The 279,208-nt window shown below is 42.2% G+C and overlaps 1 protein-coding gene and 1 long non-coding RNA gene across 6 annotated transcripts; one reads left to right on the top strand and one right to left on the bottom strand.

Annotated features, from left to right (window-relative positions):
• The first annotated feature begins 41,117 nt into the window (after positions 1-41,117).
• akap7 (A-kinase anchoring protein 7) lies at positions 41,118-259,573 on the top strand. 5 transcript variants are annotated; one of them, XR_015753417.1, is made up of 9 exons: positions 41,118-41,905; positions 58,826-58,978; positions 60,776-60,915; positions 66,831-66,967; positions 69,286-69,446; positions 96,918-97,030; positions 120,579-120,726; positions 248,674-249,288; positions 249,465-249,597. XR_015753417.1 is itself a non-coding variant. In XM_043683354.2 (9 exons), exons 1-8 carry the CDS (start codon positions 41,191-41,193, stop codon positions 248,847-248,849), a joined length of 1,743 nt encoding a protein of 580 aa, XP_043539289.1. In that variant the 5' UTR covers positions 41,118-41,190; the 3' UTR covers positions 248,850-248,879; positions 249,465-249,603. The 5 variants fall into 5 exon arrangements, 4 of the variants coding, with proteins under 4 accessions (XP_043539289.1, XP_043539299.1, XP_043539281.1 ...); XM_043683354.2 differs by having other exon boundaries at positions 248,674-248,879; positions 249,465-249,603; XM_043683364.2 differs by lacking the exon at positions 248,674-249,288 and having other exon boundaries at positions 249,465-259,573.
• LOC148150601 (uncharacterized) lies at positions 150,360-164,293 on the bottom strand. Its single transcript, XR_015751830.1, has 3 exons — positions 164,234-164,293; positions 159,643-159,703; positions 150,360-150,643 (listed from the first exon to the last, which is right to left on the bottom strand). It is a non-coding gene; the product is annotated as an uncharacterized LOC148150601 (long non-coding RNA).
• Positions 259,574-279,208: the final 19,635 nt, after the last annotated feature.

The raw sequence follows: 279,208 nt of genomic DNA, 5'->3' as shown, positions 1-279,208 counted from the left end.
CAAACACACACACACTCCTACAGACCCATACACTCATGTAGACCTTCTCTCATAGACAAGCTCTCTCTCATATGCTGACACATACACATGCATAATCATACCCATACATGTACTCTCTCTCAGACTTATACCCCTTTATACACACTCATACATATATTCTCTCACAGACATTCATACTGCTCCCCCCAACACACACACCCACATGCACACATAAACAAATAAGTTTGTGAGGTGAATTTGTACTTGTGGAATTACATTTTGCTCAAAAACTGCATGAATCCATATAAGATTCTGTAAATCCCTTTTTTTAGAAATAGCCTCACACCTTCAATGCATTATCTGGGCCAACATGGCACCTATTGTTAAAATTCACTTGAGAATGTAACTTTCATATGTAAATCCCAGATTTTTTTTAAGAACTGAAACTAACATGGTCATTCTAAAGGATTTGCGACTTAGCAAGCAATCCAGGTCTTTTTCAATATATAATTTCAGTTGCATCACCCTGTAAACGTTTGCTTTAAATTCTGTGTGCTACTATCTTATATCCCACAGCCATCTGATGAATCAGCAGGGCTTTGAAAGCTAGTGCTTTCAAATCAACCTGTTGCACGTGGCTCAGTGGTTAGACCCTTATAATACTAGGGTCTTAGGTTTAATTCCAGCCTCCACGACTGTCTGAGTTTACATATTCTGCGTGGGTTTCCTCCCACAGTCCAAAGATATACAGGACAAGTGAATTGGCCATGTTAAATTGCCCGTCGAGTTAAGTGCATTAGTCAGAGAGGGGTGGGTTGCTTTTGGAGGGTCAGTGTGGACCTGTTGGGCCGAAGGGCCTGTTTCCACATTGTAGGGAATCCAATCTAATCACCACAATCTGGTGCTATGTGGTTTTTAGCAATTAATTAGTTGAAACTCACGACAATAAATCCTGAATTTACACTTCGAGTTATATAGTTGCTCCTCAGGTCTCATTTTAATCTTTCTCCTCTTCACCTACTTGCCTGTCCTCTCACTCTCCGCAGTTCATTCCTAAACTTCTCTCAATTCGGAATGTATTTAAATCGCAGGGTTGTGTTATTTCACTGTTGTTTGTGTCTTTTTGCTTGCAGTTTCATCTAACATTGTCGTTCTTTGTGGCCAGTGATTCCTACTGCTTCTCGCTGACATTTACACAATTGGAGTAAATTGTTATCATGAAGAAGCAATGATTTTTTTTAAAATCACCAATAACTAAGGTCGTGCGAGCGCCCAATTACTATCGGTCGGAAATTGGCAAGTCATATTTTCCATAAATCTTCGAATTAACAGCTGAATTGAACAGTAATTTTGTTGTTTATATTTAACAAACCAATAAGGTTATATTGACCACCATTCAAACCTTGAACTCTCACGTTCTCAATGATTCGTCAATGAACGCTTGACTGCTAATTCGCGTTGACAGCCAAGTCTCTAATACCACGGGCAATGGAGCAAAACAGGGGACCTGCTGGTCATGTCGCAAAGGCTTTCCAGTGAAAATAAATACATTTTGTTTTGAAAAGCATGTTCGATACCCAGTAAGATTTAATATGCACGTTTCATTAGTTCAATCCCGAGTTTGTGATCAATAATAATGTAAGCTATTTTTTATATCTGGGGGTTGTACTTCTGGGTCTGTAGCTGATAACAAGTTGATAACATGTCGCAGTTTTAACAGGCCATACGATACATCAAAATGAAAAATAGCAATATATGAAAATAAGAAAGGAAAGGCTACGACAGACGTGGCAGAACGACAAGCATTTTTGACCCAGAGTTTCTTCTGCATTTCGACCCAAATATACCTGTAACTTGCGCAAATGACCGCTCTGCGGTTTAGAACGAATATGTGTGTGTGAGATCGAGGTTCTCACGCAACTGCAACTTGTCCCGTTATATACTATGTCTGTCCATCCAGCCTTCAGCATAAACACTGTCACTGCTCATCGCCAAGCACTTCCACTTGCCGTTCGTCGGACTGTGGGAGAGAGGGCTCAACATTGCTACCAGATTTTCAGGTGTCTTCGGAAACGAACGTTTTTGATTTTTTAATTTCAGTGCTTTAGGAACAAGAACCTGGAGAAGGCCATTCGGCATTCCAAGCCTGATCCATTATTTTATAAGATCATGGCTGATCTAATTGTAACTGTAATCCATGTTCCTGCAGCCGGACGCCTAATAACCTTCCACATCTTTGCTTATCAAGACAATAACTATATCTTCCTTAAAAAAAATCACAGAAAACCTACCGGATACTAACTTAATAATCAGAACCCAAACTTAGAATAAATCATATGAAAACATTTAGTCTACATCTCAATGTCTTCTTCCTAATTTACTTTCCTCTTAGTGACACAAACAAATTGTTAATTATATCTTTCATTTTTCATCCAAGTCTTAGATATTTGAGGTTCCAGCCCTGATCCATACAACTAGTTGCATCCTTCCAATCTGAAAATGACGGTTTGATGTTTCTGCTTCCTGCTAGCCAGCCAGTCTCTTGTCTATGTTAATATACTACCAGGTACCCCATGAGTTTTTGTTTTCTGTAAGAAAATTTAATATGACTCTTTAACATGTATACTGGAAGTTTAAATAGAGTACATCCACCAATTCTCCTTTATATACAATTCTAGTACTTCCTCAAAACATTCCAATGGATTGGTTGAATCAACATTCTTGATGTCCCAGCCAATATTTATCCTTCAATCAACATTACAAAAAAAATTAGGTTATTATATTGTAATTCGTATTTGCTATACATAAACTAGTTGCTGCAGGTCTTACTTGAAAAGTACTTAATAGGTGAAATACTTGAATAGAATTGTAGAATCCCTATGTTGCAGAAATATGCCATTCAGCCCATTGAGTCTGCACTGACTCTCCAAAGATCATCCCACCCAGACAAAGCCCCAACTCCAGCCCCTTATCCCATTCCTGGAATCCTGCATTAACTATGTCTAAATACCTAGCCTGAATATCCCTGGGCACTGCGGGGCAATTTAGTATGGCCAATTCTCCTAACCTGCACATCTTTGGCCTGTGGGAAGAAACAGTAGCACCAGGCAGAAACCCACACTGACACGAGAGAACATTGAAACTGCACACAGACAGTCACGCAAGCTGGGATCGAACCTATGTCTCTAACACATGACACAGTAGTGCCAACCACTGAGCCACCATGCCACACAGAAAAATCTGTCTCAGCCTTGAAATAACTGAATGAAATTACCCTAAAACCAAACACCCTAAATAGGACTTTAGATTAAATTAGATTCCCTACAGTGTGGAAACAGGCTCTTCAGCCCAACAAATCCACACTGGCCCTCCGAAGAGTAACCCACCCAGACCCATTTTCCTCTGATTAATGCACCTAACACGATGGGCAACTTAATATGGCCAATTCACCTAACCTGCACATCTTTGGATTGTGGGAGAAAACCCACACAGACACTGGGAGAACGTGCAAACTCCACAAAGACAGTCACCCAAGTCATGGAATTGAACCTGAGACCCTGGTGCTGTGAGGCAGCAGTGCTAACCACTGGGCTATTTGAACCCATAATCCCTGGATTACTTTATCCATTAGACCACTGGTGCTCACATTCAGTGAATGACCAGTGATTGTAAAAACCTTATTTAAATGAGTGCTTTCTAGTCTTAAATTTAAAATGATTGGTTAAATTAGGGTAATGAAAAATTTTCATGAAGTATGCAAAAAGACATAAATGGGTTGGGAAAATGAGGAGATGCACTTAAACTCAGATTCCACCAAGTGTGCACTGAAATCAGTCAAATCTGCACCCCATGAGCTAGAAAGATGTGCAGCATAGGATCACAGAAGCATGAGTAGGTCTTTCAGCTTCTTGACCTTGCCTGGCTATTATAGATTGTGGCTGATCATCTACCTCAGTGCCACACTCCTGTGTTGTTGCTACCTCCCTAGTGTCACTAATAACTAGAACTCTATCAATCTCTGTCTTGAACTTATATAATGACTGGGTTTCCGCAGCCCCTACAGTAGCGAATTCCAAAGATTCACCAGCTTCTGAGTGAAGAAATGCTCTCTCATCTCAGTCTTGAATGGATTGCCTCTTCTTCCTCGACTGTGTCCCATGTTTCTAGACACTACAGCTTGAGGAAATATCCTTTCTGCATCTAATTCTGTCTATCCTTTTAAAATTGTAAGCTTCTATTAGATATCTTCTTATTCTTCTAAACTCAAGTGAATGCTAACCCATTCTTCTCTATCTCTCTTAACAGGACAGGCCAGCATCCCTGGGTTAAGCATGGTTAACCATTGGTGTAGTCCCTTTATTGTCCTTACACAAGGGGTCTAAAATTGCACATAGTACTCTTGATGCAGCTTCGCCAGTGCTCTAAACAACTGAACCAAAACATCTTTCCTCTTGGACTCATATCCCCTTGCAATAAAGACTAACACATTGTTTGATTTCTGATTTGTAGGTGTGCTTGCATCCTAGCTTTCAAGGACTTATGAACAAGGGCATTTTTGGACATCAAATCTCTTCAAACACTCACAATTTAAGAAATAGACTGAGCTTTTCCCATCTGTCAATGTTTTGTTCCATCTGCCATTTTCTTGCCTGCACACCCAGCCAGTCTAAATCTTGAATCCTCTTTATTCTCTTCTCAAGACTTACATTCCCACCAAATTTTGTACACATTGTGAATCTGGGGAACAAGTGAGTTACCCTATTGGTCACAGTCTACCAATCAGAGAAATTATTTACTTCCTATTCTTTACATTCTGCCTGTTAACTAATTTTCAACCTATGTTGGTATATTACCCACAGTTCCATGTGCTTTAATTTTGTTTACTAGTCTTTTGTGTCAAACTTTATCAAAAGCATTCAAAACTCAATTGGGTCTCCCATCAATTCTAACATACTCAAACAACAGAATAAAGTTTGTCAAATATAAATTCTCCTTCAAAAATCCACAGTTACACTGTTCAATCAAACAATTGTTTTTCAAACATTTAGTATTTACATCCTTTGTGATAGATCTTGGAATTATTGGATGCAGATACCCTGAAATATGGACAGATTGATGTCAAGATCTAGAGTTAGTTCTGCAAAGCCAGTCAACAAAAATTCAATCAGAAATGGGTACAACATGAATTTGATCCTGCTAATTGCCAGGAAAACAGACAAGAAATACCTTAAGAAATTAAACCAGGTTACTAAAACTCAAAAATCATTCATTGTGCATTGAAATCAGATGTGTGCCTCTGCACTTCAGAATACCACCTAATTATACTGTACTCTCTTGGAAAGAGATGTATAGGTGTTAGCCTCATTAATATCTTTGTAAATTAACTTTGCAGCAGTTTGGTTGTCTTAATTAGAAACATGGAGCAGATTTACATTAACTGCAGCAGCGTTTGTGCTCTAACTATAGAACTTTTGAAAAAAGCTGAAAACCTGTATATACCTTTTAAGTTATGTTAAGGGTGAATGCTGACATGAAGTGAGTTGAGTTTATCAACTGCATGGAGCTGTATATATTTGGAGTATAACAAATATAAAAACAAGAAATTATCTTTTTGTTCGGGATATGACTAATTTCTCTATATGACACTTGTCCATGCATCCTTCTTTTTCAGGGATGATGCAATAATGCAGAATCACAAAAAACAAGAATAGTGAAACACAAATTTAAAATGTAACATATTCTGGTAGACTTGAAGAGGTAATATGCAAAATATTATTAATTTTACTAAACGGATTAATGGTTTATTTAACATATGAATTAAAATTAATTCAACATTTGAATTGAGTTTTGAAGATGCAGAGTTAACTTTGTTTTCAAGTCCAGAAAACATATAAAAGTTTCAACTTCAAAAACAGAAGTTGCTGGAAAAACTTGGCAGGTGTGGCAGCGTCTGTGAAGAGAAATCAGGGTAAACGTTTTGGGTCTGGTGACTTTTCCTCAGAATAGATCCTAAGGAAGGGACATCGGACTTGAAATGTTAACTCTGATTTCTCTTCACGGATATTGCCAGACCTGCTGAGCTTTTCCAGCAACTTCTGTTTTTGTTTCTAATTTACAGCATCTGCAGTTCTTTTGGTTTCCAAAAGTTTCAACTTTGCAGTTGTTTTCTTTGTAAAGTATTTTAATCACAAATTTACAGATTTATTATTCTGAAATTTTAACAAGGTCTAGACTCATTTTGCTCCCTATTATGCTTTGTTTAAATCTTATTCATTTAGTCAAAGCTTCTTCATGCCTTTCTGCACATTTTTTACTCATGCGTGTTTTTCAGATTAGCAGTTGAACTGTGTGGGCACTTTTTTTGTTTCCTGTGTGAAGTGATGCTGAAATTGTTTTCAGTCAACTTGGCAAAGAACTTTCATACAATTGTTAATTTGTCTTCTATTATAGCAGAGAATAAGGACTTCACGATTCCTGTAAAAGTACAACTTGTAACAATTTTTACTAAAGGATTTAATTCTCCTGATTGAGTTAGAAAAGGTTAAAGAATAATTTGTTTAAAAACCTCTTGAGTGTAATGATTTAAAATGGAGATAATTATTAAAATGTACAATTTAATTGAACATCTTAGGGGAACATTAATCCTGTTTTCAATCAAAAAGTGTATTTCTGACATGTTTGCTGACAACATAAAATGATGAAATCTCTGAGTTCAAAAGTATGAAATCTTAACATTCCTGTATGCACGGAGCATACAACATTAACAATTACAAGTTCAGATAATGCAATGCACTGAGACTGCTGAGTTTTGACAATGTATGCAGTAGTGCAAACACACTCAAATTAGGAACATCTGCAGCACTAATACACCTGTGTTGAGACTAGGTACAGCATAAACATATTGTGTTCAGACAAAGCAAAGCTCACCACTCCTCTCTCAGGTAAACTGTCTTCAAGAATCTATTAAACCTCTATTAAACCATTTTAAACCACTTATCAACCAATCAGCATTCTCCTTTCATATAGTATAAACGTTGGCTTTCCCTTTAAGTTGGGATTCTTGCGAATTGTATTGCTGAGCGCAAGATGAAAAACTTCATAAAAATGTGTCTTTTTTTCAGCAATACTCAAATTGTAACTGTCTTCAAAACAGGAGATAAATCATGCCATAGAATGTACCAAGGTATTTCCCTGTAGTCTATAGGCATGATCAATTGAAAACACAATCTCCTGAATTGCCAAATTCCTTTGCGTGAAGGATTCCTCCCAGAGTTAGAGCATAGTAATAGACCTTGCAAAGAACCACTAACATGGTCCTTAATCTGAGAAAATTCCAAAAACATTGGCAAGAACAATACCAGGAACACTTCATTGCATTCAGTGATCCGACCAAGGCATTTGACGAAGTAAATCATGAGAATCTGTGGATTGTTTTCCAAAGATTTGGACATCCTAGAAAATTAACTGCAATCTTGCAACTGTTTCATGACTGCAACTATATTGAGAGGGAGATCTGAAATAGATACCTTTAAAATTCTTAACAGTGTTAAGCGTGGCTGAACGATAATCTCTGTACTACTTACAATCTTCCTGACAATGGTTATTTACTTTATCAAGGATCAACTGCCCTCTGATTTGAGTATTAAATACCACCTAGATAGAAAACTGTTCTATTTGGTCACCGCTCCACCAAAACTAAACTGACCACCATAGATATATATACATGATCTGCAGAATACAGATTACTGCAGTGTTATTGTCCACTCTACACTAGATTTGTTAGCCGCTCTCGATCCCATGAATTCTGCATACAAGAGATCTGTCTGTCCTTGAATATTACCAAAATAAAATTATGTATCAAATTGGTGTGTCAAATATTCCACCTCCTTATATATTGAGAGAAAACTCTGGAACATATTATGGGAACATTGCAGCAAGAATAGTCTATTTAGCCTGTTGAACCTGCTTTGCTATTCAATTAGATTATGGTTGATTTTCATTTTCCCATTTTCCAAGGGAAAATCATCATTTTCTCACACTATCCTCATATTCTTGATGGCTTTAATTTCCTGCTTTCTGTTTTGAATGTCCTCAATGATTGAATTTCAACAGCTCTCTGGTGTGGAGAATTCCAAAGATTCATCACTCCTTAGGGAAGTAATTCATCTGAAACTCGGTCTAAAATTGCCTACTGCTTATTCTGAAATTATATCGCCTGATTCAGGAAAATATCTTATCTATGTTGACCCTAACACAACCTGTTTTCGAAAGAATTCTTTGTTGGTGTCAATGAGGGTTCCTTTCATTCTTCAACTCTAAAATGTCACAGAGTCAAAAGCATAGCAACAGGTCCTTTAGCTCACCATGTCTATGCTAACCAAAAAATACCAAACTACACTAATCCAATTTACCTGCACTCGGTCCATAGACTACAATGTCCTGGAATTTTAAGTGCTCATTTAGATGCTTCTTAATTGTTTGTGAGTACCTGTCTCCACGACCATCTCACACAACGCATCCTATATTTCTACCATTTGTTTGTCAACCTTAAACTTATCCCTCTGGTCTTATACATGTCTGCCATGGGCATTCTAAAAAAAGGCTCTGTTTCCACAATCTCTTCTCATAAAATAATCCCACCTTCCCAAGAGACAGTCTAATGAACCTTTGCTCCAATTGCTAAATGACAACTGCAACCTTTCTTAGATAAGGAGTTTGAAACTGTACACAATAATCAAGGTGCTGTCTCACCAAGCCTCCATACAATTGCAGCAAGATATTTTTACTCCTGCATTCAAATCCACTTGAGATGAATTTGCCTTCTTCATTGCTTGCTGCATCCAACTCAGTATAGTCAGCATTTGTTGGAAGGAGCACTTTAAAAATCTTCTAACCAAGACTCAATTCTTGATATGACTGCTCTTCACCTCATCCCACACCATGTTGTCTGCTACACTCTCAACCCAACATGGGATTGAAAGAAGGAAAGTATGTCAGTGGATCTCTAAGATGTTGTACTTGTAACTGAGAAAGAAGACAAATCTTATTGTGGAAATGACAGGGGAGGGTCATACAGTCACAGAACCATACAGCTTTAGAGATCGCCCTTTGGTCTATCACATCTGAAGGAGTGATGATATATTTCCAAGTCAAGATGGTGAGTACCATAGAGTGGAAATTGCAAGTGGTGAAGTTCCCATGCATCTGCTGCCCTTATCCGTTATAGATTAAAGTGAATGTAAGCTTATAAGGTGCTACTTTAATGTCGTGCTGTAGGAGTGCTGCACTGTCATTGACATATTAATGATGAGACTGTAGTTACCTTCTCTGTCCATGTTGATTGTAGATCTCTCTCTGCAACAGCAGAGATCTTCAAAGCTTCATGATTGAAGCTGCTCATGTGAGAAATCTCAGAAAGTGTATGAGGTCAATACATCCTGTGGATGGAAAACATTGGAATAGTTTAGCTGTGCTTTAATGTTTCTTGATTAATCTGCCACGCTCTATAGCCTTGTAGCTGATCCTCTCATCAAGTAAAATGAAATTTCAAGTAGGATTTCCCTTCAGAAAGTTGCTCCCAAATTGTGTGGGTATTAGGGAATATAAATGAAGGCTTCCTGAAGTGAAGACGTTTTCAATAATTCCCGTCAGTCCTAAGAAATTACCAAATCACTGTTGAAACAGTCCTCAGCTGTATATTCTCCTCAAATAAACACTTCAGTTTTGATGAGTAGGTTTTGGTGACTGCACCTATCATGGAAGTCATGTTCAATCAGATGCAAGGGCAGAATTTGTGGGATTTACAGTCGACTACATCACCCCATGCAATATCTTTGACTTAAAAATGACTGCCACTCAGAAGCAGAGTTTCCACACCCAATGAAATATCAGAAAATACAATCAGGCAAAGTTAATGCCTGTTGTAAATTCCAGCCCCCACAAAAGTGCAAGTCTTGACTTATGCCTTTGCTTAGGGACCAAATTCTTGAAACAGTGGGTAGTGTGAATGTGGCATTCTTTACCACCAACTGTTATGGAAGCAGAGTCCGTAAGCATTTTTTAAAGCAACTTGGTCTTTTAAAAGAAAAAATGCACATGGGATCAAACTTGAAAAGTGGTATTATGCAAGGTGACTCATGTGAAAAAAACCAGCCTTCACGAGTTAGAATTATATGAATCAAACACCCATTGTCAATGTTTGTGACTGTCGGATTTATCTATCAATTTAGTTTCTCGTCCCTGATACAATCAGCGACATTTTATTTTGGATCTATAAAAACTAGTCATCAAGACACTGAATTGTTCAAAATCCTAGCTTCCCAACTAATTTGTACATCAAGTTGCACTACCAGAACTGATAGACATGGAATAGATATGCATAGTTCGGACATGAATCAGTCTTGATAAATGATGCACCAGGTGGCTGAGCTCTTTTCACAGACAGAACAATATCAATGAACAAACTTCATTGTCAATTCTATTTGCCTCATTAGGCTTATCACAAAATTAGACAAGCACGCAGCAAGTGCAGCTCCTAAATCTTTAGATGTAAAAATAAGTTCCAGAGCTTTTAAGGCAAACTGCGATCATTGGGTGGAATGTACAGGTCAAGAATGGGGGAATTTAACTTGATCAGAGGCAAAAGCTCAGTTTTCCGGCAGGTTAAAGTTTTGCTGTCAAGTAATTCTAAGCCGTGTGGCCGCACGGCAATTCTGAGATTCTACATAAAGCAATCGCCTGTGCCAAAGCTGTTTGCAGCATTGACCTCCAATCCCATAAGCCACTGCCACATACGGACCTTGGAGGTCCACACAAATAAAACTAAAATTAGCAGGTATGTTGCTCAGAGCCTTTCAGATGAGTTGTGTTTCCGAACCATAAGAACATAAAACATGGGAGGAAAAGTAGACCGTTCAGATCATTATTCTTGCTCCATCACTCAGTGACACGATGGCTGATCTGATAACCCTCAACTCCATTTTCTTGCCTTTACCCCTTTGATTCCCCAACTGGTTGAAAACACTGTTTAACTTCACCTTGAATATACTTAATGGTTCAGCCTTGACAGCCCTCTGCAGTAAAGAATTCTATCCTTTTGCTAGCCTCTAAAAGCAGAAATTCCTCCTCATCTCTGTTTTAAATCTGTAAGCCCTTATGCTGAGAATATGGTCTCTGTTCTGAAACTCTCCCACAAGGCAAAACAACCCTTCTGCATCAACCCTGGCATATCCCTTAAAAATCTTCTATTTTTCAAAGAGTACGGAACTAACCTAATCAACCTCTCCTCATAAGATAGCCCTTCCATACCTCGTATCAGCAGAGTGAGCATTCTCTAGATTGCCTCCAGTGCCAGCATGTCTTTTCCTAAATAAGATGCACAAAGCTGTTCACAGTATTCCAGCTGTAGTCTGATTCATGCCTTGTATACTTTTAGAAAATTTTCCCCACTTTTATATGCCATATCCTTTGAAATAAAGGCCAACATTCTATTTGCCTTCCTTAATAGTTGCTGAACTTGCATGCTAGCTTTTTGTGATTCATGGACAGAGACTTTCAAATCCTTCTGTTACGTGGCTTTCTGCAGTATTTCTCCATTTAAACAATATTCAGATCCTCTATTCTTCCTGCCAAATATATAACCTTATATTTCACCACATCATATTCCATCTGCCAATTTTCTGCCCACTTGCTTAACCTGGCTGTATCCGTGTGTAGACTCTTCCTAACATCCTCACCATGTTCCTTCCCTCTTATGTTTATGTCATCCACAAACCTAGTTATAGTACCTTCACTTGCCTCATCCAAATCATTGATATATTGTTTCAACACAGAGGTGAACCCTTCTGTTAATTAAACTAAACACCCAGAAAAACTCACCTCGTCTCATAATCTGTAAAATATGAGTGACCGAGAACTCCCAAATTCCATTTAAAGAAAATAACATCAAATTATTTTCTAACTCTAGAAGTGAACATTAAACAACTATTCACAATTCTAAGTCCCCCTTTCTCTTAACTGTTTCTTAACCGCCTCCAACTCTATAACAATAGGACACTTATTAAAAATACATCAACTTTATTTCAAAACCACACAACTGCTGTCATCGTCTGTCTTTCTTCTTCCGGCTGAAGATCTCCCTGGGTTGTCTTCTTTCTTTTTACTGCGAGTATGTTTCATATGAAAAGGTACCTTTGATAGAGAGTGCTTCCTAATTTCTTGGAAAGTAAGGTGTTAGTCTTCATGCATTTCTGACTCGATGGCAGTTGCTCTCTCTCCAACTTTCAAAATGTCCACATTTTTATACCCTCAACATTGGGTCGTCTAATTGGTTCAATATTGGCAAAATAATAAATTCAAACTCGATTGGGTTTTAGTATCGTGGGGTATAAATTAAACTGAAATTGTTGTCAAAACAGCAACCAAAATCCAGGTATCCCTTTCACATCCAAATGTTACATATTTTCAATTTTCCAATATAATCTGGGACTGCCATCTTGTCATATCACAGGTGCTTATAATCTCTCAGAACAACATTCACTCTCTCTTAAAGGTACAGTACATGCCTTCAACTTCATAACAATATATTGAAAATAATTGCACACCAGCACAGATCCCTGTGGCATGCAATTAGTTACGGGTTGCCATCAGTCTTATATTTAGCCAATCCTCTATTCCAGGCTAATAGACTATCTCCAATACCATGGGCTCTCATCTTCTTAAGCAGCCTAATGTGTGGTACCTTATCAACACATGAAAATCCAAATATATTAAATCGACAGGTTTCTTTTTATCAATTGTGATGTTATAGATTTAAGAACATTAATAACTGTTCGTGGACTGAATGAATCAACAAAAGACAAGATATTACACATAATAATAACTCTGTCTGGGATAAACTATTAAAGGACAAGGACAAATTTATACAAGAATTGAAAGCAATTAGCCATGTCTGGGAATGGAGGCTACATAGACAAAACTGCAGTGACATCTGCTTGATAAACTGGAGGCTTTTTGCCACAAGGATAACTGATCATCCTGCTGAAGAATTTAAGGAGTTAATCACAGGAAAGCTGTGTCTTCAAACAGTCAGTCAATTTCAAAAGAAAGAAGAAGCAGGACATAAGTTAAGTAACTTTTGAAATAGTGTGTTCAATTCTGGTCTCTCTGCTCTTGGAAGGATGTTGTGAAACTTGAAAGGAGTTCAGAAAAGATTTACAAGGCTGTTGCCAGGGTTGGAGCATTTGAGCTATAGGGAGAGGCTAAATAGGCTGGGACTATTTTCCTTGGAGTGACGAAGGTTCTGGTTGTGATCTTATAAAGGTTTATAAAATCATGAGGGCAACGGTCTTTTCCCTAGGGTAGGGGAGTTCAAAATGAGAGGGCATAGGTTAAGATGAGAGGGGAAAGATTTAAAAGGGACCTAAGGGGCAACGTTTTCACGCAGAGGGTGATGCATATATGGAATGAGCTACAAGAGGAAGTGGTGGAAGCTGATATAATTATAACATTTAAAAAGCATCCGAATGGCGACGTGAATAGGAAGGTTTGGAGGAATATAGGCCAAATGCTGGCAAATGGGACTAGCTTAATTTAGGATACCTGGTCGGCATGGCCAAGTTGGACCAAACTGTCTGTTTACATGCTGTACATCTCTATAACTCTCTGACTTGAAACAAAGAAATTACTTCTGATAAGAAAGTCAGCTGCAGACTTGCAGTAATTTGGATAAAAAGACTTTTAAAAAAGCCATCAATAATATCACACGTAAACCAAAGGACAAAAATCTATGTAAGAATCGAACACCAGAACCCCACCTGAGCTGAACGTCAAAGAACAACAGTGCAGAAGGATTGAACCCTGGAAATTTCCAAAGACAGACCACTGTTGGTTGAAGTCCTGGCCAGATTTCATTATTAATCAGGTAATAGCTAAGTTGGATGGTAGGCTTTCACCTGCCTACTCTAGGGGGTCTTTTATTTGGTTGCTACATGCAATAAAATTTAAATTTTTGTTTCAGTATTTGATTGTCTATCAATTTCTTAATAAGTAGCCAATTAAAAGGTAACTTGTGGTGATTTACACACAACAATTGGCGTCCCTGGGTGGACTTTTATAAGAAGTGAGTTTAAGTTGCTTTGAGGTTGAACTTACCAGCCTTGTATTATCAGAAATCGTGTCAGATGGATGAGGATGGAGGTATGTAATTTTCTGATTTCTGATTGAAACTTAGCTTTGAAATTATGGCAGACAATTAATCTGAATGGGTGAGTTTGGTTAAGGAATATTTGAATAAGAAGTTAATAAAGCAGAGAGAGTATTGTGAAGCTTGTAGACTATTTGTTAGAGTCAGTCAGGAAGTCTGTGGGAATTTATTATCTTTTTGCAGAATTTTGGTATGTGAAGTATGTGTTAAAGCAGAGAAATGCTGAGATAAGTGAGTTGAAGTCAGTAAATGTGGAATTAAAGTCAGAAAATGCAGACCTAAAACAGAAACTTTATACCCAACAGACTGTTCATCAGGAAAGGGATGTTAAAACAGATTTAAAGGGAAAGGTTCAATCCCTAGAGATTAACAATCCAGAGAGGATAGTTTACCTCTCAAATGATCAAAACTGATTTGAATAGAAATGCTGAAAAGACACTGAGGCAAGTTCAGGAGTCAAAATTTAAGACTCAGGAACTGGAAAGTAAATATAAAGATCTCCAGGCAGCACCTAAGTATGTATCAAGGACAGCGTGAGCAACAAGTGCAGAATGCTGATCATTCTAAACACCAACATGTCTTAGAGCCACAGATTTCCAACCAGAGAGGCTTTCAATGTGTTTTGGGACCCAGACAAAAATTAGAAAAGGAAAAGAGTAATCTCAACTGGGGACTGGTTGAGTGTGAAGATATATTTTATTCAGTTCAGGACTGACAGTGTGATTATAAATCTGACCCCAGTGCCTTTCTGCCATGCTCAGATAAAGGTTCCCAGTATTCACATACACCAGTCTGGTTCAAGCCCAAAGTAAAAATGAAGATTCAATGAAAATCCAACAACATAAATGAGAACAGGCAATCGACCAGAAATTTGGCCATCAACCAGGTGTTTTGAAAAGTGAGATAAATGAACGGCTAAATATGAAGCTAGGTTAGTTAAGGGTGTGGCTAAACTCAGCCACAAGAAGGCTAAGACGTATCTCCTGGAGTGTCAGAATGTAATGTACTTTTCTGATACACCTTAGACTTAAAAAGACTAGAATGAAAATTTGGCAAAAGCCAAATCCCAAATTCAATGATTCCCATATCCCTGTGACAAATTTTAGGAAGAGAGAGATAGTCAGTAACAGTATCAGAGAGAGAGTATGTCAAGGGAAAGAGAGAGAGAAAATAAAGTTATTAAGACTAACTTTGCCTCATAAAGAGTACATATGTTCTTTGGATTAACAAATTGATTGAAGTGTCTGTACACAATATGTCACAGGCAACAAGACTGATGAGGACAAATTTTGGAGGAACAAAATTCAAATTAAAGATCTGTGTAAACTGATAAATGGTAAATAAGAGCAGGAACTACCTTGATCTTTGGTTTTGAGCTTTAGGTAAACACTGAAGCTGATTATTGGAATTGTAATGCTGGCTTGGCTTTTACAAGTGAAGTATAGAGTCAGCAGTCAGAATTCAGTGCTCAGTGGAAGTGGACATGATATGTATACATAATCAAATACTAACATGTGTAGACTGACAACACTGGGAGACGCCTCTGCCCACAACTTCAAATATTAATTTTACATGTGACACAGAAGTCAAGTCTATTTGTGTTGATGATATGCACAGAATTTCTGATCACACTTGCACTTACATCAGAAGTGACTGAAAACCCTGCACTGTCCTTTAAGAAAAGAAGGACACAGATGAGGAATGGCTATGCGAAACACAGGTAAAGTGTTGTATGAGAATGTCCATCATGAATTGATACCAGTTATTCTGAATCTGTCAGGTATTCAGTTACCATCATGGTGTCCAAAAGCTTTACTTGGCATTCATTAAGAACTAGTCAATGTTGTTAATCAAGAGAAGGGCAAAAACAGGAAGTGCAGGAATTTGATAGAAGATACTACAGGCATTTAGGGTGCAGGTGTCTCTGCAGTTAATGGCATAGAATCAGTGTTATAAGAGATTGATTAAATCAATTAACTTCTCAAGTTAAATATATACTGGGTGTGATGAATGATATCCCTGAACTTAGTAGTAAGGCAGGTGACAACATGAACAGCACTGCATTTCGTATTGTTAACATCTAAGAATCACATGCTGGCACGATGAACAAGTTAATACAGGAAGCAGGAAAGAGCGGTCAACATCAAATAAATGTAACCTTGTGTAGTATATACAGCATGCAAATAAAAATGGGAAAATTCCCATATGAATTGATGACAGTAAATTAAGGAAATTAACTCGTGGGACAGGAAGTTTAAGTAAAATCTTTATATGAGAGTTAAAGAGGTTCTACCTTATGCAGTAGAAAAAGAGGAAGACTTATAGGGACAGCACTTAAGGAATGACAACAGACTGATAAAACTATTGTTTGACCCTATACCGTTCACAGAACTGGACAAGCCACATGTGGGTTTGAGTCCAGCAGTAATGAAACAGTTAACCGTACTCGTGGAATTTCAAGTACCACTTAACATTGGCATTGACTGACTGTTTGAAGACACAGCTTTTCTGTGATTAACGCCTTAAATTCTTCTGCAGGATGATCAGTTATCCTTGTGGCATAAAGCCTCCAGTTTATCAAGCAGGTGTCATTGCAGTTTTGTCTATGTAGCTTTCACTCCCAGACATGGCTAATTGCTTTCAATTCCTGTATAAGTTTGTCCTTTATCTTCTAATAGTTTATCCCAGACAGAGTTATTACTGTGTGTAATAGCTTATCTTTTGTTGATTAATTCAGTCCATCAACAATTATTAAACGTCTGAAATCCATAATATCACAGTCCCGCCTCTTTGTTCATTATTTTAATATGATGAACAAACACTAGTAATTGGCCATTTCCCACCACATCAGATCATAATCAAGTTGAGTCACTACACCATGCCCAACTTAACATGTACCATTTCATTATGTGGAACAGATTTATGCAGCTGCACCAAAGCCTGGAGATGTTAAAAGACCTTACAAACATTGTCATAGAGTCATAGAGATGTACAGAACAGAAACAGACCCTTTGGTCCAACCTGTCCATGCCAACCACATATACCAACCCAATCTAGTCCCACCTGCCAGCTCCCGGCCCATATCCCTCCAAACCCTTCCTATTCATACACCATCCAAATACCTTTTATATGTTGTACCAGTCTCCGCTACTTCTTCTGGCAGCTCATTCCATACACGTACCACCTTCTGTGTGAAAAACCTGCCCCTGAGGTCTCTTTTATAGCTTTCCCCACTCACCCTAAACCTATGCTCTCGAGTTCTGGACTCTCCCATCCCAGGGAAAAGACTTTCTCTACTTATCCTATCCATGCCCCTCATAATTTTGTAAACCCCTATAAGATCACCCATCAGCCTCCGACGCTCCAGGGAAAACAGCCCCAGCCCCAGCCCCAGCCTCTCCCTATAGCTCAAATGCTCCAACCCTGGCAACATCCTTGTAAATCTTTTCTGAACCCTTTCAAATTTCACAACACCTTTCTGATAGGAAGTAGACCTGAGTTGCACGCAATATTTCAACAGTGGCCTAACCAATGACCTGTACAGCCACAACATGACCTCCCAATTCCTTTAGGAGAAAGTGAGGACTGCAGATGCTGGAGATCAGAGCTGAAAATGTGTTGCTGGAAAAGCGCAGCAGGTCAGGCTGCATCCAAGGAACAGGAGAATCGACGTTGATGCCCGAAACGTTGATTCTCCTGTTCCTTGGATGCTGCCTGACCTGCTGTACTTTTTCAGCAACACATTTTCAGCTCCCAACTCCTTTACTCAATACTCTGACCGATAAAGGAAAGCATACCAAGCGCCTTCTTCACTATCCTATCTACCTGTGACTCCACTTTCAAAGAGCTATGAACCTGCACTCCAAGGTCTCTTTTTTCAGCAACACTCCCTAGGACCTTACCATTAAGTGTATAAGTCCTGCTAAGATTTGCTTTCCCAAAATGCAGCACCTCGCATTTATCTGAATTAAACTCCATCTGCCACTTCTCAGCCCATTGACCATCTGGTCAAGATCCTGTTGTAATCTGAGGTAACCTTCTCCGCTGTCCACTACATCTCCAATTTTGGTGTTGTCTGCAAACTTACTAACTATACCTTTTATGCTCACATCCAAATCATTTATATAAATGACGAAAAGTAGTGGACCCAGCCATGATCTTTGTGGCACTCCACTGGTCACAGGCCTCCAATCTGAAAAACAACCCTACACCACCACCCTCTGGCTAGTTCTCCCTGTATTCCGAGAGCACCACACTTTAACAATGCCTCTTCTGAAGGCTATCCAGGACAGAAAGGTGAGATTTTTTACCTATGAATGAAGCCAGTGGTCATGCCAACTGATGAAGACAGCCTGGATAATGATGCCTGCAGATTGACAGGAAATATTAAATATGATTGTTTGGCAAAAGTTCAAAACATATTTAATGCTTGTAGTCTTTCTTTAAACTGAAAGTGAAAACTGACTGGCAGACTGTAAAACCTGGATTCATTCAAATAATGTCTTTCAATAATAAACATTAATCAATACAAACTGGTCTAATTCCAGTCACAATAGTGAGACACCCTGACAAACTAAGAAAACAGGAAACCATACAAGTCGTGCTTATCTATTCTTTAAATCCATGATCAGAGCCACTTTTTGCCACACCTGAAAAGATTTATTTTAAATTCCTTTCATTTTTCTTGGGTGACCCTTCCTATATAATCATCCTTGGACAAGTTGCTGTCAGTTTGCTGTTAAGAATGCATACGAATATAACAAAGATTAGTTGTACTTCAATTTTCCACATTATTTCTGGGAAAGTATTTCTCCTCTCAACATTGAGATTGTGTAATTGGGGAAATCTCTACAAGGATAATGAAAACAAATTTCCACTCTGTGGAGAAATTAATGGTGTATTTTACAGCTGCAAATTTGGCAAAGATTCCAAAAGATTCACTAGAGCATGAGACAAGCTTAAATGTTTAAAGAATACAGAAACACACTTAAATGATGATTTAAATACCAGGAGACCAAAGTGTACCCGATTAAAATAATTGCAGCTTTGTAAGTGTACCCCCAACCTGGCAAAACAATCACAGAATGAAGTATAGCCAAAAATGCTAGGAAAAAGAAACTGTTCTCTATTATTCCCATGTCCAGTCCTTCCATCATTTTGTTTTTTCAGAAACAGCATGACAGCAGCAAGAGAGTCAGGTGTGGTGTCACTGACATCTTATATAAAGCAGAAAGTTTTCATGCATTAAGAATAACAAAGAGTTACCAAGATACTTAAAACAAAACAAAAGAACTACACTTAAACATAGATCCATTATATACTGACAATTTTAAAGAACATCAAACTGCATAGTACAGATGAAAAGAAAACATTTGTACATGACTGATACTCCACTGACATGGTGTCAGATATTTAAGGAAAGGATAAACCTTTACATCATAGATCAATAAGTAGCTGATAAAAAAGATAGAGTAAAATTTCTTATTGCTTAAGGAAATGAAGGATAAAAAGAATAAAAACCTTCCCATATCTCCAATGGTGACCACAAAGATCCTTACAACATATACCAGCTTTGGGAAGATCAGCTTAATGTCTGAGTCAACTTCAAGATCTACAAACTTAAGTTCCTGATGAAGGGCTTTGGCCCAAAATGTCAATTTTCCTGCTCCTCAGATGCTGCCCAACCTGCTGTGCTTTTCCAGCACTACTCTAATCTTGAAACTTAATGTCATGCCAACAACAGCCATGTTAACAAGCAACCAATTTCTACACAGGTATTGACGCAAAGGTAGAGAATATAATTTCACTGAAAGTTAACTCAGCTGAAATGGCTATTGAACTGGTCATTGCCCGTACATCCATGATCTCCTTCCAAAAGGAAATTCCAAACAAAGCCAAGGAACATACCATCAACCCTTCACACATCTTTCATGAAGTGTTCATGGGAAACAGGCAGAGTTACAATTGTTCCAACATCCCCTGCATTGGTATTATCCATCTTAAGTGACAATACAACTCCTCAAGACAGACATTTGAAACCATTCACATCATTGAAACCAATTAACCAGCTGCACTGGGCTACCAACAAACACAGATCAATATATTATAATCCACAAAGTAACAAATATGTCAAATCCAGACATGTCAAATATTCCAGACCGCAAAATGGAGTTTATCTGTGATCTGACTAATCTTTACGCAGATGGTTTGATTTGAATGACCATCTTACAAGTGATGCAATGTAACATTTGATAGATGATGATGAACTCATCATCAATACTCCTTGCAAGTATTCACATTCAGAAGAATCACAAACTGGAAATAGATTCAATGATACAAAACAACATTGTCAAACAGTTGAATACGAGACTGATTAGTACGGCTTCATTGCCTGTATTTTTAAGAGAGATGGCATGATATTTATATGTTTATAGCCAAGGACACTGAATATTACACCGAAGAGATACCTACACAAAATTTCCACCCTGGACAGCTTAATCCCATGTCTCGGGTCCAAAGCAATTTTCCAAGCTTGATGCCAAGAAAGGATATTGGCCCATACATCTTTCAAGGAACAGGAGAATCGACATTTCGGGCATAAGCCCTTCTTCAGGAATGAGGAAAGTGTGTTCAGCAGGCTAAGATAAAAGGTAGGGAGGAGGGACTTGGGGGAGGGGCTTTGGAAATGCGATAGGTGGAGGGAGGTCAAGGTGAGGGTGATAGGCCGGAGTGGGGTGGGGGCGGAGAGGTCAGGAAGATGATTGCAGGTTAGGAAGGCGGTGCTGAGTTCAAGGGATTTGACTGAGACAAGGTAGGGGGAGGGGAAATGAGGAAACTGGAGAAATCTGAGTTCATCCCTTGTGGTTGGAGGGTTCCCAGGCAGAAGATGAGGCGCTCTTCCTCCAACCGTCGTGTTGCCTTGGTCTGGGGATGGAGGAGTCCAAGGACCTGCATGTCCTTGGTGGAGTGGGAGGGGGAGTTAAAGTGTTGGGCTACGGGGTGGTTGGGTTGGTTGATCCGGGTGTCCCAGAGGTGTTCTCTGAAACGTTCCGCAAGTAGGCGGCCTGTCTCCCCAATATAGAGGAGGCCACATCAGGTGCAGCGGATGCAATAGATGATGTGTGTGGAGGTGCAGGTGAATTTGTGGCGGATATGGAAGTGTCCCTTGGGGCCTTGGAGGGAAGTAAGGGGGGAGGTGTGGGCGCAAGTTTTGCATTTCTTGCGGTTGCAGGGGAAGGTGCCGGGAGTGGAGGTTGGGTTGGTGGGGGGTGTGGACCTGACGAGGGAGTCACGGAGGGAGTGGTCTTTTCGGAATGCTGACAGGGGAGGGGAGGGGAGGGGTGGTGGGGTCCTTTTGGAGGTGGCGAAAATGACGGCGGATGATACGTTGTACATGGAGGTTGGTGGGGTGGTAGGTGAGGACCAGTGGGGTTCTGTCCTGTTGGCGGTTGGAGGGGTGGGGCTCAAAGGCAGAGGAGCGGGAAGTGGAAGAGATGCAGTGGAGGGCATCGTCAACTACGTCTGGCGGGAAATTGCGGTCCTTGAAGAAGGAGGCCATCTGGGTTGTAAGGTTTTGGAACTGGTCCTCCTGGGAGCAGATGCGGTGGAGACGAAGGAATTGGGAGTATGGGATGGCGTTTTTACAGGGGGCAGGGTGGGAGGAGGTGTAGTCTAGGTAGCTGTGGGAGTCGGTCGGTTTATAGTAGATGTCCGTGTCGATTCGGTCACCCGAGATAGAAATGGAAAGGTCTAGGAAGGGGAGGGAGGAATCTGAGATGGTCCAGGTGAATTTGAGGTCGGGGTGGAAGGTGTTGGTAAAGTGGATGAACTGTTCAACCTCCTCGTGGGAGCACGAGGCAGCGTCGATACAGTCATCGATGTAGCAGAGGAAAAGGTGGAGGGTGATGCCAGTGTAGCTGCGGAAGATGGACTGTTCCACATATCCTACGAAGAGGCAGGCATAGCTGGGGCCCATGGCTACTCCTTTGGTTTGGAGGATTGGAAAGAGAAGTTGTTCAGGGTGGGGACCAGTTCAGTCAGTCGAAGGAGGGTGTCAGTAGAAGGGTACTGGTTGGTACGGCAGGAAAGGAAGAAGCGGAGGGCTTTCAGTCCTTCGTGATGGGGGATGGAGGTGTACAGGGATTGGATGTCCATGGTGAAGATAAGGCGTTGGGGACCGGGGAAGCGACAATCATGGAGGAGGTGGAGGGAGTGGGTGGTGTCCCGAACATAGGTGGGGAGTTCTTGGACTAAGGGGGACAGGACCATGTCGAGGTATGCAGACTAAGAAGGGCTTATGCCCGAAACGTCGATTCTCCTGTTCCTTGGATGCTGCCTGACCTGCTGCGCTTTTCCAGCAACACATTTTCAGCTCTAATCTCCAGCATCTGCAGCCCTCACTTTCTCCCGTACATCTTTCCCCAGAGTCACAGGATCTGACAACTTTTAGAATATGTTTTGGTAGATATTAATTTCTTTGATTACCATTTGGATTATCTGTTAGCCAAGATATATTTCAACAACACTTAAGTTTATTACTGTGAATTTTATTAGTTTGTCTCTGTATCCCAAATGACATTTCAGTGCTCAAAAAACAAGTTTCTCTATTCAACATGGTCCAAATCAATTACCTTGGATAAATTTACTCATCAAATGGTGGTAGACATTATCCTATCAAATTAAAAAATGTGCAAAAGTACCTACATAACAAGAAAAAGCTGACTTACAATGGCATTGCAACTCATAGAGTCATTGAGAGATATCCCAATGTAATCTTCTTCAATTCTTTTTCTTAATCCCTATATATTCTGAATTTTGTGATTAAAGTCTTATTTCTTCGAGATCCATTTGCAAAAGTACACCATAAGTGTTGCAGGAAGACCACCAGCATATTTTCCAAATCTCAAAAATGCTTTATTCTTTGGTAAGTATGTTCTTAAATACTATGACCCCTTTATGCTTAGCATTTTGGGAGTAGATGCTTCTCAGGAGACCTCGGAACTTGTTTATACAGGATGATAAGCTTATTGTGTTTGTTCCAAGCTTCTTATGACAGCTCTGATAAAGTACTCCAACAATGAAAGAACCCTCTTGTTCTAGTTTTTGGAATGCAATGATTCCACATTGTTCATACTGACAACAAAGCATTGGAAATAACTTGTCAGAAGCCACTCACAATTGCACCTCCACAACCTCACCAGCTACTTGTGAAGATCTAGAAGTACAATACAAACCAGATTATTTATGATGCTCTTAGTCAAGCACTAAAAGTACTAAGACAAAGATATCCCCTTAGTCATACAAGTGGACATTATAGAAGCTGATGGTCACAGCAACACAGGGCAGCTTCAGAAAGCTATGTTTAATGAAAACAGCTGTTACATGTCAAAAAATGATCATCAGTGGGTGACCTTAATGCATTCAAGTGGTCCCTGAGCAAGCATTTGCTTTCTAGAGGTTATCTCGAGCTACCTAGGAATGTAATTTTCAAATGTAAACAAGTGATAATTCTAGATGGTCTATGTCAAAACATGCTGGATCATTTATATATAGGTCTAATGAATACACGAGAAAAAGCTAAGACATTGGCATGTCCACCTTATGGCCTGGTAGCAATAAGGACATTGATCAGTTGATCATGTTATGTGAAACACGTCAATGCCATTAACCTCAAAAATCAACAGAACCTCTCCTTCTCTATGAGGTTTCTTCTGAATTGAAATGCACAGCATTTTCTATATCACACCTTTACATTCTGGTGATTCACTATTTCACCCAGTTACATGTGAACAAGGAACAAGAGTAAATCACTTGGCCCTTCAAGCCTGCTCCGCCATTCAATAAGATCATGGCTGATCTGATTTGAATCTCAACTCTATATGCTTGCATATTCTCAAATACTCTTTCAGCGCCGTGGTCATCAAGAATCTATCTACCTTTGCCTTAAAAATATTTAAAGATTTTGCATCTTCTGCCATTTGAGGAAGGGAAGTCCAAATACAAACAACCTTCTGAGAGAAAAATTGTTTCCTCTATCCTGTTTTAAATGGGTACCTCTTTATTTTTAAACTATGACCCTCTTGTCCTAGTTTCTTCCATAAGAGGAAACATGCTTTTAACATCTACAGGTCAAATCCCCTCAGAAGATGGTTCAATTAAATCATATCAGACTGTTCTAAACTGGCCCAGCCTGTCAAACCTTCCCTCATAAGGCAATTGCTTATTTCAGGTATCAGTCTGGTAAACTTTCTCTAAAGTACTTCCAACCTATGAACATCGTTCCATAAATAAAATGTATCTATGTGCATCTTTATATATGTTCATCTGAAAATGATTCTCAATCTTTATAAGAAAAAGTGAGGATATTGCGTAGATCCCAGAAAGGTAGCGTACTTTTAAGACAGTTAGATGACATCATGCAATGTGATGTTTTAGTGCAAAGATTCACTTGACATCTCACTGCAGTCACATTTAGATCAATATTCTGCCTCTTTTCCTGGCCTCTGATGTTAAACACACACAATTTATAAACAATATCAGTAGTACCTTCAATAGGTGTATTTAAGGGCTTCAAAATATCTCTAGTCTGGCTTGCTGCTCCTCAGTGAGGTTTAAGAAACCCTTCAGTTGCATCACTTTTTCCCAAGCATTTTTAACCAATTTCTTATTCTTAATTGTTAAGGCTTTCTGTTTAACCCAAAAGTTGTTGCCTAATTTTGCCAATAACAGTAGATGACGAATGTTCACTTGAATGTCCCAGTGCCAAATGTTCAGTTGTATCTTTTCACCTTGTGTTCAACTTTCTTTAGGCTAGGGTCCATCCAGCTCCTTATGTCCTCTTCATCACTCACTTTCTTATTTATTCTTATGTCATCAGCAACTTTAGCTACGAATCATTTGGTCTCTTCATCCAAATCATTTATATAACTTGTAAAGAGTTGAGGCCCCAGCACTGACATATGTGGCACATGATTTATGAGCTCCTATTAGCCTGAAAAAGATTCACTTACTCCTATTTTCTATTTTCTGTTAGCAAGCCAATCTTCTGTCCATGCCAATATGTTAAAGCCAACAACATGAGTTTTATTTTCAGCTATAATCTTTGATGTGACACCTGAGCAAATTCCTTCTGGAAATCTATGTACTTCATCCACAGCACTTAATTAGAATTGGAAGAACCCTAGAATCAGAACTTTGATTTTGAAGAAAACAAGTTAATTCAAATAAATATGTATCGGACATCTCTATTAACTCTGTTGCCAAAGAGATGGGTATTTAAGTGTAGAACCTTGGTTGGAATTCTAGAATTCTGTGGGATTTTTCTAAAGGGCCTTTGGTGTTACAGCACTCAAATTGATGATTTGAATTCTGAGTTCTGCAGGTAGAGAAAAACAGTTTGTTAAGAGCTATAAAGAGGCTGTAGGCCAGTTGCAAAAGGACTATCAAAAATCAGATGCACAACTCAGGAACTATGCAAGAGTGCAGTGAAACCTAAGATTCATCTGAGAAATCTATGATTGTGAGGTTTTGAAGAGAAAGTGGAGGATTGCTCAACTAGAAGTGCTTGGAAGGATCATCATACGTTAGTGAATAACTGAAACACTGAGGAGAAATCAGAAGTGGGATTATGTTCGGCTTGAACTGGTTGAATCAAAGTCTGTTTCTGTGCTGTATGACTCTATGATTGTATAAATTGTTGCATATCCTCATGTTGGCTCCCAGGAAATGTCTCAAGAGCCTAACAATTAGCCAATGCCTTTCTGGAGGTGAGACAGAAAGCAGAAACGGAACTTCAGTTTTAGGATTTATAGTTTAAAGTAAATGTGGTTGTGTTTTGATGTTCAGCTCATGGTTAACAATAATCTGATGGAGCATTGATTGGCTGAGTTGAAATAGCCCTTTCTTTAAGGACAAGGGCATATGTGGGCAATTTTCCACATTGTCAGTGTTGTGACTGAATTGGAGCAGCTTGGCTAGGGTGGCTAACTGCAGAGCACTATGTGGAGGACTATAGCTGGAACTATTATCAGAGCCCATAGCCTTTGCAGCATGCAGTGCCTTCATCATTTCATATGCAGTGCATCAAGTAGGCTGAAGACTAGCACCTGTAAAGCTGGGGACCTCTGGAAGATGCTGAGATAGAACAATCATTTGGTACTTTTAGCTAAAAATGCTTGTAAATGATTCAGTCTTGTTTTTGTCCTGAGTGAGTTACTGCATCACGGATGATGAGCGTATTTCTGGAGTGTCTTTTTGCAGTCAATTATTTAACTGTTTATCACCATTCACAACTGGATGCATCAGAGCAGCAGAGCTCAGATCAATTTATTGATTGAGGAATTGCTTAGCTCTGTCAATCAGTTGCTGCTTATGCTGTTTGACACGCAAGTAGTTCTGCTTTGTAGCTTCACCAAATTGACACCTCATTTTTCAGGTATGCCTGGAACTGTTTCTGGCATGCCCTCCTGCACTCTCCTTTGAATTGAGATTGATCCACTGGTTGATGTTAATGGTACAGTGGGGATATAGCAAACTGTGAGGTTGCAGATGTGTGGAGCTAGGAGAAAGTGAGGACTGCAGATGTTGGAGATCAGAGCTGAAAAATGTGTTGCTGGAAAAGCGCTGCAGGTCAGGCAGCATCCAAGGAGCAGGAGAATCGACGTTTCAGGCATAAGCCCTTCTTCAGGGGCTTATCCAGCATCTTGATTCTCCTGCTCCTTGGATGCTGCCTGACCTGCTGCGCTTTTCCAGCAACACATTTTTCAGATGTGTGGAGCTGTAGCTAATAGCCCACAGTGCCTATTTTGAGGTACTAGATTTGTTGGTAGCACCACTCAACACAATGGAGGGTTTCCTGAAAGTAAATATGGAATTTTGTCTCCACTCAGACTTTGCATTGGTTACGCTTACCAATACTGTCATCGACAGATATACCTGTGACAGGCATATTATTGAGGATGAGGTCAATTATGTTTTCTCCTCTTGTTAGTTCCATCATCACCTGCCACAGACCCAGTTCTGGAGGTGCCAGTGACTTCATCTGACGAAGGAGCAGTGCTCTCTAAGCTTGTGATCTCAAATAGACTTTTTGAATTATGGCCTGGTGTTGTGTGACTTCTGACAGACCCAGTTAGCAGCTACGTTCTTTAGGACTCAACTAGTCCAGTCAGTTGTGGTGCTGCTGAGACACCTTGGTGATGGACATTGATGCTCCCCACCCAGAATATATTCTGTGTCCTTGCCACCCTCGGTGCTTCTTCCAAGTGATGCACAACATGGATGAGTTCTGATTTCATTACCCACAATGGTCACTGGGTTGTGATCAGCAGGAGGTTTTCTTGCCCATATTTGACCTCCTTCACAAGACTTCATGAGATTTGGATGCCCACTATCTTTGGATCTGTCTTGATGATGGGACACGATATACCCAGGGATGGAGATGGTTTTTCCTATAAGGTATGATTCTGCAACTATGACAATGTCAGGCTGGTCTGTGAGATAGTTCTCTCAATTTTGAACTATTCCCCTGATGTAAGTAAGGAGGGCTTTTCAGGGTCAACAGTGCAGTGTTTGCCATGCCGTTTCCAGTGCCTAGATTGTTGCCGGGTGTTCCGACCAGTTTCAGACATTTATTGGGAGTTACTAGCTGCTGAGTGGCTTGCTAGCTTATTTTAGCTGGCAATTAACCTATCGTTATTCCACTCCCTTCAGTTATGAAGAAGAGCTGTTATGAAATATTAACTCTATATCTCACAGCCCAGATGCTGCCAGACTGTTCTGTTTTTATTTCAGTTTTCCAGTGTCCACGGTATATTGAGTAAACATCTTAACTCCAATATGACACTTGTTCAGAACGGAAGGAAAAAGTAGTTTAACCTCTTTTTAAAAAATGGTGGGAAGGAACCAGCAGTAGAGAAGGGAACGTCAAGGAAAGGTTCGAGGATGAGGGAGGTTAGACATTACAGTATCATGGAACAAAAGACTGTGGCAATTGGTTAAAAGAAGAGTGATATAGCCAGAATAAATGTTAATAACAGAACATAGATTGGTTCTGCTGAAAGCAAAACCAAGAAAACCAGATACTGATGGGGTTGGGGTTGTGGAGGAAACAAAATGGAGACCTTGAAACATTAATTCTGTTTCTCTGTACACAGATCGTGCCCTTCATGCTTTAGTTTCTTTAGAGCTGTTTGTCATCACCTGTTGACAAGTGTTATGGACCAGAGCAGACCCCCTCAAGATTTTTTAAGAAGGTAGCTTAGAACCTAACTTTTTCTTATTTTAAAGGTAGATGTAAAGTGCTGTATTCCAGATGCGATGCGACTGATCAAATTACTTGAAGTTAAGCAAAACACAATTTATTTAAACACTATTGTTAAAATGCACACAAAAGATAGAGGAATTTGGAATAACGTAACTATTGGTAAACGTAACCGAATAATAGTTACAGTAATAGTTATATCACTAATTCACTGTTCAAATGTAGTAACATCCCATAAACACACTCCTTGGCAAAAAAGGCAAATTAGGACACAGATTCTTACATGCAGTTCTCCAATCCAGAAGGAAGAAACATCAAAAGAAGTTTCAGAGAGAATAGCAGCTAGGAATCGTTCACTGAAACTTCCAACTCTTTTGAGACCCCAAAGAGCTTCTGATTAAACTCAACCTGAAAACTAAAATAAAACTGGGAAGCCTGGTCTATGAGAGCTAGCCAGGCTGCTTCCATTGTTCCAAATGAAAAAATCCTAAAGGCCTCACAAGTAGACACAGGATTCTGGATATTTCAACATAGAGACAGGGAAAAATTGTGGCTGTAAGAGCTGCTCCTTTTTTGAGGTATTTTAGATGTTGGAAGTGATTTCCTCAAATCCCGGAGCATTAATTACTGATTTATAAGATGGTGCATTGTTTTGGAACTTTGGGGAATATTGATCAAAACAACAGCACCTTAAAGAGGAGGAGGAGAATATAGGCAGAGACCACATGGTTAGTGAGAGAGAGAAAGAAAGAGAGATAGAGAAAGAGAGAGAAAGAAAGGAAGGAAGGAATAAAGAAAGAAACAAACAAACACTGCAGTCTGACACAGTAATGAATCTGCACAGCTACTGCCTTTGCTGTTTGAGTTCAAATACTTCTGGACATCGGAGTTCATCTAAAAATAATTAATAAACAGTTAAATTCACAGCTGACCTTGGAGGAACCTGTGTGAGGGAGCTCTTAGCACAGGAACAGTTAAGTGGATGGCTTTTAATAGTAAGTAGAGTGGGTTCTTTTTAGTTATATGTTTTATTGAAATCTGTCTCGATTAAAATTAAAAAATATAAAACATAGGTAGTAAGTGAGCCTGGAGTAGTGTTTTTTAGAGCAGTATGACAGTGCTATTTTCTGCAGACTGTTAAGATGCAAAGGGTGACCTCTAGTAGAGTTACATGCTCTTCCTGTTGGATGTGGGAGTTTAGGGAGAGTTTCCATGTTACCGATGATTATGTCTGCAGTAAGTGTGTTTGATTGCAAATCCTATCATATTGCATGGGTGGATTGGATCAGCAGTTAGAGGCAATGAGGAATTTACAGAAGCTGGGGGTGTGATGGATGGCAGTTTTAGGAAGGGAGAAAAACCGCAGATACAGTCAGGTAGATGAGTTACAGTCAGGACTGATCGCTCTCATGAATCCATTCGATTAAATCAACTGGAGACTGAACTATCACCACGGACTTCTGCAAAGGATCGAATTGATCTTTGTGACTTGTCGGGAGCCATAAGCTCCAAGATGCCCACCAAAAAGACAAAATCGGGGAAGCCCAAACTACTAGTGGTAGACATTCGCGGCAGTGAGGAGTATCCTTTCAATTTGTATCAATTTCCTAATCTTCCCATTTATTTTAGGATTGCTCATCATAGTGAGATGTTAAAATGAAAACAAAGCATCTTGCATGTTTACAGTATCTAAATTATTCAAGGCAGTTCACAGATGATTAATTACTTTTCAAATGTATTCATGGTTGGCTATTTGCAAAAATAGCAAATTTGTTCAGAGCAAGCACCCAAAGCGAGCACTAAAATGAATGATGAATTTGCTTCATTTTTTGCTTTTGTTTGGGAGATAACGTGGTACAGATTACTGCTGCTTCACGTTGCAGTGAGATCCTTTGAAGATTGGGCAAATAACTCATCCACAAGGCAATACCATATCCAAACCTTTTTTACATCTACATGTGGTTTAAACTGTTTGTCTTTTATGATGCTTACATTTTTTTTCAGTGTATCAAGAAAACGGCATGGTGGCTCAGTGGTTAGCACTGCTGCCTCACAGTGCCAGATACCTGGTTCAATTCCAGCCTCAGGTGACTGTCTGTATGGAGTTTGCACATTTTCTGAGTGTCTGTGTTGGTTTTCTTTGAGTGCTCCAGTTCCTTCCCACAATCCAAACATGTGCAGGTTGGATGAATTGGCCATGCTAAATTGCCCATAGTGTTCAGGGGTGTTTAGGTTCTATTAGTCAGGGATAAATGTAGACTAGTAGTGGAATGGGTTTGGAAAGATTTCTCTTTGGAGGGTTGGTATGGACTTGTTGGGCCAAATGGCTTGTTTCCACACTGTAGGGATTCTATGATCCTATGTATGATAGGAGAAGGATCCTGTTGCTATCCCTATCTCAAACAAGTATGCTGTTTTGGAAAATGCAGGGTGTGATGGACTTTCAAGGGAATGTAGCATGAACAGCCAAGTTTCTGGTACCAAGAAAGGCTCTTATGTATGAGGAGTACGTCAAGTTCCAAGCGATCCATTGCAATAGGGGGCTATCTAGTCAGAGGCAGATGTTTCTGTGGCCAACAGCAAGAAATCAGAATGGTGTGTTGCCTCCCTGATGCCAGGATCAAGGTACTCTCGAGAGAGAGGACAGAATATTCTTAAAGGGGAATGGGACCAACATCAATTGTACTCAATGCAACTAACAACATAGGAAGGAAAAAGGATGAGATTCTGAAGGGAGAACATAGGAAATTAGGCAGGAATTTAAAAAGGAGGTCCTTGAGGGTAGTAATATCTGGATTACTCTCGGTGCTATGAGCTAGTGAGTTTAGGAATAGGAGGATAGAGCAGATGAATGCATGGCTGAGGAGCTGGTGCAGGGGAAAAGGGTTCACATTTTTGGATCACTGGAATTTCTTTTGGGGTATAAGTGACCTGTATAAGAAGGATGGATTGCACCTGAATTGGAAGGGGATTAAAATACTGGCAGGGGGATTTGCTAGAGCTGTTTGGGAGGATTTAAGCTAGTAAGGTGGGGGGCAATGGAACCCAGGGAGATAGTGAGGAAAGAGATCAGTCTGAGACTGGTACCATTGGGAAAAGGAGCAAGTTGAACAGTCAGGACAGGCAGGAACAAAGCAGAGAACAAGGTGAATTAAACTGCATTTATTTCAATGCAAGGGGCCTAACAGGAAAGGCAGATGAACTTAGGGCATGGCTAGGAACATGGGACTAGGATATCATAGCAATTACAGAGATGTAGCTCGGGGATGGACAGGACTGGCAGCTTAATGTTCTAGGATATAAAAGCGATAGGAAGTATAGAAAGGGGGGAAAGAGAGGAGGGGGAGTGATGTTTTTGATAAGGGATAACATTATGTCATCATAAATTGGGAACGTCTATGGGGCCCAAAAAGGGGAGCCAAACAAGTCACAGTAATTCTGCCCTTTGCAAGGGGTGGATGTAGGGCCATGAAGGGCTTGGGAACTTCCAAAGTGATGGGTTCTGGGGGTTCTGGGGGTAAAGTGAGGAAAGTAATAGTTATTTCAAAGTGGCTCATCCTAAACGGGGGTAAGAGGAAAGAGTGTAAGGTCATATGGACGTAAATAAGGGACAGAAAAGAGACCATGAAGGATGAGGTGGGCAACATTTGGATGTCATAGGTGGGTCCTGCAACAAAGGTGGACCCTTACTACGTTGGATCAAAAATAAGCTGTGCAATAACTGCACAAAATGGCTGACACCACATCCAAAGAGGCAGAGTAAATTGTGGCCATAACAGAAGCAAGATACAGCAGAAACGGGAAATCTGAAGTTAAAAATAGAACATCTCAGCAGGTCTGGCAGCTTCTATGAAGATAGAAACGTTAATATTTCTGGCCCATAATGCTCTTCTCCTTCTCCTCCTTAGAGGCATAGAGATGTACAGCACAGAAACAGATCCTTCAGTCCAACTCATCCATGCCAACCAGATATCCCAAATTAATCTAGTCCCATTTGCCAGCACTTGATCCACAGCCCTCAAAACCCTTCCTATTCATATGCCCACCCAGGTGCCTTTCCTCCTTCTTCTATAAAGTTTTTCTTTAAGGCGCAGAGTAAAACTTTTGTAATTTGAGGTTCTATTAGCGTCAATAGCAGTAATCATCCCTCTGCTGATTAAGAAATGCCACCCATTGGCTTCACTTTGCAGTTTGTCAACAGGTCATTCATTATCCAATAATGCACAAGAATTATTGTCCCAAGCGTTTTGCACTCTAATTGCCTTCTTGTCAAGTCAGCCAAGTGACTGAAATGAGAACAAGGCACCTCAAAGCAGAACCTGATGTTTCCACTTCACAACCTCATTCATAGTTAGCACTAGAAGACAATGGTTTACAGCTACCTGATTGACACACTGAATTTTGAGTCAAGGAGTAAAGGTCTGTGATTCGTAAGGGGTTCTTTTCTTGGGAGTGTTTACTATCACAGTGACTTACTAGCAGCATTCTTCTTTCCAATGTAGTGTTTAAATTTTGTTGTACAAGGTTTTTTGGACAGTTTTATAAGGTGACATTTCTCACAGCTTCTTATGAAAATGTGACAATGTCCTCCTTGAGAAGACTCCATGCTGCACTTAATGTGCGTGGAACATGAGACTTCATTGTGATGAATGTGTGGTAAGAGTTCATTAGATAAAACTGTGTTAATTTTCTGACATACTACACAGATATTATGTTCACAGATCTAAAATGGCGAATGCTGTCACTGGAATCCTTGTGGACTTGGTGCAGCAATTAGAAAAACCCAGGAAGAACAGTAATCTTCCTAATCTAGCAAGCCATCTTGTTATTTTCTACAACTGTCTGAATTAAGGATGGTCTAACCCATGATCTCTAATCTGTGTCATCTGATGGAGGAGAATTTGTGGTGTGTAGGACTCAGTAGCAATCGCATTTTAGCTGCTTGTTTAAAGGAAACACTGGGGACCTGTATGGCATTTCCCAATCTTTGACCTATAGATGCTTCAGGGATATCGCTGACGCCATTTTCTCCACAGTGCAGTTCTTCATAGCCTTCCTCTGAGATGTTGGAGATTTTCACCCAGGTGCAGAACACTATTGACCAAATCACCGGATGCAAGTCCGTGTGCATATCTGGCAGACACTACTCCATGGTGATCAACCAGATATCCATGGAGCCAGCTGGAAATATCTCAGTCCTGATAATATTGATGGTCTCCTCTACCCTTTGATCAAGTTTACTGAGTACCTCTGATAATCCTACCTATGTTTCTTTAATTTTCCAAAGGAAGATTTGAAAGATTAATTTTTCTGCCCTCATGCCATTGCCTGTGGAAAGAAATCGTGCTTCAGTGATGTTAGTTCTATACAAGCACAGAAAATATTATTGAATAATACCATATTGTTACTGGAGAGTAAAATGCAAAACTCCAGAACTGTTTCTCTTTTACTTACATGTCTATCAGTTTGCTTTTGTATGGTCCAGACTCAACTGTCTTTATAGTGAATGCACAGATTTCCAGGTTGTTTGGCTGCTGATATCAAATTTACATGGCATTTAAGTGCTAACGATTGCACCAATGGATAAGCAAGCGAACAGCTTCAACAAATTTAGTATGACTCCCTCTGCAAATATACAATGGGTACAGGAACAACAGAGTGGTTAGTTTTGAACTATGAAATGGAGTTCTGATAACTGGTAAATTATTCACGGACTTATCTCTGAACTACAGTTCAGATAATATCCATGTTCAAGCTAAAACTGAAATTATCCATGAGTATTTTGTTGGTATGAAACATATCCCCTTACAGATTTATTGCATTTCAGATAAAAAATTAAGTAATTCAATGCCGATAATTCATTAATAAAAAGTAATCAATACTTGAAGCATTTTAATTTCATGAACTCCGATGGATCCCATTTGCATTCTTCACTTACCATTTCAGGTGCAAATAAGAAAAAGTATTATGGAACACAAGAATGAGAAATGGATAATCATTGTGTCTTACTTAAGGACTCTATCAGTGCATTTTTATTTGATTTCCTCTTTAGTCCCTAGTGAATGAGGTATGGTTCAAAAATCAATTTAAAAGACTTAAGTACTTGACATAGATTGGGCTCATTGAGTGGAATGCAGACATGAAGAAGATAATAACCCATGCACAGTATCAACATTCTGTAATCAATAATAAGAAGCAGATTGTTCAAACATGATCTCTTTTGGTTTACGACTTCTCAATGACTTAAATTCCCAAAATGGAGTGACTTTGGAGCATTAATGTTTTAATTTTGAACAAAATGAGCCCTTCCTGAAGAAGGGCTCATGCCCGAAACGTTGATTCTTCTGCTCCTTGGATGCTGCCTGACCTGCTGCGCTTTTCCAGCAACACATTTTCAACTCTAATTTTGAACAAACACAAGGTTCACTGAGGTAACATGGCAGCCATTCACACAAACTGTTCTTAGGATTATTTTACTTCTTAAGGGACAATTTATTTGAATATAAATAAAATAATATTTATAAACTTGACTTAAGATGTTCAAACAAATATTTAGATTGAGAACATATGTCCTGAACAAGGTGACAGGCTTTTAATGCTCATTGAGAAGTGACAGAATAGAAGAAAACTCCAAAACATTGATAAAAAATTGAAATTCCACAAAATCCTGAGGGAATCACCATAAACTAGTGACCCCAGTCATGGATAGCAGATGGTGCAGGGGAGTAGAAACAAACATTTCAAAATGACATTTTGAAGCCCAGCCCTGATTGATAACATGGGCAGTTCCACTTTCTGGCTGCTAAGCTTCCTTATGTAACACAAGCTTATGTCAGAACTCGTCCTAACTCAGCACTAATGTAAGAACAAAAAATGCTGAAAATACTCAGTGGGCCGGACAACATCTGTGGCAAGAGAAACAACATTCAAATGTTGGGTTAATGCGGTTATCAGTTGAAACTCTGAATAGAATCTTCTCCTTGCAAGACATATTGTGGAAGGTGGTAGCAGGGGAAGATAACTGAGTGGATTAGCAATGAGAAGATACTCATTGTCTTCAAACACCACAGAAATTCTGAGCAGGAAAGACCAAACTTGACTCTTACCTGGCTGCTGATGACTTAAGGACTGCTTCAAGCTGCAAATAACTGTGTTCCTGGCTGACAACAACAGGGGCAGCCATCCCAATTGGTAAAACAGTACGGTCTGTTTACTGGGGTTGGGGACTATTGCCTTCACCCTCACCCCCCTCCCCTCCCCTCCCCCCAATCCAGGGATAATTGCGGGGATGGTTGAGTTTAGGGATTGGCTGTTGACAGCCAATCCTCTGTCCTTGAATCTGATATCCTTTCTCCATGGCCCCTTCTGCAAGATGCCCCTTCAAAAAAAATCACCATCCTTATTTGTTGTTCCTAGAATTTAACATTACTGTGCTGCCACCAGCTTAGTCTTTAAGTTAGTACTGCTGTGCAGAGTGGCTATTGGCCACTGATTGCCTGGCAGCTTCAGACAAGATGAGATAGTGATGTGCTGAGAAACCCACCAAACAATTTCTTAGCTGCCTGATAGACATGAGATTGCAGCCTTTGCTGCTTATGGTGGCCAGGGGTTCTTGCGTGTTTTTTGCACCTGCCGCCACGTTTTGAAAATAAATCAGAAAATACCAATAGTTCTTTCTGTCTCCACAGTTACTGCCTGAGTATTTCCAGCATTTTCTGCTTTAATTTCAGATTTCTATGTTTCCTGGCTCAGGACCAATTGTCAGCTATAGGTTATTGAAAGGTACAAGGTTTAGAAAGAACAGGATCTAGGGAAAGGTGATCAAGGATCTTTCTATCTCAGCCTTAAATATTAACAAGGGCTCTGCTTCCACAGCTCTCTGTGGCAAGGAGTTCCAAAGACTCTTATCCCTTTGAGAGAAGCAATTCCTTCTTATTTCAGTCTTAAATTGGTGCCCTTTTATAAGAACAATCATCTTTGTGAATTTGATTTGTCTAGTTAAAATGAAGACCAATATCACCTATGATGGTTATAGTGCCCTTTCTGTACACTTACATTGTTTCCTGATTTGTACTTTGTCTGAATTGATGTAACTCTTCAAAAGCCTATATGAAAATCCCATTTATAGACTCTTTCCCTTTCTACTCTTTGTTTCCACCCAGACTGAATCCACATTATGACTGATACCACTACTCACAACTGCACTCATACCTTCCTTTATTAACAAGGATACATCATTTCCTTTTCCTTTCTGTCTGTTCTTCTGGAATGCTGAATACTCTAGAAAATTTAGTTCTCAATTTTGGTTATCCTATATCCACATCTCAATTAATAATTGTAATTAAAAATTAATTATAATTATTAATTTAGATTTGGACTGTCAACTAATCTATCTTGTTATAATGTTATGTGCATTCAGATAAAGAACCTCTAAGGCTGTGAGCTTGGGTCATCTCCTTTGCTCATGGAATCATCTTCCTAATGTCCACTCTGTCCAGGCCATTCAGTATTCTGTAAGTTTCAATCAGATCCCCCCCACCCCATCTTTCTAAACTCCATCGAGTATAGTCCCAGAGTCCTCAAACGTTCCTCATATGTTAAGCATTTCATTCTTGGGATCATTCTTGTGAACCTCCTCTGGGCCCACTCCAGGTCCAGTACATCTTTCCTGAGATATGGGGCCCAAAACTGCTCACAATACTCGAAATGTGGTCTGAACAGAGTTTTATAAAGCTTCAAAAGTCCATCCCTGCTTTTATACCCTAGTCCTCTCAAAATGAATGACAACATGGGCGGTACACTGGCACAGTGGTTAGCACTGCTGCCTCACAGCGCCAGAGACCCGGGTTCATTTCCCACCTCATGCTGTCTGTGTGGAGTTTGCACATTCTCCCCGTGTCTGCATGGATTTACTCCGTGTGCTCCGGTTTCCTTCCACAGTCCAAAAATGTGCAGGTCAGATGAATTGTTCGTGTTAAATTGTCCGTAGAGTTAGGTGTAGGGGAATGGGTCTGGGTGGGTTGCTCTTCGGAGGGTCGGTATGGACTTGTTGGGCCGAAGAGCCTGGTTCCACACTGTAAGTAATCTAATCTAAAACATTGGATTTGCCTTCCTAACTGCCAACTTCAAATTGTAAAACGCTGAGGCCCAAATACAATACAGAAACTGCCTGAGAAGTTTTCTTGATTTTAAAGTTTATACCTTGAAACAAAGCAGCTTTGATACACAGCAAGATAGCTTGTCCCAAACATTGGCCTGGCAGCACCAATGACAGCATATGTCTTTATACCTGTTAAACAATTCACCCTGTGAGGAGCTGAGACCGCCCATTAAAGTTAGTCAACAAGTGTATTTCCTGCAATACAGGGAAACAAACTGATCATCTAGCTCATACAGAGATTTTAAACTTCTTACAATGCTGCAAAGTTCTGAGTTGCCATGAACAAAAATAAAAAAAAGACTTTCAAGGCTGAAAAAAAAACACAGGTCACAGATGTCACAGCATCGTATACAAGTTTTGAATTTGAATGAAATATTAGGATGTATTTCCGTCTGCAAAGGGTAATACATATATGTAAGAATCTGGTGACTAGGTAATGGAGACAGAAACAAAGGGGAGTTTGTAATGCAGTTGGGTGCTATAATGGGAACAGAGGGGAGGAATGAACTGAGTTGGGTCAAACATCCTTCAGTCATCTTTAGTGCAGCAAGCTCTTGAGACTTCTTTGTCACTAAGAACAAGACCAGTTGATTAGCTGCCTCTACTGGTTCCTCTCTTCCAAAAGCCCGCTGGGCCAAATTTCAGTGTCTTAACACAAAACTTGCATCTTATTTCTCTTCTTAAATTCATGAGGTGGTTGCACTGAGGCTTTCACAGTGAAAGTTTGTCCTGAACCTAATGAAACCTTCACTTTTCCTGTGATATTAAAGCATGTCATTGGACAAATGAGGTTAGTCACAAGTAAACTGAAGTGTTCACTTCCTGTGTTTCCCATTCCTTGATCCAAAGGATGTCTGTTGATGGATTTTGCTCAAAATGGGATGCCAGCCTAAAGCCTGGAGGACTCAACATTGAGTTTTACAGTTTCAAATAACCTCCCTCCCCCTCCCTTTCACTGCTCCCTGCCACCAACTGGATTCATTTCTCCCATTGACCAACCAGGGTTGTACCCTCTACCTGTCTTCACCTATCCCCATTTCACCACCCTGCCCCCACCAACCCCTTTATCTGCAGCTCCCCCTACAGCTACCCCTGAAGAAGGGTTACACACAAAACATTGACTTCTCCACCTCCTGATGCTGCCTGACTTGCTGTGTTCTTCCAGCCTCCTGCTTGTCTATTTTGTAAAGGGTTTACAGCATTTTCAGTCTTTAAGATTTTCAACATATGTAAAATTTTGCATTTAGTTTCAGTACTGTTTCCCTGGTCTTTTTGGAAAGTTTCGTGTTCAAGTCCCACTTTAGAACCTTCAGTGCAGTATTGCACGATTAGAAGCATCAACCTTTGGATGAGAATGTAAATGGTGTCTGCCCTCTCAGGTATACGTAAAATGATACTATTTAAATGATTGAGAGTGTTCTTCTTGGTGTCCTGATTATCTGTCAAACTGCACCTTTGAAACAATTTACATGATCATGATGATTTTGCTCTTTGTTGGACCCTGCTATGAACAACTTGGCTCCTGTGCCAAACATTTCATTAATTGTAAAGTATATGGACTTCAAAGATCTTTTGACAATGGGCCTTATAATGGACTCGAGAGTGGGGTGCTAGAAAAGCACAGCAGGTCAGGCAGCGTCTGAGGACCAGGAGATTCTTCTGCTCCTCGGATGCCGCTTGCCCTGTTGTACTTTTCCAGCACCACACTCTCAACTCTAATCTCTGGCATCTGCGGTTCTCAATTTTGCCATGTAATAGTCGTCACCAACTTTGGTCTTGTAACAGGAAAGAGAGTTACAGTGATAGGTTATTTATCAAATTTGAAGAAATTATTATTGTAAGGTTCCCTCGGGGGGGTTGGCTGGTTGATTCTTTTGAAACATCATTGACCCCTACTTTTTGTCATTTACATAAATGATTTGGATGCGAGCATTTAAGTACAGTTATAAGTTTGCAGATGATGCCAAAATTGGAGGTGTAGTGGACAGCGAAGAGGGTTACCTCAGATTACAACAAGATCTGGACCAGATGGACCAATGGGCTGAGAAGTGGCAGATGGAGTTTAATTCAGATAAATGAGAGATGCTGCATTTTGGGAAAGCAAATCTTAGTAGGACTTATACACTTAATGGTAAGGTCCTAGGGAGTGTTGCTGAACAAAGAGACCTTGGAGTGCAGGTTCATAGCTCCTTGAAAGTGGAGTCGCAGGTAGATAGGATAGTGAAGAAGGCGTTTGGTATGCTTTCCTTTATCGGTCAGAGTATTGAGTACAGACATTGGGAGGTCATGTTGCAGCTCTACAGGTCATTGGTTAGGCCACTGTTTGAATATTGCATGCAATTCTGGTCTCCTTCCTATCGGAAAGATGTTGTGAAACTTGAAAGGGTTCAGAAAAGATTTACAACGATGTTGCCGAGGTTGGAGGATCTGAGCTATGGGGAGAGGCTGAACAGGCTGGGTCTGTTTTCCCTAGAGCGTCGGAGGCTGAGGGGTGACCTTATAAAGGTTTACAAAATTATGAGGGACACGGATAGGATAAATAGGCAAAGTCTTTTCCCTGGGGTCGGGGAGTCCAGAACTAGAGGGCATAGGTTTAGGGTGAGAGGGGAAAGATATAAAAGGGACCTAAGGGGCAACTTTTTCACGCAGAGGGTGGTACATGTATGGAATGAGCTGCCAGAGGATGTGGTGGAGGCTGGTACAATTGCAACATTTAAGAGGCATTTGGCTGGGTATATGAATAGGAAAGGTTTGGAGGGATATGGGCCGGGTGCTGGCAGGTGGGACTAGACTGGGTTGGGATATCTGGTCGGCATGGACGGGTTGGATCGAAGGGTCTGTTTCCATGCTGTACATCTCTATGATTCTAAATGTTAACTCTTATCTTCATATATGTTGTCTGAATTGTTGAGATTTCTGGCATTTTTGTAGTTCTTATTTCAGATTACCAGCATCTGCAGTATTTTGCTTATCTATATCTATTCAGTCTATTTCTGGCTAGACCTCCTTAGCATTTTGTAGTAGAGAACTTCACAGATCAACACCTTGAATGAAGAATTTCTCCTCATCTTGAAGTTGTGAAAGATGACATAGAGTTCGCGTTACTTTTCAATTTCCGAATGAATTACCGTGTCGGCCTGTAATTGCAAAATCACCGAATACCAATCCAGACTAATTACTGGGGTGGGATAACAACTGAAATTGCTTATCTCGTTGCTTATTGTGGCAGTGCAACATCTAGAATCTATACTCTGTAAATTATCGGTAAAAAAGAAACTTGGGAAAGTCTCTGCCACGCTTGGACAGATATGGAGCTCTCCGTTCATTTGGCTGACATTCTTTCTGCCTGCAAGAAATGTGTGAGTGGCCGTGCTACAGTAGCACCTGAGGCTGCAGCAAGCAGAGCCTGGGAACAGGATCCGAATGTGACCGCGTGCGGCCCTCGCGCGCCGCCGTAGCTAGAGGACCATCCCCGCACCATCCCCGCCCCCCTCCCGGATTGGAACCCGGGCCCGGGCCGCTCGCGCCTCTCGGACTCCGGACCCGACGTCAGAGCCCGCCACCTTCTCCGGCAGGTTCTCGCGCTCAATGCTCGGCCGTATCCGTTGCTGCTGCTTCTCAGCCGTCCGTCTGCTTGCAACATGCCGCAGGGGCGACCCGGACGCCAGCAGGATATTCAGGTGCTCCTGCAGTCCGTCACCGCTCTCGCTCAGCAGAAGAACGTGGAGCTGCTGGCCCCCTGTGCTTGCGAGTCCCGCTGGCTGCAGTTTGTACCCGGCTCCTGGAAACCTGTGTTGTGTGATCCATGTGCCAGAATTAGAATGTGAAACGTCAACGCATTTGCGACTTGCAGCTTGGATACTTTGCAGTGTTCCTGGGGAGAAGCGGGACTTGCAATGTTGTGGAAAGTTCGCATTATCTCAGTGTTTTACGAGGTTGGACTACCCCGATAAATTTAAGTGTTCCAAAACAACGCATTGTTTGGAAAAAAACTTAATCTCTTATCTTTTAAACTTTGTACGCCATTATTCAGTTTTACTTCTAGGACCTATTTTTAAAGTGTGTGAACCGGACACCAGGTACTTTGCAACAGAGTCTTTGCGTTCAGTCTTTTTTAGGGCAATGGAAGCAGTGTCTTCAAATACGGAAGATACTACGATGATACTTATGGATTGTGATTTGCAAAGCAATGAAGAACATCAGGCAGAATTAATACCTGAGCCTGCAACTTGCGTGAGGGATTTGCCTGCTAACTCAGGCTGGTTACTTTCAGATTTAAATGATAAAGGGCATCTACAAAATGGTGAGAATCGCTTATAATATATTGAAATCGTAAATGCTTTCTTTTAATCATTTGAGAAACGCTTATTTATGACGTTTTTCAATCAATTATAACCGCAGCACAAAAACATTTTTTTCTGACATTACACCCTACCATCAAGATGTTAGTTTATAGTATAAAACATCATCTGTGGCATTATCATGGTGAGAAAAAGGACCTATACTTATGCAGTGTCACTTTACTACTGATGTGTTGTCAAGCTCACTTATGGTGATACTTCTAACTAGCGGCACGTATGCATTAATTTTATAAATGCCACTTGTCCACAAATCTCAACTGAGTTACTTTCTGTGAATATTCAACATTCTAAATATTTCATATATGTGGATTTTCAATGGCAACCCACATCACAAATCTTTTACTACTTTTTATATCTTGAGGAATCGACTCAGTCAATCCAAACAGCTTTTTTGGGAAGTCAAATTTTTAATTTCAAACTGAAGTTTCTGATTTTAGATATGCTTTATAAAATGAATTAAAATAAGAGAAATTTACCAAATGAATTCTCTTTAATGGAACAATTTAAAGCAATAATAAAGTTTTTACATAAAGGCCTTAAGCCTTCCAAACCTCTGGGCTCAGACTCAATTGTGCCTGGAGTAGTGATGTCATTAGCTAAAGGACATTCTTACAGTCTAAGCATATGCAGCACAGTCAGTTTCTGTGACAATGTCAAGTCGTAGAATATTTCAGTTTCGTTGACTGACTTTTTCCAACCTAAAGGCGTGACGAGGAGCAGGCCAGTGTTGATTGGAAGATGATCCAGCAGGGAAGGTGGTGGACCAGCAGTCGTTGGTGTTTCTCTGGGTAATTCAGGATACACAACAGAAATTCATTCCAAGAAAGAAGGAACAGTCTAAAGCGAGGACAAGGCAAAGGGAAATCATAATATAAAAACAAAAGAAAAAGCATCCAATATGTTGAAGATTAGCTGGAAAGCAGAGGATTGGGAAACCTTTTAAAAACAAGCAGAGGGTAACTTTTTTTCAAAAAAGCATTGGGGGAGGGAGGATGAAATATTACGGTAATCTGAGTCAAAACATGTGGTGCTTGAAAAGCACAGCTGTTCAGGCAGCATCTGAGGAGTAGGATGTTTTGAGCATAATTTCTTCATCAGCAACATGATGAAGAGAGATTATACTTCTCTTGCTTCTCGGATGTTGCCTGACTGGCTGTGCTTTTCCAGCGTCACACATTTTGACTTTGATTGCCAGCATCTGCAGTCCACTCTTTCTCTTATTAGGGTAGCCTACCTAGTAATACAAAAGAAGGCTACAAAAGTTTTTTTTTAGACATATAAAAGGTAAGGGAGAGACAAGAGTGGACATTGGGCCGCTAGAAAATGAGGCTGGAATTGTAGTAATGGGGAAGAAAGAAACGATGGAGAACTGAGTAGAGACTTTGCATCAGTCATCACTATGGAAGACACCTAGCATATCAGAAATCCAAAGAAGTCAGGGGGCAGAAGTAAGTGTAGTGGCCATCACTGAGGAGAAGGTGCTGGGAAACTGAAAGGTTTGAAGGTGGATAAATCACCCACACCAGATGAACTACAGTCCAGAGTTCTGAAGGAGATTGTGGAGGCATTGTTGGTGATCTTTGAGGGAATCACAAGTCAGGGGAGGTCTCAGAGGACTGGGAAACTGGTTAATGTAACTTATGATTAAGAAGGGGGGGGGGCGCAGAAGATAGAAAACTATAGGCAGGTTACCTTGACTGCAATCATCTGTAAGATTTGAGAATTTCTTATTAAGGAAGAGATTGCAGAATACTTGGAAGTGCATGATAAAATAGGTCTAAGTCAGCATAGTTTCCTTGAGAGGTGGTCATGCCTGGCAAACCTGTTAAAATTCTTTGAAGAATCAACAAGCAAGGTAGACAAAGGAGAGCCAGTGGATGTGATCTTTTTGAATTTCCAGCTGGTCTTTAACAAGGTGCCTCACAGGAGGCTGCTAAATAAGATAAGAGCCCATAGTGCTAGGGAAATGTACTGGTATGGATAAAGACACTGGCTAACTGGCAGAACACAGAGATGAAGAATAAAGGGATCCTTTTCAGGATGGCAACCGATGATTAGTGGAATTCCACAGGGTCAGTTTTGGGACCACAGCTATTCACATGATACATTTAATAATATAGATGAAGGAACTGAGGGCATTGTTACTACGTTTGTAGATGACACAAAGATAGCTGGAGGGACAGGCAGTTTTGAGGAAGTCGGGAGGCTGCAGAAGGACTTAGGCCGAGGTCGTGGGCAAAGAAGTGGCAGACGGGATACAATCTGGGGAAGTTTTAGCTGATGTACTTTGGTAGGAGGAATGTAGGCAAAAAATACTTTCCAAATGGGGAAAGGCTTCATAAACTGAAGCACAAAAGGATTTGCGAGTCCTAATTCAGGATTCTGTTAAGGTTAACATGCTGGTTCAGTTCATCATTAGGAAGGCAAATGCAATGTTAGCATTCATTTCAAGAGGCAAGAATATAAGAACAGTGATGTACTGCTGAGGCTATATAAGGCTCTGGTCGGATCGTATTTGGAATGTTGTGAGCAGTGTTAGGTCCTGTATCGATAGGTGCCCAGAATATTACCTGGGTTTCCGGATTAATAGTTTAGTGATAATACCACTAGCCATTGCCTTCCCTAAATCGATGGAGTTTAGAAGGTTGAGAGTGGATCTCATTGAAACTTAGAAAATATTGAGACCTGGATAGAGTGGATGTGGGGATGATGTTTCCAAGAGTAGGAGGGCTAAGCCTCAGTGAAAGGACAATTCTTTAGAACTGAGATGAGGAGGACTTTCTCCAGCTAGAGTGCGGTGAATCTATAGAACTCATTGCAGCAGAATACTGTGGAGCCAAGTGATTGAGTATACTTAAGACAGAGATAGATAGGTTCTTGATTAGTAAGGGAATCGAGGGTTAAGGGGTCGAGAAACACGAGCCATGATCAAATAACAGAGCAGATTTGATGGGCCAACTGACCTAATTCTGCTCATCTATCATATGATCATTTATTTGTATTTGAACAATATCTAAAGCCTAGTAAACAAAACACAGAAACCTCTTAGAAAATGGCAGTACAGTCTGACAAAGTCAACACCTTTTTTGTAAAAGCGAAATTCTGTTATACAAATGTACTAGTTGCATCGTCAAAACTTTAGTGGATGGATAAAGGGGAGCTGGTTGTTATGATGTGTGTAATTTCTAAAAGATGAGGTGCCACACACAAAGTACACAAGATAAAGGCTCATGAAGTTGGGATAATGTATCAGCATGGAGAGAGGCTAGGTTAATGAACAGGAAGCAAAGAGTGTGGATAAACAGGCTGTTTTCAAGTTGACAGACTGTGGCTAGTGAACAAAGGACAAAGAGCAATACAGCACAGGAACAGGCCCTTCAGCCCTCCAAGCCTGTGCCGATACGTTTTGTCCTTCCATACTAACACTGTCTGCACTTCCCTCTATTCCTTTCCTATTCGTGCATTCTTCCAGGTTCTTCTTGAATGCTGCTCTTGTGCCTACTTTCACTACCTCCTCTGGCAACACATTCCAGGTACTCAACACCCTTTGGCCATCTCTTTTAAACTCTTCCCCCCACCTGACCCCATCTTGCACCTGTGTCCCCTCTTAATTGACCCCTCCACCCTGGCAAAAAGCCTCATACTTTCTACTCCCAGTGTAGTGCTGCAAGGATCAGTGCTTGGTTCTCAGTTATTTACAATAAATATTAATGATTTAATGATACAGAAAGTAATGTATATTTTTGCAGGTGATACAAAACTGTGAGTGAGTGCAAGTTGTGAATGCAAGCTACATTATTAACTCAAATGAATGGATAACAATGTGGCAGATGGAGTATAATGTGGGGAAACGTGAAGTTATTCACTTTGTTCATAAGAGTAAAGAATCAATGTTTTTGAAAATGTATGAACTTGTAAACATTATTCAGAGGCACTTGAGTGTATTTGTGTAAGGAACACAAGGTTAATATGCATGTCCACTTGCATGAAGGCAAGTGGTATGTTGGCCCTGATTTGCTATGGTTTAGAATATATAAATAAAGTCTTGTAATAAGTTGTACAGAATTTTGAAACGCTGCAGGTGGAATACAGTTTGGGCCTTGCTTGTATTAGAGATGGTGCTCAGGTTGATATTAGTTTTGCTTGTTGTCTGTATATATAATTTACAAAATACCTTGCAAGAACTGTAACAAACACTACATTGGACAAACAGGCAGAAAACTAGCCACCAGAGTACATGAACATAAACTAGCCACAAAATGACATGACCCACTCTCGCTAGTATCCTTACATATGGATGAGGAAGGATACCACTTTGACTGGGACAACACATCCATGCTAGGACAAGCCAAACAGAGAGACACACGAAAATTCCTAGAATTCTGATCGGAATGCCATGCTTCTATCAACAAACACATTGACTTAGATCCCATTTACCACCCACTAAGAAAAAGAACAGGAAATGACATCACCATAGGAAATGATGTCACCATAAGAAATAACATCACCAACCCAAGGAAACGCGAACATATAAATAGAAAGCGGGTTATACCACCAGTGCTTCATTCAGCGGCTCACTGAAGATGTTACCTAATATGGCGACGAGACATCTGAAAACGAACCTTCCAGCTCAGTGAACAAACCTACATCCTGAGCTTCTACTGTCTGGAGTTCAGAAACAGGATTACAGGGATAGGGTAGAGAGTGGGTCTGGGTGGATGCTGTTCAGAACGTTAGTGTGGCAATGGGCTGAATGCCGTGCTTCCACACTGTAGGGATTCTATGATTTCAATGAAATGTATAAGACTTTGAAGAGTCTTGACGGGGTAATCGATGAGCAGTTACTTCCACTGTCAAGGTATCTCAAATAAACACTGAGGCATATTCTCTGGATAAAGGAACTATCATTTAGGATTGCAGTGAAAAGTACCTTCAATAAATCTTTGTGATTTTCTACCCCACAGAGTTGTTGCTGCTCTATTTGAGACAGGCAATTTTTTGGTTTCTTGCAGTTGAACAGGGGACCAGATAGGAGAGAGTGGAGTTGAATCAGCTTGATCATAATGGAGAGTAGAAAGGCTTGAGCTACTCCATGGCCTAGTGATCTTTCTTATGTTTTTTGTTCAAGTGAATTTTGAAGCATTTTCAAAAAGTGAGGTTGAGTCAAGAGAATGAAGAAATACTGCTGAAAGTAATTGCCAATCATACATTTTGAATACTTCAGGATGTGAGTAATGGAATCTGATGTGGGGAGGTAGTGTCTTTGTTATTTGATTTGGGTGGAATGTGTTTTTCTGAAACAAAGAATGATAGACATGTACAGTACCGAAACCGACTTTCCAGTGCAACTCGTCCATGCAGATCAGATATTCTAAATTAATCTAGTCCCATTTGCTAGCATTTGGTCCATTATCCTGTAAGCTCCTCCTATTCCTGTACCCATCCAGATGCCTTTTAAGTGTTGTAATTGTACCAGCCTCCACCACTTCCTCTGGCAGGTCATTCACCTGCCCCTGCATGAAAATATTGCCCCTTGGGTCCCATCTAAATCTTTCCACTCTCATCCTAAACCTATGCCCTTTAGTTCTAGACTTCCCCCACCCCAGAGAAAAGACTATGTCTATTTACCCAATCCATGTCCGTCATGATTTTCTAAATATCTATAAGGTTCAATTCCCGCCTCAGGCGACTGACTATGTGGAGTTTGCACGTTCTCCCCGTGGGTTTCCACCGGGTGCTCCGGTTTCCTCCCACAGTCCAAAGATATGCAGGTCAGGTGAATTGGCCATGCTAAATTGCCCGTAGTGTTAGGTAAGGGGTAAATGTAGGGGTAAGGGTGGGTTGCGCTTCGGCGGGTCGGTGTGGACTTGTTGGGCCGAAGGGCCTGTTTCCACACTGTAATGTAACCTAATAATCTAATCTAGTCACCCCTCAGTCTCTGACGCTTCAGGGAAAACAGTTTGTAATTATGATATGTTTTGATGGTTTAAAATGTGAAAATGTTTTTAATTATGAACTGTTGTAGGATAGAGAGAGGCAGAGACTCTGATCCTTCCACAAACCAATTACAAAGCATCAGTGCTCTGATGGCATCTTTGAAAGTTAACCATGAAATTCAGTAAGCTCGGAGATTTCACCTCACCCCCTTGCTCCCAAATGTTGTCTCTGCCTGATGCTGTGCCTTCCCTCACTGATGACAAACAGAAGGAATACATGAGTGAGATAAAACATATATTCTACTACTGACTGGTATAATGTTAATCAATTACAGATAAAACTTACTGTCACTGCCATATACTTTTCTTCTTGATGCCATCTTTCTCCACTGTTTTTCCTCTGTTGTCCAGCATGGCGGCTTTCACATTTGTCAGTTTAAACACTGCAGGAGAATTTCCAATGATGATGTCAAGGCAACCCTGCTTACATCCTAACCTATTTAGGAACACCTCTTCTTTGCCACATACCTACAATTGTTTGACAGCATCATGTGCAGATACCAGATATGTTTTGATAATACCCAACTTATCCTCTCAAACATCACTCTGCATTGTCAGACAAATTGTACGACTACCAATCTTGGAGAATTTCTAATTTCCTGCAGCAAAGTTATTGACATTGTGCTGGTCCAGAACTTCTGTACCCTGGATGTCATCTGTATCACCTTCTAAGCCATCATCTTAGTTGAGCCAAACTCATTATCTTTGGCGTTTTGCTGAACCCAAGCTGAACTTTGGTCTGTGATTCGCTATCCTAAAAGCTAGTTGTTTCCAAATGCGTAATGTTGCCTACTGCCACCTCAGTCTCAATCTCTCATTCACTGTCTTGTTATTTCCTGACTTAACTATGCCACTGTTACTCTGGGTAAGTTTCAGCTCAACCAAAGATCTGCTTTTTGTATTGTGTCCTGTTGCACTATCATCCTCAGCACCTCACAACTCCCTATAATATTTCCCATTCCCAAGGGAAGTACACAAGGTTTCGTTATTAGTGAGTCAGTGGAAACCAAATAAGCACTTGCAGGACACAATCATTTCTGTTAGGCAGCAATCAAGTGAACACAATAAATAGGAGCAAACCTTTCGACTATTGTTACCAGCCTGAATTGGTGTAATGAGGTTGTTTGTATCAAGTGCTGTGGTTGTACTTTGTGGCAAAAACTATGCAGCAAATTTTTTTCTCTCCGATTTCTGGGTTTCACGAAGTGTTTGTACCAAAATGTTTTAAAAGGAAATTTGACTAAACAAAAAAAAAAGTTCAGCTATTGGTAGTCAGAGCTGGAAGATCATTTTATGACTTTTACCTTTTCCTAAGCATATTTTGTAGCCTAATATCCAAAATTACTCTATACATAAAATAACATTTTGGATTAGAGAATAGAGACTGGTTTGTAGATGTGGGTGTTTTGTGTTCAACAGGAAAGAATGAAATTCGGCCATGTTCAGGTTTTTACCAGTTTGGGCATGTGTAGCATAGTAATTTGGTTTTCCCTCTGTAATATAATATTTAGCAAATGTTCTAATCAGATTGCAATTGTACATGAACATTCAACCATGACAAAGGATTTAGGGCTAAATGGTGACAGATGGCTGGGCAAAAGATTGTTTAATTAGAATTGCTTGTAAGTGGTGTGCTTTGTGTTGTTTTGTAGGAGATAGAAACACATTTGAAGATTCTGAGCTAATAGAAGAAAATTCACACACAATTCAGCCAGAAGTATAATAATGTGAATAGGCTATTTCATAATGTTTATAGAAGTTTGCAGTGCACAAGTTGGCTACCATGTTTCCTACATTACACCAATGAACTATTCTGAAGTGCAGTTACTGTTGTAATGTGCTTTGGAACATCATTGTGAAGGGCACTAAAAATGCAAATAGATTTTTTTTAGGCTGACAGGTGTTAAGCTAGTCTGTGATGTAATCAGGGTACAGTCCTCAATGCACATCTTTTTGAGTCAATTGTATTTGTTAGTGATGCAGTCACTTCCTTGACTAAGACCAGTTATCTATATTTTCTTTCTCTATATTCTGTCCAGATTTTCAACTTGTATTAAGCTACACTAATTTCAAGATGCTTGGTAGAATTGTACAATAAAGTTGCTAAGTTCATAAGCATAAGTATTCACAGCTGACGTAGCACATGAAAGACCGAAGGGTTCTAAACAAATGCTTACTGAGATATAATCTGGTTAAGTGGATTATTAGTAAACAGTCCCATCTGGGCATCTGTCACATTTTATCACTCAGGGTTGATAACCTAACAAAGAAATAACTATGTGAGTGCATTATACAAAGCCTGAGCTATTCATGATAACGGGAAAATAAGTGAACACACACACACAATACTTTCCTATGTGACCACTTTAAGATAATCTTCCGATGAAAAAGATGTTGGCACTGTACAGAATATGGTGGTTGTCTACATGTGGGCATTTCTTTTGATTTATTGTAACTGAAAATACATTACTTGTAATTATTTATTTGAATGTTTTGAAATATTAAAATGAAACGTTGGGAAACTGGAACTGCAAGATTGCTAAGTCCATCGCAAACCTTTTTTTCTGTTGTCCTATTACTTTGGTGTGAATATTGTTTCTTTACTCATCACCTCAAAATAATGAGGTCACTGACCAAGTTGTAACTATCCATGCTGTTATAAGTACAACAGAGCTCAAAAATGTGCTCTCAAAACACCAGTTATATTTTTAAAGACAGATGTATGTCACAATGCAATGCTATTCCACAGTTCAGGTGGGTACAATACATTTTTCAAAATATATTTTTATTGGAAAAATAGATTTTTTAATATTACAAGTACAAAACAATACAATTCAAAACATTACAAAAAAACCCAAGAAAAAAAAACTCAACCCACCCTCATATACAAATGTATAAACAAATATAGAAAAGTATAAAAAAAAGCCCAAACTGGCTATTTAACTAACTAAAAAAGTTAAATAATGAACAACAAACTAATAAATAAATAGTAATAACTCAGCCCAGTCAAACAAAACACTCATACGTTCACAGTTCCTCCTCCCTGGAGATTGTTACGGCTATATAAAAGCCCATGTTGCTGTGGCAGATAAATCTGTGACCATGTATTCCAAAAAGGGCTGCCATGTCTTATAAAACTTCTCAGTTTTGTGGTGTACCATATTTGTGCGAAAATCCAAGGGAATATGCTCCATTACGATCTTCCACCAACCTGACAGGCCTGTGGGGTTTTCGGATATTCAACCGAGCAAGATATTCTTTCTTACACAGAACGTGAGAATATTGAAAAGTTTTTTTTGTTATGCGCGTCTGCAGGAAATGCAGTGGGCAGGCCCAAAAGGGGAGAGATAGAGTCCTTCTCCATCCTTAGACCCAAAATCTTCTCCATTGTGCCCGTCACAGCACTCCAATATGTTTGAAACCTATCACAAGATCAGAGACAATGGATAAGAGTGCCCATATAGATCTTGCACTTGGGACATGCTGAAAGTACTGACAGAAAGTATACTCTTAGCACTTAGCACCCCCTCGCCCAATATCTGATTTGTAGGGATCAGTCAAATGTGTGGTCTTCTTTTGAATAAAATCCCTAACTTGCAAAAAATGAAAGAAATCTCTATCAGATAACTTGTACTTCCATACTAACTGATCGATGGACGTCATTACGTCTCCCTCAAAAAAACAATCACTCATGCAAGACACACCCCGAGCTGCCCAATGTTTAAATCCTGAATCTATCCTACCCGGTTAAATGGTGACAGATGGCTGGGCAAAAGATTGTTTAATTAAAGGTGTAAACAAAGATGTTTTGCCAACATTGCCCTCCATGCTTTAACAATATTGATAACTGTTGGATTATGGCAGTATTCCCTAACTCTTATCATTTTGTCCAAAAACAGCAAACTGGTAAGGGGGCACCTTGCCTGGGAGGCTTCGATATCTAGCTATATTGAAAGAGGATCTCCACAAACCCAATCAATCATTCACGTAGGACAAAAGCAAGCTTAATTGGTCATTTAAGGTCTAGAATGACCACCCCCCTCCCAAAATAAAAAGAAATGTGTGAGGCACTTGCAGCTTGGCTAATTTAATAAGGGGGTTGCTTATGATGCCAAATAAAGGAGCTGAACCAACCGTTTAGCCTTCTGAGAGTTTCCTTACTGAAAATCAGGGGGAGCGTCCGTATAGGGTATAGCAAACCGGGGAGAATATTCATCTTAATAAACGTTATCCGACCCAATCACAAGACAGGAAGGGCCTCCCATTATTGGCGTTGAACAGCCGATCCAGAACTGGAGTAATGAATATGCCCAAATAGACAAAAACTCCTGTGACCACCTAAATGGGAATCTATAGTCACTCTCAAGACCTAGCTCCTTCGTAAGACTATCCATAGGCATACCTTCTGATTTTTCAAAATTAATCTTGTACCTCAAAAAAGCGCCAAATACACAAATGTATTGTAACAGGCGAGGTACTGAAACTGCTGGATTTGTCAAAAACATTAGGACCTCATCTGCATACATCGAAATCTCATGTAATTTTGACCCCACTTCTGGAGCTGATATATTGGGATCCCCACGAATGGCCTCCGCCAATGGTTCAATCTCCAACGTAAAAAGCAATGGTAAAAGGGAACAGCCCTGCTGGCTTCCCCTAAAAATATTTAAATTGCTTGATTGTTGGTGATGATCACTGCGAAAGGGCCACCATAGAGAATCTTTACCCATTTTATAAAGACTTCATCCAAACCAAACTGCTCCAGAGTATAGAAAAGGTACGGCCACTCAACTCGGTCAAATGCCTTCTCTGCATCTGGAGAAATCACCAATCCTTGTATTGACTGTTGTTGACATGCTTGAAATACGTTAAGCAGCCTCCTAACATTATTGGAGGATCTGCAACCCTTTATGAAGCCCGTCTGATCCTCTTTAATAATATAAGGTAACACAGTCTCCCAGCCTTAACACGAGAGTCTTAGAGAGGATTTTAAAGTCCACATTTAAGAGCGAGATGGGCCTGTATGAAGGACAGTCTTCCGGGTCCTTCCCTTTTTTAAGGATAAGTGAAATATTGGCCTCTCTCAGAGATGGTGGGAGACAATCATGACGGTACGAATCATTAAACATATTGAGCATTGGGCCTGACACTACTTATAAATTCCTTATAGAATTCTCTGGGAAGTCCATCAGAACCGGAAGCCTTTTCATTCTGAAGCTCCATCACAGCTTCATGTACTTCTTGAGGCAACTAGAAAGGACTGCTTTTCGGGAGTCACACCCGGGAGCTTCAAATCCTTAGATTCCGTTTTGGCCTGGCCCTTCTCACAATCCTTGGATTGGTATAAACTTAGAGTAAAATTTCTGGAACGCCACATTAATCTTTTTAGAATCACATGTTAGGTTCCCAGACCCTTCCCTAATCGCCATAATGGCTTGTGGAACACTCCTTTTTCTGGCGGGATAGACTAAGTATTTGCCTGGCTTGTCACCATGCTCATATAACCTTTGTTTTGCAAAGGCCAGCTCCTTCTTTGCCATCTGCCGAATTTAACGCAGTCCGCAGTGCCGTAATCCTCTGTAGTTTGACCAATGAGGGTCTGTCAAAGTATGCCTTCTTGGCTGCCTTCAACCATGCTTCAAAGGAGACTTTGCTGTTTACCCTTCTGACACTTCCTACTGGCGGATGATGAAATAACTAACCCCCTGGCATAGGCTTTGGCAGTTTCCCAGAGGATAGATGAGCTACTAACTGAGCCTAAGTTGATGCCTAGGAACGCCCGAAATTCCCTAGAGAAATACTCCACCAATTTATTATCCTTGAAGATAAAGGGAGCCATTCGCCAGTACTTCGAACCCACTGTAATGTCCTTAATCTTAACTATAAGGTACACTGGTGCATGATCAGAGATGGTAATATTACCAATCATACAAGATGCCACCAAATCCAGGGCTACCACAGGGGTAAGAAAAAAAAAAATCAATCGGAGTGTAACGTCTGTACAGATTGGAGAAAAACGTAAAAGCCCTACCTGTAGGTTGGAGATGCCTCTGACGTTCACCAACCCTAACTCCCCAAACCTACTAACTGTTTAGTCTGTACAGAGGGTATGGAGGGACCTTTGGGCATCCTGTCTACTGTGGGATCCATGAGACATTTAAAATCTTCCCCTATAGTGATGTGCCAGGACTTGAGACTTGAGACTTATCAGTTTAGCAAAAGCGTCTACCAAAAATGTAAGGGGGGAGCTGGAGGGCAATAAACATTTAAAACAACCATATTCTTCCCCTTTGACCAAGGCTTTAAGAATTACAAACCTCTTGTGTGTCTTTAACACACTCTAACAACTTAAATAGGAGATTCTTCCTAACCAATATAGTCACTCCCCTACTTCTGGTATTAAATGATGAAAAATAAATTCAGTAAAAGCCATTCTGATGTAATTGCAGATGCTCCTTGTCATCCCGAATGTCTCCTGTAACAAAGCAATATCCACCTTCTTTCTAAGATTCAAGAGTACCTTCTTCCTCTTCATTGGTTAGTGATTTTCCTTGATTTTCCAGGTACACCATTTAATCAATTCATTAGCCATAACCTTCTGCAATAACATTTAAATTCCGGAGAAGAGGAACCCGAACCACAAATTGTTGAGCCTTAGTTTCACATGATCCACCAAACATTAAAACCACTACATTTAACAGACCTACAAATGTATTGAAAATTAAAAACAACAAAAACCAAAAAACAAACCAACATATAAAGCGCCAACAGTGCTGAGTAGGGGAACTTACCCCCTGCCCAGAGGGGGCAACTACCCAACGCAAACTTCTCATAAGTAGGCATCTAACCATCTCAACCACCTTCACTTCTCCCAGCTAGAGCTGCACTGCAAACACAAGCAGAAAAGAGTAAACACCACAAATTCATATTGGTATTCTAAAAAAAACTTTTTTTTAAAAAGGGGGAATAAATATCCCACCCATTTTTTGGTATATCTTAACTTAGAAATTGAAAATGTACATCTCAACCGCCGCCAAACATTGTACCGGACTTCCTCCATTTCTTTTACAAAACAACAAAGACCTACCCAAATAACACTATTTATTCATACTAAAATTGTTCAAATTAGGTTAATTTGTCCACAAAGTGTCTTGCCTTCTCTGATGTGTCAAAGAGATGTACAAATCCATCTTAGGTGAACTGAAGCACTTCCGGATACCTCAGGGAGTACTGAATCCCAAGCTCACTCAGGTCTTCTCTTGACACAGTTGTAAGATTTTCGTTTCGGGATCACCGCTGAGAAGTCTTGAAAGAACATGATCTTAGAGCCCTCGTAAATTAGGGCCTTCGGATCCTTCTCCTGGACTCTGGAAGCCTCCATGACTCTCTCCTTATCCCGGTAATGATAGAACCACACCAGGAGAGGACGAGGATTTTGACCCAGACCCAATCTCTGCGCTGCAACCCGGTGAGCCCTCTCTATCTTCAATCCTCTCATGCCAGCCTCCAAGTCAAGGAATTTCGGTAGCCAATCCTCAACAAATTCCACGGGTCATTCACCTTCTTTATCCTTCCTTTCTCCTGCCCCTGTTCTCGAGATCTACTTGATCGCACAAATTACAGACTTGCGTCTCCAGGGCTTGGATCCTGTCCTTGGATGAACTGGCATCAGCTTCCACCACTGTGAGCCTGTGGACCATCTCATCCATCTTCTCCAGGTCTCCCAGCCGCTGCTCATGCTTCTACAGCATGAGAGAAATTGGAGCCAGCTTCTCTTAAATCTGTTTCTCCAGCATCTCGTGAGATTTTGCGAGTTCGTTCACCAGGGCCTGAAAAGTAATCGACTCCGAGGATCCTGCAGACCCGGCCTCGGATGCTCCTCCTCCCTTTTTTGGCATCTCTGGACGGTTGGAAATGCAGGTAAGTTAATCTTTAGACGTTTCTTTGGACTCTGCGATCTTTTCGGAGTCCCAAAACGTCACGCTGATCTGGGTTGGGCGGGGTTAAAGGTTTGTCCTGCTTGTGCTGTGTTGTGGAGCTCTGCAGTGCGATCTTCTTAGATCACTGCCATCCTGGATCCCCCACAATGCATTTTTTACGTGCACACTATTACACCTTGCTGAACTATAGGGAAAACCAGCTGCACTGCAGCTCTGTGAAATCTTTGTGCGACTCAAACAAAAACAAAATTGGTGTGACTGACTATGTCGCGTAGAAGACAATGCTGTGCTCCAAGAACTACTACAATTTCAACACCAGAACTCTAAATGGTAACTGAGATTGAGTTCAACAGTTTGGCTTTGCAAACAGTATTTTGTGCATAATTCATGCTATGTAAGTAGCATTTTTGTTTATGCTGCTGTTTGTACTTGATGGATTTTAAAAAGATACCCACAAGCAGTAAGTAATGCTCTGCTACAGAGTTGTTTAATTTTTATACATATGAATGAGCATTGCAAGAGACAAATCCATAACTATGACCCTGCAGTATTTTGCGGTACAGAGCCAAGTAAGAGACCATAATTCTATTAGCTTTAAAATCGTGATGGAAAAAAGGATAGACTGGATCTAAAAGTTGAAGTTTTAAATTGGAAGAGGCTAATTTTGATGGTATTAGGCCAGAACTTTCAAGAGGTGATGGGTGGGGGGCCAATGTTTGCAGGTAAAGGGATGGCTGAAAATGGGAAGCCTTCAAAAATGTGATAACAAGAATCCAGAGACAGAGTATTCTTGTTAGGATAAAAGGAAGGCTGGTAGGTGTAAGGAACGCTGGATGACTACAGAAATTGAGGTTTGGTTAAGAAAAAAAGGAAGGAAGTATATGACAAGCATAGACAGGAGAGATAGAGTATAGAAGAGTATAAAGGGAGTAGGAATATACTTGAGAGGGAAATCAGGAGGGCAAAAAAAGGGAACATGAGATAGCTTTGGCAAATAAGGGTAAGGAGAATTCAAAGGGTTTTTTATATATACATTTCGGACAAAAGGGTAACTAGGGAGTGAATAAGGCCCCTCAAAGATCAGCAAGGCAGCCTGTGGAGCCACAGGAGATAGGGGAGATACTAAACGGGTATTTTGCATCAGTGTTTACTGTGGAGAAGGACATGAGAAGATATAAAATGTGGGGAAATAGATGGTGACATCTTAAAAAAAAATCCATACTACAGAGGAGGAAGTGCTGGATGTCTTGAAATGCATAAAGATGGATAGATCCTCAGGACCTAATCAGGTGTACCCTTGAACTCTGAGAAGCTAGGGAATTGATTGCTGGGCTCCTTTTGTATCATTAATAGTCACGGGTGAGGTGTCAGAAGACTGGAGTTTGGCTAACGTGGTGCCACTATTTAAGAAAAGTGGTAAGGATAAACAAGGGAACTGAAGACCGGTGAGCCTGACATTGGTGGTGGACAAGTTGTTGGAGGGAATCCTGGTAGACAGGATGTACATGTATTTGGAAAGGCAAGGACTGATTAAGAATAGTCAGCATGGCTTTGTGCGTGGGAGATCATGTCTCACAAACTTCATTGAATCTTTTGAAGAAGTAACAAGGATTGATGAGGGCAAAGCAGCAGATGTGATCAATATGGCATTTGACAAGGTTCCTCATGGGAGGCTGGTTTGCAAAGTTAGATCACATGGAATACAGGGAGAACTAACCATTTGGAAACAGAAATGGCTCAAAGGTAGAAGACGGAGGGTGGTGGTGAAAGTTTGCTTTTCAGACTGGAGGCCTGTGACCAGTAGTGTGCCACAAGGATCGGTGCAGGATCCACTGCTTTGTCATTTATATAAATGATTTGGATGTGAAAATAGGAGGTATTGTTAGTAAGTTTGCACATGACATCAAAATTGGAGATAGTGGACAGCGAAGAAGGTTACCTCAAATCAAAATGGGATCTTGATCATATGGACCCCCAATGGACTGAGGAGTGGCAGATGGAGTTTAATTTAGATAAATGTGAGGTGCTGCATTTTGGAAAAATAAATCAGAGCAGGATTATACACTTAATGGGATGTCATAGGGAGTGTTGCTGAAAAAACAAAAGAGACCTTGGAATGCAGGTTCGTAGTTCCTTGAAAGTAGAGTCGCAGGTAGATAGAATAGTAAAGAAGGCATTTAGTATGCTTTCCTTTATTGGTCAGAACATTGAGTAGAAGGGTTGAGAGGAACCGAAAGTGTTGGGAGGTCATGTTGTGGCTGTACAAGATATAGGTTAGGTTGCTTTTGGAATACTGCGTGCAATTCTGGTCTTCTTATCAGATGTTGTGAAACTTGAAAGGGTTCAGAAAAGATTTACTGAAGTATCTGTTTCTGTGCTTTAACAAATTTAGACTGTTATTTGTAGAACACTAATTTCCCTCACCTGTATTGGGTATAATATGATTCCAGCCCCATTAGTTTAAATACTGCAGCTTTTGAGCAATTTTCTTACAATGTGAGAACTGAACTATTGCATTATATCAGAACAGTCTGTATTGTAAGACTTCTACTGTTTACAAATTATACAGTTATTTCATGGGATGAAAATCTGGAAAGTTACATTAGACAGACGTAGCTCTTTTAAATACGGTTGAAAAGCTATTTTTAAAAAAATCTCAACCTTTGAAAATTGGACCGAGTGCTGTATTTAGTTTACTAATTTCGATGTGTCTTCTCTTGTAGTTTTCCACATGTAAAATAAATCCTGTTCTGGTTGTCACCTCCAAACCTGTACATATGTAAATCACATTGTTACAATTTCTTAGTTTTACTCTAGATGACCTCCTGCTGCTTATTTTAACCCAGTTCCTTATTCAATCAGATTAATTTTATAGAAATATTCTTGTTACCTGCAAAGTTGTTTAATGAATTTAATTCTTACACAGATGTTCCTGAAGGTACAGAAAAAACAGAGGAAACAAAAGAAAAGAGATTGAAACCAAAGAAGCAGAAGAAAAATCAATCTGCTAAAAATGAAGTCAAATATCTTCTGGCAGAACTTCCATTTCCAAAAGCTGAAATTAGGGAAGAGTATGGCTGTAAGTTTTGTATATTTGTGTTGGTGATATAGTTAGTTTCAGTTTTTGGTACAATAATTGTGGCCTCAGATAACAGCCTGGATGAAAAATCATCCCTGGCATTGAAACACATTTGAGGACGTGAAGTTGCAGTACTTATTCATTGGTTATCCATGTCAGCAAATGCTGGATCTTGTACCTCCAAGTAAGTGAATTTTTAGTTGTCTGTTGAGTCATATTTACTCTCAAAGAATGTTCCAGACACTGACCATGAACTTTTACAAGAGTGTAGGATAATATTCCTTCATATTTAATACAATGTTTTATATATATGTATATATAAAGATTTTTCTTTTTTCCCCTCAATTCATTTTTTTTTTGCTTTCCTCCTCTTCATCTTTTGCCCTTGCTTTCTGTACAAGACTTTAAACTTGGGTTCTGTATCACTCAAAACAAAGTCTGATGGATCAAAGAGACTGTGTTCTCACATGTCTCAGCTCCCAAGTAGGGTGTGTAGCATTGTTTCTGGCAGGCAATAACCATTTATTGCTACTGAAAATACCAGAAAACTCTAAGCATGAAACAAGTTTAATGAAAAGCACTTAACATTTTTGTCCTCCAGGCCATTATCTAGGCATCTGCAGGTCAGTGTATACAGATTGGTACCAGATAATCTATCAAGTTCCAATTGCAATAGGTGCATCTGTTTTTTTCTACTTACTTATAATTGGCTACTTCATTTTAAGGGGGAGCTTGAGAGTCATTTGAATTTGCAGAAGTTCTATAATCTAATTGAATTTGCAGGACTTCTGATAGATTTCGCTGGCTGTAGATATGAATAACATGAGTTCCATGTCTTTACAGGCCAAACTCCCATTTTGTACCGACATTGTTCTTTATTATGACAAGAAACAGCCTGAGAATTGCCTTTCTATCTGTCATGTATGAAGAAAGAAACCTCACATTCTCACTCTCACAGAACTGATCTCCTTGGTTGCATGTTCGTCTAGTTAACCTGCTCCACTAATGTTCAAAGTGGCAGCTAAATTGTAAATGATGAAGACCAACAATAAGATTCAATAATCTGTTTCAGTGAAGATGATTCAGGGATGAATGCTAGCTTTATACTGGAGAAGTTTTTAATTGATTTATGCCTTGATTTTCTTTTACATCTACTTGAGAGGCCTACAGGTCTTTGTTGGGGATGCTGTTGGTCAAATGAAGTATTAATCACAGTCACATTGCCCTGGTACTGCACTGAAGTGTCAGCTGAGATTGTATCCTCATGTTACAGTAACTGACTGAAATCCATAACAGGCATGTACATTCAATTTTCATATTCTGAGAAATTCTAAGTGCAGTGATACAGTACAGCTGATTAAATATCATTTTGTTTGCATTTCTGCTGAGTCACCTTACAGATGAGTTTAAAGGATGAGTTGCAGACAAAAAAGTTTAGAAGTTAGTACTAGGACTTGAACAGTAGTCTGCAAAGTACAAGAAAGTTATTTTGTATGAACATCTTTTGAAAATGATAAAAAGTCATGGTTAATAAATATATTTTCAATGTTCTGCGACAGGGTTTTCAGACCCTTCAATTTGCCTTTTTTTTTGCAAGTACAAATTGGTGAGACATTCTTAAAATTCTGGATTGGTTAATTTGAAAAATCTTTGACTGAGATTGATAAAGGGTAGGGTATCCGGTGATATGATTTGAAGTCCCTCAAGGAAGTTTTGTCTGTACTAAGTTTAGGTCTCACTACAAAGAATAGTTACGAATACTTTATGATTTCTACTTTTTGGTGCTTTTATTTTCAGTCACAACACTTCCTGAAAAGACTTCCAAGAAAAAGAGAAAGCGGACTTTAGGTGGTGAGAATGATGATGATGCAGGTCAAAAAAAGAAGAAAAAGGTTCATCCAAATTACTTTGTATCTATCCCAATAACAAACCCAAAGGTAAATAAATTTGCTGTTTACATTATAAAAATAATTTAATACAAAAGATAATGCTTTTGTAAACCTAAAGTCATTAAGTTAACAGTCAGAACTATTGCTCTATCTAAAAATAACCTAGTCTTTAGAACCAAGAAGGAGTGTAGGGTGTTGCCTATCTCATCCTGTATGGAGCTTATTTGTAAGCAAGGTCTTACCTCTTAAATTGTACTACTTTATAAAGCACACAAATGCATGAAGTTAGCAAAGAATAGCTTTGCTGTGAGGTTAAAATCAACCAGGCAAAAAAGTGAGGACTGTAATGCTGGAATCAGGAATGAGTGATGCTCCTGCCCAAAATGTCGATTTTCCTGCTGTGCTTTTCTAGCGCCACACTCTTGATTCTAATCTCTGCGTTTGGAGTTCTCACTTCCGCCTAATTCTTTTTATTTACTCATGGGGCGTGGGCGTCGTTGGCTGGCCAGTGCTTTACTGCCCATCCAGGATGGGGAACAGCTTGGAGAGGAACTTGCAGATTGTGTGTTCCCATGAATCTGCTGTCATTGTCCTTCTAGATAGAAGTGATTGGTGAGCTTGGAAGGTATTTTCTGAAGATCTTTGGTGAATTTGTGATGCATCTCGCAAAAAGTGCATACTGCTGCTTCCCAGTGTCAGTGGTGGAGGGAATGGATGCTTGTGGATATGGTGTCAATCAAGTGGGCTGCTTTGTCCTGGATGGTGTGAAATTCCTTGTTTGTTATTGGAGCTGCACCCATCCAAGCAAGCAGGGAGTATTCCATCACACTCCTGACCTGTGCCTTGTAGATCGTGACAGACTTTGAGGAGTCAGGATGTGAGTTACTCACCACAGTATTCCTAACCTCTCACTTGCTCTTGTAACCCCTGTGATTATGGGATGAGTACAGTTGAGTGTCTGGTCACTGGAATAAGTTTCATTCTAGTGGATGAAAAAAAAGGGAGTAATAGTAAAACAAATGAAATGAATTAGAAGTAAAAATAATCTAAATTTTCTTTTCTTAAGATGGAAGAAAAGGATATGAAGGCAAAGTGAAGAAAACATAGGATTAATTTGCTTTCTGCAGGACTGAATTTACTGCTTTACATGTTGCTTTTCTGGGCTTCTGAGGTTAAGTGGTTTTATCAAAATGTGGATCCACCATGAAAAGTGTGCTTGCATTATAAATGCCAGCTGTAACATTTTGCAACAAGATTAGTTTGTATTTAAGTACAAATCTAGTAAATGCTTGAAATTTGAGAGTGTCCTTGAAACTAACGGCAACAAAACATTGTAAATCACCTATGAGTTGTTATGACTCTCAACACAGCACATATTTCTCTCCAAGTTCCTGCTCTTTTTACACATGAAAAGGCATGTTTAATTTGTTATTATTTTCCCAGCAAATTCTGGTACAGTGACAACTGTATGGTGGTTCAGTTTGTTGAGACCCTAACCATATAAATTGTTCTTAATTTTATTTCTCTATTTTCCTTCTGTACTATTAAATCTAAACTACATTAGCTCTTATTGAGAAGAAAAGATACACCAAGCCAAGTGGCCTCCTTTTTTCACTGTCAAAAATAGCAAGATTTTGCAGTTGTTCATCTGCCATGTTCATTGGAAAAGCAGAACTTTAAAAAAAATTTAAGCCTATTGTTCATGACTTAGATAGTTTACAACCTCCAAGAAAGAAATGACCTGCAACAGCATTTGGGGATTTTACACAGAGGAGAACAAACATGAAACTCCGTTTGTAAGTTTGCTCGCTGAGCTGGTAGGTTTATTCTCAGATGTTTCATCACCAGGCTATGTAACAACATCAGTGAGCCTCCGGTGCAGCGTTTCAGAGGCTCACTGATGATGTTACCTAGCATGGTGACGAAATGTTGGAGAACAAACCTACCAGTTGAGCGAACAAACTTACAATCTGAACCTCAACCTGAGCTACAAATCTTCTCAAAAAACAAATTGCAAACGTTAAACTGGAATGTGTGAGATTTTTTTTTGAAGTTGTAGGACACAGGTTTCTGCCCATAGTCCTCTGCAGTTTGGTTAATCATACACAGAATGTGGGTGTCACTGGCTGACCCATCCATAATTGCCCTCAAAGGTGGCAGTGAACTGCCTTCTTGAACTGCTGTAGTTCATGGTAGGTAGCTACACTCAATGCTGTTAGGAAAGGAATTTCAGTCCTTTAAGACAGCAACAGTGAAGGAATGATAACTAAGTCAAGATAGTGTGTAGATTGGAATGAAGTTTGTAGTTGGAGGGGTTCCTTGCATCTGCTGCCCTTCGTCCATTCAGGTGGTAGAGATCATGATTTTAGAAGGTGCTGGCAAAGGAGCCTGGGTGTGTTGTTGTGGTACATCTTGTAGATGGTGCGTATAGCTGCTACTGAGTCTCAGTAGAGAAATATGTGCATTTTGAAGATGGTTAAAGGGATATTAGTCAAGCAGGCTGCTTAGTGCTAGATGGTGTTGAATTTCTTGAATGTTGTTGGAGCTGCCTTCAGCCAGTCAAGTGTTGAATATTCTTTCAGACTGCTGACATCTGCCTTGTAGAGGGTAGTGGGGCATTGCCGAGATGGGTGGTGATTTAGATCGTTTAGAATTCTGACCCTCAGACTTGCTCTTGTAGCCACATTCCTTCTACGGCTACCTTTCTTCAGTTCCTGATCAAAGATAACTTGTAGGATGTTCATGGTGACGGTAATGCCATTGAATGTCAAGGTGGGATGTTAGATGCTAATATGTTGGAGGTGGCACAAATAATGCTGGTCACTTTTCAGCTCAAGCCTGTACCTTGTACAGCACTTTCCACATCCGAACGTAGGCTGCTTCACTTATCTGAGGAGTCACAAAAAGTGTTGAACATTTTGCAACCATCAACTAACATTTCCATCTTTGACATTAATCATGAAGAAACATTATTAATGAAGCAACTGAAGATGGTTGGGTCTAGTCCACACACCAAGGGACTTTACAGTGATGTCTCAGGATTATTGACCACCAACAACCACAAACTCTGCAGTAGTTATGTCTCTAACCAGCAGAGAGTTTTCTCAATTCTGATTGATTGCAGTTTTGCTTGGGCCCCTTGATGCCATATTCCATCATTGCCTTAAACACTAAGTCAGTCTGTCACTTTCACCTTTTGTCTCTGGAGTTCAGCACTTTTGGTTTATATGTGGGCTGTGCAGGGACTAAGTGGTACTGGTAAAATGTACATTAATTGTCTGTAACCAGATAATTGGCCAAGTTAGAAGAGGTAGCGAGCAGGTCATTTGGGACATGGTGACAAGGAGGTAAGTATTATAGGAGTTAATAATGTTACAAATTGATGATTAAGTTAAGAAAGAGCAAGATTAATTAGAGGACTTGTGCCAGTTGATATGATTGATTTAGTCATTCTGCTTTTTAATCACTGAAACAAGATTGATCCCAAAAATATTTGTCACATGAAAACTCAGATGTTTCTCCGAAGTTTGTGAAAAGGTTTGGATTCATAGCCCACATTGCGAAACAGTAATGGAGGTTCTTGAGGTTCAGTTGGGACATTTTAAACCATGAAAAACTTTAAATTACTACCGGTCTCCAATTTGATTTTTTTTTAATGACACTGTTAGTTTACTATTTTATTACTTCACAATTCATAGATTTTTAATCTACAGAAAAAGTGTAGGTGAATTAAATGCCACTGCTTCCCCAAAAACTATGTCAACAATTGTTCTCTATCCTGGGATTCCATCCCTTCTTCACTGCAATGCACCATTCTTCAGTTCAGAGATGAGCTTGAAGGAATAGGAACAGAGTAGATCATTAAGGTGTTCATATCTACTCCAACATTCAGTGTGATCATGACAGATCTTCTATTTCACCATTTTCCTGCTGGATCCATGGGTCCCTTGCTGTTTGAATAGGTAGACGTCTATTGCCAAATAAAACAAATTGCTGGAAAAGTTCAGCAGGTCTGGCAGGATATGTGGAGAGAAATCAGAGTTAATGTTTCAGGTCTAGTGACCCTTCTTCAGAAGGAGGACCTGGACTTGAAAGGTTAATTCGGATTTCTCTCCACATATTCTGCCAGACCTGCTCAACTTTTCCAGCAATTTCTGTTTTGTTTCTGATTTCCAGCACCCACAGTTCTTTTGAATTTTTTGAAGTCTATTGCTCTCAGTTTTGAACATATTCAGTGAGTGAGAGAGACCTCAGGGACAGAGATTTTCAAAAATTCACTACCCTGTGAGAGTGTAAATTCTTATCCATCTTGGTCTTCAGTGGTCTACCCTTATTCTGAGATTGTGACCGGTGGTTTTAGATTTCTCATCCAGTAGGGGAGGTATCCTTCCTTTGATCCTGCAATAGTTATATAATTCTCCCCTGCAATATTTTTTAATTTGCAGGTTACGCTTTTTTTCTTCTGACCTTCACCCTTCAGTTATACCTTTCAAATATTTAAGAATATTTTATGTCTGTACAATTGCTTATTAATGTCAAATAATTACTACGTTAGTCTCTTCACTGTTCAAAGCCATTGTAAGTTTGAACGAAGCTGAAAAATTAAAAAAGTTGCCTTTCACCTACTTTATCAATTCAAAAATCAAGCGTTCTTTGCTCTTTTTAAATTGATGAAGTAGAAACAAAAGACCCTGCTCTGATCTCAGACTATTGTAACCAGTTCAAATTTTCTTTCATCAAATGACAATACTTTATAAAACCTTAATATTTTCTTGTGTATGGTAATGTAGTGGTAAACTTAAAACCTAGAAGGTTCAACTGCCACCATAGTAAATTTAACTTGAATTCAGTGAACATGCTAATTTTGGAGTTTTATGCTAACTTTGTTAGTAGCTGGAGGTGATATTCTTCTTTAACACCAATAGTAACATTTCAAGATTATTATATTGAGCTTTTTACTTCTCGTGGTGGTGCACATCCAACTTGTTACCACGGTGTTCTTAATCTGTGCAATGTTTTGAAATATTAAAATCATGCTTTTTAATTCCACAGGAGCCTGCTTCTCTAATTATAAGCCTTGATCAGATAACATTGATCTTCTTAAAACCCATAGTTTAATTCAACTTTTGAATTGTCTTATCTGATAAAACAGTAATATTTTAAATTGGCAACTACATAGATTCATTTATCCTGATTTGTTGAACATTTGTCCATATCAAAGATTATTTTGTGTACCTTCATGGATGAGCTTGTACATTCTATGAATACTGGTCACAAGTTCCATTACATTCATTCCAACTGCAAAACAAGATCATTAGTCGATGCTTATAATAGTTAAGCAGAATCTCCAGCTGAGCATATAATAAGTATTTGTTAGCCAGCCCCCTCTATAGGCTAGTTTGTGTACAAATCAAAACAATATTTACCTTTCCATTTCAAGAGTATTCTGCAAAATGTTACTTTGGTTTTTATAAAAGGCTGAAAACATGTACTGTTCACCCCTATGCCCACTCCTTTATCTTTTAGCATACAGCATCAGTTTTATGGAATAAAGTTACAAACCCTTTACTTTGTCTATATTAGGGCAGGAAAGAGAAAGGAAGTTCAAACCTGCAATTTTCAGATGAACTTTAGTTGATGACCTAAGATGTTTGGGGAAAAACTACCTCATGCTTTTGTAAACATACAACTTAACCTACTGAAATTAATTGTATCAGGTGAAAACTTCTGTGGAAGTTCCCTATTGTTAATTATTTCACTTATTGAAGCAGCAAAGATGTTCCATGACATGGCTGGGAGGGGCTTTTCCTCCTTGTTCTGGTTTGTGATTCCTCCTAATTGTCATTGCTTTGCAATCAATCATTCGTTTACATATCATTGCATTTAACTGTTAATGGATTATTAATCAAAAGTTTCTTAGTAGGTAACTTTTAATTTACATTTTAAAATTCTGATTATGCAAGATTGCAGATGGCATCAAGGCTGTACAACACCTTGTAGTACAAGCGGATGAAAGACTGTCGAAGGCCATGATACCAGTTGCCTGTCTCCATGTTACCCTTCTTGTGATGCACCTCGCAAATGAGGTAGAGGTAAACAAGTGAGTATCTTAAGAGCTTCTCAGAATGGAGTGCTTAACTAGCTGCTAACATTCAGTTGTGCTGCATTTGTAGAAGTAAATTGAATTGATTGACCAACCGGCTGCTTCCTGTTCAGTGATGACATTGAGTCATTACAAAATAGCTATTCAATGCTGTTGTTTTTTTTTTAAAAAACTATTTATTTTCCCACTTCATCCATTTGTATACAATTCTCAGACTAATTGCTTGTCAGAGTATTCCAAATATAAAAGGAAAGATGACAGTAAAATCATTTACTCTATCTGCAAATGAGTGAGTGATTGGAGAGCATAAACAGAATGTAGCTTAACCAAAACTTGTTACCTGACCAACTTGCTGCTATTATCCTCTTGCTGGTTTAATTACCATTTCATTTTGTGGTCTTTGCTTTCTATTTGATCCATTAATCTCTCCTCTTGATCCAGAAATGATCATAGTTCCCAGTTTCCCACTACGTTTCACTTTACTGTTAGAAATGTTTAAGTGAATACACTAATTTTTTTTGGAAAAGATATCTATAAACAAACTTTAAGCCTGAACCCCTTCTGCATTACTACCCATAACAAGCATAATCTGAACAAGAAGCAACTACATGACAGGAGAAAGTTGATCAATTTCAGGTACTGAGAAGTTATGCAGTTATGACAGAACTATATCTCCAAGTTTCCGAGATTGTGAACAATCTTAATCCTTCAAGCTTCCAAATCCCACTCCCTTACATAAGCTGCTGATTGGAGTGTATTCTCTAGTTGAAATTTGTTCAGCGGATCAGTTTGTTAATGTTAGAAATGCTTGTCCCTTTTTAGGGGTAAACCCAATAGATCCAGAATTGATTGATGCAGACAATGCTCATTCAGAGCTTGGTTCTTCTCACTTGGGGGTTGCTTTGTGAAATGGAATAGATCCAGAAGGGTAAAGTGGAAACTACAATTTAGTTAACTGTAGATTTGTATGAAACCCTGGTTAATCTCTGGTAGTCTTTGCTGCTCAACACAGCATATAGGTAGTGATCTGCTTTACACCATTCACATTAAAAACAAGTTCAGTTATAGCATGAGAATAATGGGTTTTTAAAAATCTCATCCTCAAACAACTGCAACATTGTTTCTTTTAGTACATTTTTATAGCATAATTCACATTAAAAGTTTACAACATTCTGAATACAGCTTTGTAACAGCTATGCCTGATAAGAATACAAGTTGAGTTGAAATTTAAATAGTCATACATTAAATAAATAGATGGCCTGGCTTTGACGCTTTCTTTGTACCCCGATTGCTATTTTCAGTCATGTTATAAAAATTGGAATGGAAGATATTTTGACAGAACTTGACTGGCAAAGTGAGCAAGACAGATGCATTTTCAAATGGAAACTCCAGGTCCCAGTTATTTGCTTTCTGTCACAGACTTTAGACTTTCCAGTCTTTACTTCCTGCTCTGGCCCCCAATTCTGCAGCATCCCTCTATTTTTTTTTTTTTCTTTTTTTTATCTTTATTCAAATTCCACCACCAGGAAGATAGGAAAACACCCGGGTGGCCAGTGACAAACACTGCCCTTCACATCAAAGGCCTGACAGTCTTTTTTTTTTCTTTATTCAATTTCCACCACCAGGAAGATAGGACAACACCCGGGTGGCCAGTGACAAGCACTGCCCTTCACATCAAAGGCCTGACAGTCTTTTTTTTTCTCTTTCTTTTTTTTTCCTTTTTCTTTTTTCCTCTTTCCTCACTACCACCTAAGTGCGGTAGTGCTTATTTTATCCTCAGCACCCATGGTGTGTGTGTGCAGGTGTGAGACACAGTGAAGACACAAAGTGCACCAATCTTTAAGCATCCCTCTATTTTTTTTTTTTTCTCTTTTTATCCCCAGCACCCATGGTGTGTGTGTGCAGGTGTGAGACACAGTGAAAGACACAAAGTGAACCAATCTTTAAGCATCCCTCTATTAGCAACTTATAACCAGCATGTTATTGGACATTAATACAAATTAAAAACAAGGCATTGATATTCCACCTTTGTAGATCAAAGAGAAACAGTTGTTTACCCTTTCTCATTGCTAGAATGTTGTACTTAAACTTATAAATTGTTCTATTTCAAACTGTACTGTTATGATCAATATTATTTCCAGTACATTTTGCAAAGATGCAAGTGACACCCATATATTTAAAATTGCTGTCTGACATTTTCTTAAATCTTTTACAATTGGCACTTCACTATTGTTAAAGCTTTTGCATGATTGGAACAGGGTGATTGTAGTTGAAGCTGTTTGTTCACTAAGCAGTATAATTTTTGTTTCTGTCAGAGCAGTAAATGCTGTTGAAGAATGCAAGGAGACGGTGCAGGAAATCCTGCAGGGAAAACAGCTGGCTCTGCGATTTCAAGGGATTGCTGATTTTAGAGGTGAAGTTGTTTTTGCTCAACTAGTGCAAAATGAACACCTGACAACACTAGCACTCATTGCAGGTAAGTGATTTGCTTTAAATTCGCATCCAAAAAAGGTTCGTTTATATTATTTAAGAAAAAAAAAAATTGTTGTTCAGTGACCATTCTGTACGATTTTTGAATATTTGTGGAAAAATGTTAGCTTTTAGCAAGTGTGGTCAACTTTAAATTTTTTCCAGCTTGATTAATTTTTCAACAAATTCTTTCAAGAGTGCTGGCTTAAGTACTGCATGGTCATGGTTTTACGATTGGTGCTCCTTTCAGTCCAGATTTTCTGTGGAAACAGAAACCATTCACATTTCAAGTCCAATATTCCTCTTCTTCAGAATGGATTGAGTGTTAAAGAGTCTCATTAAAATTCAAAACATTAATTGGTTTTCTCTCTCCATAGATGTTGAAGGACCTGCTGAGTTTCTTGAGCACTTTTTAAAAAAATATTTTAAAAAGTTTAAACATCAGCAGCATATCCACTCAAGGGACAAAACTAAGGTAAGAGAAAAACCAAAACAAGGAAAGAAAAAGGCAGTAAAGAATACAGATAGTGTGGCCTGAAGTTATTGAACGGTGTTGAGCTCAGTAGGTTGTGAAGTGACTCGTGAAAAGAGGTGATGTTTCTTAAGACTTAAAATCAGGTTTCACTGGAATGGGATAGTAGGCTGACCACAAGATGGTCAATTGGAGCATTTAAAACAAATCAAAAAAGCCAGAAGCACAGGGTTATGCTTGGAAATAGAGGAAAACATTTGCGAAGTAGCCACCCAATTTGCATTGGTCTTATCAATGTCAAGACCACATTTGAGTATGAGCACAGTAGTCTGGATGAAAAGAAATACCGATATAAATCGCTGCTTCACCCCGAAAGATGTTTTGAGCTCGGGATAGTGAGGAGGAGAGGTAAAGTAGCAGGCATTATATCTCCTTCAATTGCTTAAAAATATGCAATGGGATGAGGAAATGGTAATGGGGTGGTTGAAGAGTTGATCAGGACATTAGAGGAAGTGCACCTCATTTCAGTTTTTCTTTTTTTAAATTCCCTTGTTTCAGCAGCACACCTTCTCTCAGTTCATCTTTTGTTTTGTTTCTGGCCTCATAACCCTCCTTGTTCAAAACCTATTCCATTCTGAAGTTGTACGAGTTCTGATCAAAAGGCATGATTGTTAATTGTAAAACTTCCTCTGTCTGCAGATACAATCTGACTTGCTGAGTATTTCTGGCATTTTCTGCTTCAATTTTTAGAGAAAAAAAGTTTCCAACATCTGCAGAGTTTTGCTTTTGGAGGCTGTGTGACTGTTGACTTGGGTGTAAATATTTCATTTAGAAGTATACATTTGACATTTGCCTCTGTTAGGCACAGAGGTTAACTCAGACCGCAGGTAACTCAGTGTCTGCAAATCTGTGATATGGTTGCTGAAAGTTAATTTTATAGCTGTAGACCCAACCAGATGCCGCAAAGAGATAGCCTAGACTGTGCTGCTTAAAAAAAAAAGTTCAAGTGTAAGGTGCTGTGTTCCAATTACAATTTGATTGATCCACCACGTTGATCAAAAACACTTATCCTTACATCAGTTAAAATAGAAAAAAGAATTTGCATAACTTCATTGAAATACTAAATGTATTATTTAACTACTAATTATCAACTGTTCCAATATAAGCAGCATCCCATAAACATACCTTTTGCAAAAGTTACTATTCTCACATGTGGTCTCTCTCCAGATCATAGTAATAATCATAGTCATAGAGATGTACAGCACAGAAACAGCCTTCGGTCCAACTCGTCCATGCCGACCAGATATCCCAACCCAATCTAATCCCACCTGCCAGCACCTGGTGCATATCCCTCCAAACCCTTCTATTCATATACCCAACCAGAGGCCTTTTAAATGTTGCAATTGTGCTAGCCTCCACCACTTCCTCTGACAGCCCATTCCACACACGCACCACTCTGACAAAGTTGCCCCTTACGTCTCTTATTTCCCCCCCTCTCAGCCTAAGTTTACATCCTCTTGTTCTGGGCTCCCCCACCCCATGATTTTATAAACCTCTATAAAGGTCACCCCTCAGCCTCCAACACTTGAGGGAAAACAGCCCTAGCCTATTCAACGTCTCCCTATAGCTCAAATCCTCCAACACTGGCAACATTCTTGTAAATCTTTCCGAGCCCTTTCAAGTTTCACAACATCGTTCTGACAGGAAGGAGATCAGAATTGCACACAATATTCTAAAAGTGGCCCAACCAATGTCCTGTACAACTGCAACATGACCTTCCAACTCCTGTACTCAATACACCGACCAATAAAGGAAAGCATACCAAATGCCTTCTTCACTATCCTATCTACCTGCAACTCTGCTCTCAAGGAGCTATGAACCTGCACTCCAAGGTCTCTTTGTTCAGTAACACTACCTAGAATCATACTATTAAAAGTGTGTAAGTCCTGCACTGACTTACTTTCCCAAAATGCAGCATGTTTATCTAAACTAAACCCCATCTGCCATTTCTTGGCCCATTGGTTCATCTGATTAAGATCCAGTTGTAACCTTTCTCACTGTCCACTACACCAATTTTGGTGTCATTACAAACTTACTAACTATACCTCTTATGCTGACATCCAAATCATTTATATAAATGAGAAGTAGTGAACCCAGGCACTCCACTGGTCAAAGAAATAATCCACCCTTTTGATTTTTAAATAGAAGCCCCTCTATGGCTTCACTCTAGCAGCAGACAACTAAAGCTTTCAGCTACAGCACCCAAAAACTAACCAAAAGCAATACCAAATTCTCACCCCTTCATGATTAATTTGTCTTATTAATAAAAAAGCCAGGGAGAACTCAAGTTGTTTACCAACTGCCTGTCAGAAAGAAACATTTCATTACCACTGTGACATCACCCCTCTACAAGAGAGGCAAGACAGAACACACCTGTTAAGGAAACATCAAATTATCTTTTTAGTTTAAAAAAAAACAACACTCAAATTATTTAGTGACACCACAAAGAATGAAGTGAAGTTTTGAAAATAAAAGCCCTGACATAGATCAGGCTTTTTATTTAAAAGGCTTATTTATCAGCTGATATCAATATTAATTGTAAATAAGTAGCCTTGGGTACATATATTACTATTCAACAGTTAGTAGTGGTGATTACCTATTTTACTGAGCATGTTCTGATTTAAATCCAAATATTAATATTATTTTGTTCATTTAAGACTTTAACGAACAAGACAGTCTAGCACAGTAACTCAGGAAACTTCACTTTAGTTATAAATAATACCTTTTAAAGCAGAGCAGCAACTTCACAGATTTTGTGTTTTCTCATTCAATTTAGGGGGACACTCAGCCTTTGCACATTCTTCACATCTTGAAAATCTTATGTTTCAAACTTGATGTGCACTCTGATCACTCAAACCTGCTGCTTAATAACTCTTTCCAAGTCACAATTTACAGAATGATCAGTTACATTCTATTGGTCAGAGTTAGGTGAGATTTCAGGGATATATTAGCAATCTCTAATTGGTTTGTAAGGGTGATGGACATTGACTAATATCACCTCCTACCATCTCCTGACTGGTTCCTTAATTTTTCTGTTATCCATGGACACATACGCTTCACGGTGTTGCCTTATGATTTATTGATAGTTTAAAATATCCTTTACTCCTTTTTGAGAAAAGAAGACACATGCAGTCAGGACAGTATGCTTGATACTTTTTGAACTCCTGTCTCAATTCTTGCTTATTTGGTGACGTTCCCATTATATCAGATACTTAGCTATCACTGATCATTTGCTCCTTTTTACCCCATTTGTTGCAATTTTTTTCCTGTGTAGTGTTTGAATACCTGGAAAGAGTTTTAAAATCTTATCTTTTGACTTTAAAAAATAGTACCAGAGGTTGCTCATAATCTCAAAATAATATTAAATAAATACAGAAGATCACAAGGTATGAAGCTGAACAAGTTGTTATACAGAGTATGTAAGTAGTGAAATATTCTTCAATACATAGATTTGAGTGATAAAAGTCTAAAAGATTATGCAATTGACAAACATCGCAACATTAACTCTAATAATACTGAAGTTACATTTAGTCAATTACTTCACTTGTAAAACAAGTTAAAATAACACCACTACAAGGGTTATGATTTCTTATGGGCTAACAAGCTAGGATGGTTTACTCAACCTTGGCAGTCTGGACATTACATGAAAGTAAGCTAAATGGGGCCCATTGGCCTTGAGACTATAACTCTAAAAAGTTAGGATATTGTCTTTACCATGTTCGTGATCACATGGTACATATCTTTATCAAGTGAAGCTAAGCAGACTTGCATGCTATTAAGATACTGAGATATACATTGATGACAATTAAGAAGAATAATATATTAGATGAATTGATTACTGCTTATAACTAAATCAATGTTAATTTCTCTTTGAATCCTACAAAAGATCTAATTAAAATATTACAAAATATTGAAGGATATGAATACCTTTAAAATGTCGATATCATAAAAAATTGTACACCATTTTACTTTAAAGTACAGCAAAATGACTTTGCATCTGAACACTCCATTACAAAGTATCAGTGTTGGAAACTATAGGCTGAATTTTACCAGAAATAGGCAAAATGGTGATTTTCGTGAGTTTCATAGAGGGTTTCTCTCCATGAATCCTAGGAATATTTCTCAGACTATTCTATGAAACTTGCCTCATTAGCTACACATCAAGCCTTGATGGCACTTTGCTTGTCTTATCTTCCTTCTTGCCAGAGTCGGAAATACTCGCCACTGCTGGTTTGTTCTGGGATTCTCAGTAGTGGCACCATGTTTAAAATGCAGATGTGAACCTGGTCAAGAGCTGTGAGTCTAGAACTGCCCAGCACACATTTCCTTCATCTGAAGAATTGCTCCAGAGATGGTGGACAGAGGCTTGTTGGCATTCCAAATTTGCTCTTAGTGACCTGGAAATCCTTGATGGCGGCCATACCTCCAGACCTTAGTCACTGTGATCTGTGCTGTTTTTGTTGTGTGGAGGAATACCCAATAAAATGCCACAAGGACATCGTTGACCACCTGCTCTCCACAAGGTAAGTGCTACCTTGCACTCACTCTACCTTTGTTATTACATCAACCTTCCACCAAGACTCATGGTCACTATTGCACATAACATCTTCATCGCCACTCCCACGCTACTAACTGTGCAAGACCTCAGCGCTGCCACACTCACTCACTTGGGACATTTCAACACCTTTCCCACATCTGCACCAAGACTAATAGCTACTTTAATAGTTACTTTAATCTGACTCAAACCCTCCCTTTGTCTCATTCTCTAGAAAACAGCCTAGAATAAGGCAGAAAGATCCAAGGGGGTGGTGGTGCACCTGATGTTCATCATCTTATCCCTTTTGAGGAGAGCATTCTTGCCCTAGCCGCTGAGGACTCTGACCTCAGGTGACCTTTGGTAATGCCAAAATCTCCCTACCCACTCAACTAAGTAAGAATTGTCCATTGCTGGCGTGCTGTCCCATTACTGCCAATATGAATGTAATCTTAATATGCCTAAACTTGTTCCCCTTTCTTTGCGATACATTCTCATTAGTCTCCAGCAGGTACTGGTGGAACCTGCACATTCTTTGCCTTCAAGAGGTAGCTCCACAAGACGCATCCTCCCTGGCCTCTGAACGGGAACCCACAGAATCCTCAGAGACCAGGATTCTCATTGACCAGGCTGTCTCGTGCACCCTCCACTAGTTTGAAAACTGACACCTCAGTGGATATTCTAACTGGAATAGAGTTGGAAACAAATGCTGGTGAGCAGATCACCACCGCTAATTGAGAAGAAAAAGCCAGTGTCACTGCCAGTCTCAATACTGGCAGAGAGCAGCAGCTGTTCAGCCCCAGGCTGGAAATGACCCTGTGGTATTGACAGTTAACAAATTCATATAAATGCACAAGTAAAGTTGAGAGTAGCTGGCAGTTTTGTTGGAGGCAGTAGAAAATCTGACAAGCAACTTGGAGGACTCCATCAGCACTATCTGTTATGTTCTGCCTGCCTCCATGGACTGGTTAGCGGCTGCCATGGACAGTCAGATCCAACACACCCAGTCTCTGCTGGATATACTCACATACTTGCAATCTGTCACTTTTGTCCTCAGCACGAACAGCAAGATGATGAGGCCAAGGTATCTTGATCTCACTCCAGAATAATTGATCAATTAACTAATTTGTGATCTACAAAATCTGAAAGCCCAAACAAAGTCCGTTCTTCTTCTTAATTGGCTAATAATGTTTGTGTATGAATATAAAAATTGGAATAGCGCAAATCCACAAATTATGACTATGCTCACATGCTATTTATTGAATGCTTCGGTTTCCAGACTTTGTTAAACCCGATCTCTTAGATCTCTTCCAATTTTAATTGTTTTCAGTCGGTTTAATAGCACACCTTTCTGCTTTTTTTTCGAAAGATATGTTTCTTCCTTGAAACATAACTCTGTGTCTGTCTGCACTGATGCTGCCCGACTTGCTGAGTATTTCCAGCAACTTTGGTTGCATTTCAAGATCGAAGTCTATTAGTAAAAAATATTGAACCATTTTAAATTTTTCTAATCTAGCCAAATTAGTAAAATGCATGAGTTACGCTGACATTTTTAATTTGAGCTTGAAGATTTGGTTATATCTTGTGTTTGTCTTTTGTTTCTTAAAATTTGAGAACTTTACTTTTTCCACAGTGCATGTTAACTTTTGACTTTAACCAGACTACTTCAGCAACCAACTGTACCGTACTGTGTACGTTACCCAAATAAATTTACAACAAGGCTGTTGTTGCTTGGTAGGTTTGTTAGGTTTCTCCTGTATATAATTCAGTCCACAACATAACATTAGGAGTAGAAGTAGGCCATTTTTTCTGTTAAACGTGCTTCAGTATTCAATAACATCATGGTTAATCTGTCCCAGCCCTCAACTACTCTTTCATGCCACCTCCTCATAAACCCCAATATTTAAAATATCCATTTATATATCTCTGCTTTTTAAATACTTTCACTTGTCTAGCCTCCACAACTCTCTGGGGTAGAGAATTGCAGAAGTCCTCTACCCTTGGGAGAAAAAAGTTTTTAGCATTTTGATTTTAAACTGAGGCAATTCAGGCCAATCAGTGTACATCAACAAGGATAGGCATGATGAGTGAATGTGTCTTGATTAGACTTTTGGATAAGCTGTTTGTTGGAGATTGGAGGATGGAGGCCGACATATGTTCAAAATTCAGTCGACCATTTAAAACCTTTGTAACTTGAATATTATGATCACGTGAGTAAATGGAGGTGACATTGTTTAGATGCATAAATGTACAAATTAGGGAAAGTGGCCTCTATGGTTTGCTCTCTCCAATTTGTTTTTGCATTTGGCTAAGGATGTGGAAGTCTGTACCTCACAAGGCCAAATCAGTCACTCTGAAAATATTTCTGAATGAACTCATTAAATCAGAATTTGGCAGCTTATGTAAGTCCAAATGTCACAAAAATCGAAAAGTGAAGTGTGACACATTGATCGAAGTGTGTCTAGGAAAACTTAACAAACAGCGAAATTCACAACTGATCTTGGAGGAACCTGTTTGGGAGAGGTCACGGCACAGAAACAGGTAAGTGAATAGTTTTAAAGTGTAGCCTTGCTGTAAATCTACAATAGTGAGTAGAGTGGGTTATTTCTTGATTATGTGTTTTTGCTGGGATCTGTCTTTTGATTAAATTTTAAAAATCTAAGCCATAAGTATTAAGTTAGCCTAGAGCAGTGTTTTGTAGAGCAATAAGACAGTGCTATTTTCTGGGTCTGTAGATTGGAAGGAGCAAAATGGCCTTTAGTAGAGTGATATATTCTTCTTGTCAGATGTGGGAGTTTCGAGAGAGTTTACGGGTTACTGAGAATTATATCTGCAATAAATGTTGTTGGTTGCGAATCCTGTCAGATCGAATGGATCAGTTGGAGTGACAGTTAGAGGCAGTGAGGAGTTTACAAGAGCTGGGGGGTGGGTGAGGGTTGGCAATTATAGGAAGGGAGAAAAGCTGCAGATACAGTCAGGTAGATGGGTTAACTCCAGGAAAGGTAAGAGAGTTAGGTAGGTAGTACAGGAGTCTTCTGTGGCTATCCCGATTTGAAACAAGTATGCTGTTTTGGAAAATGTAGGGGGTGATGGACTTTCAGGGGAATGTAGCATAAACAGTCAAGTTTCTGGTATCAAGACAGGCTCTAATGTAATGAGGGGTATGTCGGGTTCCAAGCGATCAATTTGTGACTGACAGGGGACTCTCTAGTCAGGGGCACAGACAGACGTTTCTGTGGCCAGCAGCGAAAAATCAGAATGGTGTGTTGCTTCCCTGGTGTCTGGATCAAGGATATCTCAGAGAGGGTGCAGAATGTTCTCAAAGAGGAGAGGGACCAGCAGGAGGTCAATGTACACATTGGTAGCAACAACATAGGAAAGGAAAAGGATGAGATTCTGAAGGGAGAATATAGAGTTAGGCAGGAATTTAAAAAGAAGGTCCTCAAGAGTAGTAATATCTAGAATACTCCCAGTGCTACAAGCTGGTAAGGCAGGAATAGGCGGATAGAGCCGATGAATGCATGGCTGAGGAGCTGGTGTATGGGAGAAGGATTCACATTTTTGGATCATTGGAATCTCTTCTGGGATAGAAGGACGGTTTGCGCCTAAATTGGAAGGGGACTAATATAATGACAGGGAGATTTGCTAGAGTTGCTTGGGAGGATTTAAATTTAGTAAGATGGATGGGGGATAGTGCGGAAAGAGATCAATCTGAGACTGGTACAGTTGAGAAAAGAAGTGAGTCAAACCGTCAGGGCAGGCAGGAACAAAGCAGAGAACAAGGTTGGACTGATAAATCAAACTGCATTTACCTAAATATAAGCGGTTCAACAGGAAAGGCAGATGGACTCAGGGCATGGTTAGGAACATGGGATACCTTAGCAAATACAGAAACATGGCTCAGGGATGGACAGGACTGGCAGCTTAATGTCCAGGATAAAAATGCTACAGGAAGGGTAGAAAGGGAGGGAAGAGAGGAGGGGAGTGGCATTTTTGATAAGGGATAGCATTACAGCTGTACTGAGGGAGGATATTCCTAGAAATACATCCAGAAAGGTTATTTGGGTGGAACTGAGAAATACGAAAGGGATGATCACCTTATTCGGATTGTACTATAGAATCCCTAATAGTCAGCAGGAGAATCCAAAGGGTTTTTACAAAAAAATTTAGGACAAACGGAAACTACGGAGAGAATAAGATCCCTCAGAGATCAGCAAGGCGGCCTTTGTGTGGAGACGCAGGAGATGGGGGAGATACTAACGAGTATTTGGCATCAGTGTTTACTGTGGAAAAGGACATGGGCAATATAGAATGTAGGGAAATAGATGGTGACATCTTGAAAATTGTCCATATTACAGAGGAGGAAGTGCTGGATGTCTTGAAACACATAAAAGTGGATTAATCCACAGGACCTGATCAGGTGTACCCTAGAACTCTGTGTGAAGCGAAGGAAGTGATTGCTGGGCCCCTTGCTGAGATATTTGTATCATTGTTAGTCATAGTTGAGGTGCTGGAAGACTGGAGTTTGGCTAACATGGTGCCACTGTTTAATAAAGGTGGTAAGGACAAGCCAGGGAACCATAGACCGGTAAGCCTGAAATCGGTGGTGGGCCAGTTGTTGGAGGGAATCCTGATGGACATGATTTACACATATTTGGAAAGACAAGGACTGATTATGGATAGTCAACATGGCTTTGTGCTTGGGAAATTATATCTCACGAACTTGATTGAGTTTTTTGAAAAAGTAACAAAGAGGATTGATGAGGGCAGAGTGGTGGACATGATCTATATGGACTTCAGTAAGACGTTCAACAAGGTTCCCCATGGTTAGCAAGTTTAGATCTCATGAAATACAGGGAGAACTAGCCATTTGGATATAGAACTGGCTTGAAGATAGAAGACAGGGTGTTGGTGGAGGGTTGTTTTTCAGACTGGAGGCCTGTGACTAGTGGAGTGCCACAAGGATCAGTGTTGGGTCCACTACTTTTTGTCATTTATATAAATGATTTGGATATGAACATAAGATTTATGGTTAGTAAGTTTGCAGATGACCCCAAAATTGGAAGTATAGTGGACAGCGAAGAAGGTTACCTCAGATCACAACAGGATCTTGGCTGAGGAGTGGCAGATGGAGTTTACTTTAGAGAAATGTGAGGTGTTGCATTTTGGGAAAACAAATCTTAGCAGGACTTATACACTTAATGGTAAGGTCCTAGGGAGTGTTGCTGAACAAAGAGACCTTGGAGTGCAGGTTCACAGTTCCTTGAAAGTGGAGTCGCGGATAGATAGAATAGTGAAGAACGCATTTAATATGCTTTCCTTTATTGGACAGAGCATTGGGAATAGTAGTTGAGAGGTCATGTTGCAGCTGTGCAGGATGTTGGTTATGCGACTTTTGAAATATTGCATGCAGTTTGAGTCTCCTTCCTATCGGATGGATGTTGTGAAACTTGAAAGGGTTCAGAAAAAACTTACAAGGATGTTGCCAGGGTTAGAGGATTTGAGCGAGAAGGAGAGGTTGAATAGGCTGGGGCTGTTTTCCTGGAGCATCGAAGGCTGCGGGGTGACCTTATAGAGGTTTATAAAATCATGAGGGGCATGGATAGGATAAATAGACAAAGTCTTTTCCCTAGGGTGTGGGATTAGAATGAGAGGGGAAAGATTTAAAAGGGTCCTAAGGGGCAACTTTTTCATGCAGAGGGTGCTGCCTGTATGGACTGAGCTGCCAGAGGAAGTGGTGGAGGCTGGTAAAATTGCAATATTTAAAAGGCATCTGGATGGGTATATGAATAGGAAGAGTTTGGAGGGATATGGGCCGGGTCCTGGCAGGTAGAACTACATTGGGTTGGGATATCTGGTCAGCATGGATGAGTTGGACCGAAGGGCTTGTTTCCATGCAGTACATCTCTATGACCTTTACCTAATAAAACTATTTCATGTCCCACAAGCGGATAATCAATATTATGCATCTCTTTTATTGAGGTTATGAGTTTAGTTATCATATGTTTCAGTGGATGGTGGTTTTCTGTCTCAGTAGCCATCTTTGTTGGCATCTCTGTTCAGCTGTGAGGGTCTTCACATTGACATTTTGGATTTATTGTTGGGATTGGGCAGCATTAGAAAGGCAGTAATTATTGCAATTCTGTACTCTCAGGACATAAAGAATCAGTTATGTCCTCTTCTGATATCTGCTACTCATTCCAGGTGATAGAATTTATAATTACGAGCAGAGATTCTGTCTGAATTTTGTTTGTTTCCTGCTTGGATTGCTGAGGTCAATTGTGTTCAATCGAAAATCCTCATTCCAGCTGAGTTATGAGAATGTGCAAGTATCCAGAAGCAGGCAATCTCTTGTAATTTTCAAAAGTATCTGACTGACTTCATATTCAAACCTGTGTAAAATCTCTTGCAAATCTTTTCCATTGAAAGGTCTGGGTGTGTTGTAAATATGTATATTGTGTTTTCTTGTGATTGAAAATGATCACAACATATTTTCTGAATGAAACATTAGCTATGACATGCTTAGTCTTTACACCACAATATTATTTTGCATTTTTACAGTGGTTGGTGAAAAATTTGTGATGGATGAAAATGTGTGTTACTCTGTGATTCAGTGACTTGCACTGGTTTAAAATTTCCAATTTGTCCAATGGGGGCTTGAGGCTTCTACAAGGATCGTGGTTTGCTCCTAATGACAGAAGACAGTGAAGTACATGTAGATTATTTCCCCCAGTAGAGACTTTGGCAAGCCAGTCAGCTGAAGACTTGGCTCCATTTCTAGGTGTCTGGAGGCTGAGAATGGAATCAAAGGCTTCAGGCCATCCACTTGAGCTAGAAGAAGGTACAAGCTCCACCCAATAGTTCCCTAAATTGAAAACCTATTCCTATGCACCATTATGGAAGTCTGCTTTGTGTAATATGCCTGCTAGTTGATTTAAGTAAATGCTGTATTGCTGAGCAGTAGATCAGGGGTAGGGGAGATGATTATGTTGAATGGGACAATAAATAGTTCTTATTTTAATTAAACATCACACAACACCAGGTTATAGTCCAACAGGTTTATTTGGAAGCACTAACTTTCGGAGCACTGCTCCTCCATCAGGTAGCTGTGGAGCAGGATCATAAGACACAGAATTTATTGCAAATGATCACAGTGTCATGCTTACAACTGCCACGATATATTGAACAAACCTTGATTGCTGTTAAGTCTTTCATCTTTTAGAATGGGTTGCAGGTTTCAGTTTATTAATATGTAAATCCCAGAACTTTTTTCAAATCACATTCTAGAGAACTCACGGTTATCTCGCCTTTAAACAACCGCCAAACCTTAAACAGACCATTGTTCGCAGCAAACTGCCCAGCCTTCATGTCAACGTCGACCATAACACCACACAACCCTGTCATGGAAACCGGTGCGAGACGTGTCAGAGTGTCGACATAGATACCACCATTACACGTGGGGACACTACCCACCATGTACATGGCAGGTACTCATGTGACTTGGCCAATGTTGTCTATCTCATATGCTGCAGGCAAGGATGCCCCTAGGCATGGAACAATGGCGAGACCAAGCAGACACTGCAGCAACAGTTGAACGGACACTATGCAAATTGCCAGACAGTGATGTGCCATCCCAGTTGGGGAACACTTCAGCGGTCAGGGATATTCGGCCTCAGATCTTCAGGTGACCATCCTCCAATGCAAACTTTGGGATACGCAACAATGTAGAGTGCTGAGCAGAGGCTGATAGCCAAGTTTGGTACCCATGAGGATAGCCTCAACTTTGAGGTTCATGTCACACCACAGGTGACCCCACTAAACTATACACTCTTATATACTCACACACTCACATAGACCCTCTCTCATACACATGCTTTCTCTCAGACACACATACATACACCCCCTGAGAGGTGCACACACACTCTCACACTCACACACTCTCATGCACACACTCAGACCTCTCTCTCGCTGTCTCTCTCACATAGAACATAGAACATAGAAGAATACAGCGCAGTACAGGCCCTTCGGCCCTCGATGTTGCGCCGATCCAAGCCCACCTAACCTACACTAGCCCACTATCCTCCATATGCCTATCCAATGCCCGCTTAAATGCCCATAATGAGGGAGAGTCCACCACTGCTACTGGCAGGGCATTCCATGAACTCACGACTCGCTGAGTAAAGAACCTACCCCTAACATCTGTCCTATACCTACCCCGCCTTAATTTAAAGCTATGCCCCCTTGTAATAGCTGACTCCATACGAGGAAAAAGATTCTCACTGTCGACCCTATCTAAACCCCTAATCATCTTATACACCTCTATCAAGTCACCCCTAACCCTTCTTTTCTCCAATGAAAACAACCCCAAGTGCCTCAGCCTTTCCTCATATGATCTTTCTACCATACCAGGCAACATCCTGGTAAACCTCCTCTGCACCCGTTCCAGTGCCTCCACATCCTTCCTATAGTATGGCGACCAAAACTGCACACAATACTCCAGATGTGGCCGCACCAGAGTCTTATACAACTGCAACATGACCTCAGTACTCCGGAACTCAATTCCTCTACCAATAAAAGCCAGTACGCCATATGCCTTCTTCACCGCACTATTTACCTGGGTGGCAACTTTCAAAGATTTGTGTACATGGACACCAAGATCCCTCTGCTCATCCACACTACCAAGTATCCGACCGTTAGCCCAGTACCCCATCTTTTTATTACTCTTACCAAAGTGAATCACCTCACACTTAGCTACATTGAACTCCATTTGCCACCTTTCTGCCAAGTTCTGCAGCTTATCTATATCCCGCTGTAACCTGTCACATCCTTCCTCACTGTCTACAACTCCTCCGACTTTCGTATCATCTGCAAACTTGCTCACCCAACTTTCTAACCCCTCCTCCAGGTCATTTATAAAAATGACAAACAGCAATGGTCCCAAAACAGATCCTTGCGGAACACCGCTAGTGACGGCACTCCAAGATGAACCTTTGCCATCAACTACTACCCTCTGTCTTCTTCCAGCCAGCCAACTCCTAATCCAAACCTCCAACTCACCCTCAATGCCATACCTCCGTATTTTTTGCAGTAGTCTACCATGGGGAACCTTATCAAACGCCTTACTAAAATCCATATACACCACATCTACTGCTTTCCCCTCGTCCACCTCCTTAGTCACCTTCTCAAAGAATTCAATAAGGTTTGTGAGGCACGACCTGCCCTTCACAAAACCATGCTGACTATCCTTGATCACATTATTCCTATCCAGATGTTCATAAATCCTATCCCTTACAATTCTCTCTAAGATTTTGCCCACAACAGAAGTGAGACTCACCGGCCTATAGTTACTAGGGTTATCCCTACTCCCCTTCTTGAACAAGGGAACCACATTTGCTAGCCTCCAATCTTCTGGCACTACTCCTGTAGACAACGAGGACATAAAAATCAAGGCCAATGGCTCTGCAATCTCCTCCCTTGCTTCCCAGAGAATCCTAGGATAAATGCCATCAGGCCCAGGGGACTTATCTATTTTCACCCTTTCCAGAATTTCCAACACCTCTTCTCTACATACCTCAAAGCCATCCATTCTACTTAATTGTGACTCAGTACTCACATTGACAACAATGTCCTGTTCCTGATTGAATACTGACGAAAAGTATTCATTCAGTGTCTCCCCAATCTCTTCAGCCTCCACACGCAACTTCCCACTACTATCCTTGACTGGACCTATTCCTACCCTAGTCATTCTTTTATTCCTGACATACCTATAGAAAGCCTTAGGGTTTTCCCTAATCCTACCAACTAAGGACCTTTCATGTCCCCTCCTTGCTGCTCTTAGCTCTCTCTTCAGGTCCTTCCTGGCTACCTTATAACTCTCAATCGCCCCAATTGAACCTTCACGCCTCATCTTTACATAGGCCGCCCTCTTCCATTTAACAAGGGATTCCAATTCCTTATTAAACCACGGCTCCCTCACACGACCCTTTCCTCCCTGCCTGACGGGCACATACTTATCAAGGACACTCAATAGTTGCTCCTTGAACAAGCTCCACATATCAATTACACTCTTGCCTTGAAGCTTACTTTTCCAGGCCACACATCCTAAGTCATGCCTCACAGCATCATAATTTCCCTGCCCCCATCTATAACTCTTGCCCTGTAGTGCACACTTATCCCTCTCCATCACTAGAGTAAAGGTCACCGAATTGTGGTCACTGTCCCCAAAGTGCTCACCTACCTCTAATTCTAACACCTGGCCTGGTTCATTACCCAGAACCAAATCCAGTATGGCCTCACCTCTTGTTGGCCTATCTACATATTGTGTCAGGAAACCCTCCTGCACACATTGGACATACAAACACATACTTAAGTATGCGGGGTGAATTTGTATTTGCAGATACATTCTGTTTTGTTCAATAAGCACACAATCTGGGGGCTGTTAATGTGGGCAGTCAATCCATGTAACGTTTTATAAATTCCTACTTTGGAAATAGAACCAGTCTGACTCAAGATTGGGATACACACAGACTCTAACCTCACACCTTTAATGCATTGTCTGAGCTGTCACCTTTTTTTTATATAACCTTAAGTTATCTTGAGAATGTGATTTGGAAAAAGTTCTGGGATTTACATATTAATGAATCGAAGCCTGCATCCCATTTTAAACGATGAAAGGCTTAACAGCAGTCTATCATTTCAGTTGCAAAACACAGTGACCTTTTGCTGTAAATGCTGTGTCTTATCCTGCTCCACAGCTACCTGATGAAGGAGCTGCACTCGCAAAGCTAGTACTCCCAAGTAAACCTGTAGGACTTTAATCTGATGCTGTGTGATTTTTAACCCCAATCCAACACCAACACCTTCACATTATCATTTTAGACTAACTCCTGCGAGTTTATTCCTTAAGTTTGCCTCCTTCAATCTTGCAGCAATTTTGCAATAACTCCTGAATATTTATGTTTTTACATAAGCACTATGCCAACCAATATTTTGGCTTATTATGATGCTAACCGTCTACATTTCCAGTCAGAATTAGAAGGTCATACAATGTGCATTTTCGTTAATCATTGCAGGATTGATTGATATTTATAAGGTTGGCACCTTAGCCTTGGTTTGATCCCAGTTGTATTGGACTTTATTTGTTACTTCTATGTAAAATTTACCTTTTATGTCAGAAAACTTTGTTTTAACCAGCGTTCTCAATAAATCAACAAAATATATTTACCTGAAATACCTGAAGTTTACTGTGTTATCATGATATCCAAGTTGTCGGTTGAGAGTGCGAGTGGGAAGGCTCTCTGCTGCTAAGTTTTATTTAAGACAAAGTTGCATTATGATTTAAATAGTTTATTCTGCAAATTAAGTAGAACAGTGATATGTATACCCCTGCCTTACATTAGTTTTTGTTTTTACATAGGTACTAGTTAATAAAAGGTTTGAATCTTGTTTTGCTGTATTTAGAAGTGTCCTGGCCTGCGTACATAGCTTTAATAGAATTGAAGACTGACCTGTTGGCTGGTTCAATGATGTTTCCAGTTTGTATAAATATCAACTGTGTTGATTTATGATTTATGCGTTGATTTATGATTTATGTCCAAATACATATAATACTATTCCATTAATAATAATTCCATAATAATACTTAATATAAAATTTTAGGTCAATTCTAAAAGTAATATTTTGAATTTACAAAAATGTAGAAGAAGCAGGAATAGACTCTTAAACTACTTTGCCATTCAGTATGATTATTGCTGATTTTTCACTCTTCACTCCATTTTCCTACTCTTTGAGAGACAAAAGGTTTGTCCATCTCAACCTTGAATATATTCAACAATGGAATATCCACAATCTTCTGGTGTAATGAATTCTTAGATTCTCAACCCTCTGAGTAGAGAAGTTTCTCATCTTAGATGAAGGAGTCAATCACTTGGGACTTCTTGCTCTAATAAGCCCCTTGAAAATCACCTATGTTTCAATGAAATCACCTCTCACTCTTCTAAACTGAAGAGTTTAGCTCCTAATTCTTCAGCTTCTCATCATGGGACAATCCTCATCTCACAAATCAATCTAGTGAACCTTCACTATTTAGTTTCCAATTGCTTACCAATCAGCACTCCCCTTTCATTGTAGTGTCAGTGGTGTTTTCCCTTCACTTTCATAGTTCTTGCAAATTGCTGTAAACTGTGCAAGACAATAATGGTACTTATAACTGGGTAGTGTGCTGGAAATCAAGCTCCTCTATTCCTGGAGTTGTCATAGAGGTAAGCTACTTGTAAAAAGAATTCCCCAATTTATCTGACATTCAGACCCAGGTTGACAAAGTAAGGACCAGATTTTTGCACTTGATAAGAATTGCTATTTATTACAAGTTCTAACTACAGTAATCATGAACTGTCAATAAATAACTCTATTAGTTAGAACTCTAACCTCATTATAAACTCCCCCTCTAACACAGACAAGAAGCACAACATGGATGTTATGAGTGAAGAGAATGACTGGAAAGGTAGTTAGGTGTACCAGTCCACAGGATTTGCTGAAATAATTCTTGTGCTGATCAGAATGCTGCTTGTTGATACTCCGTCTCCAGATACTTCCATCTATTTACAGGGATACAGTTATTGGTTCGCACATGTAAAGATCTTTGACTTCTCAATTAAAAGTCATAGCTTACAGCAACTGAAAATGGGAAATAAGCTGGCTATTTTGCTACAGTCCAAAACAGTCCCTCTTATCGAGTAGTCTGATTGGTTTCTGCTAAAACTTTCACAGCCCCCCCAAAACTGTTCAACTAACATGGAAACAATCACATTGTTATTGGCAGGCAGGAGATCTTTGTCAATGGTAACTGGTCATTAATCTACAACAACTCAGTTACTAGTTGCCAATCAAAGCTCCATTCTTACACATCCCTGGGCTCCAACTTGTCTGTAACCAGTCTACCACCACTGCTTGAACAAGCAGCTGTATAAACAGTACTTGCAATGAGAGTCAGCTTCACTGTTTTTAAAGTGTGCTGTAATCCTTTTACAATCCTTGATTTTTAGAGGGCTTTATTTTCCATTTCGGTCCTCAATCAAAAATACAGAAATATAAAAAGATTTATTCTTCACCATTAGCTTCAGCAAGATGGGTTTTTTTTTTCAGTGGTACTCAAGTTCTGTACAGCTAAATTAATAATAGATTTTAGTTTTGTCTGTTGCCAGGCCAACTGGCCTGTAGTTACTTGTTTTCATTCACTTTTCTTGAAAAGTGGAAATATATTTTCTAATGACCACTCTGCTGGATTGTTCTAGAATCTAGGAAACTTTGGAAAGTTCTAACCATATTTCTTTCAGAACCCTATGGTGAAGGCCATTGGGTCCCTGAGAACCCTCTGGTGAAGGCCATTGGGTCCCTGAGAACCCTCTGGTGAAGGCCATTGGGTCCCTGAGAAACCTATGGTGAAGGCCATTGGGTCCCTGAGAATTTGTCAGATTTCATTCCCTTCAAGTTTTCTTTTTTTACCTTTTCTGAAAGTAAGTAATACTCATGTCACTGGTACTGAAATTACTTGAAGTTCCTCACTTTAGTCCTTGGATAACTATCTATTTCTGGTATATAATTTGTTCTTGCTACTCTAAAGTAAATACAAAGTATTTAATCCATGTCTATGCCATTTCCTCAATCCATGTAACATTTTTCTCCACCTCCTAAAGGGCAAAATTGAATTTTTATTCATTTTATATACTAGTAAAAGCTTGTAGTCTGTATTTTTATACTCTTGGCTAGTTTAGTCTTTTGTTTTCCCCTTTCTTATCAATCTTTTTGCTTGTCCTTGTCTCTAAAACTTTCTCAATTCTCAGGCTCACTTCTGTTCTTTGAACATTACATGTCTTTTTTACACCTAATACTATCATCTGAACCCTTGTGAGCGACAAGTCTGTAGTTCTGGCTTACTTATTGTTTTATAATAGAATGTATTTTTGAAAAGCTTTTCTTTAAGTGTTTCCCACTCTGTACTTATCACTATACCTTTTAGTCGAGATACCCAATTGGCCATGCCCTGCTTTTCCCATAGTACAATGTAATTAATTTTGCTTAAGTTCAAAATTGGTACTTTGGACTGGAGTACATCCCTTTCGAACTTAATATGAATCACTTGTATTATGATTTTTTTTTTGCAAAGTGTCATTTACAATGAGGTTACAAATTGCCTCGTCACATTAGTGCAAGATCTAGAATAGTATTATTCATAGTTGTTCCACGATGCCCTAGGAAACGGTCACATAAGGATCCTGAAAAATAGGGTTCCTTGATTTGCCTAGTCCATATGAAGATTAAAGTCTGCCATGATTAATGAGTTGTCTTTTTAAAAAATTCTAATTATTTCTTTTCAGTACAGTCGGTTCCGCTATAACGTGTGTTTCTTCAACACAAATTAGCTTTAACATGATTGAAGAATTTAGACCATTATTTGCAGAATGCGAACTTTCCTTACCTATTAGCTATAACGCCATTCCGTATGCATTAGTTTAAGTGGCGTGGCTATTGCGCAATTTTCTTTATAACGTTTAACTTCAGAAGCAATCACCCCAACACCCACAAACGGAGCTGCATCAAGACATTATTTGAACAAACTACATCAGACTGCAGCACCCAAGAACTACAAACTGTAGAAGAAAAAATATCTATACAACGTTTTCAAGAAAAAACACGGGTACCCAATAAACACAATCCGCCAATTCCTCAAAAATAAACCCAAACAAGCAGACACAACGTAACCAAAAACTATTGCCACATTACCTTACATTAAAGACATATCAGAAATGACTTCCAGACTACTCAGATCCCTTAGCATCATGGTCGCCCATAAACCTACCAACACACTTAAACAGTGACTAATGATCCTAAAGGATCCATTAGATACTACCACAAAACTAACGTCATTTACAAAATACCATGCAAGAACTGTAAAACAGCACTACATCGGACAAACAAGCAGGAAACTTGCCATCAGGTTACTGCTACAACACTGGGTAAACCCTCCTGCTTAATGTAAAACCAACAACACAGAAAAGGTCTATCCCGAGCAGTAATCTATAAAAATTTGAGTGCTAAGAATTATTTAAAGTAAAAATGAACGACTTTATTTCTTAAAGTATAACAGAAAATGATTAACTAACAACTATTCTCAAGTCCTTACTCTAACCTATCCTTTACCTTCCCTTCTATAATACTAGTTCGATAAAACTCCCAATTAAATTTACAAAACAAAACTTCTTATCTCAAAACCAGGCAGCTTTTGGTTCCTCTATTTGGATCTTCCTGTGTTATCTTTTCTTCTTCTTAGGAATTTCTGCGTCACAGGTTACTGATCGATAAAGGTACTTTTAAGAGAGCTATTTTTCAGACAGTCTTTACATGCTGGTAGCGGGGCAGTTCTCCTCCAACTGTTCAATTGTTCCCCCCGTCTTATACCCCAGAACAATGGATTGTGTCATTGGCTTTTGAGATTGTCAATATACTCAATTCAAACTTGATTGGAATTTGGTATTTTTCGGGGAATAATTTAAACTGATTGGCCTAATTTGAGTCTGTTTTTTTTGTCATTGTCAGGCAACCAGCTACTCCAGTGGCTGGAATACAAGTTACATTGTGTCTTATTGAGAACACTTGGTGCTGTCACTGCTAGCTTTTAATTCTCTTAAAAGGTGAAGTTCACCCACATCTTCATAGCAATACATGAACACCAATTAGCCACTAAAAGATACAACCGACTATCACTAGTTTCTATACATACAAAGAAGGACATCACTTTGACTGGGACAACACACACATCCTAGGACAGGCAAAACAAAGACATGCACAAGAACTCTTAGAGGCATGGCATTCTAACTAGAACTCCATCAATAAATACATCGATTTAGATCCTATCAACCTTCTCTTGAAAAAAAAAAAGAACCGGAAATGACATCACCCATCTTAAGAAACCTAGAACTACAAATAGAGAGGCGGGACATACCACCAGTGCTTCACCGGAGACTGTCACTGATGATGTTACCTAGTCATGGTGACAAAACGTCTGAAAACAAACCTTCAAACTCAGCGAGCTAAATTACATACTTATTATCAACCTGAGCTACAAATCTTCTCAAACATTGCTAATAAAGTGTACTCAATAGCTTTGAGGTCTGCACTGAAACTTCATCTAATTTTGTACCTTACATGGTTCTCACTCACATCTTTACCAGTTTTTAGCTCTTCTCTGCTCCTTACATTACTGGTGAATGCACCCATGGTAATGAATATGATTTTCTCAATTATATTTCTCATTGTAGATTAAGGGAGGCACATGTCCTGGAAGCATGCAACATTCATTAGGTGGTTTTACAGAATTTGAGGCTATTTATTTGGAATTCCACTTCAGGTCTTTAGCTGCAAATTTGTTAGCTTGAAAAGACTGAATAAAATATAAAGTTCAGACTAACAAAATGAAGAATTCTCAGACGGCTTGGTTATGGGATATTCAGGGGCATTGACTTCATTGCAAGACAGAGGTAATACACTTATTTGTCTTATTTTCAGAATAAGCCCTTCAGCCCAACATGTCAAAGCTGACCAACAAATACCAAACTATACTAATCCCATTTACCTGCACTTTGTCGTGGTTTACAATGCCCTAGCTGTTACTTGATAGTTTTTCTGTGTCATATTTTTCTGACAGGAAGGAAGACAGGAAAATTTACGGTTTCTAAAATCTGTACCATATTTTTTTATTTATGCATGACTTTTGTGGATCCTGAGAGGAGCTAAGGATGCCTAACCTCTCTACTTGTAGATTTCACAGGAGAAGAATACTTCTTGAATGTGGAGTTTTAGGAATTCAGCCAAGATCTTACTGAATGGCAGAGCAAGCTTGATGGCCTATTCCTGCTCCTTGATTTTTATGTTCTTTTTTCAGTTCTAAATTTCCCTTATGAATTTAAGTATTTTTGCTCTGGTGTTACTTATGTAATTTAATTGAAAGCAATCTTGATAGATCTTTCTGTATACTGTTTCCTATATTATATACCTGTGTGGGGATTGATTAGCTCATTTGACCGGAAGGCTGGTTTGTGATGCAGCAATGTGGTTTCAATTCTCGCACTGGCTTACCACAAAGGACTGTCCTCAGTCTTTCCCCTCGCCTAGGGTATGGTGACCCTTTGTCTCTAACTAATGAGGAAGCAGCCCTATAGTCCAGTAGGACTTGGGTGACCTTACCTTTTTTTTCACACATCTGTCAGACCACCTGTAGACATTCCTTTCAAGGCTGAAAATCTGAAGTTATTCCAACCTTTCACTATAACATCAGAGTTTTGACAGAATAGATTAAACTTGTGCCTCGTTCTGAACTGTTTATGACTTTTAGAATTTTTCCTTGTTGTCTCCATAATTAGAATTGATTAAATTAGAATTCAACACAGTACTGCACATGCAACATGCCCAGAGTTCATACAGCTTGCTTACCACCTCCTTTAAATTATATTCTAGTATTTTGGCTCTATAGTTCAAAACTCCATTGGCTTTGTCTCTATATTGGCTGGTTGTGTAGAAAGGTAAAAACAATGACTGCAGATGCTGGAAACCAGATTCTGGATTAGTGGTGCTGGAAGAGCACAGCAGTTCAGGCAGCATCTGAGGAGCAGTAGCTGCTTGTGTAGAAAGGATGTCTCCCCCTTTGGGTGAATGTAGATCTGGGTGTACCATTCAAATATGAGCTGTCTCCTGTTGAAGATGCAGTTTCCTTTTGATTTTTTGGTAAAATTCAGTAATCTATGGAATTTTCCTCCAGACAGAGCAGTGGAGGTGGAGTAATTGAATATATTCAAAGCTTGGTTAGATAGATTTTTGACCTACAAGGGTGTATAAGGTCAAGTAGAAAAGTGAAATTAAGACCACAATCAAATTAGTCACAATCTTGATGATTGAGGAAGTATGTTCATGGGGCCTTTGGTCTTTATGTTCTAATGTCACTTTATCACCAACATGCGTAAATGACTGCTGAAGTGTACTTTCTACTCTTCTGTGCCGAATTTAATATTCCATTGTTCTACCCACTTGAATATTCATAGTCATAGAGATTGACAGCAAGGAAAAAGGTCCTTTGGCCAATTGTGTCTGCACCAGTCAAAAACAACCACCTATCTACTTTAATCCCATTTTCCAGCACTTGACCCATAGTCTTATGCAGCACAAATGCACATCTAACTATTTCTTAAATGTTATGAGGGTTTCTCCCGCTACCGACCTTGCAAGCGGTGAGGTCTAGATATCCACCACTATCTCCATGAAGAATGGTTTTCTGCACATCGCCTCTAAACCTTCTGCCTCTTACCTTAAATCTGTGCTCCTCGATATTTGATCTGACTTCCTGTGTGAGAGGCAGATATGTTATGTGTTAAGAACATTGTTGATTCCTTTGGTTAATATTTGTTGTTGCTTCATATCTGTTATAATTAAAAAGTTCTCCTTATCAAAAATTACACATAGTGTTGGTGAGGCATATATTGTGCAACTCCAATGCTGGAGTCATTTAACTTCACTGGTCATCAGACATTTTCTTTGAGTTTGACAGTTTTATTTCAGTAATTGTACATGCACATGTAAAACAAAAAAAAAGAAAACATAGTAAGATATTGGTTAAACAAGTTTTACACCAGAATCAAATTCCATTACTAAGAATTACAGACCAAGAGATTTATGGATGTGTAAGATCTCTGGAGGATGTGATAATAATATTGTACCATGATATTATTTGTGGAAGAATGTGCAGCACAATGGATGTGTGTGTTCTGTATCATTGAAATTTATTTCACTTATTGATCTATGTCACAGAATTGATATAGCCTGTATAATTATGAAATTCCACCTTTTGAATTGCAGTAATTAGTATACAGAGTGCAGATCCAGTTGTGGTCATTAACCTTCCGAAGTTTCTTGTATAGTGTATTGAAGTAGCCAACACTTCAAGTGTGAATTGAAGCTGCTATGCTTTTTCTGGAGGTCAGGGGCAAGTGGTGACAAAAGAGAAGGAAACAGCTAACACAATTTATATTAACTTTTAAAATAGAACATGAAATGAGGATTTTAATACCAAATTGAAACACATATGGAAGATGGACGTGTGTGTGTGTGTGTGAGAGAGAGAGAGAGAGAGAGAGAGAGATGACTGGAATTTGGAAAAAAGAAGACATTCTCCAAGCTTCATTTGAAATAGGAAATTTGTGTTGCATAAGCAGTGAGCTTGTATTGTGTTATGTAACTAACATGCTTTTTTGTCCACGAGAGATTACAGTCTTAACAGGGAGTTTTTAATTGACAAAATTATGGACATATAGCTGCTGGGCTTCATTCACATAAAAGTTTGTGCAGTTTTTTTTCCACAGGAATATTTTAATATCATGAATAGCAAATGTAAGTAGTAAGGCAAAAACATCACAAGCACAAATACAACTATTCATTATGCAGAATCAGTTATGATTATGATTATCTGTTGGGTTTGACTTTGAGTTTAATTGTGTGAGATGAGTAGAGGATTTTAGTGTTAGCTGTAACTCTTAGTTTTTCACACTTAGATAATTAAAATAAACAGTCATTTTAAACGTTTATTGCCCCACAATTGGTATGCAGCACAAAATTATAATGCAGGTGACATCCATGGGTTCATATCCAGTTGAACAAATCGCATATTCATTCCCTGTAAATATTTTTCTCTGATGAAACACATTAAGAAGAGATGGTTTTTAGTTGACCATTAGTTGCTCTGTGATTTCCTTCACTGTCCAGATGGTACTTCCAGTGAATTTATTGTTGAGCTGAGTGGTTTATCTTTGTTTGCTAGCTTTATTGTATCTGGAGAAATAATACTTTTTGTGTTGTTGGTCAAACTTCAATGGTACTGGAGTTAGGAATTGAACATTGTGCTCCAGTTCAGCAGTTATTTTTGACTTGAGGGAGAAATGCAATGAATGTTATGCTTATGCTATTTTAGAAAGATAGGTTCAGTATCATTTGAGATAATGATTTGTATTGTGTCCAATAATTTGTATTTGCATCCAAGGAGAGAGCCTGAATGAAAATATTCTGTAAAAACAATTCAAACTGGGGAACTATTTTTTTTTGCTGCTGATTATGTTATTTTGAAGAAGTTTGTTCTGTTGCTTACAGCCTAAATCATGATCTCAGAATGTTTTTCTCTTCAGCTTTCTTAATTCTAGGATATCATGCGAGGGCTTGTGTCATTTACAGCAAGCTAAATACATCAACAAGAATGACCTCTGACTTCACAGATATTGCATATGTAAATAAATGTATACTCAATTCATATGAGTAAGGGCTATGGAAATTATTTTTGGAGATGGGAGAATAAAATGTAGAAGTGTAATACATTTTTGAGGGAACACCTGCATCCTTTTTCTCTTGGAAAAATAATCCATTCTGCACCCATCTCAATGATCCTTGAGCAATTGTTAAAAATTTTTTAACATCAGATGGATTAATTGAGCCAACAGCGAGTAAAATTCCCCATATTGTTTCCCAACACATTTGTGTCTTAGTTCCCAGCCCAGGAGGGCTCTAATGTGGCATTTCTCTTTTCCTTTTCATTTCCTCCATTAGTTGGCCTTTGCTTAAGTATTCCTGTCAAGTATGTGCCAAATTATGGGCTATTGTGCAATGTCCCTTAAGTGTTAATTTTCAGCTGTATAAGGTCATAGCTGTATCAGAGTTTATAAAGTCTTTCTTTCTGTGATAAATGATGCATATACCCAGGTTTGATTCCCTCTTCGATAATCCTACACCTTCCTTCTGTGTTTCTCCCTGCATCCTCTGGAGGGTCCATCGAGGCAAACAGCACAATTACATTTTGAATAGTAACCACAAATGCACCGTCCTGTTCTTCCTGCCCACTGTGTCCATTAGGGCTAATCTTCTCCTTGTTCAACACCCCCTTCCATTGCTGTCTGTGTAGATTGCCAAAGGATCAACTATCAGTGTCCCATTCCACTCCTTCCTTCAGAAAGTTGATTCATTTGTGAACATGCTCCTTGCCCTTCATGAGCTTGCTGTGGATGGTAATTTCATCAATATAATCTTATTGGAAATCTGATTTGGGAGTTGATGATATATTCTCCACAAAAGAAGCCTTGTTCCTGCTACTCTTTCCACTGTTCCTGCATGTTGGAGATGGGGCTTGATCATCAAATTACACCACACTTTGGATGTAGGTTTGCTTGCTGTGCTGGAAGGTTCGTTTTCAGACATTTCATCACCATATTAGGTAACATCATCAGTGAGCCTCCGGATGAAGCACTGGTGGCATGGCCCGCTTTCTACTTATGTGTTTAGGTTTCCTTAAATGTCCACACTTTGGTCTGGACTCTTGCACGTCATACATTATTGCCTCCTTTGAATATCATACCTTATTTCACATTGTGCCTTTCCTTTGAAGACACCATTCTCTCCTCCCACAAGATTTCTACAACAAATTCTTCAATCCTCTAATTCTAGTTTTTATTGAATAATGTTCAACTGCCAAGTCCTTAACCTCTGGAATTCCCTCCCGAAATAGTTCCACCTCTTCACTAATTTTTTCACTTTGAAGACATCATCTCTTAAAATCTAAATCTTCATTCCCAACTTCAAAGTCTATTCTAATATTGTAGCATATAGTTAGTGTCAGTTTCCCATTGTCAAGCACCTTATAATGCTTAATTATGTTAAAGGCGCTATACAAATTATTTTGTTGTGGCCTTAGAGACATAAAGTCAATGCATTTACCTCTAGGATAACCAATACTGTGTATTCCTCTGTGTAGTGTTGTTGATCGTTCATATTTTCAATTGAAAGAATTAAGTAGATGTTTTCTGCTGCTTAGTGATGGTGATGGTGGCGGTGGTGGGGGTAGCAGTGCGAAATTAGGGAGGGGGAAAGGGTGGGGTACGAAAGAAAGTGCAGTATGTTTTCCACAAGATCTTTGGTTCCAATTAAAAACAAATTCTTTCCACAAAAAACTCAAATCTTTTGTGGGTTAATGCATTTATTTATTTTGAAAAAATGATTAATTGCAGAGTTTACAATGTTTTTAGTGCCTGAAGTAGGACGAGACAAATGCTGATCACTTTCTTGTCAGAGCATCTCTGCAGATAGGAAATCAGATTTGTATTGAATATCTCTTAGAAAACTGTTATGATAATTAAAAATGTATGGACCTACAGAATGTAATGCATATTCTACTTAATTTAATGCATGGTTATTTAGCCAAGTAACTGATACAACTCTTCCTGAAACTATTGATTATTTTTGTGCTGTGACAGACAAAAGACAGGTTAGGAGACATATTAGATGTACGTTTTATCCAGAAATAACTAAATCTCAATCTGTTTATTCCACAGAGACTGTGAAGACAAGGTTCCAAGCAAATGGCATTTTAACTGGAGACAGCAAAGCTTTTAAACCACACCTGACCTTTATGAAATTATCAAGGGCACCAAAACTACGTCACCAGGTCAGATCACATTTCCAATCAATCACAAGTAGGTATATAAGTAGAACCAATACAAAAATCTGGAGTTACCTGTCTCTTAATGCTGCTGCTGTACAGAACATTTAATGAATGCTACCCTTAATAGATGTGTGTTGGTTCATAATCTTTCCTTACATGAGGTATGTCCTTTTATTTCTGTATCTTACAAAAATGAAAAAGGAGTTGAGATGGATGAAAGACTGACATTGCTGAAGGTGTGGACTTGTTTTGCTAGAATATTCATCTTTAGAGAATGCTAAATCAATTGACATCACATGAACAGTTTATTTTTGTTTTCATTACAGTAAGGGATCTCAGCAATGTAGATTTTGTAAAGAAAAATATTTTTTAACATAAATATTGGGTATTTTTAAGCCAGTATAGTACCTTAATTTGAGGTTCAGGGAAGCATTTGTTCTTGAAACTACATATCTATTACTCAAGCGAGCATTTATCTGACAAATCTGAATGCCTGGTAATTTGTGCTAATGCATTTGGAACTGAGTTTCTGTCTTCTATACTTGTTTTACACTGAACCCGTATAGCATACAAATAGAAGAGCTTTTCAATTCAATCAACAGGACAGAAGCAAATTCAGCCTCTAACCCACTGCACTATCCAATTCCTAAATTTGTGATCTTTCTTTTGCATTCTGTTAGAGTTCAGTCAATGGTCTTAAACAAAACAAGCTTTTCTAACACATTGAACTACAAACCTTGAAAACCCTCTTTATGCAAGGAATAATAGAACTAGCTAAACCAGGAGAAGTGAGTTATTCTGATGCTCACATTGTGAGAAACTGTGCTAATCGAGCTCTACACTTGTTCTGTGAAAAGCATGACTGTAGACATGAAGTGTGATATGTATTGGATTTGGTGGTACTACTCTTTTTCAATGATACAGTGATGACATAATTGCATTTAAAATATAAGCAAATGTGATCAATGCACAATTATAGTGTTGCTGGCTTTAAAAATACTTCTAGTTTACATTTGATATGTCATACATTCAGTCCCTTTTGAAAAACATGGCTTGGTACTGTATAGCAGAGGTAGAACATACAATACTTTGTTCCAACAATGAGATCTTATAAGCCAAAGAATAGTTGTATGAAAAATATTTTATTACAGGTACTTCCACCTTCCTAACACCTTTACCCCTCTGTAAGCTCATTTGCTGCTGAAACCTCCTGTACACTCCTACCTGGTCTCCCATACTCTGCCCTCCATAAACTTGATGTTATCCACATCTCCCCACTGCCAGTGTCTTAATGCGCAGCAAGTCCCCTACCCTGTCACCCTGTATTTACTGACCTAAGTTGGATCACTGTGTTAAGCAATGTCTTGATTTTAAAATTTTCATCCTTGTTTTCAAATCCTGCATGACCTCACCTCTCTCTATGTCCAAAATCTCTTCCATCCCCAAAACCCTCAGGTCTCTGTGTTCCTGCTCTTCAGGTATTTTTACATCCTGGATTTTAATTGCTGTAATGCCAAAGACTATGTCTCCAGTAGCCGAGGTTATAAGTTTAGGAATACTGTCCATGCATTTCTTCTCCATCTCTCTACTTCTCTTTGATCAAGTTTTTGGTCATCCAATCTGATATCATCATCTATAGCTTAATTCCTCACTTTTATTCATTCTATAATGCTCCCGCAAGGCTTGTTTGGATGTTCTATTACATTTGAGGAGTTTTATAAATGTCATTTGTTGTTCTGATTCCCTCACCTGGCCTTTCAAATTCTCATTTTCTGCTGCTGTCCAAGTATAGAAAATATTTTACAATGATAGCATCACAGCAAACTCATTCAGCCTCTTCACTTAGCATGCTTTCTCTCCTGAGTTCAATGCTTCTTCTCCCTTTTAGTATCACCCTTTATTGAGTTAATTTGATTTATTGTGGTCACAAGTACCTAAGAACAGTGATGAGTTTTGTTTTCTGAGCAGTACAGGCAGATCATGCAAACAAGGACATACAGATCAAGGGATGCTTAGACAGAGCGAGGCATCCAAGGTTACGGCTGCAGAGGAGATGCACAAAGCAAGATCAACATTATTTGAAGTTAGAGAGGTCCATTCAGCAGTCTAAAAACATCAGGAAAGAAGCTGTTCTTAAAACTGTTGGTGCATGTGTTTAAGCTTTTGTATCTTCTGCCTAATGTAACAGGTTAGAAGAGAGCATTACTGGGTTGGGAAGAATGACACTGGCAGCCTTTATGCAGCAATGAGAAGTCTAAATGGAGTCCAAGGGTAGGAGATTGGCTACCGTGATGGTCTGGGCTGTGCATACAACTTTCTGTAGTTTCTTACAGTCCTGGGCGGAGCAGTTGCCTTACCAGGCCATTATGTACTTGGATAGAATGCTTTCTGTGGTACATCAGCAAAGGTTGGTGCGGTTCCTTATGGACATGCCGAATTTCCTAAGCCCTCGAGGAAGAAGAGGCATTGTTGTGCCTTCTTAACCGTTGCATCTACATGAGAGATCCAGGACAGATTGTTGTTTATTGTCGCTCCTAAGACCTCATCTACACTCTGCACCCCAGTTCCCTTGATGTAGATAGGGGTGTGACCTCCTCCTTTCTTCCTGAAGTCAATGATCAGTTCTTTTGTTTTTCTGACATTGAGAGAGCACTCTTTCTCCTTCCTGTATTCTGACTCGTTGTTTGACATCTAGCCTACCATGGTGGTGTCATCAGCAAATTTGTATTTAGTGCTTGTATGGAATTTGGCTACATTCATGGGTATATGGGGAGTACAGAAGGGGGCTCAGAATGCATCCTGCAGGGCATCAGTGTTGAGGATTATCGTGGAGGAGGTGCAGTTATCTATCTTCACTGATTGTAGTCTGTGGGTCAAGAAGCTGAGGATTCAGTCACAGAGGGCAGAGCAGAGACCTGGATCTTGGAGCTTTGAGATTAGTCTGGTAGGGATTATGGTGTTGGAGGCCAAGCTGTAGTCGATAAGTAGGAGCCTGACGCAGGTGGCCTTGTTATGTAGATGTTCCAATGTTGAGTGTAGGGATAACAAAATGGCAGCTGCTGTTGACCTGTTACATTGGTAGACAAATTTCATGGGATTGAGGCAGGCTGGAAGACTAGAGTTGATGTGAGCCATGGCCAGCCTTTCAAAGCACCTCATGATTATGGAGGTCAGAGCCACTGGCAGTACTTGTTGAGGCACGATGCATATGTTTTCTTTGGTACTGGGATGATGGTGGTCTTTTTGAAGCAGATGGGGACTTCAGATTGCAGCAAGGAAAGGTTAAAGATGTCAGCGAATGCCTCCGGCAGCTGGTCCATACAGAAAGTAAATGCAAAGCTGGGGAGTTTGTCTGGGCCAATCGCTTTCTTTGGGTTTACTGTCAGGAAGACCAATCCGTCATCTGCAGTGGTGAAGGAAGCTCCCTTAACTCCACAAGGACAGCCTTGAATGTTTATGACCAACATCTTCAGTTAATCACTATCACATCTGGCTGGACCACTTAAAGCACAATCAGGATCTATTGACATCTTCAAATATTGCTGATTATTCAGAAGCATAAACATAATAACTAGGAACAGGAGGAGGCAATTCTGCCTCTCGAGCCTGCTCTGCTGTTCAATTCAATCATGGCTGATCTCACCTTTGCTTCAACTCCACATTCCTGCCACTCTCCATTACCCTTCAGACTATTGCTAAGTAAAAATCTGTCTATCTTCTCCTTAAATTACTTCACTTTCCAGAATCCACACATTCACAACCCTTTGAGAGAAATAATTCCTCATTATCTCTGTTTTAAATCTGCTACTCCAATTCTAAAATATGTTGTTATAAATTGTCCAAAAGAGGAAACATCTGCTGTATGTCTACTTTGTCAATTACCTTTTAATATCTTTTCTTTTCAAATATAAACCCTTTTGTTTTACTGCACTGCAAACTGTCCGCCTTGAACTCGTCTCCCCCTCTCCTCCAACGGGTCTAAGGAACTTATGAACGTCTTTGTCATATTGATGTAAGATCATCCGATTAACTGCTATTACCATTTCCCTCCCTTCCCAGAGCCCACCAGGCCAAAATTCTCTTGGTTTACCCTGCAACAATTTGTGATTGCATTTCCTTCTCTCGTTTTTCTCCTATCTCCCCATATGCATTGTCTGATCTAATCTGATCCACGTGACATACTTCCTACTTATTCAATTCTATTCCCATCATACTGCTGACCAGATAACTTCCCTTTCTGGCTCCAAAGTGAACAAGTATTGATCGTACTTCTCTCTCCAAATCATGTTCCCTTCTCATCTGAATCTGACATCATCACAGTTCTCTCGACCCCAGCAACCTTGCAAACATCTCCAATCTGTCTTTCCTCTCCAAAGATCTTGGATGCATTGTATCATAAATCCATGCTCATCTGAAGTCACTTGTTAACCTCTCGAGTCAGTTTTCTGCCCTGCCATACTACCAGAATGGCTTGTATCAATGTCACAAGTGACATCCTTTGTCGTTGTGGCAAAGGCAAACATCTGTCTGCATTCTTCTTGACCATTGTAGTTTTTTACTATACAGTTAGTTCTCCTATGGTTCCGTTTTTGCGCTTAAGAAATAGTGCTTAAAGTGTTGGTGATAGAATCACTTTACAGCCAGCACATATTCAAAAAGTTTGTGCTTTAGAAACAGTGTTCCTAATGTGTCAGTCACGTTACATGAATTAGCATTAATGAAATGCATGTTATAGCAGAATGAACTGTATTTGACATTACCCTCCTACAATGTCTCTCTGAATTTGTCCAGCTTGGTCTGGTCCAGATGGGATTGCTTTCAACTAATTTGATTTCTGTCTCTCCTGTCATAGACTAAGAATCACCTTTAATGGCTTTCTTTCCTGGTCCCTTACTTGAAGAGCATCTTCCAAACCATGATCTCTAGCACCTAGAAAGACAAGAGCAGTATGGGGATATCATCAACTCCCTGATTCCTTAAAGTTACATCCAATCCTAACTTAAAGATATTTTCTTTCATCATTACTTGGTTAGATATCTAAAACTCCTTCTTTATATCTGTGTGGGGATGGTGACAGGGATGGGGTAGACTATATTTCTCCACCAGACACTGCAGCAGTTCAAGAAGGTGGCCCAACACTACGTTTACATGGGCTCCTAAGAATAGGCAATTAATGTTGGTCTTGCCAGCAAGACCCATATCTGAAAATCATTTTAATGTAAGTAATCATTTTGGACTTGGAATTGTAATATTAGTCAACTTTCTGGGAAACAAATCATTGTGCTTGAGCAACAGAGCTGGTTTATAATTGGATTCCTGATCTTTGGGTAAATGCGACAAGCTTTTTGGAGGACTTTCACTGTGAGCCTGAGAGATTTCTTGCTGTATCTTGCCAAACTCAGCTCATTAACTACGTTCACCACCCTTATGGTGTCCCTTTCATCTCATCCTAGCCCCTTCTTACCTTTTGCTGTTTCCAGAACAACTCACCAATCACCAAATATAAGTCATTGAGTCATAAAGTTTTTTTTAACAGCGTGGAAAGAGGCCCTTTTGGCCCAATGTGTCTGCACTCATTATTAAGCATCTATTCTAATCCCATTTTCCAGCATATGGCTCAAATCTTTGCATGCTATGGCATTTCAAGTGCTTGTCTAAATACTACTTAAATGTCTTTCAGCACTTTAAAAGCTTTTTTTTTAGTGATTTCTTAATTTTTATCCTTGGAATTGATCCAACTATTGCTATTAGCAATACAAGAAGCAAATTTTGTGAAAGCTTTACTTAGTCTGGAAATATAGTCAGGTGTACAAACATTCCACATGGTTTTGTACTCAAAAGTAGGGTTGTTCTGGTAATTTGTATAGATGAAGGATTGAATAAGAACTATGTAGACTATATTTCCAGGTTATATGAAAGAGAAATTAAGGAATTCTTTGAGGTTGCAAAGATCAAGCTGACACATCAATGGAAGGAAAACGTTTGGTAAGTCTATACTTACATTAGCTGGGGTCCATCCTGCTCATTTAGATCCTTTGTAAGCCTTACCTCATTCCTGATCATTATTAACGTAAATATATTTGTGGAAAGGCTAATGTGTCCTTGCGGACTCTGGTATCCTGGTAAAATTGGTGTTTTCTTCTAGAATTTACATAGTGTGATTTCATTATTTTCTCATATTAGGGATAGCTTGCTTCAGTTTTTGATTAGCATTACAGATTCATGTTAGATTAGTTGCAAAATGACTTCTTGATCCAACGTCAATATAGCAATAGTTGCTTTTCAAATTCAGCTATACGGTCAAATTAAATTTGCCAAATGGAGTATAATCCGAATCTTAATTTGAGACTTTTTAGAAGATTATTAGAAAATGTATTATCAGACTGAAATTTGAAGTGTTTTGTATAACTTAATGTTAGATGCAACTTACAATTTGCTTTCATAATTTGCTTATTTCCTAATACCTTTTAATTGCTATCCTGGCATATTTTCCATGCAACATCAATTTTAATCCTTCTGAACTTTCATGATGATTGAGTTAATGCATCTTTGAATCTGAATTTTCTTTTTCATCATTTCCAGTTTTTGAAACTCCGTTGAGGAAGTCACTTAGTTCAATTTGGAGCAATTACACGTTCTGTATTCTATGCAGATTATGTTTCTGCATCTAATTGTATTATAATTTTGCCACTGCTTAAAAGATTACTGTTGTTTCGTTAATAGAATTACATTTTTGCCCTTTAACTGAATTCAATGTCATGAGCACTATCCTTGGTCATGATTTACATAATTTTGTGTCAACTTCTGCATCAGATTTTTCAAGTTTCCACATCATTTAGCTGAATTCAATATTCTCAAATTCGGCCATATTAAATTTGATGGCAACCTTTGACATGATATATAAATAAATGCTACATACTTTTTTTACATAATAGAGCAGGTTTCTGGAAGAACAAGACAGATTGCAGTAATTTATAAGTCCTTTGGAACTGACTGGTTTTCTAGTTTTATTTGAGTGAAATTGATACTAATGTAATTATAACTGAGGTTCAAGGGTATTTAGGTTATTTGGAATTTCAGTGGAACGACTCCAAGTTAACTGGCTGTTAATTAGAAGTTATAGTTTATATATTTCAAGTCCTTACAGGAAAATTTGTTTAACACTGTGTTCAGAAAAGATTTACAAGCATATTGCCAGGGTTGGAGGGTTTGAGCTGTAGGTAGAGGCTGAGTAGTCTGGGGCTGTTTTTTCTGGAGCGTCAGAGGCTGAGGGGTGACCTTATAGAGGTTTATAAAATGAGGGGCATGGATAGGATAAATGGGCAAGGTCTTTTCCCCAGGGTGGGGAAGTCCAAAACTAGATGGCATAGGTTTAAGGTGAGAGCGGAAAGGTGTAAAAGGGACCTGAGGGGCAAACTTTTCACACACAGGGTGGTGTGTGTGAATGGAATGAGCTGCCAGAGGAAGTAGAGGGGGCTGGTACAATTACAACATTTAAAAGACATCTGGATGGGTATATGAATAGGAAGGGTTTAGAGGGATATGGGTCAATTCCGAGCAAATGGGACTAGATTAATTTAGGGTATCTGGTCAGCATGAACGGGTTAGACCGAAGGATCTGTTTCTGTGCGGTACATCTCTATGACTCTGCGCAGTTCTTTCAGTTTTCACCAAGATATTGCCTGAGATGATGAAATCGAACTATATGGGGAGGCTAGAAAGGCTTTGATTGTTTTCTTTTCAGCAGAGAAGGCTGAAGGGATCATGATTGAGGTGTATAAGATTGAGGAGTATGGACGGTGAATAGAGAGCATTTGTTCACTTTGGTTGAGGAGGGGTCAGTCATGAGGGAGCAAAATTTTAGAGTGTGGGAGTTTCAGAGGGGAATTGAGGAAAGAAAATCCACTCAGAGGGTGCTGGGAATCTGGAGTGCACTGCCTGGAAAGATAGTGGACGCCAGAAACTGTGCAACCTTTTAAAAAATATTTGGATGAGCACTTGAAATATTATAACACTCAAGGATATGGGGTAAGTGGAGGAAATTGGGATTAGTGCCCCTTTACGGTAGATATTGTTTGTACAGACTCAATCAGCCATAGGGCTTTCTCTGCGCTGAATTTATGACTTTGAAAACACTGAGATGATGAATTCCTTGAAATTGAAGCTGAAAGCACTAGTTTCGATTTGTATACATTATAAAAACATAAGGATTAGGACCAGGAGTAGATTATTCAGCACTTGGAACCTGCTCCACTATTTGATACGATCATGGCTAATCTTATCTCTGCCTTAATTCCACTTGCCAACCCACTCCCATAACCCTTCAATCCATTACTAATTTAAAAATCCGACAATCTTCTTAAATCTACTCAATGTCCCAACATTCATTACACTCTGGACTGTGAATTCTAGAGATTTACGACCCTTTGACAGAAATAATGTTTCCTCATCTCTATTTTAAATCTGCTATTCCTTATCCTAGTACTCAGACCTCTTGTTCTAGATTTCCCCAGATGATGAAACATCCTTTCTACATCTACTTTGTCAACCCTTTTTTGCATCCTGTGTAGCTCAGTTAGATCGTTCCTCATTTTTCTAAACTCCAGAGAATATATGCATAAACTGTTCAATCTCTTCATAAGACAAACTCCTCAGCTCTGGAATCAGTATAGCTCTGGAACCTCCTAAGCTACCTCGACATAACTATACCCCTCCTCAAGTAATGAGATTGCATGGGAGACTGTCATGTGCAGTACAGCAGTAACACTGAATGAGGATGCTTAAATATATACCTGCAACTACAAGTTGTAGTCTGAGCAGTTCAATAAACCTGCAAAATATTTTCAGGTAAACTGAAAAACACTACTTAACTGGGGTTCATTGTCAGTAGTGTAAGAAATGTAACAATCATCACTTCAATCAAGATCTGAGATGCAATAACTAGGGTAGCCTTCTCAAAATGCTCCAGCTTTGTACTTAAGTGGTGGAAGTGCATTCGTTGTGACCTCACCAGTCTGTGAAAGTCATAACTTTTAAGTATTCTTGTCTGTCAGTTATTTAAGTAAGACTACTAACTTATGCATGTTGTCTTTTGTATGTGTACAAAAACAGGTAAACTGAGTGCAGAATGTTTGTAAGATGAGACTGGATAATTGATAATGGAGAATAGGAAAATGGCAGGTAAATTAAATCAATATTTTTGCATGAGTCTTCATGATGATTGGCATTATAAATATCCCAAAGGCATTAAATAAGCAAAGTATTAATAGGAGGAAAGATTTTGTAATAGTCTCTATTGGGATGGACAAAGTATTTGACGAACTAATTTGACTGTAGGTAAACTTGCATCCAACAGTTTTAAAGGAAGTGGCTGCAGAGATAGTGGAGGCATTGGTCAAAATATTAGCATTCCAGGAGGGTACAAGTAGATTGGAAAGCCTCTAATGTGATGGACCTGTTCCAGGCAGGAGGAAAAGGCAAAGCAGGAAGTTATAGGTCAGCTATGTAACATCTGTAATTGGAAAAATGGTAGAATGTGAAATTTGTGAAAGGAAAATCATGGAGCATGCCGATCAAGGTTCCCAAACTAAGCTAGTCACACTTGCCTGCTTTAGGCTATCTAAACCTTTGTTATTCATGTACCTGTCCAAATGTCTTTTAAACATTGAAATTGTACCCACATCTACCACTTCCTCTGGCAGTTCCTCCATATACTCACTACCCTCTGTGTGAAAACATTACCCCTCGGGTCCCTGTTAAATCTTTTCCCTCTCACCTTAAATGTATGCTGTCTAGTTTTGAAGTCCCCTGACCTTGGGAAAAGACCTTTGCTATTCATCTTATCCATGCCACTCGTGACTTTATAAGCCTCTATAAGGTCAGTCTTCAAACCTCCTATGCTCTAATGAAAAAAGTCCCAGCTTATCCAGCCTCTACCTTTGTTTTTTTTTAAATATTCTAACCAATCCTCTGACCTACCACCTATTGTTGCACAATTATATGCTTTTTGGTTTGGTTTGATATTATTTTTGACATTTCGAGATAGTCATAGATGATGGGTTCGTCCATTTGATTTTTTTTCTTTTATTTTGAACATTTCTAATCTGTGCATTGGGTCATGGGTCAGAACCCAGAAGTACTAATCTTGTAATTCCAAAATGTAATTTTTTAAAAAAGGGCTGATATGTTTGACAAATTTGCTCAAGTTCTTTTGAGGATATAAGAAGCAGACATGATAATTGGATTACCAGTCAGTGTATTGTAGTTGGATTTCCAGAAGACATTTGATAAAGTGCCACTTAGTCAACAAACATTTGGGACACAAAACTGCTCTAATGGTGACCATCTAACCACTATCAATTTTAGTAAGAGATGTTGTGGTTCTGTTTGCCGAGCTGGAAATTTTTGTTGCAAACGTTTCGTCCCCTGTCTAGGTGACATCCTCAGTGCTTGGGAGCCTCCTGTGAAGCGCTTCTGTGGTGTTTCCTCCGGCATTTATAGTGGCCTGTCCCTGCCGCTACCGGTTGTCAGTTTCAGCTGTCCGCTGTAGTGGCCGGTATATTGGGTCCAGGTCGATGTGTTTGTTGATGGAGTTTGTGGATGAGTGCCATGCTTCTAGGAATTCCCTGGCTGTTCTTTGTTTGGCTTGCCCTATAATGGTAGTGTTGTCCCAGTCGAATTCATGTTGCTTGTCGTCTGCGTGTGTGGCTACTAAGGATAGCTGGTCGTGGCGTTTCGTGGCTAGTTGATGTTCATGGATGCGGATCGGTAGCTGTCTTCCTGTTTGTCCTATATAGTGTTTTGTGCAGTCCTTGCATGGGATTTTGTACACTACATTAGTTTTGCTCATGCTGGGTATCAGGTCCTTCGTTCTGGTGAGTTGTTGTCTGAGGGTGGCTGTTGGTTTGTGTGCAGTTATAAGTCCTAGTGGTCGCAGTAGTCTGGCTGTCAGGTCTGAAATGCTCCTGATGTATGGTAGTGTGGCTAGTCCTTTGGATTATGGCATGTCCTCGTTCCGTTGTCTTTCTCTTAGGCATCTGTTGATGAAATTGCGTGGGTATCCGTTTTTGGCGAATACCTTGTATAGGTGTTCCTCTTCCTCTTTTTGCAGTTCTGGTGTACTGCAGTGTGTTGTGGCCCTTTTGAACAGTGTCTTGATGCAACTTCGTTTGTGTGTGTTGGGGTGGTTGCTTTCATAGTTCAGGACTTGGTCTGTGTGTGTGGCTTTCCTGTATACCTTTGTGGTGAATTCTCTGTTCGGTGTTCTCTGTACCATCACATCTAGGAATGGGAGTTGGTTATCCTTTTCTTCTTCTCTCATGAATCGGATTCCTGTTAGTGTGGCGTTGATGATCCAGTGTGTTTTCTCTATTTCTGTGTTTTTAATAATTACAAAGGTGTCATCAACGTATCTCACCCAGAGTTTGGGTTGAATTTGTGGTAAGACTGTTTGTTCTAACCTTTGCATTACTGCTTCTGCTATGAGTCCAGAGATCGGTGAGCCCATGGGTGTTACATTGATTTGTTCGTATATCTGGTTGTTGAATGTGAAGTGTGTTGTGAGGCACAAGTCCAGTGGTTTAAGTATACCGTCTTTGTTGATAGGTTCAACGTCCTGTTGTCTGTTCTGTATGTCCAGCAGGTTGGCTATTGTTTCTCTGGTTAGGGTTTTGTCAATAGAGGTGAACAGTGCCGTTACGTCGAATGAGACCATAGTTTCTTCCTTGTCTATGTGTATATTTCTGATGATGTCCAAGAATTCCTGTGTTGATTGTATAGATTGTCTGGATCCACTGATCAGGTGTTTCAGTTTCTGCTGTAGTTCTTTAGCCAGTTTGTGTGATGGTGTCCCTGGTAGTGATACTATGGGTCTGAGTGGGATGTCTGGTTTGTGCACTTTGTGTAGTCCATAGAATCTGGGGGTGTTGTTGCTTTCAGGTTTCATTTTCAGGTATACAGGAAAGCCACACACAGACCAAGTCCTGAACTATGAAAGCAACCACCCCAACACACACAAACGAAGTTGAATCAAGACACTATTCAAAAGGGCCACAACACACTGCAGCACACCAGAACTGCAAAAAGAGGAAGAGGAACACCTGTACAAGGTATTCGCCAAAAACGGATACCTGCGCAATTTCATCAACAGATGCCTAAGAGAAAGACAACGGAACGAGGACATTCCGCAACCCAAAGGACTAGCCACACTACCATACATCAGGAGCATTTCAGAACTGACAGCCAGACTACTGCGACCACTAGGACTTATAACAGCACACAAACCAACAGACACCCTCAGACAACAACTCACCAGAACGAAGGACCTGATACCCAGCATGAGCAAAACTAATGTAGTGTACAAAATCCCATGCAAGGACTGCACAAAACACTATATAGGACAAACAGGAAGACAGCTACCGATCCGCATCCATGAACATCAACTAGCCACGAAACGCCACGACCAGCTATCCTTAGTAGCCACACACGCAGACGACAAGCAATATGAATTCGACTGGGACAACACTACCATTATAGGGCAAGCCAAACAAAGAACAGCCAGGGAATTCCTAGAAGCATGGCACTCATCCACAAACTCCATCAACAAACACATCGACCTGGACCCAATATACCGGCCACTACAGCGGATAGCTGAAACTGACAACTGGAAGCGGCAGGGACAGGCCACTATAAATGCCGGAGGAAACACCACAGAAGCGCTTCACAGGAGGCTCCCAAGCACTGAGGATGTCACCTAGACAGGGGACGAAACATTTGCAACAAAAATTTCCAGCTCGGCGAACAGAACCACAACAACGAGCACCCGAGCTACAAATCTTCACCCAAACTTTATAGTAAGAGATGATCTGGCTCACTACTGTCTTTTTTAAGGGCAAGAAATCTGCTGTCCTTACCTGGTCAGGCCTACATATGACTTCAGAACCACAACAATGTGGTTGACTTTAGACTGCCTCCTTTACAAATATTAGGACAATGAATTGCTGCTGTAACCAGCGGTGCTCACGTGTCACAATTAATTTTGACAAAAGATTATTGCACAAGATAGGAGTTCACAGTATTGAAGCTAATGTATAGGCATGTATTGTGGATTGGTTAATACCGAAGATGGAGATGGGTCTTTTCCAGATTGAAAGCACTAAGAGTGACTCAAGGGTCTATTTATAAACTTAACTAGACTTTTTTAGAAAGTTCACAGGCTCAATGAGGGTAATGCTATTGATGGTTAAATGGATTTCTAGAAAATCTTTGATGCAATGTGTGATGATATTTTGGCTTTAAGAAGTGTATTTTGTCCTGTTTCTTTTATGAAGAAAGGTTGCGACAGTGGTGAAGATTGGTCTGCTCCAAAGCCAATGGAGTAAACAACTTGCGAGGCCTTGTGGCTTTTTAAAAAAATTTGCAACAGTAGAAGCAGCCTGATTGGGTGGGGTCAAGCTCCCACAGAATGAAGATTTTTGTTTATTTCTAGCACTCAGTAGCAGGTGCTGGGGTCTTGAATCTGGACATGGAAGCTGTTTTTCCTTTCTCTGTTACAGCTAAAAGCTGGAGGTTCTCTCCCTGCTGATAGAATTGCACATGAGACAATCTATTATATTGCTTTCGCCTTTGCTCAGGGTGTGGTTATGGGATGTTACTATATTGGAACAGTTCCTGTTTAGTAGTTGAATAATCTATTATCCTGTTAAGTTTTCCATTAGAATTATTGCAATTGTTTTTGTTGTATTTTAGCTACAGTATATGAATAAAGTACGTTTGCTTCAAGACTGGTAGTTTGACCAATCAAATTACATCAGGAAGACAACCCGTGGCACTTGCCTTTGAAATAAGTAAAGTTAGGGTCTATGCTATCTTCTTCTTATATTTTGAGAGGGTTTAGTCTGGTCCATAACAAGTGCCATACAACAGAACTGAAGAAAGTTCTGTGTCATGGTATAAAAGGGACAGTAGCAACATGGATACAAAATTATTTGCATGATAGAAAACAGTAATGGTTACGGGTTTTTTTTAGGCTGGAGGAATGTTTGTAATGGAGTTTCCCAGGAATCTGTATTGAGACCCTTGCTTTTCCTAATATTACTGATCAGGATCTTGGTATACAGGGGACAATTTCAACAAATGCAGATGACATGAAACTTAGAAAAATTGTAAGTTGTGAGGTGGAACTCCAAAAGGATATTGACAGATTGCTAGTGTGAGCAGATAGCTGGCAGCTGAGATTCAATGTGGAACAGTGTGAGTTAATCTACTTTTGGAAGAAAGAATATTGAAGGACAATACAAAATAGGGAGTACAATTCCAAAGGAAATACAGGAGCAGAGGGCCTGATGTTAAACTTGTATAAGACACTTGTTGGATCTCATTTGTTATACTGTGGCTAATGTTGTAGGAAAGATATGAAAGCATTGGATTGAATGCAGAAGTGATTTACAAGAATACTTCCAGGAATTAGAAACTTCACTAATGAGGATAGATTGAGGAAATTAGGGATGTTCTTCTTCTAGAGAAGAAGGCTGAAAGGAGATCTAATAGAAGTTTTCAAAATAATGAGCAGGTTGGATGAGGTATACAGATGGAAGCTATTCTCACTCATGAAAGGAACAAGAATAAGGGGGGCATAGATTTAAAGTGATATGCAAAAGATACAAAGATGATGTGAGAAAGGCTTGTTCATGTAGTGAGTAGTTAGGGTATGAGATACATGCCTTGAAATGTAGAGTTCGGTTCAATTGAGGCATTCAAGAGGGCATTGGATGGAAATAGTATGCAAAGGTATGGCAGGGTTAAAAACCAGGAAATGGACACTAGATAATGATGCTCATTTTGAGAGCTGGTGCAGGCATAATGAACTGAATGGCTCTGAGCAGTAACAATTCTATGATACTGTGAGATAAGATTGAGAGAATGATCAGGTGGAGCTTAATGTCTGAAAGTGTGAGCTCTTGTATTTTGGTAAGAAGAATCAAAAGGCAAATTATTATTTAAATGAGAGACACTCCAAAGTGTAACAGAGGGATTTGAGTGTCCTTGTGCTTGAAATACCACAAGTCAGCAAGCAGGTGCAGCAGGTAATTAAGAAGGCAAATTGAATTTTGGTCTTCATTGGATGTTTGAGATTAAAAATGGGGAAGTCTTGTGACAACTGTACAGTGTTCGTGAGGCTGCATTTGGGTTACTGTGTACAGTTTCAATCCCCATGTTTAAGAAATGATATACTGGCATTGGAGGCTATTCAAAAGAGATTCCTTTGGCTGATTCCAGGGATGCAGTGGTTGACTTATCAAGCATGATTAAATAGATTAGGCCTTTTTTCAGTGGAGTTTAGAAGAAAGAGATTTGATCTTTTTGAAACATTGAAGATTCTGAGTGAACTTACAGGGTAGATGTTGAATAGATGTTTCTACCAGTGGGAGAGTTTTGAACTGGGGGACATAATTACAGGATAAGGAGATATTCACTTCAAACTGAAATGTGAAAGAATTTATTTTCTGAAGGAAGTAAATGGCTGGAATTCTCTAACCCAGAGTGCGGAGACTAGTGAACGCACATAGAACATTGAACATTGAACAGTACAGCACAGTACAGGCCCTTCGGCCCTTGATGTTGTGCCGACTCTATCCAACTATTTATCTGACTCTAAGATCAAACTAACCTACATAACCTTCACTTTACTATCATTCATGTGCCTATCCAAGAATCGCTTAAATGTCCCTAATGCATCTGACTCCACTACCACCACTAGCAGTGCATTCCGTGCATCCACCACTCTGAGTAAAGAACTGACCTCTGACATCTCCCCTAAACCTTCCTCCAATCGCCTTAAAATTATGCCCTCTTGGTATATCCATTTCTGCCCTTGGAGAAAATCTCTGACTATTCACTCTATCTCTGCCTCTCATCACCTTGTACACCTATATCAAGTCACCTCTCGTCCTTCTTCACTCCAATGAGAAAAGCCCTAGCACTCTCAACCTTTCTTCATAAGACATGCCCTCCAGTCCAGGCAGCATCCTGGTAAATCTCCTCTGCACTCTCTCTAAAGCTTCCACATCCTTCCTATAATGAGGCGACCAGAACTGAACATATTCCAAGTATGGTCTAACCAGGGTTCTATAGACCTGCAACATAACCTTGTGGCTCTTAAACTCAATCCCCCTGCTAATGAAAGCCAACTCATCATACACCTTCTTAACAACCCTATCAACTTGGGTGGCACTTTGAGGGGTCGAGGGACATGAACCCCAAAATCCCTCTGTTCCACCACACTGCCAATAATCCTGCCTTTAACCCTTTAAGAGGAAATGGATTTTGAAATATTGAGGATTTGAGGACAATGAGGCGCTGGCACTACACAGAATTTGATGCCCGGGATAGAGAGCCTTTAAAACAGATTTTATAGATTGGCAGACAGGATTGATGAGACAAATGTTCTTCTTTAAAATCTGTGGTATCATAGAAATTAATGTTTTCCTCTGTATTGTGATTTTAATGGGGAGCTGATAATTCAGAATGTCAATGAATTCCTCTAAATTCTCCTTCTGTGAGAATTCAAGTACATCATATGTCAATTCAAATATAGAACGTATTGTTACTGCGTGACTTCATTGTAGAGAGCTCAGATGGAATTTACTAAAACCATCCCAAAGGGATTACGAGAAGCTGAAGTTGCTCCCTGAAGAGCAAATAAGCCTAAGAGGATTTGATGGAGGTGTATAAGGTTAAGAACGGTTTCAACTGAATTAAATGGAAACTGTTTCCAATGGCAGAAATCTCAATAATAAGACAACATTGATTTAGCTTCATTTTAAGCTATTGGCAAAAGAACCAGTCCGTTGGAAGGACTGACTGGATTTCTCTTCAAAAGAACTGGTACAGTTTCAATTGCTGACTGGCTGCCTCCTGTGTGGCACTTTTTGATTCTACTTACCAAAACACATCGCAAAGGTGCTTGATCAGACCTGTTGATGGTTAAGGTCATGGATAAGGAGAGGTACGTGGAAATAGGAGAAGCAGAGGGGCCTATGATTTCTTTTCCTGGCTGTGCTCCAGGTTGTAATGACTTATTCTATACTATTTTCTTTTAAAGAAAACCCATCTGTCCCTTGAGTAGTTTGAAATATAATGCTGAGCATTGAATAACTCTTTCCTCCTGTCAACGAGAAATAAATTTTGCTCATGGGCACATGTAATTCAGTGTGACTTGTTCAACTGTGCAGTGAGCACATCAAAGATGAATGCTATAATTGCAAAAAAAAAACATGTAACCTTTTTTGCCAGTGTGACCATGATTGCAGAAAACAAGTCATCACATTTGATTGAATTAGACACCTTGTTAACTTGAATAATACTATAAACAATCGATATTAACTGTTTAAGTAACTTTGGAAAGGAGAATTGTGCTTGCTTTTCAATCTACCAACATCTGACATGCATTCAGAAAGAATGGTCCTTAAATTCTGAGAAAATTCTTATGCCTCATTTCTTGGAGGTTCCGCTAATTTCCTGGTGAATTTTATATTTACAATTTTATTACATATAGCAACCAGAATTTCTCAACAAAGTGTCTTGCAGACACAAAGAAACTCATTACTGTTTAAGAGCTTGTAGCAACTTGTACTTGCAATTTTTGTGCATGAAAGGAATATCCTATTTAAGCTTAGGGAGTCATAAATGTTGTGCAGGGATTGTGCTGGAACTTAACGAACTAAAATGATAAAACTTTATAACTTTGAATACCAAGCAATTCTACCAAATATTGCTCCAAGCACTGCAAAACATAAGAGTCCCTATAATGGCTAACATCCATTTCCCTTCCTCTCTCTTTAATATTAAAAATCACACAACACCAGGTTATAGTCAAACAGGTTTATTTGGAAACACTAGCTCCCACAACTCCACACTGTATACTCCACAACCACCTGATGAAGGGGCAGCGCTCTGAACGCTAGTGCTTCCAAATAAACCTGTTGGACTACATTCTGGTATTGTGTGATTTTTAACTTTGTACACCCCAGTTCAAGACTGGCACCTCCAAATCAGCTGTTTAATATGCCACTGTGGCTCAGGTGCAGAGAGGAATCGATAGGATCCTGTTCCCTAGATGCTGCCTGACCTGCTGTGCTGTTCCAGCAATAAAGTTTCAACTCATCCCGTTATTCACTCTTCCCCACTCCCAATAGTGAACAAATGAGAATTCAGCTCCAGGTTGTGTCTCTCCAAGTTTTTGCACCTATGAGGCAAGTGCTTCACATTTCACATTGTGTATCCTTCAACTCATGCCACAGGAGATCTACTAGTTCCACATAATGACTGCTGTACGGTAGAGCAATCATGCCAGAGAAACTAATTAGAATCTTTGTTAAAGTCCTTTGAAATAATATTCTCACCATTGGTTGCATGTATTATTATTTGGTTATTTTAATTCCATAAATTAGTATGATATCCATTAGGTCATTGACATCTCTTCAATCAATTCCCTCTCAGCTATATGTTATATAAAGAACATGCTGCTAGTAGAAAATAATTATATGGTGAAAAGACGCTTAACATAGGCTCTGATATTTATGTGAGATTCTTGTCTGCACTTTGTATTCTATTGTTTTGCTGCACACATAATATTTGAAGTGTAAATGTAAGCTTTTGTTTTTCAGTAGTTTTTTTTTGCCACAGACACTTTCGGCACAGGTGGTAATTTAATAGTCAGTGACTTTTAAGAAATACACTTTTCCCTTTCATCAACTATCATTTATATTCAAGTCCAACAGAAATTTTCCTCAGTTCGCTTGAAGTCACTAGAATCAAACAATGAATCTGTAAACTTTAGCAGGATTCTAAAACAGAAGAGTTTGGGTGGCACGGTGGCACAGTGGTTAGCACTGCTGCCTCACAGCGCCAGAGACCCGGGTTCAATTCCTGCCTCAAGCGACTGACTGTGTGGAGTTTGCACGTTCTCCCCGTGTCTGCGTGGGTTTCCTCCGGGTGCTCCGGTTTCCTCCCACAGTCCAAAGATGTGCAGGTCAGGTGAATTGGCCGTGCTAAATTGCCTGTAGTGTTAGGTAAGGCGTAAATGTAGGGGTGTGGGTGGGTTGCGCTTCGGCGGGGCGGTGCGGACTTGTTGGGCCGAAGGGCCTGTTTCCACACTGTAAGTAATCTAAAAAAAAAGTCTTTGATTTTCCATACATGATTTTAATTTTCATTGAAGTTAAATAGAAGTTCAATCAGATCTGGTAAACAATGGGCTCAGTTCAATATTGCATTTTTTATATGCCTGTCAAATTTGTAACATTCTACCCGTATAACTGTAATCATCTTAATATAAACAGTAAGAACATATTTTTTATTTTCCATATACCTTATCTAACTTTGTACTTTTGTCTACCTAATACTTTGTATTCAAGATCTCAACAGGTTCACCATTATCATTTATGCATTTTAAAATGAGTTGTACAATCAATTGTTTTCAGTTTGAACTTAGTTATTATAAGCAAAGTGGTTCAAGGTCACCCAGTTACTACATCATTTATAATTGTTGAGCTTTTGTCAACTGATAATTTAATTGTGCATAATGATAAATTAAAGTGTTTGATATGTTAGATAAAATTTATAAATGGACTTGACATTTTGCTTTATTCTTCAAGGAATGTTATGGTAAATTTAACACTTTCTTTATATCTGTGACACTCTGAATGGATTGGAAATTGTATTCTTTTTAAGTGATGGACTTAAAATTGGAGTAGGTAAAAAAAATGATTGACTTGAGAACAGTGCTTAAATATGTAGTAGACCGTGTATTCAAATGATCAAGTTTTCAGTTGTAAACTAGTAGCAAACATAAGTTTGGTTGATGATTTATGAATAAACATAAAGTTACATTGCCCTATTTTTGAAAGATTATTGATATATTCAATATTTTAAACAGAAAAATTAGAATAACCTCATCCCAACTGAACCCAAGCAATTACCTTGTAACTCAGAGCCCCACCAGAAACTGCAAAGGTTCACCAAAAATTAATTTGCCTCTGAATTTGCTTTCAGTCGCTATGTACTTGGCTGGTTTGCTAAATTGTCTGGATAACTAGCATGCAGATCAGATTAATGTGCTCGTTATGGTTTTTGATCCCTGCTCTGGCTGAGGTAGACTTGATGCCTGTCTCCTTGCTCTATTACTAGTAAAGCATCACGGTACTTTGTGGTTCAGTAAGCAGGGACATAGGACGCGGGAGCAGGAGTAAGCCATTCACCCTTTCATGAATAATTGTCAAGAACCAGCCATTGTGCAGAGAACCTAAGAAGATAAAATGTCAAAGGCAATGAAGGAAAGATCAGAAATGTGGTGGGAATCGAATTTTCATTTAATAACTATGTTAACGTTGCCATGCAGTGTGCAAACATGTCACCAGTTATTAAACATTTTTAATATTTTTACTATGAGGTGTTCATATGATGCACTGAAATATCACAAATCTGTTAGTATATGTTCACATAAATCCTGGAAGAAGTATATTCTTTGTGTTGGTCAAGAAATAAAACTAGATTCTCAAATTGTTGCTACCTCTGCATTCCAGAGGCTGACTTGCATTCTTCGTTTTCTTCCAGCCTATTTAGGGAACTCTGAGCTGTGTTGCTACTGGTACAGATGTGTACCAACTTCATGTAGGTGCCCATGACCCTGTATTCAGTGAATGCAAACACTGTTTTGCCCATTCTTACAACAGTAAACACTCTCTCTCGTTTACTGTCTCTCTGTCTCTGTCTCTCTCTTTCTCTCTGTCTCTGTCTTTCTCTCTCTCACACACACACTCACACACACACACACACACACACACACACAATTAGATGGAATTAAAAGTCTATGACTCACTTCTCCATTGTTGAGGGGACTGGATTATGATTTTTTTTTCTCAAATATATTTGCTTGTTTTCACAGAATATTGGTATTCCAATTTCTGCAAGGAAATTTTCAAAGCAACACTGCAAACTGGCTGTCTGAATAGTTCGAGACCTAAGCAGCAGTCTTTGAACTCACTCAGTATGTCACTAAACCTGCCATCCCAAAGCAATCCTGCTAGATTCCTGTCTTCTCCTCTCCATAATGCATTGGTTTTAAAATTCTCACCCTTGTTTTTAAATTCTTCCATTGCCTCACCACTCACAAATGTCTGTTGTATCCTCCAGTCCCAGAAATCTTTGAGATATCTGCACTCCCTATCCTGAGTTCCCCTACAAGTCAAATGTCAGTCTTCATCCAATTTGATTTGCATGATATCAGGAAATAGCAGAAAGCATTGGACACAGCAGAGCCTATTGGTCCTTAGCAACCTCGGAGTAGTATTGCAGAATTGTGCTGGAGAACTAGCTGTATCCTAGCCAAACCATTCCTTCACTGTTGCTGGTTCAAAATCTTTGAACACTTTCCTTCACAGCATTATGGGTTTACCTACGTCAAGTGGAGCACAGTGATTCAAGACGGCAGGTCACCACCATCCTCTCGAGCAATTGGGGTTGGACAATAAATGGAACTTTTAAAAAAGCCTTCTAAAAATTAATGACGATGGAGATCTATTCCTTGGAGTTACACGGAATACAATAGAAGATTGGCTATAGTGTTTGGAGGTTAACCATCTCAGCTTCAGGAATCCAGCAGTTCCTCAGGGTCGATACTTTCTAATCTAGAGATATTATAACATACTGATTCCTGATGAAGGAGTTTTGCCTGAAACATTGATTTTCCTGCTCCTTGGATGCTGCCTGACCTGCTGTATTTTTCCAACACGACTCTAATCTTGACTCTGATGTTATAACATACCTCTGGAGCAGGTGGAACTTGATCCCAGGCTTCCTAGCACAGGAGTTGGGACTTTATCACTGTACCACAAGAGTCCTAGTTCCTCAGAGTAGATATTTTCTAATCAACACACTTCAGAAGCAGGTGTGATTTGAACTATAACTGTACTATCACTGTACTATAAGAGTCCCAGTTCCTCAAGGTGAGGTCAGAGCTCCAATCACCTTCAGCTGCTTCATCAATGAACATCCCTCTATCATAAGGTCAGAAATGGGTATGATTCTTGATATATGCAATCTTTAGTCTGATTCATGACTCCCAAGATGATGAAACATTCCATGAACATCTGCAGCTAGACTTTGATAACAGCTAGGCTTGGAATGATGAGTAACAAGTAACATTCACAGCATGTGTCTATATCCAACAAGGCAGAATACACCCATAGCTCTTTGACTTTTACAGAAATTAACAACACCATTATCTTTGTAATATACTCAACCATCAACATTCCTGTGGATCTGAGCCTTAACTGAAATGAGCACATTAATACACCAATTACAAGCTTGAAGACTTAGAATTCTGCTGCAAGTAACTGAGCTCCTGATTTCCCCAAGTCCTGTCCAACATCTATGTTAGGAATTTGGTTGAATACTCCTCTTGTGCCTGGATAGGTACAGTTCAAACAACACTCGAAGTTTAACACCATCAGAACAAATCAGCCCAGGTTATTGCCACCATATCCACAGACATCCACCCCCTCCACCACTGATACTCAGGAGCAGCAGTGTATACCATCGACAAGAGAGAATAGTGAAACCTATTTCGGGTTCGTCACTGGCACCCTCCAAATTCAACAATGCCACCTGCAGGTTTCCCTCTGAGCCTCACCCAATCATGCCATCCAGAACTATGTTGCCTTGCCTTCACTGTCATTGGATCAAAGTCCATGAACTTCCTTCCTAACAGCACTTTAGGTAGACCTCCGCCACATGGAGTAGCACTTCAAGAAGCCAGATCAACAACATCTTTTCTAAGTTATTTAGAAGTGAGCAGAAGTTGCCGACCATTTCATTGACACTCTCATCCCATGAATAAATTAAAACAGAAGTTATTTAATCTGGTCTCTTCAGCATTTATAATTTTATTTGGTACACCATTGACTTTAGCTGCAATTCCCTCCCTAAATCTCTTGCTCTCTTTCTTCTTTTCACAAACGTATAGGCTGCGAGCCACCAACATGGCATATGGATCCTGTATCAGCACAAATACAGCATTTCCAACTGATTCACGCAAAATACCATACTCTTACCCAACTACCTTGCATCAGAGCGAGAATGACTGGTAGTGGTTTAGCCTGAGGGTCATCATGTCTCAGGCAAGGGGAGAGGTTGAGAAGGAGAGTCTTTAAGGCAGTCTTAGCTTGTGTGGGAATTGAATCCATGCTGTTGCTGTTACTCTGCATTACAAAGCAGCCATCTAACCAACTGAGCTAACTGACCATCTTAAATCCTCCTCTCACCAATTTATATATATTAGACAACTAAACAGGTTTTCCTTCAGAAATGTACCTATTGAAGAAAAATGAGAATTGCAATTTTATCATTAAATTGTTTGGTGCAATGTGAGCAGTCTAATTACAAAATTTGTATAAGGTTTCAAACACAGATTATGTGATATCTACTATTGCTGTTGAAGTGATCGCAGACTTATGATCGTTGCTGTTAACACTACAAAATTATTTACCTTTTGCAGGGAATTAAGAAATTTTCTCCAGAACTGTATAAAAGTTTTGAAGATCATTATTTGGGTGATGAGATTGTGACTTGTCTCCATCTTTGCTCAATGCAGAAGAAAAAGCAACCAAATGGCTATTACCACTGTGAGACATCAGTTCCTGTGGGTAAGTGTATAACAATGCTTTGAACTCACATGGAGTTTGAAATTAATGTACCATATTTTACATGATCTTTGCCATTATTCAGTGGCTTAAAGAACAGAGTCTCTTGCTCATACTTGTCTTTCTTGCTCTCCACTTGCTCCCTCCCTGTCTCTCTATCTTGCTCCCTCCCTCTATGGGCGGCACAGTGGCACAGTGGTTAGCACTGCTGCCTCACAGCGCCTGAGACCCGGGTTCAATTCCCACCTCAGGCGACTGTGTGGAGTTTGCACGTTCTCCCTGTGTCTGCGTGGGTTTCCTCCGGGTGCTCCGGTTTCCTCCCACAGTCCAAAGATGTGCAGGTCAGGTGAATTGGCCATACTAAATTGCCCATAGTGTTAGGCAAGGGGCAAATGTAGGGGCATGGGTGGGTTGCGCTTCGGCAGGTCGGTGTGGACTTGTTGGGCCGGAGGGCCTGTTTCCACGCTGTAATGTAATCTAATCTAATCTTTCTCCTACCCTCTCACTCTTTCTCTCGCCCCCCCCTTCTGCTTTCACTCCTCCCTTCCTTTCACTTCCCCTCCCCCTTTCTTCGCTCCTTTTCCCTCCTCCCCCTCTTTCCCACACCCTCTTTCCCTCTCCCCTCCCCTCATTCCATTTTACCCCTTTTCCTCTTTCCCCGTCTCTTTCCCTCTCTGTCCCATTTCTCTCTTTCCCTCTCTCTGTATTTCCTGTTTTCCCTCTCTTTCTTTCTCTGTCTCCCTCTCTCTCTTTGCCCCCTCTCTCTCTTGCTCTCTCTCTCTTCCTCCCACCTCTTTCTCCGCCCCCATCTTTTTCTGTTTTTCTCTTTCTCTGTGTGTGTGTGTCTCTCTTCCCCCTCTCTCCCTCCCCCCCACTTTCTCTCTCTCTCTCTCTCTCTCTCTCTCTCTCTCTCTCTTTCTCTCTCTCTCTCTCTCCCCCTACCCCTTTAATCAAAATCAAGCTTTGTGAATATTGAAATTTCAATCTTAACTCTGAGTTACAAAACTATGGTCCACCCAACATTCAATTTCCTCTTGCTCAAAAGTACATTATGTTGCCATGCTGAAGGAATGCTGCATTGTCCAAGATGTGTTGCTTTTGTTTGAGACATTAAACTGAGGCCCAACAGTATCTTCAGCAGAAGATACAAGGTTGCATGGCACTAGTGTTCCATTGGTTTTTGCATACTGACGCTATTTCAGTGTTATCCCTTTAAACTAGTCTTGATCATGGAAGAAAGTCTGTCTGATACTGTCCAGGCAGCCACACACCTGATCACTCCTGCAGCTTTGTAAGGTTTTTTTCTTAGCTTTATTTGAAGAAGAGAAGTTTGACATGTTTCGAATATAACCTTCTATCAACACCAAAAGGAGATGATCAGGTCTTTGATTTGATTGTTGTCTTAGGAATCCTGCACATTACCAAACATGTTTTCATGCATTAAGATAGTGATTCCTCATTAACTACATTTAATTTGCTGTTAAATGGTTTATCACATCTTGAAGTTATTTCAAATTTGAAAAGTTCAATTTTGTGGAGCAAGAGTTTACCTTTAAATTTAATCTCGTTTTCATTCCACAGCCGTTTTAATTTGCATGCATTAATAAAATGCTTGCTTCTGATTCTACATAAATAGCCCTTCATTTGTTTTATCATGCATGTTCTAGGGACAGGTCTAACAAAAATATTTGTTTTAATTCTGTGCATTGCAGATAAAATGCAAGGCCTGCATTACAACATCCATGATGTTGTTGTAAGTGTATTTGTTCTATCACAAGGGAGATTGGGCTGAAACCATAGCATTTGAGAGTAAAATAACCTCATTCAGGGTCTGCTGTATTATGAACTAAGCAGGAAGTTGCACTGTTGCTGGCAATGGATTCATTTGGCAGTGTGTGTTCCACATCACTGCTCTTGTGCCATTGTATAGCACAATGTTTTCCTTGTAGAATGATGGTGAATGGAGTTTGGCAGGCTGTTCTGATAAATATGTAACAGCAGTCTACTATCAAGGGAAGGGAGCTGTGACTGAAGCATGTTGTTATTCTGTTCTTCGACATTTAAGAATGGTCTTAAGATAAGAGGGGATGGTGGAAAGTTGCTGAGGATTATGGAAGATTTAGGTTTGAGGTAGCATCTATACAGCTGCTCACGGTGGAGCCAAGAAAAAAAGGCAGTTTGAGGCGGTGGATAGGGATTCTGCTGAGGAAGAGGCGCAGAGATAGGGGACAGGCAAAGCTGTGAATAAATTTTTAAAAAGAGCATAAATTAATGTGAGGTGATGGAAGATGAGGTGTTCTTGGATGTTAACAAGTTGATTATTATGCCAGCTGGACAATAAGCCCAAATCTTATTGCCTGGTGGGTATATTTTCTTGGGAGCGTGCATAAATAGCTGGAATTTAGAACAAAATGTAAGTGTAAATTACTCATTTGAAATGGCGAAGGTCTTTGTATTAATACAACTTAGTAATACAGTAATTAGGAAGAAGAGGCATTAAAATTAAACATATGAAAGTAATAAATAAAATGCTCAAATAGAGTGAAGTCGCTTTTATCTGGATTTCTCATGCAACTAGCAGTCGAGAGGAGTAGGTTTCCTCATATGGGAAACTGACTGTTTGGATACCATCTCTGTCCTTTTCAACACATCTCACTGATGGTATTTATGAGTGGTCCGGGCCACAATCAACACATTCATCCAACATGAGCCGGATACGGGGCTGTTTATTGTAATTAAATAACGAAATGTAGGACAGATTCCTGTTGAAGAATGTGAGAGCTTCTAGATACCAGTGTCAACTTGGAAAAACACGTCTGCAGTAAGTGCCTGTGACATCAGCTCAGAATCATTGGCCTGGGGACTGAGTTACAGACACTGCACTACCTCAGCGAAAGGAAACTTACCTGGACATTTTGTTTGAAGAGATGATCGTACACCTTAGAATGTGAGAGTGATATCCCAACATCAAGGCGACAGTTGACCGAGCGTGGCATCAAGTAGCCCTAGAAAAGTTGTAATTAGTAGGTATCAGGGCAAACTGTCCTGGTTGGAGTCATACCTGACACTTTGGAAGATGCTTGTGGTTGTTAGAGTCAGTCATCTCAGTTCCAGGACATCTGCAGATGTTCCTCAGGATGGAGTCCTAGGTCTAACCACTTTCAGCTGCTTCATCAATGACCTTATCTCCATCATAAGTGGGGATTGCACAATGTTCAGCACCATTTGCGACTCCTCAGATACTGAAGCTGTCTGTGTTCAAATGCAACAAGATCTGGACAACATTCATGCCACACAAATGTCAGGCAATGGCTATTTCTAATAAGATACAATCTAACAATTGTCCCTTATTATTTAATAGTGTTACCATCACTGAATTCCTTCACTATCAACATCCTGGAGGTTATCATGACCAGAAACTCAACTGAGCTTGCCATATAGATACTGTGGCTACAAGAGCAGGTTAGAGGCTGGGAATGCCGCAGTGTGTAACTCACCTCCTGACTCGCCAGCATTTCAAGAAGGCAACTCACTACCACCTTCTCAAATGCAATTGGGACAGTTAATAAAATGCAGGCCAACCAGCAATGCTCACATCCAGCAATTGAATCAAAAAATGGTTTTCTGATTTGGAAAGTGGTCATTGACAGGAGGGTAGAAATGCATCTGAGGTGGGTAATGGAGCTGTAAGGTAACAAAAAGGGATGAATTGTTAAAGTGGATAGAGACTAATCTTTGTGACCTGGTTTGCATTACAAAGACATGGTTGAAAATTGACAAAGCTGGGCATGAATATTACAGGAAATTTGACAAGTTAGAATCACAAGAAGTTCAGATATGATGGGATAGCTCTGTTAGTAAAGGATGAAGTTAGTACAGTAGTGATAGATTAATTTAGCTCAAAAGGGCAAGCTGCAGAATCATTTTGATTGGAGCCAAAAAAATAGTAAAGATAAGAGGTCCCTGTGGGAGTAGGTTATGGTCCTATGGTACCGTAGTCCAGCATGCAGGAAGAAATAAATTAGGGCACATACAAGAATCATGGTTGACTTTAACTTACAACTAGGTTAGATGAATCACATTTTCAAAAGAAGCCTGAAAGGTTACTTTGTAGAGTCTTTCCAGGCAATTTCTTTGAGTACTACATTCTAGAACTAAAAAAGACGCAGCTGGCAAGAGGAAGTAGAGAGTCTGCAAAGGGATAGAGACAGGTTAAGTGGGCAAAAGTTTGACAGACTGAGTATAACGTGGATAAAGGTGATCTTGTCCATTTTGGCAAGAAGAAGAGAAAAGCAGTAGCAAGTGGAGAAAGATTGCAGAATTCAGTAGTGCTGAAATATTTGGGTGGCCTGATTAAAAAAGTGATTAGGAAGGCAAATGGAAAGTTGTTTATTGCAAAGGAAATGGCATATCGACATGGGGATCTTTTACTGGAGCTATACATGGTGTTGCTGAGGCCGTATATGGGGAAGTGTACAGTTCTAGTCTCCTAAAAAACAGTATGATTTTCAAATAAAGTCATTTAGAGAAGGTTCACTTGATTCACTCCTGGGATGATGATGGGCTTATCTTCCGATGTCAGTTTGAGAAGGTTAGACCTGGAGTCATTAGAGTTTAGAACAATGAGAGGTAGCCTTATTGAAACATAAGATTTTGAGGCAGTTTGAGAGGATGGATACTGGGAGGATATTTGCTGTTGTGGAGGAAGACTAAAACTAGGGGACATAGTTTAAGGATAAGAGATCTCCCTTTTAAGGCAGCATAGAAGAATTATTTTTCTTGGAAAGTCATTAGAATGTGGAATGTTTAAGGTAGCAAGGAAGAATTATTTTTCTTGGAGAATCATTAGAGTTTGGAATTTTCTTCCTTGGAAAGTTGTAGAAGCTGGGCCTTCAAATCTTTTTAAGGCAGAGTTCAATATGTTTCTGATCAACAAGCAAATCGAGGCTTGCACTGTTGGCAAGAAAGTAAAGGTGAGACCACAATCAGATCGGCCTGATCTTGGTTGCAGGTGGGGCAGGTTCAAAGGGCAGAATAGCCTACTCCTATTCTTAAGTTCTATTTTGCTAACTACTATTTTTAATCTAAAATGCTTCCCTTAAAGCTCTTTATTCACACTTTGGTAAATACACATGATCATATACACTCTGGCATGGTTTCTGCTTACTTCCAGATCATGCTAAGTAATCATATGACTCTAAGTTTAACATTACATCATTATACTTTTTGCTCATGCAACATTACTGCATCTGACCCAAAGTCTTTATCCCTTTAACCACCCCATCTCTACCAGTCGCAAACATTTTCCCCTCCAAAGTCTCATACCTCAATGAGTTGATCTTCTTGGAAACTTGGCCAGTCTCTCTGATGTTGTTTTATTTTAATTATGAGATCGTTAATGCTCTTCACTCTTCCTTTCTGATTTTTTTCCCTTTCCTGGATCGGTTGTTGAGGTCTCTTGTTTCTCTTGTCTTGAGGATAGTTCCATATTTTCTTGTTCAGTTATATTAGTGTGCTATAATTATCTCTTGATCTATTTCGATCTTAATATGATCTTGGTTACAGATTTTTTTCTGTGATCATTCCCCCTCTCCGTGGATCTCTTATCCATGCTCTCTCTGCAGGTGTAACTTTGGTAACAATTGTGTTCTGTACCTTGTATTAAAATTTCTAGCCTGTTTGTCGCTTTGATCTTAATGCCTTTCCCCTTTTATGGTCATTCTCAGTGCTGTTTGGCTGTAGCTCTATGACAGAGATGTAACTCATGCTCTCAATCTCCTACCCATCGTCAGTGTTGGTGATACTCTACGGTGATGTTGATTTGTATTTAACAATTCAAGATATAAATGTTTTGTTCTTTTTCAATAATATCTTGATTGTACAAACTACTTATTCAGCTTCTTCACTTGAATGAGGATGGCCGTGCTAACTTGCGAATTGAACAAAATTGTATTCACATACAAATTGCTTGAACTACTCATTTGTAAACTGTAGACCATTGTCTTGGAATAGAATGTTCGAAGTGTTGTCTTTCCAAGATTTTCTTGAGTGCTTCTGTCAAAATATTTGTGTCGATTATTTTCCTCAGTCCACCCTGTGTAGTAATCCATGACAATAACGAAGAACTTTTATCTTTGCCTCATCAGTCTACATTGACTCATTTGTAAAGTGGTTGAAAGACCACTTTAAACCACTAAAAAGCTATCAAACAGCAATTGCATTGCAATAACCTGCTCACATGCTCAGTTTGGATTCATTCAGAGCTATGCAGCTTCTAGCCTTATTGTAGCCTTAGTTCCAACATGAAAAAAAGAACTGAACTCCAGAGGAGAGGTGGGAGTTTCTCTCCTTGATATTCAAGGCCATATCAAGAATCCCTGTTACATCAGTGGGCAGCGCGGTGGCACAGTGGTTAGCACTGCTGCCTCACGGCGCCAGAGACCCGGGTTCAATTCCCGCCTCAGGCGACTGACTGTGTGGAGTTTGCACGTTCTCCCCGTGTCTGCGTGGGTTTCCTCTGGGTGCTCCGGTTTCCTCCCACAGTCCAAAGATGTGCAGGGCCAGGTAAATTGGCCATGCTAAATTGCCCGTAGTGTTAGGTAAGGGGTAAATGTAGGGGTATGGGTGGGTTTCGCTTCGGCGGGTCGGTGTGGACTTGTTGGGCCGAAGGGCCTGTTTCCACACTGTAATGTAATCTAATCTAATCAGAGTCAATAGAAATCAGGAATGGGGGTGAGAAACTCTCCACTGATGAGCATTCTACTTTGCACATAGGAAGATAGTTATGATTATTGGAGGTCACAGCTCCTTCACCGATGCACAATAGCAGCTATATGTGCTGTCAACAGGATGTGCTAGAGAAATATGTCAAGATTCCTTAGAATGGACTTTCCAGACCTATGACCACAATCATCTAAATGGACAAGGGCAGCAAACAAATGGTATCAACAGCACCTGCACATTCCCCTCCAAAACACTTGTGATCCTAACTTGGAAATAGATTTCTGCTCCTTCATGTTATTGTGTGAAAATCATGGAACTCCCTTCTTGACAGCCTTTGTGGGTGCACCTGTATGAAATGGACTGCAGCAGTTCAAGAAGGCAGGTCACCACCACCTTCTTAAGGGCTGCAAGGAATAGGCCATAAATGCTGGCCTGGCCAGCAATGCACACATCCAGTGAATGAATTAAAAAACAATTTTTATTCTTCCCTAATTACTTGAAATTTTCTTTCTGTAGCCAGTAAATGTTCTATGACTTCTGGTTTGCAAGCTTCAAGCTCTTCTGTGCTGTGAGTTTATTTTCTCAGCTGCATTTTTTTGGTATTCTTGAAAGTGTGTCTGCTGTTGTCTAGTAGTTCCCGTGTATGTATTCAGTTATTAAGTTATACCTCATTAGCCTCAAGCTGACACATTGAATCTTGGTGAAAATGAGTACTGCAGATGCAGGAGATCAGAGTCAAGATTAGTCTGGTGCTGGAAAAGCACAGCAGGTCAGGCAGCATCTGAGGAGCATGAAAATTGACGTTTTGGGCAAAAGCCCTTCATCATGAATGAGACTGGGAGCCTCGGGGGTGGAGAGATAAATGGGGGGGAGGGTGTGGAGCTGCAGGGGAAGGTAGCTGAGAGTGCAGTAGGTGGATGGAGGTGGGGCTGAAGGTGATAGGTTGGAGAGCAGGGTGGAGTGGATAGGTGGGAAGGAAGATTGACAGATGGGACAGGTCAGGAGGACGGTGCTGAGCTGGAAGGTTGGAAGTGGAGTAAGGTAGAGGGAGGGGAAATGAGGAAACTGGTGAAGTGCCAACCTTCCAGCTGAGCACCATTCTCATGACCTGTCCCATCTGTCAATCTTCCTTCCCACCTATCCGCTCCATCCCGCTTTTCGACCTAAACCTTCACCCACCCCCACTTCCATCCACCTATTGCACTCTCAGCCACCTTCCCCCGTCCCCCCAGCCCCATCCCCTTCCCATTTATCTCTCCACACTCAAGGCTCCCAGCCTCATTCCTGATGAAGGGCTTTTGCCCAAAACATCGATTTTCCTGCTTTTCAGCTGCTGCCTGACTTGCTATGCTTTTCCAGCAACACTCTAATCTTGACATTGAATCTTGGTGGCATCTTAGTTTTGTTTTGTATTCAGATGAGTGACCAATGGTTTATGATCTATTTTCAAATTCAAATGTAGGCCCAATACAAAATCCATAATTTGTTCACATGTTCATGTTGCCAAAGATCTAGAAGTACAATAAACTAGTCTGTCTTTCTATCCTTCTGCATCTGAAAGATTCCCTGATCCTAATGAAGATGCATTAGCTGCTGTTGGGTTTAGATTAGATTAGATTACATTAGAATGTGGAAACAGGCCCTTCGGCCTAACAAGTCCACACCGACCCGCCGAAGCGCAACCCACCCATACCCCTACATTTACCCCTTAGCTAACACTACGGGGAATTTTAGCATGGCCAATTCACCTGACCTGCACATCTTTGGACTGTGGGAGGAAACCGGAGCACCCGGAGGAAACCCACGCAGGCACAGGGAGAACGTGCAAACTCCACACAATCGCCTGAGGCGGGAATTGAACCCGGGTCTCTGGTGCTGTGAGGCAGCAGTGCTAGCCACCGTGCCGCCCATAGACGTCAGTCATAATGTGCTAGGATTTCTTTGATTTTGTTTATCATTATTGTTGACCCTTTCATCTTTTTTAGAGATTAATTTATCTCTGCTAACTTTAGAAAAAACCTTCTCGCCTGTGATCTTGGCCACTTCAATTACGTGCCAAAGAAATTTTATTCATAGTTGTGCAGACCCTTAATTTTTATTCATGTTAGATTTTTGTTTCTGAAATACTTTCATAGCTGTTCTAATTCTTTGTTTCTGCTCTGTTTTTGTGGCTCCAAACATTGGTATATTGTCCAAAGTTTGTGTTAACCCAAAAATGCTTTCTAATGTCTTTGGCTTTGTGGTGTGGATACTATTCCAAGGGTAATTTATTGAAGTTATAATATCCAAAAATATGTTTATAGGTCATCATTGTATGCTTGATCCTGAGATAATTGCCAGAATCTGCTGTTCAACCCCAGTTTGGTTAAAAAGGATAGTCTTAGCTAGTTTTCTTAAACCAACATCCACTTGAAGCTATTCAGTGAATCTCATTTCATTGCTTTGTTTAGTTAAGTTAGATCCACACAGGTTCTTATTGAATTATTACCATAACCATTCTGAAACATTGTCTTGTTGGTACTGTTACTCGTGAAATTATTTTTTGCCTGACCATAGAATCAATTTCATCTTCAGTTTTATCCAAGAGTGGATATGGCACTTGATCATTACAGACATAATTGCATTTCAGCCTTATCGTTGAAGCTAATGTAGTAGTCTCTCTTAAAATATTACAGATGTTAACAATCTTGAGAACACGCCTTTCAAAATTCACTTCTCGGTCTGCATCTGCAATCTCATTGACCTTGTGAATTAATTTCCTGTTGAAGTACACATTGCTGTATAATAGAGAACATCTGGATTAAAAAAAATAAAGTTACTTGAATTTCTCCTCCCTTACATATGAGCTTTGCTATGATTTAGTCTTTTGGTCTCCATAATACTCCCCCAGGTCCCTATGCTCTCATTGAGGATGATTGCAATTTAATCTTTCTCTAAACTGTTTAAACTAGTTTGATAACACTGAGACACTGACGAATATAGAGCTTAAACTCTTTGGTCTGCTCATTTACTTCCAATTTAACATTCCAGTACTCATTCCCAGAATGTTTGATTTCTCCGAGGATTGTTTTTCCCTGGTTTTGTGGTGTACAATTTCTTGACCTTGCTTTGGTGTCTGTAACTCTGTTCACTACATCCATGTGAAACTGACATTCTCATTACACACTCTGCTAATGTCTCATGACTCAGATGTGTCTTTGTAGTTATTTATAATATAAATTGTGATTTTATAATATGCATTGTAATAATACTATTTCCCACCAAGCCATGAAGCATCCTGACTTGGACCTATATTGCCATTTGTTCACTAACACTAGCCCAAAATCTCTGAACTTCCTCCCTCCCTAATATCAATGTGCATATGCCAATTGATATGGACTGTACCAATTCAAGAGAGCACCTTACTACCATGTTCTCAATGACAATTAGGGATGTGTAATAAGTACTGGCTTACAATGCATGATCAAAGACAAATATTAATAATTCTCTCATTATAATTGTCACAATTTCTACATAGTTGCAGAGACGTCAAAAAAGAAGAGTGAAAGAAATAAAAGAAGTGTTGGGATAGAAGTTCAGCACGTTTGCATTTTTCAGTACTTTATGATCTCCATTGAGACCAATCGTTGGAGTTTTTGAAAAAAATTGAATTTTCAGCAATTTGCTTGAAGAAAACTCACCACAAGATTGTAATTTTCAAGACTTACTTTATCGCTCATTATAGTAACTATTGACAAGATATTACTTGGTAAACATTAGACTGTGGCATCAAGGAACCCTACTAAAACTAGAGTCGTTCGAAATTGGATGGGGTGTCTCTGCCCTTATTGAAGTCATACCTAGAACAAGGAAAGATAACATAGAGAATGTCAAGGCTTGTTCTGACATGTAGCACATAATATTTGTGCCACACAAATGCCAAGTAATGATCATCTTCAACAAGAGAGAAATCAGTGGCAGAATTGGTCAGCAGGTTTGACTGTCAGCTGAAAGGTTGGTAGTTCAAGATCACGACCTTGGGGGTTGATTGAGCTCAGTTAGTTGGTTTGTGATGCACAGTGATGCCAACAGTATACATTCAATCCCTGCAATGGCTGAGTTTACCACAAAGGATTCTCCTTCTCAACCTCTTCTCTTGCTTGAAGCAGGGTGATCCTCAAGTTAAACCACGACCAATTGTCTCTTTCTTGCTGCAGGATTCCTAGAGTAGCATACCGCCTAACTCCCCACAGCATCTACAAGGCACAAGCCATCTGTGAAGGAATACTCCTACTTGCCGTTCCAAAAACACTCAAGGAGCTTGACACCATCAAGCACAAAGCAGTCTTATTGATTGATTGGTACCACATCGACAAACATGCTTCCACTACCAACATTAAGTAGCAGCAGTGTGTACCATCTACAAGAAGCACTGCAGAAATTCACCAAGACTCCTTAGACGATATCTACTGAACCATAACTACTGAAGGTCAAGGGCAACAGATACATGGGAACGCCATCTGCAAGTTTCTGTCCAAACCACACACTATCATGACTTGGAAATCACAGTTCAAGATGGTAGTTCACCACCACCTTCTTAAGGGCAATTAGAGATGGACAGTAAATTCTGGCCCAGCAAGCGACACTCACGTCCCATGAATGAATAAAAATAAGATAACTTGGGAGAATGCAATTAATACTGTTTAGAGTAAAGTTTTCATACTTGTTTTGCAACACAATCCCTACACCACAGTTATATGTAACACCATGCTGTCAATGCATAGTTTTAAAGGAACTACTCAAGTTACTCTCATATCCATCGAGTTTGCTACTTTCCCTTCTCTGAGTCGTAATGTCAGATATTGGTTGCTTCCTGTAGTTGTCTGGAAATCCCTGAACTGCAAAGGTTCCTCTCCTGGCCACATAAATACCCATTTTTCACGAAGAGAATCAGTCCCAACTAACATTCTGCCCCAGCAGAAATAGTCTGTGCCTTTACTGTGCAATTCATTTTTTCCTCCCTTCCCTCTCCCTCCACCGTTTACACTCTCCTTTCCCCTTCCTCTATCTCTCTAATCCCTTGCTTTCCCCCACCCCTTTGGTCCCTCCACCTCTCACTGTAACGCTCTCTATACTCTCTTGCTTAACTCTTTACCTTTGTTAATCTCTCTCCCCCCTCTCTTGCATGTTACTCTCTCTCCACCCCACCCCATTTTCATTCTCTCCATCTCACTGTTTCTGATGTTTCGTTCAGTTTCAAAACGTAGATTCAGTAGATTTTGATGGCTTAATCTTGCTTTTAACCAGGTCACGTTGGCTTATCGCCAAGCAGAACTAGTAAGAGATCACAAATTTCTTTTTATTTTAAATTTATAAGAGACTGTCTAAAACATGCACATAGGAGACAGTGAGGTCTGCAGTTGCTGGAGATCAGAGTTGAGAGTGTGGTGCTGGAAAAGCATAGCAGGTCAGACAGCATCCAGGGAGCAGGAGAATCGACGCTTCGGGCAGGAGCCCTTCATCAGGAATGAGGATGGGAGCCTCAGGGCTGGAGACATAAATGGGGGGGGGGGGGGGGGGGAGGGAGTTGGGGGCTGGGGGGAAGGTAGCTGAGAGTGCATTAGGTGGATGGAGGTGATAGATCGGAGAGAAGGGTGGAGCGGGTAGGTGGGAAAGAAGATTGACAGGTGGGACAGGTCAGGAGGGCGGTGTGAACTCGAAGGTTGGAAATGGGGTAATGTGAGGGGGGAGAAATGATGAAACTGGTGAAGTCCACATTGATGCCCTCGGGTTGAAGGGTTCCAAGGCAGAAGATAAGCCGTTCTTCCTCCAGGCATCTGGTAGTGAGGGAGTGGCGATGGAAGAGGCCCAGGACCTACATGTCCTCAGCAGAGTGGGAGGAGGAGTTGAAATGTTCAGCCATGGGGTGGTGGAGATGTTCTCTAAAGCGATCTGCGAGAAGGCATCCAGTCTCCCCAATGTAGAGGAGACCGCATCAGGACCAACAGATACAATAAATGACATTGATGGAAGTGCAGGTGAAACTTTGATGGCTCCTTTGCAGCCTTGGTTGGAGGTAAGGGGAAGGTGTGGGCGCATGTTTTACAATTCCAGAGGTGGCAGGGGAAGGTGCCAGGAGGGGAGGGTGGCTTGTTGGGAGTTGTGGAATCCTGAGGTTTTCTGCCTCTGCCTTCACTGTGGTGCTGGAAAAGCACAGCAGGTCAGGCAGCATCCGAGGAGCAGGAAATTCGGCGTTTTGGGCCAGAGCCCTTCATCAGGAGTGAGGCTGGGAGCCCCGGGGGTGGAGAGATAAATGGGAGGCGGGGTGGGGTGGTGACCTGCTACCACCAACCTGCTGAAACATCTGTTGCTCTTTGGTCAGCCAGAGCTGTTGCAGCACGGGAAAAGGTCTTCAATCCATCATACTTATGTTGATTATCGATCACCTATCTATTCTAATCCCATTTTCCAGCACTTGGCTGGTATCCTTGTCTGCTATGGCATTTCAAATTCTTATTGAAGTACTTAAATATCTTGAGCGTTCCCACCCCTATCAACTTGTCGGGCAGTAAACTCCAGGGACCCAGCATCCTGTGGGTGAAAAGAAATTTCCTCAAATCCTTCTCCTTACCTTAAAACTGTGCCCCTTGGTTTTTGAGCCCTTTCCTAAAAAGAAATGTTTCTCCATGTCTGCCGACCCTATGCTGCTCAGGGTTTTGTATACCTCAATCAGATTGCCCCCTCAGCATTCTTAGCTCGAATATAAAATCCTGAGGTTGTCTTGTCTCTCTTCATAGCTGAATCAATTTATTAATTGAACCAAAGCTAAGATTTTCTTCAGAGTAATTGTTGAAAACCTGAGTGTGAAGTTTGAGCAATTAAAAACCGAAAAGTCAGAAAATTAGGCTGCAGTTGCTAACTTATTCTTTCTGTTATTTTTGATCGTCTTTACAAAAGTACATCTTTTAGGATATCTGTGCTGTGTTTTAATGGTAATGTGCTTCAAACCATTATTTTGACAGTCATAGGATTGCTGAAAGTCTGAGCCACTTGAACTGGTGATAATATATAATAAGTACATTTTGCGCTGATAATGAACTAGCCTTTGGACTATTCATATTTCAATTTATTTTTTGAAGTAATTATCACCAGTTGATCTGTAAATTAGAGGAATTAAAATGTAAATTACAATTTATTTTGGGATACTAGTGATGTCTGATTGATGCGTCACACAAAGGATTGCATCCTGTAAACTTGGTTTAAATTTATTTCACTGAAGGGGTGAATGGCTTCCCCCTCACTCTTCATTATAAAGCAGAACATGTCACAATGTTCCTAAACCAGGAAAACCCACATTGCATTTCTGTTCTAAGCAAAGTCTGTTGGTGTCAGCACACATTACAATTGTGGTGCTTCTGAGGTAGGAAGAGGAAACCTCCGGTTCTCTACTCCTTCTCGTTATTTTTGACTGCTATTGGGATGTATGGGTGTGAGTGTCAGATTATGCAAAGTTGAACTTGGCTGGGCTTCCCTATGTGGTCCAGTTCTCTGCTAACACTCACTATCTAGGCTCATCAGTAAACAAATAATGGAGCAATCCTTGTAGATGTGTAGCAAGACCTGGATAGCATCCAAATTAGGACTATCAAAAGTGCCAGACAGTAATTGTGGCAAATGAAGAATCTGGTCACCTCAGCATTTCATTCAACGGGATCACCTTTGCCAAGTCCCCCCAGTATCCTGGGATTTGCCATTGACCATATTCTGAACTGGACTAGCTACATTAATACTGTGGCTACAAGAGCAAATGAGAGGCTAAGAACCCTGCAGTAAATAGTTTACCCACTGAGTCCCCAAACCCTATCCACAAGACAAAAGTCAGGAATGTGATAGAATACTCTCCTCACTTGCCTGGATGAGTGCAGTTCGATCAACATTCCAGAGGTTTGACACTGCCCAGGACACAGCAGACCGCTTGACTGGCAACACATCTACCTTAAATATGCATTCCCTCCACCAGTGATGCACAGTAACAGCAGTGTATAACATCTATAAGATGCACTGCAATAACTTACCAATGGTTCTCTCACCATGAAATACCACCTGGCAGGATAATGGAAGCAGATTCACGGGAATAACACCACCTGCAAGCTCCCTTCTAAGGCACACATTATCTTATCTTGGAACTTCCTTGCTATTCCTTAAGTATCACTAAGTCAAAATACTAGAGCTCCCTTTCTAACAGCTTTGTGGGAGTCTCTACTCCCAAGAGTCAAATGCAGTTCAAGAAGGTGCCTCACTACCACTGGAGGGCAATTTGAATGGGCAATTAAAGTTGGCCTAGCAAACGGTGCCTGAATCCTGTAAAAGAAGATTTAAAACATGGTCATTTGCTTAATGCATCAAAGCTGCCACTAACTGGAGCCAAATTTGATCGAAAGGAGGGCAAAGACTGGAAAAGGGTTGCTAAACCACAATTTTGTCTAGCTTTTGTGAGAGGAGCTGACTTACAGTGCTTATTGTCAAGTTTTATTGGCTTGGGAGCATTAAAGGTTGACTACGAGTATGTGAGATGGAAGTCAAGTGCACCCCATAAAGGGTGCAACATTCCATTTAATGAAGTGCACCAGTGATCAAGTGAGATGCTCTAAACCCACATATCTGATTTTATTGAATTCAATGTTATTGGGTTTTGAAATCTCAATTGCTATTCCACTGAGTTTAATTAATTGATGCCATAACACTATTATTCTAATGTGTTGTGATAGATGGGCTATGTCCTGGAATTGAAGGTTCATTTCCCTAACTGTTTTGCAATGCCATTTGTTTTAATATGTTCATGGGGTGTGGGTGCTGTTGGCTCTGCCAGTATTTATTGACTATCCCTAATTGTCCACGTTGCCATGGGTCTGGAGTCACATGTAGGCCAGACTAAGTAAAGATGGCTGTTTCCTGCCATGAAGGAGGTTACTTAACCAGATGGGGATTTTTATGACAATCAGCAACATGATCTTCATTCTTATTTCCAGACTTCTATTGAATTCAAATTCCACCTTCTGCCATGGTGGGATTTGAACTCTGGTCCCTAGAACATTACCTGTGTTTCTGGATTAATAGTCTAACAATATTATCACTTGGCCATCACCTTCCCTCCTCCCCTTGTTTCACTGTTTCACTCTGACCACAAGCTACAACATACAGTCGGGCTGCTATTGCCATGGGGCACTGTAACCCTGATACGTGTGTGTTAAACCAGTAGGAGTATGCAAAATCTACATTTATTTGTAAGGTATTGTGACCACTAGAATTGCCTTCATTAACTGACTGCCACATGGATTACCAGTGGCAGGATGGCACTAGCAGTGCAACTGGAAACACGAGTCATGCATTAAAATCTTTCAGAAGTACAGTGCAACCAGAATCGGCAACCCTGGTTTCTAGGCTTCAAAAACTTCTAACCAGTACTTAGTTTGCCAAGGCTGGATAGAGTTAAGAGTGAAGACAACATCCTTCAAAAGATTTCCTAATAACATTTAAAGTGTACCTCAACAAAATTTAATTGACACTGCCACGCCTGATTTTAACCAAAAGGGTACTGACTCCATCTGCTGGTACAAAGTTAGTAAGACACCAACATTGATCTAATTTCATTTCTACTACAGGAGCTTTGTCAATTTTAAAATCATCTGTTGTAAATGTACATATACCATTGGCTTGCATTTTAAATTTGCATTCACATTATTTTATTTGCATCACATGACATACATCTGTCTCTTTTTTTTTACTATAGTTATTACTGCTGCTCAATAATGGGTGTGGAATCTAGTATAGTAATTCTCGGCTACTGCACTTTGTTCTAAATATGAATTGCTTTTTGCCTTTCCAACTATGACCTGTCTGGACTTGCATGCCCAAAATACAATATTCAAAGGTTTAGCTCAGACTTCTGAAAATAATCAGTTTGGAACAATTTGAAAGAATCTTCTGAAACAAATGCCTTTTTCCAAAATAACTGAAAGTTCTCTGGGGTAAGAAAAAGTGAAGCAATGAATCAGAACTTTACCGTTTCATCTTTGGAAATTGGGTTCAAGAGATTTGAAGGGATGGAGATAAAATTATTCTTCAGTCAATTCTTCATTATAATCCACAACATAATGCTGTCCTCAGTTTGGTTGGATTTGGAACTAGGGGGGTCATTAACTAGCTCCCAGTTCCGATAGGACTGGTTTGGTACAGAAATCAAAGGGTATTGAGAGGCCTTTTTGTTTATATGTAAACAGATGAGACTTCATGCCGAAGTGGTCATGTTTTAGAAGTGACCTGTATAATGAAAGGAGGGTGGTCAGCTCTCTAGCTGAGCAGTTCAGTTCAGAACTAGTTGAGAGTTCCACAGTGAGCTGTGTGCAAACTCTCTCTCTCTTTCTACCCTTCTAACTTTAACTTTTCCCAATTGCTGATCTATATAAAATTTCACTGGCCATAGGAAATAACCACAGCCAGAAATGTTTAATTTTTCAAACTATTTACAAACCAGTAAACGCCTTGCATTTGGCATTGAAACAACTGATCTTTGTTGTTTTACCTGATTTCTCCTTATCTCCATTCTAAAGTAATTCAATCAAATTTGCAATCTTTCAGGTCAAAATCACAACTTTGGAGTTCAGAAAGCTTTGGAAAATTCTGATAAATGCATCTTGAATTTTGTCACTCATTTATTTTAACATGGTAGGTTACCTAAGATTATAAAAAAAATCTCTTCCAAGCCCTATCAATTCCTCTGACACTGTTTTTTAAACATGTAATCCATTTTCATTCCATTGCTTATTTTTAGCCTTGGGCTGTTGGTACAGTATTTTGTCCTTTTTTTTCCCCACTATGCAAATAGATACTAGTACCCATTGAGCAACTCTGCCATTTTCTTAATAAGCATTGTGTCACAAAGCTGGTCCTTTTTTTTATAGAAGCTGTTCCTTTCCTCAAGGATACTGAAACCTTGTTTTTTTTCAGAGGGGTCATTAACTAGCTCCCAGTTCCGATAGGACTGGTTTGGTACAGAAATCAAAGGGTATTGAGAGGCCTTTTTGTTTATATGTAAACAGATGAGACTTCAGGCCAAAGTGGTCATGTTTTAGAAGTGACCTGTATAATGAAAGGAGGATGGTCAGCTCTCTAGCTGAGCAGTTCAGTTCAGAACTAGTTGAGAGTTCAACAGTGAGCTGTGTGGAAACTCTCTCTCTCTTTCTACCCTTCTAACTTTAACTTTTAAGTATCTGTTCCATTTATACCGGTTTTTAATGAGGTTTGCTTATTGGGACTGTTCTGTATATTCAGAACAGCATAGTTAAGTATAATTTGGATAGACTGAGTTCTGTCGGAGTTCTTTATTCTGTTCTTTGTGTTTCATTGTTTAATTTTGTGAATAAATTTCTGTCTGTTTTAAAACCGAGTAGTCAACCTAGCTAGCTTATTCTGAATAATTCTCACTGTACACTTACCAAAACAAATTACAAAGTTATGGTCTGGGTTGCCTGCTCAAGAGTGTTTTGAGTGGTCTAACCTCGTCCATAACAATTGGGATTTCCATTGTGCTTACAGAAAACCTTCTGGTAACAATCATTGCTACACTTTGACATTCTTAATCTTTCCGTGCCAGTTTGATCCATTATATGATGCTGGGCATAATCCAGAAATTACTACCCTGAAGGTTCTGCTCCCAAATCTACATGTTTAGTCTCCTGAAATCCATTTTCAGAAGCTCAAAGCTACTCATACGTGCTCCTCCTTATGCCATTGGTAAACCATAATGAACCACAATCTTCTGCTTCTTGGCTTCTTCTTTTATGTTCTTCATTTTTAACAATTTCTTCCAGTAGATGTGTTCTGAGACTCCCCTCTTTGCGTGATCACTATTTTGTTGCAATTTATTATCCAAGTCCCACTAATTTTCTAAACATTTGTGAATTCAGCAGTGAGCGTCAAGTTTTTATGTTGGAATGCAGTTACTGCAGGTCTTGTCAATCTTTAGCTTAGCTTACTATAATTTCTGAAAGGTTTAAAATAAAACAGTAAGCACTGGATTGCTTTTCTCGGATGTTTATAAACCCCGAGTTTGGTAAATAGTCAGCGGAAAAGTTAGTTGAATGAAGCTTTTGAAATTTGGGGGATGGACAATAAATGCTGGCCAGCCGGCGGCGCTCAAGTCCCATAAGTAAATAAAAATAACTCCGTCCTTCTTCTCTGCCTTTTCCCATTAGCTCCACAAATACTTTCTCTTCAGATAAGCGGCCAGTTCAATTTTTTAAGGCATAATTAAATCTGCTCAGTGTAGTTTTAGTGCATTCCAGAGATTTCTCCTCATGCCAGCTTTGGTTCTTGGACCTTTTACCAAAAGGGAAAGTTTCTTCCCTTCTACTCAGTCAAGGCCACTTTGTGACTTTGAGTACTTTAATCAAATCTGCTTTCAGCCTTTTCTTCCTCAATTTTTCCAAACTGTCTTCCTAACTCCTTCCTCATCTCTGGAACCATTCTCTTAAATCGTTTCCAATTCCTTCCTACCCTTACTGAAGTGTGGTGCACAGAATTGAACACAGTATTCTAACTGAGAATGAATCAGTGTCTTATAAATGTTCATTTTTGTTTAGCATTTGTGCTCTTTGTCTCTCTTGTTAAAGCCCTGGATCTCCTATATCAGTTAACCACTTTGTCAACTTGATCTGCCACTTTCAAAGATTTTTGCATATATGCAGTAGGTTCCTCAATGCATAACATCCCCTTTAAAGTTGTAACCTTAATTTTATTATGGCTCTCATTCTTTCCACCAAAATCTATGACTCCACCCTTCTGAGCATTAAATTTCATTTATCTGTCCGTTTAACCACAAATTGGCTTGCAAAATCGGGCTGTTGGTCACCAAGAGAGGAAATTCCCTTCTTGGATATGAACATTATTGTAATGTCCAATATATAAATTCTTGCAGTTGAAAAATAAAAGCAGATATCAGTATGTTACTTAACCATGGAGATGTGCCCTCATTTCCTATTTCTGCTCTGTTCCTGGTCACACAACAATGCATTTTTCTTAGTGTTAAAGGATCTTGCTTTTGGATCTTCTCAATACTACACTTGAACTTGTTATTTGGAAACATGAAGATTGGGTGCGCTCAGCCACTGCTTGACTGTTTTGTGGTTCAACATTATGGTAGCAGTATGGGTTCAATTCCCATTCTGTCTGAGATATGATATGCCTCACGAAGGTAGGATGCTGGAAATCAAGACCCCATTATTCCTGAGTCATCACAAAAGTTAAAGATTTTTAACGATATGTGAAATTCCCCATTCTAGCTATCTTTTAACCCAGGCTGATAGGAAGTACAGACCAGGTTTCTATACTGAGCAAGAATGACCATTAGTTACAAATGAAAAGATCATAACTGTGGATAAACAACCATGAACCGTTGCATATACCACACCCACCCACATATCCGTCACACTCAATCTCTCACTCACACACATACACACACACAAATACAGTGTCTTATGGATGGAGGGAAAGATTGGGAAGGCAGTTCATTTATAGGAAGATAAAAAGATGTCGTCTTTACAGATACCCTTGAGATATGTCTTTTCACCCTGCTCCAAAGAGAGAAGGCAATGGCAAGTCACCAGTGAACAAACCTTGCTAAGAAAAAGGCTGGGGACATAGAATCAGCAGGCAGTGAGGAGAGGATCTGCCTTTGGGCAGAACACACAGAAATTAATGAATTTCAAAATGCAGTGTTGAAGCTCATCAATTTTAGATTACTTTTTGCCTATCCCTCCCTTCTCATGCAGAATTCATTTGACCAAGACTTTCCAGCACTCCTTGATGTTATAACAAATGTAGTGCATAGTTTCTGTGAAAATGCACATTCATGTGGAACATCAGCACAATGGGCCATTGTGTCACCTAAAACCTGTTGTTATTTTTACATGAATGTTCTACTCCCAAATTGGGCTAACATAAGGCAAAGATATAAGATCGGTAAGATTTCATGTTCAGATCTCCTGAGAAATAAATACAAACATGGTGATGAATCAATATCATACTGTTAGTGACATTCTTTTACATTTATGTGAGTGATTAAATCGAAAAGCAACAGAAAATACTGTTCTTAATGTATGCATAGAGAAAAAAAAACTAGCTTGATGTTTTAAGTGTAGACCCTTCAACAGAACTGTGTTAAAAGATTGGAGTTGGCTAAAGGATGAGCCAGTTGTGTTACCCGGAAAAGTGTAGATTGAACAGTGATGAGTGTGATGGTTGATCGGGCAGAGTGAAGTCAGTGTGGGGTTGCAGGCAGAATCAGATCCATAGGGTCTGTGGGACATGGTGTGGGGTATGAGAAGGAGCTGAGGGGCAATGATAGTAGGGGATTCTACAGCCAGGAGAAACAGGCAGGTGCTTTTGCAGCTGCAGACATGAATCTACCGTACCACCTTACCACTATGTGACTACATTAAGATTCTGGCAGACAAAGCTGAACAGGTTGTGTTCTGTATTAGAGATATAGACAAATTAAGGGGATGAGGACCTGTCTGTAGAATTTAAACAGCTAGAAAAACATTAAAAAGCAGGATCTTAAAATTGGTAATTTCTGAATTACCCACAGTCACATGCTAGTGAGATTTGAACTAGGAGGTTAAAGCAGAATTTCTTAGCTAAAGAGGTGATACAGGTGGGAGGGCTTTCAATTCCTGAGGGATTAGAACTGGATCGGGAAGTTGGGATGTGTGCAATCTGTGCTGTTTGCACCTCAACTGAACCAGGAAAATATCTTTGCAGGGAGTTTTGCTGGTGATGCTAGGCAGGATTTAAACTAACTCAGTATGGGAATGGGAACCCGAGAGTGAATTCAGATGGATCAAATTCAGAAATGAAAATGAAGACAGAAAATTAATAGATCAGCCTGGAAGACAGAGGAAATGAAAGTTTTAAAAAAAAAGTGTCAGCATTCAAGGATACCTACTCCAGTGCAAGGAGTTTAGCAAACTAAGTCAGGCTAAGGATGTAGATAGAAATGTGGAAATGATAACTAGATGTCACAGAAACATAGCTTAAAGAGGGACAAGAAAAGCAATGTTTCTAGTTACAACATTTTCAGACGGGATAGTGGAATTAAAAAGGGGCGCAGACGTGGTTTGGTCAAAGACAATTGCAGTTGTGAGGGGGGGCTTGAGCTATGAAATGAAAAAAACGGTAGTCACACAACTAGGAGTGTACCATAGATCCAGAGGGGAAAGAGAAGAACAAGTACGTCGATAAATCTCTGAGAATAGGAAAGAGAAAGGACAGTCATTATAAGGGATTTTTAACCACCACAGTATTGACTGGGATTGCTGTGGTGGAAAAGGAGTGGAGGGACCAGAATTGAAGTACATTCATGAGAATGCTTTTAGCCTGTGTGCAGATAATCCAACAAGAGAGGATGCAGTTCTGGATTTAGTTTTAGGAAATTAAGTTTGGCGTGGGGAGCATTTTGGTGATAATGATCATAACTCAGTTAGTTTTAACATTATTTTGGAAAAAAGCAAAGAGTGGGAATTAAAGTTATAAATTGAGGTGAGGAGTGATTCAGCAAAAAAAGGACAGAAAACAGATACTTAAAGGAATATCAGTGCCTGAGCATTGGGAGGTGTTCAAAGAGAAAGTTAAAGAGAACAGAGTAAATGTCATATTTCCACAAAGTAAAGGGGTGGGGAAGCTAAATCCAGTCTCCTTGGATATCAAAGAGCAAACAGGATAAGGCTGGAAAGCTAGGTCACACACTGAGCACGCAATCCAGCAGAATGCCAAAAGAAGTGTAGAAAGTGCAGTAAGTGAAATTGAAAAGGAAATTGGAGAAATAATGAGAGCATAATAGTAATATTGGCAAGTGAAATCCAAGAGAACTCAAAGGTGTTTTATCAATACATTAAGAGGATAATTAAGAAAACAGTAGGATCCTCTAAACACCAAAAATATGATGTGTTTCGATATGAAAAATTGTGCGTATGGTTCTTGATGAATATTTTCCATCTGTTATGAAAAAAGAAGGGATGATACAGACACTACTTGAGGAAGAGTGTGAAATATTGGCTTGATAAATGTCAGAAGAGAGGTGGTATTCAGGGAATTAACATCCTTGAAAGTGGACATATCAATAGCACCAACTTAAATGTATCCCAGGCTGTTGTTAAAAGAAGCCAGGATGAAAATAGTGGGTGCTATGACCATGTGAGGTGCAGATAAAATATTTACATGTAGGTCAATCTAACCTCAGTGTTAGGCAAATTGTTAAAATCAATTATAATAGATGGGAAATGCCATCACTGAATAATCAATAAAACTGTCAGCATAGATTTGTCCAGTGAAGTCTCTGACTAACTTGATTGAATTTTATGAGGAGGTAACAAGGAGGATTAATAATGTTGAGATAGTCTACATGCATTTTAGCAAAGTTAGTGTCAAATTCCACTGGACAGACTGGTTAAAAAAGTAAAACCTCATGGGATCCAGGAGAACTAACAAGCTGATTACAGCAGCAGGAAACAAATGGTATTGTTTGATGGATGCTTTTGTGACTGGAATGCTGTTTCCAGTGGGATTCCACAAGACTCAGTACTTGATCCTTGCTTTTCATGGTGTATATTAATGATTGGACTTTAGTCCAGGGGCATGATCAGGAAGTTATAGATAATATGAAAATTGGTTGCATGGTTGGCAATGATTCTATGTGCAAGGAAGTTATGGACAGCAGGAGAATATCAATTGACTAGTCAGGTGGGCAGAAAAGTGCAAATGGAACTTTAATCTGGAGAAATATGAAGTGATGCATTTAAGAAGGTCAAACGAGGTAAGTAAATACAAAAGCGACGTGAAGATACCGGGAGGTGTGGAGGAAGTGAGTGACCTTCACCTGCATGTTCACCCATACCTGCTTAATGAACAAATCTGGAATTGAAAGCTTATTGTTTGTTGTAAAAATCCATATGACTCACTAATATCCTTTGGAGAGGGAAATTTATGGTACTTACCTGTTTAGCCTGCATGTTACTGAGGACTCAAAACAACATGATTGACGCTGAAACAAAAACAAAACAAAGAGCTGCAGATGCTGAAGTCAAGAAACACAAACAGAGGTTGCTGGAGAAACTCAGCAAGCCTGGCAGTGTGTGTGGAGAGAAAGTAGAGTTAAAGTTTCAGGTCCATTGATCCTTCTTCAGAGTAGATTGACTCTTAACAGCCGTCTGAAATGACAAGCAAACTATTTGGTTCAGGGCATGAAAGATGTAGCAGAACAGGGTGATAAGATGGTTGAGAAGGCATATGAAATGCTTACCTTTAATGGCTGAGATTACTAAAGGAAAGCTTTTGTGGAGCTTTATAAGATGCTACGAAGGCCACAAATGTGTACAGTTCTCATTACCTCATTACAGAAAGATTGCAATTGCACTAAAGAGGGTACAGAGGAGACTTTTGAGGATGTCATCAGGAAACTTGCAGTTATGAGGAAGGTTTGGATAGCCTGGGATTACTTTCCTTGGAAAGAGGAGGCTGAGAGGAGATTTGATTGAGTTTCACAAGGCTCTCAGGGACCTGGATAGAGGAGATGGGAAGGAACTATTTCCTTCATAGAGGCGACTAAGGGACACCCATTTAAAATGATTGATAAAAGGATTAGAGGGAAAGTGAGAAAAAGTTTTTATGTAGAGTTTGTTAAAATTGGGAACTCACTGTCTGGAGGAGTAGTAGAAGTAGAAATGCCCAACTCATTTAAAAGGTATCTGGACATGTGACTGAAGTCTTGTAACATTTAGGGTACAGACCAAGTGTTGGAAAATGGGAATCGGTTGGGTGTTTAGTTTTCTAGTAAGTGCAATCACGATGGGCAGTATGGACTTCTTGCTGTAAAGATTTTCATATTTTTAAATTATTCTAAATATCTGAAGAGGCACAACATACAGGTATGTGGAGAGCAAATAGAGATGTTGGCAATGAGTGAATTGCTCTTCACAAGAAACAGCAAAATGGATCAACTGGCCTTCTTTATCAATATAATGATTGTATTCTAAGAAGACTGAGTGGCAGCAAATGAAGTAAAGAGTAGGAACACAAATAGTAATGGTTAGTAACAAAAGTAAGGACTTCTATCACATTGAAGCATTAGTGGATTTAAGTGATAGTTAACCAGTTAAAGGTTTAATTAAAGAGCAGGGACAAAATATGTACATTTAGACAACATACGTATTCAGCTAAATTTATCTGAAACAACAAACCTCTGTCTGCCTGTTGTCTTTTCAAGATTGTCTTCATGCTTCCAATATGGTGGAATGATCTCAAGTAAGCAATGTTAATGATTCAGCCAGAGATGAGATACAAGACTCAGTTTGCTAAAGTAGTGCCAGCACATAAGATGTAGCACATGGTGACGTGAACTTGGATCCTCTCTGCCCCCTTTTCCTCATTCTCCCTTTTGAGCAGCTTTCTTGACCTGTGTTACGTTTGACTGGGAGAAGTGTTCTGAGCAGAAGCCTTGAAGTGTAAACTGCGACCTTTAACCATTCCGGGTAGACAGGCTAGTTAAGAAGGTGTTTATCACGCTCATCTCCATTGCTCAGACCTTTGAGTAAATGAGTTGGGACATCATATTGAGATTGTACAGGACATTGGTGAGGCCTCTTCTGGAGTATTGTGTGCAGTTCTGGTCACCCTGTTATAGAAAGGTTATTATTGAACTGGAAAGGGTTCAGGAAAGATTTACCAGGATGTTGCCAGGAATAGAGGGTTCGAGATCTAAAAATAGACTGGAAACGCTGACACCTTTTTCACTGGAGCGTAGGAGGGATGAACTTATTGAGGTTTATACAACCATGAGGGGCATGGATAAGGTGAATAACAAGGGTCTTTTCCCTAGGATGGGGGAGTTCAAAACTACATGGCAAATTTTTAAGATGAGAGGAGAAAAATTTAAAAAGGACAGAATGGTTTTTACACAGAATGGTTCGTGTGTGGAATGAACTACCACAGAAAGTGGCAGTTACAACATTTACAACAGTTACAACATTTAAAAGACATTTGCATAAGCTCATGGATTTGGAGGTATTTGGACCAAACACTGGCAAGTGGGACTAGTTTAGTTCAGGAACTTGGTCAGCGTGGACTCATTAGACCAAAGGGTCTGTTTCCATGCTGTATGAGTGTGATCCTATGACTCTAAGCCACACCACTCCTTGGAGGAATTATTACATTTGGTTAATGAATAAATCTGGAATTGAAAGCTAACTATGAAACTCATTCCGTGTTGTACAAATTCATCTAACTCACTAATGGCCTTTGAAGAGAGAAATTTGTGGTAAGTATCTGGTTTGGCCTGCATATTACTGCAGACTCAAAGCAACATGGTTGACTCTGAAACAAACAAAAAAGAAATTTCTGGAGAAATTCAGCAGGTCTGGCAGCATCTATGGAGATAAAGCAGAGTTACCATTTTGGGTCTATTGATACTTCATAGAACAGATTGACTTAACACCCATCTGAAATGACCTAGAAAATCATTTCGTTCAGGACATAAAAGATGGGTAACAAAATTTTGTCTTGCTGTTGACATACACATTCCATGAAGGAATAAAGAGAAAACTGATTCTTCTAATCCAACAACAGGCAGCAGAAATCTATTAGCAACTAATCTATAACTATTTTAATGACTCCTTTAGATTGCATAAGTGATAGGATCCTTCTTGCTGCAACTTTAGAGTAGGCGTTATGTGGAACATGCAGTTTGAAAATAACACCTATAAAGTCTGGTGCTGTGGACCTTACTTTGGACTGAAGCAATACCTGTAGTTCAGAAAATAAAAGTAATACATTCTTGAATTTTGCAACACTGCCTTGTCCTTCCTATGGCAGATTCTGCATCCGCATTACAAATTTCTTCACAGTAACCATCGCCTGGTGTTAAAACTGTGCTGACCAACCTGCTCACACCAAAGTTAGAATTGCTGCTGGAGTTCATTTTTACCTTTGGACCTCAAATAGCAGATGTGAGTTAATACCTCATTGGGTTTGGAAAGCAAAATGGCAACCTTTCTAAAGATATCCATTAAGATCATAATGATCATGACATTGTCAAAACTAAAAGTAGAGTTGGTCACCTAGCCAATTGAGACTGCTGGTCCACTCAGTAGGATTATGACACATCTGCTTGTGGCTGCCGATCATCTCTTTCTACCAAAAGTAAATTTAACAACAAGGCAATCTGTCCCTTCATCCAAATAATTAGTATAGATTACAAATTGATAAAGCCCTAATGCTCTGTATCATTCCACTAATTGCAGATTGTCAACTTGAAGGGGCAGATTTATTCCAATGTTCTATTTTCGGTTAGTTAGGCAATCCTCTGTGCATACTGACAGATCATTCTGTAATCCAAGCTCTTCTCCTGCACAGCATGAAGACTTTATTATTTTATTTTCTACATTTTGATTGTAGACTGAAATTGGAAGAGGACTGTTTTAAAGTTAGGGATTGTGGAAGACAATGTTTGAAGTTTGAAAATAAATTATTGAAATTAGAAGTTATGATTACACTGTTGCTCTGCAAGGAGTGGGAAAAGATGTAAATTGATGGCACAGTACTGGGACGAAGTACACAGAGTGAGTTTTGGATGACAACAAATAGCTGATTGGTTTGTATAATTGTAACCAGTCATTGATGACCAAAGGTCATTAGTCTGATGGTGGCCTTCTGATTGGATCCTAAGCAGCTGAACAGCTTGAATGATATTGGGTAACATCTTTTTATCTCAAACTGGAAAGGTTGTGTCTTTCTCTGATCAGTAAAATTACTTCAAGTCTGAAGAAAGCCAGTTAATTTCTCCCACTAATTGCTTTAGGCCACAATGTTTGACCAGTAACTAGGAGACTTTGTAATTAGTGTGCTGAATGCCTGCTCTTCCTGCAAGAAAGATAAATAACCTGGGGAGAAGAGGTTAAAGAAATGAAAGCCATGGAAGCAAAAGGATTGTCTCAGCAAACCCTGTGTGCAATTGAACTGTGTTTTTGTTTCCCTCTCCACCCATAAAACTGATGCTTTGTTTGTCCGTGTCTGTTTATATGTGTGTGTAGATGTTTTAGAAAAAGGACAGAATGCCACATGTTGATAGTTCATAGCTGTTTACTTATGATTAGAATTTACGTACTTATGATAAATATTAATACCTGATCTATTGACTTGATTGCATCAGACAGGTAAATCATGGACTTGGATTAAATTATAAATTCTTCTGGTGACTCCAGGAGTAGTGGGTGTGGAGAATCAGTGCACTATCCCAAGCTGCTCATAGCAGCAGCAAAATGTATGTGGTACTTGTTTGGACTCCTTTTGGAAATTCAAATATGCCACATTTACTTGTTACCCATCATCCATCCTGCTTAAAGAACTCTAGTAAGTTTGTCAAACATTATTTCCCTTTGACAAAAGTATGTTGACTTTGCCGGGTTCTGTACTAAACTTCCAACTTCTGCCTGCTTAATAATGGATTTTAGCATCTTTCCCATGACTGATGTTAGCCTACCTTCCCACTTTCCATCTCCTGCCTTCATTGCCTAGTGGTTACAGTTGCAGTTTCTCAATTCCCTGAAATTGTTTTAAGAATCAAGAAATTTAAACTGAGGTTGAAATTGCTTCTTACACGCACTCTAATAGTTAATTCATGTGGCTTCCAGCAGATGGTAAATTTAAAATCTTCCCAAAATCATTTGTTTGAGAAATGGATTATAATGGATAATTGTGTAATTATAACTTTTGGACATTGACCAGAGCCACACTGAATACAACTAATTCATATTTTCCACATTTGGAACATTAACAGATATGTCTGTGACTTTGTTATTTTGCAGATGTTTTTGAAAATTTATTCAGCAAACAAAATTCTTGGTCGGTTAAAACACTAAAAAATTCCCTCACCCATTGTTGCATTGCAATATTATGTTTCTTACGTGCTCAGTGTAGAGGACATGGAGGTCTTTATCCTCCTTGATGGTGAACATATTTCCCACTAAAATGCAAGAATAGTTCCCTAGATTGATTCCTGGGATGAGGGGTATTTGTGAGAGATTAGGATATAATCTCACTGAAATATATTACATTCTCAGTGTAATTTGACAGGATAGGTGCTGAACGTCTGTTTCCCTGACTGGAGAGTCTATATATCAGGTTATAGTGTCAGAACAGGAGGCTTACATTTACAGCAATGACGGAAAGGAATTCCTTTAATTAGAGGATTTTGAGGCTTTGAATTTTGTTACTCTAGAGGACTATGGATGATCAGTCATTGAGTATATTCAGTGGTCAAATTGGTATTTAAATTTGGGAATAAGGGAGTTAAGAGATATGGGTATAGGGCAGAAAAGTGGAATGATATAAAAGTTTAGCCTTGACCTTATTGAACAGTACAACTGGCTCAGTTTGTATTGCCTATTCATCTCTTGTTTCTTATGTTCTTTTCTTCGGCCAGGCATACATTTCTGAACCAAGTCACTTGCTTTATCCATATTGTTGGAAAGCAATCACTTAATGTCATCAAAGAACTGAACTGTAGAAAATGTTTAATATTTTGTATGTGTTAACATTGCCCTTTTTTAACAAACATTTGGAATTTGTATTGTAGGACACTGATGTGTTTTCTGGGCTTTGGTGAAAATATGCATGTTTTAGTTTTTACTCTTTTGGCATATGTTGTCATCAAGACCCACGGTTCAGAGAAAATTTCACAATTAATAAGAAACCAGTAAAATTGGATGGGAAACGATGGGCTACAGTCTTGCAATTTCCTGAAGTGCATTCCATATGACTGCCAGCTGCAAACTGCAATTCTTCTGAGATTTGTATTTGATGAGTTTTATTAACGCTGTGTAGAGCTTAGCTCTTTTCATACCCAAGAGGCACTGCATCTATTTGCTTGTCAACTGTTATTTTTAATAAAAACATTGGTACTTCAATATATGGGATGACATTTTTTGAACTTCTATCTCCAGGCTACCACCATCTTGGGTCCAGGCTTTCCTCAGTCCGTTGATTATAAAGGTTTTGCTGCTTTTGTTTGCATTCTTCTGCCAATTGCTTGTCTTTAGTGAATATAAGACATGTGTTCAATCAGCAGCTTTGGATTTTTATTGATGCATTCTTTCTGGTCACCCAGGCACTGTAAAATTAAACAAACCTTTTAAACTGTTTGAGATAAGTGACTGGGGGTGGGGTAGGGTAAAGAGAGGCTGCTGGTGGAGTAGCAGAAGGGAGTTATATAAAATAAGTCACTCAAAGTAACGGCATACCCCTAAAACTGTGAATAATGCATTTTATTGGTTGACTTTTAGTTTTCAGCCCGAAGACATTTTGAGAGTCATTTTCCCTGCAGCTTGTGTTTATATATTGATTTAAACTCCAAATTGATCTACATCAACAGAAAAATCTATGCCTCTCAATGTTACTCATTAATTATCTTGAGGAAGTAAACTAAAATTTATACATTATTTTCAGGTTTTGATGACAATCATTTCAAACAATGTCGTGGGGCAAGGAGGTGCCACAGTTATTTAAATGACATTGACTGAATGCGTTGTAGTGGATGACTTTTGCCTCCTTGTTCTTTTTTGCATGTAGTATAGGGCCAGAAAATCACATTGGTTTTTATGAAATGAGTGTAATATTGGTTTCACAGGTCAAATTTTTGGATGAGGCTTGTTTCCACAAACATTATGCCTGTTTTTCTTTCTTCTCTGTTATTTACATCTTATTTCTCTGCTCTTTACTGATGTAACTATGCAGATGTAATGTGATGTTTGCATGAATCTTTTGTAGATGGTGTACAACTTAAGTAATCCTGTCATTTGTGCACATATGTGTTGAATTAATTTGAATGATCCCTTTGAAGGAACTTATTTTCTGGGAAATCTTTCTCAGGGTTGCAGGTATGTTTTGGGATTTAATTTTAAATTGGAGAATCACGGAGCTGCTCTCCAGGTATCTTCAGTTTTCAAGGTTCTTTTAGTTAAAAATCACACGACACCAGGTTATAGTCCAACAGATTTTTTTGGAAGCACTAACTTTTGGAGCAGTGCTCCTTCATCAGGTAGCTGAAGGGGCAGTACTCCAAAAACTAGTAGTTCCAAGTAAATCTATTGGACTGTAACCCGTGTGATTTTTAACTTTGTCCACCCCAGTCCAATACCGGCTCCTCCACTTAAAGATTCTTGACGTTGTAGGTTGATTGAAATTCTTTTGACTGACTTGCTAGCTTCTGTCATGCAGAGCGAGAGAGACTTATCTGCAATACAGGGTATTTAATGGATTTTCACAAAGCTGTGAACTTCACTGCAGTCCAGTTCATATTGGACCGGAGCATCAAGTCATTAACACATGTAAACCTGGGTTGCAGTCTACTTTTAGTTCCTGTGTATTCTTGCAAGGGGAAAATCAAATATGTTCTTCACCCATATTGTTAGTAGTCTGAAATACCCAGAGGGCTTGAAAGTTCAGTTTGTAGTGCATTTCTCCATTTGAAGTTTGATATGAAGATGTGGGTGTACTGTACCTTTAAGAAAGTTAAAAGCAACAGAACAACCTGACAGAACCAAGTGTTCTGAAGCTAAACATATTATAACATTTGGTCGAACAACTCGATTAGCTGGTTGTCTGAAAGCGACAAAATAGATTCAAATTCGGCCAATCAGTTTAAATTATACTCCAAAAAATAACAAACTCCAATCCAGCTTGAATTTAGTATATTGATGATCTTAAAAGCCGGTGACACAATTCAATGCTTTCGGGGTTTAAGATCGGGGTAAATTGAACAATTGAGAGGAGAACTGCCAAGCCCAGCATGTAAACAGACTGCCCAGGAAATAGCTCTCTTAAAAGATACCTTTATCGATCCGTGAAGCAGAAATCCTTAAGAAGAAGAAAAAAAGGCCAGAATTCAGAGAAAACGAAAGCTGCTTGGTTTTGAGATAAGAAGTTTTGTTTTGTAAATTATAATTGGGAGTTTTATTGGACTAGTATTATAGAAGGAAAAGTAATAGATTGGTTAGAGTAAGGAATGGTAAATAGTTGCTAGTTAATTATTCTCTGTCATACCTTAAGAAATAAAGTTGTTAATTTTTATTTAAACTAGTTCTTGGCCTATTGAATTTTTACAGATTACTGCATGGGATAAATCTTTACTGTATTGCTGGTTTTAAATTAAGCAGGAGAGTTTACACCATGGCGTAACTGTTAGGGGGCTCGGGTCCATGATTTGAACAGGTTTAGACAGATTTGAATAGATTTGGGGGTATGAAAAGTCCCAGCAGATTTAAACACTTGCAGGTTAGTGTCCTAGATCTTTAAATAAAACGTAGGTGAGGCAACTTGTTTAATTTTGATGACTTGTGGTTGATTAAATTAAAAGTGAGAGAAATGACTCTTAAAATTGCTAAAAAGGTTCTGGGATTTGAAGATGTTTCTCAAATTTGCCAAGAAAGTTTAGAAGGAAAGAAAAAGGCCATACTTTTAGAAATAGCAAATACATTAGATTTGGGTTTAATTAAGGACAAAAGTAAAGCTGAAATTGTAAGGGAATTACTCAAACACTTAGGTGTGTCAGAGAAACAGACAAATGCATTTGAAGTAGAAAAACTTAAATTACAATTGAGGAAAATGGAGTTAGAAGATAAACAAAGGGAGAGAGAAAGAGGGAAAGAAGAGAGAGAGAGGAAAAAAGAGAAAGAAAAAAGAGAGAGAAGGTTCTTAGCTGATCAAAGAGAGAGAGAACAAAGGGAGAGACAAAAAGAGAGAGAATTTGAACTTGAGAAGTTGCGACTTAGTGAGCAAAGTAAACAGGGTGGAGATTAAAAGGGAAGGTAGTGATATATATATATAAATATGTCAAGACTCTGCCATATTTTGATGAGAAAGATGTTGAAGCCTTCTTTATTTCACTGAAAAATTGGCTAGGCAAATGGAGTGGTCTAAGGATTTTTGGGTAATGCTAGTTCAGACTAAAGTGGTCGGCAGAGCTAGTGAGGTACTTTCTGCACGCTCAGATGAGGTATCAAGAGATTATGAAGAGGTGAATCAGGCTATTTTAAGTGCTTACGAATTGGTACCAGAAGCATATAGACAACGGCTCAGAAACATAAAGTAGGAACCAGGTCAGACTTGTGTTGAGTTCAAAAGAATTGAACATAGTCATTTTGATCGATGGGTACATGCTTTGAAAATAGATAAGAGTTTTGAGTCTCTAAGAGAGATTATTCTGCTGGAGGAGTTTAAAAACTCAATTCCAGAGATGGTAAGAATTCACATGGAGAAACAGAAAGTTCAGGAAGTGTAGCAGAATTAGTGGATGAGTACATGTTGGTGCATACGACAAGCTTCTGGCCAGAATTTTGTTCTCTGAGGGATAGAAGTTGAGAGAAGGGGAGATCCTACACTACAAAACCAAGAGTAGAGAGCGCTGGTAAAAATTTACCACATGTTAAGGAAGCCCAAGAGGGTGGACAGGAGGTAAATAGCCTTGGGTGTTTTCACTGTAATGGAGTGGTGCACAGAAAATTACAGTGCCGGTTGTTTCAGAAGAGCACTGGGAAAAGGTGTTTTCACAGCCTGAACGTGGGACATGTAAAGACACAGTGCTGGTCGTTATAGAAAGTCTCTGTGGAAAAAATGTGGTAAAAGAAACTAAGCCAGCAGCAATAGTGAAGGTAGTAAAGGAGACCCCAGGAAAAGCTGAGGAGCTGCAGGAGAGTGCACAGCCAGGGCAGAGGCTGGGTATGGAGTTAGTATCTGACCTCTACTCACAGAGGTGAATTCTTTGTAATGTTTACTCACAGGGGCAGGGGGAGAAGGACAACAAGTTATAATTTTGAGAGATACAGGATCTAGACAGTCCCTTAAGGGATGAGCGAATATGCACTCTTTCTGATCTGTTACCCGAGTGTGGTAATTTGTGAGATAGATGGACAGAAATTTAGCGTTCCCCTATGTAAGGTTAGGTTGGAGTGCCAACTTAAGATTAGGGAAGTTACAGTGGGAGTGATTGACAAAGTGTCAGTTCCAGGAATTCAGTTTGTTCTTAGGAATGTTTTGGCAGAATCCAAGGTGGATACCCCTTGTGGTGGAGAAGCCCAAGGAAAACCAAGAAACTGAGGAGTTAAAACAAAAATGTCCTGGTATTTCCCCAGACTGTGTGGTAGCCAGATCCCACGATCATAAGTCACAGCACAAAGTGAAAGTAAAGGGAAAGATGAAGGTGTTGAGGTTCAGTTAGCAGGTACCCTGTTTGACGTAATGGTGCAGGAAAAACCTGAACAGATAGAGGGTCAAACAGAAGTGTTTACTCCTGAAAGACTGAGAGACTTGCAACAGCAAGGCAAGAATATAAAACAGAGATATACGGATGCATACTCTGAAAGGGAGGCAGAGAACATTCCAGAGGGCCGTTATCTGAAAGATAAAATCCTAAGACGGAAATGGAGACCATGGCAAGTTAGTGCAGAGGAGAAATGGGCTGGAGTGCACCAGATTGTGTTGCCGATAGCATACAGACAGGAAGTGTTACGTGTAGCACATGAAGTACCAGTAAGAGGTCACCTAGGGGTAACAAAGACTCAGGCTAAGGTACAAAAACATTTTTATTGGCCTGGAGTGCACAAGGATGTGGTTAACATTTGCCGTACATGTTATACATGCCAAATGGTAGGTAGGCCACAGGCAGTAATAAAACCAGCACCTTTGTTGCCAATTCCCGCATTTGAAGAACCTTTCATGTGGGTTATAATTGACTGTGTATGTCCCCTCCTGAGAACTAAAAGTGGGAACCAATTCTTGTTCACCATAATGGATGTGTCTACCAGATTTCCGGAGGCAATTCCATTATAGAGTATCAAGGCAAAAAGTGTAGTGGAGGAGTTAGTAGCTTTCTTCACATGGTCTGGGCTACCCAGAGAGATTCAGTCAGACCAAGGGTCAAATTTTATTGCTAGGCTGTTTAAGGAAGCACTGGATGGCTTAGGTATACAGCATTTTAAATCCAGTGGATACCATTGTAAATCCCAGGGAGCTTTAGACCATGTTGAGAGCATACTGTCAGGATTGCATGAATAATTGGGATAATGGTATCCCATTCGTATTGTTTGCCATTAGAAATGCCCCAAACAACTCTATTCAGTTCACTTACTTCAAATTAATAGTCGGGCATGAAGTGAGAGGCCCTTTGAAATTAATTAAAGAAAAATTGACAGGGCCAAAATCAGGGATCTCACACTTAGATTATGTATTGGAGATGAGGGAGAGATTAAATCGAGTAAGTGAGCTAGCTAAACAACAACTAAAGAGGGCCCAGTATAGAATGAAGCAGGTGGCAGATAAAAGCTTTGAGACTCGAAAACTTTCCCAAGGGGATAACATGTTAGTACTGTTACCAGTCATAGGAAATCCCTTCAAAGCCAGGTTTAGTGGCCCCTATCAAATTGAGAAAAGGTTGAGTCAGGTGAACTATTTAGTAAAGATGCCAGATAAAAAAAAAGGTATCAGGTATGTCATGTGAACATGTTGAAACCTTATTTTACCAGAGAGAAAGAATTGGAGAAACAGGTGTTAGTTACTGCCCTGCAGAGTGAGGAATCAAATCCAGATGATCAGGATTTTGAGGTGTCTCAAAATAGATTTTAAAATGAAGAAGTCCTGGCGAAGTGAGATAGGTTAGTAAGCCATCTGTCTCAGGAGCATAGAATGCATTTGCCAGATTTGTTACTGCAGTATAAGGACTTATGTAAGAATCTGATGGGGAGGACTAATGCTATTGTACATGAAGTAGACGTAGGGAATACTGCTCCAATAAAACAATACTCCTTTTGGCTTAATCATCTCAAAGCAGACAGATTCAGATGGAGGCGGGAGCCAAGCTCGACATGGACATAATCGAACCAAGCCTGAGTGAGAAGAGTTTGCCGATCGTCTTAGTTCCCAAACTGGACAGGACTCAGCGATTCTGCATGGATTATTGGAAGGTCAAGGCCGTTACAAAATCTAACTCATATTCAGTTCCTAGATTAGATGACTGTATCGAGAAAGTCAGACAAGCCAGTTACATCACCAATTGGACTTAAAGTGTGGTTATTGGCAGGTACCTTTATCAGAGTCAGCGAAAGAGATTTCTGCGTTTGTAACCTTAAATGGGCTACATCAATTTAAAGTGACGCCCTTTGGAATGAAGAATGCACCCATGACATTCCAAAGACTCATGAACAGAGTTGTGGCTAGGTTAACAAACTGTGCAGTCTATTTGGACAGTTAAAATCTTAAAAGCCAATGACACAATCTGATGCTTTGAGGGTATAAGACAAGGGAAAATTGAACAGTTGAGAGGAGAACTGCCAAGCCCAGCATGAAAACAGAGTGCCCAAAAAATAGCTCTCTTAAAGGTACCTTAATCGATCAGTAACCTGTGAAGCAGAAATCCCTAAGAAGAAGAAAAGAAGAGCAGAATTCAGAGAAAATGAAAGCTGCCTGGTTTTGAGATAAGAAGTTTTGTTTTGTAAATTGTAATTGGGATTTTTATCGGACTAGTATTATAGAAGGGAAGGTAATAGATTGGTTAGAGTAATGAATTATAAATAGTTGTTAGTCAATTATTCTCTGTTTCCTTTAAGAAATAAAGTTGTTAATTTTTACTTAAACTAGTTCTTGGCCAATCGAATTTTTATAGATTACTGCACAGGATAAAGCTTTGTTGTGTTGCTGGTTTTAAATTAAGCGGGAAAGTTTACACTGTGTCATAACAAGTTTCTTTGACACCAAGTGTGACGTTCTAAAGTTCCTCTCCAGAAGGCCACTGGATTTACAATCAAAGTCATTTTGGCTGTTTCAGGTCTGTTTTTAAAAAACATGTTGGAGTTTAAAAACTCGATATAGTGATGGGAATTATGATCCATGGTCATGACATTATAAAACATGTCTACAGTCTGAGATCTATGTGAAAATCCTATAACACCATAATGCCATAAGATGTAAGTGTAGGAGTAGGCCATTTGGCCCATCAAGTCTGTTCTGCCATTCATTGATATTACAGGTGATCTGATCATTCTCAACCCCGCTATAATGCCATTTCCCCATATCTCTTTATTCCCTTGTTGATTAAAAATATGTCTATCTCAGCATTGAATATTCTTGAAACTCACTTCAGTGAAGAATTCCATGGATTCACGATGCTGAAATTAAATTCCTCCTCACCTCTGTGTATAATACAGTTGAAGAGAAGGAGATTTACCCTGGCTAACACTTCTCCTTCAACCAATACTTAAAATAGAGAGTGGGTCATTGATTTCATTATTCTTTGTAGGAGCTTTGTATGTGCAAATTTGATATGAATATATTGGAGAGTGGAGAAAAGTTGTACAGAGATGGTTCTGGGGATTAGGGACTTCATTTAGATAGATAGAGTAGGAAAGCTGGGATTTGACATGAGAAGATTTAGAGTAGATTTGGTAGAGATATTGTAAATCATGAGGGATCTGCAAAACCCTTATCATTGGTGGAAGATTCAAGAATCAAAAATACTGCTTTAAGCTTTATGTCAATAGAGCATAGAGAAAAGCTAATCATGTAGCAAGTGATTAGAATCTGAAGTGCATTGCCTGAGAATGTGAGGGATGCAGATTTAATCATTGCTGTGAAAGGTAATTGGATATTTACGTGAACAGGAAAGCTTTCAAGGTGCAGGGAAAGGGCAGGAAATGAGTCTAGCTGTTGTAGAGACCTGGCATGGAAACAGAACAGCATGACCTCCTTCCATTGTGTAGCTATTCTTTGATTCTATATCTTGGAGGAGCTAAATCTGTTTCCATCAGCTAAACTGACCTTGTTAGTGCTTTTTTGTTTGATGCCTATCTCATTGAAAATTGAAATGGTTGTTTCATAGAAACAGTGAAAATGAGGTTTGCAGGCATGCCAACTCACTAATTCTTAAATTAAGAGATAATCTTGTGGCTTACTAAATCTCTAATGGGTCAGAGCTCTTTATAGAAACTGCTTCATTAAAAAGTTGTTTAGCGAAAAACTTTTGAAATACTACCTCTTATCACTTGTGCATTTCGTCTCAATGGACTAAGGAAAATGTTTACCAGCTTGATACCCTGTTTTGTGGGATTGATGAATAAGACGGGTTTCTGGGCAAGTTATATTTAAGTCAACAGTTCTGTAGCGTAAAATGTTGTAAAATTGAGTATGACTGTTGGTTGTTTCTTCTCTATCTACTTGCACATCCCAGAACATGGGTTCATTTACAGTGAGAATGACAAATGAAGATGTGCAAGATCAATATATAATATCCCCAACCATATAATCTAAAAGCAGGCAGGGTGACAGAGAGATACACATGTAAAGAGACAACAAAGGAGCAGGGAGAATAAGAAATAGATAGGAAGAGAAAGTTAGCCCAAGATAGAGTCAACCAAAGAGAGACACTGATGGAAACTGAGCAGCAGAGAAAGTCATAGGGAACGATAGAGACTTAATGATGCACATGTAGAGATACAGCAAGCTACAGATGGATGATTAACTGTCAGATAATGGGCTTTCCTTGTAAACAGTTCATGAATAGGACTGAAGCAATTTTCAGTCATTGCAACACAATTCAAATATTGGGTGTATTGAGTATTGTAGAAATTGAAAGGAATGAGTATTTGGGCATTAAGAGGGAGCTGCAAAAGATGCAGTTGAGGGAGGAAGGAAGATTTACTTTCAATATTACATGATTGTGTTGCTGTCCCTGAGAAGTGAACTAAAATGTTGTTTAATGTTAGTGCTAATATAAGAAATCACTCCAGGTTTGAAATTGGATCCTGAGATTTCAAAGCTTTTTCACATGATCACACAGGAGACTTACTTTTATCTACAAGGCAGACCACAACCAATATAAAGTAGATATGATGAAAACTGGTGCATCACATGTTCTCCCTTTGAAATCTTTAATGGTATGAGCTCAAGGAATAACTACTGAAATGTTAAACAGAAAGTTCAGCTGTAATTAGGAATTAGTGAGGGAAGTGTTGGAAACCTTAGTTTATAATGAATGGTACAGTGGTCAGCATTGAAGTGAAAAAGGATAGTAGTGAGGGGACAGGTGATGCAAGAAGGTTCAGGTTTATTGTCAAATATACTTACATGAGTACAGTGAAAAGTTTACAAGTTGTCACTTACAGCACCATCTTAGGTACAAAGGTTCCTAAATACAAAGCAGAAAATAAGGAAAACAAAGTTAAACTTTACAATCCTTCTTAGTAAAAAGTAGAAAAGTAAAGAAACACAGAATAGTTCAACACTGCAGTTCAGAAGTGCTTGACCATACTGGAGTCACACTCCTCATGAGGGCTTGACCTCCCCAGCTTCAGGCTGCACTTTGGTAGCTGCCCCGGGGCTGCCTGATCCTCCACCTCACTGCCCTGGTGCTGCCTGATCCCAGTCTCACTGCCCTGGGGCTGATCCCACTCTCACTGCCCTGGGGCTGATCCCACTCTCACTGCCCCGGGGCTGATCTCAGTCTCACTGCCCCGGGGTTGATCCCAGTCTCACTGCCCTGGGGCTGATCCCACTCTCACTGCCCCGGAGCTGATCCCACTCTCACTGCCCTGGGGCTGATCCCACTCTCACTGCCCCGGTGCTGATCCCAGTCTCACTGCCCCGGGGCTGATCCCAGTCTCACTGCCCCGGGGCTGATCCCAGTCTCACTGCCCCGGGGCTGATCCCAGTCTCACTGCCCCGGGGCTGATCCCAGTCTCACTGCCCTGGTGCTGATCCCAGTCTCACTGCCCCGGGGCTGATCCCAGTCTCACTGCCCTGGTGCTGATCCCAGTCTCACTGCCCCGGCGGCTGCCTGATCCCACTCTCACTGCCCCGGGGCTGATCCCACTCTCACTGCCCCGGGGCTGATCCCACTCTCACTGCCCCGGGGCTGATCCCAGTCTCACTGCCCCGGGGCTGATCCCAGTCTCACTGCCCCGGGGCTGATCCCAGTCTCACTGCCCTGGTGCTGATCCCAGTCTCACTGCCCCGGGGTTGATCCCACTCTCACTGCCCCGGGGCTGCCTGATCCCGCTCTCACTGCCCCAAGAGCTGCCTGATCCCAGTCTCACTGCCCCGGCGGCTGCCTGATCCCACTCTCACTGCTCCGGGGTTGATCCCACTCTCACTGCCCCGGGGCTGCCTGATCCCGCTCTCACTGCCCCAAGAGCTGCCTGATCCCAGTCTCACTGCCCCGGGGCTGATCCCAGTCTCACTGCCCCAAGAGCTGCCTGATCCCAGCCTCACTGCCCCAGGGCTGATCCCAGTCTCACTGCCCCAAGAGCTGCCTGATCCCAGTCTCACTGCCCCAGGCCTGATCCCAGTCTCACTGCCCCAGGCCTGATCCCACTCTCACTGCCCCAAGAGCTGCCTGATCCCAGTCTCACTGCCCCAGGCCTGATCCCAGTCTCACTGCCCCAGGCCTGATCCCACTCTCACTGCCCCAAGAGCTGCCTGATCCCAGTCTCACTGCCCCAGGGCTGATCCCAGTCTCACTGCCCCAAGGCTGCCTGATCCCCGCCCACTGCCCCGGAGCTGCCTGATCCCAGTCTCACTACCCCGGGGCTGATCCCAGTCTCACTGCCCCGGGGCTGATGCCACTCTCACTGCCCCGGGGCTGCTTGATCCCACTCTCACTGCCCTGGGGGCTGCTTGATCCCACTCTCACTGCCCTGGGGGCTGCTTGATCCCACTCTCACTGCCCCGGGGCTGCTTGATCCCACTCTCACTGCCCCGGGGCTGATGCCACTCTCACTGCCCCGGGGCTGCTTGATCCCACTCTCACTGCCCCGGGGCTGATCCCACTCTCACTGCCCTGGGGGCTGCTTGATCCCACTCTCACTGCCCCGGGGCTGATCCCACTCTCACTGCCCTGGGGGCTGCTTGATCCCACTCTCACTGCCCCGGGGCTGATCCCACTCTCACTGCCCCGGGGCTGCCTGATCCCACTCTCACTGCCCTGGGGGCTGCTTGATCCCACTCTCACTGCCCCGGGGGTGCCTGATTCCCCCCTCACTGCCCCGGGGGTGCCTGATTCCCCCCTCACTGACCCGGGGGCTGCCTGATCCCACTCTCACTGTCCCGGGGATGATCCCAGTCTCACTGTCCCGGGGCTGATCCCAGTCTCACTGTCCCGGAGGCTGCCTGATCCCAGTCTCACTGTCCCGGGGATGATCCCAGTCACACTGTCCAGGGGCTGATCCCAGTCTCACTGTCCCGGGGGCTGCCTGATCCCACTCTCACTGCCCCGGGGGCCGCCTGATCCCAGTCTCACTGTCCCGGGGGCTGCCTGATCCCACTCTCACTGACCCGGGCTGATCCCACTCTCACTGCCCTGGGCCTGATCCCAGTCTCACTGCCCTGGGCCTGATCCCACTCTCACTGGCCCGGGGCTGCCTGATCCCACTCTCACTGCCCCGGGGCTGATCCCACTCTCACTGGCCCGGGGCTGCCTGATCCCACTCTCACTGCCCCGGGGCTGATCCCACTCTCACTGGCCCGGGGCTGTCTGATCCCACTCTCACTGGCCCAGGGCTGATCCCACTCTCACTGGCCCGGGGGCTGCCTGACCCCACTCTCACTGTTTCGGGGGCTGCCTGATCCCACTCTCTCTGCCTGGGGCTGATCCCACTCTCACTGGCCCGGGGCTGATCCCATTCTCACTGGCCCGGGGCTGCCTGATCCCACTCTCACTGGCCCGGGGCTGATCCCATTCTCACTGGCCCGGGGCTGCCTGATCCCAGTCTCGCTGCCTGATCCCAGTCTCACTGCCCCGGGGCTGCCTGATCCCACTCTCACTGCCCCAGGGGCTGCCTGATCCCACTCTCACTGCCCCGGGGGCTGCCTGATCCCACTCTCACTGGCCCGGGGCTGCCTGATCCCACTCTCACTGGCCCGGGGCTGCCTGATCCCAGTCTCACTGCCCCGGGGCTGATCCCACTCTCACTGCCCCGGGGCTGATCCCACTCTCACTGCACCAGGGGCTGCCTGATCCCACTCTCACTGCCCCAGGGGCTGCCTGATCCCACTCTCACTGCCCCAGGGGCTGCCTGATCCCACTCTCACTGCCCCGGGGGCTGCCTGATCCCACTCTCACTGCCCCGGGGGCTGCCTGATCCCACTCTCACTGCCCCGGGGCTGCCTGATCCCACTCTCACTGCCCCGGGGCTGCCTGATCCCACTCTCACTGCACCAGGGGCTGCCTGATCCCACTCTCACTGCCCCGGGGCTGCCTGATCCCAGTCTCACTGCCCCAGGGCTGCCTGATCCCAGTCTCACTGCCCCAGGGCTGCCTGATCCCAGTCTCACTGCCCCAGGGCTGCCTGATCCCAGTCACTGCCCCGGGGCTGCCTGATCCCAGTCTCACTGCCCCAGGGCTGCCTGATCCCACTCTCACTGCCCCAGGGCTGCCTGATCCCACTCTCACTGCCCCGGGGCTGCCTGATCCCAGTCTCACTGCCCCGGGGCTGCCTGATCCCAGTCTCACTGCCCCGGGGCTGCCTGATCCCAGTCTCACTGCCCCGGGGCTGCCTGATCCCAGTCTCACTGCCCCGGGGCTGCCTGATCCCACTCTCACTGCCCCGGGGCTGATCCCACTCTCATGACCAGCCACCCCAGGCTGTCTGATCCTCCTTCTGCTACCAAAAACGTGAAAACAATGATGGTGAAAGAGAAAAGGAGAAAGAAAAAGAGAAAGAAGTATGTGGCTGGCTGTGCTGTAACCCATGTCTAAGCTGCTGGCACCACCACCTTGTCACATGTGAAGAGTGAGGAGTTGGGTGACACAAGCTGGCAGAGTGTACAGTTGAATGATGGTGACTGATGACTTAGAGAGACCACCTCAACAATTTTTTGCTAGGGAACCAAGAGGTAAAATGTTTATTGGTGATAGTAGATTAACAGGGGCTTGTTAGATTAGATTCCCTACAGCATTGAAACAGGCTCTTTGGTCGAACAAGTCCACACTGACCCTCCGAAGAGTAACCCACCCAGACCCATTCCCCTATATTTACCCCTGACTAATGCATCTAACATTATGGGCAATTTAGCATGGCCAATTCACCTGACCTGCACATCTTTGGGCTATGGGAAGAAACCAGAGTACCCAGAGGAAACCCACGCAGACACGGGGAGAACGTGCTAACTCCACACAGACAGTTGCCCGAGAGTAGAATTGAACTCGAGTCCCTGGTGCTGTGAGTACAGTGCTAACCACTGAGCCACTTTGCAGCTTATGAAAGAAAAGTGAGAAAAGACGGAGAAGAACAAGAATTATAACCAAAGAGGGAAATGAAAGAATAATAATAACAAGGCAATTAAAAACAATTGTGTGAAATGGCAGGCAAAATGGATTGGGAAATTAATATAAAGGAAAACATTACAATTTGGTTCACACCACATGATATCAAGAAATAGTTGACACACTGGATACTGCAAAAGCTAAGGCTATGGCAACATTACAGCAAAAGTACTGAAGATGTGCTCCAGAACCTCCTGCACCCCTAGCTACGCTGTTTCCATTCAGCTATAACATTGGCATCAAACGCGCTCTCTAAGCTGCATTTGTTCCTCCAAACGATGCCAAGGATATGTCTAAGACAGCAAAGGTGGAAACTATTCAGTCTTTGTTCCTGTCTTGCAAATGTTATCCAGGCCTCAGCACTGTGTACTGAGGATATAAACCAGGTAGACTCACAGTTTGGTGTTCCCAGTCAAGTTGCTGTTATTCCACACTCTTACTCAGCTTGAGCATAATAGCTGCAGTTTTTTGTGATGTTTGTGTTGATTTCAGTATCAAGTGACAGCTAGCTGGTGATAGTCAAGCCTAGAAATATGAAGCTATCAACAACCAGCACACTGCTGACAGATGGAAGTATGGCAATGTTGTGGACCAGGACGTTTGTCATCCTGTTGCATGTTCAGATAAAACTCTTTACATTTTTCACTTGTTATGACCAGGGGCGATCATCTTTTTGTTCTTTTTCCTCTCTCAGACGGTTGCAACAAATATTTTCATCTCCTTCTTCGCACACAGCTATCACAGTTTGTTTAAAACATAATTAGCTAGATTAAAATGATCAGGCCAAATTACAAGGCTTTCTCAGATATAAGAAATCAAAGAACATAGATAAAGAAGAAGCTCAGTAGCCCTCCAAGGAGAAACATGACTATTGTATACTAACCCTGAAAAAATAATTAAAGGTGCAACATCAGACCCAGATAATAAGCTTAAATAGGAGATAGTATCTGATATACTCAGGAAGAATAGGCTAACTTGTTTCTTTTTTTAAGTTTCACCCAACTTTAGACCTCCAAAAGGGTTCCGCTATAGCTGATATCATCCATTATGTTGTTATGGAAAGAGGAGATCACATTGAGTAGTTTTGATGAGCTACCACTTTTATTTAGTCACTTATAGACCACATTTGCTGACATGAAGGCAATAAAAAGTAGCCGCCTTTGTTCACAGTATTTCTCTTCTAACTGATGAGAAAATATCAGTTGTAGATCATCCGATGTTCTGAAAACACACACCGGACCCAAAGATGGAAATATTATTGAACCAGTCAGTATATTTACATCTTTGCTTCCACTATGTTGACAGTGTTGTCTTGTAGATGGTTTCTTGAAGTATATTACTTTTCACTGTATGTGGAAATGCTGAAGAGAACCTGTTCAACTGAGTCATGGACAACAAGGCACTAGTTAATGTATCAGTATTGCCTAGAATAACTAGTTTTTTTTAATGAAGCGAATTGTGACATAAACTATTTGGAGCCTTTCTCCTGTTAATTAAACATACATAGTTGGGTTATCTCTGTATGACTATCTAAAGAAATGATGAACAAGAATGGTCTGTTCTCCTGTAGCAATTGGTGAAAAAAGATCAGCTTTCAGAAACAAGTATGAGCAAACAGCAGGGAACTAGTGGGATTAATGTAATTTGCTTTGGTGGTAGGCAGTATCAACGCAGACACAGTGGGATTAATTTTAATTATAGGAAGATATGAAAATGTTTGTCCAATGTCACCAGTATGAATCCAAACCATTTTTACAGTTATGTCTCAGTTTAATTTCATTTGCAAAGGTGCCCATGTGTTTCCTGTGTGGAAAACAATTTGTGATTTGCAGTGGGATTAGTGGAGGAATTTGAGACAATGGAACCAATCGAGTTGCTCCTCTACAAAGATGAACTGACAAGGATAAACTAAACAAATCTACAGCATGATGTTCCTCATTCTCCTGGTCCCACAAAATTCATTGTAACAACTTAATTGCTGCCACTTTTCAGCAATCCTCAAAGGACCTGGTACTGTATATAAATGATTTGGGCAAGTACTCCAGAGCTCATCGCCATACCAGTTGCTTACCCCACATGGTAATGTAAGCTCATCGTAGAATTCCTACAGTGTGGAAACAGGCCCTTCAGCCCAACAAGTCCACACCAACCCCCCGAAGAGTAACCCACCCAGACCCATTCCCCTACCCTATTATTCTACATTTCCCCTGCCTAATGCACCTAACCTACACATCCCTGAACACTATGGGCAATTTAGCATGGCCAATTCACCTAACATGTTCATCTTTGGATTGTGGGAGGAAACTAGAGCACCCAGAGAAAACAATGCAGGCACAGGGAGAACGTGCAACCTCCACACAGTCACCCGAGGCTGGCATCAAATCCAGGTCCCTGGCACTGTGAGGTAGCAGTGCTAACCACTCATCCATCGTGCTGCCCAGTTCTCAGGCGAGCCACACAAACTGCCTGTGGATTAATGTTGTGTTTTTGTGATAGGAAGGAAAAGGACAGGTCAGCCAATGGCACATCAAGGCCTCTTGATGCTTGCATGCATTAATGGATTGATATAAGTTGTCTTGAAAAAGGGATTAGCCTCCCAAAAATTGGTTATCCAGCCCTCATCCTCTGCACACATCAGGAATGGACATTTCAATGTGCAAGTGCTATTCATGTATTCCTTCAGTATTAGCCTGAAGGACTGTTTCTTTATGGCAATTAGAAATAGTTGTGGCATTTTCAGCATTGCACTGACCACAATGGGACTGCATTGCCTCTGACATCCATACTCAATAATGTTACAGTTGGCATAACATTTTTGATCACATATTAATTCCTTCATATGCTATTTGTTTCTACATGTTCCATCTTGCACATAAAATTCCAAAACAAAAATATTCTGCCTGCACCAACAATCGTATGCAGCACAGAATGTGTTTCGTACAGTCACACAGAAAGTGACCACCATGACAAGAAAAAAGAGCATGGCAAGATTGGATGTATTTGGTAGCAGCAAATAGTTTGTTTGATCAAGTGGATTTTGATACAAAATTTAATAACAATTGACCAAAAAATGCAAATAGAGCTTCAGAGATCAGGATTTGGTTATCCGAAGGCAGCACAGCAATGGTGAGGCAAAACAAATGTGAGTGCAGTGGAGGCTGAAGTCATGAGGAATGAAGAGGAGTCAAGATGATGAAGCAAGCCAACCCAGTTTTGGGAGGGGAAGGTATTTAAAGATGAAAATGAACATGTAAAACTCAAGGCACAGAGGTATAGATACTAATATAATTAGGAATGCTTTCACAAGCATAGATTATATTGGATTTGTACTGACCCATAACTGGCAATACTTAGGCGTTTGTAAAAATAGATTTGCGGTTATGCATAGAGTGGAGCATTGACAACTTTTCAGTTAGTCTGCCTACAGCTGCATCTTTAAGCCAAACTGTTCATTTATCTGCTTTTAACTTTGCCATGTTTTTGCATCTGTACTGTTTCTAACAGATAAAACTAAGTAACAGAAATCCACAATAATTGATTGATTGAAGACAGCTAAAGAAAGTAAAAGGATGTCTGTGATCAGTCAATAAAAAAAAATTGGATGTGGTAGAAGAGGAAACTGGAATGTTTCATGTGGCTTGATAAATAATGAGGGATAAAAGAAAGAAAGGAAATGAATGAAAGAAAAACGTATAAAAATACTATAGAAATGAAATGACTAAAGACAGCAACTTTCAGGCAGCAGAAGATGAAGCATGTACTTTTGCTGTTACATGATGCCTAGTTAACCAGTTTCCCATGGGGATCCTTGTCGAATGCCTGACCGAAGTCTATATAGATCACTTGTACCACTCTGCCCTCACCAATCCTCTTTGTTACTTCAAAAAACTCAATCATGACTGAGTTAGGTTTGTTGGCTGAAGTTTAACCAGGCCAATATAAGTTATTAAAGTGTGCATTTTCCAAAATCATCAGATGGTTCTTAATTGTAGCAAAGCCAAAGTTTAGCTTTGGAAAAAAAAATGTCTTCTGAAATTCAGATGATTTGGTAGGGTGTGAATGTGATGAATATATGCAAGAAGGGGAGGGAGAGTTCGATATTGGAACCAAAAAGAATATTCAACCATCTTCTGCCTGATAAAAATTCTGCTCTTTATTCTTTTAGAGTTGAGGAAATATGTAAAATGCTTTAAACACATCATGAAAAGGGAAAGGTGCAAGGGTAAGTGGGTGCTAATCTCAGGCAAGATGGCATCATTAGTACAAAATTCCAACAAATTTCTGTGAACATTTGTGGCCTAACTCATGTCGCTGGAAAGTTACAAGCCTCTATCTAACAGCACAATGAAACATAGCAGTTCACATTAGAGAAGGACCTGATCAGGTGTTCCCTAGAACTCTGTGGGAAGCTGGGGAAGTGATTGCTGGGCCTCGTGCTGAGATATTTGTATTATCGATAGTCACAGGTGAGGTGCCAGAAGACTGGAGTTTGGCTAACCTGGTGCCACTGTTTAAGAAAAGTGGTAAGGACAAGCCAGGGAACTATAGACCAGTGAGCCTGATGTCGGTGGTTGGCAGGTTGTTGGAGGGAATGAATGTACATGTATTTGGAAAGGCAAGGACTGATTAGGAATAGTTAACATGGCTTTGTCCATGGGAAATCATGTCTCACAAACTTGATTGAGTTTTTTGAAGAAGTGACAAAGAGGATTGATGAGGGCAGAGGGGTAGATGTGATCTATTTGGACTTCAGTAAGGCGTTTGACAAGGTTCCCCATGGGAAACCAGTTAGCTAGATTAGATCTCATGAAATACAGGAGGAACTAGCCATTTGGATACAGAACTGGCTCAAAGGTAGAAGACAGAGGGTGGTGTTTTTCAGACTGTAGGCCTGTGACCAGTGGAGTGTCCCATGGATCAGTACTGGGTCTATTACTTTTCATCATTTATATAAATGATTTGGATTAAGCTTAAGAGATATAGTTAATAAGTTTGCAGATGACACCAAAATTGGAGGTGTAGTGGACAGCGAAGAAGGTTACCTCAAATTACAACAGGATCTTGATCAGATGGGCCAGTGGGCTGAGGCGTGGCAAATGGAGTTTAATATAGATAAATGCGAGGTGTTGCATTTTGGGAAAGCAAATCTTAGCAGGACTTATACACTTAATGGTAAGGTAGGGAGTGTTTAATAAAGAGACCTTGGAGTGTAGGTTCATAGTTCCTTGAAAGTGGAGTCGCAGGTAGATAGGATAGTGAAGAAGGTGTTTGGTATGCTTTCCTTTATTGGTCAGAGTATTTAGTGCAGGAGTGGGGAGGTGATGTTGCAGCTGTACAGGACATTGGTATGGCCACTGTTGGAATATTGCGTGCAATTCAGGTCTCCTTCCTTTTGGAAAGATGTTGTAAAATTTCAAAGGGTTCAGAAAAGATTTGCCAGGGTTGGAGGATTTGAGCTGTAGGGAGAGGTTGAATAGGCCAGGGCTGTTTTCCCTGGAGTGTCGGAGGCTGGGGGTGACCTTACAGAGGTTTATAAAATCATGAGGGGCATGGATAGGATAAACAGACAAAGGGGTGAGGGAGTCCAGAACTAGAGGGCATAGATTTAGGGTGAGAGGGGAAAGGTATAACAGGGACCTTAGGGGCAACGTTTTCATGTAGAGGGTAGTACGTATATGGAATGAGCTGGCAGAGGAAGTGGTGGAGGCTAGTACAATTTCAACATTTAAAAGGTATCTGGATGGATATATGAATAGGAAGGGTTTGGAGGGATTTGGGCCGGGTGCTGGCAGGTGGGACTATATTGGGTTTGGATATCTGGTCGGCATTGGCAAGTTGGACCATGCTATATATCTCTCTGACTCTGTGACTCTATCTCAGCATTACCGTTCCACTGCTTCTTTGCATGACTGAGTTTCTCCAGCACTTTCTGTTTTTGTTTGTTTCAGAAGTAATATGAACCTACAGCTTTGGCTGACGGGCGCAGCTCACAAAAGCAAGGCAAACAAGTGCAATACAAGGCAAGGATTCTGTGAGCGTGTTTGTGTGCTCAGAATGAATTAACGCATGACAGCATTTGATGAGGTACCATACTTTAGGCTACCTAACAAGATAGAGGACAGAGGATTGTGATAAAAGGGACATTTTCATGATAGCAACCTGTGGAATGCCATAGGGATCAATGACTCGGATGAGGAAAGAGAATGTGCTGTTGCCAAGTTTTCAGATGATGCAAAAACAGATGGGAAGGCAAGTTGTGAGGATGACACAAGTGAATGGACAAAAACTTGGTGTATGGAGTGTAATGTGGTAAAATGTGAGGTTATGGACTTTAGCAAGAAGAATATTCATTAAGATAAGAAAGACTATAGAAAGCTGCAGCATTGAGAGATTTGGGAGTTCTTGTGCATGAATTACAAAAATGCTAGCATCTGAATTCAGCAGGGAAGGCAAATGAAATGTCGGCCTTTATTTCAAAGGGATTGAAGTATAAAAGTAGGGAGGCCTTTTTAAAATGACAATACTGTGAACAGTTTTTGTCCCTTTATCGAAGGAAGGAATTACTGGCATTGGAGAGCCCAAAACGTTTTGCTCGGTTGGTTCTTGGATATGTGGGACTTTCTTATGAAAAAAGGTTTAGTAGTATGGACCTCATTTGAGTTTGGAAGAATGGTAGTTATTGAAACATAAAAGGCTCTTAGACAGCATGACAAGGTTGATGGGTTGAAGTTATTTCCCCTGTGGGAGAATCTAGGACCAGAGGACAAATTCCTAAGATTAGATTCCCTATAGTGTGGAAAACAGGCCTTTCAGCCCAACAAGTCCACACTGACCCTCCGAAGAGTAACCCACCCAGACCCATTTCCCTCTGACTAATGCACCTAACACTATGGGCAATTTAGCATGGCTAACTTACCTGACCTGTGGGAGGAAACCAGATCAAACCCACACAGACACAGGGAGAATGTGTGCAAGCTCCACACAGACAATTGCCCGAGGCTGGAATCGAACCCTGGTCCCTAGTGCTGTGATCCACCATGCCGCCCTAAGCTGCAGGAGAAAGTGAGGACTGACACATAGTCCAACCACACAGGATCAATATGGATTTCACCAGTTGTCTCATTTCCCCTGCCCCTACCTTACCCCAGCCCCAACCTTCCAACTCGGCACTGCCCTCTTGACCTGTGCTACCTGCCCATCTTCCTTCCCACCTGTCTGCTCCACCCTCCTCTGACCTATCACTTTCACCCCTTCATTGACCTATCGCATTCTCAGCAAGCTCCCTCAACTCCACCCCACTCCCCTTTATCTCTCAGCCCTGACCCACAAACCTCATTCCTGATGAAGGGCTTATGCCTGAAACATCGATTCTCCTGCTCCTCGGATGCTACCTGACTGGCTGTGCTTTTCCAGCACCACACTTCTCGACTCTGATTTTTAATCAGTAAGGGAATCAAAGATTATGGGGATAAGGCAGTGAATGGAATTGAGAATTACCAGACATGATCTTATTGAATGGCTGAGCAAACTTGATGGGCTGCTTCTGCTCCTACACCTGAATGAATGAATAATTTTATTGTCACATATATTTTACAGTGAAAGATGCAGTAAAATAGTGAAAAGCTTCTACTGTATTTGTGATCCGGTGCCATTTTGAATAGTTTAAGAATAATCTTAAAAAATAAAAAGAAATAGCTTAAAGAGAGTCCATAACCCTTCTGCCACCACTTCACTGCTGCCAGCACTGGACCCAACCAACATCGAAGTCACTGCACCTCAGGCACCATCTTTTGCTGCTGGGTGTACCTCACCGAAATTGCGTCTGCCAATGTAGCAGCCGATGCTGGGCCCCTTTTCATTTCTCCATCAACTGCCTCATCGAGGCCACTACCAGAGTCCCCACTGCGGGCTCACCAGTCGCTGCCACCCTTCAGATCCCGACAAAGCCACTTTTCGCCTTCATCATTGATGCCATTGTTGCTGATGCCACCACAATAGAGCTCTCCCCAGAAGGTAATTCAAAACAAAATCTAAACAGAAAAAGGAAATGAGAAAGAAAGGGAAAACCGAAGAGAAGACAGGGTGCAGTGGCCCCAGGCTCAAGAGCACCGTACCATCTTGAACAATAGCCAATTTATGGCTTTATGGTCAATGAGTGAAGAGCCTCAAGCTGCAGCCTGGCCCACTCGTTGAGATGGATGTGTGTTCTTGAGTGCTCTCTGACCTTACAGCAGCATTACAATGAAAATTGCCCAAGGTGTAGCATTGAAGTGTGGCAGCATCCTGCAAGTGGGCCAGAGCTGTCCAATGAGGGTTCTTAGAGGCGAACACTTATCTGGTGCCAGTTACTGTGGATGTAGGGTATGCATGACACAGAATGTGTCCTGAGATGTTGGTACCCGGTGCCCAACATGTAGTCTTCCGGAGCAGTTGAAGAGTACCAGCTCTGAGTTGCATATCCAGATTTTATAATGTCCTTTACATGCTTTATAAGCTGCAAAGCTGGATATTAATGAGCAAATTGGACATCAATAAAGTGTTTAACAAGCTATAATGTCCCTTAATTGGCAACTTGCACATCAAAAAACTCATCACATTGCTTATCATAAACATAAATGCTAGAATGAGATTCTCTGACATTAAGATAGGCATTTCAGGTCTTGTCCACTTCTGTGCAAATCTTGCGATCGTCCATGTTGCTCAGACCCTTGACTGATTCAACCCAATATTATAATCACATAGGCATGTCACCTTGGTCATAAGATCAGCAAAGTTATGTTATAAAACATTAGGCTGTAGCTGGAGTACTGCAGCCAGTTCGATGTGATCTCACTAGATAAGAGCACAGTAGAGATTCACAAGGGTGTCACAAGGAAGTTTTTCATCACTGGAGAATTAATTACAAGGAGAGATTAGGTAAACTGTAGCTGATCGAGCATGACAAGGCAAGGCTGAAATATGATTGATAGAAGATTTCAAGGCAAATTGAGGAGTTTTCACTCAGAGGCTGGTCAGGATCTGGATAGGGACAGAAACTCCCATTACATTTAAAATATTATTGGATGTGAACTTAGGTGGTGCAACGTATAAGGCTGCAGACCAATTGTTAGAAACTAAACTACGCTGGGTAGCTCTTTTCAACTGACATAGACACACTGTCATAGAATCATACAGCACAGAAAGAGGCTCTTTAGCCCATCAAGTCGAACATGGCTGAAACGCTCCTCACCCCCACTTTCCTGCCTTCTCTCCATATCCTTTCAATCCATTACTAATCAAAAGTCTAACTCTGCCTTAAATTTACTCACTGTCCCAGCATCCACTGTATTTTGGGGTAGCAAATTCCAAAGGTTCACAACTCTTTGGGAGAAGTAGTTTCTCCTCAACTCTGTTTTAAATTTGCTGCCCCTTATCCTAAAACTATGACCTCTCGTCGTAGAATGCTCGACAGGAGAAAGTTTCCGCTCCATACCTTATCCATACCTCTCATCATCTTGAATACCTCAATCTGATCTCCCCTAATTCTTCTAAATTCCAGAGAGAAGAGGCTGAAACTGTTCAATCTCTCTTCATACAGCAAACCTCTCATCTCTGCGATCAATCGAGTGAACTTCCTCTGAACTGCCTCCAATGCTAGTATATCATTCCTCAAGTAAGGGGACTAAAACTGCGCACAGTACAATTGGTGCGGTCTCACCAATGTCTTGTATCATTGCAACAATACTTCCTTACCTTTATATTTATTCCTTTAGTTATAAAAACCAACATTCCATTAATTTTCTTTATTAATCTGGTGTACCTGCACTTAGCACCTTGTCATTTATGGGCTCAAACTCTCCCAACTCTCCATCGTCCACAAGATTAGCAAAGCTGATTAACAGTTGAAATATCTTTCCCACTTCAATTCCTCTCCTTCTTAAGAATTTTATTACTCTGCTTCCTTACAAGAAAGGAGGCAAGTCTAAATACCTTCCTTTGGCTATTCCTGGAGCAGTTTTGCTGTTGACTAGGGAATCAATCTCCATACTATTCTTTAATCTGATGCTCACAGTGCAGTTTAGGAGTGAAAGGGAAGAGAAATAAGAAATGGTAGAACTGTTGCATTCTTTTATTCATGCCATTTTGTTTTCTTCTTAAATTATCTGCTTCATTCTATAAAATCAAAAGCTGATGATAAAAGTTTAGCTTTCCATAAATGAAAAGTTACATTATTATGTATGTAATTTATTATACATCGTGAAAATACATCTTCAATGAACCTTTATTTATGAAATGGCCATTTAATCTTTGACACATTTTTGCTTAATCCAGAACAGATAGCTACAAATGGAAATTATTCTGCTGGAAGTTGTTCTGAGGAACATGGAGTGTGGGGACCAATTCATACAAGGAACTAATTTTCTATGACTGGGCCAGGGTAAATAGATTGGTTGATTGTTGAGTAGGAGGTTCTGAACTCAGCTGTTAATCTAAAATTAATCAAATCTTCAAGTTAATTTAATTAAATGGCACTTGGCACTTTATATTCACAAACAGCTTAGCAACGATATGAGGTACAGCACAGCACCATTTGAATTTTTTACTCTTCCTATTAAGGGACTCTGGAATTTAAACTTACATCTTCTTTAAGAGTGGGAGAGAGATCATAATAATGCTTCATTTCAAAACTCAAGAAAGAACAGATGTATGCATATTTGAAAGCTTACATTCAAGTCATTAGTGCTCAAGGATGTCCCACAGCATTCTATCTGAAGTGGCGCAACAGGTTAAACAACAGAAAATATGTAACAGTTTCCTGCGCTGGTACCTTGGGATCAGAGACAACTTTAATTACAGCACAATGGAGTAAATAATATCCTCTTTTCATCACACCACTGAGCTGTACTTTTATCTGCAAACTATTATCTCATATCAATTTCTTTTAAATAAAGTGACTTATCTTTCAGATACAGTATATTTTTCATGGTACAGAATGCTAAATGTGTTGAAGTACACAGTTTCCTTTGTTAATATTCATTATGCAAGGCAAAAGGCATTAACTGAGTGCAAATAAGCTGCCTATTTTCAGCCAAAAGTATAACGTTTCTGTAATCTTGCTGCATTAAGATTCAGATGAGGGAGGTAAAAGCATATGCTATAAAGCAACTACATTATACTAAAAAAAAATAATTCATCATGTTGCCAGCAGAATTTGCCAGGCTGTTAATCTGGGATAAATACAAATTTGCCAGCTGTCTGAACTGTGAGCAACATACTGATTTAGCAATGCTGGAGCATTTCCCAATTTCCAATTCTATTGATAGAGGAAGATCTATCTAGCTGAGAGTTTCATAATGTCTTTCTCTGTGGAAGCTTCATGAATAAGGATGTTAGGAGTTGTGATAATCCAAATAATCTCCTTCATCGTGACAACATGGGACATTCACATTAGCATCACTGATAACATTAATTACAAGAAGCTTACGTGTGCCTGTAAGTTCTTCTGCATGGAGCAGGAAATAACCTTGAAGCTTGGCAGATCAGAACATAGATAATATGGCTTTCTTTGTCTTTAAATTTGCAGAGATCGATTGGGGATGGGTATTTCCTTCTCTAGCATCCAGTTGCACCAAATTGTAGTCTTTATTTTAGAACAAGTATAATCAGCTATTTTAGAGAGTAGAAAAGCTGAATTCTCTTCCAGAGAGCTGGCACAATACAACAGGCTGAATAGCCTCTTTCTGTACTTCTCTGCTGTAACCATTCTGATTTTGTAAGTCTAATGTATTTGATATATACTCAAACTCTGGCCCCATATGTTACAACGGTGAAAATGTTTGACCATATTTGTGTATTATTTAATATTTAAGGAATTATTATTTGGGCCTTCAACCGATTCTAACTGAAATCAAACATGAGTCATTAAAGTTAGAGACTTAAACTCCTGACTGCTTTGTTGACTGGTCATTAACACGAGATAGATAAACAAAACATTTTGCGATTAGTAACGCTAAAGTATTGTAAATAATCTTAGAGGTATTCCAGTCTGCAGAATGACAAGTTGTTTATAATGTTCTCCTGGGTGTTAAATAGAAGGATATCTGTAGAGACAAGTGATAGGATTCTTACATGTTCAACAGTATTTACAACTATGTCAGTGAATATAATTTGTGAGAGGCAGTTACCAGATAGTTACAAGGTAAAAACAATGACTGCAGATGCTGGAAACCAGATTCTGGATCAATGGTGCTGGAAGAGCTCAGAAGTTCAGGCAGCATCGAGGAGCTTCAGCAAAATCGACGTTTCGGGCAAAAGCCCTTCATCAGGATGCCCTTTATTCCTGATGAAGGGCTTTTGCCCGAAACGTCGATTTTGCTGAAGCTCCTCGATGCTGCCTGAATTGCTGTGCTCTTCCAGCACCATTGATCCAGAACCAGATAGTTACAGTCCAACCTCACAACAATAAGTGCATGAAGCATTAGTGCTAGTTTCATTCCTTGTAATTCATTTAAGTAATTTAAAGAAACACAAAGTGAACTATTTAATTAGAATAAAGTGTGGAAGCATAATTTCATTTTCGTTTCAAATTGAGAGGAATCACTCAGTGAAGCTGGTCACTGGGGTTTTTTTCTGTAAATAGATGAATAATGACAACGCAAGGTCTTTCAAAAGGCTTTCTAACTCTCTGCCACACAAATTCTGCCCTACCCTTCATTATAGCCGTTTGCTGAATATGAAGATATAGGCATCAGGTGCTTCAATTATATCTTCAGATTCACCTCATTTTCACACACTTTCCTGGCAGCCAGGGATACTTTCTCTGTCTGGTCCAAGCGGCCCGTGAGTCTGTCTTCTGATTCTCCCTTCAAGAGGTGTCTCATGTTACATGTTGACAGACTACTGACTTGACATGTAACAGACAAATGTGAGAATGTCTGAATTAAACAAATCCTGAGAATGTTTAGAAGTTGGGATTAACCTTGGATGTCAAGAGCTAAAATCTCAAATTTTCATTCAGTTTTTTTAACTATTGTTTGACTTGAACACAAATTCAACGTATTTTTAGATTAGATTAGATTTCTTACAGTGTGGAAACAGCCCTTCGGCCCAACAAGTCCACACCGACCCGCTGAAGTGCAACCCACCCAGACCCATTCCCCTATATTTACCCCTTCACCTAACATTACGGGCAATTTAGCATGGCCAATTCACCTAACCTGCACATTTTATTTGGACTGTGGGAGGAAACCGGAGCACCCGGTAGAATTCCACACAGACATGGGGAGAATGTGCAAACTCCACACAGTCAGTTGCCTGAGGCGGAAATTGAACCCAGGTCTCTGGCGCTGTGAGGCAGCAGTGCTAACCACTGAGCCACCATGCCGCCCGCTTTGTAATAGCTATCAGCTCATAATTACATTGAGTTTTAGAGCGTTTTGCAGCATTGAAACTTTACCAACTTGCCAACAAGGACACTCCATGACACAGTCGAGGCGGCTTAAATATCTAAAAACCAACTGGCTTTAACTGCCTGTACACACCCTTCCCAAACTGTTCCCAATTTGCCAGGTTCAATCAGGCAAAAGCACAACAGAGATTGACATAGATCAGTATTTGGAACTATGATGTTGTGGCTGTTACAGAGATTTGGATATCACAGGGGCAGGAATGGTTTTTCGATGTTCCAGGGTTCAGATGTTTCAAAAGAAATGGGGGGAAGGTAAGAGAGGTGGAGGAGCGGCATTGCCAATCAAGGATAGTGTCACAGCTGCAGAAAGGGTCATCAAGGAGGGTTTGTCTACAGAGTCAGTATGGATGGATGTCAGAAACAGGAAAGGAGCATTCACTTTATTGGGAGTTTTCTACAGATCTGATAGCAATAAAAACATGGAGAAACAGATTGGGGGCAGATTTTGGAAAGTTATAGGGTTGTCATCATAGGTGACTTTAACTTCTCCAATATTGATTTGAACTTTCTTAATTCAAATATTTTGGATGAGGCAGTTTTTGTCAGGTATGTATAAGAAGGGTTCCTGATGCAATATGTAGATAGGCCATCTAGAGGGGAGGTCATATTGGATTTGCTGCTTGGCAACAAACCATGCCAAGTGTCAGATCTCTCAATGAGAGAGCATTTCGGTGATAGTGACCACAACTCCCTGACATCTGCTATGGTCATGATGGAGAGGGATAGGAGCAGACAGTATGGGAAAGTATTTAATTGGGGGCTGGGGAATTATAATGTTATTAGGAAGGAACTGGGGGATTGAATTGGGAACAGATGTTCTCAGGGAAATGCACAACAGAAATGTGGTGGTTGTTTAGGAAGCACTTGCTGACAGTGCTGGACACTGAAGCAAGGAAGTGATGGTAGTTTGAAAGAACCTTGGGTGATAAGGGATGTGGAACATCTAGTCGAAAGAAAGCAGGAAGCTTGCTTAAGGTTGAGGAGGCAAGGATCAGACAGGGCTTTAGTGGGTTACAAGGTAGCTAGGAAGGAACTGAAGAATGGACTTAGGAGAGCTAGAAAGGGGCATGGAAAAGCTGTAGTGGGTAGGATTAAGGAAAACGTTAATCCTACACTTATTGTACACTTATGTGAGGAACAAGAGGATGGCCAGAGTGAGGATAGGGCTGATCAAGGATCGTGGGGAAACCGGTGCCTGGAGTCAGAGGAAGTGGGGAGGTCCTTAATGAATACTTTACTTCAGTATTCACTACTAAGAGGGACTTTGACATTTCTGAGGGCGGCGTGAAAGAGATTGATATGCTAGAACAGGTTGATGTTAGGAAGGAGGATGTGCTGAAAATTTTGAAAAACTTAAGGAGAGATAAATCCCCTGTGCCAGACGGGATATGCCACATAGGAAGCGAGGGAAGAGTTTGCTGTAGCTTTGGCAATGATTATTGCATCCTCACTGTCCCCTGGAGTAGTGCCAGATGATCAGAGGGTGGTATTCCCTTGTTCAAGAAAGGGAATAGGGATAATCCCGGAAATTGCAGACCAGCCAGTCTTATGTCAGTGGTGGGTAAAGTATTAGAGAGGATTCTGAGAGAAAGGATTTATGATTACTTGGAAAACCATAGTTTGATTAGAGATAGACAGCATGGTTTTGTGAGGGGCAGGTCATGCCTCACAAACCTTATTGAATTCTTTGAGGGTGTGATAAAACACATTGATGAAGGCAGAGCAGTGAATGTGGTGTATAGAGGAACCTTGATTATCCAGCATTCAATTATCCGAATTTCAGATTATCCGAACAAGATCGCAAGGTCCTGATGCTTGGCTAAACTGTGCTTATTCAGTGTTTGATTATTTGAACATTCAATTAGCTGAACAAAATACTCTCCACCCATGTTGTTTGGATAATCAAGGTCCCTCTGTATACGGATTTTAGCAAATCATTTGGTAAGGTTCCCCAAGGCAGGCTCATTCAGAAAGTAAGGAGGCATGGGATACAAGGAAATCTGGCTATCTGGATACAGAATTGGCTGGTCCATAGAAGACAGCAGATGGTGGTAGATGGAAACTATTCAGCCTGGAACTTGGTGACCAGTGGTGTTCCGCAAGGATCGTTTCTGGGACCTCTGTCGTTTGTGATATTTATAAATGACTTGGATGAGGAAGTGGAAGGGTGGGTTAGTAAGTTTGCCGACGACATGAAGGTCAGTGGAGTTGTGGATGGTGTGGAGGGCTGTTGTAGTTTGCAGCGGGACATTGACAGGATGCAGAACTGGGCTGATTTGTGCCAGATGGAGTTCAACCTGGAAAAGTGTGAATTAATTCACTTTGTAAGGTCGAATTTGAATGCAGAATTCAGGGTTAAAGGCAGTGTGGAGGAACAGACAGATCTTGGGGTCCATGTCCATAGGTCCCTCAAAGTTGCTACCCAAGTTGATAGGGTTGTTAAGAAGGCATATAATGTGTTGGCTTTAATTAGCAGCGGATTGAGTTTAAGAGCTGCGAGGTTATGCTGCATCTGTGTAGAGCCCTGATTAGACCACACTTGGAATATTGTGTTCAGTTCTGGTCACCTTATTATAGGAAAGATGTGGAAGCTTTAGAGAGGGTGCAGACGAGATTTACCAGGATGCTGTCTGACCTGAAGGGCATGTCTTATGAAAAAGGTTGAGGAAGCTAGGGCTTTTCTCATTGGAGCGAAGAGGATGAGAAGTGTCTTGATAGAGGTGTACAAGATGTTGAGAGGCTTAGAATGAATAGACAGAGGCTTTCTCCCATGAGGGAAATATCTGTCATGAGAGGGCATAATTTTTAGATAATTGGAGGAAGATTCAGGGGAGATGTGAGAGGGAGGTTCTTTACAGAGAGAGTGGTGGGTGCCTGGAATGCACTGCCAACAGTGGAAGTAGAGTCAGATACATTAAGGACATTAAAGCGACTCTTGGACAGGTGCATGCAAGCTAGTACAATGAAGGCTATGTAGGTTAGTCTGACCTTAGAGTAAAATAAAAGACCGGCACAACACTGAGAGCCGATGGGCCTGTACTGTGCTGTACTGTTCTGTGTTCTATGACAGGGTTGTGAAATTGGCAAGCTGAAAGCTTTTATATTCTGACAGCATTACACATATTTACAGGCTTTTGTCTGTAAGATTTAGTCTGAGACTGTACTTTTACTGCAGTTCTTTGGGGATCGTCTCTGTCAACGTCTACATTTTTGATCAGTTCTCACTAGCTGCCAGCCTTCACAGGGGCATGAAAGCAACTAATGCAGCTCTACTTTGAGTCTTTGATGAGGCTAACCAGCAGCTACAACAGGACCACATGCTGTCTGCTCAGTCATCTGCCACTTCACAGGACAGAAGGGATGGCGATACAGCTCTAGCATGGGAGTGGAGGACAGAGTTGGTTGAGAAGTGGTGGTATGCTTGGTTATTGCTAATATCTACAACCTTCCTAGAAAGAGACCTCTTGCCCAGCAGATCACGTAGGCATCTATTAAAATCAACGAGGTAAAAACAATGACTGCGGTTGCTGGAAACCAGATTCTGGATTAGTGGTGCTGGAAGAGCACAGCAGTTCAGGCAGCATCCAAGGAGCTTCGAAATCGACATTTCGGGCAAAAGCCCTTCATCAGGAATAAAAGGGCTTTTGCCCGAAACGTCGATTTCGAAGCTCCTTGGATGCTGCCTGAACTGCTGTGATCTTCCAGCACCACTAATCCAGAATCTATTAAAATCACTCCAGCCTTGAATGTTTCCTCCTCCGCTCCTTCCAGGGATTTCTCAGTCACATCTGTTGGATTTTGCCATTCACTGAAACAAATGAATCTTGCAGGTGAGTGATACCACGTTTGGCATTCACTGTGACACAGATAAGGCCAGTCAAAACAATTGGGCCATCAGAATTAACATTGGTTGGGTCTTCACATATTTGGAGAATCAGAGGTTGTATCCATTTGGCAGTCAAGGGGGCCTCAAATAAACTAGGAGTATTCAATCAATTGAGAGTGAATTTGTTAATATTTAGATGTAGTGTAACCATTGAAAGATACTCATGCAATCTGTATAAGATATCCAGGAAGATTTCACAATGCCTTCATCCTCGGTCTGTCCTATGCATCATCGATTTTTCAAGCTTCGAACACAGTCAACGGAGGCCAGCTTCGAAGCTAGCATCACCCCTGGACATGCGATAGCACTTGTAAAGAGCTCCATCACAGAAGCCACATGAGCACAAGTGTTTATTGAGCAGGCTAATAGTCTGAGCATGTACCTTTCAGTGTGTACCTGCAAGGATGCCCCAAATTGTGCGTGTTTGCTGTGTTTTGCATAGCATGGTAAATATGAGAGGACCAGAGGTGCTGAAGAAGAATACAGTGACTGTGCTGCAGCTTTGGAAAGAATGAAAACGAGAAGCTAGAGCACACTTTGTTGAACTTCAGCAAGGTATGGAATTTCCTTTGGCCCATTTAAGCTAACAGACTGAGTATGCTGGTCATTGGTGTGAGCAAACATTCACGCTATGTCTGATGGTCCACTCAAGTGGCCACCCTTGCATGGTAGTGGACATCAGCACAAATGCTGTGACAGTAGCTGAGATGGACTCCTCCATGTCTCTGTCATCATGTGCAGTATCTCTGAACATGCCAGAACCATAACAATTTTTTGCTTGGCCGTCCAGAATGGTTTGCTTCACTGAAAGCCTGAGTGTCAGCATCTGTGTCCACTGATCTGAGCTTGGAGTGCTTTGTGCCCTCCAAAGGGGATTGTCCACTGCCATCCATCTTTAATATAATCTTCTGCACACTTGTGATGTTTGACTCACCATGGGAGAACATAGCTACCTGCCAAGGCATGTGTATCTGAGCTGCTGGTGAATGCACAAGACACATAATTTTTTTTTATTTCAAAAATATACTTTATTCATATATATTTAATCTATACAATTGGACATGTCATCATTCTGTAAACATTCCATTTCTTTACGTATCGAAACAGGGTAATCATTCATATTCACAGGTTGGTGCGATTACATTGAGCTCAGACGCCAGCGGAGCCCAAATGACTGCGTGGGCCCCCTGTTCTTCATTAGGCAGGCAGATGTTAGACGGTGGTCTTTCCCCACCGCGCCTTGGTGGCAGCTGCCCCAAGCTTCAGCGCGTCCCTCAACACGTAGTCCTGGACCATGGAATGTGCCAGTCTGCAACACTCAGTCGGGGTCAACTCCTTCAGCTGGAAGATCAACAGGTTTCGGACCACCCAGAGAGCGTCCTTCACCGAGTTGATGATCCTCCAGGCACAGTTGATGTTCGTCTCGGTGTGCGTCCCGGGGAACAGGCCGTAGAGCACGGAGTCCCGCGTCACGGCGCTGCTCGGGACGAACCTCGACAAACACCACTGCATTCCTCTCCAGACTTCTTCTGCATAGGCACATTCCAGAAGGAGGTGTGTGACAGTCTCGTCCCCCCCGCAGCTGCTTCGAGGGCAGCGTGCGGTGCAGCAGAGAGTCCGGGCGTGCATAGATGATCTCACAGGCAGAGCCCTTCTCACCACCAGCCAAGCCATGTCTTGGTGCTTGTTGGAAAGTTCTGGCGATGAGGCATTCTGCCAAATGGCTTTGACAGTCTGCTCAGGGAACCGCTCGACAGGATCCGCCCTCTCCTTTTCCCGAAGGGTCTCAAGGACACTACGTGCTGACCACTTCCTGATGGACTTGTGCTCAAAGGTGTTTTTCTTGATAAATTTCTCCACGAAGGACAGGTGGTACGGAACGGTCCAACTACTCGGAGCGTTCCGCGGCAGCGAGGCCAGGCCCATCCTTCGCAACACCGGGGACAGGTATAACCTCAGTACGTAATGACACTTGGTGTTTGCGTACCGGGGATCCACGCACAGCTTGATGCAGCCACACACAAAGGTGGCCATCAGGGTGAGGGTGGCATTGGGTGTGTTTTTTCCCCCATTGCACCGGTCTTTGTACATTACATCTCTTCGGACCCGGTCCATCTTTGATCTCCACACGAAGTGGAAGATGGCCCGGGTGACTGCGGCGGCACAGGTTCTGGGTATAGGCCAGACCTGTGCCACGTATAACAATACTGAGAGTACCTCACACCTGATGACCAGGTTCTTACCCGCGATGGAGAGCGACCGTTGCTCCCATCTGCCCAGTTTCTGTCTCACCTTCCTGATCCGCTCCTCCCAGGTCTTGGCGCACGCCCCAGCCCCCCCGAACCAAATACCCAGCACCTTCAGGTGGTCAGTCCTGACGGTGAAGGGGATAGAGGATTGGTCGGCCCAGTTCCCGAAGAGCATGGCTTCGCTCTTGCCTCGGTTTACCTTGGCCCCCGAGGCCCGTTCGAACTGGTCACAAATGCACATGAGTCTGTGCACGGACAGCGGATCCGAGCAGAAAACGGCGACGTCATCCATATACAGGGAGGCCTTGACCTGCAGACCCCCGCTGCCAGGAATAGTCACCCCTTTCAGGCTCGTATCCTTCCTGATGGACTCGGCAAATGGCTCTATGCAACACACAAACAAGGCAGGAGAGAGAGGGCAGCCCTGCCTGACTCCAGATCTGACTGGGAAGCTATCTGATTCCCACCCATTGATTGAGACTGCACTGACAATGTTGGTGTAGAGCAGTCTGATCCAATTAGCGATTCCCTCCCGGAAGCCCATTTTGGAGAGGACATCCCTCATATATGTATGCGATATCCTGTCAAAGGCTTTCTCCTGGTCCAGGCTGATGAGGCAGGTGTCCACCCCCCTGTCCTGCACGTAGGCAATCGTATCCCTGAGGAGTGCGAGACTCTCAGCAATCTTCCTGCCCGGTATAGCACAGGTTTGGTCAGGGTGAATCACCGATCCCAGAGCAGACCTGACCCGGTTGGTGATGACCTTTGACAACATTTTGTAGTCTGTGTTTAACAGTGAGATCGGTCTCCAATTTCTAATTTCTTCCCTCTCCCCCTTCTGCTTGTAGATGAGGGTGATGATGCCTTTCCTCATGGATTCACTCATGGTACCTGCCAGAAGCATACTGACATACACCTCCAGCAGGTCCTGGCCAATCAAGTCCCAAAGAGCGGAATAGAGCTCGACCGGTAAGCCGTCGCTTCCGGGAGTTTTATTCTTTTCGAAGGACTCGAGGGCCTTGGTCAGCTCATCCAGAGATAGTGGCTGGTCCAGCCTCTCTCGTGTTCCGTCGTCTAAGACCTCCGTGATAGAGGACAGGAACGACTTGGAGGCCGCGCTGTCGGTTGGCTTCGCGTCGTACAGACTGGCATAGAAGGATTTGCTGATCCTCATGACGTCAGCCTGAGATGACGTTACCGAGCCATCTTCTTCCTTCAGGCTGCTGAGCACGGAGCTCTCTTTGTGCACCTTCTGGAAGAAGAAACGTGAGCACGTCTCGTCCTGCTCCACTGAGCGGACCCTGGACCGGAAGATTATCTTGGAGGCCTCCGAGGCAAAGAGCGAGGCTTGCTGGCCCTTCACCTCCTTGAGGTCCTCCGTGACATCGACCCCCAACGTCTGCAGCAGGAGCAGGTTCTGCATACTTTCCTGGAGCTGGGACAGTTTTCCCCGTCTCTCTCTCGCCTCCTGAACACCTTTGAGGATGAAGAACCTCTTGATGTTCCCTTTTACTGTTTCCCACCAGTCTGCTGGAGACTCAAAGAGGGACTTCACGGTTCTCCAACCTGCGTAATCCCTCTTGAGCTCCTCAATGTTTCCCGGGGTCAACAGCTTGGTGTTCAGTTTCCACGTTCCCTTACCAGCCCGCTGCTCGTCCTGTAGGTGAGAGTCGGCCAGCAGGAGGCAGTGGTCAGAGAAGAACACCGGCTTGACGTCGGTGGATCTGACTGAGAGCGTTCGGGACACAAACAGGTAATCTATCCTTGAGCGGATAGACCCGTCTGCCCGTGACCAGGTGTATCTACGCTGCGCTCCGTCTGCAGGGGTGCTGAAGACGTCGTGCAGCTTGGCGTCTTTGACCATGTCCATCAGGGCTCTGGACGTGGCGTCCAGTTTACTGTCCCCCCCGCCAGATCGTCCATCTGCATCGATGATACAGTTGAAGTCTCCGGCCAGAATGACCGGCCTGGATGTAGCCAGCAACAGTGGAAGCTGCTGCAGGACGGCCAGCCGTTCCCTCTTACCCGCTGGGGCGTACACGTTGGTTAGTCTCACGGGAGCGTTTCTGTCAGTAACATCAGCGACGAGGAGGCCCCCGCCCACCACCTCCTTAACCTCGGAGATGGTGAAGTTGCCTCCCCGTAACAGAATACCCAGGCCTGAGGAGCGGTTATCGTTGCCCCCCCGACCACACTGACGGCCCATGGGCCCACAAGCTCGACCATCTCCTGTAACTGCTGAGGTGCGGTATCCCACACTCCTGCAGGAACAGGACATCGGCTTTCACGTTGGCCAGGAAGGCCAGAGTTGAAACACATCACGCAGCAGATTTTATGCTGCGCACATTGATAGTTGCAATTTTAAACCCCATTTTGTTAACAGGTTGTAGAGTTACCCATGCCCGATTGTCACTGGTCCTGCCCCTCTGGGGTAGCTGTCTGCATCCCCATGCAGAACACAAACTGCTGGACCCTCGCTGGGCTGAGGTAGCTGTCCAGTTCCTCACTCGGCCCATTTGCCCGCTTCGGTGTCATCGGGCCGGGACCAGGGTCCACGCTGTCTGTTTCTATATCTGACAGCGGGGCTGTCAGAGGGTCGCTGCTCCCAGTGACCTGGAGCTGTGTGGCGGTGGGTCCCTCCTGGCTTTCACCTGGTGGGGAGTGGTGGTTTCCCATTTCCTCAGGAGGCTCGTCCCTTGGTTGGCAGTTGCTGCTCTCCTTTCTCCTCGCAGCGCTCTGCCTCTTCTTTTGGTGATGACCCTCCTTACGTTCGTCCTCACTCTCCGAAGAGCTGTCCATGTCTTCCACTTGCAGCTGCCTTTTCCCCTTTTTCTGGGAGGTCTTGGTGACCAGGTGGGTTTTCCTCTTCCTGTTTTTCACCACGGTCCATTCCTCTGCCTCCTTCTTTCCCTTCTCCGCCTCCTCCGCCTGTCCTGTCGGAGCTTCGCTCGGCAGCTGTACCTCTCCGGTAACTGTCATCTGCTCTGCTCCGGCCTGTCCTTCCTGTTGCGTGCCTCCTGACACCATTCCCTTGCCGGTTTGCGGTGCCTTGCAGTCCTTTTGTGGCCCGCCTCCGGCCATCTGCGCGTAGGTGGCGGCTCCTCGTCTTGGGCAGGCCCTGTACACGTGGCCCGCCTCCCCGCACAGATTGCAGTTCTTTTACTCCTTGCACTCTTTGGTCAGGTGGCCCTCCTTCTTGCAATTGCGACAGATCGTGACCTTGCAGTCCGCCGCCATGTGGCCTGACCTCCCACAGGTTCGGCACACTTTCGGCTGCCCTGCATGAGTCAGGTACCCTCTGCTCCCTCCGATAGCAAAGCTGGAGGGTGGGTAGAGGATATTCCCGCTGGCGTCCACCCTCAGGGTTACCTTGACCTGTCGTTTGCTGGTCCAGATCCCGAAAGGGTCAACCACGTCGGTGCTTTGACCCTCGACCTGCACATATCTTCCCAGGAATGTCAGGACATCAGTTGCTGGCACGTAGGGGTTGTACATGTGGATTGTAACAACCCGACTCCTCTGTGCAGGAAGCACACACAATGGGACCGCCGACAAGATGGAGAACAGCGGCTCCCCTTCCTTTTCTTTGAAGACCTTCAGGAGCTGCTCACATTGCTTCACGCTCCTGAAGTTGACATCGAAGTAGCCTGCCCCAGGGAAATCCTGCAGGCAGTACACGTCTGCTGCGGCGAATCCACAGCACTCGAACAACACCTTCTTGACGAACACCGTCCGATCGACTGGTGTACGCTTCTTCACAGACACCCGGACAGTGTTTTGAACCCCCTGCCCAGGGCTGCGCGCAGCTGTTGAGGCCATAGCTCTGAGGTTGGCTGGTCCCTGAATTGGCGTTAGGCCGAAGCCAGCATGAAGATCCACCAATAGCAGGTCAGCACAACCAAACGATCCTCCAACGTCCAATCACGATCCAGCGATGATCTCCACTAGCTCTGATGACTCGCAACTCGACCCCTGTCCTGATAAGAACAGACACTTGATCTTAGCCAAAAGGCCGAGAAGCGACACATAAAATGGTGCATCTTCAACCCTCTGTTTAACTCTCTTTCCGCTCCAGCTCCTGCATCGTGACAGAGGACTGGTGGGAGATAGACACTTTAAATTGGAACTGACAAAGGGAAAGGTCACAGTTGTCATTATGCAGATCATTATATTTAATCACAAATGACAGCAAATCACCATGAATGACAGTCTTGAGGAATGAATGAATAGATGGCTTTCAACCAGCCACTGCTGACAAGGCTCTTGTAGCATCTGTTGAAGTTATACTAGAAGATCCTTAGTTGAATACAAGAACAAGGATCTGGCCAAATCATATCCAATCTTGTTTCTTCATAATGCTAGTACTAGCTTTGAACTTCATGAGGTGAATTAAAAATTCTGTTGATTCCAAAATAAATTGTGCTGAACTATGCTTCACAAAAAAATGTTTTGCTTAAAGTTTTCCCATTGCAACAAAACTAAACTACACATTCTAGAAAAGGCCACGTGGGTGGATTCCTCGTTTATTTTCTAAATGTATTTTGCTCTACATTAACATTAGCTTGAACTTAATCCAATACTGTAGTGCTTAACGGTTTTCAGAGCAGACATAAAACACATTGGGTCTCCAGCATTTAATAAAAAATCTACTGTGTAAATCAGATGCATCTATGAAAAATGTTTGTAAAATATTTGTAAGTGCAACAATTGTTTATACCAAAGAACATAGGTAGAGTTGATCTAATGAATCCAGTGTTGGAAGGTTCACAGTGTGTCTGCAACACTTGCAGTTTTGGAGGCCCACTGAGAATGCCAATAAATGTATCAGAAAGCTCATGCTGCAGGGCACCACATCAGAAGAAAGCTGTATCCATGGAAACAGTGGTTTATCTCAGTTTTAATGTTTTTCTTCTGGGTTGTATTATTTTCTTTGAATTCTGAAGACCCTTTAAATGCAGCTACTAAAGTAACCATCATAATGTGACTTTATGTTTCTAAAAGAAACACAAGAACCAGAAGACTTTTCACTCTAAATTAATACAATGAAAAGTAAATTTATTAGGAGTTTAGTTCTCTATCAAATATGTTATGCAAAGTTTACAATTATGTTATCCAGCAACAACTTGTGTACGTATATATGTGTATAGGTGCCTGTCTGAATTAGGTTGTGGAGGAGCCGGTGTTAGACTGGGGTGGACAAGGTTAGGAATCGCACAACAGCAGATTATAGTCCAACAGGTTTATTTAGCTAGTGGGGCAAGATCATAAGACACAGAATTTATTGTAAATGATCAAAGTTTTATACAACTAATGCGATGTATTGAACAAACCTAGATTGCTGTTAAATTTTAACCACTTAGAATGGGTTGCAGGTTTCGATTCATTAATATATAAATCCCAGAACATCTTTCAAGTCACATTCACAAGATAACTTACGGTTTTAGAAGAAATGATGATATTTCAGCTCAGACCATGCATGAAAGGTGTGAGGTTAGAGTCTGTCTGTATTCCAACCTTGAGTCAGACTGGTCCTGTTTCCAAAGTAGGAATTTATAAAATGTCACATGGACTGACTGCCTACAGATTGTGTGCTTTTTGAACAAAATAGAATAGAACATTACAGCACAGTACAGGCCCTTTGGCCCTCGATGTTGTCCCGACCAATCTGAAGCCCATCTAACCTACACTATTCCATGTATGTCCATATGCTTGTCCAATGACGACTTAAAGTTGGCAAATCTACTACCGTTGCAGGCAAAGTATTCCATACCCTTCCTACTCTCTGAGTAAAGAAACTACCTCTGACATCTGTCCTATATATATCACCCCTCAATTTAAAGCTATGCCCCCTTGTGCTCGCCGTCACCCTACTTGGAAAAAGGCTCTCCCTGTCCACCCTATCTAACCCTCTGATTATCTTATATGTCTCTATTAAGTCACCTCTCAACCTTCTCTCCAACGAAAACAGCCTCAAGTCCCTCAGTTTTTCCTCGTAAGACCTACCCCCCATACTTGGCAATATCCTAGTAAATCTCCTCTGCACCCTTTCCAAAGCTTCCACATCCTTCTTATAATGCGGTGACCAGAACTGTACACAATACTCCAAAGTGCAGCCGCACCAGAGTTTTGTACAGCTGTAGCATAACCTCATTGTTCCGGAATTCGATCCCTCTATTAATAAAAGCTAAAACACTGTATACCTTCTAAACAACCCTGTCAACCTGGGTGGCAACTTTCAAGGATCTGTGTACCTGGACACCGAGATCTCTCTGCTCATCTACACTACCAAGAATCTTACAATTAGCCCAGTACTTTGCATTCCAGTTACTCTGACCAAAGTGAATCATCTCACACTTGTCCACATTAAACTGAATTTGCCACCTCGCAACCCAGCTCTGCAGCTTATCTATGTCTCTCTGTAACCTACAACATCCTTCGTCACTATCCACAACTCTACTGACCTTAGTGTTGTCTGCAAATTTACTAACCCACCCTTCTCCGCCCTCATCCAGGTCATTTATAAAAATGACGAACAGCAGTGGACCCAACACCAACCTTTGCGGTACACCACTAGTAACTGAACTCCAGGATGAACATTTCCTATCAACCACCACCCTCTGTCTTCTTTCAGCAAGCCAATTACTGATCCAAACTGCTATATCTCCCACAATCCCATTCCTTCGCATTTTGTACAATAGCCTACTATGGGGAACCTTATCGAACGCTTTGCTGAAATCCATATATACCACATCAACTGGTTTACTCTCATCTACCTGTTTGGTCACCTTCTCAAAGAACTCAGTAAGGTTTGTGAGGCACAACCTACCCTTCACAAAACTGTGCTGACTATCCCTCATCAAATTATTATTTTCTAGATGATTATAAATCCTGTCTCTTATAACCTTTTCCAATACTTTACCAACAACTGAAGTAAGGCTCACTGGTCTGTAATTACCAGGGTTGTCTCTACTCCCTTTCTTGAACAGGGGAACCACATTTGCTATCCTCCAGTCCTCTGGCACTATTCCTGGAGACAATGACGAATTAAAGATCAATGCCAAAGGCTCGGCAATCTCCTCCCTGGCTTCCCAGAAGGTCCTAGGATAAATCCCATCCGGCCCAGGGGACTTATATATTTTCACACTCTGCAGGGTTTCTAATGCCTCTTCCTTGTGAACCTCAATCCCACCTAGTCTAGTAAACTGTATCTCAGTAATCTCCTCGACAACATTGTCGTTTTCTAGAGTGAATACTGTCGAAAAATATTCATTTAGTGCTTCCCCTATCTCCTCTCTCCACACACAACTTCCCACTACTATCCTTGATTGGTCCTAATCTTACTCTCGTCATTCTTTTATTCCGTAAATACCTATAGAAAGCTTTAGGGTTTTCCCTGATCCTATCTGCCAACAACTTCTCATGTCTCCTCCTGGCTCTTCTGAGCTCTCTCTTTAGGTCTTTCCTGGTTGCCTTGTAACCCTCAAGTGCCCTAACTGAGCCTTCACATCTCCTCCTAACATAAGCCTCCTTCTTCCTCTTGACCAGAGATTCCACTTCCTTCGTAAACCACGGCTCCCGCGCTCTACAGCTTCCTCCCTGCCTGAAAGGTACATACTTATCTCAGACACTCAGGAGCTTTTCCTTGAATAAACTCCACATTTCTAATGTGCCCATCCCCTGCAGTTTCCTTCCCCATCCTATGCTTCCTAAATCTTGCCTGATCGCATCATAATTGCCTTTCCCCCAGCTGTAACTCTTGCCCAGTGGTATACACCTTTCCCTTTCTATCACTAAAGTAAACATAACAGAATTGTGATCGCTATCACCAAAGTGCTCACCTACTTCCAAGTCTAACACCTGGTCGGGCTCATTACCCAGTACCCAGTACCAAATCTAATGTGGCTTCGCCCCTTGTTGGCCTGTCTGCGTATTGTGTCAGGAAGCCCTCCTGCACACACTAGACAAAAACTGACCCATCTATAGTACTCGTACTATAGTGTTCCCAGTCAATATTTGGAAAGTTGAAGTCCCCCATGACAACTACCCTGTCTCTCTCACTCCTATCGAGAATCATCTTTGCTATCCCTTCCTCTACATCTCTGGAACTATTCAGAGGCCTATAGAAAACTCCCAACAGGGTGACCTCTCCTTTCCTGTTTCCAACTTCAGCCCATACTACCTCAGTTGACGAGTCCCCAAACATCCTTTCTGCAACTGTAATACTGTCCTTGACCAACAATGCCACACCTCCCACTCTTTTACCATCTTCTCTGTTCTTACTGAAACATCTAAATCCTGGAATCTGCAACAATCATTCCCGTCCCTGGCTTATCCATGTCTCCAAAATGGCCACAACATCGAAGTCCCAGGTACCAACCCATGCTACAAGGTCACCCACCTTATTCCGGATGTGCCTGGCATTGAAGTAGACACACTTCAAACCAACTTCTTGCTTGCTGTTGCCATCTTGTGTCCCTGAAACTTGATTTCGGACCTCCCTACTCTCAACCTTTTCTATTTTCGAACTACAATTTTGGCTCCCCTCCCCCTGCTGGATTAGTTTAAACCCACCCCAATAGCCTTAGCGAATTTCCCCCCAGGATATTGGTACCTCTCTGGTTCAGATGAAGATCATCCTTCTTGTAGAGGTCCCACCTACCCCAGAAAGAGCCCCAATTATCCAAGAATCCAAAACCCTCCCTCCTGCATCATCCCTGTAGCCACGTGTTCAACTCCTCTCTCTCTCTATTCCTCACCTCACTAGCACATGGCACGGGCAACAAACCAGAGACAACAACTCTGTTCGTCCTAGTTCTAAGCTCCCATCCTAGCTCCCTGAACTTCTGCCTTAAATCCCCATCTCTCTTCCTACTTATGCCATTGGTGCCTATATGGACCATGACTTGGGGCTACTCCCCCTCCCCCTTAAGGATCCCAAAAACACGATCAGAGACATCACGAACCCTGGCACCTGGGAGGCAACACACCAACCGTGTGTCTATCTGCAAATACAAATCTGCAAATTCACTCCGCAGACTTATATGTGTGTGAGCGTGCATGTGAGGGAGAGAAAGCAAGACAGAGAATGTGTGTGTGCGTGCGCACGCAAGTATGACGGAGTAGATGCCTGAATGTGGGTGTGTGCATCAGTGTGAGTGTTGGGGTGGAGGTGTGTGTGTGTCTGAGAGAGAGCATATGAGAGAGGGTCTGCATGAGTGTGTGAGTATGATTGTGTGTGTGTGTATATAGTGTAGTAAGGTCACTTGTCGTGTGATATGAAACCAAGCTCCCGGTTAAGGACATCCTAATGAGTAACGAACTTGGCTATCAGCTCGGCCATTCTGCATTGTTACGTATCCGGAAGTCTGCCTTGGAAGACAGTTACCTGAAAATCCGAGACCAAATGTCCTTGACTGCTGAAATGTTCCCCAACTGGGATGAAATATCCTTGTCTGGCGATTGTTGTGCGATGTCCATTCCTCCATTGCCATAGCGCCTGTTTAGTCTCAGCAATGTACCATGCCTCGGGACATTCCTGCCTGCAGCGTCTGAGATAGACAAAGTTGGCCGAGTCACATGAGTACCTGCCATGCATGTGGTGGGTGGTGTCCCCACGTGTAATGGTAGTAGCCATGTTGACACTCTGACACGTCTTGCAGTGGTTGCCATGGCAGTGTTGTATGGTTTGTGGTCGATGTCTTGAAGGTTGGGCAGTTTGCCGTGAACAATGGATTGTTTAGCGTTGTTTAAAGGCGAGAAGTGGAGGCATAGGGATGATCTTGGCAGGGTGCTCATTTTCATCGATAATGTGTTGCAGGCTGTGAAGAACATGGCATAGTTTCTCCACTTGTGGGAAGTACTGGACAACGAAGGGTAGTCTGTCAGTCATTTCCCATGTCTGTCTCCTGAGGAGGTCATTACATTTTCTTGATGTCGGAATTGGCGATTGATGAGTTGAGTATCGGGGTACACATCAGCAGTCAGGAATATTTTGCCTCGGATCTTCAGGTGACCATCCTCCAATGCGGGCTTTGGGGTATGTAACAACGCAGAGTGGCCTAGCAGACGCTGATAGCCAAGTTCGTTACCCATGAGAATGGCCTCAACCGGGATCTTAGTTTTATGTCACACTACAGGTGACCTTACTATACTACACACATACACACTCTCACTCCCTCTCTCACTCCCTCACGCATGTACACACACGGAGTGAATTTGCATTTGCAGATTTGTATTTGCAGAAACATTCTATTTTGTTCAAAAAGTACACAATCTGTAGGCAGTCAGTCCATGTGACATTTTATAAATTCCTACTTTGGAAATAGAACCAGTCTGACTCAAGGTTGGAATAAAGACAGACTCTAACTTCACACCCTTAATGCATTGTCTGAGCTGGAATATCTAAAACCTTAATTTATTTCAGGAATGTAACTTGAAAGAAGTCCTGGGATTTACATATTAATGAATTGAAACCTGCAACCCATTCTAAAAGATGAAAGACTTAACAGCAATCTAGGTTTGTTCAATACATTGCATCAGTTACATGATACTTTGATTTTTTAGCATAAATTCTGTATCCTATGATCCTGCCCCACTAGCTACCTGACGATGGAGCAGCACTTCGAAAGCTAGTGCTTCCAAATAAATCTGTTGGACTATAATCTGGTGTTGTGTGATTTTTAAATTTGTCTTAATTAAGTGATGCTCTCAATTCTTACTTTTGAGCCAGAAGATCCAGCTTTCAGATTCAAAATGAAAAAGCAACACTGAAGGTAAAGTGAGATTAGAAGCAATGATATTGGAGAAGTGTACGTGGATTGTTTGTGATAAAACATGAATCTACAGCCAAATAATTATATACTATCTTGTTCTGTCTGAGTATACAGCAGAAGCAGTAAGTGGCAGCAGAGAGTAGGACAGATACCTTTTCAATGGGAGCCAATTAGGTAGGAAGACCTAATATTGGATTTGCTAATGTTCTGGTTTGTTCACCAATTATGGCAAGTGGCTGTTAGATAGTGTAGTCTTAGTCATTGAAGATAGTCATTAATATGATTAGAATCAAACGTTAGAGTAAAGCAGCAGGAAAGTGAAGTTGAGGATTATTTGCAACAAAAATTGAAATTGCTGGAAAAGCTTAGTAGGACTGGCAGCATCTGTGGAGGGAAATCAGAGTTAATGTTTCGGGTCAAGTGACTCTTCCTAAGCTCTTTTGTTTTGCTGATATTGAGGGAGAGATTGTTAACTTTACACCATATCAGATCAGCCTTGATCTCATTGAATGGTGCAAAAGATTCAATGGGCTGAATGGCCAACTTGTACTCCAACGGCTTATGGTGTTATGAACAGTTGTAGAAGAGTATGGATAATATACATGTGAAAGTTGACCTCTCACTTCAAGGTGAATAAACAATATTTCCAAGTTCCTGTTAAAAGGACAGCTCTGTTTGTGATAAAACCTGTTAAATTAAAACAAAATATATGTAAAGTATTCATTTGCAGTCCAATTTAGACACAATTAATTAACTTGTTTCAGAATTTTCGGCCCTTACAAAAGATCCATGAATCAGCAAAACTTCAATCATAACATGTCTTCTTTGTTGTACTTAAACCAGACAAGTAACTGACAAGCCAGTCTCTGTGAATCATACACAATTTGTTGCCACCAGTTTCAAGGTAGCTGATTGAGTAATTAACAGCAAGTGCAAAGTCTGAAAGGGAAGAAACAGACTGGTTAACAATAACAATCCACTCTGCTGAGTGGATTCTTAGCAATTTTTAACAGAGCATTTGATGATTGAATTGCCCCTTTTTAATTCTTGCTAGGAAACTGGCAATGATCAATTAGGTGTCCTACCAGTTTTAACTAGAGGGTGTGTTTAATTGTTTGCGCAATGCATTATGCAGTATTTGTTCTTTGCTTACGTTCACCTGCCGTAGGTGTTTGTGTAAATTCCTAACATAGAATCATAAAATATCTAATTGATATTATAAGGCAGTAAAATAAAATGTCTGCAGTAAATACCTTGACTTGGATTGTCTTTTCAATACAGTCAAAATAGAATTAAATTGAATTTTAATAGAGAGTAAAATAGCAGTACTGGATTAACTGTCCACTCAAGCCCTACATCAATTTTCCATTTCATTAACTTCTTTGGAAGGTTTTTAAGGTATAGATGCATAATTGGATACTGAACCAAAGAAGGGGCTATTAGCAAAGATGTTAAAACCTAGTTAATGAGTTAGGTTGTGTCTCAAGTCCGTGCCCATCTTTCCAGAAATTCCTTGTTTGAAACCCTCCAATCCAAAATCTACCCTGATCACAGTAACCAGTTCATATCAAAATCATAAATTATATCTAATGTACCTGTAACAAACAGAAATTTATTTTCTTAAATTTTTGCAACCAGATTATTGCCTTTGACATACTTAGCCATATTTTCTTTTTAAGCTGTTCCTCGAGAATGATTTACTTCCACTCCAGAGTTGTGAGTCCTGAGGTAGCCTGAATCCTAACATTGCTTAGGAAAATATTGTTTTATGATGCCCCTGTGAAGTGCTTTTGGACTTTTTAATACATTAATGGTGCATACAAGATAACAATTTGTATATTGTGTCTCCCATCTGTATGTGATATTGGCCTGACTTCATAAACAAATTTTCCAAGGGTTATTCAAAGTAACAGGAGAAAATTGTATCTTAAAGTACAACCTCTCATCATCAAGACCACACTGTCTACCACCGAAACTTTTTCTTTTTCATTTCCGGTTTTGGAATTGAAAAAATCCTGAATTATGTTATAGCTTTGTCTCGACTCTTGAGCCTTTCAACGCTGCTTTTCAATTTTTATTTTATTTATCCTCAGACTTCACGAGTTAGATAAAATAATTAAACATGGAATCAGATAAGGTCATATTTGGGAAGATGATCAAGTAATCAGTTAACAAGGTAGATTTTAAGGTAGCTTCTTAAAGTGGAAAAGTTGTAGCAAGGCAGCATGGTTTAGCGAGGTGAATTCCAGACCTCAGGGCCTAAGTAGCTGAAGATATGGTTCCCCTTAATTTCTGCCAAATTCTGATTGTAGTTGACTACAACCTCAGGCAAACATATCATAGAAATGATGCCTGATGTAATCAAAGAATCCTTATAGAGCAGATGGAGGACAATCTGTCCACTGAGTCTGTACCAAACCTTTGAAGAGCATCTTTTCCTGTCGCTGTATCCCTGAAGCCGAACATTAACTATGCCAATTCACCTAACCCATATTCCCTGGACACTACGCAACAATTCAGCATGGCCACTCCACCTGACCTGCACAGTTTTGGACTGTAGGTGGAAACCGGAGTACCTGGAAGAAACCCACACAGACACAGGGAGAATGTGCAACCTCCACATAGGCAGTCACCAGACACTAGAATCGAACCCAGGTCCTTGGCATTGGGAGGCAGCAGTGGAAGCAGAACCCTTTGTCCTCAGACTTCACAGGTTAGGTAAAAGAATTAAAAACGCAGTCAGATAAGGTGGCGTTTGGGAAGATTATCAAACATTCAGTCAATAAAGTAGATTTTAAGGTGACTTCTGAAAATGAAAAAGTGGTTGAAAGGCAGTATGGTTTAGTGAGATGAATCCTAGAACTCAGGGCCTAAGTAGTTGAAGATATGGCTGTCATTGGTGGAGCAATTAAAATTTTGGATGTTTGAGAACTAAGAATTGGAGTAATATCTTGGAAGGTTATTGGACTGAAGAGGATCAGAATTAGGGAGGTATCTTTCAGGGACTAGTATGTTAGCAGAATGAGGATTGTTTAGCTAACAGAAAGTAGACAGTCGCAATAAATGTTTTTTTTGCAGGTTGGCATGCTGTATCTAGTACCGTACAATTGAAATCAGTGCTGGAGCCTCAATTATTTGAGATTTATTTCAGTGAAGGGGTTGAAGGACTGAACGTGTTGTGGCTAAATTTGTCAATGAACACCAAGAAAGGTAAGAAAGTTACCAAGAGGAGGTAAAGAGCCTACAAAGGAATTTAGAGAGGTTAAGTGAGTAGACAATACTTAGCAGATGGCATTTAATGTGGGAAATTTATGAGGTTGTCTGCTTTAGCAGGAAGAATAGAATGAATAGAAAAGAAAACATATTGATCAGATATTACAGAACTCTAAAGTACTGAGAGATCATAGAATTGCTACATTGTGGAAGCAGGCCATTTGACCCATTGAGTCACACTAACCCTCCAAAGAGCACACCCAACCCATCTACACTTTAATCCTCCATTTCCCTTTGCTGATCCACCTAGCCTTTTCATCCCTGGACACTATGGGAAATTAATTTAGCATGGCCCATCCACCTAACCTGCACACCTTTGTTACTGGGGGAGGAAACCAGAGCACCCAGAGGAGACCAAGGCAGACATGGGGAGGATGTGCAAACTCCACATAGACAGTCGCCTGACGGTAGAATAAAACCTAGGTCCCTTGCAATGTGAGGCATTAGTGCTAACCACCGAGACACAATGATGCCAAAGATCTGGGTATCTGGATATGTGATTCACAAAATGTAAATATGCAGGTACAAGTGATTAAGAAAGCAAATGGGAAGGTAGTTTCTGTTGTAAGAGGAAAGGAAAATGAAAGTCAGGATATTTTGTTGCAGCTGTTTGGGCCCTTTGTGAGACAACCTGAGGTACTCAGTGCGGTTTTGGTCTCCTTATTTGAAAAAGTTATCAGTAGCAGTCGAGAGAATATTCACTTGACTCATTCTTATGATGAGGGCTTATGATTATAGAGAAAGGTCGAAAGATTAGAATTATACAAATTAGAATTCAGAAGAATGACAGGTCATGTTACTTAAAAATATAAGATCTTGAGGGGTCTATGAGAGTGGATCCAGGAGAATGTTTCATCCTGTTGGGGAGACTAAATCTGGGATCTCTGTTTTATGACAGAGATGGAGAATTTTTTTTGCTCTGCAAGTCAGTAGTCTGTAGATGATAATTACAAAATTTGAGATGTTTCATGACTGGGAGCCAGTGGAGGTCAGTGAGCACAGAAGTGATAGATGAACAGGAATTGCTGCTTGTTAAGATACGGGCAGTAGAAGTTTGAATGCCATCAAAGTTTATAGACGGTACATCACGGGTGCTGACTAGAAGTACAGAATGGCTCACCACCATCTTCTCAAGGGCAACGAGGCATGCTGGCCCGGCCAGCAATGGCCACATTCAGTGAATGAACAGAAAAACATACAATCTATAGATAACAAAGGCAAGCATGAGGATCTCAGCAATTTTTTTTTGTACGTTAGATTTCACGTGTAACCGAGTACAGGAGTACAAGAGTACAGTGAAAAGGAGGACGAAGTTGGGTGATTTACCAAAATTGGACATAGGCAGTGTTAGCAATGTATGGACATGTAATTGGGAGCTCATCGATAAGTGAAACATGATACCAAGATTGGAAATGGTCTAGTTCAACATCGGGTATTTGCCAAGGAGAGGGATAGAGCCAGCGCCTCAGGAATGATGTTCTTGTGAGAAATTAAACACAATTGGTCCGGATTCTTATTCCTGTGTCAGACGTGAAGAGTCGGGAGAAATCTGGGGACGTGGCTGGCCTGGGAACTGGAGCGGGTCACCCTGGAGACTGCCAGTTCCTGAGGCAGGCTGGGAGAAATGTTTGCCTCCAGGTTCCAGCAACAGGTTCAATGTTTTAAACACAAAGATTGAAACATAAAACATCCCTCCTGATATCACTCCCTCACACTCCTTAATCCTCATGTTCCTTCACGTTATTCTCTAATCAACCTATTCAGAAATATTATTACACACATTTGGAGCAGGTAGGACTTGATCCTGAGTCTCCTGGCTTCCATGCCCCTTCAATGTCAAGAAATGTCCATGTACTCATCCCCACAGACCTACATACACCTTCATTCCCTATGCAATCCAGTGCCCATCTACCAATTCTTTTATGGGCACTAATATGCCCATACCCATCTATCTGTCCCATGGCTCAGTATCAGCTTACACATATACCTTTGTCATTCCCTCTCAATGTTAATTTACCTGTTATTCAGCATGAGCATCCTGACAGTAAACTAAGTTATCAATTTGTTGGGGAAATAAACTGGCTCTCCTTGAAAGATAGTAATCCAAAACATTGAAATTGCTTCAACAAACCTTTTTTGAAAACAGACATCCCACTTAAGTGCTCAATGTCTTGTCTAAACAAAATTTCAATTATTACTTATGTCAACGAACATTTCAATTCAATAGCAGTTGGAGCTATCAGTAGTCACTCCATTGTGAAAATTAGTTTGGAAATCAGTCATGTAGCACCGATCCTTGACAAGTTGGTTAGTTTGAAAAGGTTTACGCACAGTTTAGGTGAAATCTTCTTTGTAGCTCACAGTCTCAAAAGGCGCCTGACTTGCCACTACTACCCCCACACGACAAAGGATCTCTGACACCTACAGGCAAAGGATTCTTGATCTCACCATTCCCACTAACATCGTAGGATCCATGATATCCCCTGTCCATATTACACCGCCCCACCAGAGAGTTACCCCAGAAATCTAAACAAAAGTACTTAGAAAAGATTTGCTGTTGCCTCGTCAAATTTCTGTAATCTGATTTCCAGACGGCAGGAATCTGGTCATTTAAATGGCCACCTGCCTCTGGGGACTGTGCAAGCACAAACTACAATCTGGCCCTGTGAAAATGACAAATACCAAGTTCAATGGCCAGGCTTGAAATTCCTGACTTCTTCTAACATCTTTGTCACAATGAAGCCACTCTTCATTGCGGTGAAATTCAGACCAAATATTTCCTAATATCCCATTTGGAGGATTTTCTTTCTCAGAACTATATGTCAGACAGGTTGGTTGACTTTGTGGAGATGGTGTCATCAGCGTACTTGTGGAAACAGATGCTGTGCTTTTTGGACAATGTCACATATGTATAGTCTGTAAATTCAAGATGACATGGTGGGGAGCCAAAGATAGAACCTGATATTTGCCAGAAGTGACAGTTCTGGAGTGGAAGGTGATATCATTGAAGATGATTCTTTGATTGCAATGAGATGGATAAGAATGTAGTCATTCTCTTGCAGTTTTATGAGGCTGGGTGATTGTGGAAAGGCATGAGAAGAGGTGGTATGCTTAAACCTATCAAACAGTCCAGTCGAGGTGGGTCTACCTTTGTCACAGCATCATGGAATATAATTTGTAGCTTTAATGAAATATCTTTAATGGTGTTGTGTTTTGGGGTGGAAACTCAACTGGAGGAATAATTTTTTCTTTCTTTATTCTTGCAATAGGATAGTATTCCCAGCAAGGCTTGCATTTTATGGCACTATCTGAATTGCCTTGCAACAACTTCTGTGGGTAGTTGAGTCAACCATGTCACTGTTAGTCTGGAGTCACATGTAAGCCTCGTCTTGCTAAGGACTTCCTCCCCTCACAGAAATGAGTGAACCTGATGGGTTTTTACAACAATCCACCATCATTATTGATGAGACGAGAATTTGATTCCAAATTCATGAACTGAATTTAAATTTCTCAGCTGCCTTGGTGAGATTGATCTTGAGTACTAATAACAAATCTCTGGAATACAAGTCAAGGAAAATTACCAATATGCTATTGTCCCCGTTCAATTATTACGTTTGAAGAAAGGTGGTCACAAATTCAGGAAAAATAATAACAAGTTCAAGGACTTTGAAGAGGAAAGGCAGGGTGAGGGGTGCCCTTTGTATTGTTTGATATACATTCAGCTGTGCAGAGAAATTATGGGCTACTGGGGATATATAGTGTTGCTGTGTGCTTCCAAATATAGAGTCATAGAGATGTACAGCATGGAAACAGAGCCTTCGGACCAACTCGTCCATGCCCACCAGATATCCCAACCCAGTCTAGTCCCACCAGCACCCGGCCCATATCTCTCCAAACCCTTCTTATTTATATACCCATCCGGATGCCTTTTAAATGTTGCAATTGTACCAGCCTCCACCACTTCCTCTGGCAATCCATTCCACACGTGCACCACCTTCTGCGTGAAAACGTTACGCCTTAGGTCTCTTTTATATCTTTCCCCTCTCACCCTAAACCTAATGCCCTCTAGTTCTAGACTCCCCGACCCCAGGAAAAAGACCATGTCTAGTGACCCTATCCATGTCCCTCATGATTTTATAAACCTCTATAAGGTTACCCCTCGGCCTCAGACGCTCCAGTGAAAACAGCTTATTCAACCTTTCCCTATACCTCAAATCCTCCAACACTGGCAACATCCTTGTAAATCTTTTCTGAACCCTTTCAAGTTTCACAACACCCTTCTAATAGGAAGGAGACCAGAATTGCACGCAGTATTCCAAAAGTGGCCTAGCCAAAGTTCTGTACAGCTGCAACATGACCTCCTAACTCTTGTACTCAATACTCTGACCAATAAAGGAAAGCATACCAATCGCCTTCTTCACTATCCTATCTATCTGCGACTCTACTTTCAAGGAGCTATGCACCTGCACTCCAAGGTCTCTTTGTTCAGCACCACTCCCTAGGACATTACCATTAAGTGTATAAATCCTGCTAAGATTTGCTTTCCCAAAATGCAGCACCTTGCATTTATCTAATCTAAATTCCATCTGCCACTTCTCAACCCATTGGCTCATCTGAGCAAGATCCCATTGTAATCTGAGGTAACCTTTGCAGTCCACTATACCTCCAATTTTGGTGTCATCTGCAAACTTACTGACTATACCTCTTATGCTCACATCCAAATCATTTATATAAATGATAAGACATAGTGGACCCAGCACCGATCCTTGTGGCACATCACTGGTCACAGGCCTGCAGTCTGAAAAAGCAACCCTCCACCACCACCTTCTATCTTCTACCTTTGAGCCAGTTCTGTATCTAAATGGCTAGTTCTCCCTGTATTCCATGAGATCTAAACTTGCTAAACAGTCTCCCATGGGGAACCTTGTCAAACGGCTTACTGAAGTCCATGTAGATCACATCTACCGCTCTGCCCTCATTAATCCTCTGTTACTGCTTCAGAAAACCCAATCAAGTTTGTGATACATGATTTCCCATGGACAAAGGCATGTTGACTATCCCTAATCAGTCCTTGCCTTTCCAAATACATGTACATCCTGTCCCTTAGGATTCCCTCCAACACCTTGCCCACTACCGACATCAGGCTCACTGGTCTACAGTTCCCTGGCTTGTCCTTACCAGCTTTCTTAAATAATTGCACAACATTAGTTCTGTATTACTTCTGAACCTCCAGTCTTCTGGCATCTCACCTGTGATTATCGATGATACAAATGTTTGAGCAAGGGGCCCAGTAACCACTTCCTTATCTTCCCATAGAGTACAAGGATACACCTATCAGGTTTGAAACTTTATTGCTGGAACAGCACAGCAGGTCAGGCAGCATCCAGGGAACAGGAGATTCGACGTTTCGGGCACAGGCCCTTCTTCAGGAATGAGCAGAGAGTGTTCAGCAGGAGAAGATAAAAGGTAGGGAGGAGGGACTTGGAGGAGGGGCGTTGGAAATGTGATAGGTGGAAAGAGGTCAAGGTGAGGGTGATAGGTCGGAGTAGGATGGAGGCGGAGAGGTCAAGAAGAAGACTGCAGGTCAGGAAGGCGGTGCCGGGCTGGAGGGATTCGGCTGAGACAAGGTGGTGGGAGGGGGGATGAAGAAACTGGTGAAGTCCAAGTTCATCCCCTGTGGTTGGAGGGTTCCCAGTCGGAAGATAAGACGCTCCTCCTCCGACCGTCGCGTTGTTGTGGTTTGGCAGTGGATGAGTCCAATGACCTGCATATCCTCGGTGGAGTGGGAGGGGGAGTTGAAATGCTGTGCTACAGGGTGGTTGGGTTGGTTCGTCCGGGTGGCCCAGAGGTGCTCTCTGAATCGCTCCGCAAGTAGGCGGCCTGTCTCCCCAATATAGAGGAGGCCACACCGGCTGCAGCGGATGCAGTAGATGATGTGGGTGGAGGTGCAGGTGAATCTGTGGCGGATATGGAAGTTTCCTTTGGGGCCTTGGAGAGAAGTGAGGGGGGAGGTGTGGGCGCAAGTGTTGCACCTCCTGCGGTTGCAAGGGAAGGTGCCGGGAGTGGAGGTTGGGTCGGTGGGGGGTGTGGATCTGACAAGGGAGTCGCGGAGGGAGTGGTCTCTACGGAAAGCTGATAGGGGAGGGGAGGGAAATATATCCTTGGTGCTGGGGTCTGTTTGGAGGTGGCGGAAGTGACGGCGGATGATGCGCTGTACATGGAGATTGGTGGGGTGGTAGGTGAGGACCAGTGGGGTTCTGTCCTGGTGGCGGTTGGAGGGGCGGGGCTCAAGGGCGGAGGAGCGGGAAGTGGAGGAGATGCGGTGGAGGGCACCGTCGACCACGTCGGGGGGAAATTGCGGTCCTTGAAGAAGGAGGCCATCTGTGTTGTACGTGTTTTGAACTGGTCCTCCTGGGAGCAGATGCGGCGGAGACGAAGGAATTGGGAGAATGGGATGGCGTTTTTACAGGGGGCAGGATGGGAGGAGGTGTAGTCCAGGTAGCTGTGGGAGTCGGTTGGTTTGTAGTAGATGTCCGTGTTGATTCGGTCGCCTGAGATAGAAACAGAAAGGTCTAGGAAGGGGAGGGAGGAATCTGAGACTGTCCAGATGAATTTGAGGTCGGGGTAGAAGGTGTTAGTGTAGTGGATGAACTGTTCAACCTCCTCGTGGGAGCACGAGGTAGCGCCGATACAGACATCTATGTAGCGAAGGAAAAGATGGGGGGTGGGGCGGTGTTGCACGGGGTTGGGGGCGGGGCAGTGTTGCACTGGGTTGGGGAGGGGGCGGTGTTGCACAGGGTTGGGGGCGGGCGGGGGCGGTGTTGCACTGGGTTGGGGGCGGAGGGGCGGTGTTGCACTGGGTTGGGGGCGGGGGGGCGGTGTTGCACTGGGTTGGGGGAGGGGGGGCGGTGTTGCACTGGGTTGGGGGAGGGGGCAGTGTTGCACAGGGTTGGGGGCGGGCGGGGGCGGTGTTGCACTGGGTTGGGGGCGGTGTTGCACTGGGTTGGGGACGGGGGCGGTGTTGCACGTGTTTGCGGGCGGGGGCGGTGTTGCACGGGGTTGGGGGCGGGGGCGGTGTTGCACAGGGTTGGGGGCGGGCGGGGGCGGTGTTGCACAGGGTTGGGGGCGGGGGCGGTGTTGCACGGGGTTGGGGGCGGGGCAGTGTTGCACAGGGTTGGGGGCGGGGGCGGTGTTGCACAGGGTTGGGGGCGGGGGCGGTATTGCACAGGGTTGGGGGCGGGGGCGGTGTTGCACGGGGTTGGGGGCGGGGGCGGTGTTGCACGGGGTTGGGGGCGGGGCAGTGTTGCACAGGGTTGGGGGGGGTGTTGCACTGGGTTGGGGGCGGGGGCGGTGTTGCACTGGGTTGGGGGCGGGGGCGGTGTTGCACGGGGTTGGGGTTGGGGGCGGGGGCGGTGTTGCTTGGGGTTGGGGACGGGGGCGGTGTTGCACTGGGTTGGGGGCGGGGGCAGTGTTCCACTGGGTTGGGGGCGGGGGCGGTGTTGCACTGGGTTGGGGGCGGGGGCGGTGTTGCACGGGGTTGGGGGCGGGGGCGGTGTTTCACTGGGTTGGGGGCGGGGGCGGTGTTGCACAGGGTTGGGGGAGGGGGCGGTGTTGCACTGGGTTGGGGGCGGGGGCGGTGTTTCACTGGGTTGGGGGCGGGGGCGGTGTTGCACAGGGTTGGGGGCGGGGGCGGTGTTGCACTGGGTTGGGGACGGGGGCGGTGTTGCTCGGGGTTGGGGGTGGGGGCGGTGTTGCACGGGGTTGGGGGTGGGGCGGTGTTGCTCGGGGTTGGGGGCGGGGGCGGTGTTGCACTGGGTTGCGGGAGGGGGCAGTGTTGCACTGGGTTGGGGGCGGGGCAGTGTCGCACGGGGTTGGGGCGGATGCGGTGTTGCACCGGGTTGGGGGAGGGGGCAGTGTTGCACGGGGTTGGGGGAGGGGGCGGTGTTGCACAGGGTTGGGGGCGGGGGCGGTGTTGCTCGGGGTTGGGGAGGGGGCGGTGTTGCACTGGGTTGGGGGCGGGGCAGTGTTGCACCGGGTTGGGGGAGGGGGCGGTGTTGCACAGGGTTGGGGGCGGGGGCGGTGTTGCTCGGCGTTGGGGAGGAGGCGGTGTTGCACTGGGTTGGGGGCGGGGCAGTGTTGCACCGGGTTGGGGGAGGGGGCGGTGTTGCACAGGGTTGGGGGCGGGGGCGGTGTTGCTCGGGGTTGGGGGCGGGGCAGTGTTGCACCGGGTTAGGGGAGGGGGCGGTGTTGCTCGGGGTTGGGGAGGGGGCAGTGTTGCACCGGGTTGGGGGCGGGGGCGGTGTTGCTCGGGGTTGGGGAGGGGGCAGTGTTGCACAGGGTTGGGGGCGGGGGCGGTGTTGCACAGGGTTGGGGGCGGGGGCGGTGTTGCTCGGGGTTGGGGGCGGGGCAGTGTTGCACCGGGTTGGGGGAGGGGGCGGTGTTGCTCGGGGTTGGGGAGGGGGCGGTGTTGCACCGGGTTGGGGGCGGGGGCGGTGTTGCTCGGGGTTGGGGAGGGGGCAGTGTTGCACAGGGTTGGGGGCGGGGGCGGTGTTGCACGGGGTTGGGGACGGGGGCAGTGTTGCACTGGGTTGGGGGCGGGGGCAGTGTTGCACAGGGTTGGGGGCGGGGGCGGTGTTGCACGGGGTTGGGGCGGGGGCGGTGTTGCACTGGGTTGGGGGCGGGGGCGGTGTTGCACGGGGTTGGGGAGGGGGCAGTGTTGCACAGGGTTGGGGGCGGGGGCGGTGTTGCACGGGGTTGGGGACGGGGGCGGTGTTGCACAGGGTTGGGGACGGGGGCAGTGTTGCACTGGGTTGGGGGCGGTGTTGCACTGGGTTGGGGGCGGGGGCAGTGTTGCACTGGGTTGGGGGCGGGGGCGGTGTTGCACAGGGTTGGGGACGGGGGCAGTGTTGCACTGGGTTGGGGGCAGTGTTGCACAGGGTTGGGGGCGGGGGCTGTGTTGCTCGGGGTTGGGGAGGGGGCAGTGTTGCACCGGGTTGGGGCGGGGGCGGTGTTGCACTGGGTTGGGGGCGGGGCGGTGTTGCACTGGGTTGGGGGCGGGGCGGTGTTGCACTGGGTTGGGGGCGGGGGCGGTGTTGCACTGGGTTGGGGGCGGGGGCGGCGTTGCACTGGGTTGGGGGCGGGGGCGGTGTTGCACGGGGTTGGGGACGGGGGCGGTGTTGCACTGGGTTGGGGGCGGTGTTGCACTGGGTTGGGGGCGGGGGCGGTGTTGCACGGGGTTGGGGCGGGGGCGGTGTTGCACTGGGTTGGGGGCGGGGGCGGTGTTGCACGGGGTTGGGGAGGGGGCAGTGTTGCACAGGGTTGGGGGCGGGGGCGGTGTTGCACAGGGTTGGGGACGGGGGCAGTGTTGCACTGGGTTGGGGGCGGTGTTGCACTGGGTTGGGGGCGGGGGCGGCGTTGCACTGGGTTGGGGACGGGGCGGTGTCGCACAGGGTTGGGGGCGGGGGGGGCGGTGTTGCACTGGGTTGGGGGAGGGGGCGGTGTTGCTCGGGGTTGGGGAGGGGGCAGTGTTGCACCGGGTTGGGGGCGGGGGCGGTGTTGCACAGGGTTGGGGGCGGGGGCGGTGTTGCTCGGGGTTGGGGGCGGGGCAGTGTTGCACCGGGTTGGGGGAGGGGGCGGTGTTGCACTGGGTTGGGGGCGGGGGCGGTGTTGCACTGGGTTGGGGGCGGGGGCGGTGTTGCACTGGGTTGGGGGCGGGGGCGGTGTTGCACTGGGTTGGGGGCGGGGGCGGTGTTGCACAGGGTTGGGGACGGGGGCAGTGTTGCACAGGGTTGGGGGCGGGGGCGGTGTTGCACTGGGTTGGGGGGGGGTGTTGCTCGGGGTTGGGGAGGGGGCAGTGTTGCACAGGGTTGGGGGCGGGGGCGGTGTTGCACAGGGTTGGGGGCGGGGGCGGTGTTGCTCGGGGTTGGGGGCGGGGCAGTGTTGCACCGGGTTGGGGGAGGGGGCTGTGTTGCACAGGGTTGGGGGCGGGGGCGGTGTCGCACAGGGTTGGGGGCGGGGGGGGCGGTGTTGCACTGGGTTGGGGGAGGGGGCGGTGTTGCTCGGGGTTGGGGAGGGGGCAGTGTTGCACCGGGTTGGGGGCGGGGTCGGTGTTGCTCGGGGTTGGGGAGGGGGCGGTGTTGCACTGGGTTGGGGGCGGGGCAGTGTTGCACCGGGTTGGGGGAGGGGGCGGTGTTGCACAGGGTTGGGGGCGGGGGCGGTGTTGCTCGGGGTTGGGGGCGGGGCAGTGTTGCACCGGGTTGGGGGAGGGGGCGGTGTTGCACGGGTTTGGGGACGGGGGCGGTGTTGCACAGGGTTGGGGACGGGGGCAGTGTTGCACAGGGTTGGGGGCGGGGGCGGTGTTGCACTGGGTTGGGGGCGGGGGCGGTGTTGCACTGGGTTGGGGGCGGGGGCGGTGTTGCAGGGGGTTGGGGGCGGGGGCGGTGTTGCACAGGGTTGGGGACGGGGGCAGTGTTGCACAGGGTTGGGGGCGGGGGCGGTGTTGCACTGGGTTGGGGGGGGGGTGTTGCTCGGGGTTGGGGAGGGGGCAGTGTTGCACAGGGTTGGGGGCGGGGCGGTGTTGCACAGGGTTGGGGGCGGGGGCGGTGTTGCTCGGGGTTGGGGGCGGGGCAGTGTTGCACCGGGTTGGGGGAGGGGGCTGTGTTGCACAGGGTTGGGGGCGGGGGCGGTGTCGCACAGGGTTGGGGGCGGGGGGGGCGGTGTTGCACTGGGTTGGGGGAGGGGGCGGTGTTGCTCGGGGTTGGGGAGGGGGCAGTGTTGCACCGGGTTGGGGGCGGGGTCGGTGTTGCTCGGGGTTGGGGAGGGGGCGGTGTTGCACTGGGTTGGGGGCGGGGCAGTGTTGCACCGGGTTGGGGGAGGGGGCGGTGTTGCACAGGGTTGGGGGCGGGGGCGGTGTTGCTCGGGGTTGGGGGCGGGGCAGTGTTGCACCGGGTTGGGGGAGGGGGCGGTGTTGCACGGGTTTGGGGACGGGGGCGGTGTTGCACAGGGTTGGGGACGGGGGCAGTGTTGCACAGGGTTGGGGGCGGGGGCGGTGTTGCACTGGGTTGGGGGCGGGGGCGGTGTTGCACTGGGTTGGGGGCGGGGGCGGTGTTGCAGGGGGTTGGGGGCGGGGGCGGTGTTGCACAGGGTTGGGGACGGGGGCAGTGTTGCACAGGGTTGGGGGCGGGGGCGGTGTTGCACTGGGTTGGGGGGGGGGTGTTGCTCGGGGTTGGGGAGGGGGCAGTGTTGCACAGGGTTGGGGGCGGGGCGGTGTTGCACAGGGTTGGGGGCGGGGGCGGTGTTGCTCGGGGTTGGGGGCGGGGCAGTGTTGCACCGGGTTGGGGGAGGGGGCGGTGTTGCTCGGGGTTGGGGAGGGGGCAGTGTTGCACCGGGTTGGGGGCGGGGGCGGTGTTGCTCGGGGTTGGGGAGGGGGCAGTGTTGCACAGGGTTGGGGAGGGGGCGGTGTTGCACAGGGTTGGGGACGGGGGCGGTGTTGCACAGGGTTGGGGGCGGGGGCGGTGTTGCACGGGGTTGGGGGCGGGGGGGCGGTGTTGCACTGGGTTGGGGGCGGGGGGGCGGTGTTGCACTGGGTTGGGGGCGGGGGCGGTGTTGCACAGGGTTGAGGACGGGGGCAGTGTTGCACAGGGTTGGGGGCGGGGGCGGTGTTGCACGGGGTTGGGGGCGGGGGGGCGGTGTTGCACTGGGTTGGGGGCGGGGCGGTGTTGCACTGGGTTGGGGACGGGGCGGTGTCGCACAGGGTTGGGGGAGGGGGCGGTGTTGCACAGGGTTGGGGGCGGGGGCGGTGTTGCACTGGGTTGGGGGCGGGGGCGGTGTTGCACAGGGTTGGGGACGGGGGCGGTGTTGCACAGGGTTGGGGGCGGGGGCGGTGTTGCACTGGGTTGGGTGCGGGGCGGTGTTGCACTGGGTTGGGGGCGGGGGCGGTGTTGCACGGGGTTGGGGGCGGGGGCGGTGTTGCACGGGGTTGGGGGCGGGGGCGGTGTTGCACGGGGTTGGGGGCGGGGGCGGTGTTGCACGGGGTTGGGGGCGGGGGCGGTGTTGCACTGGGTTGGGGGCGGGGGCGGTGTTGCACGGGGTTGGGGGCGGGGGCGGTGTTGCACTGGGTTGGGGGCGGGGGCGGTGTTGCACGGGGTTGGGGGCGGGGGCGGTGTTGCACTGGGTTGGGGGCGGGGGCGGTGTTGCACGGGGTTGGGGGCGGGGGCGGTGTTGCACGGGGTTGGGGGCGGGGGCGGTGTTGCACGGGGTTGGGGGCGGGGTCGGTGTTGCACTGGGTTGGGGGCGGGGGGGCGGTGTTGCACTGGGTTGGGGGCGGGGCGGTGTTGCACTGGGTTGGGGACGGGGCGGTGTCGCACAGGGTTGGGGGCGGGGGCGGTGTTGCACTGGGTTGGGGGCGGGGGCGGTGTTGCACAGGGTTGGGGGCGGGGGCGGTGTTGCACAGGGTTGGGGGCGGGGGCGGTGTTGCACGGGGTTGGGGGCGGGGGCGGTGTTGCACGGGGTTGGGGGCGGGGGCGGTGTTGCACTGGGTTGGGGGCGGGGCGGTGTTGCACTGGGTTGGGGGCGGGGGCAGTGTTGCACTGGGTTGGGGACGGGGGCAGTGTTGCACAGGGTTGGGGGCGGGGGCGGTGTTGCACGGGGTTGGGGGCGGGGGCGGTGTCACACGGGGTTGGGGGAGGGGGCGGTGTCACACAGGGTTGGGGGCGGGGGCGGTGTCGCACAGGGTTGGGGGCGGGGGCGGTGTCGCACAGGGTTGGGGGCGGGGGCGGTGTCGCACAGGGTTGGGGGCGGGGGCGGTGTTGCACAGGGTTGGGGGCGGGGGCTGTGTTGCACTGGGTTGGGGGCGGGGGCGGTGTTGCACAGGGTTGGGGGCGGGGGCGGTGTCGCACAGGGTTGGGGGAGGGGGCGGTGTTGCACAGGGTTGGGGGCGGGGGCGGTGTTGCACAGGGTTGGGGGCGGGGGCTGTGTTGCACTGGGTTGGGGACGGGGCGGTGTCGCACAGGGTTGGGGGAGGGGGCGGTGTCGCACAGGGTTGGGGGCGGGGGCGGTGTTGCACAGGGTTGGGGGCGGGGGCGGTGTTGCACAGGGTTGGGGGCGGGGCGGTGTCGCACAGGGTTGGGGGCGGGGGCGGTGTCGCACAGGGTTGGGGGCGGGGGGGGCGGTGTTGCACTGGGTTGGGGGAGGGGGCGGTGTCGCACAGGGTTGGGGGCGGGGCAGTGTCGCACAGGGTTGGGGGCGGGGGGGGCGGTGTTGCACTGGGTTGGGGACGGGGGCTGTGTTGCACGGCGTTGGGGGCGGGGGCGGTGTTGCTCGGGGTTGGGGGCGGGGGCGGTGTTGCTCGGGGTTGGGGGAGGGGGCGGTGTCGCACAGGGTTGGGGGCGGGGCAGTGTCGCACAGGGTTGGGGGCGGGGGGGGCGGTGTTGCACTGGGTTGGGGACGGGGGCTGTGTTGCACGGCGTTGGGGGCGGGGGCGGTGTTGCTCGGGGTTGGGGGCGGGGGCGGTGTTGCTCGGGGTTGGGGGCGGGGCAGTGTTGCACTGGGTTGGGGGCGGGGCAGTGTTGCACTGGGTTGGGGGCGGGGGCGGTGTTGCACTGGGTTGGGGGCGGGGCAGTGATGCACTGGGCTGGGGGCGGGGCAGTGTTGCACGGCGTTGGGGGCGGGGCAGTGATGCACTGGGTTGGGGGCGGGGGCGGTGTTGCACCGGGTTGGGGGCGGGGGCGGTCTTGCACCGGGTTGGGGGCGGGGGCGGTGTTGCACCGGGTTGGGGGCGGGGGCGGTGTTGCACCGGGTTGGGGGCGGGGGCGGTGTTGCACTGGGTTGGGGGCGGGGGCGGTGTTGCACCGGGTTGGGGGCGGGGGCGGTGTTGCACCGGGTTGGGGGCGGGGGCGGTGTTGCACCGGGTTGGGGGCGGGGGCGGTGTTGCACGGGGTTGGGGGCGGGGGCGGTGTTGCTCGGGGTTGGGGGCGGGGCAGTGTTGCACTGGGTTGGGAGCGGGGGCGGTGTTGCACGGGGTTGGGGGCGGGGGCGGTGTTGCACGGGGTTGGGGGCGGGGGCGGTGTTGCCCGGGGTTGGGGGCGGGGGCGGTGTTGCTCGGGGTTGGGGGCGGGGCAGTGTTGCACAGGGTTGGGGGCGGGGGCGGTGTTGCACGGGGTTGGGGGCGGGGGCGGTGTTGCACCGGGTTGGGGGCGGGGGCGGTGTTGCACCGGGTTGGGGGCGGGGGCGGTGTTGCACGGGGTTGGGGGCGGGGCGGTGTTGCTCGGGGTTGGGGGCGGGGCAGTGTTGCACTGGGTTGGGAGCGGGGGCGGTGTTGCACGGGGTTGGGGGCGGGGGCGGTGTTGCACGGGGTTGGGGGCGGGGGCGGTGTTGCCCGGGGTTGGGGGCGGGGGCGGTGTTGCTCGGGGTTGGGGGCGGGGCAGTGTTGCACAGGGTTGGGGGCGGGGGCGGTGTTGCACGGGGTTGGGGGCGGGGGCGGTGTTGCTCGGGGTTGGGGGCGGGGGCGGCGTTGCACGGGGTTGGGGGCGGGGGCGGTGTTGCACGGGGTTGGGGGCGGGGGCGGTGTTGCTCGGGGTTGGGGGCGGGGGCGGTGTTGCACGGGGTTGGGGGCGGGGCAGTGTTGCTCGGGGTTGGGGGCGGGGGCGGTGTTGCACGGGGTTGGGGACGGGGGCGGTGTTGCACGGGGTTGGGGGCGGGGCAGTGTTGCTCGGGGTTGGGGGCGGGGGCGGTGTTGCACGGGGTTGGGGACGGGGGCGGTGTTGCACCGGGTTGGGGGCGGGGGCAGTGTTGCACTGGGTTGGGGGCGGGGGCGGTGTTGCAGGGGGTTGGGGGCGGGGGCAGTGTTGCGCCGGGTTGGGGGCGGGCGCGGCTTTGCACCGGGTTGGGGGCGGGGGCGGTGTTGCACCGGGTTGGGGGCGGGGGCGGTGTTGCACCGGGTTGGGTGCGGGGGCGGTGTTGCAGGGGGTTGGGGGCGGGGGCGGTGTTGCACCGGGTTGGGGCGGGGGCGGTGTCGCACGGGGTTGGGGCGGGGGCGGTGTTGCACAGGGTTGGGGATGGGGACGGTGTTGCACTGGGTTGGGGGAGGGGGCGGTGTTGCACTGGGTTGGGGGCGGGGCAGTGTCGCACTGGGTTGGGGGCGGGGCAGTGTTGCACCGTGTTGGGGGAGGGGGCAGTGTCGCACAGGGTTGGGGATGGGGACGGTGTTCCACTGGGTTGGGGGCGGGGGCAGTGTTGCACGGGGTTGGGGGCGGAGGCGGTGTTGCTCGGGGTTGGGGGAGGGGTCGGTGTCGCTCGGGGTTGGGGGCGGGGGCGGTGTCGCACAGGGTTGGGGATGGGGACGGTGTTCCACTGGGTTGGGGGCGGGGGCAGTGTTGCACGGGGTTGGGGGCGGAGGCGGTGTTGCTCGGGGTTGGGGGAGGGGTCGGTGTTGCTCGGGATTGGGGGCGGGGCGGTGTCGCACAGGGTTGGGGGCGGGGGCGGTGTCGGTTGGGGGCGGGGGCGGTGTCGCACAGGGTTGGGGGCGGGGTGGCGGTGTCGCACAGGGTTGGGGACGGGGGCGGTGTCGCACAGGGTTGGGGGCGGTGTCGGTGTCGCACAGGGTTGGGGACGGGGGCGGTGTTGCACTGGGTTGGGGGCGGGGCAGTGATGCACTGGGTTGGGGACGGGGGCTGTGTTGCACGGCGTTGGGGGCGGGGGCGGTGTTGCTCGGGGTTGGGGGCGGGGGCGGTGTTGCACTGGGTTGGGGGCGGGGCAGTGTTGCACAGGGTTGGGGGCGGGGGCGGTGTTGCTCGGGGTTGGGGGCGGGGGCGGTGTTGCTCGGGGTTGGGGGCGGGGCAGTGTTGCACTGGGTTGGGGGCGGGGCAGTGTTGCACTGGGTTGGGGGCGGGGGCGGTGTTGCACTGGGTTGGGGGCGGGGCAGTGATGCACTGGGTTGGGGACGGGGGCGGTGTTGCTCGGGGTTGGGGGCGGGGGCGGTGTTGCTCGGGGTTGGGGGCGGGTCGGTGTTGCTCGTGGTTGGGGGCGGGGCAGTGTTGCACTGGGTTGGGGGCGGGGGCGGTGTTGCTCGGGGTTGGGGGCGGGGTGGTGTTGCACGGGGTTGGGGACGGGGGGGGTGTTGCACCGGGTTGGGGGCGGGGGCGGTGTTGCACCGGGTTGGGGGCGGGGGCGGTGTTGCACCGGGTTGGGGGCGGGGGCGGTGTTGCTCGGGGTTGGGGGCGGGGGCGGTGTTGCTCGGGGTTGGGGGCGGGGGCGGTGTTGCTCGGGGTTGGGGGCGGGGCAGTGTTGCTCGGGGTTGGGGGCGGGGCAGTGTTGCACTGGGTTGGGGGCGGGGGCGGTGTTGCACCGGGTTGGGGGCGGGGTCGGTGTTGCTCGGGGTTGGGGGAGGGGGCGGTGTTGCACCGGGTTGGGGGCGGGGGCGGTGTTGCACCGGGTTGGGGGCGGGGGCAGTGTTGCACTGGGTTGGGGGCGGGGGCGGTGTTGCTCGGGGTTGGGGGCGGGGCAGTGTTGCACTGGGTTGGGGGCGGGGGCGGTGTTGCACGGGGTTGGGGGCGGGGGCGGTGTTGCACTGGGTTGGGGGCGGGGCGGTGTTGCTCGGGGTTGGGGGCGGGGCAGTGTTGCACTGGGTTGGGGGCGGGGGCGGTGTTGCACGGGGTTGGGGGCGGGGGCGGTGTTGCACGGGGTTGGGGGCGGGGGCGGTGTTGCACGGGGTTGGGGGCGGGGGCGGTGTTGCTCGGGGTTGGGGGCGGGGGCGGTGTTGCACCGGGTTGGGGGCGGGGGCGGTGTTGCACGGGGTTGGGGACGGGGGCGGTGTTGCACCGGGTTGGGGGCGGGGGCGGTGTTGCACGGGGTTGGGGACGGGGGCGGTGTTGCACCGGGTTGGGGGCGGGGGCGGTGTTGCACCGGGTTGGGGGCGGGGGCGGTGTTGCTCGGGGTTGGGGGCGGGGCGGTGTTGCTCGGGGTTGGGGGCGGGGCGGTGTTGCACGGGGTTGGGGACGGGGGCGGTGTTGCACCGGGTTGGGGGCGGGGACGGTGTTGCACCGGGTTGGGGGCGGGGGCAGTGTTGCACCGGGTTGGGGGCGGGGGCGGTGTTGCAGGGGGTTGGGGGCGGGGGCGGTGTCGCACCGGGTTGGGGGCGGGGGCGGTGTCGCACTGGGTTGGGGGCGGGGGCGGTGTCGCACTGGGTTGGGGGCGGGTCGGTGTTGCAGGGGGTTGGGGGCGGGGGCGGTGTTGCAGGGGGTTGGGGGCGGGGGCGGTGTTGCAGGGGGTTGGGGACGGGGGCGGTGTTGCAGGGGGTTGGGGGCGGGGCGGTGATGCAGGGGGTTGGGGGAGGGGGCAGTGTCGCACTGGGTTGGGGGCGGGGCGGTGTTGCAGGGGGTTGGGGGCGGGGGCGGTGTTGCACTGGGTTGGGGGCGGGGGCGGTGTTGCACTGGGTTGGGGGCGGGGCGGTGTTGCACTGGGTTGGGGGCGGGGGCGGTGTTGCACGGGGTTGGGGGCGGGGGCGGTGTTGCTCGGGGTTGGGGGCGGGGGCGGTGTTGCTCGGGGTTGGGGGCGGGGACGGTGTTGCACCGGGTTGGGGGCGGGGGCGGTGTTGCACCGGGTTGGGGGCGGGGGCGGTGTTGCAGGGGGTTGGGGGTGGGGCGGTGTTGCACGGGGTTGGGGGCGGGGGCGGTGTTGCACCGGGTTGGGGGCGGGGGCGGTGTTGCACCGGGTTGGGGGCGGGGGCGGTGTTGCACGGGGTTGGGGGCGGGGGCGGTGTTGCACGGGGTTGGGGACGGGGGCGGTGTCGCACAGGGTTGGGGGCGGGGGCGGTGTTGCACTGGGTTGGGGGCGGGGCAGTGTTGCACTGGGTTGGGGGAGGGGCAGTGTTGCACCGGGTTGGGGCGGGGGCTGTGTTGCTCGAGGTTGGGGACGGGGCGGTGTTGCACGGGGTTGGGGGCGGGGGCGGTGTTGCTCGGGGTTGGGGCGTGGGCGGTGTCGCACGGGGTTGGGGACGGGGGCGGTGTCGCACGGGGTTGGGGAGGGGGCAGTGTCGCACGGGGTTGGGGGCGGGGGCGGTGTCGCACGGGGTTGGGGACGGGGGCGGTGTCGCACGGGGTTGGGGGCGGGGGCGGTGTCGCACGGGGTTGGGGCGGGGGCGGTGTCGCACGGGGTTGGGGGCGGGGCGGTGTCGCACGGGGTTGGGGGCGGGGCGGTGTCGCACGGGGTTGGGGAGGGGGCAGTGTCGCACGGGGTTGGGGAGGGGGCGGTGTCGCACGGGGTTGGGGAGGGGGCGGTGTCGCACGGGGTTGGGGCGGGGGCAGTGTCGCACGGGGTTGGGGCGGGGGCAGTGTCGCACGGGGTTGGGGGCGGGGCGGTGTCGCATGGGGTTGGGGAGGGGGCGGTGTCGCACGGGGTTGGGGAGGGGGCAGTGTCGCACGGAGTTGGGGCGGGGGCAGTGTCGCACGGGGTTGGGGGCGGGGGCAGTGTCGCACGGAGTTGGGGAGGGGGCAGTGTCGCACGGAGTTGGGGCGGGGGCAGTGTCGCACGGAGTTGGGGCGGGGGCAGTGTCGCACGGAGTTGGGGCGGGGGCAGTGTCGCACGGGGTTGGGGGCGGGGCGGTGTCGCACGGGGTTGGGGGCGGGGGCGGTGTCGCACGGGGTTCGGGAGGGGGCAGTGTCGCACGGGGTTGGGGAGGGGGCAGTGTCGCACGGGGTTGGGGGCGGGGCGGTGTCGCACGGAGTTGGGGCGGGGGCAGTGTCGCACGGGGTTGGGGAGGGGGCAGTGTCGCACGGAGTTGGGGCGGGGCAGTGTCGCACGGAGTTGGGGCGGGGGCAGTGTCGCACGGTGTTGGGGAGGGGGCGGTGTCGCACGGGGTTGGGGCGGGGGCGGTGTCGCACGGGGTTGGGGCGGGGGCGGTGTCGCACGGGGTTGGGGGCGGGGAGGGCGGTGTCGCACTGGGTTGGGGGCGGGGGCGGTGTTGGGGCTGGGGCCTCCCACGCTGTGTCCTGCTGCCTCATCTCCTGAACGTGGAGCAGACTTTAAAAACTCTGAGCCCCAGTGGAAATCAATTAACTGAATTATCGATTATCTAAACTAAATAGTGCCCGCCCATCACGTTCGGATAATCTAGGTTTGAATCAAATACAATCCGAATAAGATGATCATCGCTTTCATATTTCTCAATTCCACCCAAATAACTTCCCTGGATGTATTTCCAGGAATATCCTCCCTCAGTGCAGTCGTAATGCTATCCCTTTTTAAAATGCCACTTCCCCTCCTTTCTGTCCTTCCTGTAGCATTTGTATCCTGGAACATTAAGCTGCTAGTCCTGTCCATCCCTTAGCTATGTTTCTATAATTGCAATGATATCCCAGTCCCATGTTCCTAACCATCTGCCTTTCCTGTTCGGGCCCTTGCATTGAAATAAATGTAGTTTAATTTATCAGTCCTACCTTATTCACTGCTTTTTTCCTGCCTGCTCTGACTGTTTGGATCGCTTCTTTTCTCAACTATACCAGTCTCAGATTGATCTCTTTCCTCACTATCTCCCTGAGTGCCATCCCCCCTCCACCCCCTCCCCCTCCCTTACTAGATTAAATCCTCCTCAGCAGCTCTAGCAAATTTCCCTGCCAGTATATTAGTCCCCTTCCATATTAGGTGCAACCTATCCTTCTTGTACAGGTCACTTCTACTCCAGAGAGATTCCAATGATCCAAAAATGTGAATCCCTCTCCCATACACCAGCTCCTCAGGCATGAATTCATCTGCTCCATCCTCCTATTCCTATCCTCAGTAGCTCGTAGCACTGGGAGTAATCCAGATATTACTACTCTCGAGGATCTCCTTTTTAAATTCCTGCCTAACTCTCTGTATTCTCCCTTCAGAATCTCAACCTTTTTCCTTCCTATGTCGTTGGTTCCAATGTGAACAATGACCTCTTGCTGGTCCCTCTCCCCCTTGAGAGCACTCTGCACCCTGAGACATCCTTCATCCTGGTACCAGGGAAGCAACACATCATTCCAATTTTTTGCTGCTGGCCACAGAAACGTCTGTCTGTGCTTTGGACTAGAGAGTCCCCTAACTCAATTGATCTTTTGGAACCCGACGTACTCCTCATTGCGTTAGAGCCAGTCTCAATCCCTGAAACTTGGCCGTTTGTGCTACATTCCCCTGATAATCCATCACCCCCCACATTTTCCAAACAGCATACTTGTTTGAAAGTAGAAGACTCCTGCACTACCTGCCTACCTCTCTTACCCTTCCTAGAGTTAACCCATCTATGTGACTGTCTCTGCAACTTTTCTCCCTTCCTATAACTGCCATCCATCATACCCTTTGCTCCTGTAAATTCCTCATTGCCTCTGTCTCTCCAACCATTCCATTCAATCTGATAGGATTTGCAACCAATGGCATTTATTGCAGATATAATCCTACGTAACACGTAAACTCTCCCTAAGCTCCCACATCCGACAAGAAGAGCATATCACTCTACTAAAGGCCATTTTTGCTTCTTGAAATCTGCAGACCCAGACAATAGCCTCGTCTTATTCCTCTACTCCAGGCTAACTTAATATTTATGGCTTATATTTTTAAGTTTAATCAAGAGACATATCTCAATAAAACATATAATCAAGAAAGAACCACTCTATTCACTACTGCAGACTTCCCAAGGCCACACTTAGAACTATTCACTTAACTGTCTCTGTGCTGTGACCTCTCCCAGACAGGTTCCTCCAAGATCAGTTGTGAATTTTACTGTTTGTTAATTTTCCCAGACGCATTCCGATGTTCAGAGATACCTGAATTCAAACAGCAAAGACAGTAACTGCGCAGGTTCACTACTGTGTCAGTTAGCAGTGTAGTTTTTTTTCCTTTCTCTCTCTCTCTCTCCTGCACTGACCTCACCATGTGCTGCCTTTGTCTGTTCCTCTCCCTTTTAAAACTGCTGTTGTTTTGACATTTTTTTCTCCAAAGTTCCAAAGCAATGCAACAACGTATAAAACAGTAATTGCTGCTTCTGGAATTCAAGGCAATTACCTCCAAAACCTAAAATATCTCAAAAAAGGAGCAGCCTGTTACAGCCAGAAATTTTTCCTATCCTCCATCTTGGCTTACCCTCAGAATAGCATTTGTATTGAATTCTCTTCTTCCAAACTCTGTTGTCAGTATCAGGTGTTGATTTCTTTAGGGGCTGAATACTGCTGTCAGCAGATTTTCCATGTCTGCAGAATTGTTGTGCATCCATAATTTACAGTAGTAACAGCAGCAAATAGATTCCAGGAAATGTACTTGAGAGGTGGTGTCAGACTAGTGTAAAGAGGAAGAAGGAGCAAATTACAGCAGATGCTGGAATCTGTACTGAAATCAAAAAATGCTGGAGATCAGGTGGCATCCATGCAGAGAGAGCAAGCTAACATTTCAAGTCTAGTTGACTCTTCATCAGGGGACTTCACGACAGCTAGAGAGGAAGGATACTGCTTTTCATCCACAAGCAAGAATACTGGTATGAAATGCTCTTAGAGATGTTAACATTTAACACCTAACTGTTGTAGTTAGCTAACCTCTTTTAAGTAATTGAGAAAGAGGTCTAAAGCATCTACTGGTTCTCATAGCACTTCTGCAGCAACAACAAGATGTTTATGAGCGTTTCAGTTACTATGTCAGAAGTAGTCTTGGAATTGGCATCTCAGTTAAGCTGCTATTGTTAAAATTAAAGACCCTATCTCGAACACTAAATAATATTAGATGTATTATATCTCTTTCTCATAAGCACTGAGTCTGAGAAGTGCTATATGAATATAAATATACTAGACTACTCCCCCATAATAAGGCAAGTAGTAAGATGACGCTGTTTAGCTGTGGGGTGAAATTTGTGATGAATAGTTGTGAAGATTTGTGATCATATATTGAGAGCAGGTTTTACACACCATCCAGTTTCCTTTTGCTAATTGTCAATTTGTTATTGCCCATTTTGCGCCAGCACCAAAGACCTATTACTGTCTCAGTGTTGCTAAATTACACACTGATGGAATAGCAGTAACAGTACCTGTTCTTCATGGGGGCACATTATTACCACAGGCAAACAAAGAAGGGGTAATCTTTCTGGGTCTTAATCACCTTAGCAAACCTCAGGAAATGGGTACAACAAAAATCCTGTGAGGAGCTGAATTTTATTGTTTCTCGGAAGCAGAATTATTATTTCATCATCTTCTGATGTCTACTGATAAGCATTTTAATCAACTTATGATTCAACAGGAAATATGCCCATTCCCCTTCTCTCCTAACTTCTCTGTACCTCTCACTCTCTTTCCATCCCTCTACCAAATATGGTGTCCTTATTAATGATGTAACCCATCATTAATTTCAAACTATGTAATATATAGCTTCAGCATTAGTCAGGCAAAATACACTCCATCTGACATGATTTGATCACCTGATGCTTTCCTGGTTCAGAATCTCCAGTCTGACAGAATTGGAAGTTGGGAGAAAAGTTAGCAATGGCTTCTCACTACCAGCCACCAAAGGTCAACCTTGCAACATTGATTTCTGTTTGTAAAATCTTCCTACAAAGAGACTTGCCTAAAACATCTGTGCCTATGTGATGGTGAGATGAATAGAGAACAGCTAAAATGCAGTTCTGCACCATTTTTTTCTGAAGAAAGGAAATTGAGGCTAACATTTCATGAAAATGCCTACAATTAGCAAGTGCATCTTACCAGAGGAGATGTTACTGTAAGAAGTAACAGCAGCTAAAAGATCGTCAGGCCTTTTCTGGTACTGAAAGGAAAAGGTCATTAACTTTCTGTTGGATCCATTTTTGTCGAGCAAAAGCAGATAAGTTCATCTCTAAACTGAGTGGTCACCTGTCTGGCACAGTCTGAGTATGTGTTATTAGAGTCTTCCCTTAGTATCTGCAAACAATGGCCCTGTGTGCATCTTCCTCCAGGTATGCTCCACCTTGGGGTTATGCTTGTTTTTACTGCAAAAGGAGCAGACTCCTGATATCATAGCTTTTCACCCCTTTTCCCTGTGCTTCGGAAGTAGCATGACTGTCAAAAGCACAGGAAAATCAGCCTTACTATCTCCAAGCAAAGTGTGTAAGAGGACAAAACTGGGTGGAGAAAAATATACGATTCTGTCAATTTCTGCTGATTCTTTGTTCAGCATTTGAGATATGTATACGTGCCACTTTGCAGAATTCTGTTTTGAAGACTAGAAGGGATGAGCTGTTGAGATGTGAAGAGTTAATTCTTGGATTAACCTTTCCAATTCAAGCATAATTCTCAGCACTGATACAGTGAAACTCAATGATTTTTATTGTTTAAAAGAGAAAGTTACAGTGCATTTACTCGCTGTGTGCCACAATTTTAAATTAATTACTGAGAGATTGCATCATTAATAAGGAGACCATATTTGGCATGAGGGTGGGACCAGGGAGAGAGACAGAGAGCGAGTGAGAGAGATGGGGGGAGAGAGAGAAGGAGGATGGCTGCTTTGCTATCAATCTTAAAGCAATTACATGAGTAAGCTTGACAGGGAGGTGGAGCTCTTTGCAAGTCACTGCCTTGAGTTCCCCCCCTGTGAAAGTGAAGGAAAGCTTTTTTCCAAAGCTGTGCAGATCATTGATCAGTGGCTTGGAGTGGTTAAAGAGAACAACGTGGAAACCACAGGCTGCTATGGGCCAGCTGTGCTGCTTTCGATTCTGTTACGGTAAGAGTGCTAATTTCAGAGGCAGTTCTTCTCTTTGTTTGAGTGAGTTTGCAGATAAAGAATTGAGAGAAATTATATTCTTGATTCAGTGAATGCTCTTGCTTGAAAGACCCAGTGGATGAGGGGTGGGGAGGGGGGGGGAGGGTGGAGAATTATTGTTTAAAAAGCACAGGGAACAAGGTGAAAGTCAGTTATTTCTTTTACAAGGGTATAACGGTGTACTAGTTTTCCACTTCTGTGTTTAAATGTTGGTAATCAGAGCAGGTGCTGTATGGAGTAACAGATTTAGTGAACAGCAAAGGAAAACTGATGCATTGTTGAAACATTGCCGCATTCCATTTGAAGAAGGAGTTATTTTTAGATCTGAGGTGAAAATCTGCAGTACGTGCTTTTTTTTTAGAGTGAGACGGAAGAACAAAGAATAAAATCATACAATTGAACAAAATGAGGCTGCTGGACCGTCTTCTTTATGAGGGAAGTCAGCATATCTCTAATTGGGATGGTATTTTGTCAGGGTACTTTGAGCTTGGAAAACCAGACAAAGATTCAGGATAAATGGGTGATGTTGAAGAATTAATGGGTGATAGGATTCAAGAGGCAGTGATAGGATAGTAAATGGCTAGCCCTATACTGCAAATAAAATAAACGGTAATAACTCTTCAACAGTCATGTGTTCACTATCTTTCATTGTACTCAATACAATGGACTGAATTTTTATTTATGAGATGGGAATCTGATGAGGAGACCAGACCCTACACAACGTGTTCTGGCTGTAGTGATCAGAGCAACTCGATTTCAGGGAGTGGGCTTGCTGTCCAGTTAGAGACAGAAAGCAGGCTTCTGATGCTCAAAAACCTTTGGCGCGCAGAGATAAGCAACCCACTAGCTGAAGTGAGAGCTGCTGGCATAATATTTGGAAGAGAGGGAGAAACCCAGATAAGACTGTTTTTCTTCTTGGAGGGCAATAACTCCATAGGAAGCCTTGCAGCCCAATGGCTATTTTATGTGCAAAAATGGCAGTTACTTGTGGATTCAAGTGCGACCAACCCACTTTCTGACATGATCCCAACTACATTGGCCTCAAGTTTTAAGCCAGTGTTGGGGCCGTCTTAATGGAAATTCTCATCTGCACAGGCATAGGGACTTAATTAGACTAATGAGCTTTAAATTGACAATCCACTGCTTGTAGCTAATGAGATCTGATCCTTGCTCCTAGAAAACAACTCAGGTTCAGAGTTGTGGTGCCACACCAACATGATGTTCATTGGGGTCAAATCATGGGTTGCCTCACCTCAAATTCCCAATCCAGATTTCCTTGAAAAATTGAACCCAATGTGTCTAATATATATATTTCCTTATGCTGCACAGGGCTTAGAATATGCCACTGAGGTCATAAAAGTTGAACTAATAAAGATCAATCTTTCATGACTGGAACAAGTAGTAAAATTAAATAAAATATCATACATTGATTTTGAATCGGGGCCATTAATTGAATTGAAGTTGTTCAATCAAGGCAATAAAATCTACAAAGGCTCACTCCTATTCCTTCAACCCTAAACACATTTTATCACAAGGCTTAGCTCAGTACTGAATGTTCCAAGTACGAAAATACTGCTTTTAATTTGGTTTTAAAGTCATCAGCTAATTGTTAAGTGGTTTATTTTTAAATAACCTGCTCCAGGTATTTCCTTTCCTTAGCTGATAGTTTTCTGTAAATTCTTGACTGAATAAGTGATACATTTGGGAATGACAAACTTTACAATTGCAAAACCAACTATAAAGTGGGTCAGAAACATAAACCTTAGTGTATCTCTTGCATGACTATGAAAGGAATTACAGCTGCAAGTCTTATACCAAATTGTTGATTATACTCAGTGTCATACACAAAACTTGCATACCTGGATTCCTAACTAAGTTAAATAAATCTTCTTGAAGTATGATCGTACATTGAAATTATTTTATTGATATTTTGTACCTTTTAGTTGTTATGACTCAACTTTGTCTAAGGCTTAGAGATGTGAAGCTTACTTGGTTATTCAGAGATGCATGAAAATGAAAGAGATCTTGTATTTATGTAGAGCATCTATTAAAACAGAAGCTGTTTATATGAAAGCTTGACAAGATTGCAATGTTTCCGTTAGCACTCTTTCCAGAAGCAAAATAAATGGATTAATGCATATCTGAAAACAGTACACAAAAGAACATAGTTGAACATTTTTGTGGGGAGTTTGTCTACTGAAATTTCAGTTTGTTGTGCTTCAGAAATATTTCAAAGCAATTCAAAAACAATTAAATAAAAATGGTTGGCGAAATTCAGCTAGTCTGACAGTATCTGCGGAAGGAGAAACTAAGTTAATGTCTCAAATCCGATACCATTCTCCCTCGGTTCCCGTTTTTTTCTATGTTTTTAATTTCAAATCTTCAACATCAGCTGTACTTTGTTTTTAAGCAAAATGGGTGACATTAAGTTTTAATGAATGTTAAATAGTTAATGTGATTGGTAGCTTGAATAATACACTGTTTTCTAGTCCTGTATATAGAAATTGGACGCAATTATAATTGAATGAGTTGACTAAACAAGCTCAATGATAAATTTTAATGTTGCGACAACAAAGCCACAACGGCAGAATAGCTCTTCTGATATCTAAGGTGCAGTATTCCTCCAATATTACCATTGCCTGACTGAGGAGTAATTAACTTGTAGAAGTATCTTAGGCTACAAGGCTAAGTGCTACTTGAGGCTCAAACCCTGTATTGTCTAAGCTTGTGTTCCAGTGCTCTACCATGTAAACAACGATGCTATCTTTTAGATAATTTGGAAACTGAGGTACAGTGTGCTAGTTCAAGTGTCTCAGTTTATGTTGAAAATTCCGTTGTACTTTGCCAAGCAAAGCAAAATGCTCTCTTGTCCTGAGTAACATTCTTTTGTAACCAAACTTCAAACCAAAAGATTCTGTTCATTCATATCATTGCTATTTCTGGAACATCCAGGAGGTGGAGATTTTTTAAAATGTTATCTAATTAACAAACACAGGATGTGCAAGTAATTCATTGTGTGAATGATTCTTACAGATTGCGACACATGAACATATTATTATAATGAACATTTTTTTTTAAAATACAGCGGTTTTTATAAGTTCTAAGATAATACCTGACAAATTTACTAGGACTGTTTGAGGAGGTATCAAGCAGGATAGATAAAGTTGGATTTTCAGAAAGTATAAGATATCACATATTAGACCTACTTAACAAGATAAGAGCACATGTGGTGGAGATAGTATATTGGCCTGGATAAAGTATTGGCTAAATCATAGAAGACAGAGGTTTGGGCATTTTCATGATGAAAACCTGTAATGAGTGGAGTACCACATGTCGCTGGGGCGGCATTTAATTACAATATATATTAATGACTTTTATGAGGAAAGTGAATATAGTAAATGTTCATGGATGACACAAAAGCAGGTGGGAGAGCAAGAGGCGAGGATGACACAAGATGCATGTAGATATAGGTAGAATCCCTACAATGTGGAAGCAGGCTATTCAGCCCATCGAGTTCACACCAACCTCTGAAGAGCATCCCATCCCCAACCCTGTTACCCTGCATTCACATGGTTCACCTATACGACTTTGGACTGTGGGACGCAACACACGCAGACATGGGGTGAATATGCAAACTCCACACAGGCAGTCAGCCGAGGGTGGACTTGAAACCAGGTGCCTGGTGTGTGAGGTAGCAGTCCTAATCGCTGAGCCACCAGGTTAAGTGATTAGGACAAAATCCTGGCAGATGAAGTATAACATGGGAAAATGTGAGATTATGCACTTTCAGAAGCAATAAAACTGCAAATATTCACCAGATTATGCACTTTGGCAGGAAAAATAGAAGAGCTAGATAATACTTAAATGGAGATATACTTCAGAAAGCAACTGACAAGAGGGATTTGGGAGTCCTGAAGCACAAATTGCAAAAATATACAGCATCCAAGTTTAATGGCTATCAGAGAAACCAAATGAAATGTTGGTCTTTATTTCAAAGGGAGTGAAGTGTAGAAGAAGAGAGGTTTTGCTAAAACTAGACAAGACACTAGTCAGATGACAGCTGGAATACTGTGAACAGTTTTGGTCTCCTCAACTAAGGAAAGAGATACAGGTAGACAGCCCGTTTTCTGAAATCCAAAAGCTCTGAAATCCAAGGGGTTTTTTTGTGATTTTTTTTTCTCATTAACAAGGTTGTTTGGCGTGCAAACAGTTAACCCAACTCCACACCCACTCAATGTATGTCACTCAAATGCGACGTGGGGGTGCATGGCCCCGCACTGACAGGCCTCAAAGCTGTTTAAGGGCCAGTTTTACTCACAGTTAGATAAGATGTTTTAAAATTTCACCATCTAACTGTCACTTATTCTGAAGTTCGAAAAATTCTGAATTCCGATAACCAGCTGGTCCAAAACATTTCAGATAAAGGATTGTGCATCTGTACTGGTATTGGATGCAGTACAGAGAAGGTTCGCTAAGCTCATTCCAGGCAAAGGAAGACTATTTTATGATAAGAGATTGAGTAGGTTGGGCCTGTATTCATTGGGATTTAGAGGCGTCCTTATTGAAAAACATACAAGGTTGTTAGGGACCTTGACAAGGTAGATGTGAATAGATTGTTTCTACTTGTGTGAGAATCTAGGACCAGAAAACATAATCTCAGAATAAGGGGTTACACATTTAAAACAGAAATGAGGAAAATGTTCTCTCAGAGGGTAGTGAATCTGTGGAGTAATTTGCCGTGGAGGACTGTCAAGGCTGAGTCGTTAAGTATATTCAAGGCTGAGATAGACAGATGTTTCAATCAGTCAGGGAATTAAGAGTTTTGGGGAAAAGGCAGGAAAGTGGATTTGAAAATTATTAGATTGACCGTGATCTTATTGAATTGCAGGGCAGACTACAATAGCCTGCTTGACCCTATGTAAGGAGTGGAGGCCCACTCTTAACACACTTATGCAGTTGACATGAAATTTATGTGCTGCACACTGTCGGAGTTTTAGTTTTGTCATCTGGTCTCCTTCCCATCAGAAGGATGTTGTGAAACTTGAAAGGATTCAGAAAAGGTTTACAAGGATGTTGTCGGGTTTGGAGGATTTGAGCTTGTTATGAAGATGTTGGTGTACTATACCTTTCAGAAAGTTAAAAGCTAGCAGAACTACCTGACAGCACCATGTTTTCTGAACAAGATACAATGTAACCTTTTGGTCCAGCAGCTAATAAAGCTGGTTGCCTGGAGCCAAAACAAAAATTCATATTAGGCCAATCAGTTTAAATTATACACCAAAAAAATGCCAAAATCTAATCAAGTTTGAATCTAGTCTATTGACAATATTAAATCTGATGCTTTAGGGATATAAGACTGGGAAAAATTGAACAGTTGGAGGAGAGCTGCCAAGCTACCAACACATGCAGACTGCCCGAGAATACCTCTCTTAAAGGTACCTTAATCTATCAGTGACCTGTGAAACATAGTCCCTAAGAAGAAGAATAGAAGACAGAGGAAGATACAAAGAGAAGATTCAACAGCTGGCTGATTTTGAAATTTGAATTTTTGGTAAATCTTAATCAGGGCTTTTATCGGATTCTTATTGTAGAAGGGGAAGGTAAAAGATAGATTACAGAGAGTTAGGCAGAAATTTAAAAAGGAGGTCCTTGAGAGTAGTAATATCTGGATTACTCTCGGTGCTACGAGCTAGTGAGGGCAGGAATTGGAGGTAGAGCAGATGAATGCATGGCTGAGGAGCTGGTGTATGGGAGAAGGATTCACATGTTTGGATCATTGAAATCTCTTTTAGGGTAGAAGTGATCTGTACAAGAAGGATGGATTGCACCTAAATTGGAAGGCGACTAATATACTGGCAGGGAGAATTGCTAGAGCTGCTCGGGAGGATTTAAACTGGTAAGGTCAGGGGTGGCACCCGGGGAGATAGTGAGGAAAGAGATCAATCTGAGACTGGTACAGTTGAGGACAGAAGTGAGTCAAACAGTCAGGGCAGGCAGGGACAAGATAGGACAGATAAATTAAACTGCATTTATTTCAATGCAAGGGGCCTAACGGGAAAGGCAGATGAACTCAGGGCATGGTTAGGAACATGGGACTGGGATATCATAGCAATTACAGAAACATGGCTCAGGGATGGGCAGGACTGGCAGCTTAATGTTCCAGGATGCAAAAGCTACAGGAAGGATAGAAGGGGAGGCAAGAGAGGATGGGGAGTGGCATTTTTGATAAGGGATAGCATTATAGCTGTGCTGAGGGAGGATATTCCCAGAAATGCATCCAGGGAAGTTATTTGGGTGGAACTGAGAAATAAGAAAGGGATGATCACCTTATTGGGATTGTATTATAGACCCTCTAATAGTCAGAGGGAAATTGGGAAACAAACTTGTAAGGAGATCTCAGCTAAAAGGGTGGTAAGGACAAGCCAGGGAACTATAGACCAGTGAGCCTGACGTCGGTGGTGGGCAAGTTATTGGAAGGAATCCTGAGGGACAAGATGTACATGTATTTGGAAAGGCAAGGACTGATTAGGGATAGTCAACATGACTTTGTGCGTGGGAAATCATGTCTCACAAACTTGATTGAGTTTTTTGAAGAAGTAACAAAGAGGATTGATGAGGGCAGAGTGGTAGATGTAAGGCATTCAATGATGTTCCCCATGGGAGACTGGTTAGCAAAGTTATATCTCACGGGATAAGGGAGAACTAGCCATTTGGATATAGAACTGGCTCAAAAGTAGAAGACAGAGGGTGGTGGTGGAAGGTTGTTTTTCAGACTGGAGGTCTGTGACCAGTGGAGTGCCACAAGGAACGGCGCTGGGTCCTCTACATTTTGTCATTTATATAAATGATTTGGATGTGAAAATAAGAGGTATGGTTAGTAAATTTGCAGATGACACCAAAAGTGGAGGTGTAGTGGACAGCGAAGAAGGTTACCTCAGATTACACCAAGATCTTGATCAGATGGGTCAATGGGCTGAGAAGTGGCAGATGGAGTTTAATTCAGATAAATGCGAGGTGCTGCATTTTTGGGAAAGCAAATGTTAGCAGGATTAACACACTAAATGGTAAGGTCCTAGGGAGTGTTGCTGAACAAAGAGACCTTGGAGTGCAGGTTCATAGCTCCTTGAAAGTGGAGTCGCAGGTAGATAGGATAGTGAAGAAGGTGTTTGGTATGTTTTCCTTTGTTGGTCAGAGAAACAGGATTTGAGCTATAGGGAGGTCATGTTGCGGCTGTATAGGACATTGGTTAGGCCACTGTTGGAATATTGCGTGCAATTCTGATCTCCTTCCTATCGGAAAGATGTTGTGAAACTTGAAAGGGTTCGGAAAAGATTTACAAGGATGTTGCCAGGTTTGGAGGATTTGAGCTATAGGGAGAGGCTGAACAGGCTGGGGCTGTTTTCCCTGGAGTGTCAGAGGCTGAGGGGTGACCCTATAGAGGTTTACAAAATTATGAGGGGCATGAATAGGGTAAATAGGCAAAGTCTTTTCCCTGGGGTGAGGGAATCCAGAACTAGAGGGCATAGGTTTAGGGTGAGAGGGGAATGATATAAAAGAGACCTAAGGGGCAACCTTTTCATGCAGAAGGTAGTACGTGTATGGAATGAGCTGCCAGAGGAAGTGGTGGAGACTGGTACAATTGCAACATTTAAAAGGCATTTGCATGGGTATATGAACAGGAGGAGTTTGGAGGGATATGGACCGGGTGCTGGCAGGTGGGACCAGATTGGGTTGGGATATCTGGTCGGCATGGACAGGTTGGACCAAAGGGTCTGTTTCTGTGCTGTGCATCTCTATGACTCTATGACTGTATTAGAGAAAAGAATTGTAAATACTTGTTAGTTAATTATTCTCTGTTATACTTTAATGAAATAAAGTTGTTACTTTTTACTTCAAATCGTGACCTTTGGGGTAGTTCTTGACCTCTCGAGTTTTGACAGATTACTGCCACGAGATAATCTTTTCTGTGTTTCTGGTTTAAATTAAGCAGGGGTGTTTACCCATTTTGTAACAATTTGGGTCTTGGATTCATGATTTGAACAGTTTGAGGGCTTTTGTCTGCGATTTGAACAATTTGGGTCTCGGATTCATGATTTGAACAGGTTTTAGATTAGATTAGATTCCCTACAGTGTGGAAACAGGCCTTTCGGCCCAACAAGTCCACACCAACCCTCCAAAGAGTTCCTCTGACTAATGCACCTAACACTATGGGCAATTTAGCATGGCCAGTTCACCTGACCTGCACATCTTGGACTGTGGGAGGAAACCAGAGCACCCGGAGGAAACCCACGCAGGCTTGGGGAGAACGTGCACTGAGTCACCGTGCTGTGACAGGTTTAGACAGATTTGAATAGATTTGGGGTATGAAAAAGCCCAGTAGATTTAAACACTTGCATGTTAGTGTCCTAGATCCCTAAATAAAATGTAGGTGAGACAATTTGTTTAATTTCGGTGACTTGTGATTGGTTAAATTAGAGGTGAGAAAAATGGCTCTTAAAATTGCTAAAGAGGCTCTGGGATTTGAAGATGATTCTCAACTTTGCCAAGAAAGTTTAGAAGCAAAGAAAAAGGCCATACTTTTAGAATTAGCAAATAAGTTAGATTTGGGTTTAACCAAGGACAAAAGTAAAGCTGAAATTATAAAGGAGTTACTCAAATACTTAGATGTGTCAGAGAAACAGACACGTGCAGTAGAGATAGAAAAACTTAAATTACAATTGAGAAAAATGGAGTCAAAAGATAAACAAGGGGAGAGGGAAAGACAAAGAGAGAGAGAGAAGGTTCTTGGCTGAGCAAAGAGAGAGAAGAAAGGGAGAGAGAAAGAGAGAGAGAGGAAAAAGATAGAGGAAAAAGAAAGAGAAAGAAGGTTCTTAGCTGAGCGAAATGAGAGAATTTGAACTTGAGAAGTTGCGACTTAGTCAGCAAAATCAAGTTAACAGGATGGAGATTAAAAGAGAAGGCAGTGATATATACAAATATGTCAACACTCTGCCATATTTTGATGAGAAAGATGTTGAAGCCTTCTTTATTTCTTTTGAAAAATTGGCGAGGCAGTTGGAGTGATCCGAGAATTTATGGGTAATGCTAGTTAAGACTAAACTGATAGGCCGAGTTGGTGAGGTATTTACCACACTGTCAGATGAGAAATCAAGAGATTATGATGAGGTTAACCAGGCTATTTTAAGTGCTTATGAATTGGTACCAGATGCATATAGACAGCTGTGCAGAAACACAAAGAAGGAACCAGGTCAGACTTACGTTGAGTTCGAAAGAATTAAACACAGTCATTTTGATAGATGGATGCATGCTTTGAAAATAGGTAGGATGTTTGAGGCCCTAAGAGAGATTATTCTGTGGAGGAGTTTAAAAACTCACTTCCAGAGATGTTAAGAATTCATGTAGAAAAATAAAAAGTTCAGGAAGTGTCAGGAAGTGAGGAGGGCAGCAGAATTAGCAGATAAATACATGTTGGTGCAGAAGATAAGCTTCCGGCCAGAATTTCATCCTGTGAGGGACAGAAGTTGGGTGAAGAGGAAATCCTACACCATGAAACCACGAGTAGAGAGTGCTGGTAAGAGTTTACCAGAGGTAAAAGAAGCCCAAGAGGGTGGAAAGGAGGTGAAAGACCTCAGGTGTTTCCACTGTGGTAAAGTGGGACATGTAAAGTCACCGTGCTCGTCATTAAAGAAAGGTACTATAGGAAAAAAATGTGGCAAAAGAAGCTAAGCCAGTGGCTTTAGTGAAAGTAGTAAAGGAGACCCCAACAAGAGCCAAGGAGTTGCAGGAGAGTGCACAGCCTAGGCACGGGGTGGGTATGGAGTGATCACTACAAAGGATTCACCTCTGTGGGCACAGTTTATTCAGAAAGAACAGAGGGATAAGGACAAAAAGTTATAATTTTGAGATGCAGGATCTAACCAGTTGCTGATAGTAAGAGATGAGCAAATATGCACTCTTTCTGATCTGTTACCTGAGAGTGTGGTAATTTTTTAGATGGACAGAAATTTAGCGTTCCCCTATGTAAGATCAGGTTGGAGTGCCAACTCAAGTCTGGGGAAGTTACAGTGGGAGTGATAGACCGAGTGTCAGTTCCAGGAATTCAGTTTGTTCTTGGGAATGATTTGGCAGGATCTAAGGTGGGAGTGACACCCTTTTTATGGTGAAGCCCAAGGAAGACCAAGAAACTGAGGAGTTAAAGCAGAAATATCCTGTTTTATTTTTTCCCAGACTGTGTAGTAACTATCATAAGTCACAACACGAAGTGAGAAGTAAAGAGAAAGATGAAGGAGTTGAGATTCAGTTAGTGGATACCCTGGTTGACGTAATGGTGCAGGAAAACCTGAACAGACAGAGGATCAGACAGAGGTGTTTAGTCCTGAAAGGCTAAGAGACTTGCAACAGCAAGACAACATAATAAAAGGTATATATGTGGATGTGTACACCGAAAAGGAGGCAGAGAATATTCTGGAGGGTTATTATCTGAAAGATAGAATCCTAAGATGGAAATGGGAACCACGGTAGGTTAGTGCAGAGGAGAAATGGGCTGAAGTGCACCAGATTGTGTTGTCTGTAGTATACAGACAGGAGGTGTTATGGGTAGCACATGAACTGCATGTAGGATGTCATCTCTGGGTACGAAAAACTCAGGCTAAGGAATAAAAATATTTTTATTGGCCTGGAATGCACAAGGATGTGGTTAACTTCTGCCGTACATATCATAAATGCCAAATGGTAGATAAGCCACAGGCGGTAATAAAACCAGTACCTTTGTTGCCAGTTCCCACATCTGAAGAACCTTTCACGTGGGTTATAATTGATTGTGTAAGTCCGCTCCCAAATACTAAAAGTGGGAACCAGTACTTGCTAACCATAATGGATGTGTCTACCAGATTTCCAGAGGCAATTCCATTACAGAGTATCAAGGCAAAAAATGTGGTAGAGGAGTTAGTAGCTTTCTTCACATGGTCTGCGCTACCCAGAGAGATTCAGTCAGACCAACGGTGAAATTTTACTGCTCGGCAACTTAAGGAGGTTATAGATAGCTTAGGTATACGGCACTTTAAATCAACTGCATATCATCATGAATCCCAGGGAGCTTTAGAAAGATGGCATCAGATCTTGAAGACAATGTTGAGAACATACTGTCAGGGTTACCAGAATGATTGGGATAATGGTATCCCATTCGAATTGTTTGCCATTAGAGATGCCCCAAACAAATCTACTCAGTTCACTCCCTTCAAGTTAATACTCGGGCATGAAGTTAGGGGCTCTTTGAAATTAATGAAAGAAAAATTGACAGGACCAAAGGCAGAGATCTCACACTTAGAGCATGTATCGGAGGTGAGGGACAGATTAAATCGAATAAGTGAGTTAGCTAAACAGCACCTAAAGATGCCCAGTATAGAGTGAAGCAGGTGGCAGATAAAAGTTCTGAGACTCGGACACTTTCCCAAGGGGATAACATGTTAGTACTGTTACCAGTCATAGGAAATCCCTTCAAAGCCAGGTTTAGTGGCCCCTGTCAAATTGAGAAAAGGTTGAGTCAGGTGAGCTATTTAGTAAAGATGCCAGATAGAAAAAAAGGTATCAGGTATGTCATGTGAACATGTTGAAACCGTATTATACTAGAGAGAAAGAATTGGAGAAACAGGTGTTACTTACTGCCCTGCAGAGCGAGGAATCAAATCCAGATAAGGTGGATTTTATGTGCTTCAAAATAGATTTAAAAATGAAGTTCTTGAGGAGTGTGATAGGTTAGTAAGCCATCTGCCTCAGGAGCATAGAACGCAATTGAAAGATTTGTTACTGCAGTACAAGGACATATGTAAGAATCAGATGGGAAGGGCTAATGCTATTGTACATGAAGTAGACGTAGGGAATACCGCTCCGGCAAAACAACGTCCCTATTGGCATAATCCTTTCAAAGCCAACAGGTCCAGATGGAGGTGGAGGCCATGCTCTACGAGGACATCATCGACTCAAGCCAGAGCGAGTGGAGTTCGCCGATCGTCTTAGTTCCCAAACTGACTGGGACTCAACGATTCTACATGGATTATCAGAAGGTCAATGCCGTTACAAAACCGGACTCGTATCCAATTCCTAGATTGAAGGACTGTATCAACAAAGTCGGGCAAGCCAGTTACATCACCAAGTTGGACTTAATGCGTGGTTACTGGCAGGTAGCTTTCTCAGAGATGGTGAAAGAAATTTCCTCATTTGTAACCCCAAATGGGCTATATTAGTTTAAAGTGATGCCCTTTGGAATGAAGAAAGCACCCGGGACATTCCAAAGACTCATGAATAGAGTTGTGGCTAGGTTAACTGTGCAGTGGATTTGAACGGTGAAGTAATCTTTAGTAAGTCCTGAAAAGATTACATGGTGCAGTTGGCAGAGCCCTTTGAACGACTCCGAGAAGCAAAACCGTGTGATAAACGTAAAGAAAACTGAATTCACAAAAGCAGAGGTAACGTTGTTGGAACATAACATCGATCATGGAAGGTTGACCCCATGGAACACAAAGACGAAGGCCATCGAGGAGTTTCCATGACCAACCTCGAAGAAAGAGGTGCTTCGATTCTTAGGACTCAGCAGATTCTATTGGATGTTTGTTCCAAACTTCAGCAGTGTAGTGGCACCATTAACCAAATTGCAGAAGAAGAACACAAAGATTTGGTGGACAGAACAGTGCCAGAAGGCATTTGACTATTTGAAATCAATGTTAACCACCAACCTTTCAAAACCTTTTATGCTCGTAACATAGGGGTTGGAGCTGTACTCCTACAGGAAGATGAGGGTGGGATTGAACTGTCAGTTGGTTACTTTTCAAAGAAGATCAACATTCACCAGAAGAAATGCTCCACGATTGAAAAAGAACCTATTGAGTTTGGTACTGGCTTTATAGCATTTTAATGTGTATGTCACAGTGTGTCAGAGATGGTGGTATACACGGATCACAATCCACTTACATTCTTAGAACACTGTGAAGGCAGGAATATGAGACTATTTCATTGAAGTCTTATGTTAGAGACTTTTAATTTAAAAATCGTACATGTTGCAGGTCGTAAAAATGTAATTGCAGCTGTGTTATCGCGGACTTAACTGATAAAGTTTAGATGATATTTGTATTTATTTAATGTTATATGCATGCAGGTATGTGGGAAGAAGTTAAGGTGAACCTATATTAAAGTTATCTGCATGTTAGGGTAATGTATTTAAAGCACAGAAAAAAAAAGAAGCCATCTTTTCATTATGATGGTTCGTTTTTTTCTTGAGGGGGGAGGTGTTATGAAGATGTGGGTGTACTATACCTTTAAGAAAGTTAAAAGCTCGCAGAACTACCTGATATCACTAAGTGTTCTGAAAAAGATACAATTTTACCTTTTGGTCCAGCAGCTAGGGTAGCTGGTTGCCTGGAGATTAAAAAAAAACAGATTGAAACTAGGCCAATCACTTTAAATTATTCTAAAATTTGAATTTAGTATATTAACAAAATTGAAAGGCTTTGGGGATATTATTCCGGGATATATTGAACAGTTTGGGGAGAGGTGCCAAGCTACCAACGCATGCAGAATGCCCGCAGAATAGCTCTCTTAAAGGTACCTTTATCTATCAGTGACCTGTGAAACATAGTCCTTAAGAAGAAGAAAAGAAGACAGAGGAAGATACAAAGATTCAACAGTTGTCTGGTTTTGAAATTTGAATGTTTGGTAAATCTTAATCGGGGGTTTTATCGGACTATTATTGGAGAAGGGGAAAGTAAAAGCTAGGTTACAGAAAGGAGTTGTAAACAGTTGTTAGTCAATTATTCTCTGTTATACTTTAAGAAATAAGTTGTTAATATTTATTTTAAATAGTGACCTTTGGGATAGTTCTTGGCCTCTTGAATTTTCACAGATTACTGCACAAGATAATCATTTCCCTGTTTCTGGTTTAAATTAAGCAGGGGGGTTTACCCATGTCTTAGCAAGCTATAGGGAGAGGTTGAATAGCCTGGGTCTATTTTCCCTGGAGTGTCGGAGGCTGAGGGGTGCCCTTATAGAGTTTTATAAAGTTATAAGCGATAGGGTAAATAGGCAAGGTCTTTTCCCAGGGGTCGGGGTGCCCAGTACTAGTGTCCAGTACAGCATAGGTTTAGGATGAGAGGGGAAAGATGTAAAAGGGACCTAAGGGGCAAGTTTTTCACACAAAGGGTGGAGTGTGTATGGAATGAGCTGCCAGCGGACGTGGTGGAGATTGGTACAATTACAACATTTAAAAGACATCTAGATGGGTATATGAATAGGAAGGGTTTGGAGGGATATGGGCCGGGTCCTGGCAAATGGGACTAGATTAGGTTAGGATATCTGGTTGGCATGGACAAGTTGGGCCGAAGGATCTATTTCCGTGCTGTACATCTCTATAACTTTTCCTTTCAATTTAGTTTGTTAAGTTTGCATAACTTTATTGATAGTTGTTCATTTCCTTAGAAAATTGTATATCTTCTAAAATAATAAAGCTCATCATACTGAAATAACTTTTGCCAATTATAGTTTAATCTTCCAGGAAGAGTACTTTATTTGGCTTACTTTTGAGGTTTAGTTAAACATTCTTCATGTGATGATGATGAAAATCTATTTGACATCTATGTAAATCAAGCTGCATTTTTTGGCTCTGGAATGGTAGGTATTGTCTGTCTACCAAGATTGACCTCTTTATAAGAATAACAGGACAATGTTTCATTGCCTACTCTTGCTAACAACTAACAATTTATTTTCATTAATTTATGATAGATTGTGTTTATGTCCCTAAGCGCTCAAGTTAATTGAGCTATTAAAACATTCCTTTCCATAAATATGCTGAGTATTAAGGTAAAAAATAATTGCAAAATGGGAAAATACATTTGACATGGCAAGTTTATTCTGTCAAATGGTTTGGTGATTAATTAGTCACCATGCAGTGTTTTCTAAGCTTGTGTCCTTTATCTCTCTCATCCCAGACTTTCATTGGCTGCCCTTAAATTTTAACTTGTGGTTAGTGGTACAAAGTAACTACATCCGAAAGTCATTTAGTTCAATGCTTCAAACAAAAAATCAAGTTACAAATAAAATTTGTTATTTCCTAATTAAGTTTAAATAATGAAGTTAAAGGACAGTGATATGCCAAGTTGATTGTGTGTTGGAAAGATTTGAATGTGGAGCAAAACGGAGGGCTGCACAGATGAATGGAAAGTGATTGTAACAAAGTCAGCCAGGTTGACATCAGAGAATATGAGTTCTCTGGGGCTGTTAATCTGATCCAATTAGGAAGCCCTGGCTGTCAGATAAAACAGGAGTGTCAGTGTTTTCATTCAGGCTGAAAGCTGGCTCAGAAGGTGCTGGATCAACGTCAAAGACGCGCCATGTGTAAATAAAGTGTGACTTGTTTCTGGAATACCAGCCTCTGTGGAGTTATTTAATTAGCGACGAGAGAAAAGCTTGCTTTTGAAGAAATTTGCACACAACAGTTATCTTTGAGTTGGGGTAAGCATTTCTGGCAGTGATGCCATTATTTGGGAAGTTTGACTTGTTTGATCCTGCCATCGAAGACAGGACGCAGTATGTGGAAGAAATGTATTATTTTTTTCTGAGTAAATGACAGGGCAGATGAAAAGCAATGAGTTATCCTCCCGACAGCTTGTGGACTTGCAGCTTTCTTGGTTATGAAGAGTCTACCATTTCCTGAGACATGAGATAGTAAAACCTTTCAAAAGTTGACAGGATTTAGTTAAGGAGTATTACAAACCCAAGTCTCTTCTGATTCTGAAACGCTATCAGTTTTACTCGGCAATTCAAGAACCAGGGGAGTGCATATCAAGATTTTTGACGAGGTTAAGATGATTGGCAGAGGCACGTGGCTTTGGTTTAGCACTTCATTAGACGCCAAGAGACTGTTTGGTATGGGGGATGAATGATGCAAAAATGCAAAAGTGCAAACTGGCTGAAGCCCACCTGTAATAAAGTTGGCTTTATCATTGGAAAATATAGTAAGTCGAGCATATGAGTTGCAGGGTATTCTGATGGAAGTGGATACCCTTGCCAAGCTGACTGAGCTTGGAAGGAACACCATTTGAGTGAAGGCAATTCCATAGCCTCACTCAGGACATATCATGAACAGAAGCATTCTAGGTCAGCCCACAGCAAAACCCCCAAACAAAGCCAAGTCTTGGCAAAATGTTCTTCAGAAACCAAGCGATTGTAGTTGTTGCCAGTATGTGAACTCAAGACGGCAAGATAGTCCCATTAGGTCTAAGCGAGTGCACACCCTGGAAAGTCCACCTACATCTGATTTGGAACAGTTAAATTGCTTAGCAACATCCAAGTTAGAACCAGTCTAAATAAACACCTGGTCAAGTGTTCACAGTTCTAATGGATGTCAATACCGACATGGCTGTATCAGTGATCATAGAACCAGTCTCTTAAAAATTCACTCTGACCTCCAGATCTTAAGTTTACACAAGACCATAGCTAGACTGAGAACCTATACCAGAGAACCTTTACAGATTAAGGGTACAACTTCAGTTCCAGTCTCTTACGAGAAGCAGTGGTTCAGTTACCACTGATTGTAGTAAAAGGTTCAGGCCTAATCTTGGTGTGGGGAAATTGGTTGAGAAAGCTTCACCTAAATTGGCTCAACATTTTTCTATTTTAGAAAATGGCTGCTGAGTGAAGTTCTAATTAAATACCTGGACATTTTTCAGGAAGGTCTAGGGGCTATCAAAGGAGCCAAAGCCACCTTGCATGTTGACCAGAAAGCAATTACATAATTCTGCAAGGCCTGCACAATTCCATTTGCCTTATAGGCAAATGTACAGGCAGAAATCAGGAGGCTGGAAAGCGCAGGAATCATCAAACCAGTGCAGTTTACAGAAAGGGCAGCCTGTGAAGCCGATGGGTCAATTTGCCTTTGTGGGGATTTTAAACAAATGTTAAACTGCTTTTTGCAGCTGGATGAATACCCAATCCCCCACCCCTTCACAAACCTGGACATGAACCATGTATACGTGCAATTGCAGTTAGAGGAGGATTCCCAGAAGTATGCTACAATTGATACCCAAAAGGGTTTGAATCAATATACGAGACTGCAATTTTTGCAATTTGTCATCGGATGTCAAGACATTTAACGAGGTCTACCCCAGGTAGCCATTTATCTAGATGATGTGTTAATAACAGGACAAATCAATAATGAGTACTGAGAGAACTTGGATATAGTCCTTAGATGTTTCTCCCAGGTGAGCATATGCCTTAGAAGAGAAAGATGTGTGTTCCGGGCATCCCAAGTGACTTACTTGTGCTATGGAGTTGACAAGACCAGGTTACACCCATTGGAAGGTAAAGTGAACACAATCAAAAGTGCCCCGGCTCCCACATCTTTACTGGAGCTCAAGTCTTTCCTTGGATCGGTGAATTGTTATGTAATGTTCATACATAACCTGCCCACCCCCCACCCCTCCTGAACACCTTTGCATCAACTCTTAAAAAATGGTTGTGGCCTGGGAAATGGTTGTGCAGCAAAGCCAAAACTTTCAGGAAAATGACAGCTCCTCTCATGTTGACACACTATGATCCCAAGTGAGATCTGCTATTGACATGAAATGCCTTCCTGTTGGGGTAGTACCAGCTCTTAGGTGGCCAAATGAAGAGGAACACCCAATAGTGTATGATTCTAGGACTTTGGCTAATGTAGTGCGTTAATACATCCAGATAGACAAGGACATTTGCCAGTCATATTTGGAGTCAGGAAGTTCTACCAATATCTTTACAGATGTAAATTTGTAATAATAACATACCATGAGCCACTTTAAAATCTATTTAAAGAGGACAAGGCAGTGCTGCCCATAGTTTCAGGCCAGATTCAGTGGTGGGCTCTAATATTAATTGCGTATAATTACAATTTGGAACACCATCCAAGAAGCTTAGAAGGGAAAGATGTGTGTTCCGGGCATCCCAAGTGACTTACTTGTGCTACAGAGTCGACAAGACCAGGTTAGCGAATGTGGATGCACTGAGCCACCTCCCACTGGCAGAAGCAACACCAATGGTACCTCCACTGGATGGTTTTAATTGTTTTAAATTTTCTGAACACACTTCCAGTCACAGCTGATAATATCAGATTTTGGATGCAGAAAGGTTCAGTCCTTTCAAAACTGAAACACCTGGTGGTGATGTGGGAAACCAAAAGGCTGTAACAACCAGATTGGAAACCTTTTCGGACCCAGAGAGACCAGATCACAGTAGAGGACAGCAGTTGATTATGAGGTGGAAGTGTAATTGTCACGAGCAAAGGTCGCTGCCAGTTACCGGCTGAACACCACCTGTTTTATTCAGGGGTTTCCAGAATGAAGATGATGGCAAGACATTATGTCTGGTTGTCAGGATTAGATGCTTGCATAGCCATGTTGGTGGGACTGTATTCAGATTGCCAACAAAGAGATTAATTGCCGGCAGCAGCTACTCATACATGGGAATAGTTAGCTAAACCCAGGGACTCAGTTACACCTGTGCAGGTCCTTTCATAAGTTCAATGTTCTTAGTCATTGTGGATACCCACTCAAAGTGGCTGGGCATGTATAGAGTTCATTCGTTAAACATGGGGATGACGATATAAAAACTGCGTGCATCTTTTACAATATGCAACTCCTGGAAGTGATGGTTACAGATAATTGGCCATTGTTCGCCAGCAGAGAATTTGAGTACTTCCTAAAGTTGAATGGTATTTGATATATAAGGACAACTCCCTATCATCCATAATGGTCTAGCAGAAACAGAAATCCAAACTTTGAAGTCAGACTTAAAGAGCAGCCTGCAGCTTCACTGCATACCAAAATGTCTTGGTTCCTTTTTGATTATCAGACCACCCCTGTTCCAACTACAGGGATACCTCCAGCAGAGTTGCAATGGGGAGAAGACGCCGTTTTTGGTTAATCCTGATCATCCCAGACCTGGGGGAGGGTGGGTGAAACAGCATCAGGAACGCCAATACTGGACACAAGACTTTACTAAGCATGAGAGAGACTGTTTACTTCAGGGGACAAAGTTTGGTGTAGGAACCATGGGAATGGCCCTGCATGGGTAAGAGGCATGGTCGTTGCGAGGTCAGGTCTAGTGACGTATAAAATTGGGGTAGGTGTGAGGGAGCTGAAAAAAGCATGCGGACCATATGAAACCTGCAAATGTGCCAATAGTAGGAAAGCAAAATGTGCTCAACTCCTCGATAGCTTTTCCGAATCTTCCATAACCCATGGGTTCTCCCTTCCGACCATTGAAGATATCTCAGGATGTGAGATGGACGCGATGGATATTGCCATCTCAACGCCTTTTCTGCCTGAAGAAAAGAATGAATTTCTTCAGAGATGCTCTGGGCGCAAGACTTGAGACACTGTGCGTTACATGCTGTTGTACCAGAGACAAAATTGGAGGAACCTGACCCAGTGCTAAAATGCTTCAGGATGAGTGACAGAAAAAAGAACCAGCGTATGTCCTCGGACTCAGAGGTCGAGGGATGTAGTGAGTGCAACAAGGTCAGCCAGGTGGACATCATAGAATATGGGTTCCCTGATTGGGGCAGTCAATCTGATTGACAAATAAGAACAGGAATGTCTGACATCTTGGCACTCTGAGAGCTAGCTCTGAGAGAGCTGGGTCAGTATCAAGGACACTTGACATGTAAATAAAGGGTAACATGGTGATGGGGTACCAGCGTCTGTGAAGTTATTTCAATATTCTTTTGTACTCACCTATAAGTGATATGTCTCACTAAAGAGACAATTGAGTATGTTATTTGTAGGATTCTGTATGTGGCAGCCGGGAGATGCATATAAATCAACTTTGTCACTGGTAAAAGTGAACATTATTGCATATCCTCCTCTTACAGTAATACTTTTGTGGTGACTTACAACAAAAAAACATTCAAATTCATTAGCTATTAGTGTTTGATTATTGATAACAATCAAAGTATCAGTGATTAGTTCCACCCTGAAATCTTGATTTTTTTTTTCATTATCTCTGTAAATGCTTTATTTGTGGATATTTTTAATCAACCTGTTCAGGTATGACACATATCTGGAGCAGGTGAGGTCAGAGTCTTCTGACCCAGATGTAGGGACTTTACTAAAAGAGCTGAAAATGTGTTGCTGGAAAAGCGTAGCAGGTCAGGCAGCATCCAAGGAACAGGAGAATCGACGTTTCGGGCATAAGCCTTTCTTCAGGAATGAGGAAAGTGTGTCCAGCAGGCTAAGATAATTTTTCCAGCAACACATTTTCAGCTCTGATCTCCAGCATCTGCAGTCCTCACTTTCTCCTCGAAGACTTTACTAAAAGAGCCCTCCTCTTTTTACTTTTATATATTGGAATTGGGTCTGACCTTTGGCTTTAAACTGATCTCTTCAACAGTGCACATTGGGCATAAAATGGTTCCACTTCCTGACGCCTGGAAATAATTATCTGTAAAATTGGACATATTATCCTGTCACTGTAGATGATTTTGTGTTTGATGTTGAGATGGGAATGTTGCTAGGGAAATTAGAATGAGCATAAAATGTATCAGAATTGTTGTGCCATTGCATTATGGGGGAAAAGCTATTGTTTACATTGGGTTCCTTGTTGTGATGAACTAACAATGAGTAATTAAACCATGTGGTATGTTCCTAAGCAGTCTGACAGGAAAGGTTTCATTAATGTCTCTCATTCACCTTAACCGTTGTTAATCTTACACACGCTTTTCTGTAGATCTTCAATTACAAGCTGTTTTCCTTTTTCATTTCCTGTTATGAATGTATCACTTGTTTTATTACTAGAATTTAATTCATTCTGTATCAGACAGGTCTGCTGTACCTCACCAAATGCTCATCTTTGATGTGTATCTCAGCAAACTAACCATAGATCATATCATTCAACTATAAAGGGAACTTACTCTCAAACTTAAAAGTTACTTCCATACAGATAAAAATACAGTAATTTTAAATGCTGGACAATGGGTGAGTTCAGATGAGGTGGGAAATTAACATTTTAAAACCTTTAGAAGTCCCAAGGCAAAATTTAACCTTCCGTTGGAATGAGAGTGCATGCCTAATATTTTTATCTCAGAGTATGCTGAATGGTTCCTTCAGAACTGTTTGCAGACGATGAGAAACCACTAGTCTGGCAGGCTACCTTATAAACCTCCTAGCACCCTGAAGGCACTTTCTCTGTAATTATTTGCTCTTCTGATCTCCTCCTCACCCCCAGCTATGCCATTCACGATCTTCGACTCTGTTCCATGGTTCCCATGCAGTGTCTCGCAGACCACAACCACCATCTGATACCTCTGCCCCTTAATTCTCTTGTTCCCCTCAATTTCTCTAGGTAACCTCCCCCAACACATAGATGTCCTCTTGTGCCTTTCCAAGAACCCTTTCCCATCCCTGCAAAACAATGAGTTTTCCCTGCTCTCTCTTTCCTCCTCTAGTCTCACTGGTAGCAATCTGGTACCACAAGCTTACCTATCCTACAGCTAGTCAACCCAACCTCTCACCTGGCTGATTGTGCTTAGGAAACAGATGCCAAACATAATCCAATCTTTCTGATAGGATCTGAGAGAAATTTGTACTTAACAGGTTTCCCAATCACTACATTGTACTCCTCACCACTCCCTTCCCACTTCTTCAGACATACACATATGCAGAGAGCAAGATTTATATGCACGCACAGTTTCACAAGCAAACATTAGAGCAAGGGTTAGTGACAGAGCAGGAATCCTGAATTATGTTCCATTCTGACCTAGGAACACCAATGTTCATTAGCATTGCCTTACTCAGTACAAACCACAAACTGCATGAGTAATCCCCTGGTCTAAAAAGCGGAGTTTTCAAATTTCTGTTTCTGACATGAGTTTTCACCTGGCAAGAATGCATAGGAGGAATTGTGATGGAGTAATTAGAGCTTAGAACATCCAACAGTTCTTGCATTGCATGGTCGCTTCTGTTAATGAATTCCTGCCATATGTTTCTGAACAGCAAATTCATAAACTGTACCCATATGTAATTTAAAGGACAGTGTTGAAGAACTGTAATTTTGCTACCCATTGTATGTTCTGTAAATGTAAGTTCATCCAAAAATACTGCTATTCGTAATCTTACTCTATGTTTATTTAAACATCTCAATGTGTTTGTTGACTTGTTGGCTCACTGTCTAGCACTACCTCCATATTAAGATTCTCACCCTTGCCTTGTCCATCGCTATCTCTATAACCTTCTGTAGCCAGGTAACCCTGAATGATCTTTGCACTTCACCAATTCTGAACTTGTGATAGATTTTAATCACTCCACCCATTTGCAGCTACCAAGGTCATAAGCTCTTGCATTCCCTCCCAATATGCCTCCAGCTCTCTGTGTCTTTCTCTTCCTTTAAAATGATTATTACAACCTACCTCTTGGTTGCTTGCTCTGATGTCTTCTCCTTATGTGGTTCAGCATCAGATTTTCTTTATAACTCTTCTGTGGAGAGCTTTGGGAGCTTTCAGATGCCATGTAACTATAGTCGTTGTAACTTATTAGATCATTGTCTTGCCTGTAATTTAATCTATTATGACAATACTCCTCCATTATGACAACATAAATATATCCTGAGATAAGCTTAACTGTCCTTGGTCATGGGTGTTCACACCACATTGAGTACCCATGTTGCAGTGCTGAGGGAGTTTGCACACTCAGATGTGCTGAATTTTGGATGAGCCATTAAGCTCAGGCCCTATCTGCTCAGTCAGATGCATGTTCAAGATGCCATGGTGGTGTCTGACAAAGAGGAAGTGTTACTTTTCCAGACACCTAATCAAAATAACAAACAGGTTGTTTGGTTAGTTACCTATTTTATGTTTGTGAGAGCTTGCTTTTAACTAATTGCTACCATGCCTATATGACTATACATCAAAATTACTTTGTTGGCTGGGAGGTTGAGATTTTCTAAATGAGATTGCACAATTTCCTTCTTCCAACCCTCCTTATCTTCACTCATAAGCACTTCCAAAAGTAAGATTAGCTTGATCGTGTGATACTGTGTTGAGGAAAATACTTTCACTATGAACGATTCCATTTGTATGGGTCATTAATAAACTCTACATACTTTTTTTATTACCGTCACATGTACCAAGATACAGTGAGAAGTATTGTTTTGTGCACTAACCAAACAAATCCTATTTTACATAAGTGCATAAGAAAAATAGAACAATGCAGAAGAGAGTGTTGCAGCTACAGAGAAGGTGCAGAGAAAGATCAACTCTAATATTCAGGGTCTTTTCGTAAGTCGGATAACAGTGGGGAAGCAGCTGTTCTTGAATCTGTTGGTATGTGTTTTCAAACCTTTGTATCTTCTGCCTGATGGTGGAAGAGAGTATAATCAGGGTGGGAGTGGTCTTTGGTTATGTTGATTGCTTTCCCAAAGCAGAGGGAAGAGTAGATGGAGTCAACTTGTGACCAGAAGAGAACATTGTACTGCTTTACATGTGGTCTAACTGGGGTTTTGTACAGATGTATCATGATTTCTATCCCAATATATTCAAGTTCTCTGAATATAGATGCCAGTATTTCATTATTCTTTTTGATTATCTGCTGGACTAATTTATGACAGTTAAACAGTCTATGGATCATTAAGTCACTTTGAAACTCCATTATTTCTAACTGTTTAGAAACTGCTAGTCTATCCTTCCTTGATCCAAAGTTGATGATCTCACACTTGTCTACATTGAAATCTCTTTGCCTCGGTTTTGCCTGTTCAGTTAATCTAAGTTCATTTAATATCTTTTTAATTTTGTGCTTCTGTCTACATTGTTTACAGTTCCATCTCTCCTTGAAAAACTGAGATTGGTTGTTAATAGATATGGTGAATTGTTGAGGTCCTAACTAACTGGGCGCACTAGTCACATCCTTCCAACTAAAGCCTACTCCTCCCCCCGCTGCTTGTCATCTACCAAGCCCCCAATTTTCTAGCTATGCCTACAATTTGCCTCTAATTGCTTAAACTGTCAGCTGCAAAGGGCATTTGGGATGTTCTGAAAAGGCACTATGTAAATCCTTACTTTCTCCTTGTCTTCATTCATTCAAACAGCACTTCTAAATCTAACATTAGGTTTATTTTCTCCTAAAAACACCAAAATTGACAAACTTACCAATAAGTATATGTAAATTCGTCTAACCTTACTGTCCAGATTCTCTTGAGGAACATGATCTTTGGTTTTAGTTTTTGACCTTGAACCTCCTTATACATATAAAATATGTTCTAATAATGCCTTTTTATGTCTTAGTATGATCTGCAAATTACAAACAAAAAACCAAATAGAACTGCCTCTATTTTATCTTTCATGTGGTTAGTTCAAGCATGCAGACTGGGGATGTTTGTATTTTTTAAACACAGTGGAACTTTCTCCTCCTGAACATTCATTGCTTCCTGCTTATTACTGTTCTCCAGAAGCAAGAGCTTGGGCAGAAGGTGGTGGGTAAAACAGAACCTATGAGGGAGTCAGGAGAGGAAAATGGCAAATGGGGATGGTTTGGAAGAGTGAAGTAGCTGAAAAATTGTGAGTGGAAAGGAGCTGGGAGACAGAAGCAGCAAGGGCACTGAGCAGGAGAGGATCAGAGCTGGAAAGTGCTGAATAGGAACTGTCATGCCAGAAGGAGCGAGAGGAATGGTAAACAACTGACTTAATAGCAGTGAATTAGAGTCAGATACTAAAAGCAGTAAGTTATTAAGCAAGAGTAGTAAAAAGAGAATTTTTATCCAGTAAAATTATAGCAACCAAAAAGATCTTCATGTAAACATTACAGGTCAGGACTGTAACCCACCCATATTTCAAGCTTTTTATGGGGAAGAGGTTTTTGTTTAGGATGCTTCCATTAGCATGTGATTTGTTAGGAATACATTAAAGATGCTAAATAAAGGATAGTTGTACTGACCTGCAGTTACTTCCAACTAGTGTGATGCAATATTTAGGATATTCATGCACACTTTTAATGTGTTTGTCCCGATGTGAGTTGTTTTGTATGAAACAGAAGTATGCTTAACCAATAATTTGAGATGCACATGCTACTAAATTTCTTGTTTTCAGAAGTGACTAAATTGTTTTATCTCAGAGGAACTTGTCACATTATTAGGTAAGTATAGAGAAATGAGTAGTTCTCCAATGAAGAACTAATTTGTTTTCAAAATGTGGTACTGAGTGAATAGTATAGTCATCTCTCACCCTGTTCACAAACTGAGAACAGTCTATTTATCAAAAGTTTGTCTTTTCAACGTTTGTCACTGTCATTTATATTAAAATCAACATTTTGCATAGTGCAGAACAATACTGCATTGTCATAATATCTCACTTAGGTGATGTCAGTAAGCTTAGATAACTTTGTTCCTTTTTTTTTTAAATCCTTTTTCAATGTCTGTTGTACTTTAGATACATATTGTCCTGGTCACTTTGGTCCAATTCTTATATGGTAATTGTGCACTTGATTCTGTTGGATTTCCATATTCAGCTTCTTATTTGAAAGTGTAAGCATGAAAAGGCAACACTTTTAATAGACTTTTTGTTTTAATATTTTTAGATTGATAAATTTGTATCATAATTTTTTGAGAATTATATTATTGATAATAAAACCTGATTGAGGTGTGTTTATTTATTTATTGCATGATCTTTTAAAATATTTTTGAGAATGTATTTAAAAAGACAACTTGACTAGCAGCCTGTTCGTCATAGAGAACATATTTGAAATTTTTAAAGGAAAGAATTGAGAGATCAATTCCTGCCAGGCTGCATTTTACATGGTGTGAAGGACAATCCATGTGATCATATTTGAATCTTAAGGTAAATGCCTGTTGATTACCTCAAACCCCTACGTGATATTGCATAAGATTTGTACAATATCAGATTATAAATCTCGATATCTGCAATGAAGAGAACTCAGCTGTATGCTTTTTCATAAGGCTCAGGCTATTGGAAAGCTGAATGGCACAATTACAGAGTGGCCCCTTCCATCTGTAATCACACAATTGCCATGGTTTAAACCAGTCCCAACTAATGGGATGAAGTATCTTTCTTTGATGCCTGTAAGACATATTGTTAATTTTGTCAGTCTTAGTGCAGTTGTTATTGAGGCATAAGCATTCACCTCAAACCTAAAGGGCATAAAATTACATTTAGGCAGATTTTTTACCCTTACCCCAGAAGAAAAGTGAGCATTGAATTGATGGACCAAAATAATTCCACCTTGCACCACGACACATTGCGAGTAAGCTACCTTGTCCAATGACTTGGACTACCTTGACTTCTGCCACTCGCTTGGGTGGAAGGCCTGTCATCCAGAGCTAGCAGTCAATTTGATTTCAGGTATCTCCATTACTCCAGCAGGGCCGGTGCTCCATACAGGTCGTTCTGGTATAACCCGTTTTGTCAATGCGAATTGGCTATAACGCGATTGACCAAATGTGAATGAAGTTTGGATAAGGTGAACTTTCTACTGAATGGTTTTCTGTGGCGATTTTCTATAGTGGTTTTCCATGTCATGATTTTCTATAACACGGGGTTGCAGAGGAACGCAACTGTTACCTTATAGCAGAACGACCTGCAGTGGGTGTTGCCGGGACTGACTGCACGGAGAGGCCTGAAGAGGATCGTGGCTGCCCTGATAATATAAGTGCTGGAGTTTTGGATGAAGAGGGATCATAGACCCCAGGGACAGGTTTCTCAGGCAGGTGGAGTGGAAGAAAGAGGGGAAGCCCCTAATGCGCCCACTGCATCCTCCAAATGAAGTGAACTCTTTGCTTCCTGCCTTTGTTCATGGAGGTCATTAAAAACAAGCTAACCATGCCAGCCATGTCTCAGGCAGCATTTTATTGGAATCACTTGAGCTTGTTCATCTGTGGTGGATGGACTACTGACTTCAGCGTCTGTCCATCTTTTCCATTGCGGTTGTGTTTAGGGATGGGTGAGAAGGTGGCAGGCTAGCCACCTAACTTAGTTATTGTGCCCCAACATAGAAAGCGCATTAGGAGGTGGCGTGAAATAATCAGGCCATAATCTCAACTGGGGAGATAAATATTCTGTTGCAGAGCGAGGAGTGAATGATAGTGAACACTTAGCAGCTAAAATGAGAAGATCTTCATTTCTCAATACTGACCTCCCTCACCATTAACCCTGATCTGCTTTATAAAAAAAGTGACATTCAGTATTGGATCCATAATTTTGAAGAACAAAAGTACATCGTCCAGTGACTAAATCTCGACATGACAAAATGTGCAATATTGTACTAGCACTTCCTCAGAGAAGTTGATTATCTAAGGTTTTAACATGAGTTAGAACTTATATTGTACTTCTGTGAAGCACCTTGTGATGTTTTTTTTCTTTGAAGGTGCTATATAAATGCAAACTGTTGTCGCTGAATGTGGTAAGAATTTAGTGTGCCCTGCTCTGAAGGTGGTTCCTGACTTGTTTTGTTTGTTGTGGTGTGTAGGACAAAAGAAAGAACCTGATGAGGAAGAACTGGTCAGTCTGAGTAAACAACTAGTGGAGACCGCTGTGATTAAGGCTGTACAGCAATACCTAGAGGAAACACAAACTAAAGCAAATTGGAACGGGAAGAGAATTACCTTTACTGACATTGACTCAAACAATGAGAACAAGAAATGAAAACGTTACATTTGAAAGCACATGTTTAGTGTGAGCAAAGAATATTTATATGAAAACACATGGTCACTATCTCAAGCATTGAATGCCGAGGATGAAAAAGCTGGGAGAAAAATTTAATTGAAATGAAAATAACAAAGACCAATACATTTATCCTTCCAAGGTTCCCCAAATCAACAGCAGGAAAGAGTGGTCGTCTGCTAAATCGTGTGTTTGGACCTCAAGTGTCAAAAGGGTCTCGCATATCGAAATATTGATTTGGTTCTTAATGTCACCAATTTCATGGATTTAATTTGTACAACTACAGTTCTTTTTATTGAAGCAGCAAAGGGAGTGAAACACAGTACAAAATAAATCTAAAATGATTGAAAATAGTCCATATATAAACCTGTTTGAATTCTTGCAAAAGATGAAGTGGATTTATTCATTTCACAAAACTACTGTATGGAAGCTAAGTTAGTTTATGTGCATGGAATCTACCAGAATTTACTTATAATGATGGTTGTGTTTGTGACATAGTCTACATTTCTTCTACATTTTTAGAAAATTTGAATCATAAATGGTAGAATCAAGTCAGCTTTTGTTAAATGAAACACATTTTTATCTTTTCTTCTTCAGGGAAAAAGCGTGATTCTGACGTAATTAGGAATGCTCTGCAGAAAGAAACCATTACAGTACTGTGCAAACTTAATCAAATAAAAGAACTATTGTCGCATCCAGGGATACAAATCAGAATACAGAGGGAAATGGCTATAAGCAATGCTGCAATGCAGCAGTGATAAGCAGGAGGACCTTACTGTCAACATTGGTTCTTATGGCTATTGTGAAATGGGAAAGAAAATACAGTGATAAAGCCTCATAGGAAATGAGAACTGAGGCCACTTAAGGTTAAATGAGATTTTTACATAACCATTATTTTATATTTCAGCTAATTTGGTTGGAAAGTTTAAAATTTATTGACAAATTGTGGGCCAAAGGGCCTATACTGTGCTATACTGTTCTATGTTCTATTTGATCAACATGTAATTTGTAACTCCTTATTCAGTTGAAATATATTTTATATAATATATAGATATATGTGCATCTATTTATATATACTGCTTTTGTTTTGCAAACATTATTAAGTTGAATATTGCCATTGCTGGACCGACACTGATTACTTTTGGACCATCAGTGAGAGATTACCTGAAGAATATATGTTTTGTTTTGGTAGTCTAACCAATTTAAACCAAAAGAGGTAAATGGAAAGAGCTGTTCAGAAGACTACTCATTTCAGTTTCACTTGTTTCAGACTAATTTGCATAGCTACATAAGTGTTCTTGAATAAGTCAGTAGGTTTTAATTCATGAAATGTAATTTGTCTCGGCAAATATTACTAGTGTACGGTCTATTAACTTTCCAGCACTGAGTTATACGAATGCTTTCTGGCATTTGAGATGGCATGAACTTTTTTGATTGTTTAGCCATTAGCGGACTGAGGCCATCACATGCTAGGCCAGCAACAAATGCATTTATTGCCTAGAGGGCAGTTTATGAGTTGGCCACATAGCTGTGTAGGCCAGACCAGGTAAGGCAGAAAAAAAAGCCAGTTTATTTTTCCCTCCCCTCCCACCAATAGTCAGCATCAGACTCTTAATTCTAGATTTTTACTGAATTCAAATTCTACCATCTGCCATGGCAGGATTTGAAACAAATCATTACCAGGGTCTCTAGGCTAATGCCCGAAATGTCGATTCTCCTGTTCCCTAGATGCTGCCTGACCTGCTGCGTTTTTCCAGCAACACATTTCCATCTCTAGGTTAACAGTCTAGTGATAACACCACGAGGCCATCTCCTCCCCTTGAATTAGCTGCCTCATTTGTATACACCAACAATTCAACATTCTTTACATGATAGCTCATTTTATCCTTAACAAATTTTTGTGGCTAATATAATTACATCTTAGATGCTGCAGTTCTGAAATATTAAAGTTAATAACTTTCAAGTATTGATTGGTTGAGTTGAAAGACTGCCAGAAGCAAAATTATTATGCCAGTGCTTAAAAGCAGAATAAGTATTTCGGGTTATTTAAACTATTGTTTGAATTCATGAGCCACTTGTGTCCCATCGGATCTTTGACCCCTTCAGTTCCAAGAAGGAGCAAAGCATTGTTTCATAGTCAAAGCCTAATGGCAGAGTTTTTAATAATGGGTTCAATATTCATTTTTTGAGAATAATAAATCATTCAAAATGTCAAATATGATTGAGCAATATGGTCAAATTGTGACTCAATTTCATTTAATTTTACAACAAGCTCTTTTTCTATCACTTTGGAATTAGTTCCTTAAGCCAATGGCATAATGGTTTTAAGAGCCTGAGGTGAATAAATAAATCACCTAGTGTATGGATTTCTAATAGCTGTGCATGCACAAAAATGGTTTAGATAAGTTAGATGAGCACTTCAGAGCAGAGAGAGGCACTAAAAAACTGTTTGCACCAAATGCACATGAATAATTTTCATATAGATGAAAGGGTTTTGCTTTTTTATTTAAAAATATTTTCCATTCCTTTATTGACTTTGCCATTGTTGAACACAAAGCACTCTTTTCTACTGAAATTATTTAACTAAATAAAATGTAACAAAAAAGTCTAATGTTAGTTTTAAACTGATTTTAGTTGAGGCCAGGGAAAGAACGAAAGCATTGGTTATGAATTCATATAGCAATTTTTAAATGTTCTTATTGGTTTGTGGTTGATTAATGATGCAAGCTAGTGGTTTAAAGTATGACTGTAAAATGTTTTAAATAAAAGTTATTCCGTCATGTTTATTATTTGGTTTGCACATCGTTTACTGAATTATAACAAAGTGTATTTGAATAATGTATGGAGAGAATATGCAAAATATGAATAGTTTATCTCGATTCTAAAATATCAATATGCAAATATTTCAACATATTTATAGAATTGACTTTCCTCCAAATTTAAGCATGGATATTTGATAATTAGATGATAATGTTGCTACTTCATTCTGCTGTGTATTTCTTTTACTTTGTATTTTGTTAGAAATAATATGTTGACTCTGATGGTGCCTTTTTGTTTTTAGCTTCATTGTTTTCCTCATGCTACTGAGAATTTAAAATAACTTTGTTTTTTCTAAATTACATTTACCTGATTAGAAAATAAATCAGTAATAAGCCTGTATGTTTTTAAACAAATAATGGATTTTTGTTTTTGGGATTAAGAAAGTAGCTTTTTGGACTCTTATCAACCTATTACTAAATCAGTTCTAACAGATAAACAACAAGTTCATACTTTATATTCACTGACAATGTGGAGGTTTGATGATCCTGTAATTTAACTGGTTTGAATTATGTTATGAATGAAATAATTTGATTGTGTAATTTGAATCTAAGGCTCACACTTAAGCTAAGAATGGAAATTAAACAAAGGATAGAAAACATAACTGAAAGTGGTCAGTATTGAAGGTACTGAAACAAAATTAAAGATTTTAGGAAAAGTATTGTGCAAAGCAAAGCTATGATGAACACACCACGCACTAATTGTGGAGCAACTACAATGAGTGAATTTGTTTTATGTACGTGAAGTGTAGTGCTGGAGAAGATTATACAGTTGGATATGATCATGATTGTGAACTAGGAGAATTTTATGTCAGTTTCCTGAGTTGTGGAGAAGTCAGTAGAGATTAATATAACAATAGATAACCAATGCTTAATATTGAGTAGAATGTGGGTAATTGAGTTTTAGATAACACAGAAGCAAAATGCAGTGTGGTTGCTGGCAGTCTAACATAAAAAAATGCAAACCCTCAGATCAGGCAGCATCAGGTGGAGTACTCCTTGACAACAGTAAAGTTTAAATAGCTGATTGATGTATGCATTTCTTTATCAAAACAAAGTTAACAATAACTGTATTCATATAGCAAGAGCAAAATCTTTGAGGTTATTCCTGTGTGTGGTCACATGTTGTCACAGATTAAGACATCAAAGGGATTTTTTGGGATATAATCCAAAAAAAAGACCAATCCTGGCTCCTTCTGGTTTAAAGTTTAGCAGAAAGAAATCATGAATTGTGCAGTAGATCCATCTGCTACTTCCCTGTGCCTGAACAGTTTTGTCATACCTGATTTTGCTAAAATGATACATGTGGCATGCTCGATTCCATATCTACATTTTGCCTAACTTACAACAACTAGAGTTCAGAGGTACATCAGTGGAAATGAGAGAATTCTACAATAAAAAATGCAACATCTTTTAACAGAATAAGCCAGCACAATTGGAGATTGTAATTTTATGCTGTGATCTCAGGATTAAATTTGATGTTTTCTTCTGCCTATAACTTGATATATGAATACAGTTATTGTTAACTTTTTATTGCAAAAGAAGTGTTGGCTGAGGGTGACCTTAAAGAGGTTTATAAAATCATGAGGGGCCTGGACAGGGCGAATAGCTAAGGTTTTTCTCCTCGGGTAGAGGAGTCTAAAACTAGAGGGCATGGATTTAAGGTGAGAGGGGAAAGATTTGAGAAGGACCTGAAGGGTGACCTTTTCATGCAGGGACCAATGCGTGAATGGAATGAGCTGCCAGAGGAAGTGGTAGAGGTGAGTATAATTGCAGCATTTAAAAGGCATCTGGATGGGTATATGAGTAGGAAGGGTTAGAGGGATATGGGCCAAGAGGACTAAGTCAGATTGGGATAACCGCTCAGTGTGGATGAGTTGGCAGGAAGGGTCTTTTTTCTGTGCTGTGTGACTTTAAGGCATTTCTGACATCTGCAGTCTCCTGGAACAAGGTCCCATTCCCCATGGAGCAGGTGGGTGTACATTATCAGGGCCAACCTGTCACTGGAGAGCCTCCCAAACCCTGAACTCATACTCCTTTCTTCAATAGAGTTTAGTTTTAGTCTTATCTAACTCAAATAACTCAAATTTCAATTCAGGCTAAGCCAGCCAGACAATTTGTTGTATTTATGCTTGCGGCCAAACATAGTTCAACACAGTTAAAATGCCTTTGCAGCCTAATTTTCACATTCCTTTGTTAAGAAACTTTTTTTCCTTTTCAGCCAAATTAATTCTCAGTGTTAATCAGGTCAAACAAAAGTAAACTACTACCTGTACTGGCATTCTGAAATAAAAACGTGAAGTGTTCAGCAGATCAAGCAGCATCTGAGAAGGGAGAAACAGTACATTTCATGTCAACCTTCAGTGTAAGGACACAGACCTAAAATGTTAATTCTCCTCCAAAATGCTGCAATAGCTGATGTGTGTTTCCAAGTTTTGTTTTTGTGATTATTAATGAGGCAAAACACATCTCAGGTAAGTCTCCAAGTCTTTCAGATTGCATTGTGTGGGTGAGATTTCTATTTGAGTGTGTGGGTGGAATTGTAGGTGTGTGGTTGCTTATACCTGGCCCTTAGTGGTGTTTGGTTTTCTAACACGGATCTGGAGTGTCCCAAGTTTAAAAAGGGTTTGCAAGAGCTGAGAGAGCCAACCCACCGGATAGTCACTAAATAGGCAGCTGAGCCATATGTTTGAGGGATATCAAAGTGAGTAGCCCCCTCATCATTATATGTTCTCACCTCAGCCATTTCCCAGCTCTCTTGATCACTAGAGGGACAAGAGACAGTAGATGCAGGAGTAGGCCATTCATTATGATCATGGCTGATCATCCACAAACAGTATCCTGTTCCTGCCCTATCCCCATAACCCTTGATTCCACTATCTCTAAGAGCTCTGTCCATCTCTTTCTTGAAATTATTCAGAGACTTGACCTCTACTGCCTTCTGGGGCAGAGCATTCCATATATCCACCACTCTCTGGGTGAAGACGTTTCTCCTCAACTCTGTTCTAAATGGCCTACCCCTTATTTTTAAACTGTGTCCTCTGCTTCTGGACTCACCCATCAGCGGAAACATGCTTCCTGCCTCCAGAGTGTCCAATCCATTAATAATTTTATACGTCTCAATCAGATCCCCTCTCATCCTTCTAAACATTAGCATTAGCAAAAGCAAAACTGGCACAAACTCCTTGCTTTGTTGCTCCATTAGTGTGACTGACCAGAGAATGCTACAGGGTGGAGCCTGAATTCCATTCATTCAGTGTTCCATTCCAGCATCTATTCTGAGGGCTGCTGCTTAAATGGCTCTCCCATGAGATTGCTCACTCAATGAATGAGCACAAAGCACTAAGACATTGTTTTCATAGCATTCACAATGAAATGGCAATTTATACCATGACAGTTTGTTGCACCATACTATTGCCATGCACATCCTGAATTTGAAGATGATGAGATGGTTTCACTGAGTCTGTGATGGAATTCCATTTCTCCCTAAGCCTCCTTGAAAGGTCAGTTAGGAAAGTTAGCTGTGGCTTCTGTATCTTCTGTCCCTCGTGTTCAACTTCCATATGGCCTGCAAGATGAAAAAGATCCTGTTCGGGGACAGCACTCAGCCTTTCAATACACTGCTGCAGTCTACAATGCAGAATCTATCCAGCAGTACTAGGGATCTGATTTCTGTCAGTCGATCATAGAAACTGCTGAGCACACATCTCTCCCATGGTCTGGAGAACTCTGTGCCCAGAAGATGCTCTTCTCTTTTGTATTCTGGTGACTGCTGGTCAGAGAGCATGCCATCTTGGTCCATGTTTGGATTTATGTTTCCATAGCCATGTAGATCATCGAACTGTTTATGGCAGTGCTCCCAGTTCCTCCTCACCATTTGTCTATTGCTGACTTTGTTAGTCACCTCCAGCCAAGTATTCTGAGTGAGCTTTGCAGGCTTTCTGTTGCCGCTGACAGGGAACAAAACCCTCCTGCCCTCAGTCATCCCTTCCCACAACACTTGCAGTGAGACATGGCAAAGTGGGTGTCTCTATATTATCTCTGTTCAACCTTTCGACAGCAGCAACTTTAGCAATGCCAATTCGTTTCTTTTTATGTTGAACTTGCAACATATCTCTACACTGCAAAAGCACTGCAAGCTGAGGAATTAAATATAACCATGACAACAGGAATCTGACTGAAATGGAATTACCACCCTGTGTGTCTATATGAGTAAGAGTAATAAAGTTATTTGGCATGTCACTTTCATCCAAAAAGATAAGCCTTGTGAATCATGTTCCCAGCCGAGATTATCTGCCATGACATACTGAATTGCTTTTGGCCAGTTCTCAGCTTTATTTTCACATTCTTTCAGGTGATGTGAGCATTGTTACCTGGGCCAGTATTCATTACCCACCCCTAATTACCCCTAAACATTTGATAGTGAGCTGCTGCAGTTCATTTGGTTAGATACCTCCAAAAGTCCTGATGAAGGGCTTTTACCCGAAATGTCGATTTTACTGCTCCTCGGATACTGCATGAACTGCTGTACTTTTCCAGCACCACTAATCCAGAATCTGGTTTCCATCATCTGCAGTCATTGTTTTTACCACTCTTTATTTACATATGAACGGTGTTTGTTTATAGTACTGCCTCATTCAGAGTCAGGCATTGGAGTGTCAGTATCTCTGACATTCATTCTTTTTATCGTCAGCTAGAGCTCCCTGATTGGACCAGGTTAAAGCCTCAGTCAGGGAACTCATATTCTATTATGTCCAGCTTGCTGACCTCATTACAATCACTACATCAACCTCCCTCTGAGTTTGAGGACACTGGCTGGTCTTTTTCCTCGGAGACCCACCTGTGGCATTTCATCACTGGGTCAGGTTATTCCCATTCTGCATCTGCCATGAGCAATGGGAGCTCGCCTCCTGCACCAGGAGCACCTCAGTAGAATTTCACTCTCTTCCAGCGGCAAAGGCATCAAGGTGGTTACATCCATCATGTCCATCTCTGACTTGAAGGACTCAACAACGTTTGACAGAGGTGAATCCATGAGTTCCGACAGCATCTCTAACAGTTCTAAGTGGCAGTGCACATTTTGCTCCCACACCATTTGAGAATTTGCGGCTTTTGTATGGTTCACATGTTTATTCAGGACCATCACACTCAAACTTTATATGTCACTGGCCCTGACCTTGCGTCGATCTTGCCTGTAAACCATGCAGGGCCATTTTCATAAGTCTTATGACAAACTTTGTCCCCTGTATCAAACTGTTTCTATTGTTTGGCTGAGTCTTGGGTCTGGCATTGGAATTTCTGCTGCCATTTCACACATCCATGTTGGTGGGGCAGCAACCAAAGCATGACTTTATTTTGGGATTTTGTTGTGGGCTGACCTAGAGTCCACCTGTTCAGGATACGCCGTGAATGGGACTATACAACTGCCTTCACTCAAGAGATGTTCCCCAAGCTCAGTCAGATTTGCGAGGGTGTCCACTCCCATTGGAATACCCTACAACTCATATGCTTCACTTGCTGCATTTTCCGATAATAGAGTCAGTTGTAGTGCCTGTTTGAAGTCCAGTTGGGCTTCAGCCAGTAGGCCCTTTTGCAAACTTACATAATTAATCCCACATATCAAATTGTCTCTAGGAATCTCATAAATTGTTAACCAAAGTTACATATTTCTGCCAGTTGTTTTCACCTAGTCAAAAATCCTTATACAGAATACCCTGGTTCTTGAAATGCTGATTAAAACCAATAGCATTTGACAAATAAGAGGAGGCTTGGGGTCATAATATTCCTTTACTAAATCCATCAATACTTGAAAGGTTTTAGTATCTGGTACTTCAGGGAAAGTTAGGCTCCAAATGATCAAAAAAGCTATGGGTCCACAAGCTGTTGAAAGAACTACTTGGTGTTTTTCATCTGCCCTGATGTCATTTGCCTGCAAAAAATAATGCATTCTTTCCACGTACTGGGCCCAGTCTTCAACAGCAAGATTGAACAAGTCAAGCTTCTCAAATAACAGCATGATGCCAGAAATGCTTATCCTAACTGAAAGACAACTGTTGCAATTGAATTTCTTCAGCTTTTCTCTCACACCACAAAATAATTCCACAAAGGTCGGTATCCCATTACCAAGTCATCCTCTTTTTACGCATTGGGAGTCCTTGACACTGATCCAGCTCCCTCAGAGCCAGACTACAGAGTCAACAGGATGTCTGACATTCATGTATTTATCTGTCAACCAGGCTCCCTGATTGGATCAGATTAACAGCCTCAATCAACAAACTCATATTTTATGAGGTCTATGACTTCATTACAATCATTGCAACTTGTACCCAAGAATATTTAACACCCAGTCTTAACGTTCTTCTGCCAGATCTCTGTTATTGCCTCACTATATTTCCACATGGTATTCTGCAACTCTTTAATTCCCCAGTCTTATTTACTATACTCCATGCATTCATATACATGAACAGTAACCCTGATTTAGACATCATTTTCTCCCTTACTCCAGCTTCACATATGAACTTTCTATTCTCACTTTCTTAGTGCTGTCTCTTCAAACATCTTGTCACCCTTTGTATTCTTGCCTAATATTCACAATTCAAGTCTCTTGCCAAATTAGTTTCAAGTCCTTCCAAGAACATTAGTAAACACCGTGCTGGGAATACAGTCCAGCTCAGTTCAGTTGTAATCCACTGGAGATAATTCCAGTGTCCCAGGAATCTACAATCCTCATTCCTGCATGGTGGCTCAGTGGTTAGCACTGCTGCCTCACAGCAGCAAGGTCCCAGGTTCAATTCCAGCCTTGGGTGACACTGTGTCAAGTTTGCACGTTCTCCCTGTGTTTGTGTGGGTTTGCTTTGTTTCCTCCCACAGTCCAAAGATGTACAGGTCAGGTGAATTGGCCATGCTAAATTGTCCTTAGTGTTAGGTACATTAGTCAGAGGGAAATGGGTATGGTGGGTTACTCTTCGGAGGGTCGGTGTGGACTTGTTGGGCTGTAGGGGCTGTTTCCACATTGTAGGGAATCTAATCTAATACAGTGCACAAGCTAATAGACAGACATCAACAAAACTTGGTACAGGTACAGCCAGTCCATTTTGGAGAGGTTTAAGATCCTGGATTTTTAAAAAAATTGTTAACATTGCTTTTTTAGGCAAATTGACTTTTTTCTTAAGAATGTGGGTTGTTTTATTCAGCATATTGTTGATTCTTTTCGAATGCTGTGAATTGCCTCAGTTGCTGTGTTGGACTATGTTACAAAGTCAAAATGTGAGCAGAGTTTACAAAGCAGGATGTTGGGTGTGCATTGGTCTGAAGCCTTCAAGAGATGCAAGATATTAAAAAAAAAGATAAATGCTTTCAACTTTGCAATTAATGGGAAAACACCCAGGCAGGGAAGTACACCATGGAAGAGCAACAAAATTTCAATGATATTGAGATTCCACAGGGTTCTAGAGGTTTGTACTCTACTGAGGGGCCTTTACATTAACTGTGCTTTCTTTCACAGATGCTAGCAGACCTGCTAAATTCCCTCTACACTTCAGAGAAAATATTTTTTTTTGTTCTTTCTGCCTGACATTGTAACTTCATTATTCGTTCCCAAACCAGCCTTACAAGACCAAAGACATTTTTGTTTTAAATCATAACTTACAGAATTAAATTGTCTGCAGTCAATACAGTAATGGGTAAATGATGAATGATTTTCATTTAGTAGGTGTCTGACCTTTATTGAAATCTTGAACCCATGAAGAAAACACAATAAATAAATAAGCAGTTGAGTGTTCTCATATTCTGCTTCTCAGGTTCTCATCTGTAATGTTTGTATTCTATATATTTATATGCACTGTGATGGATATATAATCTGTTGATAAAATTACTAATAATTGCAAAGTTCATCCAAGTGATCTCAATTTTAATTTTCAGCAGGATTTTGCTAGATTAAATGAAATTGAGTTAATAAAGTCAGAAAATGTTAATTTTCTAATTAACTGGTTTTGAATAAAGAAGGATGAATCTTCATGTGATGGCAAGATTAGAACTAGTCCTACAAAATAGTATAGGGCAATGTCAGGATGACTTTCGGATACATTCCCATCAGCAGGAAAGTCTTATGGGGTTAGTCCAGGAGATGAATTGACTGCCCACTTAATAAAGGAGGGAAGCTTTTTTTTAGGTCCCTACAAGGTTCACTGGTATTCCTTCAAAGCCCTTGACTTATGTGGTGGCTGCCTCTAAAGGCTGCATGCCTAATATATAGTGACCATCATGGTGTGCACACAGCCTGAAATGTCGAGTTTATCCTCCCCTGTGATTCAATTGAATTTCTATTTGCTGCTTTCATATATGTTGATATTGTAGCCAGTTAAGTCATCTCCATTTTGAGATGGAAGTGAGGTCTGCAGATGCTGGAGATCAGAGCTGAAAATGTGTTGCTGGAAAAGCGCAGCAGGTCAGGCAGCATCCAGGGAACAGGAGAATCGACGTTTCGGGCATAAGCCCTTCTTCAGGCATAAGCCACAAAGGAACTAGGAGGAATAGGCCATTTGGCCTGACCTTTCTTTAAGATCATGACTGATCTGTCCTAGACCTCACCTATTTCATACAAGTTCACCATAGTCCTTAATTCCACAATATTTCAAATATCTATTACTCTTTAAATACTTTCAGTCATGAAGCTTCCACAACTGTCTGCAGCAGGGAGTTCTGAGAAACCAAATTCCTCTGCATCTCAGTTTTAAGTGAGTGTTTCCTTATTCTGTAACTCTGTTGCTTAATTTGAGATTTCCCCATTAGTGGAAGCTTCATGTTTACTCTGTCAAGCACCCTCAGAATCTCTTGTGCTCCCCAATGAGATCACCTTGCATTCTTCTAAACTCCAATGAATAAAGGCCTAATTTCTTTACCTGTCCTGATAAAGCAACACTTTGATCCCAAGAGTTAGCCTAATCAAATTCACTTGAACTGCCTCCAATTCCAATATCGAGAGTTATGGTGCTGGAACAGCACAGCAGGTCAGGCAGCATCCGAGGAGCAGGAGAATCGACATTTCGGACAAGAGCCCTTCATCAGGAATGAAGTTTGTGGGCCAAGGGATATGAGCGATAAATGGGAGGGGAGTGGGGCTGGGGGGAAGGTAGCTGAGAGTGTGATAGGTAGATGGAGGTGGATTTCACCAGTTTCTTCATTTCCCCTCCCCCTACCTTATCCCAGTCCCAACTTTCCAACTTGGCACTGCCCTCATGACCTGTCCTATCCATCTTCCTTCCCCACTATCTGCTCCACCCTCCTCTCTGACCTATCACCATTATCCCCACCTCCATCTACCCACCACACTCTCAGCTACTTTCCCCTGGCCCCACCCCCTCCCATTTATCTCTCCACCCCCTTGGCTCACAACACTCATTCCTGGTGGAGGGCTCTTGCCCAAAACATCAATTCTCCTGCTTCTCAGATACTGCCTGACCTGCTGTGCTTTACCAGCATCACAATCCCGACTCTGACTTCCAGCATCTGCTGTCCTCACTTTCTCCAATTGCAGTATATCCTTTCTTAAATATAGGGGCCAAAACTGTACACAGAACTCCAGATGTGGCTTCACCAACATCCTGACAGTCGTAACAAGACTTATCTATTTTTAAACTTCAATTCCCCACTAATGAAGACCAACATTCTAGTTGTCTGCTTAATTAATGGCCTGCATGCTAACCTTTTATGTTTCATGCACAAGAATACCCTGATTTCTCCATGCTGCACTTTTTTGGAATCTCTCTCCATTTATATAATAGTCTGTCCTTTGGTTCTTCTTACCAAAGTGAATGGCCTCACATTTTCCTGCATTAAACTCCATCTGTTAAGTTTTTGTCCATTCACTCTCCCTATCTATATCCCTTTGCAGATTCATCACAACATGCCCTCCCACTTCATTTTGTATCATCAGCAAATTTCGATACATTACACTCTTTTGTTTCTCCTCCAAATTAATATAGATAATAAATAAGTGAGGTCCTATTGTTACACTTCATTAATTCATAGAATCACTACAGTGCAGAAAGAAGCCATTCAGCCCATCGAATCTGCACCAATCCCCTGAACAGCATCTCACCCAAACCAACACCTCTGCCCCCATTTGTCATGGTTAATCCATCTGGCCTACAGAACCCTGGATACTCTGGGTAATTTAGCATGGCCAATCCACCTAATCTGCGCATCTTTGTAATGTGGGAGGAAACCAGAACACCCAACAGAAACCCACACAGACACAGGGAGAACATGCAAACTCCACACAGTCACCCAAGGCTAGAATGGAACCCAAGTGCTTGGTGCTGTGAGGCAGTCATGCTAACCACTAAGCCATCGTGCCGCCCAGCCTTCCAATGTGAAAATGACCCATTAATCCTAACTCTGTCCTCAGTGTGTGAACCAAACCTTAATCCATGCTCTTACATTACCTGCAAAACCATGTGGCACCTTATCAGATGCCTTCTGAGGATCCAAATACCTTGCATCTACTGCTTCCCCTTTATCAACTCTGCTTGTTATATCTTAACAAATTTGTCAAACATGATTTTCCTTCAATAAAACCATGTTGACTCTGATTGCATTAAGCTTTTCTAAATGTCCTGCTACTTCTTCCTTATGACAGATGTTAAACTAACTGGCATATGAGTTTCCTGCCTAGCTGTCTCACTCCTTGAAAATCATCAAAACTGAGGAAAATAGAAGATAAAGCAAATAAAAAGATACTTGTTGAAAACATACAGAAACTTAAATTATCTTTATGCAGTCCAACGTTTTTTAAGAAAATCATCTTGTTTTCAAAACTCACATATTTACAAACCATACTTATATCAGGTAACATTACATCTGAGAGCATCAAAGCTCAAAAGTATTGTTAAGAGTGAAAAAAATAATTAGTCAAAAGGCCATTTTTTAAAAAGCCAAACAATGAAGATTTTGAGGTCATGTAAATTGATGAATAACAATTGGGGAACAAATGAATCAGAAGCTGGAACTATAAGCAAACCTAAATTTTCTTTTAACCTGAGTGCATTATGAATAAAACTATTGATTACTTATATTCTAAATGTGGGTCAAAACATGTGATACTGGTAAAGCACAGCAGGTCAAGCAGCATCTGAAGAGCAGGAGAAACATCGACTCTCCTGCTCCTCGGATTCTGCCTCGCTGGCTGTGCTTTTCTAGCACCACACCTTTCAACCCTGATCTCCAGCATCTGCAGTCCTCCCTTTCTCCTATATTCTAAATACACCATGCCATTATCACAGCAGTGCATTCCATGATGGCCGAATTCAGGCACAATAGTGCTTGCCTGAAGATTCTACATTTTGTCAAATGCTGTGACCTGCTTTACCCTGATTCTTCAGTTTATTCATATGTACAAACATATAATTACCATACAAGCAATAATTCTGTTCAAATCTTTCATTCATCAGCCTCTGTTATAGATAATACCCTCAAAGATGTTGTTAAGCATTTAATTGATCCGTCAAAACTGAGGACTAATTAATTGGAGCATTCTGTAAATAAAAGGAAAACAAAAGAACGCATTTTTAATGAACAGCTATCAGCAATTTGTCAAAAGAGCAGTTCCTCAAATCCAGCCATGTAGTGTAATTACATTGGTTATCGCAGGGGGAGATTCTCTCCCATGGTCATGAGCTCAGAGGGAATTGACAAGGGTTTTCAACAATATATGAGCTGTGTTATAGAAAGTTACTCTCTGATGATTACTGGTGGGCTAAGCTGGCATATCTCACAGACATTTACAATGATCTGAATGAGCTGAATACTAAAATACAGAGGAAGAACAAGATGATCTTGACCATTAAAGATGAACTTCAAGGTTTCAGGTCAAAACTGGCCCTTTGGTAGTAGGCAGTAGCAGAGAGTTCACCTGAGATGTTTCCACAAGTAATTTCAGTGTCAGGATCACAGTCTCATAGTCAAACAACTCAAAGCACTGCAAGAGAAGTTCAAGTTCTACTTCCCCTCAAAAAATGTGGAAGACTATGACTGGAGACATTGTCCATTTATCTTGATGACTTCTGTTTCACTACAAAGGCAAAAGAGCGATATGCAGAGCTACAGATGGGCTGCACAGTAAAGCTGAAGTTTGGAGAGGTGATTTAGTAAGTATTCTGATTGACTGACATACATGAGCATTCAATGATCTCTGACCATGCTAATGCTGTTCTCTTCTGTGTGCTGAAACATACCTTTGAAAGCTAGAATTTTCAACATGGCCACACACAAAATACAAGAGGGGAGAGTGATTATCAGTGGAGCACAATTTGTGGATGACCCTCTTATCAATTCCTCCCCAGTCCAAAGGATCTGTGCACACCAGGAGCCATCGGTTTCCCATGAATGCAGTAATTTGCCATTTACACAATACCACATTTGGCTCTGATCCATTGTTCATGAATGGTTGGAAATTGTTGAGTTGATCAGATTTGGAAAATGTGTTTGTGTTTGCAGTTTGAAGACAGTATTATTTTGTTGCTGGATTTAAAACATTCATACTTTTGCTCCTTCTTTCCTTTATTGTGTGCACTATGTTGCAACACTCTCTGGTAAGGCCATAACCAGAGTAAATGCAAGTAATTGTGACATTTATGAGCAATCAGTTCATCCGAAACAGCAGTGTGCTTTGGAATTGTGTGTCTCATTGAATTGTGTCTTGCTACTGAAAAGGTTGGGAAGCACTGGTGTAGATTTAAGTACAGAAGCATAAAATTTGCCTTTTACTAGCTTGCATCAATTTTAGTTCAGTGGATGTATATTATAGTACAATTATTTAGAAGTCGATTTTCTGAGCTTGTGGGGTGACTGTGAGGTTTCTAGAGTTTAACAAAAAGTGATGTACTGCAGAATAACTCAGACTCATAACAAGAATGTTTTCATACAAGACCCTGCTTAGACCTCAACCAGAATATTGTGGATGGAATTTTTAACTTTTCAGTTCAGTATATTGACAAGTGATGTCACGGTATTTGGCCCACTAGATGCTCACATGACTTACTCAATCTTTCTCAGGGAATTATGTGGCAGGAGAGATGGTAGTCCTCACCACTCCCCAGACCTTCTGGTATACACATTGCTGGAACCATATTGAAAGCCGCACTGCACACCACTACAAAGTCAGCAAGCCAGGAGCTGCCTATCACGCTGTGGTGTTTAACCATTATCATCGAGGGCAGAGTATGGAGGTGGGTATGGACAGGGGTATGGAGGTGCTGGTTAGAGAGAAGGGCAGTCATTTTTCCTGCAGACCATTACAGGAGGCCGTGCCTTGAGTCCCAGCCAGCCTGGATGCTGATTGCAGCCCAGGTCAGTGCTGTACACTGGATGAAGCAGGCTGTCCAGCAGTGCAGGAAGAACTTTCATGATATTCTGCACCCCACAAAGATAAATAGCACCATCTTCCCACTGCTACCTGACTCCCACAGGGCCACTATTTGATGACTCAGTTACTGTACATGCCTCTTAACAATACTCCTGGTCTGCAACTTTCAGTATTGCGTGCATCATTTCCACTCAGTGCCTCTGATCCACCATCTGGTTATTGTTATTCTGATAAAAGTAATTAATCAAAAATTGTAAGGAAAACATCTGCTATTTCTCTCTTCTAACCTCCAAACCATTGAGGCCCCCCCCTCTCAATCATCCAAGCTCAGAAATTGTCCTTCTAAACATGTAAAAATTGTAAAACTACTTTGCTAATTTGTTGCCACAGCTTAAAGTATAATTAAGACCAGAATACTTTCTTTAAACTGATATAAATTCATATGAATCATTGACATGCAATGGATGAAAAGACTGGTGTTCACTATATTTATTATTTGTACTGCAACCACATCAACAAGTGACAGCCCAATGGAACTGTCTGCCAATTGATAGAAAAGACTCCCAATTTGTGACACATTGGAGATAGATATGTGCTGCCAGTTCTCATTAACTCAAAACTGGTTCAAAACCATACAATTTATAGGACACAGGACATGTGCAGCTGAGAGAGAGAGAGAGAAAAAAAGGAGCCTTTTTATTATAAGACCATAAGATACAGGTGCAGAATTAGGCCATTTGGCCCATTGAGTCTGCTCTGCCATTTGATCATGGCTGAGAACTCGTGTATGAGAGAGGGTCTGTGTGAGTGGTTCACTACCCATGGGGATGGCCTCAACTGGGACCTTGGGTTCATGTCACACTAAGGTGACCCCACTGCACTACGCACTCACACAGACACATACACATACATTCACGCAGATCCTCTCTCATAAACAAGCTCTCTCTCTTACGCTCACACATACACACCCACACATGCACCTTCTTTCAGACTTATACCCCTTTACACTCACACTCATGCATATATTCCCTCTCAGACACTCATACCGCCCACCACCCCTACACACACACACACCCATATGTACACACACACACATATAAGTTTGTGGGGTGAATTTGTACTTGCAGAATTCCTTTTTTTTTTGCTCGGAAAACTGCATGAATCCATGTAAGATTCTGTAAATCCCTTTTTTAGAAATAGAATCAGTTTGAACATTGGCGCACAGACAGCCTCACACAGGGTACCGTACACTTTCAGTGCATTATCTGAGCTGACATGATACCTATTGTGAAAGTTTACTTGAGAATGTAACTTTAAAAAAAGTTCTAGGATTTACAGATGAAAGAACTGAAACCAAAATGGCCATTCTAAAAGATGAGAGACTCAACAAACAATCCAGGTCTTTTTCAATATATAATTTCAGTTACATCACACTGTAATCTTTTGCTATAAATTCTGTGTCTTACAATCTTATACTCAACAACCACCTGATGAAGGAGCAGTGCTCCGAAAGCTAGTGCTTCCAAATAAACCTGTTGGACTATAACCTGGTGTTGTGTGGTTTTTAACTTTATTCCTGAAAATGAACTGTTAACATTTGGGACCCTTCCTGACTCCAGTGATTCCTGAAAAACCACCATAAATGCCTCCGAAATCTCCTCAGCTAGCTCCTTCTGAGCTCCAGGGTACTCCATCTGGTCTGGATGATTTATCCACTTTCAGAACTTACAGCTTCCCAAGCACCTCTTTAGTCGGAGAAAATGAGGATTGCAGATACTGGGGATCAGAGTCAAAAAGTGTGATACTGGAAAAGCACAGCAGGTCAGGCAGCATCCGAGGAGCAGGAGAGTTGACGTTTTGAGCACAAGCCCTTCACCTTCTCCTTAGTGATGACAGCTACATTCACCACTACCAACTCTTTTAAAGTTCTGGTATGTTCCTGGTGTCCCACATCATAAAACCTGACATAAAGTATCAATTGAGTTCCTCCACTATTTCTTTCTTCTTCCCCATTACTATTTCCCCAGCCTCATCTTCCAAAGTCCGTTGTTGCCTCTCTCTTACCTAAAAAAGCTCTTGTAATCTTCTTTTATGTCACTAGCTAACTTATTCTCATATTTACCGTCACCCCACACTGCTTTTTAGGTGCCCTCTGCTGGTTTGTAAAGGCTTCCCAATCCTCTGGCTTCCCACTAATCTTCACCACAGTGTATGCTTTTTCTTTTGCTTTTCTGATGTCCCTGTCTTCCCTTGTCAGCCAGGGCTGCTTTATCCTCCCCATAGTATGTTTGTTCTTTCTTGGGATGAATGTCTGCTGTGTCTCCTACATTACACCAGAAACTCTTGCCATTGCTGTTCTACCATCTTCCCTGCTAGGCTCCCCTTACAATCAACTCTGGCCAGCTCTTCCTTCATGTCTTTGTAGTTACCTTTACTCAATTATAATACTTTTACATCTGGTCCAGCATCTCCTTCTCAAACTGCAGGAAGAATTCTATCATATTCTTCAGCTAGGGAGTGGTGGCCTGTGGAATTCATTGCCACGGAGTGCAGTGGAGGCCGGGTCATTGGGTGTCTTCAAGACAGATAAATTCTTAATCTGGCAAGGAATTTAAGGACTCCGGAGGGGGGTGGGGCGAGTGCGGGTAAGTGGAATTGAAACGCCCATTAGCCATGATTAAATGACGGAGTGAACTCGATGGGCCAAATGACCTTGCTTCCACTCTTATGTCTTATGGTCTTGTATTATGTCACCTTAAGCTCCCTAATCAAGTCTGCCTCATTACACATCACCAAATCCAGAACTTGACAGTTCCCTAGTGGGCTGTATCACAAGCTAAATCCAAAGGAAATCTCGTAGACAATCCACAAATTCTGTTCTTGACATCTGCTACTAACCTGATTTTCCCATATTGAAGTCCCCCATAATTATTCTAATAGTGCCTTTTTTACATGCCTTGTCTATCTCCTGATGTTTTGTCCCCCCCCCCCCCCACATCCTGGCGAATGCTCAGAGGTCTATATACAACTCCCATCAGGGTCATTTCCCATTGCAGTTCCTGCACAGATTCTATGCCAATTGACTCTACACCATTTCTTGATCACAATATCACACTAGTTTAGCTTGTATTCAATGTCCTCAAATTTTAATGATTAGTTTTCTGTCATACTTTTGCCAACCCATTTTACCATGGATATTCCAAAAAATATAATTCCGTTAGAACTGAGTGTAACTGGATGTAACATGTTCATTTGTAGGTCTGACAGAAGGAAGCCATTTGACCCATCGTGTCTGAACTTGCTCCTGAAAGAGCTACTCAGTTGGTCTCATTTTCCGGCCTTATCTCTGTAACTCTCTAAGTTCAACACTTTCAAATATATTTCCAGCTGTATTTTGAAACCTCATATAGAATCTGGCTCCCCACAACTCTCCCAGGCAGCACATTCCACATCCTAACAACTCTCTGAGTAAAGAACTTTCTCCCTCATATCATTCCTAGTTCTCTTGCTGGCAGTTTTGGAATTGTGATTCCTAGTTATTGACATACCAGTCAGTAGAAATAGGATATCCTTCTTTATCCTATCAAAATTCTTCATAATTTTGAACATCTCAAAAAGGTCACTTTTTAATCTTCTCTATTCTAAAGAAATAAGCTCAATTTCTCTCTTTCCTTGTATCTAAATTCCCTCATTCATGGTATTATTCCAGTGAGTCTCCTTCGAACTGTTTCCAGAGTTTTAACATCCTTCCTTAAATAAGGTGCTTAGGACTGATCACAATAATCCAAATATGGTATGATCAATGATTTATAGAGGTGCAGCATCACTTCCTTGTTTTTATACTCTATGCCGCTATTTATAAACCCAAGGATACGATAGACCTTCTTAACAACTATTTCAACTTACCTGGCCACCTTCAGAGAATCATGCACATGAACCCAAGGTCCCTCTGCTCATGTAATCCTTCAAAGTTGTGTTATTGAGTCTGTATTGTCTCTCAGTGTTTCTTCTGAAACTCATCTGCCAGATGTCTGCCTATTTAACAACTTATCACTGTCTCTCTGAAGTCACTCAGTGTCACCCTCACAGTCCATTAGTCTCCCTAACTTTGTATCATGTGCAACTTTAGAGATTTTGCCCTCAATGTCCATCTCCAAATTATTAATAAAGATCAGAATCAGCAAGGGTCCCAACCCCAATACCTGAGGAACACCACTTTCAACTCTTCTCCAATCTGAAAAATGACATCTCTACCTACCCTCTGTTTCCTATCTTTTAGTCAGCTTCTAATCCATGCTGCCAAGAACCCATCAATTCCAAACATTTCTAATTTGCCAATCAGGGGAAAGTGAGGACTGCAGATGCTGGAGGTCAGAGTTGAGAGTGTGGTGTTAGAAAAGCACAGCAGGTCAGGCAGCTTCCAAGGAGCAGGAGAATCGATGTTTTGTCCATAAACCCTTTCTGATGAAGGGCTTTTGCCCGAAACATTGATTCTCCTGTTCTTTGGATGCTGCCTGACCTGCTGTGTTTTTCCAGCACTACACTAATTTGCCAATCAACTTGGTATGTGGCACAGTATTACATGATTTGTGAAATATAACATCCTCAACACTACCCTCATCCACTGCCTGCATCACCTCATTAAAGAACTCAATTACATTTGTCAGACACGTTGACAGTCTAGTATTAATTTATTTTTCTCTAAGTGTATATTTATCTTATCCTCCATCAATCCTTCCACTATTGAGATCATACTGATAGACCTACAGATTCCGGGGTTAACCTTTACCACTTTCTTAAACAACAGTGTCACATTTACAAACCTCCAGTCTCCTCTGACTAATCCTATGTCAGAGAGGCCTGGAAAAGTTCTGTCAACGGCTCCACGATTTGCTCCAGTACCTCTCTGCAATGATGTCAGCCTTTTGTATTGCTCAGTTGCTCAACACCCACCCTTTCAAATAGGCCATTGTCACCATCTTCCAAGTTGGTAAAGACAGAAGCAAAATATTCACTTCGTACTCCTGCAACATCCTTTGCTTGAGTGAACAGCTTACTCTATTTCTTCCTAATCGGCCCCACTCTATCCATCACTAACATTTGCCTATAAATATGTTTGAAGAACATTTTAATACATGTTTTAGCGCACACCGCCATCCTTTCCTCATGCTTCCTTTTAGCCTTAGCCTCTCTCTTGCAGTTGAGATACTCCTCCTGATTCTATTGCTATGTAAATGTGTTGATGTAATCATCAAAATGGTCAATTGTACTAGTTTGGTACAGGTAGACAATCCTTTATCCAAAATCCCCACATCCGAAAAGCTCCAAAGTCTGAAGGTTTTTTTGTGAAGTGTTTTTCTCATTAACAAGGTTGTTTGGTGTGCGAACAGTTAACCCAGGTCGATACCCATTTGATGCATGTCACTCAGATGCGACGTGTGGGGGGTCGTGGCTCAGCACTGGCAGGCCTCAATTCTCTCTCAAGGCCCATTTTACTCAGTGTCTACTCCTCTGGTAACGTTTTTAAAAATTTCACCATCAAACTGTCACTTATTCTAAAATTCGAAAAATTCTGAATTCCGAAAACCAACTTGTCCCGAGCATTTCGGATACTGGATTGTGCATCTGTACTATTAACCAGCAAGTTTCTTCAATCATCTCAAACATAACTCATTAAATAGAAGCAAATTTATTCTTCCAATTTGTGGTAAAACTGGTTAACAACTGAGCTACTTCATTGAATTAAACTATGTCCCCTTAATCCTAAATACACACATTGACATGACAGACAATATAACATAGCTCTGTAGAGATGATATTTGCTTAAACAAAGGAAAACACCACAATGAGCCAATATTTCAAACTCAAAGAATAAAATGGGAAGAATTCTCATAGTTCAATGGCTGCCATGTCATAGAATCCCTGCAGTGCAGAGAGAGGCCAATCAGCTCATCAAGTCTGCACCAACGTTTTGAAGTGCATCCCACCCAGACCCCCACCCTTTCCCCATAACTTAACATTTCCCATGGCTAACCCACCTAGCCTGCACAACCCTGGACACTATGGAGCAGTTTAGCATGACGAATCGACCTAACCTGCACATCTTTGGACTGTGGGAGGAAACCAGAGCCCTTGTTGCAAACCCCGCAGAGGTGGGGAGAACGTGCAAACTCTACACAGACAATCATCCGTGACTGGACTCAAACCCAGTCCCGGGCACCGTGAGTAAGCAGTATTAACTACTGAGTCACTGTGGGCCCCATGTTGGTGTGTTCACAATGCTGATTGCCATGGAATCAACGAGATCTTTGAATCAGGCTTGAGATCAGTTAAGAACCCATTACAAATCCTGATATTCAACTTTATCGAGACTTCATATTAGTTCAGTTGAGAGAAAGAGACCTTTTTTAACTGGTTCCATTTTAGGGTTTTCTGCCTACCTCTCCAGACAGGCAGACTCTTTCCAGTTCTTCAACTGACCCATACAGGTGAACTGGAAAACTGACAACTCCAGTCCACAGGCACCTTCAGCAGTAGAGCTGTTCTAATCCAGTTTGACCAAGAAATAAAACCCTTAAACTCCGCTCTCATCTGTCTCAAGCCTCCTCTCCACAAAGCAGTTTGATTTTTTTGTAAACAGCAGGTGAATCACAACACACTTTAACTTTTGACTTTTCAGTTTCAAGAAGTCACACAGTAACCTTTGCTCAACACAGAAATTATCCAAATACTTCAATTTCTTCCAGCTTCCTTCACAAAATTATTTTCATCCCAGCATAGCATAATGCACATCATGGTACAGACTGTAAGTATGCAAACTGACAAAGTGACTGGAACGGGCACATTGTGCGACTGACTGTAATTGACACATTGGGGGACTAACTGTTGAGGCCTGAATAACATGGGCTAGGATGAGATTTGTAGCAGAATCACATGAGAAGTCTGCTGAGACCTGACTCGCCGTTGGGAACAACTTGCTGGATCTTTTATGCAACTGCCAGACAACGCAGCCAAATTATGGCAGGTCAACAACGAATTGTTTGCTATCAACTTTATTGATTTCAGATCTCACCTCATTAATATGCAGCTTCCTATCCCACCTCCTGCAAACTAGATGCTCAGAACTCACACCATCGAAATCAGAGTAGATATCTAGTGACTGTAGCTTGTCACTGACTATGAAGCGCTTCCATATTGTTCAACACAAAACAGCATATCAGAGTACTATCCATGGATGCCGCTCATCTGTGGAAGTTGACATCTGAGAATTGCCTGTTTCTCAGGATCCTCCTGGTACGTCCCCCATCCATATGTAGGATGCTACAGAAGTGCTGATGCATTGTGGAGCACATCAACAACTGTCATTGACAAGGACAGGTTCTCAGCTCACGGGTTGGTCCAAACTGTGTCTCAGAACTGCTCACGTGTTCTCTTAGTGTCTACTTGCAAGCTCACAGCACCCATGTCTCATTGTGCTAGGCCTGTTAGTATGTTATCCCTTCAGTCAGAGCCTAAAGGCTATCAGAACTGATGCACATTTTTTATGCAGACACTCAGACAAGCTGCACTGTCTGCAGGGATCTGTCCAAGGAGGAGAAGAGCATCTCACTGTGCTACACACCAAGTTGTAAATCTAAAACTTACAACAGGTGCCAGCTGCCTACACACTGTACATTTATTCAACCAAATCACCATGTTGGAAAGTCGGTGTGAGCTGGTTTTCAGTCCATTTGAGGGAGCCCACTGTCCATCAGGGTGTTACTGTACTATCAGACATGGGTGCAATCTGCCTACAGGCCCAGGGCATGGCTGCAGTCAGTTGAACTGCTCATGCTGGTCACGATCTGGGGATATGTTCAACGACAATCCGGGGAGTGATAATGATCAGTCCTTTAGGAGCATCACAAGCAGTCAGCAGAGTCATTTCCTGTCAGTCAGGGAGTAGCAAGTACAGCGATCTGGGGTCTGGTCAGTCTGGTCAAGGGACTGCTTATCGAATCCAGTGAAAGGTTCAGGCAAATACATTCATGGGAGTCTGTGGGTTGATTTTTGTATTTTTTAAATTCCATGATCTGCTATGGTGGGATTTGAACCCAGAGTATTAGTTGAGGTTCTTGAATAATAATCTAGCAATAATATCACTAGGCCATCACCTTTCCTGAGGAGAATAGAAGCATGGATCCTGCTATCTCTCATGTACAAATTAAGCACTCTGCCATTTGAGTTAATTGCCCTCTCCAAACGGAGAAGCAAGTCTTAACTTGGGGCGGCACATTGGCTCAGTGGTTAGCACTGCTGCCTCACAGCACCAGGGTCCCAGATTCCAGCCTCTGGCGACTGACTGTGTGGAGTTTGCACATTCTCCTCGTGTCTGCGTGGGTTTCCTCCGGGTGCTCTGGTTTCCTCCCACAGTCCAAAGATTTGCAAGTTAGGTGAATTGGCCAGGCTAAATTGCCCATAGTTGATAGGTGCATTAGTCAGAAATGGGTCTGGGTGGGTTACTCTTCGGAGGGCCGGTTTGGACTGGTTGGACCGAAGGGCCTGTTTCCACACTGTAGTGAATCTAATCTAAATTTTAGATTAAATTAGATTAGATTCCCTACAGTGTGGAAACCGGCCATTTGGCCCAACAAGTCCACACTGACCCTCCGAAGAGTAACCCACCCAGACCCATTTTCCTCTGACTAATGCACCTAACACTATGGGCAATTTGTTTGGACTGTGGGAGGAAACCAGAGCACCTGGAGGAAACCCATGCAGACACAGGGGAGGGTGTGCAAACTCCACACAGACAGTCACCTGAGGCTGGAATCAAACCTGGGTCCCTGACGCTGTGAGGCAGCAGTGCTAACCACTGAGCCACTGTGCCACCCCTAATTCTGTCCAAGGAAATCTGCAGAAATCCATGTTGACTTGGTATCAATCCTCTCTCCAGATGTATACATGAGTTCATGAGTCACAGAAAACTAGCATGCAGGTACGGCAGCTAACAAAGAAAGTGAATGGAATGTTGGTTTGTGTATCTCAAGGAATAGAATATAAAGGTAAGGCATTGATGAGACTGTACCTGGAATATTGTGCACAGTTTTGGTCCTCTTATTTGAAGAAAGATGGAGTGTCATTGGAGGCAGTACAGAGAAGGTTCACTAGATTGATCCCAGAGATGAGGGATTTGTCGTATGAAGAGAGATTGAACAGTTTAGGCCTATGCTCTCTTGAATTTAGAAGAACGAGGGGAGATCAAATTGAGGTCTTCAAGATGATAAGAGGTGTGGATAAAATAGACGTGGAATGGATGTTTCCTCTTGTGGGGCATTCTTGAATGAGAGGTCATAGTCTTAGGATAAGGGGGAGCAAATTTAAAACAGACTTGAGGAGAAACTATTTCTCGCAAAGGGTTATGAATCTGTGGAATTTTCTACCCCAAAGTGTCGTGGGTGGATGCTGGGACAGTGAGTAAATTTAAAGAGGAGTTAGACAGATTTTTAATTGGTAATGGGTTGAAGGGATATGGAGAGAGGGCAGAAAAATGGGGGTGAGGAACATATCAGCCATGATTGAATGGCAGAGCAGACTCAATGGGCCAAATGGCCTAATTCTGCTCCTACATCTTATGAATTTATGAGCATCTGCTGAACTTGATATTAGAAGTGTTAGGAAAACTAATCTTTGTAAATTCTACATTCCCACCTTCCAGTTGATGCGTTTAGATCATTCATTCAAATGCACATGAACGAGCCTTAAAAGGAAATGATTTGGGCAAAACAATAATCTCCAAAGTATCAGAATGCTACACGATGCAAGCTACTCATTGACTTTCTGCACCTTGGTGCTATATATAACAGTTTCTTTATTAGTACAGTCCAAACGTCATCAATCACATTCTGCAGGTAATGGTTCTTTTTCTGGTTCTTGGTGTATCACAGCTGGGAATTTTTTTATCATATCAGAAATCATAAGTATAACATGCTAGAAGTTATTTTAAAGCAACAACACAATTAAAACCAGCAAGTATACCTTTGCATCCTTGTCAGAACAAAGTAACCAAAATCATAACAATATTTCTACAATTAAAATATTGCCTTCAATAGTAGTTGTAATAAAAAACATTTTTTTGAATGTAATTTCTACTCCGTAAACCAGCAATCTATGAAAGTGGTAACATTCAGGGAACAGACAGGTCCAAGGATCTGCTCCATTTGACTGTTCCAAAATACCAGTTACATTCGGTGCAGCCAAAGATCAAGGATGGTGCTTGTTGTGAGATTTTCAATCAAGTACTCAGATCAGTTCAAGGGTTACAAAACAGTCAGTTTATTCAGTCAGAGGGAGCCAGTCAGATTGTTACCTTCAGGCAGCCGATCAGTTAGGTACTTTGGAACAGGAAAAAGAGACTCCATCCAGAAAAGGGGCTTTTATACTCGGCTCTGAGCCATTAGGGCTCAGAGGAGATCCAAGGAGTGAGGGGGTATAAAAAAAGAGTTCTGAAGTTAAAACTTGCAGAGAGAAGAAATTAGAATCCCTTGTAAAGTTCAGTGAGATGAGGTCACCCACAGCAGTACTAACACTTGCAAAGGTTGCTGAGTAATCCGTGGAATCTATCATGACTGCAATTTTTATTTGAAATGCTTTGTGGGATGTTCAATCATAGTTTGTCTGTTACCCATATTTACCGCAAATTAATTCTTAGATGTTTGAAACAAGATGTATGCACTTTTTCTATTGTATTACTGTTCGAACTTTGTTACTTAAAGTTAATTGTTCTTTGTTCAAAACCTTATAATTTTGTGTACCTGGGATCTCATATTTCATCAACTTTAAAAAAAAATTGGTCCCAAGCCAGATTGTAACTTAAAATGGCAGTCTAGTCCAGAATCAAAACATAATTCCAACTTAAAATGCAAACAAAAGTCTTGAGATGAACAGAATTATAATTTTAAATATGTTCCACTTAAGATTTAGCTAAGTGTAAGATCTCAATTATTCATTTCACTTCTGTAGTTGAGACCAGCACAGTTTGAATGGAACCTTTCATGAAGTCCACAGGGAAAACGTCTTCCTTAAAGAACACTGCAGGCTGATAGCTAACTAAGCACTACCATTAACACAGACCTTAAAGAGAAAGCCCATGTAATCTTCTAAAATGCCTTAATCCCTATAGAATACAGTCCACAACCTACAAAGTAATAACTGCCCCAACTCTTAATGTTGCACATCCTGATTGGCTTCAAACATTGGCTAACTGCAACTTCAAATAACAAATTTCGGACAGTAATACAATAGCCAATGTGCGTACAACTTGTTTTGAATGTCTAAGAATTAACCTGGTAACTTAAGCAGTGGCATCTCAGATTCAACTTGCTGTAGAAAAGCAGGACAATCTTCAATTGCTTGAGGACAGGCGGGAAGCTGTGACCATTTGCTCCATAAGTGGAACATGAAGATAGCTCAAACTGTGGCTGTGGCCATCCAAGTCAATCCATTATGCACGTACAAAGCTGCTGTCCTGACAGAGCCATTCTGGTGACACCACATCTATTCACCGCTGAAACTATTGATGAGATTGTTAATATTGACATTGACCTATAATTGCATCCTCAGCCATGTGAATAAAAAAATTCATATATAAACATTCTGCCCTAAATGTAAATATTGAGGCAATTTTTGTGTGGAGTTTCTTGGGCATTTGATGGAGGAACTGCAGCCTCTATCCAGTAGAATTGGTGCTCCTTCTACCTTCAGCACTGAGTTTAAATTATCTTTATTCAACTGCTAGTTGTTATGATGATGTGAAATGTGGACTATCAGTCTTTAAATCTCCTTGGCATAGTGTCTTGTACCTGAGATAAAACAGTTAAAATGACCCGAGATACTTTAAACTGACTGCCAAAGTAACTTGACCTGAAAGTAGTCACGTTTAATAGGAATTCACAAAGGAAATCTACATAACATGGCAAAAGACCTGTAATTGTGTTCAAATAGCCACTGTGTTTCATCTGTCTGTCACACCCTGATAAAGACATCCAGGGGTAATTACTTGTATATTAAAATTCATCATCTGTATAGCTTGCACTGTATGTATTCTTCACATTGAGACCATCAGATATATCTGGAGATGACTACATATTTAGTTGGAATAGAGATTGACCTCCAAAACACATTTTGCACAGAGAGAATTCAAACACCTTTCTATTAACGGATACCTGGGGAACTCTGACAATGAACAAGCCAAACTATTTGTTGAACTCAACAATCTCCAGTGTGGACCAATAGCCAATATCACACACCAAATCATCGTCCTGTGAGAAGCCATGATTCTAAGCTTAGAAGTTTGCTACAGAGAGCTGTAGGAACCGGGAGAGAATGCAGACTGCTACAGGACAGGAGGAAAGTCAAAACGTCCTCCAAGAATATAATAATACCATTTCTCTCAACAGTTCTTACGTTCAGATGATGGCTTTGTTACAAATTAGAATACATCATAGTAATAGCATTTTCTTAAAAAGGAGCTTTGAGTGCCATGGCACCAACTCTTGGAAGGGGAGTGAAGACAGGGCAAAATATTACTTGACGACTGACCTGTGGGAGGCCTTCAAATGTGTGATAATGAGAGTTCAGAGGCATTATGGTCCTGTTAGGGTGAAAGACAAGATTGGTAAGATTAGGGAACAATGGATGAATAAAGATATTGAGGTTCTAAACAAACTTTTTAAAAATCATATATTAGATATAGACATCTGGGATCAACTAAATGTCTTCAAGAGTATAAAGAGTGTAGGGGTATTCTTAAGAAGGAAATCAGGATATGAAATAGTCTTGGCAATTAAGGTTAAAGATAATCCAAAAAGATTCTACAAATACATTGAGAGCAAGAGAGCACGGGAGAGAATAGAGGCTAGAGAACTCAGGGAAATAAATTTTGATGTTTTGAAAATAGTTCACTTTACAGAAGAGGAAGTGTGGAAGATCTTAGAAAGCATAAAGATGGATAAATCTCCAGGACATGATCAAGTGTATCCAAGGATGTTGTGGAACGTTAGGAAGGAAATTGCAAGGCTCCTTGCAGAAATATTTGTATAATCTATAAACCCAGGTGGCTGGAAGGTGGTTAACATTGTGCCACTGTTTAAGGAAGGCTGTAAGGAGAGGCCTGGAAACTTTAGACCTGTGAGTCTGACTTTGGTGGTTGGTAAGTTGTTGGAGGTGATTCTGAAAGATAGGATTGACATGCATTTGGAGAGGCAAGGATTGATTCAGAATAGCATGGTTTTATGAGAGAATTTGATTTTGAGTTTTTCTGAGGAAATTACTGAAAGGATGAGGGCAGAGTGGTAGGTGTTTAGATTAGATTAGATTACTTACATTGTGGAAGCAGGCCCTTCGGCCCAACAAGTCCACACCAACCCGCCGAAGCGCAACCTACCCATACCCTTACGTTTACCCCTTACCTAACACTACGGGCAATTTAGTTTGGCCAATTCACCTGACCTGCACATCTTTGGACTGTGGGAGGAAACCAGAGCACCCGGAGAAAACCCACGCAGACACGGGGAGAACGTGCAAACTCCACACAGTCAGTCGCCTGAGGCGGGAATTGAACCTGGGTCTCTGGCGCTGTGAGGCAGCAGTGCTAACCACTGTGCCACCGTGTCGCCGTGTTGTTTACCTGGACTTTAGTTTAGCATTTAACAAGGTTGCGCATGGTAGGTTAATTTGTAAAATTAGATCGCACGGCATTCAGGGTGAGGTTGTCAATTGGATACAAAATTAGCTTGGATGCAAAATTTGCATCACAAGTAGACAGGTGAAAGTGAGGACTGCAGATGTTGGAGATCAGAGTCAAAAAGTGTGGGGCTGGAAAAGCACAGCAGGTCAGGCAGCATCCAAGGTGCAAGGGAGTCAATGTTTCAGGCTAGAGACCATTCCTTACTCAAGGTTATGACCAATGAAGGCTGGTGTGCCAATCCCTTCTTCACCATTTTGTCACCCTATGACTCCAATTTCAAGGAACTATACACCTGCACTAACACTCCCAGGGCTGTAACATTAGCTGTATAAGCCCTGCCCTGGTTTGCCTTACCAAAACGCAACACCTCTCATTTATCTAAATTACTCTATCTGCCACTCCTCAGTCAATTGGCCCATCTGATCAAGGTCCCATT

The sequence above is a fragment of the Chiloscyllium plagiosum genome, unplaced genomic scaffold (genome assembly GCF_037043375.1).
Source record: "Chiloscyllium plagiosum isolate Xiang-an unplaced genomic scaffold, Cpla_swu_hap1 HiC_scaffold_3, whole genome shotgun sequence".
Classification (NCBI taxonomy): domain Eukaryota; kingdom Metazoa; phylum Chordata; class Chondrichthyes; order Orectolobiformes; family Hemiscylliidae; genus Chiloscyllium; species Chiloscyllium plagiosum.
The sequence above is the reverse complement of the archived record's forward strand: the minus strand, read 5'-3'. Positions and strand labels throughout refer to the sequence as shown.

Bases quoted from the DNA above. Each gene is read 5' to 3' on its own strand.
- akap7 (XM_043683354.2), top strand. From the start codon at position 41,191: ATGCTCGGCCGTATCCGTTGCTGCTGCTTCTCAGCCGTCCGTCTGCTT. The intron at 66,968-69,285 runs GTGAGTATCTTA...TGTTTCTGTCAG, and splicing joins AATGAGGTAGAGGTAAACAA to AGCAGTAAATGCTGTTGAAG. The intron at 97,031-120,578 runs GTCAGATCACAT...TACCTTTTGCAG, and splicing joins CACCAAAACTACGTCACCAG to GGAATTAAGAAATTTTCTCC.